This window comes from Tenrec ecaudatus, chromosome 16, assembly GCF_050624435.1.
Source record: "Tenrec ecaudatus isolate mTenEca1 chromosome 16, mTenEca1.hap1, whole genome shotgun sequence".
Classification (NCBI taxonomy): Eukaryota; Metazoa; Chordata; class Mammalia; order Afrosoricida; family Tenrecidae; genus Tenrec; species Tenrec ecaudatus.
This window is the reverse complement of record NC_134545.1, coordinates 47,489,125-47,777,482: the sequence shown is the minus strand read 5'-3', so window position 1 is coordinate 47,777,482 and position 288,358 is coordinate 47,489,125.

The following is a 288,358-nucleotide window of genomic DNA, read 5'->3' as shown; positions in this document are numbered from 1 at the left end:
ACCCGAGCCTCAGAAACCCATCACAGAGCGGCACCCCTGAGCCTCGAAATCCAGTACCGAGCACACCCGAGCCTCGAAATCCAACACTGAGCACACCCAAGCCTCGAAATCACAATCCTCCCAACCTGCAGGCCACGGCGTCCCAGCCCCTCCCAGAAATCCAGACCAGGAAGGCAGGCACAGTCAGACCTCAAGTCCCGTACACCAGCAAGAAAAGGCGAAAAGACAGACACAAATGGATAGTAATACATTACCCGTGTCCCGGTGAGTCTACGAGTGTCCCGGTGAGTCCATTGAGTTCAGCCTGGCTTCCTCTCCAGCTCCGGGCCGTCTCAGGAGGGTGTTTGGCTCAGGGCCCCTGCCTTTTCAATTATCCCGCAGAGAGGTGTAGTAGATGACCCCTGGTCGACCCCATCGGCTGAATTGAATTTACCTAGCCTCCCAATTGGTGCAGAACCTACTCAGGTGTACCTACTCTTCCTGGCGGGAAACCTGAGCTTCTGAGCATGCGCAGTATACTACTCCTTCATGGGCAGGTAGCTCAGACTTCTGAGCATGGGCAATGGACGCCCCGGTCCCTAAGCTAGACTGCCTAACACTCCCCCCTGAAGAGATATGGACCCAAATTTTGGGGGTACTGGGCGACGACATCACTAGCTTCCTTCTGACAAAAGGGGCGTAGTGGGGTTTTGGCTCCATACCCTTCGTACTCTGTTAACAGGGATTGGACACCCAGGGCCAAGGATGGATAAGGGGATGGTGGTGCAGGAGACATTGGTACCGTGAGAACTTCTGGAAAAGCAAACCACAGGACAAAAAGTTAAACAGTTTAAGTGAGACAAGCCTGACACTGGGAGATGGCAGTGCCCTTGAAGTTAGTGTCACAGGAAATAAAGTATTTAGGAAATAAATAAAAATCATGTCAGCCATGCCTGTTTGTTCACTGTAAGCACAGGAACAGGTTAAAAGCATCACATTGTCCGCAAGGGGGTCCAGGGATTTGCCACTACTGGTTGCAGAGGGAGCATTCTCCGTTCATTATCCTGAGGCATCTACCCAGCCCATTAGACCCATCTTTCTCTTTACCTGGTAAGATGGGGGTGTGACCGGGGGAGTTAACAGGGACCAAAAGTCCATGTTGGAGGAATTTCCTAATAAGGGGTTGTAAGCCTTTGATGGACCCAAGCTTAAAGCACACTGACGCTGATGGGGAAACTGGGGAGGATCTTTTGGGAAAATCTATACAGGGGTAGCATCCTTCACTTTGCCAGGGATTCCTGTGTCCCAAACGTCAGGGGTTATGGCTTGTTCCCACACTTCCTCTGGGGGAATCTGCGGTCCCTCACTCTGAAGAATGTTAGGAGAGCTGTAGAGCAGGGGTCCTCAAACTACAGACCAAGGGCCACATGTGGCCCGAGGAGGACATTTATCCGTACTGCCCGGTGTTTGTGCCCGTTTTTTTTTTCTTTTCGTTTTGTTTTACTTCCAAATAAGAGACGTACATTTTAAGTAGAAATTTGTTCATACTTTTTTTTAATAACCAATAGTCCGGCACTCCAACGGTGTGAGGGACACTAAACTGGCCCCCTCTAAAAAGTTTGAGGACCCTTGCCAACAGTGTCTCCAGGGGTGACCTTGCCACTTGTACATACCTCCCTCCTTCGAAAGCATGCAGTGCCCCATGCACACCCAAACCTGTCCGTGGCCAGTGCCCAAGGATGTGAGCCCACATGGAGAACCATGAGCTCCAGTCTTGGTGACCATTGAAAGTCACTTGACTTCGGAGCGGGCCTTCTCATCTGTGCCCCGGGCTGACGCACCCTGCCCTGCCACCCTGCACCAATATGCCTTGCTGTTTTTGCTGACTGTTGATGTGAAAGTGCAAACCCTGGGCCCCCACCCCCACTTGGCTTCTCTGGGGCAAGAGATGGGGTGCAGTTTTAAGCCATTACAATCTCCAGAAAAGTCCAAGCTTGTTGTGTGTGGGAGGGGACTAAAGAGACCCTCGATTCAAGTATAAGTTATAGAAACACAGGGTCTTCAAGAGTACAAATTCCTCAGGAGAGGAGAGACAATCGGCTAGAGGCCATGCTGGCAACCAAGCATTTAAAGAGAACTAGAATTCTGCGTTGTGCAGTTGAAAACCACCCGCCGGTCTGCACAGCAGAAAGAGGAGAGATTCTCCTCTAGCAAGGAGTTACAGACTCACAAGTCCACAGGGACAGTTTTACCCTATCCCACTGGATCGCTCTGGATTGGCACCGACCCCAAAGCCCTGTGTGACACTGGACTTGGAAAGAAAGAGGAAGCTGCCACAATAGCATGAGTGGCAGCAGATCAAGAGAAGCACAGTTGCAGTGGGACCATAGAACATGAGCGGCACATTGTTAGAAAGAAAAGTTGACAAGATTGGTTCAGGGAAGCAGCCACCTAGACAGTCAGGGTAAGATGCCAGATTTTGTGACCCCAGGAACCTCAAGGTTTTCATTCTCGGGGTTCGGGGTTTGGGGGGGCGGGGAGAGGGCACAAGCCTGGGCTATCAAAGATAGAGGTTAACGTTCACTCTGAAACACATTCTGCCTGAGGGCAAGGCTTAGCAGGTGGTTGCCAAGTGGCCAGAAAGAATCCAATGGAGGCTCAATCCACTCAGACTCGGTCACAAGTTTAGGATGTTCACCAGAGGAGAGCCCTCTCTAAATGTAGTGTTCAGAAATGAAGTTCTAATGCAAAACAAACCAACAAAAACCAAAGAGAGTCCCTGCCATCGAGTCCAGGATGACTCAGTCATCCTGGAAAAAGAGTAGCCTGTGAGTTTCTGAGTCTATAACCCCTTATTGGAGGAGAAACCTCCCTTTTCTCCCGCGGCCCCACTGGAGGTTTTGAACTACCAACCCTACAGTGAGCAGCCCACTGTGGCACCAGGGCACCTAAGCTCCAATGCAGGAGGTGGCAAAAGCATCAATTGATGCTGGCACTTGCCGCCCCCAGCCAGCCAAGAGGCTGCAGACAAAGCCATGGCCTGTAGGCCCAGATTTTTTTGAAAAGACCTGAGTTTCTGAAGAGAAACCCTTCAGAGAGGGTTGGTGGTTGAATGTTGGGCTTTGCTCTGCAAGGTCAGTGGTTCAAAGCCACCAACTGTGTAAGAACGTGCAAGATCCCACCCTGTCCTAGAGGCTCACTGTGAGTCAGAATAGAACCAAGGGCAGTGAGTTTAGTTTGGAGTTTTAGGTTCTTAAAGGAGACCTGGGAGCAGAGTGGTTACCCACTGAGCACTTCCACACCACAAGCTGTTCCCCCCTAGCCCCCTGGGCTGAAGAGCCTCAGAACCCAGCACAGAGCACATCCCTGAGTCTCGGAACACAGCACAGAGCGCCCCCCTGAGCCTCGGGACCCAGCAGAGAGCGGCAACCCTGAGCCTCAGAACCCAGCACGGAGTGCAACCCTGAGCTTCTGAACCCAGCACAGAGCGGCACCCCTGAGCCTCGGAACAGAGCACAGTGCCCACCCATGAGACTCGCCACCGAGCACAGAGCGCACCCCTGAGCCTCAGAGCCCAGCACAGAATGGCACCCCTGAGCCTCGGGACCCAGAAGAGAGCGCACCCCTGAACCTCGTAACCCAGCACAGAGCGCACACCTGAGCCTCGGAACCCAGCACAGACCGTACCCCTGAGCCTCGGAACCCAGCACAAAGCGCACCCCTGAGCCTCGGAACCCAGCACAGAGCGCACCCCTGAGCCTCAGAACCCAGCACAGAGCGGCACCCGTGAACCTCAGAACCCAGCACAGAGCGGCACCCCTGAGACTCGTAACCCATCACAGAGCGGCACCCCTGAGCCTCGGAACCCAGCACAGTGCGCACCCCTCAGCCTCGGGACCCAGCACAGAGCCCACCCCTGAGCCTCGGAACGCAGCTCAGAGCCGCACCCCTGAACTTCGAAACCCAGCACAGAGCGCACCCCTGAGCCTCGTAACTCACCACAGAGCGGCACCCCTGAGCCTCCGAACCCAGCACAGAGCGGCACCCCTGAACCTCGGAACGCAACACTCAACGACACCCGTGAGCCTCGGAACCCAGCACAGAGCGCATTCCGGAGCCTCGGAACCCAGAACAGAGCGCACACCTGAGCCTTCGGAACCCAGCACAGAGCGTACCCCTGAGCCTCGGAACCCAGCACAGAGCCCACCCCGGAGCTTCGGAACCCAACAGAGAGCGGCACCACTGAACCTCGAAACCCAACACAGAGCGCACCCCTGAGCCTCGGAACCTAGAACAGAGCGCACCCCTGAGCCTCGAAACCCAGCACAGAGCGCACCCCTGAGCCTCGGAACCTAGAACAGAGCGCACCCCTGAGCCTCGGAACCCAGCACAGAGCGCACACCTGAGCCTCGGAACCCAGCACAGAGCGCACCCCTGAGCCTCGGAACCCAGCACAGAGCCCACCCCTGAACTTGAAACCCAGCACAGAGCGCACCCCTGAGCCTCGGAACCTAGAACAGAGCACACCCCTGAGCCTCGGAACCCAGCACAGAGCGGCACCCCTGAGCCTCAGAACTCAGCACAGAGCCCACCCTTGAGCCTCGGAACCCAGCACAGAGCGGCAACCCTGAGCCTCGGAACACAGCACACAGCCCACCCTTGAGCCTGAGAACCCAGCACAGAGCGACAACCCTGAGCCTCGGAACCCAGCACAGACCGCACCCCTGAGCCTCGCCACCCAGCACAGAGCGCACCCCTGAGCCTCGGAACCCTGAACAGAGCCGACCCCTGAGCCTTGGAACCCAGCACAGAGCCACACCCCTGAGCATCGGAACCCATCACAGAGCGGCACCCCTGAGCCTCGGAACGCAGCACAGAGCCCACCCCTGAGCCTCGGAACCCAGCACAGAGCGGCACCCCTGAGCCTCGGAACCCAGCACAGTGCGCACCCCTCAGCCTCAGAACCCAGCACAGAGACCACCCCTGAGCCTCGGAACCCAGCACAGAGCGGCACCCCTGAACTTCGAAACCCAGCACAGAGCGCACCCCTGAGCCTCGTAACCCACCACAGAGCGGCACCCCTGAGCCTTGGAACCCAGCACAGAGCCCGCCCCTGAGCTTCTGAACCAAGCAGAGAGCGGCACCCCTGAACCTCGAAACCCAGCACAGAGCGCACCCGAGCCACGGAACCTAGAACAGAGCGCACCCCTGAGCCTCGGAACCCAGCACAGAGCCCATCCCTGAACTTGGAACCCAGCACAGAGCGGCACCCCTGAGCCTCGGAACCCAGCACAGAGCGGCACCCCTGAACTTCGAAACCCAGCACAGAGCGCACCCCTGAGCCTCGTAACCCACCACAGAGCGGCACCCCTGAGCCTTGGAACCCAGCACAGAGCCCACCCCTGAGCTTCGGAAGCCTGCAGAGAGCGGCACCCCTGAACCTCGAAACACAGCACAGAGCGCACCCCTGAGCCTCGGAACCTAGAACAGAGCGCACCCCTGAGCCTCGGAACCCAGCACAGTGCGCACCCCTCAGACTCGGAACCCAACACAGAGCCCACCCGAGCCTCGGAACCCAGCACAGAGCGGCACCCCTGAACTTCGAAACCCAGCACAGAGCCACCCCTGAGCCTCGTAACTCACCACAGAGCGGCACCCCTGGGCCTCAGAACCCAGCACAGAGCGGCACCCCTGAGCCTAGGGAACCCAGCACAGAGCACACCCCTGAGCCTCGGAACCCAGAACAGAGCCGCACCCCTGAGCCTCGGAACCCAGCACCGAGCGCACCCCTGAGCCTCGGAACCCAGCACAGAACCCATCCCTGAACTTGGAACCCAGCACAGAGCGGCACCCCTGAGCCTCGGAACCCAGCACAGAGCGGCACCCCTGAGCCTCGGAACCAAGCACAGAGCCCACCCCTGAGCCTCGGCACCTAAAACAGAGCCGCACCCGAGCCTCGGAAACCCAGCACAGAGCGGCACCCCTGAGCCTCGAAATCCAGTACCGAGCACACCCGAGCCTCGAAATCCAACACCGAGCACACCAAGCCTCGAAATCACAATCCTCCCAGCCTGCAGGCCACGGCGTCCCAGCCCCTCCCAGAAATCCAGACCAGGAAGGCAGGCACAGTCAGACCTCAAGTCCCGTACACCAGCAAGGAAAGGCGAAAAGACAGACACAAATGGATAGTAATACATTACCCGTGTCCCGGTGAGTCTACGAGTGTCCCGGTGAGTCCATTGAGTTCAGCCTGGCTTCCTCTCCAGCTCCGGGCCGTCTCAGGAGGGTGTTCGGCTCAGGGCCCCTGCCTTTTCAATTATCCCGCAGAGAGGTGTGGTAGATGACCCCTGGTCGACCCCATGGGCTGAATTGAATTTACCTAGCCTCCCAATTGGTGCAGAACCTACTCAGGTGTACCTACTCTTCCTGGCGGGAAACCTGAGCCTCTGAGCATGCGCAGTATACTACTCCTTCATGGGCAGGTAGCTCAGACTTCTGAGCATGGGCAATGGACGCCCCGGTCCCTAAGCTAGACTGCCTAACACTCCCCCCTGAAGAGATATGGACCCAAATTTTGGGGGTACTGGGCGACGACATCACTAGCTTCCTTCTGAAAAAAGGGGCGAAGTGGGGTTTTGGCTCCATACCCTTCGTACTCTGTTAACAGGGATTGGACACCCAGGGCCAAGGATGGATAAGGGGATGGTGGTGCAGGAGACATTGGTACCCTGAGAACCCCTGGAAATGCAAACCACAGGACAAAAAGTTAAACAGTTTAAGTGAGACAAGCCTGACACTGGGAGATGGCAGTGCCCTTGAAGTTAGTGTCACAGGAAATAAAGTATTTAGGAAATAAATAAAAATCATGTCAGCCATGCCTGTTTGTTCACTGTAAGCACAGGAACAGGTTAAAAGCATCACAATTGTCCGCAAGGGGGTCCAGGGAATTGCCACTACTGGTTGCAGAGGGAGCATTCTCCGTTCATTATCCTGAGGCATCTACCCAGCCCATTAGACCCATCTTTCTCTTTACCTGGTAAGATGGGGGTGTGACCGGGGGAGTTAACAGGGACCAAAAGTCCATGTTGGAGGAATTTCCTAATAAGGGGTTGTAAGCCTTTGATGGACCCAAGCTTAAAGCACACTGACGCTGATGGGGAAACTGGGGAGGATCGTTTGGGAAAATCTATACAGGGGTAGCATCCTTCGCTTTGCCAGGGATTCCTGTGTCCCAAACGTCAGGGGTTATGGCTTGTTCCCACACTTCCTCTGGGGGAATCTGCGGTCCCTCACTCTGAAAAATGTTAGGAGAGCTGTAGAGCAGGGGTCCTCAAACTACAGACCAAGGGCCACATGTGGCCCGAGGAGGACATTTATCCGGACTGCCCGGTGTTTGTGCCCGTTTTTTTTTTCTTTTCGTTTTGTTTTACTTCCAAATAAGAGACGTACATTTTAAGTAGCAATTTGTTCATACTTTTTTTTAATAACCAATAGTCCGGCACTCCAACGGTGTGAGGGACACTAAACTGGCCCCCTCTAAAAAGTTTGAGGACCCTTGCCAACAGTGTCTCCAGGGGTGACCTTGCCACTTGTACATACCTCCCTCCTTCGAAAGCATGCAGTGCCCCATGCACACCCAAACCTGTCCGTGGCCAGTGCCCAAGGATGTGAGCCCACATGGAGAAGCATGAGCTCCTGTCTTGGTGACCATTGAAAGTCACTTGACTTTGGAGCGGGCCTTCTCATCTGTGTCCCGGGCTGACGCACCCCGCCCTGCCACCCTGCACCAATATGCCTTGCTGTTTTTGCTGACTGTTGATGTGAAAGTGCAAACCCTGGGCCCCCACCCCCACTTGGCTTCTCTGGGGCAAGAGATGGGGTGCAGTTTTAAGCCATGACAATCTCCAGAAAAGTCCAAGCTTGTTGTGTGTGGGAGGGGACTAAAGAGACCCTTGATTCAAGTATAAGTTATAGAAACACAGGGTCTTCAAGAGTACAAATTCCTCAGGAGAGGAGAGACAATCAGCTAGAGGCCATGCTGGCAACCAAGCATTTAAAGAGAACTAGAATTCTGCGTTGTGCAGTTGAAAACCACCCGCCGGTCTGCACAGCAGAAAGAGGAGAGATTCTCCTCTAGCAAGGAGTTACAGACTCACAAGTCCACAGGGACAGTTTTACCCTGTCCCACTGGATCGCTCTGGATTGGCACTGACCCCAAAGCCCTGAGTGACACTGGACTTGGAAAGAGGAAGCTGCCACAATAGCATGAGTGGCAGCAGATCAAGAGAAGCACAGTTGCAGTGGGACCATAGAACATGAGCGGCACATTGTTAGAAAGAAAAGTTGACAAGATTGGTTCAGGGAAGCAGCAACCTAGACAGTCAGGGTAAGATGTCAGATTCTGTGACCCGAGGAACCTCAAGGTTTTCATTCTTGGGGTTCGGGGTTTGGGGGGGCGGGGAGAGGGCACAAGCCTGGGCTATCAAAGATAGAGGTTAACGTTCACTCTGAAACACATTCTGCCTGAGGGCAAGGCTTAGCAGGTGGTTGCCAAGTGGCCAGAAAGAATCCAATGGAGGCTCAATCCACTCAGACACAGTCACAAGTTTAGGATGTTCACCAGAGGAGAGCCCTCTCTAAGTGTAGTGTTCAGAAATGAAGTTCTAATGCAAAACAAACCAACAAAAACCAAAGAGAGTCCCTGCCATCGAATCCAGGATGACTCAGTCATCCTGGAAAAAGAGTAGCCTGTGAGTTTCTGAGTCTATAACCCCTTATTGGAGGAGAAACCTCCCTTTTCTCCCGCGGCCCCCATTGAGGTTTTGAACTACCAACCCTACAGTGAGTAGCCCACTGTGGCACCAGGGCACCTAAGCTCCAATGCAGGAGGTGGCAAAAGCATCAATTGATGCTGTCACTTGCCGCCCCCAGCCAGCCAAGAGGCTGCAGACAAAGCCATGGCCTGTAGGCCCAGATTTTCTTGAACAGACCTGAGTTTCTGAAGAGAAACCCTTCAGAGAGGGTTGGTGGTTGAATGTTGGGCTTTGCTCTGCAAGGTCAGTGGTTCAAAACCACCAACTGTGTTAGAACATGGAAGAGTCCACCCTGTCCTATACGCTCACTGTGAGTCAGAATAGAAACAAGGGCAGTGTGTTTAGTTTGGAATTTTAGGTTCCTAAAGGAGACCTGGGAGCAGAGTGGTTACCCACTGAGCACTTCCACACCACAAGCTGTTCCCCCCTAGCCCTCTGGGCTGAAGACAGACTTGTTACCCTGGAAAAGAGAGTCTCAGATACAACACAAAGGGCAGTTCTACTCTGGCCTGTAGAGTTTAGAATAATCGGCTTCACTGGATGGCAGTGAGCTTCCTTGGAGTTCTGTTAGCTCTCTCTGGGGATAGATATAGCTCGGTCCTTGGCTCCAAGCCTAACAAAGAATTTACACCTGAGCCTGCCTTTGGATCCAGAAGAAGTTTCAGGTTTACACAGGTACCCACAGGGCCCCCCACCCATACAGCCTGCCTAGAAGAATCTCATAAAGACACTAGGTCAGCTCTGGGCCCCTGCCTTTTGAATTCACTGGGAGACGTGGTGGACAACCCAGGTAGACCCCCCTCCCCCCATTGGCTGTATTGAATCCACCAGGCCTGGGTGGGCCAATCCAGGAGCAGGGCCCACCCAGATGGACCTACCCTTCCTGTAGGGAAACCTGAGTTTCTCAGCATGCACTGTACCACTTGATGGGCCAGTAGCTCAGACCTCTGCGCATGTGTAATGGACGCCCCGGTACCTAAGCTAGACTGCCTAAATTCCCCCCTGAAGAGATAAGGACCCAAATTTTGGGGTTACTGGGCAATGACATCTCTAGCTGCTTCCTGCTGACAAAAGGGGCGAAGTGGCCTGTTGGGTCCATACCCTTCGTACTCTGTTGGGAGGGATTGGCCACTCAGGGCCCAGGATGGATAAGGGGATGGTGGTCCAGGAGACATTGGTACCCTGAGAACTTCTGGAAAAACAAACCATCAGACAAACAGGTAAACAGTGTAAGTGAGACAAGCCTGACACTGGGAGGTGGCAGTGCCCTTGAAGTTAGTGTCACAGGAAATAAAGATCTTAGGAAATAAATAAAAATCTCCTCAGCCATGCCTGTTTTTTCACTGTAAACACAGGAACGGGGTAAAAGCATCACAATTTGCCCCAGGGGGGTCCAGGGGATTGCCACTACTGGGTGCACAGGGAGCATGCTCCGTTCATTATCCTGAGGTATCTACCCAGCCCATAAGACCCATCTTTCTCTTTACCTGGTAAGATGGGGTTGTGACCAGGGGAGTTAACAAGGACCAAAAGTCCATGTTGGAGGAACTTCCTAATCAGGGATCATAAGCCTTTGATGGACCCAAGCTTAAAGCACACTGACGCTGATGGGGAAACTGGGGAGGATCTTTTGGGAAAATCTATACAGGGGTAGCATCCTTCGCTTTGCCAGGGATTCCTGTGTCCTAAACTTCAGGGTTTATGACTTGTTCCCACACTTCCTCTGGGGGAATCTGCGGTCCCTCACTGTGAAGAGTATTTGGAGAGCTGTACAGCAGGGGTCCTCAAACTACAGACCAAGGGCCACATGTGGCCCGAGGAGGACATTTATCCAGTCTGCCCGGTGTTTGTGCCCGTTTTTTTTTCTTTTCGTTTTGTTTTACTTCCAAATAAGATACGTACATTATATAGCAATTTGTTCATACTTTTTTTTTAATAACCAATAGTCCGGCCCTCCAACAGTGTGAGGGACAGTAAACTGGCCCCCTTTAAAATGTTTGAGGACCCTTTCCACACTGTCTCCACGGATGACCCTGCCTCTTCTAAACACCTCCCTCCATCTAAAGCATGCAGTGCCCCACGCACACCAACACCTGTCCGTGTCCTGGGCCCAAGGATGTGAGCCCACATGGAGAACCATGAGCTCCTGTCTGGGTGACCATGGAAAGTCACTTGACTTCGGAGCGGGCCTTCTCATCTGTGCCCCGGGCTGACGCACCCTGCCCTGCCACCCTGCACCAATATGCCTTGCTGTTTTTGCTGACTGCTGATGTGAAAGTGCAATCCCTGCCCCCAACCCCCACTTGGCTTCTCTGGGACAAGAGATGGGGTGCAGTTTTAAGCCATTACAATCTCCAGAAAAGTCCAAGCTTGTTGTGTGTGGGAGTGGACTAAAGAGACCCTCGATTCAAGTAAGAATTGTAGAAACACAGGGTCTTCAAGAGGACAAAGTTCTCCCGGAGAGGAGAGACAATCGGCTAGAGGCCATGCTGGCAACCAAGCATTTAAAGAGAACTAGAATTCTGCGTTGTGCAGTTGAAAACCACCAGCCGGTCTGCACAGCAGAAAGAGGAGAGATTCTCCTCTAGCAAGGATTCACAGCTTCACAAGTCCACAGGGACAGGTCTACCCTGTCCCACTGGATCGCTCTGGATTGGCATCGACCCCAAAGCCCTGAGTGACACTGGACTTGGAAAGAAAGAGGAAGCTGCCACAATAGCATGAGTGGCAGCAGATCAAGAGAAGCACAGTTGCAGTGGGACCATAGAACGTGAGTGGCACATTGCTAGAAAGAAAAGTTGACAAGATTGGTTCAGGGATGCGGCCACCTAGACAGTCAGGGTAAGATGCCAGATGTTGTGACTCCAGGAACCTCAAGGCTTTCATTTTCGGGGGCTTGGAAGTGGGGGGGAGCGGGAAGAGGGCACAAGCCTGGGCTATCTAGGAGAGAGGTTAAAGTTCACTTTGAAAAATTCTGCCTAAAGGCAAGGCTTAGCAAGTGGTTGCCCGAGTGGCCAGAAAGAATCCAATGGAGGCTCAATCCACTCAGACTCAGTCACAAGTTTAGGATGTTCACCAGAGGAGAGCCCTCTCTAAATGTAGTGTTCAGAAATGAAGTTCTAATGCAAAACAAACCAACAAAAAACAAAGAGACTCCCTGCCATGGAGTCCAGAATGACTCAGTTATCCTGTAACAGAGTAGCCTGTGATTTTCTGAGTCTATAACCCCTTATTGGAAGAGAAACCTCCCTTTTCTCCCGCGGCCCCACTGGAGGTTTTGAACTACCAACCTTACAGTGAGCAGCCCACTGTGGCAAGAGGGCTCCTAAGCTCCAATGCAGGAGGTGGCAAAAGCACCAATTGATGCTGGCAACTTGCCGCCCCCAGCCAGCCAAGAGGCTGTAGACAAAGCCATGGCCTGTAGGCCCAGGTTCTTTTGAACAGACCTGAGTTTCTGAAGGGAAACCCTTCAGAGAGGGTTGGTGGTTGAATATTGGGCTTTGCTCTGCAAGGTCCGTGGTTCAAAACCACCAACTGTGTTAGAACATGGAAGATTCCACCCTGTCCAATAGGCTCACTTTGAGTCAGAATAGAACCAAGGGCAGTGTATTTAGTTTGGAATTTTAGGTTCCTAAAGGAGACCTGGGAGCAGAGTGGTTATACACTGAGCACTTCCACACCACCAGCTCTCCCCCCCTACCCCTGTGGGGTGAAGACAGGCTTTCTACGCTGGAAAGAGAGTCTCAGATACAACTCAAAGGGCAGTTCTACTCTGGCCTGTAGGGTTTCGAATAATCGGCTTCACTGGATGGCAGTGAGCTTCCTTGGGAGTTCTGTTAGCTCTCTCTGGGGATAGATATAGCTCGGTCCTTGGCTCCAAGCCTAACAAAGAATTCACACCTGAGCCTGCCTTGTGATCCAAAAGTTTCTGGATTACACAGGTACCCACAGGGGCCCCCACCCATACAGCCTGCCTAGAAGAATCTCAGAAAGACACTAGGTCAGCTCTGGGCCCCTGCCTTTTGAATTCTCCGGGAGACGTGGTGGACAACCCAGGTAGACCCCTCTCCCCCCTTTGGCTGGATTGATACCACCAGCCTTGGTGGGCCAATCCAGGAGAAGGGCCCACCCAGATGGACCTACCCTTCCTGTAGGGAAACCTGAGCTTCTGAGCATGCACAGTGTACCACTCCATGGGCCAGTAGCTCAGACCTCTGCGCATGTGTAATGGACGCCTCGGTCCCTAAGCTAGACTGCCTAACACTCCCCCCTGAAGAGATAGGACCCAAATTTTGGGGTTACTGGGCGATGACATCTCTAGCTGCTTCCTGCTGACAGAAGGGGCGAAATGGGGTTTTGGGTCCATACCCTTCTTACTCTGTTGGGAGGGATTGACCAATCAGGGCCCAGGATGGATAATGGGATGGTGGTCCATGAGACATTGGTTCCCTGAGAACTTCTGGAAAAACAAACCACCTGACAAACAGGCAAACAGTTTAAGTGAGACTAGCCTGACACTGGGAGGTGACAGTGCCCTTGAAGTTAGTGTCACAGGAAACAAAGATCTTAGGAAATAAATATAAATCTCCTCAGCCATGCCAGTTTATTCACTGTAAACACAGGAACGGGGTAAAACCATCACAATTTTCCCCAGGAGGGTCCAGGACTTTGCCACTACTGGGTGCACAGGGAGCATGCTCCGTTCATTATCCTGAGGTATAAGGTACCCAGCCAAAAAGACCCATCTTTCTCTTTACCTTCTAAGAAGGGGGTGTGACCGGGGGAGTTAACAGGGACCAAAAGTCCATGTTGGAGGAACTTCCTAATAAGGGGTCGTCAGCCTTAGATGGACCCAAGCATAAAGCACACTGACGCTGATGGGGAAACTGGAGAGGATCTTTTGGGAAAATCTATACAGGGGTAGCATCCTTCGCTTTGCCAGGGATTCCTGTGTCCCAAATGTTATGGCTTGTTCCCACACTTCCTCTGGGTGAATCTGCTGTCCCTCACTCTGAAGAGTATTTGGAGAGCTGTATAGCAGGGGTCCTCAAACTACAGACCAAGGGCCACATGTAGCCCGAGGAGGACATTTATACGGACTGCCCGGTGTTTGTGCCCTTTTTTTTTTTTCGTTTCGTTTTGTTTTACTTCCAAATAAGATACGTACATTTTACGTTCAAATTTGTTCATATTTTTTTTTAATAACCAATAGTCCGGCCCTCCAACAGTGTGAGGGACAGTAAACTGGCCCCCTTTAAAAAGTTTGAGGACCCCTGCCACACTGTCTCCAGGAGTGACCCTGCCTCTTCTACACACTTTCCTCCTTCGAAAGCATGCAGTGCCCCACGCACACCTACACCTGTCCGTGTCCTGGGCCCAAGGATGTGAGCCCACATGGAGAACCATGAGCTCCTGTCTGGGTGACCATGGAAAGTCACTTGACTTCGGAGCGGGCCTTCTCATCTGTGCCCCAGGTTGACGCACCCTGCCCTGCCACCCTGCACCAATATGCCTTGCAGTTTTTGCTGACTGTTGATGTGAAAGTGCAATCCCTCCCCCCCCCCACTTGGCATCTCTGGGGCAAGAGATGGGGTGCAGTTTTAAGCCATTACAATCTCCAGAAAAGTCCAAGCTTGTTGTGTGTGGGAGTGGACTAAAGAGACCCTCGATTCAAGTAAGAATTGTAGAAACACAGGGTCTTCAAGAGGACAAAATTCTCCCGGAGAGGAGAGACAATCGGCTAGATGCCATGCTGGCAACCAAGCATTTAAAGAGAACTAGAATTCTGCGTTGTGCAGTTGAAAACCACCAGCCGGTCTGCACAGCAGAAAGAGGAGAGATTCTCCTCTAGCAAGGAGTCACAGCCTCACAAGTCCACAGGGACAGTTCTACCCTGTCCCACTGGATCGCTCTGGATTGGCATCGACCCTAAAGCCCTGTGTGACTCTGGACTTGGAAAGAGGAAGCTGCCACAATAGCATGAGTGGCAGCAGATCAAGAGAAGCACAGTTGCAGTGGGACCATAGAACGTGAGTGGCATATTGCTAGAAAGAAAAGTTGACAAGATTGGTTCAGGAATGCGGCCACCTACCCAGTCAGGGTAAGATGCCAGATTTTGTGACCCCAGGAACCTCAAGGCTTTCATCCAGGTGGGGTGGGGGATTGGGGGGGTGGGGTTGCCCGGGGAGAGGGCACAAGCCTGGGCTATCTAGGAGAGAGGTTAAAGTTCACTTTGAAACATTGTGCCTGAGGGCAAGGCTTAGCAAGTGGTTGCCCGAGTGGCCAGAAAGAATCCAATGGAGGCTCAATCCACTCAGACTCAGTCACAAGTTTAGGATGTTCACCAGAGGAGAGCCCTCTCTAAATGTAGTGTTCAGAAATGAAGTTCTAATGCAAAACAAACCAACAAAAAACAAAGAGACTCCCTGCCATGGAGTCCACGATGACTCAGTTACCCTGTAACAGAGTAGCCTGTGAGTTTCTGAGTCTATAACCCCTTATTGGAGGAGAAACCTCCCTTTTCTCCCGCGGCCCCACTGGAGGTTTTGAACTACCAACCTTACACTGAGCAGCCCACTGTGGCTCCAGGGCTTCTAAGCTCCAATGCAGGAGGTGGAAAAAGCAACAATTGATGCTGGCAACTTGCCGCCGCCGCCACCAGCCAGCCAAGAGGCTGCAGACAAAGCCATGGGATGCATGCCCAGGTTCTTTTGAACGGACCTGAGTTTCTGAAGAGAAACCCTACAGAGAGGGTTGGTGGTTGAATGTTGGGCTTTGCTCTGCAAGGTCAGTGGTTCAAAGCCACCAACTGTGTAAGAACGTGCAAGATCCCACCATGTCCTATAGGCTCACTGTGAGTCAGAATAGAACCAAGGGCAGTGTATTAAGTTTGGATTTTTAGGTTCCTAAAGGAGACCTGGGAGCAGAGTGGTTATACACTGAGCACTTTTAAACCACCAGCTGTTCCCCCCAACCCCACTGGGCTGAAGACAGGCTTTCAACCCTGGGAAAGAGAGTCTCAGATACAACTCAAAGGGCAGTTCTACTCTGGCCTGTAGGGTTTCGAATAATTGACTTCACTGGATGGCAGTGAGCTTCCTTGGGATTTCTGTTGGCTCTCTCTGGGGATAGATATAGCTCGGTCCTTGGCTCCAAGCCTAACAAAGCATTAACACCTGAGCTGGCCTTGTGATCCAGAAGTTGTTTCAGGTTTACACAGGTACCCACAGGGCCCCCAACCCATACAGCCTGCCTAGAAGAATCTCAGAAAGACACTAGGTCAGCTCTGGGCCCCTGCCTTTTGAATTCTCTGGGAGACGTGGTGGACAACCCAGGTAGACCCCCTCCCCCCTTTGGCTGTATTGAATCCACCAGGCCTTGGTGGGCCAATCCAGGAGCAGGGCCCACCCAGATGGACCTACCCTTCCTGTAGGGAAACCTGAGTTTCTGAGCATGCACTGTACCACTTGATGGGCCAGTAGCTCAGACCTCTGAGCATGTGTAATGGACGCCCCGGTACCTAAGCTAGACTGCCTAAAACTCCCCCCTGAAGAAATATGGACCCAAATTTTGGGGTTACTGGGCGATGACATCTCTAGCTGCTTCCTGCTGACAAAAGGGGCGAAGTGGGGTTTTGGGTCCATACCCTTCGTACTCTGTTGGGAGGGATTGGCCACTCAGGGCCCAGGATGGATAAGGGGATGGTGGTCCAGGAGACATTGGTTCCCTGAGAACTTCTGGAAAAACAAACCACCTGACAAACAGGTAAACAGTTTAAGTGAGACAAGCCTGACACTGGGAGGTGGCAGTGCCCTTGAAGTTAGTGTCACAGGAAATAAAGATCTTAGGAAATAAATAAAAATCTCCTCAGCCATGCCTGTTTGTTCACTGTAAACACAGGAACGGGGTAAAAGCATCACCATTTGCCCCAGGGGGGTCCAGGGGATTGCCAATACTGGGTGCACAGGGAGCATGCTCCATTCATTATCCTGAGGTATCTACCCAGTCCATAAGACCCATCTTTCTCTTTACCTGGTAAGATGGGGTTGTGACCAGGGGAGTTAACAGGGACCAAAAGTCCATGTTGGAGGAACTTCCTAATCAGGGGTCATAAGCCTTTGATGGACCCAAGCTTAAAGCACACTGACGGTGATGGGGAAACTGGGGAGGATCTTTTGGGAAAATCTATACAGGGGTAGCATCCTTCGCTTTGCCAGGGATTCCTGTGTCCTAAACATCAGGGTTTATGACTTGTTCCCACACTTCCTCTGCGGGAGTCTGCGGTCCCTCACTGTGAAGAGTATTTGGAGAGCTGTACAGCAGGGGTCCTCAAACTACAGACCAAGGGCCACATGTGGCCCGAGGAGGACATTTATCCAGTCTGCCCGGTGTTTGTGCCCGTTTTTTTTTTCTTTTCGTTTTGTTTTACTTCCAAATAAGATACGTACATTATATAGAAATTTGTTCATACTTTTTTTTTAATAACCAATAGTCCGGCCCTCCAACGGTGTGAGGGACAGTAAACTGGCCCCCTTTAAAAAGTTTGAGGACCCCTGCCACACTGTCTCCACGGATGACCCTGCCTCTTCTAAACACCTCCCTCCATCTAAAGCATGCAGTGCCCCACGCACACCCACACCTGTCCGTGTCCTGGGCCCAAGGATGTGAGCCCACATGGAGAACCATGAGCTCCTGTCTGGGTGACCATGGAAAGTCACTTGACTTCGGAGCGGGCCTTCTCATCTGTGCCCCGGGCTGACACACCCTGCCCTGCCACCCTGCACCAATATGCCTTGCAGTTTTTGCTGACTGCTGATGTGAAAGTGCAATCCCTGCCCCCCACCCCCACTTGGCTTCTCTGGGGCAAGAGATGGGGTGCAGTTTTAAGCCATTACAATCTCCAGAAAAGTCCAAGCTTGTTGTGTGTGGGAGTGGACTAAAGAGACCCTCGATTCAAGTAAGAATTATAGAAACACAGGGTCTTCAAGAGGACAAAGTTTTCCCGGAGAGGAGAGACAATTGGCTAGAGGCCATGCTGGCAACCAAGCATTTAAAGAGAACTAGAATTCTGCGTTGTGCAGTTGAAAACCACCAGCCGGTCTGCACAGCAGAAAGAGGAGAGATTCTCCTCTAGCAAGGAGTCACAGCCTCACAAGTCCACAGGGACAGTTCTACCCTGTCCCACTGGATCGCTCTGGATTGGCATCGACCCTAAAGCCCTGTGTGACTCTGGACTTGGAAAGAGGAAGCTGCCACAATAGCATGAGTGGCAGCAGATCAAGAGAAGCACAGTTGCAGTGGGACCATAGAACGTGAGTGGCATATTGCTAGAAAGAAAAGTTGACAAGATTGGTTCAGGAATGCGGCCACCTACCCAGTCAGGGTAAGATGCCAGATTTTGTGACCCCAGGAACCTCAAGGCTATCATCCAGGTGGGGTGGGGGATTGGGAGGGTGGGGTTGCCCGGGGAGAGGGCACAAGCCTGGGCTATCTAGGAGAGAGGTTAAAGTTCACTTTGAAACATTGTGCCTGAGGGCAAGGCTTAGCAAGTGGTTGCCCGAGTGGCCAGAAAGAATCCAATGGAGGCTCAATCAACTCAGACTCAATCACAAGTTTAGGATGTTCACCAGAGGAGAGCCCTCTCTAAATGTAGTGTTCAGAAATGAAGTTCTAATGCAAAACAAACCAACAAAAAACAAAGAGACTCCCTGCCATGGAGTCCAGGATGACTCAGTTACCCTGTAACAGAGTAGCCTGTGAGTTTCTGAGTCTATAACCCCTTATTGGAGGAGAAACCTCCCTTTTCTCCCGCGGCCCCACTGGAGGTTTTGAACTACCAACCTTACACTGAGCAGCCCACTGTGGCTCCAGGGCTCCTAAGCTCCAATGCAGGAGGTGGAAAAAGCAACAATTGATGCTGGCAACTTGCCGCCGCCGCCACCACCAGCCAGCCAAGAGGCTGCAGACAAAGCCATGGGATGCATGCCCAGGTTCTTTTGAACGGACCTGAGTTTCTGAAGAGAAACCCTACAGAGAGGGTTGGTGGTTGAATGTTGGGCTTTGCTCTGCAAGGTCAGTGGTTCAAAGCCACCAACTGTGTAAGAACGTGCAAGATCCCACCATGTCCTATAGGCTCACTGTGAGTCAGAATAGAACCAAGGGCAGTGTGTTAAGTTTGGATTTTTAGGTTCCTAAAGGAGACCTGGGAGCAGAGTGGTTATACACTGAGCACTTTTAAACCACCAGCTGTTCCCCCCAACCCCCCTGGGCTGAAAACAGGCTTTCAACCCTGGGAAAGAGAGTCTCAGATACAACTCAAAGGGCAGTTCTACTCTGGCCTGTAGGGTTTCGAATAATCGACTTCACTGGATGGCAGTGAGCTTCCTTGGGAGTTCTGTTAGCTCTCTCTGGGGATAGATATAGCTCGGTCCTTGGCTCCAAGCCTAACAAAGAATTCACACCTGAGCTGGCCTTGTGATCCAGAAGTTGTTTCAGGTTTACACAGGTACCCACAGGGCCCCCAACGCATACATCCTGCCTAGAAGAATCTCAGAAAGACACTAGGTCAGCTCTGGGCCCCTGCCTTTTGAATTCTCTGGGAGACGTGGTGGACAACCCAGGTAGACCCCCTCCCCCCTTTGGCTGTATTGAATCCACCAGGCCTTGGTGGGCCAATCCAGGAGCAGGGCCCACCCAGATGGACCTACCCTTCCTGTAGGGAAACCTGAGTTTCTGAGCATGCACTGTACCACTTGATGGGCCAGTAGCTCAGACCTCTGAGCATGTGTAATGGACGCCCCGATACCTAAGCTAGACTGCCTAAAACTCCCCCCTGAAGAGATATGGACCCAAATTTTGGGGTTACTGGGCGATGACATCTCTAGCTGCTTCCTGCTGACAAAAGGGGCGAAGTGGGGTTTTGGGTCCATACCCTTCGTACTCTGTTGGGAGGGATTGGCCACTCAGGGCCCAGGATGGATAAGGGGATGGTGGTCCAGGAGACATTGGTACCCTGAGAACTTTTGGAAAACAAACCATCGGACAAACAGGTAAACAGTGTAAGTGAGACAAGCCTGACACTGGGAGGTGGCAGTGCCCTTGAAGTTAGTATCACAGGAAATAAAGATCTTAGGAAATAAATAAAAATCTCCTCAGCCATGCCTGTTTGTTCACTGTAAACACAGGAACGGGGTAAAAGCATCACCATTTGCCCCAGGGGGGTCCAGGGGATTGCCAATACTGGGTGCACAGGGAGCATGCTCCATTCATTATCCTGAGGTATCTACCCAGTCCATAAGACCCATCTTTCTCTTTACCTGGTAAGATGGGGTTGTGACCAGGGGAGTTAACAGGGACCAAAAGTCCATGTTGGAGGAACTTCCTAATCAGGGGTCATAAGCCTTTGATGGACCCAAGCTTAAAGCACACTGACGGTGATGGGGAAACTGGGGAGGATCTTTTGGGAAAATCTATACAGGGGTAGCATCCTTCGCTTTGCCAGGGATTCCTGTGTCCTAAACGTCAGGGTTTATGACTTGTTCCCACACTTCCTCTGCGGGAGTCTGCGGTCCCTCACTGTGAAGAGTATTTGGAGAGCTGTACAGCAGGGGTCCTCAAACTACAGACCAAGGGCCACATGTGGCCCGAGGAGGACATTTATCCAGTCTGCCCGGTGTTTGTGCCCGTTTTTTTTTTCTTTTCGTTTTGTTTTACTTCCAAATAAGATACGTACATTATATAGAAATTTGTTCATACTTTTTTTTTAATAACCAATAGTCCGGCCTTCCAACGGTGTGAGGGACAGTAAACTGGCCCCCTTTAAAAAGTTTGAGGACCCCTGCCACACTGTCTCCACGGATGACCCTGCCCCTTCTAAACACCTCCCTCCATCTAAAGCATGCAGTGCCCCACGCACACCCACACCTGTCCGTGTCCTGGGCCCAAGGATGTGAGCCCACATGGAGAACCATGAGCTCCTGTCTGGGTGACCATGGAAAGTCACTTGACTTCGGAGCGGGCCTTCTCATCTGTACCCCGGGCTGATACACCCTGCCCTGCCACCCTGCACCAATATGCCTTGCTGTTTTTGCTGACTGCTGATGTGAAACTGCAATCCCTGCCCCCCACCCCCACTTGGCTTCTCTGGGGCAAGAGATGGGGTGCAGTTTTAAGCCATTACAATCTCCAGAAAAGTCCAAGCTTGTTGTGTGTGGGAGTGGACTAAAGAGACCCTCGATTCAAGTAAGAATTGTAGAAACACAGGGTCTTCAAGAGGACAAAGTTCTCCCGGAGAGGAGAGACAATCGGCTAGAGGCCATGCTGGCAACCAAGCATTTAAAGAAAACTAGAATTCTGCGCTGTGCAGTTGAAAACCACCTGCCGGTCTGCACAGCAGAAAGAGGAGAGATTCTCCTCTAGCAAGGAGTCACAGCCTCACAAGTCCACAGGGACAGTTCTACCCTGTCCCACTGGATCGCTCTGGATTTGCATCGACCCCAAATCCCTGAGTGACACTGGACTTGGAAAGAAAGAGGAAGCTGCCACAATAGCATGAGTGGCAGCAGATCAAGAGAAGCACAGTTGCAGTGGGACCATAGAACGTGAGTGGCACATTGCTAGAAAGAAAAGTTGACAAGATTGGTTCAGGGATGCGGCCACCTAGACAGTCAGGGTAAGATGCCAGATTTTATGACCCCAGGAACCTCAAGGCTTTCATTTTCGGGGGCTTGGGAGTGGGGGGGAGCGGGGAGAGGGCACAAGCCTGGGCTATCTAGGAGAGAGGTTAAAGTTCACTTTGAAAAATTCTGCCTAAAGGCAAGGCTTAGCAAGTGGTTGCCCGAGTGGCCAGAAAGAATCCAATGGAGGCTCAATCCACTCAGACTCAGTCACAAGTTTAGGATGTTCACCAGGAGAGCCCTCTCTAAATGTAGTGCTCAGAAATGAAGTACTAATGCAAAACAAACCAAAAAAAACAAAGAGACTCCCTGCCATGGAGTCCAGAATGACTCAGTTATCCTGTAACAGAGTAGCCTGTGAGTTTCTGAGTCTATAACCCCTTATTGGAAGAGAAACCTCCCTTTTCTCCCGCGGCCCCACTGGAGGTTTTGAACTACCAACCTTACAGTGAGCAGCCCACTGTGGCAAGAGGGCTCCTAAGCTCCAATGCAGGAGGTGGCAAAAGCACCAATTGATGCTGGCAACTTGCCGCCCCCAGCCAGCCAAGAGTCTGTAGACAAAGCCATGGCCTGTAGGCCCAGGTTCTTTTGAACAGACCTGCGTTTCTGAAGGGAAACCCTTCAGAGAGGGTTGGTGGTTGAATATTGGGCTTTGCTCTGCAAGGTCAGTGGTTCAAAACCACCAACTGTGTTAGAACATGGAAGATTCCACCCTGTCCTATAGGCTCACTGTGAGTCAGAATAGAACCAAGGGCAGTGTGTTAAGTTTGGATTTTTAGGTTCCTAAAGGAAACCTGGGAGCAGAGTGGTTATACACTGAGCACTTTTAAACCACCAGCTGTTCCCCCCAACCCCCCTGGGCTGAAGACAGGCTTTCAACCCTGGGAAAGAGAGTCTCAGATACAACTCAAAGGGCAGTTCTACTCTGGCCTGTAGGGTTTCGAATAATCGACTTCACTGGATGGCAGTGAGCTTCCTTGGGAGTTCTGTTAGCTCTCTCTGGGGATAGATATAGCTCGGTCCTTGGCTCCAAGCCTAACAAAGAATTCACACCTGAGCTGGCCTTGTGATCCAGAAGTTGTTTCAGGTTTACACAGGTACCCACAGGGCCCCCAACCCATACAGCCTGCCTAGAAGAATCTCAGAAAGACACTAGGTCAGCTCTGGGCCCCTGCCTTTTGAATTCTCTGGGAGACGTGGTGGACAACCCAGGTAGACCCCCCTCCCCCCTTTGGCTGTATTGAATCCACCAGGCCTTGGTGGGCCAATCCAGGAGCAGGGCCCACCCAGATGGACCTACGCTTCCTGTAGGGAAACCTGAGTTTCTGAGCATGCACTGTACCACTTGATGGGCCAGTAGCTCAGACCTCTGAGCATGTGTAATGGACGCCCCGGTACCTAAGCTAGACTGCCTAAAACTCCCCCGTGAAGAGATATGGACCCAAATTTTGGGGTTACTGGGCGATGACATCTCTAGCTGCTTCCTGCTGACAAAAGGGGCGATGTGGGGTTTTGGGTCCATACCCTTCGTACTCTGTTGGGAGGGATTGGCCACTCAGGGCTCAGGATGGATAAGGGGATGGTGGTCCAGGAGACATTGGTACCCTGAGAACTTTTGGAAAAACAAACCATCGGACAAACAGGTAAACAGTGTAAGTGAGACAAGCCTGACACTGGGAGGTGGCAGTGCCCTTGAAGTTAGTGTCACAGGAAATAAAGATCTTAGGAAATAAATAAAATCTCCTCAGCCATGCCTGTTTGTTCACTGTAAACACAGGAACGGGGTAAAAGCATCACCATTTGCCCCAGGGGGGTCCAGGGGATTGCCACTACTGGGTGCACAGGGAGCATGCTCCATTCATTATCCTGAGGTATCTACCCTGCCCATAAGACCCATCTTTCTCTTTACCTGGTAAGATGGGGTTGTGACCAGGGGAGTTAACAGGGACCAAAAGTCCATGTTGGAGGAACTTCCTAATCAGGGGTCATAAGCCTTTGATGGACCCAAGCTTAAAGCACACTGACGCTGATGGGGAAACTGGGGAGGATCTTTTGGGAAAATCTATACAGGGGTAGCATCCTTCGCTTTGCCAGGGATTCCTGTGTCCTAAACGTCAGGGTTTATGACTTGTTCCCACACTTCCTCTGGGGGAATCTGCGGTCCCTCACTGTGAAGAGTATTTGGAGAGCTGTACAGCAGGGGTCCTCAAACTACAGACCAAGGGCCACATGTGGCCCGAGGAGGACATTTATCCAGTCTGCCCGGTGTTTGTGCCCATTTTTTTTTTCTTTTCGTTTTGTTTTACTTCCAAATAAGATACGTACATTATATAGCAATTTGTTCATACTTTTTTTTTAATAACCAATAGTCCGGCCCTCCAACGGTGTGAGGGACAGTAAACTGGCCCCCTTTAAAAAGTTTGAGGACCCCTGCCACACTGTCTCCACGGATGACCCTGCCTCTTCTAAACACATCCCTCCATCTAAAGCATGCAGTGCCCCACGCACACCCACACCTGTCCGTGTCCTGGGCCCAAGGATGTGAGCCCACATGGAGAACCATGAGCTCCTGTCTGGGTGACCATGGAAAGTCACTTGACTTCGGAGCGGGCCTTCTCATCTGTGCCCCGGGCTGACGCACCCTGCCCTGCCACCCTGCACCAATATGCCTTGCTGTTTTTGCTGACTGCTGATGTGAAAGTGCAATCCCTGCCCCCCATCCCCACTTGGCTTCTCTGGGGCAAGAGATGGGGTGCAGTTTTAAGCCATTACAATCTCCAGAAAAGTCCAAGCTTGTTGTGTGTGGGAGTGGACTAAAGAGACCCTCGATTCAAGTAAGAATTGTAGAAACACAGGGTCTTCAAGAGGACAAAGTTCTCCCGGAGAGGAGAGACAATCGGCTAGAGGCCATGCTGGCAACCAAGCATTTAAATAGAACTAGAATTCTGCGTTGTGCAGTTGAAAACCACCAGCCGGTCTGCACAGCAGAAAGAGGAGAGATTCTCCTCTAGCAAGGAGTCACAGCCTCACAAGTCCACAGGGACAGGTCTACCCTGTCCCACTGGATCGCTCTGGATTGGCATCGACCCCAAAGCCCTGAGTGACACTGGACTTGGAAAGAAAGAGGAAGCTGCCACAATAGCATGAGTGGCAGCAGATCAAGAGAAGCACAGTTGCAGTGGGACCATAGAACGTGAGTGGCACATTGCTAGAAAGAAAAGTTGACAAGATTGGTTCAGGGATGCGGCCACCTAGACAGTCAGGGTAAGATGCCAGATGTTGTGACCCCAGGAACCTCAAGGCTTTCATTTTCGGGGGCTTGGGAGTGGGGGGGAGCGGGGAGAGGGCACAAGCCTGGGCTATCTAGGAGAGAGGTTAAAGTTCACTTTGAAAAATTCTGCCTAAAGGCAAGGTTTAGCAAGTGGTTGCCCGAGTGGCCAGAAAGAATCCAATGGAGGCTCAATCCACTCAGACTCAGTCACAAGTTTAGGATGTTCACCAGAGGAGAGCCCTCTCTAAATGTAGTGTTCAGAAATGAAGTTCTAATGCAAAACAAACCAACAAAAAACAAAGAGACTCCCTGCCATGGAGTCCAGAATGACTCAGTTATCCTGTAACAGAGTAGCCTGTGAGTCTCTGAGTCTATAACCCCTTATTGGAAGAGAAACCTCCCTTTTCTCCCGCGGCCCCACTGGAGGTTTTGAACTACCAACCTTACAGTGAGCAGCCCACTGTGGCAAGAGGGCTCCTAAGCTCCAATGCAGGAGGTGCCAAAAGCACCAATTGATGCTGGCAACTTGCCGCCCCCAGCCAGCCAAGAGGCTGTAGACAAAGCCATGGCCTGTAGGCCCAGGTTCTTTTGAACAGACCTGAGTTTCTGAAGGGAAACCCTTCAGAGAGGGTTGGTGGTTGAATATTGGGCTTTGCTCTGCAAGCTCAGTGGTTCAAAACCACCAACTGTGTTAGAACATGGAAGATTCCACCCTGTCCTATAGGCTCACTGTGAGTCAGAATAGAACCAAGGGCAGTGTATTTAGTTTGGAATTTTAGGTTCCTAAAGGAGACCTGGGAGCAGAGTGGTTACCCACTGAGCACTTCCACACCACCAGCTCTCACCCCCAACCCCTCTGGGGGGAAGACAGGCTTTCTACGCTGGAAAGAGAGTCTCAGATACAACTCAAAGGGCAGCTCTACTCTGGCCTGTAGGGTTTCGAATAATCGGCTTCACTGGATGGCAGTGAGCTTCCTTGGGAGTTCTGTTAGCTCTCTCTGGGGATAGATATAGCTCGGTCCTTGGCTCCAAGCCTAACAAAGAATTCACACCTGAGCCTGCCTTGTGATCCAGAAGAAGTTTCTGGTTTACACAGGTACCCACAGGGCCCCCCACCCATACAGCCTGCCTAGAAGAATCTCAGAAAGACACTAGGTCAGCTCTGGGCCCCTGCCTTTTGAATTCTCCGGGAGACGTGGTGGACAACCCAGGTAGACCCCTCTCCCCCCTTTGGCTGGATTGATACCACCAGCCTTGGTGGGCCAATCCAGGAGCAGGGCCCACTCAGATTGACCTACCCTTCCTGTAGGGAAACCTGAGCTTCTGAGCATGCACAGTGTACCACTCCATGGGCCAGTAGCTCAGACCTCTGCGCATGTGTAATGGACGCCTCGGTCCCTAAGCTAGACTGCCTAACACTCCCCCCTGAAGAGATAGGACCCAAATTTTGGGGTTACTGGGCGATGACATCTCTAGCTGCTTCCTGCTGACAGAAGGGGCGAAGTGGGGTTTTGGGTCCATACCCTTCTTACTCTGTTGGGAGGGATTGACCAATCAGGGCCCAGGATGGATAATGGGATGGTGGTCCAGGAAACATTGGTTCCCTGAGAACTTCTGGAAAAACAAACCACCTGACAAACAGGTAAACAGTTTAAGTGAGACTAGCCTGACACTGGGAGGTGGCAGTGCCCTTGAAGTTAGTGTCACAGGAAACAAAGATCTTAGGAAATAAACATAAATCTCCTCAGCCATGCCAGTTTATTCACTGTAAACACAGGAACGGGGTAAAACCATCACAATTTTCCCCAGGAGGGTCCAGGACTTTGCCACTACTGGGTGCACAGGGAGCATGCTCCGTTCATTATCCTGAGGTATAAGGTACCCAGCCAATAAGACCCATCTTTCTCTTTACCTGGAAATGAAGAGGGTGTGACCGGGGGAGTTAACAGGGACCAAAAGTCCATGTTGGAGGAACTTCCTAATAAGGGGTTGGAAGCCTTTGATGGACCCAAGCTTAAAGCACACTGACGCTGATGGGGAAACTGGGGAGGATCTTTTGGGAAAATCTATACAGGGGTAGTATCCTTCGCTTTGCCAGGGATTCCTGTGTCCCAAATGTTATGGCTTGTTCCCACACTTCCTCTGGGTGAATCTGCTGTCCCTCACTCTGAAGAGTATTTGGAGAGCTGTATAGCAGGGGTCCTCAAACTACAGACCAAGGGCCACATGTAGCCCGAGGAGGACATTTATCCGGACTGCCCGGTGTTTGTGCCCTTTTTTTTTTTCGTTTCGTTTTGTTTTACTTCCAAATAAGATACGTACATTTTACGTTCAAATTTGTTCATACTTTTTTTTTTAATAACCAATAGTCCGGCCCTCCAACAGTGTGAGGGACAGTAAACTGGCCCCCTTTAAAAAGTTTGAGGACCCCTGCCACAGTGTCTCCAGGAGTGACCCTGCCTCTTCTACACACCTTCCTCCTTCGAAAGCATGCAGTGCCCCACGCACACCCACACCTGTCCGTGTCCTGGGCCCAAGGATGTGAGCCCACATGGAGAACCATGAGCTCCTGTCTGGGTGACCATGGAAAGTCACTTGACTTCGGAGCGGGCCTTCTCATCTGTGCCCCGGGCTGACGCACCCTGCCCTGCCACCCTGCACCAATATGCCTTGCAGTTTTTGCTGACTGCTGATGTGAAAGTGCGAACCCTGGGCCCCCACACCCACTTGGCTTCTCTGGGGCAAGAGATGGGGTGCAGTTTTAAGCCATTACAATCTCCAGAACAGTCCAAGCTTGTTGTGTGTGGGAGGGGACTAAAGAGACCTTCGATTCAAGTAAGAATTATAGAAACACAGGGTCTTCAAGAGGACAAAGTTCTACCGGAGAGGAGAGACAATCGGCTAGAGGCCATGCTGGCAACCAAGCATTTAAAGAGAATTAGAATTCTGCGTTGTGCAGTTGAAAACGACCAGCCGGTCTGCACAGCAGAAAGAGGAGAGATTCTCCTCTAGCAAGGAGTCACAGTCTCACAAGTCCTCAGGGACAATTCTACCCTGTCCCACTGGATCGCTCTGGAGTGGCATCGACCCCAAAGCCCTGTGTGACTCTGGACTTGGAAAGAAATAGGAAGCTGCCACAATAGCATGAGTGGCAGCAGATCAAGAGAAGCACAGTTGCAGTGAGACCATAGAACGTGAGTGGCATATTGCTAGAAAGAAAAGTTGACAAGATTGGTTCAGGAATGCGGCCACTTCGCCAGTCAGGGTAAGATGCCAGATTTTGTGGCCCCAGGAACCTCAAGGCTTTCATCCAGGTGGGGTGGGGGATTGGGGGGGGGGTTGCCCGGGGAGAGGGCACAAGCCTGGGCTATCTAGGAGAGAGGTTAAAGTTCACTTTGAAACATTGTGCCTGAGGGCAAGGCTTAGCAAGTGGTTGCCCGAGTGGCCAGAAAGAATCCAATGGAGGCTCAATCCACTCAGACTCAGTCACAAGTTTAGGATGTTCACCAAAGGAGAGCCCTCTCTAAATGTAGTGTTCAGAAATGAAGTTCTAATGCAAAACAAACCAACAAAAAACAAAGAGACTCCCTGCCATGGAGTCCAGGATGACTCAGTTACCCTGTAACAGAGTAGCCTGTGAGGTTCTGAGTCTATAACCCCTTATTGGAGGAGAAAGTTCCCTTTTCTCCCGCGGCCCCATTGGAGGTTTTGAACTACCAACCCTACAGTGAGCAGCCCACTGTGGCACCGGGGCACCTAAGCTCCAATGCAGGAGGTGGCAAAAGCATCAATTGATGCTGGCACTTGCCGCCCCCAGCCAGCCAAGAGGCTGCAGACAAAGCCATGGCCTGTAGGCCCAGATTTTTTTGAACAGACCTGAGTTTCTGAAGAGAAACGCTTCAGAGAGGGTTGGTGGTTGAATGTTGGGCTTTGCTCTGCAAGGTCAGTGGTTCAAAGCCACCAACTGTGTAAGAACGTGCAAGATCCCACCCTGTCCTAGAGGCTCACTGTGAGTCAGAATAGAACCAAGGGCAGTGAGTTTAGTTTGGAGTTTTAGGTTCTTAAAGGAGACCTGGGAGCAGAGTGGTTACCCACTGAGCACTTCCACACCACAAGATGTTCCCCCCTAGCCCCCTGGGCTGAAGAGCCTCGGAACCCAGCACAGAGCACATCCCTGAGCCTCGGAACCCAGCACAGAGCGGCCCCCCTGAGCCTCGGGACCCAGCACAGAGCACATCCCTGAGCCTCGGAACCCAGCACAGAGCGGCCCCCCTGAGCCTCGGGACCCAGCAGAGAGCGGCAACCCTGAGCCTCTGAACCCAGCACAGTGTGCAACCCTGAGCCTCTGAACCCAGCACAGAGCGGCACCCCTGAGCCTCGGAACAGAGCACAGTGCCCACCCAAAGAGACTCGCAACCGAGCACAGAGCGCACCACTGAGCCTCAGAGCCCAGCACAGAGCGGCATCCTTGAGCCTCGGTACCCAGCAGAGCGCACCCCTGAACCTCGTAACCCAGCACAGAGCGCACCCCTGAGCCTCGGAACCCAGCACAGAGCGCACCCCTGAGCCTCGGAACCCAGCACAGAGCACACCCTGAGCCTCGGAACCCAGCACAGAGCGCACCCCTGAGCCTCTGAACCCAGCACAGAGCGGCATCCGTGAACCTCGGAACCCAGCACAGAGCGGCACCCCTGAGACTCGGAACCCAGCACAGAGCGGCACCCCTGAGCCTCAGAACCCAGCACAGTGCGCACCACTCAGCCTCGGAACCCAGCACAGAGCCCACCCCTGAGCCTCGGAACCCAGCACAGAGCGGCACCCCTGAACTTCGAAACCCAGCACAGAGCGCACCCCTGAGCCTCGTAACTCACCACAGAGCGGCACCCCTGAGCCTCAGAACCCAGCTCAGAACGGCACCCCTGAACCTCGGAACCCAGCACTCAACGACACCCGTGAGCCTCGGAACCCAGCACAGAGCACACCCCTGAGCCTTCGGAACCCAGCACAGAGCGTACCCCTGAGCCTCAGAACCCAGCACAGAGCGACACCCCTGAGCCTGAGAACTCAGCACAGAGCCCACCCTTGAGCCTCGGAACCCAGCACAGAGCGGCAACCCTGAGCCTCGGAACTCAGCACAGAGCCCAACCCTTGAGCCTGAGAACCCAGCACAGAGCGACAACCCTGAGCCTCGGAACCCAGTACAGACCGCACCCCTAAGCCTCCCCACCCAATACAGAGCGCACCCCTGAGCCTCAGAATCCAGAACAGAGCCGACCCCTGAGCCTTGGAACCCAGCACAGAGCCACACCCCTGAGCATCGGAACCCATCACAGAGCGGCACCCCTGAGCCTCGGAACCCAGCACAGAGCCCACCCCTGAGCCTCGGAACCCAGCAGAGAGCGGCACCCCTGAGCCTCGGAACCCAGCACAGTGCGCACCCCTCAGCCTCAGAACCCAGCACAGAGCCCACCCCTGAGCCTCGGAACCCAGCACAGAGCGGCACCCCTGAACTTCGAAACCCAGCACAGAGCGCACCCCTGAGCCTCGTAACCCACCACAGAGCGGCACCCCTGAGCCTTGGAACCCAGCACAGATCCGACCCCTGAGCTTCGGAACCCAGCAGAGAGCGGCACCCCTGAACCTCGAAACCCAGCACAGAGCGCACCCGAGCCTCGGAACCTAGAACAGAGTGCACCCCTGAGCCTTGGAACCCAGCACCGAGCGCACCCCTGAGCCTCGGAACCCAGCACAGAGCCCATCCCTGAACTTGGAACCCAGCACAGAGCGGCACCCCTGAGCCTCGGAACCCAGCACAGACGGCACCCCTGAGCCTCGGAACCAAGCATAGAGCCCACCCCTGAGCCTCGGCACCTAACACAGAGCCGCACCCGAGCCTCGGAAACCCAGCACAGAGCGGCACCCCTGAGCCTCGAAATCCAGTACCGAGCACACCCGAGCCTCGAAATCCAACACCGAGCACACCCAAGCCTCGAAATCACAATCCTCCCAGCCTGCAGGCCACGGCGTCCCAGCCCCTCCCAGAAATCCAGACCAGGAAGGCAGGCACAGTCAGACCTCAAGTCCCGTACACCAGCAAGAATAGGCGAAAAGACAGACACAAATGGATAGTAATACATTACCCGTGTCCCGGTGAGTCTACGAGTGTCCCGGTGAGTCCATTGAGTTCAGCCTGGCTTCCTCTCCAGCTCCGGGCCGTCTCAGGAGGGTGTTCGGCTCAGGGCCCCTGCCTTTTCAATTATCCCGCAGAGAGGTGTGGTAGATGACCCCTGGTCGACCCCATCTGGTGAATTGAATTTACCTAGCCTCCCAATTGGTGCAGAACCTACTCAGGTGTACCTACTCTTCCTGGCGGGAAACCTGAGCCTCTGAGCATGCGCAGTATACTACTCCTTCATGGGCAGGTAGCTCAGACTTCTGAGCATGGGCAATGGACGCCCCGGTCCCTAAGCTAGACTGTCTAACACTCCCCCCTGAAGAGATATGGACCCAAATTTTGGGGGTACTGGGCGACGACATCACTAGTTTCCTTCTGACAAAAGGGGCGAATTGGGGTTTTGGCTCCATACCCTTCGTACTCTGTTAACAGGGATTGGACACCCAGGGCCAAGGATGGATAAGGGGATGGTGGTGCAGGAGACATTGGTACCCTGAGAACTTCTGGAAAAGCAAACCACAGGACAAAAAGTTAAACGGTTTAAGTGAGACAAGCCTGACACTGGGAGATGGCAGTGCCCTTGAAGTTAGTGTCACAGGAAATAAAGTATTTAGGAAATAAATAAAAATCATGTCAGCCATGCCTGTTTGTTCACTGTAAGCACAGGAACAGGTTAAAAGCATCACAATTGTCCGCAAGGGGGTCCAGGGATTTGCCACTACTGGTTGCAGAGGGAGCATTCTCCGTTCATTATCCTGAGGCATCTACCCAGCCCATTAGACCCATCTTTCTCTTTACCTGGTAAGATGGGGGTGTGACCGGGGGAGTTAACAGGGACCAAAAGTCCATGTTGGAGGAATTTCCTAATAAGGGGTTGTAAGCCTTTGATGGACCCAAGCTTAAAGCACACTGACGCTGATGGGGAAACTGGGGAGGATCTTTTGGGAAAAGCTATACAGGGGTAGCATCCTTCGCTTTGCCAGGGATTCCTGTGTCCCAAACGTCAGGGGTTATGGCTTGTTCCCACACTTCCTCTGGGGGAATCTGCGGTCCCTCACTCTGAAGAATGTTAGGAGAGCTGTAGAGCAGGGGTCCTCAAACTACAGACCAAGGGCCACATGTGGCCCGAGGAGGACATTTATCCGGACTGCCCGGTGTTTGTGCCCGTTTTTTTTTTCTTTTCGTTTTGTTTTACTTCCAAATAAGAGACGTATATTTTAAGTAGCAATTTGTTCATACTTTTTTTTAATAACCAATAGTCCGGCACTCCAACGGTGTGAGGGACACTAAACTGGCCCCCTCTAAAAAGTTTGAGGACCCTTGCCAACAGTGTCTCCAGGGGTGACCTTGCCACTTGTACATACCTCCCTCCTTAGAAAGCATGCAGTGCCCCATGCACACCCAAACCTGTCCGTGGCCAGTGCCCAAGGATGTGAGCCCACATGGAGAACCATGAGCTCCTGTCTTGGTGACCATTGAAAGTCACTTGACTTCGGAGCGGGCCTTCTCATCTGTGCCCCGGGCTGACGCACCCTGCCCTGCCACCCTGCACCAATATGCCTTGCTGTTTTTGCTGACTGTTGATGTGAAAGTGCAAACCCTCGGCCCCCCACCCCCACTTGGCTTCTCTGGGGCAAGAGATGGGGTGCAGTTTTAAGCCATTACAATCTCCAGAAAAGTCCAAGCTTGTTGTGTGTGGGAGGGGACTAAAGAGACCCTCGATTCAAGTATAAGTTATAGAAACACAGGGTCTTCAAGAGTACAAATTCCTCAGGAGAGGAGAGACAATCGGCTAGAGGCCATGCTGGCAACCAAGCATTTAAAGAGAACTAGAATTCTGCGTTGAGCAGTTGAAAACCACCCGCCGGTCTGCACAGCAGAAAGAGGAGAGATTCTCCTCTAGAAAGGAGTTACAGACTCACAAGTCCACAGGGACAGTTTTACCCTGTCCCACTGGATCGCTCTGGATTGGCACCGACCCCAAAGCCCTGAGTGACACTGGACTTGGAAAGAGGAAGCTGCCACAATAGCATGAGTGGCATCAGATCAAGAGAAGCACAGTGGCAGTGGGACCATAGAACATGTGCGGCACATTGTTAGAAAGAAAAGTTGACAAGATTGGTTCAGGGAAGCAGCCACCTAGACAGTCAGGGTAAGATGCCAGATTTTGTGACCCCAGGAACCTCAAGGTTTTCATTCTCGGGGTGCGGGGTTTGGGGGGGCGGGGAGAGGGCACAAGCCTGGGCTATCAAAGATAGAGGTTAACGTTCACTCTGAAATACATTCTGCCTGAGGGCAAGGCTTAGCAGGTGGTTGCCAAGTGGCCAGAAAGAATCCAATGGAGGCTCAATCCACTCAGACTCAGTCACAAGTTTAGGATGTTCACCAGAGGAGAGCCCTCTCTAAATGTAGTGTTCAGAAATGAAGTTCTAATGCAAAACAAACCAACAAAAACCAAAGAGAGTCCCTGCCATCGAGTCCAGGATGACTCAGTCATCCTGGAAAAAGAGTAGCCTGTGAGTTTCTGAGTCTATAACCCCTTATTGGAGGAGAAACTTCCCTTTTCTCCCGCGGCCCCACTGGAGGTTTTGAACTACCAACCCTACAGTGAGCAGCCCACTGTGGCACCAGGGCACCTAAGCTCCAATGCAGGAGGTGGCAAAAGCATCAATTGATGCTGGCACTTGCCGCCCCCAGCCAGCCAAGAGGCTGCAGACAAAGCCATGGCCTGTAGGCCCAGATTTTTTTTGAACAGACCTGAGTTTCTGAAGAGAAACCCTTCAGAGAGGGTTGGTGGTTGAATGTTGGGCTTTGCTCTGCAAGGTCAGTGGTTGAAAGCCACCAACTGTGTAAGAACGTGCAAGATCCCACCCTGTCCTAGAAGCTCACTGTGAGTCAGAATAGAACCAAGGGCAGTGAGTTTAGTTTGGAGTTTTAGGTTCTTAAAGGAGACCTGGGAGCAGAGTGGTTACCCACTGAGCACTTCCACACCACAAGCTGTTCCCCCCTAGCCTCCTGGGCTGAAGAGCCTCGGAACCCAGCACAGAGCACATCCCTGAGCCTCGGAACCCAGCACAGAGCGGCCCCCTTGAGCCTCGGGACCCAGCAGAGAGCGGCAACCCTGAGCCTCGGAACCCAGCACAGAGTGCAACCCTGAGCCTCTGAACCCAGCACAGAGCGGCACCCCTGAGCCTCGGAACAGAGCACAGTGCCCACCCATGAGACTCGCCACCGAGCACAGAGCGCACCCCTGAGCCTCAGAGCCCAGCACAGAACGGCACCCCTGAGCCTCGGGACCCAGCAGAGAGCGCACCCCTGAACCTCGTAATCCAGCACAGAGCGCACCCCTGAGCCTAGGAACCCAGCACAGAACGCACCCCTGAGCCTCGGAACCCAGCACAGAGCGCACCCCTGAGCCTCGGAACCCAGCACAGAGCGGCACCCGTGAACCTCGGAACCCAGCACAGAGCGGCAACCCTGAGACTCGGAACCCAGCACAGAGCGGCACCCCTGAGCCTCGGAACCCAGCACAGTGCGCACCCCTCAGCCTCGGAACCCAGCACAGAGCCCACCCGAGCCTAGGAACGCAGCACAGAGCGGCACCCCTGAACTTCGAAACCCAGCACAGAGCGCACCCCTGAGCCTCGTAACTCACCACAGAGCGGCACCCCTGAGCCTCCCAACCCAGCACAGAGTGGCACCCCTGAACCTCGGAACCCAGCACTCAAGGACACCCTTGAGCCTCGGAACCCAGCACAGAGCTCACCCCTGAGCCTCGGAACCCAGAACAGAGCGCACCCCTGAGCCTTCGGAACCCAGCACAGAGCGTACCCCTGAGCCTCGGAACCCAGCACAGAGCCCACCCCTGAGCTTCGGAACCCAACAGAGAGCGGCATCCCTGAACCTCGAAAGCCAGCACAGAGCGCACCCCTGAGCCTCGGAACCTAGAACAGAGCGCACACCTGAGCCTCGGAACCCAGCACAGAGCGCACCCCTGAGCCTCGGAACCTAGAACAGAGCGCACCCCTGAGCCTCGGAACCCAGCCCAGAGCGCAGCCCTGAGCCTCGGAACCCAGCACAGAGCCCACCCCTGAACTTGAAACCCAGCACAGAGCGGCACCCCTGAACCTCGAAACCAATCACAGAGCGCACCCCTGAGCCTCGGAACCCAGCACAGAGCGGCACCCCTGAGCCTCAGAACTCAGCACAGAGCCCACCCTTGAGCCTGAGAACCCAGCACAGAGCGACAACCCTGAGCCTCGGAACCCAGCACAGACCGCACCTCTGAGCCTCGGCACCCAGCACAGAGCGCACCCCTGAGCCTCGGAACCCAGAACAGAGCCAACCCCTTAGCCTTGGAACCCAGCACAGAGCCACACCCCTGAGCATCGGAACCCATCACAGAGCGGCACCCCTGAGCCTCGGAACCCAGCACAGAGCCCAACCCTGAGCCTCAGAACCCAGCACAGAGCCAACCCCTGAGCCTCGGAACCCAGCACAGAGCGGCACCCCTGAACTTCGAAACCCAGCACAGAGCGCACCCCTGAGCCTCATAACCCACCACAGAGCGGCACTCCTGAGCCTTGGAACCCAGCACAGAGCCCGCCCGTGAGCTTCGGGACCAAGCAGAAAGCGGCACCCCTGAACCTCGAAACCCAGCAGAGCGCACCCGAGCCTCGGAACCCAGCACAGAGCGCACCCCTGAGCCTTCGGAACCCAGCACAGAGCGTACCCCTGAGCCTCAGAACCCAGCACAGGGCCCACCCCTGAGCTTCGGAACCCAACAGAGAGCGGCACCCCTGAACCTCGAAACCCAGCACAGAGCGCACCCCTGAGCCTAGGAACCTAGAACAGAGCGCACCCCTGAGCCTCGGAACGCAGCACAGAGCGCACCCCTGAGCCTCGGAACGCAGCACAGAGCGCACCCCTGAGCCTCGTAACTCACCACAGAGCGGCACCCCTGAGCCTCAGAACCCAGCACAGAGCGGCACCCCTGAGCCTCGGAACCAAGCACAGAGCCCACCCCTGAGCCTCGGCACCTAACACAGAGCCGCACCCGAGCCTCGGGACCCAGCACAGAGCGGCACCCCTGAACCTCGTAACCCAGCACAGAGCGCACCCAGAGCCTCGGAACCCAGCACAGAGCGCACCCCTGAGCCTCGGAACCCAGCACAGAGCGCACCCCTGAGCCTCGGAACCCAGCACAGAGCACACCCCTGAGCCTCGGAACACAGCACAGAGTGGCACCCGTGAACCTCGGAACCCAGCACAGAGCGGCACCCCTGAACTCCGAAACCCAGCACAGAGCGCACCCCTGAGCCTCGTAACCCACCACAGAGCGGGACCCCTGAGACTTGGAATCCAGCACAGAGCCCACCCGTGAGCTTCGGAATCCAGCAGAGAGCGGCACCCCTGAACCTCGAAACCCAGCACAGAGCGCACCCGAGCCTCGGAACCTAGAACAGAGCGCACCCCTGAGCCTCGGAACCCAGAACAGAGCGCACCCCTGAGCCTCGGAACCCAGCACAGAGCGCACCCCTGAGCCTCGTAACCCAGCACAGAGCGGCACCCGTGAACCTCTGAACCCAGCACAGAGCGGCACCCCTGAGACGCGGAACACAGCACAGAGCCCACCCTTGAGCCTCGGAACCCAGCACAGAGCGGCAACCCTGAGCCTCGGAACTCAGCACAGAGCCCAACCCTTGAGCCTGAGAACCCAGCACAGAGCGACAACCCTGAGCCTCGGAACCCAGTACAGACCGCACCCCTAAGCCTCCCCACCCAATACAGAGCGCACCCCTGAGCCTCAGAATCCAGAACAAAGCCGACCCCTGAGCCTTGGAACCCAGCACAGAGCCACACCCCTGAGCATCGCAACCCATCACAGAGCGGCACCCCTGAGCCTCGGAACCCAGCACAGAGCCCACCCCTGAGCCTCGGAACCCAGCACAGAGCGGCACCCCTGAGCCTCGGAACCCAGCACAGTGCGCACCCCTCAGCCTCAGAACCCAGCACATAGCCCACCCCTGAGCCTCGGAACCCAGCACAGAGCGGCACCCCTGAACTTCGAAACCCAGCACAGAGCGTACCCCTGAGCCTCGTAACCCACCACAGAGCGGCACCCCTGAGCCTTGGAACCCAGCACAGATCCGACCCCTGAGCTTCGGAACCCAGCAGAGAGCGGCACCCCTGAACCTCGAAACCCAGCACAGAGCGCACCCGAGCCTCGGAACCTAGAACAGAGTGCACCCCTGAGCCTTGGAACCCAGCACAGAGCGCACCCTTGAGCCTCGGAACCCAGCACAGAGCCCATCCCTGAACTTGGAACCCAGCACAGAGCGGCACCCCTGAGCCTCGGAACCCAGCACAGACGGCACCCCTGAGCCTCGGAACCAAGCATAGAGCCCACCCCTGAGCCTCGGCACCTAACACAGAGCCGCACCCGAGCCTCGGAAACCCAGCACAGAGCGGCACCCCTGAGCCTCGAAATCCAGTACCGAGCACACCCGAGCCTCGAAATCCAACACCGAGCACACCCAAGCCTCGAAATCACAATCCTCCCAGCCTGCAGGCCACGGCGTCCCAGCCCCTCCCAGAAATCCAGACCAGGAAGGCAGGCACAGTCAGACCTCAAGTCCCGTACACCAGCAAGAATAGGCGAAAAGACAGACACAAATGGATAGTAATACATTACCCGTGTCCCGGTGAGTCTACGAGTGTCCCGGTGAGTCCATTGAGTTCAGCCTGGCTTCCTCTCCAGCTCCGGGCCGTCTCAGGAGGGTGTTCGGCTCAGGGCCCCTGTCTTTTCAATTATCCCGCAGAGAGGTGTGGTAGATGACCCCTGGTCGACCCCATCGGGTGAATTGAATTTACCTAGCCTCCCAATTGGTGCAGAACCTACTCAGGTGTACCTACTCTTCCTGGCGGGAAACCTGAGCCTCTGAGCATGCGCAGTATACTACTCCTTCATGGGCAGGTAGCTCAGACTTCTGAGCATGGGCAATGGACGCCCCGGTCCCTAAGCTAGACTGTCTAACACTCCCCCCTGAAGAGATATGGACCCAAATTTTGGGGGTACTGGGCGACGACATCACTAGTTTCCTTCTGACAAAAGGGGCGAATTGGGGTTTTGGCTCCATACCCTTCGTACTCTGTTAACAGGGATTGGACACCCAGGGCCAAGGATGGATAAGGGGATGGTGGTGCAGGAGACATTGGTACCCTGAGAACTTCTGGAAAAGCAAACCACAGGACAAAAAGTTAAACGGTTTAAGTGAGACAAGCCTGACACTGGGAGATGGCAGTGCCCTTGAAGTTAGTGTCACAGGAAATAAAGTATTTAGGAAATAAATAAAAATCATGTCAGCCATGCCTGTTTGTTCACTGTAAGCACAGGAACAGGTTAAAAGCATCACAATTGTCCGCAAGGGGGTCCAGGGATTTGCCACTACTGGTTGCAGAGGGAGCATTCTCCGTTCATTATCCTGAGGCATCTACCCAGCCCATTAGACCCATCTTTCTCTTTACCTGGTAAGATGGGGGTGTGACCGGGGGAGTTAACAGGGACCAAAAGTCCATGTTGGAGGAATTTCCTAATAAGGGGTTGTAAGCCTTTGATGGACCCAAGCTTAAAGCACACTGACGCTGATGGGGAAACTGGGGAGGATCTTTTGGGAAAAGCTATACAGGGGTAGCATCCTTCGCTTTGCCAGGGATTCCTGTGTCCCAAACGTCAGGGGTTATGGCTTGTTCCCACACTTCCTCTGGGGGAATCTGCGGTCCCTCACTCTGAAGAATGTTAGGAGAGCTGTAGAGCAGGGGTCCTCAAACTACAGACCAAGGGCCACATGTGGCCCGAGGAGGACATTTATCCGGACTGCCCGGTGTTTGTGCCCGTTTTTTTTTTTCTTTTCGTTTTGTTTTACTTCCAAATAAGAGACGTATATTTTAAGTAGCAATTTGTTCATACTTTTTTTTAATAACCAATAGTCCGGCACTCCAACGGTGTGAGGGACACTAAACTGGCCCCCTCTAAAAAGTTTGAGGACCCTTGCCAACAGTGTCTCCAGGGGTGACCTTGCCACTTGTACATACCTCCCTCCTTAGAAAGCATGCAGTGCCCCATGCACACCCAAACCTGTCCGTGGCCAGTGCCCAAGGATGTGAGCCCACATGGAGAACCATGAGCTCCAGTCTTGGTGACCATTGAAAGTCACTTGACTTCGGAGCGGGCCTTCTCATCTGTGTCCCGGGCTGACGCACCCTGCCCTGCCACCCTGCACCAATATGCCTTGCTGTTTTTGCTGACTGTTGATGTGAAAGTGCAAACCCTCGGCCCCCCACCCCCACTTGGCTTCTCTGGGGCAAGAGATGGGGTGCAGTTTTAAGCCATTACAATCTCCAGAAAAGTCCAAGCTTGTTGTGTGTGGGAGGGGACTAAAGAGACCCTCGATTCAAGTATAAGTTATAGAAACACAGGGTCTTCAAGAGTACAAATTCCTCAGGAGAGGAGAGACAATCGGCTAGAGGCCATGCTGGCAACCAAGCATTTAAAGAGAACTAGAATTCTGCGTTGAGCAGTTGAAAACCACCCGCCGGTCTGCACAGCAGAAAGAGGAGAGATTCTCCTCTAGCAAGGAGTTACAGACTCACAAGTCCACAGGGACAGTTTTACCCTGTCCCACTGGATCGCTCTGGATTGGCACCGACCCCAAAGCCCTGAGTGACACTGGACTTGGAAAGAGGAAGCTGCCACAATAGCATGAGTGGCATCAGATCAAGAGAAGCACAGTGGCAGTGGGACCATAGAACATGTGCGGCACATTGTTAGAAACAAAAGTTGACAAGATTGGTTCAGGGAAGCAGCCACCTAGACAGTCAGGGTAAGATGCCAGATTTTGTGACCCCAGGAACCTCAAGGTTTTCATTCTCGGGGTGCGGGGTTTGGGGGGCGGGGAGAGGGCACAAGCCTGGGCTATCAAAGATAGAGGTTAACGTTCACTCTGAAATACATTCTGCCTGAGGGCAAGGCTTAGCAGGTGGTTGCCAAGTGGCCAGAAAGAATCCAATGGAGGCTCAATCCACTCAGACTCAGTCACAAGTTTAGGATGTTCACCAGAGGAGAGCCCTCTCTAAATGTAGTGTTCAGAAATGAAGTTCTAATGCAAAACAAACCAACAAAAACCAAAGAGAGTCCCTGCCATCGAGTCCAGGATGACTCAGTCATCCTGGAAAAAGAGTAGCCTGTGAGTTTCTGAGTCTATAACTCCTTATTGGAGGAGAAACTTCCCTTTTCTCCCGCGGCCCCACTGGAGGTTTTGAACTACCAACCCTACAGTGAGCAGCCCACTGTGGCACCAGGGCACCTAAGCTCCAATGCAGGAGGTGGCAAAAGCATCAATTGATGCTGGCACTTGCCGCCCCCAGCCAGCCAAGAGGCTGCAGACAAAGCCATGGCCTGTAGGCCCAGATTTTTTTTGAACAGACCTGAGTTTCTGAAGAGAAACCCTTCAGAGAGGGTTGGTGGTTGAATGTTGGGCTTTGCTCTGCAAGGTCAGTGGTTGAAAGCCACCAACTGTGTAAGAACGTGCAAGATCCCACCCTGTCCTAGAAGCTCACTGTGAGTCAGAATAGAACCAAGGGCAGTGAGTTTAGTTTGGAGTTTTAGGTTCTTAAAGGAGACCTGGGAGCAGAGTGGTTACCCACTGAGCACTTCCACACCACAAGCTGTTCCCCGCTAGCCTCCTGGGCTGAAGAGCCTCGGAACCCAGCACAGAGCACATCCCTGAGCCTCGGAACCCAGCACAGAGCGGCCCCCTTGAGCCTCGGGACCCAGCAGAGAGCGGAAACCCTGAGCCTCGGAACCCAGCACAGAGTGCAACCCTGAGCCTCTGAACCCAGCACAGAGCGGCACCCCTGAGCCTCGGAACAGAGCACAGTGCCCACCCATGAGACTCGCCACCGAGCACAGAGCGCACCCCTGAGCCTCAGAGCCCAGCACAGAACGGCACCCCTGAGCCTCGGGACCCAGCAGAGAGCGCACCCCTGAACCTCGTAATCCAGCACAGAGCGCACCCCTGAGCCTGTGAACCCAGCACAGAGCGACAACCCTGAGCCTCGGAACCCAGCACAGAGCGCACCCCTGAGCCTCGTAACCCAGCACAGAGCGGCACCCGTGAACCTCTGAACCCAGCACAGAGCGGCACCCCTGAGACGCGGAACCCAGCACATAGACCACCCTTGAGCCTCGGAACCCAGCACAGAGCGGCAACCCTGAGCCTCGGAACTCAGCACAGAGCCCAACCCTTGAGCCTGAGAACCCAGCGCAGAGCGACAACCCTGAGCCTCGGAACCCAGTACAGACCGCACCCCTAAGCCTCCCCACCCAATACAGAGCGCACCCCTGAGCCTCAGAATCCAGAACAGAGCCGACCCCTGAGCCTTGGAACCCAGCACAGAGCCACACCCCTGAGCATCGGAACCCATCACAGAGCGGCACCCCTGAGCCTCGGAACCCAGCACAGAGCCCACCCCTGAGCCTCGGAACCCAGCACAGAGCGGCACCCCTGAGCCTCGGAACCCAGCACAGTGCGCACCCCTCAGCCTCAGAACCCAGCACAGAGCCCACCCCTGAGCCTCGGAACCCAGCACAGAGCGGCACCCCTGAACTTCGAAACCCAGCACAGAGCGCACCCCTGAGCCTCGTAACCCACCACAGAGCGGCACCCCTGAGCCTTGGAACCCAGCACAGATCCGACCCCTGAGCTTCGGAACCCAGCAGAGAGCGGCACCCCTGAACCTCGAAACCCAGCACAGAGCGCACCCAAGCCTCGGAACCTAGAACAGAGTGCACCCCTGAGCCTTGGAACCCAGCACAGAGAGCACCCTTGAGCCTCGGAACCCAGCACAGAGCCCATCCCTGAACTTGGAACCCAGCACAGAGCGGCACCCCTGAGCCTCGGAACCCAGCACAGACGGCACCCCTGAGCCTCGGAACCAAGCATAGAGCCCACCCCTGAGCCTCGGCACCTAACACAGAGCCGCACCCGAGCCTCGGAAACCCAGCACAGAGCGGCACCCCTGAGCCTCGAAATCCAGTACCGAGCACACCCGAGCCTCGAAATCCAACACCGAGCACACCCAAGCCTCGAAATCACAATCCTCCCAGCCTGCAGGCCACGGCGTCCCAGCCCCTCCCAGAAATCCAGACCAGGAAGGCAGGCACAGTCAGACCTCAAGTCCCGTACACCAGCAAGAATAGGCGAAAAGACAGACACAAATGGATAGTAATACATTACCCGTGTCCCGGTGAGTCTACGAGTGTCCCGGTGAGTCCATTGAGTTCAGCCTGGCTTCCTCTCCAGCTCCGGGCCGTCTCAGGAGGGTGTTCGGCTCAGGGCCCCTGTCTTTTCAATTATCCCGCAGAGAGGTGTGGTAGATGACCCCTGGTCGACCCCATCGGGTGAATTGAATTTACCTAGCCTCCCAATTGGTGCAGAACCTACTCAGGTGTACCTACTCTTCCTGGCGGGAAACCTGAGCCTCTGAGCATGCGCAGTATACTACTCCTTCATGGGCAGGTAGCTCAGACTTCTGAGCATGGGCAATGGACGCCCCGGTCCCTAAGCTAGACTGTCTAACACTCCCCCCTGAAGAGATATGGACCCAAATTTTGGGGGTACTGGGCGACGACATCACTAGTTTCCTTCTGACAAAAGGGGCGAATTGGGGTTTTGGCTCCATACCCTTCGTACTCTGTTAACAGGGATTGGACACCCAGGGCCAAGGATGGATAAGGGGATGGTGGTGCAGGAGACATTGGTACCCTGAGAACTTCTGGAAAAGCAAACCACAGGACAAAAAGTTAAACGGTTTAAGTGAGACAAGCCTGACACTGGGAGATGGCAGTGCCCTTGAAGTTAGTGTCACAGGAAATAAAGTATTTAGGAAATAAATAAAAATCATGTCAGCCATGCCTGTTTGTTCACTGTAAGCACAGGAACAGGTTAAAAGCATCACAATTGTCCGCAAGGGGGTCCAGGGATTTGCCACTACTGGTTGCAGAGGGAGCATTCTCCGTTCATTATCCTGAGGCATCTACCCAGCCCATTAGACCCATCTTTCTCTTTACCTGGTAAGATGGGGGTGTGACCGGGGGAGTTAACAGGGACCAAAAGTCCATGTTGGAGGAATTTCCTAATAAGGGGTTGTAAGCCTTTGATGGACCCAAGCTTAAAGCACACTGACGCTGATGGGGAAACTGGGGAGGATCTTTTGGGAAAAGCTATACAGGGGTAGCATCCTTCGCTTTGCCAGGGATTCCTGTGTCCCAAACGTCAGGGGTTATGGCTTGTTCCCACACTTCCTCTGGGGGAATCTGCGGTCCCTCACTCTGAAGAATGTTAGGAGAGCTGTAGAGCAGGGGTCCTCAAACTACAGACCAAGGGCCACATGTGGCCCGAGGAGGACATTTATCCGGACTGCCCGGTGTTTGTGCCCGTTTTTTTTTTCTTTTCGTTTTGTTTTACTTCCAAATAAGAGACGTATATTTTAAGTAGCAATTTGTTCATACTTTTTTTTAATAACCAATAGTCCGGCACTCCAACGGTGTGAGGGACACTAAACTGGCCCCCTCTAAAAAGTTTGAGGACCCTTGCCAACAGTGTCTCCAGGGGTGACCTTGCCACTTGTACATACCTCCCTCCTTAGAAAGCATGCAGTGCCCCATGCACACCCAAACCTGTCCGTGGCCAGTGCCCAAGGATGTGAGCCCACATGGAGAACCATGAGCTCCTGTCTTGGTGACCATTGAAAGTCACTTGACTTCGGAGCGGGCCTTCTCATCTGTGCCCCGGGCTGACGCACCCTGCCCTGCCACCCTGCACCAATATGCCTTGCTGTTTTTGCTGACTGTTGATGTGAAAGTGCAAACCCTCGGCCCCCCACCCCCACTTGGCTTCTCTGGGGCAAGAGATGGGGTGCAGTTTTAAGCCATTACAATCTCCAGAAAAGTCCAAGCTTGTTGTGTGTGGGAGGGGACTAAAGAGACCCTCGATTCAAGTATAAGTTATAGAAACACAGGGTCTTCAAGAGTACAAATTCCTCAGGAGAGGAGAGACAATCGGCTAGAGGCCATGCTGGCAACCAAGCATTTAAAGAGAACTAGAATTCTGCGTTGAGCAGTTGAAAACCACCCGCCGGTCTGCACAGCAGAAAGAGGAGAGATTCTCCTCTAGCAAGGAGTTACAGACTCACAAGTCCACAGGGACAGTTTTACCCTGTCCCACTGGATCGCTCTGGATTGGCACCGACCCCAAAGCCCTGAGTGACACTGGACTTGGAAAGAGGAAGCTGCCACAATAGCATGAGTGGCATCAGATCAAGAGAAGCACAGTGGCAGTGGGACCATAGAACATGAGCGGCACATTGCTAGAAAGAAAAGTTGACAAGATTGGTTCAGGGAAGCAGCCACCTAGACAGTCAGGGTAAGATGCCAGGTTTTGTGACCCCAGGAACCTCAAGGTTTTCATTCTCGGGGTGCGGGGTTTGGGGGGGCGGGGAGAGGGCACAAGCCTGGGCTATCAAAGATAGAGGTTAACGTTCACTCTGAAACACATTCTGCCTGAGGGCAAGGCTTAGCAGGTGGTTGCCAAGTGGCCAGAAAGAATCCAATGGAGGCTCAATCCACTCAGACTCAGTCACAAGTTTAGGATGTTCACCAGAGGAGAGCCCTCTCTAAATGTAGTGTTCAGAAATGAAGTTCTAATGCAAAACAAACCAACAAAAACCAAAGAGAGTCCCTGCCATCGAGTCCAGGATGACTCAGTCATCCTGGAAAAAGAGTAGCCTGTGAGTTTCTGAGTCTATAACCCCTTATTGGAGGAGAAACTTCCCTTTTCTCCCGCGGCCCCGCTGGAGGTTTTGAACTACCAACCCTACAGTGAGCAGCCCACTGTGGCACCAGGGCACCTAAGCTCCAATGCAGAAGGTGGCAAAAGCATCAATTGATGCTGGCACTTGCCGCCCCCAGCCAGCCAAGAGGCTGCAGACAAAGCCATGGCCTGTAGGCCCAGATTTTTTTTTGAACAGACCTGAGTTTCTGAAGAGAAACCCTTCAGAGAGGGTTGGTGGTTGAATGTTGGGCTTTGCTCTGCAAGGTCAGTGGTTGAAAGCCACCAACTGTGTAAGAACGTGCAAGATCCCACCCTGTCCTAGAAGCTCACTGTGAGTCAGAATAGAACCAAGGGCAGTGAGTTTAGTTTGGAGTTTTAGGTTCTTAAAGGAGACCTGGGAGCAGAGTGGTTACCCACTGAGCACTTCCACACCACAAGCTGTTCCCCCCTAGCCTCCTGGGCTGAAGAGCCTCGGAACCCAGCACAGAGCACATCCCTGAGCATCGGAACCCAGCACAGAGCGGCCCCCTTGAGCCTCGGGACCCAGCAGAGAGCGGCAACCCTGAGCCTCGGAACCCAGCACAGAGTGCAACCCAGAGCCTCTGAACCCAGCACAGAGCGGCACCACTGAGCCTCGGAACAGAGCACAGTGCCCACCCATGAGACTCGCCACCGAGCACAGAGCGCACCCCTGAGCCTCAGAGCCCAGCACAGAACGGCACCCCTGAGCCTCGGGACCCAGCAGAGAGCGCACCCCTGAACCTCGTAATCCAGCACAGAGCGCACCCCTGAGCCTAGGAACCCAGCACAGAGCGCACCCCTGAGCCTCGGAACCCAGCACAGAGCGCACCCCTGAGCCTCGGAACCCAGCACAGAGCGGCACCCGTGAACCTCGGAACCCAGCACAGAGCGGCAACCCTGAGACTCGGAACCCAGCACAGAGCGGCACCCCTGAGCCTCGGAACCCAGCACAGTGCGCACCCCTCAGCCTCGGAACCCAGCACAGAGCCCACCCGAGCCTAGGAACGCAGCACAGAGCGGCACCCCTGAACTTCGAAACCCAGCACAGAGCGCACCCCTGAGCCTCGTAACTCACCACAGAGCGGCACCCTTGAGCCTCCCAACCCAGCACAGAGTGGCACCACTGAACCTCGGAACCCAGCACTCAAGGACACTCTTGAGCCTCGGAACCCAGCACAGAGCGCACCCCTGAGCCTCGGAACCCAGAACAGAGCGCACCCCTGAGCCTTCGGAACCCAGCACAGAGCGTACCCCTGAGCTTCGGAACCCAACAGAGAGCGGCACCCCTGAACCTCGAAAGCCAGCACAGAGCGCACTCCTGAGCCTCGGAACCTAGAACAGAGCGCACACATGAGCCTCGGAACCCAGCACAGAGCGCACCCCTGAGCCTCGGAACCTAGAACAGAGCGCAACCCTGAGCCTCGGAACCCAGCCCAGAGCGCAGCCCTGAGCATCGGAACCCAGCATAGAGCCCACCCCTGAACTTGAAACCCAGCACAGAGTGGCACCCCTGAACTTCTAAACCCAGCACAGAGCGCACCCCTGAGCCTCGTAACCCACCACAGAGCGGCACTCCTGAGCCTCGGAACCCAGCACAGTGCGTACCCCTCAGCCTCAGAACCCAGCACAGAGCCCACCCCTGAGCCTCGGAACCCAGCACAGAGCGGCACCCCTGAACTTCTAAACCCAGCACAGAGCGCACCCCTGAGCCTCGTAACCCACCACAGAGCGGCACTCCTGAGCCTTGGAACCCAGCACAGAGCCCGCCCGTGAGCTTCGGGACCAAGCAGAAAGCGGCACCCCTGAACCTCGAAACCCAGCAGAGCGCACCCGAGCCTCGGAACCCAGCACAGAGCGCACCCCTGAGCCTTCGGAACCCAGCACAGAGCGTACCCCTGAGCCTCAGAACCCAGCACAGAGCCCACCCCTGAGCTTCGGAACCCAACAGAGAGCGGCACCCCTGAACCTCGAAACCCAGCACAGAGCGCACCCCTGAGCCTAGGAACCTAGAACAGAGCGCACCCCTGAGCCTCGGAACGCAGCACAGAGCGCACCCCTGAGCCTCGGAACGCAGCACAGAGCGCACCCCTAGCCTCGTAACTCACCACAGAGCGGCACCCCTGAGCCTCAGAACCCAGCACAGAGCGGCACCCCTGAGCCTCGGAACCAAGCACAGAGCCCACCCCTGAGCCTCGGTACCTAACACAGAGCCGCACCCGAGCCTCGGGACCCAGCACAGAGCGGCACCCCTGAACCTCGTAACCCAGCACAGAGCGCACCCAGAGCCTCGGAACCCAGCACAGAGCGCACCCCTGAGCCTCGGAACCCAGCACAGAGCGCACCCCTGAGCCTCGGAACCCAGCACAGAGCACACCCCTGAGCCTCGGAACACAGCACAGAGCGGCACCCGTGAACCTCGGAACCCAGCACAGAGCGGCACCCCTGAACTCCGAAACCCAGCACGGAGCGCACCCCTGAGCCTCGTAACCCACCACAGAGCGGGACCCCTGAGCCTTGGAATCCAGCACAGAGCCCACCCGTGAGCTTCGGAACCCAGCAGAGAGCGACACCCCTGAACCTCGAAACCCAGCACAGAGCGCACCCGAGCCTCGGAACCTAGAACAGAGCGCACCCCTGAGCCTAGGAACCCAGAACAGAGTTCACCCCTGAGCCTCGGAACCCAGCACGGAGCGCACCCCTGAGCCTCGTAACCCAGCACAGAGCGGCACCCGTGAACCTCCGAACCCAGCACAGAGCGGCACCCCTGAGACGCGGAACCCAGCACAGAGCGGCACCCCTGAGCCTCGGAACCCAGCACAGTGCGGACCCCTCAGCCTCGGAACCCAGCACAGAGCCCACCCCTGAGCTTCGGAAACCAGAACAGAGCGGCACCCCTGAACTTCGAAACCCAGCACTGAGTGCACCCCTGAGCCTCGTAACTCACCACAGAGCTGCACCCCTGAGCCTCGGAACCCAGCACAGAGCGGCACCCCTGAACCTCGGAACTCACCACTCAACGACACCCGTGAGCCTCGGAACCCAGCACAGAGCGCACCCCTGAGCCTTCGGAACCCAGCACAGAGCGTACCCCTGAGCCTCGGAACCCAACACAGAGCCCACCCATGAGCTTCGGAACCCAACAGAGAGCGGCACCCCTGAACCTCGAAACCCAGCACAGCGCGCACCCCTGAGCCTCGGAACCTAGAACAGAGCGCACCCCTGAGCCTCGGAACCCAGCACAGAGCGCACCCCTGAGCCTCGGAACCCAGCACAGAGCCCACCCCTGAACTTGAAACCCAGCACAGAGCGGCACCCTGAACCTCGCAACCAAGCACAGAGCGCACCCCTGAGCCTCGGAACGCAGCACAGAGCGGCACCCCTGAGCCTGAGAACTCAGCACAGAGCCCACCCTTGAGCCTCGGAACCCAGCACAGAGCGGCAACCCTGAGCCTCGGAATTCAGCACAGAGCCCACCCTTGAGCCTGTGAACCCAGCACAGAGCGACAACCCTGAGCCTCGGAACCCAGCACAGACCGCACCCCTGAGCCTCGGAACCCAGCACAGAGGGGCACCCCTGAGCCTCGGAACCAAGCACAGAGCCCACCCCTGAGCCTCGCCACCCAGCACAGAGCGCACCCCTGAGCCTCGTAACCCAGAACAGAGCCGCACCCCTGAGCCTCGGAACCCAGCACAGAGCACACCCCTGAGCCTTGGAACCCAGCACAGAGCCACACCCCTGAGTATCAGAACCCATCACAGAGCGGCACCCCTGAGCCTCGGAACCCAGCACAGAGCGGCACCCCTGAGCCTCGGAACCCAGCACAGAGCGGCACCCCTGAGCCTCGGAACCCAGCACAGTGCGTACCCCTCAGCCTCAGAACCCAGCACAGAGCCCACCCCTGAGCCTCGGAACCCAGCACAGAGCGGCACCCCTGAACTTCGAAACCCAGCACAGAGCGCACCCCTGAGCCTCGTAACCCACCACAGAGCGGCACCCCTGAGCCTTGGAACCCAGCACAGAGCCCACCCCTGAGCTTCGGAACCCAGCAGGGTGTGGCACCCCTGAACCTCGAAACCCAGCACAGAGCGCACCCGAGCCTCGGAACCTAGAACAGAGCGACACCCCTGAGCCTCGGAAACCAGCACAGTGCGCACCACTCAGCCTTGGAACCCAGCACAGAGCCCACCCCTGAGCCTCGGAACCCAGCACAGAGCGGCACCCCTGAACTTCGAAACCCAGCACAGAGCGCACCCCTGAGCCTCGGAACCCAGCACAGACCGCACCCCTGAGCCTCGGATCCCAGCACTGAGCGGCACGCCTGGGCCTCGGAACCAAGCACAGTGCCCACCCCTGAGCCTCGGCACCTAACACAGAGCCGCACCCGAGCCTCGGTACCCAGCACAGAGCGGGACCCCTGAACCTCGTAACCCAGCACAGAGCGCACCCCTGAGCCTCGGAACCCAGCACAGAGCGCACCCCTGAGCCTCGGAACCCAGCACAGAGCGCACCCCTGAGCCTCGGAACCCAGCACAGAGCACACCCCTGAGCCTCGGAACACAGCACAGAGCGGCACCCGTGAACATCGGAACCCAGCACAGAGCGGCACCCCTGAACTTCGAAACCCAGCACAGAGCGCACCCCTGAGCCTCGTAACCCACCACAGAGCGGCACCCCTGAGCCTTGGAATCCATCACAGAGCCCACCCGTGAGCTTCGGAACCCAGCAGAGAGCGGCACCCATGAACCTCGAAACCCAGCACAGAGCGCACCCGAGCCTCAGAACCTAGAACAGAGTGCACCCCTGAGCCTCGGAACCCAGAACAGAGCGCACCCCTGAGCCTCGGAACCCAGCACAGAGCGCACCCCTGAGCCTCGGAACCCAGCACAGAGCGGCACCCGTGAACCTCTGAACCCAGCACAGAGCGGCACCCCTGAGACTCGGAACCCAGCACAGAGCGGCACCCCTGAGCCTCGGAACCCAGCACAGTGCGCACCCCTCAGCCTCGGAACCCAGCACAGAGCCCACCCCTGAGCTTCGGAACCCAGCACAGAGCGGCACCCCTGAAATTCGAAACCCAGCACAGAGCGCACCCCTGAGCCTCGTAACTCACCACAGAGCGGCACCCCTGAGCCTCAGAAACCAGCACAGAGCGGCACCCCTGAACTCGGAACCCACCACTCAACGACACCCGTGAGCCTCGGAACCCAGCACAGAGCGCACCCCTGAGCCTTCGGAACCCAGCACAGAGCGTACCCCTGAGCCTCGGAACCCAACACAGAGCCCACCCATGAACTTCGGAACCCAACAGAGAGCGGCACCCCTGAACCTCGAAACCCAGCACAGAGCGCACCCCTGAGCCTCGGAACCTAGAACAGAGCGCACCCCTGAGCCTCGGATCCCAGTACAGAGCGAACCCCTGAGCCTCGGAACTCAGCACAGAGCCCACCCCTGAACTTGAAACCCAGCACAGAGCGGCACCCCTGAACCTCGCAACCAAGCACAGAGCGCACCCCTGAGCCTCGGAACGCAGCACAGAGCGGCAACCCTGAGCCTCAGAACTCAGCACAGAGCCCACCCTTGAGCCTCGGAACCCAGCACAGAGCGGCAACCCTGAGCCTCGGAATTCAGCACAGAGCCCACCCTTGAGCCTGTGAACCCAGCACAGAGCGACAACCCTGAGCCTCGGAACCCAGCACAGACCGCACCCCTGAGCCTGGGAACCCAGCACAGAGGGGCACCCCTGAGCCTCGGAACCAAGCACTGAGCGGCACCCCTGAGCCTCGGAACCAAGCACAGAGCCCACCCCTGAGCCTCGGCACCTAACACAGAGCCGCACCCGAGCCTCGGTACCCAGCACAGAGCGGGACCCCTGAACCTCGTAACCCAGCACAGAGCGCACCCCTGAGCCTCGGAACCCAGCACAGAGCGCACCCCTGAGCCTCGGAACCCAGCACAGAGCGCACCCCTGAGCCTCGGAACCCAGCACAGAGCACACCCCTGAGCCTCGGAACACAGCACAGAGCGGCACCCGTGAACCTCGGAACCCAGCACAGAGCGGCACCCCTGAACTTCGAAACCCAGCACAGAGCGCACCCCTGAGCCTCGTAACCCACCACAGAGCGGCACCCCTGAGCCTTGGAATCCAGCACAGAGCCCACCCGTGAGCTTCGGAACCCAGCAGAGAGCGGCACCCTTGAACCTCGAAACCCAGCACAGAGCGCACCCGAGCCTCGGAACCTAGAACAGAGTGCACCCCTGAGCCTCGGAACCCAGAACAGAGCGCACCCCTGAGCCTCGGAACCCAGCACAGAGCGCACCCCTGAGCCTCGGAACCCAGCACAGAGCGGCACCCGTGAAACTCTGAACCCAGCACAGAGCGGCACCCCTGAGACTCGGAACCCAGCACAGAGCGGCACCCCTGAGCCTCGGAACCCAGCACAGTGCGCACCCCTCAGCCTCGGAACCCAGCACAGAGCCCACCCCTGAGCTTCGGAACCCAGCACAGAGCGGCACCCCTGAAATTCGAAACCCAGCACAGAGCGCACCCCTGAGCCTCGTAACTCACCACAGAGCGGCACCCCTGAGCCTCAGAAACCAGCACAGAGCGGCACCCCTGAACTCGGAACCCACCACTCAACGACACCCGTGAGCCTCGGAACCCAGCACAGAGCGCACCCCTGAGCCTTCGGAACCCAGCACAGAGCGTACCCCTGAGCCTCGGAACCCAACACAGAGCCCACCCATGAACTTCGGAACCCAACAGAGAGCGGCACCCCTGAACCTCGAAACCCAGCACAGAGCGCACCCCTGAGCCTCGGAACCTAGAACAGAGCGCACCCCTGAGCCTCGGAACCCAGCACAGAGCGAACCCCTGAGCCTCGGAACCCAGCACAGAGCCCACCCCTGAACTTGAAACCCAGCACAGAGCGGCACCCCTGAACCTCACAACCAAGCACAGAGCGCACCCCTGAGCCTCGGAACGCAGCACAGAGCGGCAACCCTGAGCCTCAGAACTCAGCACAGAGCCCACCCTTGAGCCTCGGAACCCAGCACAGAGCGGCAACCCTGAGCCTCAGAATTCAGCACAGAGCCCACCCTTGAGCCTGTGAACCCAGCACAGAGCGACAACCCTGAGCCTCGGAACCCAGCACAGACCGCACCCCTGAGCCTCGGAACCCAGCACAGAGGGGCACCCCTGAGCCTCGGAACCAAGCACAGAGCCCACCCCTGAGCCTCGCCACCCAGCACAGAGCGCACCCCTGAGCCTCGGAACCCAGAAAAGAGCCGCACCCCTGAGCCTCGGAACCCAGCACAGAGCACACCCCTGAGCCTTGGAACCCAGCACAGAGCCACACCCCTAAGCATCAGAACCCATCACAGAGCGGCACCCCTGAGCCTCGGAACCCAGCACAGAGCGGCACCCCTGAGCCTCGGAACCCAGCAGAGTGGCACCCCTGAGCCTCGGAACCCAGCACAGTGCGAACCCCTCAGCCTCAGAACCCAGCACAGAGCCCACCCTGAGCCTCGGAACCCAGCACAGAGCGGCACCCCTGAACTTCGAAACCCAGCACAGAGCGCACCCCTGAGCCTCGTAACCCACCACAGAGCGGCACCCCTGAGCCTTGGAACCCAGCACAGAGCCCAACCCTGAGTTTCGGAACCCAGCAGAGAGTGGCACCCCTGAACCTCGAAACCCAGCACAGAGCGCACCCGAGCCTCGGAACCTAGAACAGAGCGCACCCCTGAGCCTCAGAACCCAGCACAGAGCGCACCCCTGAGCCTCGGAACACAGCACAGAGCGGCACCCGTGAACCTCGGAACCCAGCACAGAGCGGCACCCCTGAGACTCGGAACCCAGCACAGAGCGACACCCCTGAGCCTCGGAACCCAGCACAGTGCGCACCACTCAGCCTCGGAACCCAGCACAGAGCCCACCCCTGAGCCTCGGAACCCAGCACAGAGCGGCACCCCTGAACTTCGAAACCCAGCACAGAGCGCACCCCTGAGCCTCGGAACCCAGTACAGACCGCACCCCTGAGCCTCGGAACCCAGCACAGAGCGGCACCCCTGAGCCTCTGAACCAAACACAGAGCCCACCCCTGAGCCTCGGTACCTAACACAGAGCCGCACCCGAGCCTCGGAACCCAGCACAGAGCGGCACCCCTGAACTTCGAAACCCAGCACAGAGCGCACCCCTGAGCCTCGTAACCCACCACTGAGCGGCACTCCTGAGCCTTGGAACCCAGCACAGAGCCCGCCCGTGAGCTTCGGGACCAAGCAGAAAGCGGCACCCCTGAACCTCGAAACCCAGCAGAGCGCACCCGAGCCTCGGAACCCAGCACAGAGCGCACCCCTGAGCCTTCGGAACCCAGCACAGAGCGTACCCCTGAGCCTCGGAACCCAGCACAGAGCCCACCCCTGAGCTTCGGAACCCAACAGAGAGCGGCACCCCTGAACCTCGAAACCCAGCACAGAGCGCACCCCTGAGCCTAGGAACCTAGAACAGAGCGCACCCCTGAGCCTCGGAACGCAGCACAGAGCGCACCCCTGAGCCTCGGAACGCAGTACAGAGCGCACCCCTGAGCCTCGTAACTCACCACAGAGCGGCACCCCTGAGCCTCAGAACCCAGCACAGAGCGGCACCCCTGAGCCTCGGAACCAAGCACAGAGCCCACCCCTGAGCTTCGGAACCCAGCAGAGAGTGGCACCCCTCAACCTCGAAACCCAGCACAGAGCGCACCCGAGCCTCGGAACCTAGAACAGAGCGCACCCCTGAGCCTCAGAACCCAGCACAGAGCGGACCCCTGAGCCTCGGAACACAGCACAGAGTGGCACCCGTGAACCTCGGAACCCAGCACTGAGCGGCACCCCTGAGACTCGGAACCCAGCACAGAGCGACACCCCTGAGCCTCGGAACCCAGCACAGTGCGCACCACTCAGCCTGGGAACCCAGCACAGTGCCCACCCCTGAGCCTCGGAACCCAGCACAGAGCGGCACCCCTGAACTTCGAAACCCAGAACAGAGCGCACCCCTGAGCCTCGGAACCCAGCACAGACCGCACCCCTGAGCCTCGGAACCCAGCACAGAGCGGCACCCCTGAGCCTCGGAAACAAGCACAGAGCCCACCCCTGAGCCTCGGTACCTAACACAGAGCCGCACCCGAGCCTCGGGACCCAGCACAGAGCGGCACCCCTGAACCTCGTAACCCAGCACAGAGCGCACCCCTGAGCCTCGGAACCCAGCACAGAGCACACCCCTGAGCCTCGGAACCCAGCACAGAGCGCACCCCTGAGCCTCAGAACCCAGCACAGAGCACACCCCTGAGCCTCGGAACACAGCACAGAGCGGCACCCGTGAACCTCGGAACCCAGCACAGAGCGGCACCCCTGAACTTCGAAACCCAGCACAGAGCGCACCCCTGAGCCTCGTAACCCACCACAGAGCGGCACCCCTGAGACTTGGAATCCAGCACAGAGCCCACCCGGGAGCTTCGGAACCCTGCAGAGAGCGACACCCTTGAACCTCGAAACCCAGCACAGAGCGCACCGCTGAGTCTCGGAACCCAGCACAGAGCGGCACCCCTGTGCCTCGGAACCCAACACAGTGCGCACCCCTCAGCCTCGGAACCCAGCACAGAGCCCAACCCTGAGCCTCGGAATCCAGCACAGAGCGGCACCCCTGAACTTCGAAACCCTGCACAGAGCGCACCCCTGAGCCTCGTAACTCACCACAGAGCGGCACCCGTGAACCTCTGGACCCAGCACAGAGCGGCACCCCTTAACCTCGGAACCCAGCACTCAACGACACACGTGAGCCTCGGAACCTAGCACAGAGCGCACCCCTGAGCCTCGGAACCCAGCACAGAGCGTACCCCTGAGCCTCGGAACACAGCACAGAGCCCACCCCTGAGCTTCGGAACCCAACAGAGAGCGGCACCCCTGAACCTCGAAACCCAGCACAGAGCGGCACCCCTGAGCCTCAGAACTCAGCACAGAGCCCACCCTTGAGCCCGGAACCCAGCACAGAGCGGCAACCCTGAGCCTCGGAACTCAGCACAGAGCCCACCCTTTAGCCTGAGAACCCAGCACAGAGCGACAACCCTGAGCCTCGGAACCCAGCACAGACCGCACCCCTGAGCCTCGGAACCCAGCACAGAGGGGCACCCCTGAGCCTCGGAACCCAGAACAGAGCCGCACCCCTGAGCCTCAGAACCCAGCACAGAGCACACCCCTGAGCCTTGGAACCCAGCACAGAGCCATACCCCTGAGCAAGGGAACCCATCACAGAGCGACACCCCTGAGCCTCGGAACCCAGCACAGAGCCCACTACTGAGCCTCGGAACCCAGCACAGAGCGGTACCCCTGAGCCTCGGAACCCAGCAGAGAGCGGCACCCCTGAGCCTCGGAACCCAGCACAGTGCGCACCCCTGAGCCTCGTAACCCACCACAGAGCGGCACCCCTGAGCCTTGGAACCCAGCACAGAGCCCGCCCCTGAGCTTCGGAACCCAGCAGAGAGCGGCACCCCTGAACCTCGAAACCCAGCACAGAGCGCACCCGAGCCTTGGAACCTAGAACAGAGCGCACCCCTGAGCCTCGGAACCCAGCACAGAGCGCACCCCTGAGCCTCGGAACCCAGCACAGAGCCCATCCCTGAACTTGGAACCCAGCACAGAGCGGCACCCCTGAGCCTCGGAACAAAGCACAGAGCCCACCCCTGAGCCTCGGCACCTAACACAGAGCCGCACCCGAGCCTCGGAAACCCAGCACAGAGCGGCACCCCTGAGCCTCGAAATCCAGTACCGAGCACACCCGAGCCTCGAAATCCAACACCGAGCACACCCAAGCCTCGAAATCACAATCCTCCCAGCCTGCAGGCTACGGCGTCCCAGCCCCTCCCAGAAATCCAGACCAGGAAGGCAGGCACAATCAGACCTCAAGTCCCGTACACCAGCAAGGAAAGGCGAAAAGACAGACACAAATGGATAGTAATACATTACCCGTGTCCCGGTGAGTCTACGAGTGTCCCGATGAGTCCATTGAGTTCAGCCTGGCATCCTCTCCAGCTCCGGGCCGTCTCAGGAGGGTGTTCGGCTCAGGGCCCCTGCCTTTTCAATTATCCCGCAGAGAGGTGTGGTAGATGACCCCTGGTCGACCCCATCGGCTGAATTGAATTTACCTAGCCTCCCAATTGGTGCAGAACCTACTCAGGTGTACCTACTCTTCCTGGCGGGAAACCTGAGCTTCTGAGCATGCGCAGTATACTACTCCTTCATGGGCAGGTAGGTCAGACTTCTGAGCATGGGCAATGGACGCCCCGGTCCCTAAGCTAGACTGCCTAACACTCCCCCTGAAGAGATATGGACCCAAATTTTGGGGGTACTGGGCGACGACATCACTAGCTTCCTTCTGACAAAAGGGGCGAAATGGGGTTTTGGCTCCATACCCTTCGTACTCTGTTAACAGGGATTGGACACCCAGGGCCAAGGATGGATAAGGGGATGGTGGTGCAGGAGACATTGGTACCCTGAGAACTTCTGGAAAAGCAAACCACAGGACAAAAAGTTAAACAGTTTAAGTGAGACAAGCCTGACACTGGGAGATGGCAGTGCCCTTGAAGTTAGTGTCACAGGAAATAAAGTATTTAGGAAATAAATAAAAATCATGTCAGCCATGCCTGTTTGTTCACTGTAAGCACAGGAACAGGTTAAAAGCATCACAATTGTCCGCAAGGGGGTCCAGGGATTTGCCACTACTGGTTGCAGAGGGAGCACTCTCCGTTCATTATCCTGAGGCATCTACCCAGCCCATTAGACCCATCTTTCTCTTTACCTGGTAAGATGGGGGTGTGACCGGGGGAGTTAACAGGGACCAAAAGTCCATGTTGGAGGAATTTCCTAATAAGGGGTTGTAAGCCTTTGATGGACCCAAGCTTAAAGGACACTGACGCTGATGGGGAAACTGGGGAGGATCTTTTGGGAAAAACTATACAGGGGTAGCATCCTTCGCTTTGCCAGGGATTCCTGTGTCCCAAACGTCAGGGGTTATGGCTTGTTCCCACACTTCCTCTGGGGGAATCTGCGGTCCCTCACTCTGAAGAATGTTAGGAGAGCTGTAGAGCAGGGGTCCTCAAACTACAGACCAAGGGCCACATGTGGCCCGAGGAGGACATTTATCCGGACTGCCCGGTGTTTGTGCCCGTTTTTTTTTCTTTTCGTTTTGTTTTACTTCCAAATAAGAGACGTACATTTTAAGTAGCAATTTGTTCATACTTTTTTTTAATAACCAATAGTCCGGCACTCCAACGGTGTGAGGGACACTAAACTGGCCCCCTCTAAAAAGTCTGAGGACCCTTGCCAACAGTGTCTCCAGGGGTGACCTTGCCACTTGTACATACCTCCCTCCTTCGAAAGCATGCAGTGCCCCATGCACACCCAAACCTGTCCGTGGCCAGTGCCCAAGGATGTGAGCCCACATGGAGAACCATGAGCTCCTGTCTTGGTGACCATTGAAAGTCACTTGACTTCGGAGCGGGCCTTCTCATCTGTGCTCCGGGCTGACGCACCCTGCCCTGCCACCCTGCACCAATATGCCTTGCTGTTTTTGCTGACTGTTGATGTGAAAGTGCAAACCCTGGGCCCCCACCCCCACTTGGCTTCTCTGGGGCAAGAGATGGGGTGCAGTTTTAAGCCATTACAATCTCCAGAAAAGTCCAAGCTTGTTGTGTGTGGGAGGGGACTAAAGAGACCCTCGATTCAAGTATAAGTTATAGAAACACAGGGTCTTCAAGAGTACAAATTCCTCAGGAGAGGAGAGACAATCGGCTAGAGGCCATGCTGGCAACCAAGCATTTAAAGAGAACTAGAATTCTGCGTTGTGCAGTTGAAAACCACCCGCCGGTCTGCACAGCAGAAAGAGGAGAGATTCTCCTCTAGCAAGGAGTTACAGACTCACAAGTCCACAGGGACAGTTTTACCCTGTCCCACTGGATCGCTCTGGATTGGCACCGACCCCAAAGCCCTGAGTGACACTGGACTTGGAAAGAGGAAGCTGCTACAATAGCATGAGTGGCAGCAGATCAAGAGAAGCACAGTTGCAGTGGGACCATAGAACATGAGCGGCACATTGCTAGAAAGAAAAGTTGACAAGATTGGTTCAGGGAAGCAGCCACCTAGACAGTCAGGGTAAGATGCCAGGTTTTGTGACCCAAGTAACCTCAAGGTTTTCATTCTCGGGGTTCGGGGTTTGGGGGGGCGGGGAGAGGGCACAAGCCTGGGCTATCAAAGATAGAGGTTAACGTTCACTCTGAAACACATTCTGCCTGAGGGCAAGGCTTAGCAGGTGGTTGCCAAGTGGCCAGAAAGAATCCAATGGAGGCTCAATCCACTCAGACTCAGTCACAAGTTTAGGATGTTCACCAGAGGAGAGCCCTCTCTAAATGTAGTGTTCAGAAATGAAGTTCTAATGCAAAACAAACCAACAAAAACCAAAGAGAGTCCCTGCCATCGAGTCCAGGATGACTCAGTCATCCTGGAAAAAGAGTAGCCTGTGAGTTTCTGAGTCTATAACCCCTTATTGAAGGAGAAACCTCCCTTTTCTCCCGCGGCCCCACTGGAGGTTTTGAACTACCAACCCTACAGTGAGCAGCCCACTGTGGCACCAGGGCACCTAAGCTCCAATGCAGGAGGTGGTAAAAGCATCAATTGATGCTGGCACTTGCTGCCCCCTGCCAGCCAAGAGGCTGCAGACAAAGCCATGGCCTGTAGGCCCAGATTTTTTTGAACAGACCTGAGTTTCTGAAGAGAAACCCTTCAGAGAAGGTTGGTGGTTGAATGTTGGGCTTTGCTCTGCAAGGTCAGTGGTTGAAAGCCACCAACTGTGTAAGAACATGGAAGATCCCACCCTGTCCTAGAGGCTCACTGTGAGTCAGAATAGAACCAAGGGCAGTGAGTTTAGTTTGGAGTTTTAGGTTCTTAAAGGAGACCTGGGAGCAGAGTGGTTACCCACTGAGCACTTCCGCACCACCAGCTGTTCCCCCCTAGCCCCCTGGGCTGAAGAGCCTCGGAACCCAGCACAGAGCACATCCCTGAGCCTCGGAATCCAGCACAGAACGGGCCCCCCTGAGCCTCGGAACACAGCACAGAGCGGCAACCCTGAGCCTCGGAACCCAGCACAGAGGGGCAACCCTGAGCCTCGGAACCCAGCACAGAGCGGCACCCCTGAGCCTCGGAACAGAGCACAGTGCCCACCCATGAGACTCGCCACCGAGCACAGAGCGCACCCCTGAGCCTCAGAGCCCAGCACAGAGCGGCACCCCTGAGCCTCGGGACCCAGCACAGACTGCAACCCTGAGCCTCGGAACCCAGCACAGAACGCACCCCTGAGCCTCAGAACCCAGCACAGAGCGCAACCGAGCCTCGGAACCCAGCACAGAGCGGCACCCGTGAACCTCGGAACACAGCACAGAGCGAAACCCCTGAGATGCGGAACCCAGCACAGAGCGGCACCCCTGAGCCTCGGAACCCAGCACACTGCGCACCCCTCAGCCTCGGAACCCAGCACAGAGCCCACCCCTGAGCCTCGGAACCCAGCACAGAGCGGCACCCCTGAACTTCGAAACCCAGCACAGAGCGCACCCCTGAGCCTCGTAACTCACCACAGAGCGGCACCCCTGAGCCTCAGAACCCAGCACAGAGCGGCACCCCTGAACCTCGGAACCCACCACTCAACGACACCCGTGAGCCTCGGAACCCAGCACAGAGCGCACCCCTGAGCCTTGGAACCCAGCACAGAGCGCACCCCTGAGCCTCGGAACCCAACACAGAGCCCACCCCTGAGCTTCGGAACCCAACAGAGAGCGGCACCAATGAACCTCGAAACCCAGCACAGAGCGCACCCCTGAGCCTCGGAATCTACAACAGAGCGCACCCCTGAGCCTTGGAACCCAGCACAGAGCGCACCCCTGAGCCTCAGAACCCAGCACAGAGCCCACCCCTGAACTTGAAACCCAGCACAGAGCGGCACCCCTGAACCTCGCAACCAAGCACAGAGCGCACCCCTGAGCCACGGAACGCAGCACAGAGCGGCACCACTGAGCCTCAGAAGTCAGCACAGAGCCCACCCTTGAGCCCGGAACCCAGCACAGATCGGCAACCCTGAGCCTCGGAATTCAGCACAGACCGCACCCCTGAGCCTCGGAACCCAGCACAGAGGGGCACCCCTGAGCCTCGGAACCAAGCACAGAGCCCACCACTGAGCCTCGCCACCCAGCACAGAGCGCACCCCTGAGCCTCGGAACCCAGAACAGAGCCGCACCCCTGAGACTCGGAACCCAGCACAGAGCACACCCCTGAGCCTTGGAACCCAGCACAGAGCCACACCCCTGAGCATCAGAACCCATCACAGAGCGGCACCCCTAAGCCTCGGAACCCAGCACAGAGCGGCACCCCTGAGCCTCGGAACCCAGCAGAGAGCGGCACCCCTGAGCTTCGGAACCCAGCACAGTGCGAACCCCTCAGCCTCAGAACCCAGCACAGAGCCCACCCCTGAGCCTCGGAACCCAGCATAGAGCGGCACCCCTGAACTTCGAAACCCAGCACAGAGCGCACCCTTGAGCCTCGTAACCCACCAGAGAGCGGCACCCCTGAGCCTTGGAACCCAGCACAGAGCCCACCCCTGAGCTTCGGAACCCAGCAGAGAGTGGCACCCCTGAACCTCGAAACCCAGCACAGAGCACACCCGAGCGTCAGAACCTAGAACAGAGCGCACCCCTGAGCCTCGGAACCCAGCACAGAGCGCACCCCTGAGCCTCGTAACCCACCACAGAGCGGCACCCGTGAACCTCGGAACCCAGCACAGAGCGGCACCACTGAGCCTCGGAACCCAGCACAGTGCGCACCACTCAGCCTCGGAACCCAGCACAGAGCCCACCCCTGAGCCTCAGAACACAGCAAAGAGTGGCACCCCTGAACTTCGAAACCCAGCACAGAGCGCATCCCTGAGCCTCGTAACTCACCACAGAGCGGCACCACAGAGCCTCGGAACCCAGCACAGAGCGGCACCCCTGAGCCTCGTAACCAAGCACAGAGCACACCCCTGAGCCTCGGCACCTAACACAGAGCCGCACCCGAGCCTCGGGACCCAGCACAGAGCGGCACAAATGAACCTCGTAACCCAGCACAGAGCGCACCCCTGAGCCTCGGAACCCAGCACAGAGCGCACCCCTGAGCCTCGGAACCCAGCACAGAGCGCACCCCTGAGCCTCGGAACCCAGCACAGAGCACACCCCAGAGCCTCGGAACACAGCACAGAGCGGCACCCGTGAACCTCGGAACCCAGCACAGAGCAGCACCCCTGATCTTCGAAACCAAGCACAGAGCGCACCCCTGAGCCTCGTAACCCACCAAAGTGCGGCACCCCTGAGCCTTGGAATCCAGCACAGAGCCCACCCGTGAGCTTCGGAACCCAGCAGAGAGCGGCACCCCTGAACCTCGAAACCTAGCACAGAGCGCACCCGAGCCTCGGAACCTAGAACAGAGCGCATCCCTGAGCCTCGGAACCCAGAACAGAGCGCACCCCTAGCCTCGGAACCCAGCACAGAGCGCACCCCTGAGCCTCGGAACCCAGCACAGAATGGCACCCGTGAACCTCTGAACCCAGCACAGAGCGGCACCCCTGAGACTAGGAACCCAGCACAGAGCGGCACCCCTGAGCCTCGGAACCCAGCACAGTGCGCACCCCTCAGCCTCGGAACCCAGCACAGAGCCCACCCCTGAGCCTCGGAACCCAGCACAGAGCGGCACCCCTGAACTTCGAAACCCAGCACAGAACCCACCCTTGAGCCTGTGAACCCAGCAGAGAGCGACAACCCTGAGCCTCGGAACCCAGCACAGACCGCACCCCTGAGCCTCGGAACCCAGCACAGAGGGGCACCCCTGAGCCTCGGAACCAAGCACAGAGCCCACCCCTGAGCCTCGCCACCCAGCACAGAGCGCACCCCTGAGCCTCGGAACCCAGAACAGAGCCGCACCCCTGAGCCTCGGAACCCAGCACAGAGCACACCCCTGAGCCTTGTAACCCAGCACAGAGCCACACCCCTGAGCATCAGAACCGATCACAGAGCGGCACACCTGAGCCTCGGAACCCAGCACAGAGCGGCACCCCTGAGCCTCGGAACCCAGCAGAGAGCGGCACCCCTGAGCCTCGGAACCCAGCACAGTGCGAACCCCTCAGCCTCAGAACCCAGCAGAGAGCCCACCCCTGAGCCTCGGAGCCCAGCACAGAGCGGCACCCCTGAACTTCGAAACCCAGCACAGAGCGCAACCCTGAGCCTCGTAACCCACCACAGAACGGCACCCCTGAGCCTTGTAACCCAGCACAGAGCCCACCCCTGAGCTTCGGAACCCAGCAGAGAGTGGCACCCCTGAACCTCGAAACCCAGCACCGAGCGCACCCGAGCCTCGGAACCTAGAACAGAGCGCACCCCTGAGCCTCAGAACCCAGCACAGAGCGCACCCCTGAGCCTCGGAACCCAGCACAGAGCGGCACCCGTGAACCTCGGAACCCAGCACAGAGCGGCACCCCTGAGACTCGGAACCCAGCACACAGCGACACCCCTGAGCCTCGGAACCCAGCACAGAGCGGCACCCCTGAACTTCGAAACCCAGCACAGAGCGCACCCCTGAGCCTCGGAACCCAGCACAGACCGCACCCCTGAGCCTCGGAACCCAGCACAGAGCGGCAACCGTGAGCCTGGGAACCAAGCACAGAGCCCACCCCTGAGCCTCGGCACCTAACACAGAGCCGCACCCGAGCCTCGGGACCCAGCACAGAGCGGCACCCCTGAACCTCGAAACCCAGCACAGACCGCACACTAGCCTCGGAACCTAGAACAGAGCGCACCCCTGAGCCTCGGAAGCCAGAACAGAGCACACCCCTGAGCCTCGGAACCCAGCACAGAGCGCAGCCCTGAGCCTCGGAACCCAGCACAGAGCGGCACCCGTGAACCTCTGAACCCCGCACAGAGCGGCACCCCTGAGACGCGGAACCCAGCACAGAGCGGCACCCCTGAGCCTCGGAACCCAGCACAGTGCGCACCCCTCAGCCTCGGAACCCAGCACAGAGCCCACCCCTGAGCCTCGGAACCCAGCACAGAGCGGCACCCCTGAACTTCGAAACCCAGCACAGAGCGCACCCCTGAGCCTCGTAACTAACCACAGAGCGGCACCCCTGAGCCTCAGAACGCAGCACAGAGCGGCACCCCTGAACCTCGGAACCCACCACTCAACGACACCCGTGAGCCTCGGAACCCAGCACAGAGCGGCACCCCTGAGACGCGGAACACAGCACAGAGCGGCACCCCTGAGCCTCGGAACCCAGCACAGTGCGCACCCCTCAGCCTCGGAACCCAGCACAGAGCCCACCCCTGAGCCTCGGAACCCAGCACAGTGCGGCACCCCTGAACTTCGAAACCCAGCACAGAGCGCACCCCTGAGCCTCGTAACTCACCACAGAGCGGCACCCCTGAGCCTCAGAACGCAGCACAGAGCGGCACCCCTGAACCTCGGAACCCACCACTCAACGACACCCGTGAGCCTCGGAACCCAGCACAGAGCGCACCCCTGAGCCTCGGAACCCAGCACAGAGCGCACCCCTGAGCCTTCGGAACCCAGCACAGAGCGTACCCCTGAGCCTCGGAACCCAACACAGAGCCCACCCCTGAGCTTCGGAACCCAACAGAGAGCGGCACCCCTGAACCTCGAAACCCAGCACAGAGCGCACCCCTGAGCCTCGGAACCTAGAACAGAGCGCACCCCTGAGCCTCGGAACCCAGCACAGAGCGCACCTCTGAGCCTCGGAACCCAGCACAGAGCCCACCCCTGAACTTGAAACCCCGCACAGAGCGGCACCCCTGAACCTCGCAACCAAGCACAGAGCGCACCCCTGAGCCTCGGAACGCAGCACAGAGCGGCACCCCTGAGCCTCAGAAGTCAGCACAGAGCCCACCCTTGAGCCCGGAACCCAGCACAGAGCGGCAACCCTGAGCCTCGGAATTCAGCACAGAGCCCACCCTTGAGCCTGTGAACCTAGCACAGAGCGACAACCCTGAGCCTCGGAACCCAGCACAGACCGCACCCCTGAGCCTGGGAACCCAGCACAGAGGGGCACCCCTGAGCCTCGGAACCAAGCACAGAGCCCACCACTGAGCCTGGCCACCCAGCACAGAGCGCACCCCTGAGCCTCGGAACCCAGAACAGAGCCGCACCCCTGAGCCTCGGAACCAAGCACAGAGCACACCCCTGAGCCTTGGAACCCAGCACAGAGCCACACCCCTGAGCATCAGAACCCATCACAGAGCGGCACCCCTGAGCCTCGGAACCCAGCACAGAGCGGCACCCCTGAGCCTCGGAACCCAGCAGAGAGCGGCCCCCCTGAGCCTCGGAACCCAGCACAGTGCGAACCCCTCAGCCTCAGAACCCAGCACAGAGCTCACCCCTGAGCCTCGGAACCCAGCACAGAGGGGCACCCCTGAGCCTCGGAACCAAGCACAGAGCCCACCACTGAGCCTCGCCACCCAGCACAGAGCTCACCCATGAGCCTCGGAACCCAGAACAGAGCCGCACCCCTGAGCCTCGGAACCAAGCACAGAGCACACCCCTGAGCCTTGGAACCCAGCACAGAGACACACCCCTGAGCATCAGAACCCATCACAGAGCGGCAACTCTGAGCCTCGGAACCCAGCACAGAGCTGCACCCCTGAGCCTCGGAACCCAGCAGAGAGCGGCATCCCTGAGCCTCGGAACCCAGCACAGTGCGAACCCCTCAGCCTCAGAACCCAGCACAGAGCCCACCCCTGAGCCTCGGAACCCAGCACAGAGCGGCACCCCTGAACTTCGAAACCCAGCACAGAGCGCACCCCTGAGCCTCGTAACCCACCACAGAGCGGCACCCCTGAGCCTTGAAACCCAGCACAGAGCCCACCCCTGAGCTTCGGAACCCAGCAGAGAGCGGCACCCCTGAACCTTGAAACCCAGCACAGAGCGCACCCGAGCCTAGGAACCTAGAACAGAGCGCACCCCTGAGCCTCGGAACCCAGCACAGAGCGCACACCTGAGCCTCGGAACCCAGCACCGAGCGCACCCCTGAGCCTCGGAACCCAGCACAGAGCGGCACCCGTGAACCTCTGAACCCAGCACAGAGCGGCACCCCTGAGACGCGGAACCCAGCACAGTGCGCACCCCTCAGCCTCGGAACCCAGCACAGAGCCCACCCCTGAGCCTCGGAACCCAGCACAGAGCGGCACCCCTGAACTTCGAAACCCAGCACAGAGCGCACCCCTGAGCCTCGTAACTCACCACAGAGCGGCACCCCTGAGCCTCAGAACCCAGCACAGAGCGGCACCCCTGAACCTCGGAACCCACCACTCAACGACACCCGTGAGCCTCGGAACCCAGCACAGAGCGCACCCCTGAGCCTTCGGAACCCAGCACAGAGCGTACCCCTGAGCCTCGGAACCCAACACAGAGCCCACCCCTGAGCCTCGGAACCCAACAGAGAGCGGCACCCCTGAGCCTCGGAACCCAGCACAGAGCGCACCGCTGAGCCTCGGAACCTAGAACAGAGCGCACCCCTGAGCCTCGGAACCCAGCACAGAGCGCACCCCTGAGCCTCAGAACCCAGCACAGAGCCCACCCCTGAACTTGAAACCCAGCACAGAGCGGCACCCCTGAACCTCGCAACCAAGCACAGAGCGCACCCCTGAGCCTCGGAACGCAGCACAGAGCGGCACCCCTGAGCCACAGAACTCAGCACAGAGCCCACCCTTGAGCCTCGGAACCCAGAACAGAGCGGCAACCCTGAGCCTCGGAATTCAGCACAGAGCCCACCCTTGAGCCTGAGAACCCAGCACAGAACGACAACCCTGAGCCTCGGAACCCAGCACAGACCGCACCCCTGAGCCTCGGAACCCAGCAGAGAGGGGCACCCCTGAGCCGCGGAACCAAGTACAGAGCCGACCCCTGAGCCTCGCAACCCAGCACAGAGCGCACCCCTGAGCCTCGGAACCCAGAACAGAGCCGCACCCCTGAGCCTCGGAACCCAGCACAGAGCACACCCCTGAGCCTTGGAACCCAGCACAGAGCCACACCCCTGAGCATCAGAACCCATCACAGAGCGGCACCCCTGAGCCTCGGAACCCAGCACAGAGCGGCACCCCTGAGCCTCGGAACCCAGCACAGAGCGGCACCCCTGAGTCTCGGAACCCAGCACAGAGCGCACCCCTGAGCCTTGGAACCCAGCACAGAGCCCACCCCTGAACTTCGGAACCCAGCAGAGAGTGGCACCCCTGAACCTCGAAACCCAGCACAGAGCGCACCCGAGCCTCGGAACCTAGAACAGAGCACACCCCTGAGCCTCGGAACCCAGCACAGAGCGCACCCCTGAGCTTCGGAACACAGCACAGAGCGGCACCCGTGAACTTCGGAACCCAGCACAGAGCGGCACCCCTGAGACTCGGAACCCAGCACAGAGCGACACCCCTGAGCCTCGGAACCCAGCACAGTGCGCACCACTCAGCCTCGGAACCCAGCACAGAGCCCACCCCTGAGCTCGTAACTCACCACAGAGCGGCACCCCTGAGTCTCAGAACGCAGCACAGAGCGGCACCCCTGAACCTCGGAACCCACCACTCAACGACACCCGTGAGCCTCGGAACCCAGCACACAGCGGCACCCCTGAGACGCGGAACACAGCACAGAGCGGCACCCCTGAGCCTCGGAACCAAGCACAGAGCCCACCCCTGAGCCTCGGCACCTAACACAGAGCCGCACCCGAGCCTCGGGACCCAGCACAGAGCGTCACCCCTGAACCTCGTAACCCAGCACAAAGCGCACCCCTGAGCCTCGGAACCCAGCACAGAGCGCACCCCTGAGCCTCAGAACCCAGCACAGAGCGCACCCCTGAGCCTCGGAACCCAGCACAGAGCACACCCCTGAGCCTCGGAACACAGCACAGAGCGGCACCCGTGAACCTCGGAACCCAGCACAGAGCGGCACCCCTGAGCCTCGTAACCCACCACAGAGCGGCACCCCAGAGCCTTGGAATCCAGCACAGAGCCCACCCGTGAGCTTCGGAACCCAGCAGAGAGCGGCACCCCTGAACCTCGAAACCCAGCACAGAGCGCACCCGAGCCTCGGAACCTAGAACAGAGCGCACCCCTGAGCCTCGGAACCCAGAACAGAGCGCACCCCTGAGCCTCGGAACCCAGCACAGAGCGCACCCCTGAGCCTCGGAACCCAGCACAGAGCGGCACCCGTGAACCTCTGAACCCAGCACAGAGCGGCACCCCTGAGACGCGGAACCCGGCACAGAGCGGCACCCCTGAGCCTCGGAACCCAGAACAGTGCACACCCCTCAGCCTCGGAACCCAGCACAGAGCCCACCCCTGAGCCTCGGAACCCAGCACAGAGTGGCACCCCTGAACTTCGAAACCCAGCACAGAGCGCACCCCTGAGCCTCGTAACTCACCACAGAGCGGCACCCCTGAGCCTCAGAACCCAGCACAGAGCGGCACACCTGAACCTCGGAACCCACCACTCAACGACACCCGTGAGCCTCGGAACCAAGCACAGAGCGCACCCCTGAGCCTTCGGAAACCAGCACAGAGCGTACCCCTGAGCCTCGGAACCCAACACAGAGCCCACCCATGAGTCGGAACCCAACAGAGAGCGGCACCCCTGAACCTCGAAACCCAGCACAGAGCGCACCCCTGATCCTCGGAACTTAGAACAGATCGCACCCCTGAGCCTCGAAACCCAGCACAGAGCGCACCCCTGAGCCTCGGAACCCTGCACAGAGCCCACCCCTGAACTTGAAACCCAGCACAGAGCGGCACCCCTGAACCTCGCAACCAAGCACAGAGCACACCCCTGAGCCTCAGAACGCAGCACAGAGCGGCACCCCTGAGCCTCAGAACTCAGCACAGAGCCCACCCTTGAGCCTCGGAACCCAGCACAGAGCGGCAACCCTGAGCCTCGGAATTCAGCACAGAGCCCATCCTTGAGCCTGTGAACCCAGCACAGAGCGACAACCCTGAGCCTCGGAACCCAGCACAGACCGCACCCCTGAGCCTCGGAACCCAGCACAGAGGGGCACCCCTGAGCCTCGGAACCAAGCACAGAGCCCACCCCTGAGCCTCGCCACCCAGCACAGAGCGCACCCCTGAGCCTCGGAACCCAGAACAGAGCCGCACCCCTGAGCCTCGGAACCCAGCACAGAGCACACCCCTGAGCCTTGGAACCCAGCACAGAGCCACACCCCTGAGCATCAGAACCCATCACAGAGCCCACCCCTGAGCCTCAGAACCCAGCACAGAGCGGCACCCCTGAACTTTGAAACCCAGGACAGAGCGCACCCCTGAGCCTCGTAACTCACCACAGAGCGGCACCCCTGAGCCTCATAACCCAGCACAGAGCGGCACCCCTGAACCTCGGAACCCAGCACTCAACGACACCCGTGAGCCTCGGAACCCAGCACAGAGCGCACCACTGAGCCTTCGGAACCCAGCACAGGGCGTACCCCTGAGCCTCGGAACCCAGCACAGAGCCCACCCCTGAGCTTCGGAACCCAACAGAGAGCGGCACCCCTGAACCTCGAAACCCAGCACAGAGCGCACCCCTGAGCCTCGGAACCTAGAATAGAGCGCACCCCTGAGCCTCGGACCCCAGCACAGAGCGCACCCCTGAGACTCGGAACCCAGCACAGAGCCCACCCCTGAACTTGAAACCCAGCACAGAGCGGCACCCCTGAACCTCGAAACCAAGCACAGAGCGCACCCCTGAGCCTCGGAACCCAGCACAGAGCGACAAACCTGAGCCTCGGAACCCAGCACAGTGCGCACCACTCAGCCTCGGAACCCAGCACAGAGCCCACCCCTGAGCCTCAGAACCCAGCACAGAGCGGCACCACTGAACTTCGAAACCCAGCACAGAGCGCACCCCTGAGCTCGTAACTCACCACAGAGCGGCACCCCTGAGCCTCAGAACCCAGCACAGAGCGGCACCCCTGAGCCTCGGAACCAAGCACAGAGCCCACCCCTGAGCCTCGGCACCTAACACAGAGCCGCAACCGAGCCTCGGGACCCAGCACAGAGCGGCACCCCTGAACCTCGTAACCCAGCACAAAGCGCACCCCTGAGCCTCGGAACCCAGCACAGAGCGCACCCCTGAGCCTCAGAACCCAGCACAGAGCGCACCCCTGAGCCTCGGAACCCAGCACAGAGCACACCCCTGAGCCTCGGAACACAGCACAGAGCGGCACCCGTGAACCTCGGAACCCAGCACAGAGCGGCACCCCTGAGCCTCGTAACCCACCACAGAGCGGCACCCCAGAGCCTTGGAATCCAGCACAGAGCCCACCCGTGAGCTTCGGAACCCAGCAGAGAGCGGCACCCCTGAACCTCGAAACCCAGCACAGAGCGCACCCGAGCCTCGGAACCTAGAACAGAGCGCACCCCTGAGCCTCGGAACCCAGAACAGAGCGCACCCCTGAGCCTCGGAACCCAGCACAGAGCGCAACCCTGAGCCTCGGAACCCAGCACAGAGTGGCACCCGTGAACCTCTGAACCCAGCACAGAGCGGCACCCCTGAGACGCGGAACCCAGCACAGAGCGGCACCCCTGAGCCTCGGAACCCAGCACAGTGCACACCCCTCAGCCTCGGAACCCAGCACAGAGCCCACCCCTGAGCCTCGGAACCCAGCACAGAGTGGCACCCCTGAACTTCGAAACCCAGCACAGAGCGCACCCCTGAGCCTCGTAACTCACCACAGAGCGGCACCCCTGAGCCTCAGAACCCAGCACAGAGCGGCACACCTGAACCTCGGAACCCACCACTCAACGACACCCGTGAGCCTCGGAACCAAGCACAGAGCGCACCCCTGAGCCTTCGGAACCCAGCACAGAGCGTACCCCTGAGCCTCGGAACCCAACACAGAGCCCACCCATGAGTCGGAACCCAACAGAGAGCGGCACCCCTGAACCTCGAAACCCAGCACAGAGCGCACCCCTGATCCTCGGAACCTAGAACAGATCGCACCCCTGAGCCTTGAAACCCAGCACAGAGCGCACCCCTGAGCCTCGGAACCCTGCACAGAGCCCACCCCTGAACTTGAAACCCAGCACAGAGCGGCACCCCTGAACCTCGCAACCAAGCACAGAGCGCACCCCTGAGCCTCAGAACGCAGCACAGAGCGGCACCCCTGAGCCTCAGAACTCAGCACAGAGCCCACCCTTGAGCCTCGGAACCCAGCACAGAGCGGCAACCCTGAGCCTCGGAATTCAGCACAGAGCCCACCCTTGAGCCTGTGAACCCAGCACAGAGCGACAACCCTGAGCCTCGGAACCCAGCACAGACCGCACCCCTGAGCCTCGGAACCCAGCACAGAGGGGCACCCCTGAGCCTCGGAACCAAGCACAGAGCCCACTCCTGAGCCTCGCCACCCAGCACAGAGCTCACCCCTGAGCCTCGGAACACAGAACAGAGCCGCACCCCTGAGCCTCGGAACCCAGCACAGAGCACACCCCTGAGCCTTGGAACCCAGCACAGAGCCACACCCCTGAGCATCAGAACCCATCACAGAGCCCACCCCTGAGCCTCAGAACCCAGCACAGAGCGGCACCCCTGAACTTTGAAACCCAGGACAGAGCGCACCCCTGAGCCTCGTAACTCACCACAGAGCGGCACCCCTGAGCCTCATAACCCAGCACAGAGCGGCACCCCTGAACCTCGGAACCCAGCACTCAACGACACCCGTGAGCCTCGGAACCCAGCACAGAGCGCACCCCTGAGCCGTCGGAACCCAGCACAGGGCGTACCCCTGAGCCTCGGAACCCAGCACAGAGCCCACCCCTGAGCTTCGGAACCCAACAGAGAGCGGCACCCCTGAACCTCGAAACCCAGCACAGAGCGCACCCCTGAGCCTCGGAACCTAGAATAGAGCGCACCACTGAGCCTCGGAACCCAGCACAGAGCGCACCCCTGAGACTCGGAACCCAGCACAGAGCCCACCCCTGAACTTGAAACCCAGCACAGAGCGGCACCCCTGAACCTCGAAACCAAACACAGAGCGCACCCCTGAGCCTCGGAACCCAGCACAGAGCGACAAACCTGAGCCTCGGAACCCAGCACAGACCGCACCCAATGAGCCTCGGAACCCAGCACAGAGGGGCCCCCCTGAGCCTCGGAACCCAGCACAGAGCGGCACCCCTGAGCCTCGGGACCCAGCACAGAGCGCACCCCTGAACCTTGTAACCCAGCACAGAGCGCACCCGAGCCTCGGAACCCAGCACAGAGCGCACCCCTGAGGCTCGGAACCCAGCACAGAGCGCACCCCTGAGCCTCGGAACCCAGCACAGAGCGCACCCCTGAGCCTCGGAACCCAGCACAGAGTGGCACCAGTGAACCTCGGAACCCAGCACAGAGCGGCACCCCTGAGACTCGGAACCCAGCACAGAGCGGCTACCCCTGAGCCTCGGAACCAAGCACACTGCGCACTCCTCAGCCTTGGAACCCAGCACAGAGCCCACCCCTGAGCCTCGGAACCCAGCACAGAGCGGCACCCCTGAACTTCGAAACCCAGCACAGAGCGCACCCGAGCCTCGTAACTCACCACAGAGCGGCACCCCTGAGCCTGAGAACCCAGCACAGAGCGGCACACCTGAACCTCGGAACCCAGCACTCAACGACACCCGTGAGCCTCGGAACCCAGCACAGAGTGCACCCCTGAGTCTCGGAACCCAGCACAGAGCGCACCCCTGAGCCTTCGGAACCCAGCACAGAGCGTACCCCTGAGCCTCGGAACCCAGCACAGAGCCCACCCCTGAGCTTCGGAACCCAACAGAGAGCGGCACCCCTGAACCTCGAAACCCAGCACAGAGCGCACCCCTGAGCCTCGGAACCTAGAACAGAGCGCACCCCTGAGCCTCGGAACCCAGCACAGAGCGCACCCCTGAACCTCGGAACTCCGCACAGAGCCCACCCCTGAACTTGAAACCCAGCACAGAGCGGCACCCCTGAACCTGGAAACCAAGCACAGAGCGCACCCCTGAGCCTCGGTACCCAGCACAGAGCGGCACCCCTGAGCCTCAGAACTCAGCACAGAGCCCACCCTTGAGCCTCGGAACCCAGCACAGAGCGGCAACCCTGAGCCTCGGAACTCAGCACAGAGCACACCCTTGAGCCTGAGAACCCAGCACAGAGCGACAACCCTGAGCCTCGGAACCCAGCACAGACCGCACCCCTGAGCCTCGCCACCCAATACAGAGCGCACCCCTGAGCCTCAGAACCCAGAACAGAGCCCACCCCTGAGCCTTGGAACCCAACACAGAGCCACACCCCTGAGCATCGGAACCCATCACAGAGCGGCCCCCCTGAGCCTCGGAACCCAGCACAGAGCCCACCCCTGAGCCTCGGAACCCAGCACAGAGCGGCACCCCTGAGCCTCGGAACCCAGCACAGTGCGAACCCCTCAGCCTCAGAACCCAGCACAGAGCCCACCCCTGAGCCTCGGAACCCAGCACAGAGCGGCACCCCTGAACTTCGAAACCCAGCACAGAGCACACCCCTGAGCCTCGTAACCCACCACAGAGCGGCACCCCTGAGCCTTGGAACCCAGCACAGAGCCCACCCCTGAGCTTCGGAACCCAGCAGAGAGCGGCACCCTTGAACCTCGAAACCCAGCACAGAGCGCACCCGAGCCTCGGAACGTAGAACAGAGCGCACCCCTGAGCCTCCGAACCCAGCACAGAGCGCACCCCTGAGCCTCGGAACCCAGCACAGAGCCCATCTCTGAACTTGGAACCCTGCACAGACCGGCACCCCTGAGCCTCGGAACCCAGCACAGAGCGGCACCCCTGAGCCTCGGAACCAAGCACAGAGCCCACCCCTGAGCCTCGGCACCTAACACAGAGCCGCACCCGAGCCTCGGAAACCCAGCACAGGCGGCATCCCTGAGCCTCGAAATCCAGTACCGAGCACACCCGAGCCTCGAAATCCAACACCGAGCACACCCAAGCCTCGAAATCACAATCCTCCCAGCCTGCAGGCCACGGCGTCCCAGCCCCTCCCAGAAATCCAGACCAGGAAGGCAGGCACAGTCAGACCTCAATCCCGTACACCAGCAAGAAAGGCGAAAAGACAGACACAAATGGATAGTAATACATTACCCGTGTCCCAGTGAGTCTACGAGTGTCCCGGTGAGTCCATTGAGTTCAGCCTGGCTTCCTCTCCAGCTCCGGGCCGTCTCAGGAGGGTGTTCGGCTCAGGGCCCCTGCCTTTTCAATTATCCCGCAGAGAGGTGTGGTAGATGACCCCTGGTCGACCCCATCGGCTGAATTGAATTTACCTAGCCTCCCAATTGGTGCAGAACCTACTCAGGTGTACCTACTCTTCCTGGCGGGAAACCTGAGCCTCTGAGCATGCGCAGTATACTACTCCTTCATGGGCAGGTAGCTCAGACTTCTGAGCATGGGCAATGGACGCCCCGGTCCCTAAGCTAGACTGCCTAACACTCCCCCCTGAAGAGATATGGACCCAAATTTTGGGGGTACTGGGCGACGACATCACTAGCTTCCTTCTGACAAAAGGGGCGAAATGGTGTTTTGCCTCCATACCCTTCGTACTCTGTTAACAAGGATTGGACACCCAGGGCCAAGGATGGATAAGGGGATGGTGGTGCAGGAGACATTGGTACCCTGAGAACTTCTGGAAAAGCAAACCACAGGACAAAAAGTTAAACAGTTTAAGTGAGACAAGCCTGACACTGGGAGACGGCAGTGCCCTTGAAGTTAGTGTCACAGGAAATAAAGTATTTAGGAAATAAATAAAAATCATGTCAGCCATGCCTGTTTGTTCACTGTAAGCACAGGAACAGGTTAAAAGCATCACAATTGTCCGCAAGGGGGTCCAGGGATTTGCAACTACTGGTTGCAGAGGGAGCATTCTCCGTTCATTATCCTGAGGCATCTACCCAGCCCATTAGACCCATCTTTCTCTTTACCTGGTAAGATGGGGGTGTGACCGGGGGAGTTAACAGGGACCAAAAGTCCATGTTGGAGGAATTTCCTAATAAGGGGTTGTAAGCCTTTGATGGACCCAAGCTTAAAGCACACTGACGCTGATGGGGAAACTGGGGAGGATCTTTTGGGAAAAACTATACAGGGGTAGCATCCTTCGCTTTGCCAGGGATTCCTGTGTCCCAAACGTCAGGGGTTATGGCTTGTTCCCACACTTCCTCTGGGGGAATCTGCGGTCCCTCACTCTGAAGAATGTTAGGAGAGCTGTAGAGCAGGGGTCCTCAAACTACAGACCAAGGGCCACATGTGGCCCGAGGAGGACATTTATCTGGACTGCCCGGTGTTTGTGCCCGTTTTTTTTTTCTTTTCGTTTTGTTTTACTTCCAAATAAGAGACGTAGCAATTTGTTCATACTTTTTTTTAATAACCAATAGTCCGGCACTCCAACGGTGTGAGGGACACTAAACTGGCCCCCTCTAAAAAGTTTGAGGACCCTTGCCAACAGTGTCTCCAGGGGTGACCTTGCCACTTGTACATACCTCCCTCCTTCGAAATCATGCAGTGCCCCATGCACACCCAAACCTGTCCGTGGCCAGTGCCCAAGGATGTGAGCCCACATGGAGAACCATGAGCTCCTGTCTTGGTGACCATTGAAAGTCACTTGACTTCAGAGCGGGCCTTCTCATCTGTGCCCCGGGCTGACGCACCATGTCCTGCCACCCTGCACCAATATGCCTTGCTGTTTTTGCTGACTGTTGATGTGAAAGTGCAAGCCCTGGGCCCCCACCCCCACTTGGCTTCTCTGGGGCAAGAGATGGGGTGCAGTTTTAAGCCATTACAATCTCCAGAAAAGTCCAAGCTTGTTGTGTGTGGGAGGGGACTAAAGAGACCCTCGATTCAAGTATAAGTTATAGAAACACAGGGTCTTCAAGAATACAAATTCCTCAGGTGAGGAGAGACAATCGGCTAGAGGCCATGCTGGCAACCAAGCATTTAAAGAGAACTAGAATTCTGCGTTGTGCAGTTGAAAACGACCCGCCGGTCTGCACAGCAGAAAGAGGAGAGATTCTCCTCTAGCAAGGAGTTACAGACTCACAAGTCCACAGGGACAGTTTTACCCTGTCCCACTGGAACGCTCTGGATTGGCACCGACCCCAAAGCCCTGAATGACACTGGACTTGGAAAGAGGAAGCTGCCACAATAGCATGAGTGGCAGCAGATCAAGAGAAGCACAGTTGCAGTGGGACCATAGAACATGAGCGGCACATTGTTAGAATGAAAAGTTGACAAGATTGGTTCAGGGAAGCAGCCACCTAGACAGTCAGGGTAAGATGCCAGATTTTGTGACCCCAGGAACCTCAAGGTTTTCATTCTCGGGGTTCGGGGTTTGGGGGGGCGGGGAGAGGCCACAAGCCTGGGCTATCAAAGATAGAGGTTAACATTCACTCGGAAACACATTCTGCCTGAGGGCAAGGATTAGCAGGTGGTTGCCAAGTGGCCAGAAAGAATCCAATGGAGGCTCAATCCACTCAGACTCAGTCACAAGTTTAGGATGTTCACCAGAGGAGAGCCCTCTCTAAATGTAGTGTTCAGAAATGAAGTTCTAATGCAAAACAAACCAACAAAAACCAAAGAGAGTCCCTGCCATCGAGTCCAGGATGACTCAGTCATCCTGGAAAAAGAGTAGCCTGTGAGTTTCTGAGTCTATAACCCCTTATTGGAGGAGAAACCTCCCTTTTCTCCCGCGGCCCCACTGGAGGTTTTGAACTACCAACCCTACAGTGAGCAGCGCACTGTGGCACCAGGGCATCTAAGCTCCAATGCAGGAGGTGGCAAAAGCATCAATTGATGCTGGCACTTGCCGCCCCCAGCCATCCAAGAGGCTGCAGAAAAAGCCATGGCCTGTAGGCCCAGATTTTTTTGAACAGACCTGAGTATCTGAAGAGAAACCCTTCAGAGAGGGTTTGTGGTTGAATGTTGGGCTTTGCTCTGCAAGGTCAGTAGTTCAAAACCACCAACTGTGTTAGAACATGGAAGATTCCACCCTGTCCTAGAGGCTCATTGTGAGTCAGAATAGAACCAAGGGCAGTGTGTTTAGTTTGGAATTTTACGTTTCTAAAGGAGACCTGGGAGCAGAGTGGTTACCCACTGAGCACTTCCACACCACCAGCTGTTCCCCCCTAGCCCCCTGGGCTGAAGAGCCTCAGAACCCAGCGCAGAGCACATCCCTGAGCCTCGGAACCCAGCACAGAGCGGCAACCCTGAGCCTCGGAACCCAGCACAGAGCGGCACCCGTGAACCTCGGAACCCAGCACAGAGCGGCACCCCTGAGACTCAGAACCCAGCACAGAGCGGCACCCCTGAGCCTCGGAACACAACACAGTGCGCACCCCTCAGCCTCGGAACCCAGCACAGAGCCCACCCCTGAGCCTCGGAACCCAGCACAGAGCGGAACACCTGAACTTCGAAACCCAGCACAGAGCTCACCCCTGAGCCTCGGAACTCACCACAGAGCGGCACCCCTGAGCCTCAGAACCCAGCACAGAGCGGCACCCCTGAACCTCGGAAACCAGCACAGAGCACACCCCTGAGCCTCGGAACCTAGAATAGTGCGCACCCCTGAGCCTCGGAACCCAGCACAGAGCGGCACCCCTGAACTTCAAAACCCTGCACAGAGCACACCCCTGAGCCTCAGAACCCAGCACAGAGCGGCACCCCTGAACCTTGGAACCCAGCACAGAGGGGCACCCCTGAGCCTCAGAACCTAGAATAGAGCGCACCCTTGAGCCTCGGAACCCTGCACAGAGCCCACCCCTGAGCTTTGGAACCCAGCAGAGAGCGGCACCCCTGAACCTCAAAACCCAGCACAGAGCGCACCCGAGCCTTGGAACCTAGAACAGAGCACACCCCTGAGCCCCGGAACCCAGCACAGAGCGCACCCCTGAGCATCGAAAAGCAGCACAGAGCCCATCCCTGAACTTGGAACCCAGCACAGAGCGGCAACACTGAGCCTTGGAACCCAGCAGAGAGCGGCACCCCTGAGCCTCGGAACCAAGCACAGAGCCCACCCCTGAGCCTCGGCACCTAACACAGAGCCGCACCCGAGCCTCGGAAACCCAGCACAGAGCGGCACCCCTGAGCCTCGTAACCCACCAAAGAGCGGCACCCCTGAGCCTTGGAACCCAGCACAGAGCCCGCCCCTGAGCTTCGGAACCCAGCAGAGAGCGGCACCCCTGAACCTCGAAACCCAGCACAGAAAGCACCCGAGCCTTGGAACCTAGAACAGAGCGCACCCCTGAGCCTCGGAACCCAGCACAGAGCGCACCCCTGAGCCTCGGAACCCAGCACAGAGCCCATCCCTGAACTTGGAACCCAGCACAGAGCGGCACCCCTGAGCCTCGGAACCCAGCACAGAGCGGCACCCCTGAGCCTCGGAACCAAGCACAGAGCCCACCCCTGAGCCTCGGCACCTAACACAGAGCCGCACCCGAGCCTCGGAAACCCAGCACAGAGCGGCACCCCTGAGCCTCGACATCCAGTACCGAGCACACCCGAGCCTCGAAATCCAACACCGAGCACACCCAAGCCTCGAAATCACAATCCTCCCAGCCTGCAGGCCACGGCGTCCCAGCCCCTCCCAGAAATCCAGACCAGGAAAGCAGGCACATTCAGACCTCAAGTCCCGTACACCAGCAAGAAAAGGCGAAAAGACAGACACAAATGGATAGTAATACATTACCCGTGTCCCGGTGAGTCTACAAGTGTCCCGGTGAGTCCATTGAGTTCAGCCTGGCTTCCTCTCCAGCTCCGGGCCGTCTCAGGAGGGTGTTCGGCTCAGGGCCCCTGCCTTTTCAATTATCCCGCAGTCTGGTGTGGTAGATGACCCCTGGTCGACCCCATCAGCTGAATTGAATTTACCTAGCCTCCCAATTGGTGCAGAACCTACTCAGGTGTACCTACTCTTCCTGGCGGGAAACCTGAGCCTCTGAGCATGCGCAGCATACTACTCCTTCATGGGCAGGTAGCTCAGACTTCTGAGCATGGGCAATGGACGCCCCGGTCCCTAAGCTAGACTGCCTAACACTCCCCCCTGAAGAGATATGGACCCAAATTATGGGGGTACTGGGCGACGACATCACTAGCTTCCTTCTGACAAAAGGGGCAAAGTGGGGTTTTGGCTCCATACCCTTCGTACTCTGTTAACAGGGATTGGACACCCATTGCCAAGGATGGATAAGGGGATGGTGGTGCAGGAGACATTGGTACCCTGAGAACTTCTGGAAAAGCAAACCACAGGACAAAAAGTTAAACAGTTTAAGTGAGACAAGCCTGACACTGGGAGATGGCAGTGCCCTTGAAGTTAGTGTCACAGGAAATAAAGTATTTAGGAAATAAATAAAAATCATGTCAGCCATGCCTGTTTGTTCACTGTAAGCACAGGAACAGGTTAAAAGCATCACAATTGTCCGCAAGGGGGTCCAGGGATTTGCCACTACTGGTTGCAGAGGGAGCATTCTCCATTCATTATCCTGAGGCATCTACCCAGCCCATTAGACCCATCTTTCTCTTTACCTGGTAAGATGGGGGTGTGACTGGGGGAGTAACAGGGACCAAAAGTCCATGTTGGAGGAATTTCCTAATAAGGGGTTGTAAGCCTTTGATGGACCCAAGCTTAAAGCACACTGACGCTGATGGGGAAACTGGGTAGGATCTTTTGGGAAAAACTATACAGGGGTAGCATCCTTCGCTTTGCCAGGGATTCCTGTGTCCCAAACGTCAGGGGTTATGGCTTGTTCCCACACTTCCTCTGGGGGAATCTGCGGTCTCTCACTCTGAAGAATGTTAGGAGAGCTGTAGAGCAGGGGTCCTCAAACTACAGACCAAGGGCCACATGTGGCCCGAGGAGGACATTTATCCGGACTGCCCGGTGTTTGTGCCCGTTTTTTTTTCTTTTCGTTTTGTTTTACTTCCAAATAAGAGACGTACATTTTAAGTAGCAATTTGTTCATACTTTTTTTTAATAACCAATAGTCCGGCACTCCAACGGTGTGAGGGACACTAAACTGGCCCCCTCTAAAAAGTTTGAGGACCCTTGCCAACAGTGTCTCCAGGGGTGACCTTGCCACTTGTACATACCTCCCTCCTTCGAAAGCATGCAGTGCCCCACGCACACCCAAACCTGTCCGTGGCCAGTGCCCAAGGATGTGAGCCCCCATGGAGAATCATGAGCTCCTGTCTTGGTGACCATTGAAAGTCACTTGACTTCGGAGCGGGCCTTCTCATCTGTGCCCCGGGCTGACGCACCCTGCCTTGCCACCCTGCACCAATATGCCTTGCTGTTTTTGCTGACTGTTGATGTGAAAGTGCAAACCCTGGGCCCCCACCCCCACTTGGCTTCTCTGGGGCAAGAGATGGGGTGCAGTTTTAAGCCATTACAATCTCCAGAAAAGTCCAAGCTTGTTGTGTGTGGGAGGGGACTAAAGAGACCCTCGATTCAAGTATAAGTTATAGAAACACAGGGTCTTCAAGAGTACAAATTCCTCAGGAGAGGAGAGACAATCGGCTAGAGGCCATGCTGGCAACCAAGCATTTAAAGAGAACTAGAATTCTGCGTTGTGCAGTTGAAAACCACCCGCCGGTCTGCACAGCAGAAAGAGGAGAGATTCTCCTCTAGCAAGGAGTTACAGACTCACAAGTCCACAGGGACAGTTCTACCCAGTCCCACTGGATGGCTCTGGATTGGCATCGACTCCAAAGCCCTGAGTGACACTGGACTTGGAAAGAGGAAGCTGCCACAATAGCATGAGTGGCAGCAGATCAAGAGAAGCACAGTTGCAGTGGGACCATAGAACATGAGCGGCACATTGTTAGAATGAAAAGTTGACAAGATTGGTTCAGGGAAGCAGCCACCTAGACAGTCAGGGTAAGATGCCAGATTTTGTGACCCCAGGAACCTCAAGGTTTTCATTCTCGGGGTTCGGGGTTTGGGGGGGCGGGGAGAGGGCACAAGCCTGGGCTATCAAAGATAGAGGTTAACGTTCACTCTGAAACACATTCTGCCTGAGGGCAAGGCTTAGCAGGTGGTTGCCAAGTGGCCAGAAAGAATCCAATGGAGGCTCAATCCACTCAGACTCAGTCACAAGTTTAGGATGTTCACCAGAGGAGAGCCCTCTCTAAATGTAGTGTTCAGAAATGAAGTTCTAATGCAAAACAAACCAACAAAAACCAAAGAGAGTCCCTGCCATCGAGTCCAGGATGACTCAGTCATCCTGGAAAAAGAGTAGCCTGTGAGTTTCTGAGTCTATAACCCCTTATTGGAGGAGAAACTTCCCTTTTCTCCCACGGCCCAACTGGAGGTTTTGAACTACCAACCCTACAGTGAGCAGCCCACTGTGGCACCAGGGCACCTAAGCTCCAATGCAGGAGGTGGCAAAAGCATCAATTGATGCTGGCACTTGCCGCCCTCAGCCAGCCAAGAGGCTGCAGACAAAGCCATGGCCTGTAGGCCCAGATTTTTTTGAACAGACCTGAGTTTCTGAAGAGAAATCCTTCAGAGAGGGTTGGTGGTTGAATGTTGGGCTTTGCTCTGCAAGGTCAGTGGTTGAAAGCCACCAACTGTGTAAGAACGTGCAAGATTCCACCCTGTCCTAGAGACTCACTGTGAGTCAGAATAGAACCAAGGGCAGTGAGTTTAGTTTGGAGTTTTAGGTTTCTAAAGGAGACCTGGGAGCAGAGTGGTTACCCACTGAGCAATTCCACACCACAAGCTGTTCCCCCCTAGCCCCCTGAGTTGAAGAGCCTCGGAACCCAGCACAGAGCACATCCCTGAGCCTCGGAACCCAGCACAGAGCGGCCCCCCTGAGCCTCGGGACCCAGCAGAGAGCGGCAACCCTGAGGCTCGGAACCTAGCACAGAGTGCAACCCTGAGCCTCTGAACCCAGCACAGAGCGGCACCCCTGAGCCTCGGAACAGAACACAGTGCCCACCCATGAGACTCGCCACCGAGCACAGAGCGCACCCCTGAGCCTCAGAGCCCAGCACAGAACGGCACCCCTGAGCCTCGGGACCCAGCAGAGAGCGTACCCCTGAACCTCGTAACCCAGCACAGAGCGCACCCCTGAGCCTAGGAACCAAGCACAGAGAGCACCCCTGAGCCTCGGAACCCAGCACAGAGCGCACCCCTGAGCCTCGGAACCCAGCACAGAGCGGCACCCGTGAACCTCGGAACCCAGCACAGAGTGGCACCCCTGAGACTCGGAACCCAGCACAGAGCAGCACCCCTGAGCCTCGGAACCCAGCACAGTGCGCACCCCTCAGCCTCGGAACCCAGCACAGAGCCCACCCCTGAGCCTCGGAATGTAGCACAGAGCGGCACCCCTGAACTTCGAAACCCAGCACAGAGCGCACCCCTGAGCCTCGTAACTCACCACAGAGCGGCACCCCTGAGCCTCCGAACCCAGCACAGAGCGGCACCCCTGAACCTCGGAACCCAGCACTCAACGACACCCGTGAGCTTCGGAACCCAGCACAGAGTGCACCCCTGAGCCTCGGAACCCAGAACAGAGCGCAACCCTGAGCCTTCGGAACCCAGCACAGAGCGTACCCCTGAGCCTCGGAACCCAGCACAGAGCCCACCTCTGAGCTTCGGAACTCAACAGAGAGCGGCACCCCTGAGCCTCGGAACCTAGAACAGAGCGCACCCCTGAGCCTCGGAACCCAGCACAGAGCGCACCCCTGAGCCTCGGAAACTTGAACAGAGCGCACCCCTGAGCCTCGGAATTAAGCATAGAGCGCACCCCTGAGTCTCGGAACCCAGCACAGAGCCCACCCCTGAACTTGAAACCCAGCACAGAGCGGCACCCCTGAACCTCGAAACCAATCACAGAGCGCACCCCTGAGCCTCGGAACCCAGCACAGAGCGGCACCCCTGAGCCTCAGAACTCATCACAGAGCCCACCATGGAGCCTCGGTACCCAGCACAGAGTGACAACCCTGAGCCTCGGAACCCAGCACAGACCGCACCCCTGAGCCTCGCCACCCAGCACATAGCGCACCCCTGAGCCTCGGAACCCAGAACAGAGCCAACACCTGAGCCTTGGAACCCAGCACAGAGCCACACCCCTGAGCATCGGAACCCATCACAGAGCGGCACCCCTGAGCCTTGGGAAGCCAGCACACAGCCCAACCCTGAGCCTCGGAACCCAGCAGAGAGCGGCACCCCTGAGCCTCGGAACACAGCACAGTGCGCACCCCTCAGCCTCAGAACCCAGCACAGAGCCCACCCCTGAGCCTCGGAACCCAGCACAGAGCGGCACCCCTGAACTTCGAAACCCAGCACAGAGCACACCCCTGAGCCTCGTAACCCACCACAGAGCGGCACCCCTGAGCCTTGGAACCCAGCACAGAGCCCGCCCCTGAGCTTCGGGACCAAGCAAAAAGCGGCACCCCTGATCCTCGAAACCCAGCACAGAGCGCACCCGAGCCTCGGAACCTAGAACAGAGCGCACCCCTGAGCCTCGGACCCAGCACAGAGCGCACCCCTGAGCCTCGGAACCCAGCACAGAGCCCATCCCTGAACTTGGAACCCAGCACAGAGCGGCACCCCTGAGCCTCAGCACCCAGCACAGAGCGGCACCCCTGAGCCTCGGAACAAAGCACAGAGCCCACCCCTGAGCCTCGGCACCTAACACAGAGCCGCACCCGAGCCTCAGAAACCCAGCACAGAGCGGCACCCCTGAGCCTCGAAATCCAGTACCGAGCACACCCGAGCCTCGAAATCCAACACCGAGCACACCCAAGCCTCGAAATCACAATCCTCCCAGCCTGCAGGCCACGGCGTCCCAGCCCCTCCCAGAAATCCAGACCAGGAAAGCAGGCACATTCAGACCTCAAGTCCCGTACACCAGCAAGAAAAGGCGAAAAGACAGACACAAATGGATAGTAATACATTACCCGTGTCCCGGTGAGTCTACAAGTGTCCCGGTGAGTCCATTGAGTTCAGCCTGGCTTCCTCTCCAGCTCCGGGCCGTCTCAGGAGGGTGTTCGGCTCAGGGCCCCTGCCTTTTCAATTATCCCGCAGTCTGGTGTGGTAGATGACCCCTGGTCGACCCCATCAGCTGAATTGAATTTACCTAGCCTCCCAATTGGTGCAGAACCTACTCAGGTGTACCTACTCTTCCTGGCGGGAAACCTGAGCCTCTGAGCATGCGCAGCATACTACTCCTTCATGGGCAGGTAGCTCAGACTTCTGAGCATGGGCAATGGACGCCCCGGTCCCTAAGCTAGACTGCCTAACACTCCCCCCTGAAGAGATATGGACCCAAATTATGGGGGTACTGGGCGACGACATCACTAGCTTCCTTCTGACAAAAGGGGCAAAGTGGGGTTTTGGCTCCATACCCTTCGTACTCTGTTAACAGGGATTGGACACCCATTGCCAAGGATGGATAAGGGGATGGTGGTGCAGGAGACATTGGTACCCTGAGAACTTCTGGAAAAGCAAACCACAGGACAAAAAGTTAAACAGTTTAAGTGAGACAAGCCTGACACTGGGAGATGGCAGTGCCCTTGAAGTTAGTGTCACAGGAAATAAAGTATTTAGGAAATAAATAAAAATCATGTCAGCCATGCCTGTTTGTTCACTGTAAGCACAGGAACAGGTTAAAAGCATCACAATTGTCCGCAAGGGGGTCCAGGGATTTGCCACTACTGGTTGCAGAGGGAGCATTCTCCATTCATTATCCTGAGGCATCTACCCAGCCCATTAGACCCATCTTTCTCTTTACCTGGTAAGATGGGGGTGTGACTGGGGGAGTAACAGGGACCAAAAGTCCATGTTGGAGGAATTTCCTAATAAGGGGTTGTAAGCCTTTGATGGACCCAAGCTTAAAGCACACTGACGCTGATGGGGAAACTGGGTAGGATCTTTTGGGAAAAACTATACAGGGGTAGCATCCTTCGCTTTGCCAGGGATTCCTGTGTCCCAAACGTCAGGGGTTATGGCTTGTTCCCACACTTCCTCTGGGGGAATCTGCGGTCTCTCACTCTGAAGAATGTTAGGAGAGCTGTAGAGCAGGGGTCCTCAAACTACAGACCAAGGGCCACATGTGGCCCGAGGAGGACATTTATCCGGACTGCCCGGTGTTTGTGCCCGTTTTTTTTTCTTTTCGTTTTGTTTTACTTCCAAATAAGAGACGTACATTTTAAGTAGCAATTTGTTCATACTTTTTTTTAATAACCAATAGTCCGGCACTCCAACGGTGTGAGGGACACTAAACTGGCCCCCTCTAAAAAGTTTGAGGACCCTTGCCAACAGTGTCTCCAGGGGTGACCTTGCCACTTGTACATACCTCCCTCCTTCGAAAGCATGCAGTGCCCCACGCACACCCAAACCTGTCCGTGGCCAGTGCCCAAGGATGTGAGCCCCCATGGAGAATCATGAGCTCCTGTCTTGGTGACCATTGAAAGTCACTTGACTTCGGAGCGGGCCTTCTCATCTGTGCCCCGGGCTGACGCACCCTGCCTTGCCACCCTGCACCAATATGCCTTGCTGTTTTTGCTGACTGTTGATGTGAAAGTGCAAACCCTGGGCCCCCACCCCCACTTGGCTTCTCTGGGGCAAGAGATGGGGTGCAGTTTTAAGCCATTACAATCTCCAGAAAAGTCCAAGCTTGTTGTGTGTGGGAGGGGACTAAAGAGACCCTCGATTCAAGTATAAGTTATAGAAACACAGGGTCTTCAAGAGTACAAATTCCTCAGGAGAGGAGAGACAATCGGCTAGAGGCCATGCTGGCAACCAAGCATTTAAAGAGAACTAGAATTCTGCGTTGTGCAGTTGAAAACCACCCGCCGGTCTGCACAGCAGAAAGAGGAGAGATTCTCCTCTAGCAAGGAGTTACAGACTCACAAGTCCACAGGGACAGTTCTACCCAGTCCCACTGGATGGCTCTGGATTGGCATCGACTCCAAAGCCCTGAGTGACACTGGACTTGGAAAGAGGAAGCTGCCACAATAGCATGAGTGGCAGCAGATCAAGAGAAGCACAGTTGCAGTGGGACCATAGAACATGAGCGGCACATTGTTAGAATGAAAAGTTGACAAGATTGGTTCAGGGAAGCAGCCACCTAGACAGTCAGGGTAAGATGCCAGATTTTGTGACCCCAGGAACCTCAAGGTTTTCATTCTCGGGGTTCGGGGTTTGGGGGGGCGGGGAGAGGGCACAAGCCTGGGCTATCAAAGATAGAGGTTAACGTTCACTCTGAAACACATTCTGCCTGAGGGCAAGGCTTAGCAGGTGGTTGCCAAGTGGCCAGAAAGAATCCAATGGAGGCTCAATCCACTCAGACTCAGTCACAAGTTTAGGATGTTCACCAGAGGAGAGCCCTCTCTAAATGTAGTGTTCAGAAATGAAGTTCTAATGCAAAACAAACCAACAAAAACCAAAGAGAGTCCCTGCCATCGAGTCCAGGATGACTCAGTCATCCTGGAAAAAGAGTAGCCTGTGAGTTTCTGAGTCTATAACCCCTTATTGGAGGAGAAACTTCCCTTTTCTCCCACGGCCCAACTGGAGGTTTTGAACTACCAACCCTACAGTGAGCAGCCCACTGTGGCACCAGGGCACCTAAGCTCCAATGCAGGAGGTGGCAAAAGCATCAATTGATGCTGGCACTTGCCGCCCTCAGCCAGCCAAGAGGCTGCAGACAAAGCCATGGCCTGTAGGCCCAGATTTTTTTGAACAGACCTGAGTTTCTGAAGAGAAATCCTTCAGAGAGGGTTGGTGGTTGAATGTTGGGCTTTGCTCTGCAAGGTCAGTGGTTGAAAGCCACCAACTGTGTAAGAACGTGCAAGATTCCACCCTGTCCTAGAGGCTCACTGTGAGTCAGAATAGAACCAAGGGCAGTGAGTTTAGTTTGGAGTTTTAGGTTTCTAAAGGAGACCTGGGAGCAGAGTGGTTACCCACTGAGCAATTCCACACCACAAGCTGTTCCCCCCTAGCCCCCTGAGTTGAAGAGCCTCGGAACCCAGCACAGAGCACATCCCTGAGCCTCGGAACCCAGCACAGAGCGGCCCCCCTGAGCCTCGGGACCCAGCAGAGAGCGGCAACCCTGAGGCTCGGAACCTAGCACAGAGTGCAACCCTGAGCCTCTGAACCCAGCACAGAGCGGCACCCCTGAGCCTCGGAACAGAACACAGTGCCCACCCATGAGACTCGCCACCGAGCACAGAGCGCACCCCTGAGCCTCAGAGCCCAGCACAGAACGGCACCCCTGAGCCTCGGGACCCAGCAGAGAGCGCACCCCTGAACCTCGTAACCCAGCACAGAGCGCACCCCTGAGCCTAGGAACCAAGCACAGAGAGCACCCCTGAGCCTCGGAACCCAGCACAGAGCGCACCCCTGAGCCTCGGAACCCAGCACAGAGCGGCACCCGTGAACCTCGGAACCCAGCACAGAGTGGCACCCCTGAGACTCGGAACCCAGCACAGAGCAGCACCCCTGAGCCTCGGAACCCAGCACAGTGCGCACCCCTCAGCCTCGGAACCCAGCACAGAGCCCACCCCTGAGCCTCGGAATGTAGCACAGAGCGGCACCCCTGAACTTCGAAACCCAGCACAGAGCGCACCCCTGAGCCTCGTAACTCACCACAGAGCGGCACCCCTGAGCCTCCGAACCCAGCACAGAGCGGCACCCCTGAACCTCGGAACCCAGCACTCAACGACACCCGTGAGCTTCGGAACCCAGCACAGAGTGCACCCCTGAGCCTCGGAACCCAGAACAGAGCGCAACCCTGAGCCTTCGGAACCCAGCACAGAGCGTACCCCTGAGCCTCGGAACCCAGGACAGAGCCCACCTCTGAGCTTCGGAACTCAACAGAGAGCGGCACCCCTGAGCCTCGGAACCTAGAACAGAGCGCACCCCTGAGCCTCGGAACCCAGCACAGAGCGCACCCCTGAGCCTCGGAAACTTGAACAGAGCGCACCCCTGAGCCTCGGAATTAAGCATAGAGCGCACCCCTGAGTCTCGGAACCCAGCACAGAGCCCACCCCTGAACTTGAAACCCAGCACAGAGCGGCACCCCTGAACCTCGAAACCAATCACAGAGCGCACCCCTGAGCCTCGGAACCCAGCACAGAGCGGCACCCCTGAGCCTCAGAACTCATCACAGAGCCCACCATGGAGCCTCGGTACCCAGCACAGAGTGACAACCCTGAGCCTCGGAACCCAGCACAGACCGCACCCCTGAGCCTCGCCACCCAGCACATAGCGCACCCCTGAGCCTCGGAACCCAGAACAGAGCCAACACCTGAGCCTTGGAACCCAGCACAGAGCCACACCCCTGAGCATCGGAACCCATCACAGAGCGGCACCCCTGAGCCTTGGGAAGCCAGCACACAGCCCAACCCTGAGCCTCGGAACCCAGCAGAGAGCGGCACCCCTGAGCCTCGGAACACAGCACAGTGCGCACCCCTCAGCCTCAGAACCCAGCACAGAGCCCACCCCTGAGCCTCGGAACCCAGCACAGAGCGGCACCCCTGAACTTCGAAACCCAGCACAGAGCACACCCCTGAGCCTCGTAACCCACCACAGAGCGGCACCCCTGAGCCTTGGAACCCAGCACAGAGCCCGCCCTGAGCTTCGGGACCAAGCAAAAAGCGGCACCCCTGATCCTCGAAACCCAGCACAGAGCGCACCCGAGCCTCGGAACCTAGAACAGAGCGCACCCCTGAGCCTCGGACCCAGCACAGAGCGCACCCCTGAGCCTCGGAACCCAGCACAGAGCCCATCCCTGAACTTGGAACCCAGCACAGAGCGGCACCCCTGAGCCTCAGCACCCAGCACAGAGCGGCACCCCTGAGCCTCGGAACAAAGCACAGAGCCCACCCCTGAGCCTCGGCACCTAACACAGAGCCGCACCCGAGCCTCAGAAACCCAGCACAGAGCGGCACCCCTGAGCCTCGAAATCCAGTACCGAGCACACCCGAGCCTCGAAATCCAACACCGAGCACACCCAAGCCTCGAAATCACAATCCTCCCAGCCTGCAGGCCACGGCGTCCCAGCCCCTCCCAGAAATCCAGACCAGGAAGGCAGGCACAGACAGACCTCAAGTCCCGTACACCAGCAAGAAAAGGCGAAAAGACAGACACAAATGGATAGTAATACATTACCCGTGTCCCGGTGAGTCTACGAGTGTCCCGGTGAGTCCATTGAGTTCAGCCTGGCTTCCTCTCCAGCTCCGGGCCGTCTCAGGAGGGTGTTCGGCTCAGGGCCCCTGCCTTTTCAATTATCCCGCAGAGAGGTGTGGTAGATGACCCCTGGTCGACCCCATCGGCTGAATTGAATTTACCTAGCCTCCCAATTGGTGCAGAACCTACTCAGGTGTACCTACTCTTCCTGGCGGAAAACCTGAGCCTCTGAGCATGCGCAGTATACTACTCCTTCATGGGCAGGTAGCTCAGACTTCTGAGCATGGGCAATGGACGCCCCGGTCCCTAAGCTAGACTGCCTAACACTCCCCCCTGAAGAGATATGGACCCAAATTTTGGGGGTACTGGGCGAGGACATCAGTAGCTTCCTTCTGACAAAGGGGCGAAGTGGGGTTTTGGCTCCATACCCTTCGTACTCTGTTAACAAGGATTGGACACCCAGGGCCAAGGATGGATAAGGGGATGGTGGTGCAGGAGACATTGGTACCCTGAGAACTTCTGGAAAAGCAAACCACAGGACAAAAAGTTAAACGGTTTAAGTGAGACAAGCCTGACACTGGGAGATGGCAGTGCCCTTGAAGTTAGTGTCACAGGAAATAAAGTATTTAGGAAATAAATAAAAATCATGTCAGCCATGCCTGTTTGTTCACTGTAAGCACAGGAACAGGTTAAAAGCATCACAATTGTCCGCAAGGGGGTCCAGGGATTTGCCACTACTGGTTGCAGAGGGAGCATTCTCCGTTCATTATCCTGAGGCATCTACCCAGCCCATTAGACCCATCTTTCTCTTTACCTGGTAAGATGGGGGTGTGACCGGGGAGTAACAGGGACCAAAAGTCCATGTTGGAGGAATTTCCTAATAAGGGGTTGTAAGCCTTTGATGGACCCAAGCTTAAAGCACACTGACGCTGATGGGGAAACTGGGGAGGATCTTTTGGGAAAAACTATACAGGGGTAGCATCCTTCGCTTTGCCAGGGATTCCTGTGTCCCAAACGTCAGGGGTTATGGCTTGTTCCCACACTTCCTCTGGGGGAATCTGCGGTCCCTCACTCTGAAGAATGTTAGGAGAGCTGTAGAGCAGGGGTCCTCAAACTACAGACCAAGAGCCACATGTGGCCCAAGGAGGACATTTATCCGGACTGCCCGGTGTTTGTGCCCGTTTTTTTTTCTTTTCGTTTTGTTTTATTCCAAATAAAAGACGTACATTTTAAGTAGCAATTTGTTCATACTTTTTTTTAATAACCAATAGTCCGGCACTCCAACGGTGTGAGGGACACTAAACTGGCCCCCTCTAAAAAGTTTGAGGACCCTTGCCAACAGTGTCTCCAGGGGTGACCTTGCCACTTGTACATACCTCCCTCCTTCGAAAGCATGCAGTGCCCCATGCACACCCAAACCTGTCCGTGGCCAGTGCCCAAGGATGTGAGCCCACATGGAGAACCATGAGCTCCTGTCTTGGTGACCATTGAAAGTCACTTGACTTCGGAGCGGGCCTTCTCATCTGTGCCCGCGGCTGACACACCCTACCCTGCCACCCTGCACCAATATGCCTTGCTGTTTTTGCTGACTGTTGATGTGAAAGTGCCAACCCTGGGCCCCCACCTCCACTTGGCTTCTCTGGGGCAAGAGATGGGGTGCAGTTTTAAGCCATTACAATCTCCAGAAAAGTCCAAGCTTGTTGTGTGTGGGAGGGGACTAAAGAGACCCTCGATTCAAGTATAAGTTATAGAAACACAGGGTCTTCAAGAGTACAAATTCCTCAGGAGAGGAGAGACAATCGGCTAGAGGCCATGCTGGCAACCAAGCATTTAAAGAGAACTAGAATTCTGCGTTGTGCAGTTGAAAACCACCCGCCGGTCTGCACAGCAGAAAGAGGAGAGATTCTCCTCTAGCAAGGAGTTACAGACTCACAAGTCCACAGGGACAGTTCTACCCAGTCCCACTGGATGGCTCTGGATTGGCATCGACTCCAAAGCCCTGAGTGACACTGGACTTGGAAAGAGGAAGCTGCCACAATAGCATGAGTGGCAGCAGATCAAGAGAAGCACAGTTGCAGTGGGACCATAGAACATGAGCGGCACATTGTTAGAAAGAAAAGTTGACAAGATTGGTTCAGGGAAGCAGCCACCTAGACAGTCAGGGTAAGATGCCAGATTTTGTGAACCCAGGAACCTCAAGGTTTTCATTCTCGGGGTTCGGGGTTTGGGGGAGCGGGGAGAGGGCACAAGCCTGGGCTATCAAAGATAGAGGTTAACGTTCACTCTGAAACACATTCTGCCTGAGGGCAAGGCTTAGCAGGTGGTTGCCAAGTGGCCAGAAAGAATCCAATGGAGGCTCAATCCACTCAGACTCAGTCACAAGTTTAGGATGTTCACCAGAGGAGAGCCCTCTCTAAATGTAGTGTTCAGAAATGAAGTTCTAATGCAAAACAAACCAACAAAAACCAAAGAGCGTCCCTGCCATCGAGTCCAGGATGACTCAGTCATCCTGGAAAAAGAGTAGCCTGTGAGTTTCTGAGTCTATAACCCCTTATTGGAGGAGAAACCTCCCTTTTCTCCCGCGGCCCCACTGGAGGTTTTGAACTACCAACCCTACAGTGAGCAGCCCACTGTGGCACCAGGGCACCTAAGCTCCAATGCAGGAGGTGGCAAAAGCATCAATTGATGCTGGCACTTGCCGCCCCCAGCCAGCCAAGAGGCTGCAGACAAAGCCATGGCCTGTAGGCCCAGATTTTTTTGAACAGACCTGAGTTTCTGAAGAGAAACCCTTCAGAGTGGGTTGGTGGTTGAATGATGGGCTTTGCTCTGCATGGTCAGTGGTTCAAAACCACCAACTGTGTTAGAACATGGAAGATTCCACCCTGTCCTATAGGCTCACTGTGAGTCAGAATAGAACCAAGGGCAGTGTGTTTAGTTTGGAATTTTAGGTTCCTAAAGGAGACCTGGGAGCAGAGTGGTTACCCACTGAGCACTTCCACACCACAAGCTGTTCCCCCCTAGCCCTCTGGGCTGAAGACAGGCTTGTTACCCTGGGAAAGAGAGTCTCAGATACAACACAAAGGGCAGTTCTACTCTGGCCTGTAGAGTTTAGAATAATCGGCTTCACTGGATGGCAGTGAGCTTCCTTGGAGTTCTGTTAGCTCTCTCTGGGGATAGATATAGCTCGGTCCTTGGCTCCAAGCCTAACAAAGAATTCACACCTGAGCCTGCCTTTGGATCCAGAAGAAGTTTCAGGTTTACACAGGTACCCACAGGGCCCCCCACCCATACAGCCTGCCTAGAAGAATCTCATAAAGACACTAGGTCATCTCTGGGCGCCTGCCTTTTGAATTCACTGGGAGACGTGGTGGACAACCCAGGTAGACCCCCTCCCCCCTTTGGCTGTATTGAATCCACCAGGCCTTGGTGGGCCAATCCAGGAGCAGGGCCGACCCAGATGGACCTATCCTTCCTGTAGGGAAACCTGAGTTTCGGAGCATGCACTGTACCACTTGATGGGCCAGTAGCTCAGACCTCTGCGCATGTGTAATGGACGCCCCGGTACCTAAGCTAGACTCCTAAAACTCCCCCCTGAAGAGATATGGACCCAAATTTTGGGGTTACTGGGCAATGACATCTCTAGCTGCTTCCTGCTGACAAAAGGGGCGAAGTGGGCTGTTGGGTCCATACCCTTCGTTCTCTGTTGGGAGGGATTGGCCACTCAGGGCCCAGGATGGATACGAGGATGGTGGTCCAGGAGACATTGGTACCCTGAGAACTTTTGGAAAAACAAACCATCGGACAAACAGATAAACAGTGTAAGTGAGACAAGCCTGACACTGGGAGGTGGCAGTGCCCTTGAAGTTAGTATCACAGGAAATAAAGATCTTAGGAAATAAATAAAAATTTCCTCAGCCATGCCTGTTTGTTCACTGTAAACACAGGAACGGGGTAAAAGCATCACCATTTGCCCCAGGGGGGTCCAGGGGATTGCCACTACTGGGTGCACAGGGAGCATGCTCCATTCATTATCCTGAGGTATCTACCCAGCCCATAAGACCCATCTTTCTCTTTACCTGGTAAGATGGGGTTGTGACCAGGGGAGTTAACAGGGACCAAAAGTCCATGTTGGAGGAACTTCCTAATCAGGGGTCATAAGCCTTTGATGGACCCAAGCTTAAAGCACACTGACGCTGATGGGGAAACGGGGGAGGATCTTTTGGGAAAATCTATACAGGGGTAGCATCCTTCGCTTTGCCAGGGATTCCTGTGTCCTAAACGTCAGGGTTTATGACTTTTTCCCACACTTCCTCTGGGGGAATCTGCGGTCCCTCACTGTGAAGATTATTTGGAGAGCTGTACAGCAGGGGTCCTCAAACTACAGACCAAGGGCCACATGTGGCCCGAGGAGGACATTTATCCAGTCTGCCAGGTGTTTGTGCCCGTTTTTTTTTTCTTTTCATTTTGTTTTACTTCCAAATAAGATACATACATTATATAGCAATTTGTTCATACTTTTTTTTTAATAACCAATAGTCCGGCCCTCCAACAGTGTGAGGGACAGTAAACTGGCCCCTTTAAAAAGTTTGAGGACCCCTTCCACACTGTCTCCACGGATGACCCTGCCTCTTCTAAACACCTCCCTCCATCTAAAGCATGCAGTGCCCCACGCACACCCACACCTTTCCGAGTCCTGGGCCCAAGGATGTGAGCCGACATGGAGAACCATGAGCTCCTGTCTGGGTGACCATGGAAAGTCACTTGACTTCGGAGCAGGCCTTCTCATCTGTGCCCCGGGCTGACGCACCCTGCCCTGCCACCCTGCACCAATATGCCTTGCTGTTTTTGCTGACTGCTTATGTGAAAGTGCAATCCCTGCCCCTCACCCCCACTTGGCTTCTCTGGGGCAAAAGATGGGGTGCAGTTTTAAGCCATTACAATCTCCAGAAAAGTCCAAGCTTGTTGTGTGTGGGAGGGGACTAAAGAGACCCTCGATTCAAGTAAGAATTGTAGAAACACAGGGTCTTCAAGAGGACAAAGTTCTCCCGGGGAGGAGAGACAATCGGCTAGAGGCCATGCTGGCAACCAAGCATTTAAAGAGAACTAGAATTCTGCGTTGTGCAGTTGAAAACCACCAGCCGGTCTGCACAGCAGAAAGAGGAGAGATTCTCCTCTAGCAAGGAGTCACAGCCTCACAAGTCCACAGGGACAGTTCTACCCTGTCCCACTGGATCGCTCTGGATTGGCATCGACCCCAAAGCCCTGAGTGACACTGGACTTGGAAAGAAAGAGGAAGCTGCCACAATAGCATGAGTGGCAGCAGATCAAGAGAAGCACAGTTGCAGTGGGACCATAGAACGTGAGTGGCACATTGCTAGAAAGAAAAGTTGACAAGATTGGTTCAGGGATGCGGCCACCTAGACAGTCAGGGTAAGATGCCAGATGTTGTGACCCTAGTAACCTCAAGGCTTTCATTTTCGGGGGCTTGGGAGTGGGGGGGAGCGGGGAGAGGGCACAAGCTTGGGCTATCTAGGAGAGAGGTTAAAGATCACTTTGAAAAATTCTGCCTAAAGGCAAGACTTAGCAAGTGGTTGCCCGAGTGGCCTGAAAGAATCCAATGGAGGCTCAATCCACTCAGACTCAGTCACAAGTTTAGGATGTTCACCAGAGGAGAGCCCTCTCCAAATGTAGTGTTCAGAAATGAAGGTCTAATGCAAAACAAACCAACAAAAAACAAAGAGACTCCCTGCCATGGAGTCCAGAATGACTCAGTTATCCTGTAACAGAGTAGCCTGTGAGTTTCTGAGTCTATAACCCCTTATTGGAAGAGAAACCTCCCTTTTCTCCCGCGGCCCCACTGGAGGTTTTGAACTACCAACCTTACAGTGAGCAGCCCACTGTGGCAAGAGGGCTCCTAAGCTCCAATGCAGGAGGTGGCAAAAGCACCAATTGATGCTGGCAACTTGCCGCCCCCAGCCAGCCAAGAGGCTGTAGACAAAGCCATGGCCTGTAGGCCCAGGTTCTTTTGAACAGACCTGAGTTTCTGAAGGGAAACTCTTCAGAGAGGGTTGGTGGTTGAATATTGGGCTTTGCTCTGCAAGGTCAGTGGTTCAAAACCACCAACTGTGTTAGAACATGGAAGATTCCACCCTGTCCTATAGGCTCACTGTGAGTCAGAATAGAACCAAGGGCAGTGCATTTAGTTTGGAATTTCAGGTTCCTAAAGGAGACCTGGGACCAGAGTGGTTACCCACTGAGCCCTTCCACACCACCAGCTCTCCCCCCCAACCCTTCTGGGGGGAAGACAGGCTTTCTACGCTGGAAAGAGAGTCTCAGACACAACTCAAAGGGCAGCTCTACTCTGGCCTGTAGGGTTTCGAATAATCGGCTTCACTGGATGGCAGTGAGCTTCCTTGGGAGTTCTGTTAGCTCTCTCTGGGGATAGATATAGCTCAGTCCTTGGCTCCAAGCCTAACAAAGAATTCACACCTGAGCCTGCTTGTGATCCAAAAGTTTCTGATTTACACAGGTACTCACAGGGCCCCCCACCCATACAGCCTGCCTAGAAGAATCTCAGAAAGACACTAGGTCAGCTCTAGGCCCCTGCCTTTTGAATTCTCCGGGAGACGTGGTGGACAACCCAGGTAGACCCCTCTCCCCCCTTTGGCTGGATTGATACCACTAGCCTTGGTGGGCCAATCCAGGAGCAGGGCCCACCCAGATGGACCTACCCTTCCTGTAGGGAAACCTGAGCTTCTGAGCATGCACAGTGTACCACTCCCTGGGCCAGTAGCTCAGACCTCTGCGCATGTGTAATGGACGCCGCGGTCCCTAAGCTAGACTGCCTAACACTCCCCCCTGAAGAGATATGGACCCAAATTTTGGGGTTACTGGGCGATGACATCTCTAGCTGCTTCCTGCTGACAAAAGGGGCGATGTGGGGTTTTGGGTCCATACCCTTCTTACTCTGTTGGGAGGGATTGACCAATCAGGGCCCAGAATGGATAATGGGATGGTGGTCCAGGAGACATTGGTTCCCTGAGAACTTCTGGAAAAACAAACCACCTGGCAAACGGGTAAACAGTTTAAGTGAGACAAGCCTGACACTGGGAGGTGACAATGCCCTTGAAGTTAGTGTCACAGGAAACAAAGATCTTAGGAAATAAATATAAATTTCCTCAGCCATGCCAGTTTATTCACTGTAAACACAGGAACTGGGTAAAACCATCACAATTTTCCCCAGGAGGGTCCAGGACTTTGCCACTACTGGGTGCACAGGGAGCATGCTCCGTTCATTATCCTGAGGTATAAGGTACCCAGCCAAAAAGACCCATCTTTCTCTTTTCCTGGTAAGAAGGGGGTGTGACCGGGGGAGTTAACAGGGACCAAAAGTCCATGTTGGAGGAACTTCCTAATAAGGGGTCGTCAGCCTTAGATGGACCCAAGTTTAAAGCACACTGACGCTGATGGGGAAACTGGGGAGGATCTTTTGGGAAAATCTATACAGGGGTAGCATCCTTCGCTTTGCCAGGGATTCCTGTGTCCCAAATGTTATGGCTTGTTCCCACACTTCCTCTGGGTGAATCTGCTGTCCCTCACTCTGAAGAGTATTTGGAGAGCTGTATAGCAGGGGCCCTCAAACTACAGACCAAGGGCCACATGTAGCCCGAGTAGGACATTTATCCGGACTGCCCGGTGTTTGTGCCCTTTTTTTTTTTTTCGTTTCATTTTGTTTTACTTCCAAATAAGATACATACATTTTACGTTCAAGTTTGTTCATACTTTTTTTTTTAATAACCAATAGTCCGGCCCTCCAACAGTGTGAGGGACAGTAAACTGGCCCCCTTTAAAAAGTTTGAGGACCCCTGCCACAGTGTCTCCAGGAGTGACCCTGCCTCTTCTACACACCTTCCTCCATCTAAAGCATGCAGTGCCCCACGCACACCTACACCTGTCCGTGTCCTGGGCCCAAGGATGTGAGCCCACATGGAGAACCATGAGCTCCTGTCTGGGTGACCATGGAAAGTCACTTGACTTCGGAGCGGGCCTTCTCATCTGTGCCCCGGGCTGACGCACCCTGCCCTGCCACCGTGCACCCATATGCCTTGCTATATTTGCTGACTGTTGATGTGAAAGGGCGAACCCTGGGCCCCCACCCCCACTTGGCTTCTCTGGGGCAAGAGATGGGGTGCAGTTTTAAGCCATTACAATCTCCAGAAAAGTCCAAGCTTGTTGTGTGTGGGAGGGGACTAAAGAGACCCTCGATTCAAGTAAGAATTATAGAAACACAGGGTCTTCAAGAGGACAAAGTTCTCCCGGAGAGGAGAGACAATCGGCTAGAGGCCATGCTGGCAACCAAGCATTTAAAGAGAACTAGAATTCTGCGTTGTGCAGTTGAAAACCACCAGCCGGTCTGCACAGCAGAAAGAGGAGAGATTCTCCTCTAGCAAGGAGTCACAGCCTCACAAGTCCACAGGGACAGTTCTACCCTGTCCCACTGGATCGCTCTGGATTGGCATCGACCCCAAAGCCCTGTGTAACTCTGGACTTGGAAAGAGGAAGCTGCCACAATAGCATGAGTGGCAGCAGATCAAGAGAAGCACAGTTGCAGTGGGACCATAGAACGTGAGTGGCATATTGCTAGAAAGAAAAGTTGAAAAGATTGATTCAGGAATGCGGCCACCTAGCCAGTCAGGGTAAGATGCCAGATTTTTTGACCCCAGGAATCTCAAGGCTTTCATCCAGGTGGGGTGGGGGATTGGGGGGGTGCGGTTGCCCGGGGAGAGGGCACAAGCCTGGGCTATCTAGGAGAGAGGTTAAAGTTCACTTTGAAACATTGTGCCTGAGGGCAAGGCTTAGCAAGTGGTTGCCCGAGTGGCCAGAAAGAATCCAATGGAGGCTCAATCCACTCAGACTCAGTCACAAGTTTAGGATGTTCGCCAGAGGAGAGCCCTCTCTAAATGTAGTGTTCAGAAATGAAGTTCTAATGCAAAACAAACCAACAAAAAACAAAGAGACTCCCTGCCATGGAGTCCAGGATGACTCAGTTACCCTGTAACAGAGTAGCCTGTGAGGTTCTGAGTCTATAACCCCTTATTGGAGGAGAAACCTCCCTTTTCTCCCGCGGCCCAACTGGAGGTTTTGAACTACCAACCTTACACTGAGCAGCCCACTGTGGCTCCAGGGCTTCTAAGCTCCAATGCAGGAGGTGGAAAAAGCAACAATTGATGCTGGCAACTTGCCGCCGCCGCCACCAGCCAGCCAAGAGGCTGCAGACAAAGCCATGGGATGCATGCCCAGGTTCTTTTGAACAGACCTTAGTTTCTGAAGAGAAACCCTACAGAGAGGGTTGGTGGTTGAATGTTGGGCTTTGCTCTGCAAAGTCAGTGGTTCAAAGCCACCAACTGTGTAAGAACGTGCAAGAACCCACCATGTCCTATAGGTTCACTGTGAGTCAGAATAGAACCAATGGCAGTGTGTTAAGTTTGATTTTTAGGTTCCTAAAGGAGACCTGGGAGCAGAGTGGTTATACACTGAGCACTTTTAAACCACCAGCTGTTCCCCCCAACCCCCCTGGGCTGAAGACAGGCTTTCAACCCTGGGAAAGAGAGTCTCAGATACAACTCAAAGGGCAGTTCTACTCTGGCCTGTAGGATTTCGAATAATCGCCTTCACTGGATGGCAGTGAGCTTCCTTGGGAGTTCTGTTAGCTCTCTCTGGGGATAGATATAGCTCGGTTCTTGGCTCCAAGCCTAAAAAAGAATTCACACCTGAGCTGGCCTTGTGATCCAGAAGTTGTTTCAGGTTTACACAGGTACCCACAGGGCCCCCCACCCATATAGCCTGCCTAGAAGAATCTCAGAAAGACACTAGGTCAGCTCTGGGCCCCTGCCTTTTGAATTCTCTGGGAGACTTGGTGGACAACCCAAGTAGACCCCCCTCCCCCCTTTGGCTTTATTGAATCCACCAGGCCTTGGTGGGCCAATCCAGGACCAGGGCCCACCCAGATGGACCTACCCTTCCTGTAGGGAAACCTGAGTTTCTGAGCATGCACTGTACCACTTGATGGGCCAGTAGCTCAGACCTCTAAGCATGTGTAATTCACGGCCCGGTACCTAAGCTAGACTGCCTAAAACTCCCCTCTGAAGAGATATGAACCCAAATTTTGGGGTTACTGGGCGATGACATCTCTAGCTGCTTCCTGCTGACAAAAGGGGCGAAGTGGGGTTTTGGGTCCATACCCTTCGTACTCTGTTGGGAGGGATTGGCCACTCAGGGCCCAGGATGGATAAGGGGATGGTGGTCCAGGAGACATTGGTACCCTGAGAACTTCTGGAAAAACAAACTATCGGACAAACAGGTAAACAATTTAAGTGAGACAAGCCTGACACTGGGAGGTGGCAGTGCCCTTGAAGTTAGTGTCACAGGAAATAAAGATCTTAGGAAATAAAAATCTCCTCAGCCATGCCTGTTTGTTCATTGTAAACACAGGAACGGGGTAAAAGCATCACCATTTGCCTCAGGGGGGTCCAGCGGATTGACACTACTGGGTACACAGGGAGCATGCTCGGTTCATTATCCTGAGGTGTCTACCCAGCCCAAAGACCCATCTTTCTCTTTACCTGGTAAGATGGGGTTGTGACCGGGGGAGTTAACAGGGACCAAAAGTCCATGTTGGAGGAACTTCCTAATCAGGGGTCATAAGCATTTGATGGACCCAAGCTTAAAGCACACTGACGCTGATGGGGAAACTGGGGAGGATCTTTTGGGAAAATCTATACAGGGGTAGCATCCTTCGCTTTGCCAGGGATTCCTGTGTCCCAAATGTTATGGCTTGTTCCCACACTTCCTCTGGGTGAATCTGCTGTCCCTCACTCTGAAGAGTATTTGGAGAGCTGTATAGCAGGGGTCCTCTAACTACAGACCAAGGGCCACGTGTGGCCCGAGGAGGACATTTATCCGGACTGCCCGGTGTTTGTGCCCTTTTTTTTTTCTTTTCGTTTTGTTTTACTTCCAAATAAGATACGTACATATTACGTTCAAATTTGTTCATACTTTTTTTTTTAATAACCAATAGTCCGGCCCTCCAACAGTGTGAGGGACACTAAACTGGCCCCCTTTAAAAAGTTTGAGGACCCCTGCCACAGTGTCTCCAGGAGTGACCCTGCCTCTTCTACACACCTTCCTCCATCTAAAGCATGCAGTGCCCCACGCACACCTACACCTGTCCGTGTCCTGGGCCCAAGGATGTGAGCCCACATGGAGAACCATGAGCTCCTGTCTGGGTGACCATGGAAAGTCACTTGACTTCGGAGCGGGCCTTCTCATCTGTGCCCCGGGCTGACGCACCCTGCCCTGCCACCCTGCACCAATATGCCTTGCTATATTTGCTGACTGTTGATGTGAAAGTGCGAACCCTGGTCCCCCACCCCTACTTGGCTTCTCTGGGGCAAGAGATGGGGTGCGGTTTTAAGCCATTACAATCTCCAGAAAAGTCCAAGCTTGTTGCGTATGTGAGGGGACTAAAGAGACCCTCGATTCAAGTAAGAATTATAGAAACACAGGGTCTTCAAGAGGACAAAGTTCACCCGGAGAGGAGAGACAATCGGCTAGGGGCCATGCTGGCAACCAAGCATTTAAAGAAAACAAGAATTCTGCGTTGTGCAGTTGAAAACCACCCGCCAGTCTGCACAGCAGAAAGAGGAGAGATAATCCTCTAGCAAGGAGTCACAGCTTCACAAGTCCACAGGGATAGTTCTACCCTGTCCCACTGGATGGCTCTGGATTGGCATCGACTCCAAGGCCCTGAGTGACACTGGATTTGGAAAGAAAGAGGAAGCTGCCACAATAGCATGAGTGGCAGCGGATCAAGAGAAGCACAGTTGCAGTGGGACCATAGAACATGAGTGGCACATTGCTAGAAAGAAAACGTGACAAGATTGGTTCAGGGATATGGCCACCTAGACAGTCAGGGTAAGATGCCAGATTTTATGACCCCAGGAACCTCAAGGCTTTAATTCTCGGGGGCTTGGGATTGGAGGGGTGGCGGGGAGAGGGCACAAGCCTGGGCTATCTAGGAGAGAGGTTAAAGTTCACTTTGAAATATTCTTCCTAAAGGCAAGGCTTGGCAAGTGGTTGCCCGAGTGGCCAAAAAGAATCCAATGGAGGCTCAATCCACTCAGACTCAGTCACAAGTTTAGGATGTTCACCAGAGGAGAGCCCTCTCTAAATGTAGTGTTCAGAAATGAAGTTCTAATGCAAAACAAACCAACAAAAACCAAAGAGACTCCCTGCCATGGAGTCCAGGATGACTCAGTTATGCTGTGTGGGAGTGGACTAAAGAGACCCTCGATTCAAGTAAGAATTGTAGAAACACAGTGTCTTCAAGAGGACAAAGTTCTCCCGGAGAGGAGAGACAATTGGCTAGAGGCCATGCTGGCAACCAAGCATTTAAAGAAAACTAGAATTCTGCGTTGTGCAGTTGAAAACCACCAGTCGGTCTGCACAGCAGAAAGAGGAGAGATTCTCCTCTAGCAAGGAGTCACAGCCTCACAAGTCCACAGGGACAGTTCTACCCTGTCCCACTGGATCGCTCTGGATTGGCATCGACCCTAAAGCCCTGTGTGACTCTGGACTTGGAAAGAGGAAGCTGCCACAATAGCATGAGTGGCAGCAGATCAAGAGAAGCACAGTTGCAGTGGGACCATAGAACGTGAGTGGCATATTGCTAGAAAGAAAAGTTGACAAGATTGGTTCAGGAATGCGGCCACCTAGCCAGTCAGGGTAAGATGCCAGATTTTGTGACCCCAGGAACCTCAAGGCTTTCATCCAGGTGGGGTGGGGGGTTGGGGGGGTGGGGTTGCCCGGGGAGAGGGCACAAGCCTGGGCTATCTAGGAGAGAGGTTAAAGTTCACTTTGAAACATTGTGCCTGAGGGCAAGGCTTAGCAAGTGGTTGCCCGAGTGGCCAGAAAGAATCCAATGGAGGCTCAATCCACTCAGACTCAGTCACAAGTTTAGGATGTTCACCAGAGGAGAGCCCTCTCTAAATGTAGTGTTCAGAAATGAAGTTCTAATGCAAAACAAACCAACAAAAACCAAAGAGACTCCCTGCCATGGAGTCCAGGATGACTCAGTTACCCTGTAACAGAGTAGCCTGTGAGTTTCTGAGTCTATAACCCCTTATTGGAGGAGAAACCTCCCTTTTCTCCCGCGACCCCACTGGAGGTTTTGAACTACCAACCTTACACTGAGCAGCCCACTGTGGCTCCAGGGCTTCTAAGCTCCAATGCAGGAGGTGGAAAAAGCAACAATTGATGCTGGCAACTTGCCGCCGCCGCCACCAGCCAGCCAAGAGGCTGCAGACAAAGCCATGGGATGCATGCCCAGGTTCTTTTGAACGGACCTGAGTTTCTGAAGAGAAACCCTACAGAGAGGGTTGGTGGTTGAATGTTGGGCTTTGCTCTGCAAGGTCAGTGGTTCAAAGCCACCAACTGTGTAAGAACGTGCAAGATCCCACCATGTCCTAGAGGCTCACTGTGAGTCAGAATAGAACCAAGGGCAGTGTGTTAAGTTTGGATTTTTAGGTTCCTAAAGGAGACCTGGGAGCAGAGTGGTTATACACTGAGCACTTTTAAACCACCAGCTGTTCCCCCCAACCCCCCTGGGCTGAAGACAGGCTTTCAACCCTGGGAAAGAGAATCTCAGATACAACTCAAAGGGCAGTTCTACACTGGCCTGTAGGGTTTCGAATAATCGACTTCACTGGATGGCAGTGAGCTTCCTTGGGAGTTCTGTTAGCTCTCTCTGGGGATAGATATAGCTCGGTCCTTGGCTCCAAGCCTAACAAAGAATTCACACCTGAGCTGGCCTTGTGATCCAGAAGTTGTTTCAGGTTTACACAGGTACCCACAGGGCCCCCAACTCATACATCCTGCCTAGAAGAATCTCAGAAAGACACTAGGTCAGCTCTGGGCCCCTGCCTTTTGAATTCTCTGGGAGACGTGGTGGACAACCCAGGTAGACCCCCCTCCCCCCTTTGGCTGTATTGAATCCACCAGGCCTTGGTGGGCCAATCCAGGAGCAGGGCCCACCCAGATGGACCTACCCTTCCTGTAGGGAAACCTGAGTTTCTGAGCATGCACTGTACCACTTGATGGGCCAGTAGCTCAGACCTCTGATCATGTGTAATGGACGCCCCGGTACCTAAGCTAGACTGCCTAAAACTCCCCCCTGAAGAGATATGGACCCAAATTTTGGGGTTACTGGGCGATGACATCTCTAGCTGCTTCCTGCTGACAAAAGGGGCGAAGTGGGGTTTTGGGTCCATACCCTTCGTACTCTGTTGGGAGGGATTGGCCACTCAGGGCCCAGGATGGATAAGGGGATGGTGGTCCAGGAGACATTGGTACCCTGAGAACTTCTGGAAAAACAAACTATCGGACAAACAGGTAAACAATTTAAGTGAGACAACCTGACACTGGGAGGTGGCAGTGCCCTTGAAGTTAGTGTCACAGGAAATAAAGATCTTAGGAAATAAAAATCTCCTCAGTCATGCCTGTTTGTTCACTGTAAACACAGGAACGGGGCAAAAGCATCACCATTTGCCCCAGGGGGGTCCCCCGGATTGCCACTACTGGGTACAGTTCATTATCCTGAGGTATCTACCCAGCCCATAAAACCCATCTTTCTCTTTACCTGGTAAGATGGGGTTGTGACCAGGGGAGTTAACAGGGACCAAAAGTCCATGTAGGAGGAACTTCCTAATCAGGGGTCATAAGCCTTTGATGGACCCAAGCTTAAAGCACACTGACGCTGATGGGGAAACTGGGGAGGATCTTTTGGGAAAATCTATACAGGGGTAGCATCCTTCGCTTTGCCAGGGATTCCTGTGTCCCAAATGTTATGACTTGTTCCCACACTTCCTCTGGGTGAATCTGCTGTCCCTCACTCTGAAGAGTATTTGGAGAGCTGTATAGCAGGGGTCCTCAAACTACAGACCAAGGGCCACATGTGGCCCGAGGAGGACATTTATCCGGACTGCCCGGTGTTTGTGCCATTTTTTTTTTCGTTTCGTTTTGTTTTACTTCCAAATAAGATACGTACATTTTACGTTCAAATTTGTTCATACTTTTTTTTTTAATAATCAATAGTCCCGCCCTCCAACAGTGTGAGGGACAGTAAACTGGCCCCCTTTAAAAAGTTTGAGGACCCTTGCCACACTGTCTCCATGGATGACCCTGCCTCTTCTACACACCTCCCTCCACCTAAAGCATGCCGTGCCCCACGCACACCCACACCTGTCCGTGTCCTGGGCCCAAGGATGTGAGCCCACATGGAGAACCATGAGCTCCTGTCTGGGTGACCATGGAAAGTCACTTGACTTCGGAGCGGGCCTTCTCATCTGTGCCCCGGGCTGACGCACCCTGCCCTGCCACCCTGCACCCATATGCCTTGCTATATTTGCTGACTGTTGATGTGAAAGGGCGAACCCTGGGCCCCCACCCCCACTTGGCTTCTCTGGGGCAAGAGATGGGGTGCAGTTTTAAGCCATTACAATCTCCAGAAAAGTCCAAGCTTGTTGTGTGTGGGAGGGGACTAAAGAAACCCTCGATTCAAGTAAGAATTATAGAAACACAGGGTCTTCAAGAGGACAAAGTTCACCCGGAGAGGAGAGACAATCGGCTAGAGGCCATGCTGGCAACCAAGCATTTAAAGAGAACAAGAATTCTGCGTTGTGCAGTTGAAAACCAGCCGCCAGTCTGCACAGCAGAAAGAGGAGAGATAATCCTCTAGCAAGGAGTTACAGCCTCACAAGTCCACAGGGATAGTTCTACCCTGTCCCACTGGATGGCTCTGGATTGGCATCGACTCCAAGGCCCTGAGTGACACTGGACTTGGAAAGAAAGAGGAAGCTGCCACAATAGCATGAGTGGCAGCGGATCAAGAGAAGCAAAGTTGCAGTGGGACCATAGAACATGAGTGGCACATTGCTAGAAAGAAAACTTGACAAGATTGGTTCAGGGATATGGCCACCTAGACACTCAGGGTAAGATGCCAGATTTTATGACCCCAGGAACCTCAAGGCTTTAATTCTCGGGGGCTTGGGATTGGAGGGGTGGCGGGGAGAGGGCACAAGCTGGGCTATCTAGGAGAGAGGTTAAAGTTCACTTTGAAATATTCTTCCTAAAGGCAAGGCTTGGCAAGTGGTTACCCGAGTGGCCAAAAAGAATCCAATGGAGGCTCAATCCACTCAGACTCAGTCACAAGTTTAGGATGTTAACCAGAGGAGAGCCCTCTCTAAATGTAGTGTTCAGAAATGAAGTTCTAATGCAAAACAAACCAACAAAAACCAAAGAGACTCCCTGCCATGGAGTCCAGGATGACTCAGTTATGCTGTAACAGAGTAGCCTGTGAGTTTCTGAGTCTATAACCCCTTATTGGATGAGAAACCTCCCTTTTATCCCGCGGCCCCACTGGAGGTTTTGAACAACCAACCTTACACTGAGCAGCCCACTGTGGCACGACGGCTCCTAAGCTCCAATGCATGAAGTGGCAAAAGCACCATTTGATGCTGGCACCTTGCCGCCCCCAGCCTGCAAAGAGGCTGTAGACAAAGCCATGGCCTGTAGGCCCAGGTTCTTTTGAACAGACCTGAGTTTCTGAAGAGAAACCCTACAGAGAGGGTTGGTGGTTGAATGTTGGGCTTTGTTCTGCAAGGTCAGTGGTTCAAAGCCACCAACTGTGTAAGAACGTGCAAGATCCCACCATGTCCTATAGGCTCACTGTGAGTCAGAATAGAACCAAGGGCAGTGTGTTAAGTTTGGATTTTTAGGTTCCTAAAGGAGACCTGGGAGCAGAGTGGTTATACACTGAGCACTTTTAAACCACCAGCTGTTCCCCCCAACCCCCCTGGGCTGAAGACAGGCTTTCAACCCTGGGAAAGAGAGTCTCAGATACAACTCAAAGGGCAGTTCTACTCTGGCCTGTAGGGTTTCGAATAATCGACTTCACTGGATGGCAGTGAGCTTCCTTGGGAGTTCTGTTAGCTCTCTCTGGGGATAGATATAGCTCGGTCCTTGGCTCCAAGCCTAACAAAGAATTCCCACCTGAGCTGGCCTTGTGATCCAGAAGTTGTTTCAGGTTTACACAGGTACCCACAGGGCCCCCAACCCATACAGCCTGCCTAGAAGAATCTCAGAAAGACACTAGGTCAGCTCTGGGCCCCTGCCTTTTGAATTCTCTGGGAGACGTGGTGGACAACCCAGGTAGACCCCCCCTCCCCCCTTTGGCTATATTGAATCCACCAGGCCTTGGTGGGCCAATCCAGGAGCAGGGCCCACCCAGATGGACCTACCCTTCCTGTAGGGAAACCTGAGTTTCTGAGCATGCACTGTACCACTTGATGGGCCAGTAGCTCAGACCTCTGATCATGTGTAATGGACGCCCCGGTACCTAAGCTAGACTGCCTAAAACTCCCCCCTGAAGAGATATGGACCCAAATTTTGGGGTTACTGGGCGATGACATCTCTAGCTGCTTCCTGCTGGCAAAAGGGGCGATGTGGGGTTTTGGGTCCATACCCTTCGTACTCTGTTGGGAGGGATTGGCCACTCAGGGCCCAGGATGGATAAGGGGATGGTGGTCCAGGAGACTTTGGTACCCTGAGAACTTTTGGAAAAACAAACCATCGGACAAACAGGTAAACAGTGTAAGTGAGACAAGCCTGACACTGGGAGGTGGCAGTGCCCTTGAAGTTAGTGTCACAGGAAATAAAGATCTTAGGAAATAAATAAAATCTCCTCAGCCATGCCTGTTTGTTCACTGTAAACACAGGAACGGGGTAAAAGCATCACCATTTGCCCCAGGGGGGTCCAGGGGATTGCCACTACTGGGTGCACAGGGAGCATGCTCCATTCATTATCCTGAGGTATCTACCCAGCCCATAAGACCCATCTTTCTCTTTACCTGGTAAGATGGGGTTGTGACCAGGGGAGTTAACAGGGACCAAAAGTCCATGTTGGAGGAACTTCCTAATCAGGGGTCATAAGCTTTTGATGGACCCAGGCTTAAAGCACACTGACGCTGATGGGGAAACTGGGGAGGATCTTTTGGGAAAATCTATACAGGGGTAGCATCCTTCGCTTTGCCAGGGATTCCTGTGTTCTAAACATTCAGAGTTTATGACTTGTTCCCACACTTCCTCTGGGGGAATCTGCGGTCCCTCACTGTGAATAGTATTTGGAGAGCTTTACAGCAGGGGTCCTCAAACTACAGACCAAGGGCCACATGTGGCCCGAGGCGGACATTTATCCAGTCTGCCCGGTGTTTGTGCCCGTTTTTTTTTTCTTTTCGTTTTGTTTTACTTCCAAATAAGATATGTACATTATATAGAAATTTGTTCATACTTTTTTTTTAATAACCAATAGTCCGGCTCTCCAACGCTGTGAGGGACAGTAAACTGGCCCCCTTTAAAAAGTTTGAGGACCCCTGCCACACTGTCTCCACGGATGACCCTGCCTCTTCTAAACACCTCCCTCCATCTAAAGCATGCAGTGCCCCACGCACACCCACACCTGTCCGTGTCCTGGGCCCAAGGATGTGAGCCCACATGGAGAACCAGAGCTCCTGTCTGGGTGACCATGGAAAGTCACTTGACTTCGGAGCGGGCCTTCTCATCTGTGCCCCGGGCTGACGCACCCTGCCCTGCCACCCTGCAACAATATGCCTTGCTGTTTTTGCTGACTGCTGATGTGAAAGTGCAATCCCTGCCCCCCACCCCCACTTGGCTTCTCTGGGGCAAGAGATGGGGTGCAGTTTTAAGCCATTACAATCTCCAGAAAAGTCCAAGCTTGTTGTGTGTGGGAGTGGACTAAAGAGACCCTCGATTCAAGTAAGAATTGTAGAAACACAGTGTCTTCAAGAGGACAAAGTTCTCCCGGAGAGGAGAGACAATTGGCTAGAGGCCATGCTGGCAACCAAGCATTTAAAGAAAACTAGAATTCTGCGTTGTGCAGTTGAAAACCACCAGTCGGTCTGCACAGCAGAAAGAGGAGAGATTCTCCTCTAGCAAGGAGTCACAGCCTCACAAGTCCACAGGGACAGTTCTACCCTGTCCCACTGGATCGCTCTGGATTGGCATCGACCCTAAAGCCCTGTGTGACTCTGGACTTGGAAAGAGGAAGCTGCCACAATAGCATGAGTGGCAGCAGATCAAGAGAAGCACAGTTGCAGTGGGACCATAGAACGTGAGTGGCATATTGCTAGAAAGAAAATTTGACAAGATTGGTTCAGGAATGCGGCCACCTACCCAGTCAGGGTAAGATGCCAGATTTTGTGACCCCAGGAACCTCAAGGCTTTCATCCAGGTGGGGTGGGGGGTTGGGGGGGTGGGGTTGCCCGGGGAGAGGGCACAAGCCTGGGCTATCCAGGAGAGAGGTTAAAGTTCACTTTGAAACATTGTGCCTGAGGGCAAGGCTTAGCAAGTGGTTGCCCGAGTGGCCAGAAAGAATCCAATGGAGGCTCAATCCACTCAGACTCAGTCACAAGTTTAGGATGTTCACCAGAGGAGAGCCCTCTCTAAATGTAGTGTTCAGAAATGAAGTTCTAATGCAAAACAAACCAACAAAAACCAAAGAGACTCCCTGCCATGGAGTCCAGGATGACTCAGTTACCCTGTAACAGAGTAGCCTGTGAGTTTCTGAGTCTATAACCCCTTATTGGAGGAGAAACCTCCCTTTTCTCCCGCGGCCCCACTGGAGTTTTGAACTACCAACCTTACACTGAGCAGCCCACTGTGGCTCCAGGGCTTCTAAGCTCCAATGCAGGAGGTGGAAAAAGCAACAATTGATGCTGGCAACTTGCCGCCGCCGCCACCAGCCAGCCAAGAGGCTGCAGACAAAGCCATGGGATGCATGCCCAGGTTCTTTTGAACGGACCTGAGTTTCTGAAGAGAAACCCTACAGAGAGGGTTGGTGGTTGAATGTTGGGCTTTGCTCTGCAAGGTCAGTGGTTCAAAGCCACCAACTGTGTAAGAACGTGCAAGATCCCACCATGTCCTAGAGGCTCACTGTGAGTCAGAATAGAACCAAGGGCAGTGTGTTAAGTTTGGATTTTTAGGTTCCTAAAGGAGACCTGGGAGCAGAGTGGTTATACACTGAGCACTTTTAAACCACCAGCTGTTCCCCCCAACCCCCCTGGGCTGAAGACAGGCTTTCAACCCTGGGAAAGAGAGTCTCAGATACAACTCAAAGGGCAGTTCTACACTGGCCTGTAGGGTTTCGAATAATCGACTTCACTGGATGGCAGTGAGCTTCCTTGGGAGTTCTGTTAGCTCTCTCTGGGGATAGATATAGCTCGGTCCTTGGCTCCAAGCCTAACAAAGAATTCACACCTGAGCTGGCCTTGTGATCCAGAAGTTGTTTCAGGTTTACACAGGTACCCACAGGGCCCCCAACTCATACATCCTGCCTAGAAGAATCTCAGAAAGACACTAGGTCAGCTCTGGGCCCCTGCCTTTTGAATTCTCTGGGAGACGTGGTGGACAACCCAGGTAGACCCCCCTCCCCCCTTTGGCTGTATTGAATCCACCAGGCCTTGGTGGGCCAATCCAGGAGCAGGGCCCACCCAGATGGACCTACCCTTCCTGTAGGGAAACCTGAGTTTCTGAGCATGCACTGTACCACTTGATGGGCCAGTAGCTCAGACCTCTGATCATGTGTAATGGACGCCCCGGTACCTAAGCTAGACTGCCTAAAACTCCCCCCTGAAGAGATATGGACCCAAATTTTGGGGTTACTGGGCGATGACATCTCTAGCTGCTTCCTGCTGACAAAAGGGGCGAAGTGGGGTTTTGGGTCCATACCCTTCGTACTCTGTTGGGAGGGATTGGCCACTCAGGGCCCAGGATGGATAAGGGGATGGTGGTCCAGGAGACATTGGTACCCTGAGAACTTCTGGAAAAACAAACTATCGGACAAACAGGTAAACAATTTAAGTGAGACAACCTGACACTGGGAGGTGGCAGTGCCCTTGAAGTTAGTGTCACAGGAAATAAAGATCTTAGGAAATAAAAATCTCCTCAGTCATGCCTGTTTGTTCACTGTAAACACAGGAACGGGGCAAAAGCATCACCATTTGCCCCAGGGGGGTCCCCCGGATTGCCACTACTGGGTACACAGGGAGCATGCTCGGTTCATTATCCTGAGGTATCTACCCAGCCCATAAAACCCATCTTTCTCTTTACCTGGTAAGATGGGGTTGTGACCAGGGGAGTTAACAGGGACCAAAAGTCCATGTAGGAGGAACTTCCTAATCAGGGGTCATAAGCCTTTGATGGACCCAAGCTTAAAGCACACTGACGCTGATGGGGAAACTGGGGAGGATCTTTTGGGAAAATCTATACAGGGGTAGCATCCTTCGCTTTGCCAGGGATTCCTGTGTCCCAAATGTTATGACTTGTTCCCACACTTCCTCTGGGTGAATCTGCTGTCCCTCACTCTGAAGAGTATTTGGAGAGCTGTATAGCAGGGGTCCTCAAACTACAGACCAAGGGCCACATGTGGCCCGAGGAGGACATTTATCCGGACTGCCCGGTGTTTGTGCCATTTTTTTTTTCGTTTCGTTTTGTTTTACTTCCAAATAAGATACGTACATTTTACGTTCAAATTTGTTCATACTTTTTTTTTTAATAATCAATAGTCCCGCCCTCCAACAGTGTGAGGGACAGTAAACTGGCCCCCTTTAAAAAGTTTGAGGACCCTTGCCACACTGTCTCCATGGATGACCCTGCCTCTTCTACACACCTCCCTCCACCTAAAGCATGCCGTGCCCCACGCACACCCACACCTGTCCGTGTCCTGGGCCCAAGGATGTGAGCCCACATGGAGAACCATGAGCTCCTGTCTGGGTGACCATGGAAAGTCACTTGACTTCGGAGCGGGCCTTCTCATCTGTGCCCCGGGCTGACGCACCCTGCCCTGCCACCCTGCACCCATATGCCTTGCTATATTTGCTGACTGTTGATGTGAAAGGGCGAACCCTGGGCCCCCACCCCCACTTGGCTTCTCTGGGGCAAGAGATGGGGTGCAGTTTTAAGCCATTACAATCTCCAGAAAAGTCCAAGCTTGTTGTGTGTGGGAGGGGACTAAAGAAACCCTCGATTCAAGTAAGAATTATAGAAACACAGGGTCTTCAAGAGGACAAAGTTCACCCGGAGAGGAGAGACAATCGGCTAGAGGCCATGCTGGCAACCAAGCATTTAAAGAGAACAAGAATTCTGCGTTGTGCAGTTGAAAAGCAGCCGCCAGTCTGCACAGCAGAAAGAGGAGAGATAATCCTCTAGCAAGGAGTTACAGCCTCACAAGTCCACAGGGATAGTTCTACCCTGTCCCACTGGATGGCTCTGGATTGGCATCGACTCCAAGGCCCTGAGTGACACTGGACTTGGAAAGAAAGAGGAAGCTGCCACAATAGCATGAGTGGCAGCGGATCAAGAGAAGCACAGTTGCAGTGGGACCATAGAACATGAGTGGCACATTGCTAGAAAGAAAACTTGACAAGATTGGTTCAGGGATATGGCCACCTAGACAGTCAGGGTAAGATGCCAGATTTTATGACCCCAGGAACCTCAAGGCTTTAATTCTCGGGGGCTTGGGATTGGAGGGGTGGCGGGGAGAGGGCACAAGCCTGGGCTATCTAGGAGAGAGGTTAAAGTTCACTTTGAAATATTCTTCCTAAAGGCAAGGCTTGGCAAGTGGTTGCCCGAGTGGCCAAAAAGAATCCAATGGAGGCTCAATCCACTCAGACTCAGTCACAAGTTTAGGATGTTAACCAGAGGAGAGCCCTCTCTAAATGTAGTGTTCAGAAATGAAGTTCTAATGCAAAACAAACCAACAAAAACCAAAGAGACTCCCTGCCATGGAGTCCAGGATGACTCAGTTATGCTGTAACAGAGTAGCCTGTGAGTTTCTGAGTCTATAACCCCTTATTGGAGGAGAAACCTCCCTTTTATCCCGCGGCCCCACTGGAGGTTTTGAACAACCAACCTTACACTGAGCAGCCCACTGTGGCACGACGGCTCCTAAGCTCCAATGCATGAAGTGGCAAAAGCACCATTTGATGCTGGCACCTTGCCGCCCCCAGCCTGCAAAGAGGCTGTAGACAAAGCCATGGCCTGTAGGCCCAGGTTTTTTTGAACAGACCTGAGTTTCTGAAGAGAAACCCTACAGAGAGGGTTGGTGGTTGAATGTTGGGCTTTGCTCTGCAAGGTCAGTGGTTCAAAGCCACCAACTGTGTAAGAACGTGCAAGATCCCACCATGTCCTATAGGCTCACTGTGAGTCAGAATAGAACCAAGGGCAGTGTGTTAAGTTTGGATTTTTAGGTTCCTAAAGGAGACCTGGGAGCAGAGTGGTTATACACTGAGCACTTTTAAACCACCAGCTGTTCCCCCCAACCCCCCTGGGCTGAAGACAGGCTTTCAACCCTGGGAAAGAGAGTCTCAGATACAACTCAAAGGGCAGTTCTACTCTGGCCTGTAGGGTTTCGAATAATCGACTTCACTGGATGGCAGTGAGCTTCCTTGGGAGTTCTGTTAGCTCTCTCTGGGGATAGATATAGCTCGGTCCTTGGCTCCAAGCCTAACAAAGAATTCACACCTGAGCTGGCCTTGTGATCCAGAAGTTGTTTCAGGTTTACACAGGTACCCACAGGGCCCCCAACTCATACATCCTGCCTAGAAGAATCTCAGAAAGACACTAGGTCAGCTCTGGGCCCCTGCCTTTTGAATTCTCTGGGAGACGTGGTGGACAACCCAGGTAGACCCCCCTCCCCCCTTTGGCTGTATTGAATCCACCAGGCCTTGTTGGGCCAATCCAGGAGCAGGGCCCACCCAGATGGACCTACCCTTCCTGTAGGGAAACCTGAGTTTCTGAGCATGCACTGTACCACTTGATGGGCCAGTAGCTCAGACCTCTGATCATGTGTAATGGACGCCCCGGTACCTAAGCTAGACTGCCTAAAACTCCCCCCTGAAGAGATATGGACCCAAATTTTGGGGTTACTGGGCGATGACATCTCTAGCTGCTTCCTGCTGACAAAAGGGGCGAAGTGGGGTTTTGGGTCCATACCCTTCGTACTCTGTTGGGAGGGATTGGCCACTCAGGGCCCAGGATGGATAAGGGGATGGTGGTCCAGGAGACATTGGTACCCTGAGAACTTCTGGAAAAACAAACTATCGGACAAACAGGTAAACAATTTAAGTGAGACAACCTGACACTGGGAGGTGGCAGTGCCCTTGAAGTTAGTGTCACAGGAAATAAAGATCTTAGGAAATAAAAATCTCCTCAGTCATGCCTGTTTGTTCACTGTAAACACAGGAACGGGGCAAAAGCATCACCATTTGCCCCAGGGGGGTCCCCCGGATTGCCACTACTGGGTACACAGGGAGCATGCTCGGTTCATTATCCTGAGGTATCTACCCAGCCCATAAAACCCATCTTTCTCTTTACCTGGTAAGATGGGGTTGTGACCAGGGGAGTTAACAGGGACCAAAAGTCCATGTAGGAGGAACTTCCTAATCAGGGGTCATAAGCCTTTGATGGACCCAAGCTTAAAGCACACTGACGCTGATGGGGAAACTGGGGAGGATCTTTTGGGAAAATCTATACAGGGGTAGCATCCTTCGCTTTGCCAGGGATTCCTGTGTCCCAAATGTTATGACTTGTTCCCACACTTCCTCTGGGTGAATCTGCTGTCCCTCACTCTGAAGAGTATTTGGAGAGCTGTATAGCAGGGGTCCTCAAACTACAGACCAAGGGCCACATGTGGCCCGAGGAGGACATTTATCCGGACTGCCCGGTGTTTGTGCCATTTTTTTTTTCGTTTCGTTTTGTTTTACTTCCAAATAAGATACGTACATTTTACGTTCAAATTTGTTCATACTTTTTTTTTTAATAATCAATAGTCCCGCCCTCCAACAGTGTGAGGGACAGTAAACTGGCCCCCTTTAAAAAGTTTGAGGACCCTTGCCACACTGTCTCCATGGATGACCCTGCCTCTTCTACACACCTCCCTCCACCTAAAGCATGCCGTGCCCCACGCACACCCACACCTGTCCGTGTCCTGGGCCCAAGGATGTGAGCCCACATGGAGAACCATGAGCTCCTGTCTGGGTGACCATGGAAAGTCACTTGACTTCGGAGCGGGCCTTCTCATCTGTGCCCCGGGCTGACGCACCCTGCCCTGCCACCCTGCACCCATATGCCTTGCTATATTTGCTGACTGTTGATGTGAAAGGGCGAACCCTGGGCCCCCACCCCCACTTGGCTTCTCTGGGGCAAGAGATGGGGTGCAGTTTTAAGCCATTACAATCTCCAGAAAAGTCCAAGCTTGTTGTGTGTGGGAGGGGACTAAAGAAACCCTCGATTCAAGTAAGAATTATAGAAACACAGGGTCTTCAAGAGGACAAAGTTCACCCGGAGAGGAGAGACAATCGGCTAGAGGCCATGCTGGCAACCAAGCATTTAAAGAGAACAAGAATTCTGCGTTGTGCAGTTGAAAAGCAGCCGCCAGTCTGCACAGCAGAAAGAGGAGAGATAATCCTCTAGCAAGGAGTTACAGCCTCACAAGTCCACAGGGATAGTTCTACCCTGTCCCACTGGATGGCTCTGGATTGGCATCGACTCCAAGGCCCTGAGTGACACTGGACTTGGAAAGAAAGAGGAAGCTGCCACAATAGCATGAGTGGCAGCGGATCAAGAGAAGCACAGTTGCAGTGGGACCATAGAACATGAGTGGCACATTGCTAGAAAGAAAACTTGACAAGATTGGTTCAGGGATATGGCCACCTAGACAGTCAGGGTAAGATGCCAGATTTTATGACCCCAGGAACCTCAAGGCTTTAATTCTCGGGGGCTTGGGATTGGAGGGGTGGCGGGGAGAGGGCACAAGCCTGGGCTATCTAGGAGAGAGGTTAAAGTTCACTTTGAAATATTCTTCCTAAAGGCAAGGCTTGGCAAGTGGTTGCCCGAGTGGCCAAAAAGAATCCAATGGAGGCTCAATCCACTCAGACTCAGTCACAAGTTTAGGATGTTAACCAGAGGAGAGCCCTCTCTAAATGTAGTGTTCAGAAATGAAGTTCTAATGCAAAACAAACCAACAAAAACCAAAGAGACTCCCTGCCATGGAGTCCAGGATGACTCAGTTATGCTGTAACAGAGTAGCCTGTGAGTTTCTGAGTCTATAACCCCTTATTGGAGGAGAAACCTCCCTTTTATCCCGCGGCCCCACTGGAGGTTTTGAACAACCAACCTTACACTGAGCAGCCCACTGTGGCACGACGGCTCCTAAGCTCCAATGCATGAAGTGGCAAAAGCACCATTTGATGCTGGCACCTTGCCGCCCCCAGCCTGCAAAGAGGCTGTAGACAAAGCCATGGCCTGTAGGCCCAGGTTTTTTTGAACAGACCTGAGTTTCTGAAGAGAAACCCTACAGAGAGGGTTGGTGGTTGAATGTTGGGCTTTGCTCTGCAAGGTCAGTGGTTCAAAGCCACCAACTGTGTAAGAACGTGCAAGATCCCACCATGTCCTATAGGCTCACTGTGAGTCAGAATAGAACCAAGGGCAGTGTGTTAAGTTTGGATTTTTAGGTTCCTAAAGGAGACCTGGGAGCAGAGTGGTTATACACTGAGCACTTTTAAACCACCAGCTGTTCCCCCCAACCCCCCTGGGCTGAAGACAGGCTTTCAACCCTGGGAAAGAGAGTCTCAGATACAACTCAAAGGGCAGTTCTACTCTGGCCTGTAGGGTTTCGAATAATCGACTTCACTGGATGGCAGTGAGCTTCCTTGGGAGTTCTGTTAGCTCTCTCTGGGGATAGATATAGCTCGGTCCTTGGCTCCAAGCCTAACAAAGAATTCCCACCTGAGCTGGCCTTGTGATCCAGAAGTTGTTTCAGGTTTACACAGGTACCCACAGGGCCCCCAACCCATACAGCCTGCCTAGAAGAATCTCAGAAAGACACTAGGTCAGCTCTGGGCCCCTGCCTTTTGAATTCTCTGGGAGACGTGGTGGACAACCCAGGTAGACCCCCCCTCCCCCCTTTGGCTATATTGAATCCACCAGGCCTTGGTGGGCCAATCCAGGAGCAGGGCCCACCCAGATGGACCTACCCTTCCTGTAGGGAAACCTGAGTTTCTGAGCATGCACTGTACCACTTGATGGGCCAGTAGCTCAGACCTCTGATCATGTGTAATGGACGCCCCGGTACCTAAGCTAGACTGCCTAAAACTCCCCCCTGAAGAGATATGGACCCAAATTTTGGGGTTACTGGGCGATGACATCTCTAGCTGCTTCCTGCTGGCAAAAGGGGCGATGTGGGGTTTTGGGTCCATACCCTTCGTACTCTGTTGGGAGGGATTGGCCACTCAGGGCCCAGGATGGATAAGGGGATGGTGGTCCAGGAGACTTTGGTACCCTGAGAACTTTTGGAAAAACAAACCATCGGACAAACAGGTAAACAGTGTAAGTGAGACAAGCCTGACACTGGGAGGTGGCAGTGCCCTTGAAGTTAGTGTCACAGGAAATAAAGATCTTAGGAAATAAATAAAATCTCCTCAGCCATGCCTGTTTGTTCACTGTAAACACAGGAACGGGGTAAAAGCATCACCATTTGCCCCAGGGGAGTCCAGGGGATTGCCACTACTGGGTGCACAGGGAGCATGCTCCATTCATTATCCTGAGGTATCTACCCAGCCCATAAGACCCATCTTTCTCTTTACCTGGTAAGATGGGGTTGTGACCAGGGGAGTTAACAGGGACCAAAAGTCCATGTTGGAGGAACTTCCTAATCAGGGGTCATAAGCTTTTGATGGACCCAGGCTTAAAGCACACTGACGCTGATGGGGAAACTGGGGAGGATCTTTTGGGAAAATCTATACAGGGGTAGCATCCTTCGCTTTGCCAGGGATTCCTGTGTTCTAAACGTCAGGGTTTATGACTTGTTCCCACACTTCCTCTGGGGGAATCTGCGGTCCCTCACTGTGAATAGTATTTGGAGAGCTTTACAGCAGGGGTCCTCAAACTACAGACCAAGGGCCACATGTGGCCCGAGGCGGACATTTATCCAGTCTGCCCGGTGTTTGTGCCCGTTTTTTTTTTTCTTTTCGTTTTGTTTTACTTCCAAATAAGATACGTACATTATATAGAAATTTGTTCATACTTTTTTTTTAATAACCAATAGTCCGGCCCTCCAACGCTGTGAGGGACAGTAAACTGGCCCCCTTTAAAAAGTTTGAGGACCCCTGCCACACTGTCTCCACGGATGACCCTGCCTCTTCTAAACACCTCCCTCCATCTAAAGCATGCAGTGCCCCACGCACACCCACACCTGTCCGTGTCCTGGGCCCAAGGATGTGAGCCCACATGGAGAACCAGAGCTCCTGTCTGGGTGACCATGGAAAGTCACTTGACTTCGGAGCGGGCCTTCTCATCTGTGCCCCGGGCTGACGCACCCTGCCCTGCCACCCTGCAACAATATGCCTTGCTGTTTTTGCTGACTGCTGATGTGAAAGTGCAATCCCTGCCCCCCACCCCCACTTGGCTTCTCTGGGGCAAGAGATGGGGTGCAGTTTTAAGCCATTACAATCTCCAGAAAAGTCCAAGCTTGTTGTGTGTGGGAGTGGACTAAAGAGACCCTCGATTCAAGTAAGAATTGTAGAAACACAGTGTCTTCAAGAGGACAAAGTTCTCCCGGAGAGGAGAGACAATTGGCTAGAGGCCATGCTGGCAACCAAGCATTTAAAGAAAACTAGAATTCTGCGTTGTGCAGTTGAAAACCACCAGTCGGTCTGCACAGCAGAAAGAGGAGAGATTCTCCTCTAGCAAGGAGTCACAGCCTCACAAATCCACAGGGAGAGTTCTACCCTGTCCCACTGGATCGCTCTGGATTGGCATCGACCCTAAAGCCCTGTGTGACTCTGGACTTGGAAAGAGGAAGCTGCCACAATAGCATGAGTGGCAGCAGATCAAGAGAAGCACAGTTGCAGTGGGACCATAGAACGTGAGTGGCATATTGCTAGAAAGAAAATTTGACAAGATTGGTTCAGGAATGCGGCCACCTAGCCAGTCAGGGTAAGATGCCAGATTTTGTGACCCCAGGAACCTCAAGGCTTTCATCCAGGTGGGGTGGGGGGTTGGGGGGGTGGGGTTGCCCGGGGAGAGGGCACAAGCCTGGGCTATCTAGGAGAGAGGTTAAAGTTCACTTTGAAACATTGTGCCTGAGGGCAAGGCTTAGCAAGTGGTTGCCCGAGTGGCCAGAAAGAATCCAATGGAGGCTCAATCCACTCAGACTCAGTCACAAGTTTAGGATGTTCACCAGAGGAGAGCCCTCTCTAAATGTAGTGTTCAGAAATGAAGTTCTAATGCAAAACAAACCAACAAAAACCAAAGAGACTCCCTGCCATGGAGTCCAGGATGACTCAGTTACCCTGTAACAGAGTAGCCTGTGAGTTTCTGAGTCTATAACCCCTTATTGGAGGAGAAACCTCCCTTTTCTCCCGCGGCCCCACTGGAGGTTTTGAACTACCAACCTTACACTGAGCAGCCCACTGTGGCTCCAGGGCTTCTAAGCTCCAATGCAGGAGGTGGAAAAAGCAACAATTGATGCTGGCAACTTGCCGCCGCCGCCACCAGCCAGCCAAGAGGCTGCAGACAAAGCCATGGGATGCATGCCCAGGTTCTTTTGAACGGACCTGAGTTTCTGAAGAGAAACCCTACAGAGAGGGTTGGTGGTTGAATGTTGGGCTTTGCTCTGCAAGGTCAGTGGTTCAAAGCCACCAACTGTGTAAGAACGTGCAAGATCCCACCATGTCCTAGAGGCTCACTGTGAGTCAGAATAGAACCAAGGGCAGTGTGTTAAGTTTGGATTTTTAGGTTCCTAAAGGAGACCTGGGAGCAGAGTGGTTATACACTGAGCACTTTTAAACCACCAGCTGTTCCCCCCAACCCCCCTGGGCTGAAGACAGGCTTTCAACCCTGGGAAAGAGAGTCTCAGATACAACTCAAAGGGCAGTTCTACACTGGCCTGTAGGGTTTCGAATAATCGACTTCACTGGATGGCAGTGAGCTTCCTTGGGAGTTCTGTTAGCTCTCTCTGGGGATAGATATAGCTCGGTCCTTGGCTCCAAGCCTAACAAAGAATTCACACCTGAGCTGGCCTTGTGATCCAGAAGTTGTTTCAGGTTTACACAGGTACCCACAGGGCCCCCAACTCATACATCCTGCCTAGAAGAATCTCAGAAAGACACTAGGTCAGCTCTGGGCCCCTGCCTTTTGAATTCTCTGGGAGACGTGGTGGACAACCCAGGTAGACCCCCCTCCCCCCTTTGGCTGTATTGAATCCACCAGGCCTTGTTGGGCCAATCCAGGAGCAGGGCCCACCCAGATGGACCTACCCTTCCTGTAGGGAAACCTGAGTTTCTGAGCATGCACTGTACCACTTGATGGGCCAGTAGCTCAGACCTCTGATCATGTGTAATGGACGCCCCGGTACCTAAGCTAGACTGCCTAAAACTCCCCCCTGAAGAGATATGGACCCAAATTTTGGGGTTACTGGGCGATGACATCTCTAGCTGCTTCCTGCTGACAAAAGGGGCGAAGTGGGGTTTTGGGTCCATACCCTTCGTACTCTGTTGGGAGGGATTGGCCACTCAGGGCCCAGGATGGATAAGGGGATGGTGGTCCAGGAGACATTGGTACCCTGAGAACTTCTGGAAAAACAAACTATCGGACAAACAGGTAAACAATTTAAGTGAGACAACCTGACACTGGGAGGTGGCAGTGCCCTTGAAGTTAGTGTCACAGGAAATAAAGATCTTAGGAAATAAAAATCTCCTCAGTCATGCCTGTTTGTTCACTGTAAACACAGGAACGGGGCAAAAGCATCACCATTTGCCCCAGGGGGGTCCCCCGGATTGCCACTACTGGGTACACAGGGAGCATGCTCGGTTCATTATCCTGAGGTATCTACCCAGCCCATAAAACCCATCTTTCTCTTTACCTGGTAAGATGGGGTTGTGACCAGGGGAGTTAACAGGGACCAAAAGTCCATGTAGGAGGAACTTCCTAATCAGGGGTCATAAGCCTTTGATGGACCCAAGCTTAAAGCACACTGACGCTGATGGGGAAACTGGGGAGGATCTTTTGGGAAAATCTATACAGGGGTAGCATCCTTCGCTTTGCCAGGGATTCCTGTGTCCCAAATGTTATGACTTGTTCCCACACTTCCTCTGGGTGAATCTGCTGTCCCTCACTCTGAAGAGTATTTGGAGAGCTGTATAGCAGGGGTCCTCAAACTACAGACCAAGGGCCACATGTGGCCCGAGGAGGACATTTATCCGGACTGCCCGGTGTTTGTGCCATTTTTTTTTTCGTTTCGTTTTGTTTTACTTCCAAATAAGATACGTACATTTTACGTTCAAATTTGTTCATACTTTTTTTTTTAATAATCAATAGTCCCGCCCTCCAACAGTGTGAGGGACAGTAAACTGGCCCCCTTTAAAAAGTTTGAGGACCCTTGCCACACTGTCTCCATGGATGACCCTGCCTCTTCTACACACCTCCCTCCACCTAAAGCATGCCGTGCCCCACGCACACCCACACCTGTCCGTGTCCTGGGCCCAAGGATGTGAGCCCACATGGAGAACCATGAGCTCCTGTCTGGGTGACCATGGAAAGTCACTTGACTTCGGAGCGGGCCTTCTCATCTGTGCCCCGGGCTGACGCACCCTGCCCTGCCACCCTGCACCCATATGCCTTGCTATATTTGCTGACTGTTGATGTGAAAGGGCGAACCCTGGGCCCCCACCCCCACTTGGCTTCTCTGGGGCAAGAGATGGGGTGCAGTTTTAAGCCATTACAATCTCCAGAAAAGTCCAAGCTTGTTGTGTGTGGGAGGGGACTAAAGAAACCCTCGATTCAAGTAAGAATTATAGAAACACAGGGTCTTCAAGAGGACAAAGTTCACCCGGAGAGGAGAGACAATCGGCTAGAGGCCATGCTGGCAACCAAGCATTTAAAGAGAACAAGAATTCTGCGTTGTGCAGTTGAAAACCAGCCGCCAGTCTGCACAGCAGAAAGAGGAGAGATAATCCTCTAGCAAGGAGTTACAGCCTCACAAGTCCACAGGGATAGTTCTACCCTGTCCCACTGGATGGCTCTGGATTGGCATCGACTCCAAGGCCCTGAGTGACACTGGACTTGGAAAGAAAGAGGAAGCTGCCACAATAGCATGAGTGGCAGCGGATCAAGAGAAGCACAGTTGCAGTGGGACCATAGAACATGAGTGGCACATTGCTAGAAAGAAAACTTGACAAGATTGGTTCAGGGATATGGCCACCTAGACAGTCAGGGTAAGATGCCAGATTTTATGACCCCAGGAACCTCAAGGCTTTAATTCTCGGGGGCTTGGGATTGGAGGGGTGGCGGGGAGAGGGCACAAGCCTGGGCTATCTAGGAGAGAGGTTAAAGTTCACTTTGAAATATTCTTCCTAAAGGCAAGGCTTGGCAAGTGGTTGCCCGAGTGGCCAAAAAGAATCCAATGGAGGCTCAATCCACTCAGACTCAGTCACAAGTTAAGGATGTTAACCAGAGGAGAGCCCTCTCTAAATGTAGTGTTCAGAAATGAAGTTCTAATGCAAAACAAACCAACAAAAACCAAAGAGACTCCCTGCCATGGAGTCCAGGATGACTCAGTTATGCTGTAACAGAGTAGCCTGTGAGTTTCTGAGTCTATAACCCCTTATTGGAGGAGAAACCTCCCTTTTATCCCGCGGCCCCACTGGAGGTTTTGAACAACCAACCTTACACTGAGCAGCCCACTGTGGCACGACGGCTCCTAAGCTCCAATGCATGAAGTGGCAAAAGCACCATTTGATGCTGGCACCTTGCCGCCCCCAGCCTGCAAAGAGGCTGTAGACAAAGCCATGGCCTGTAGGCCCAGGTTTTTTTGAACAGACCTGAGTTTCTGAAGAGAAACCCTACAGAGAGGGTTGGTGGTTGAATGTTGGGCTTTGCTCTGCAAGGTCAGTGGTTCAAAGCCACCAACTGTGTAAGAACGTGCAAGATCCCACCATGTCCTATAGGCTCACTGTGAGTCAGAATAGAACCAAGGGCAGTGTGTTAAGTTTGGATTTTTAGGTTCCTAAAGGAGACCTGGGAGCAGAGTGGTTATACACTGAGCACTTTTAAACCACCAGCTGTTCCCCCCAACCCCCCTGGGCTGAAGACAGGCTTTCAACCCTGGGAAAGAGAGTCTCAGATACAACTCAAAGGGCAGTTCTACTCTGGCCTGTAGGGTTTCGAATAATCGACTTCACTGGATGGCAGTGAGCTTCCTTGGGAGTTCTGTTAGCTCTCTCTGGGGATAGATATAGCTCGGTCCTTGGCTCCAAGCCTAACAAAGAATTCACACCTGAGCTGGCCTTGTGATCCAGAAGTTGTTTCAGGTTTACACAGGTACCCACAGGGCCCCCAACTCATACATCCTGCCTAGAAGAATCTCAGAAAGACACTAGGTCAGCTCTGGGCCCCTGCCTTTTGAATTCTCTGGGAGACGTGGTGGACAACCCAGGTAGACCCCCCTCCCCCCTTTGGCTGTATTGAATCCACCAGGCCTTGTTGGGCCAATCCAGGAGCAGGGCCCACCCAGATGGACCTACCCTTCCTGTAGGGAAACCTGAGTTTCTGAGCATGCACTGTACCACTTGATGGGCCAGTAGCTCAGACCTCTGATCATGTGTAATGGACGCCCCGGTACCTAAGCTAGACTGCCTAAAACTCCCCCCTGAAGAGATATGGACCCAAATTTTGGGGTTACTGGGCGATGACATCTCTAGCTGCTTCCTGCTGACAAAAGGGGCGAAGTGGGGTTTTGGGTCCATACCCTTCGTACTCTGTTGGGAGGGATTGGCCACTCAGGGCCCAGGATGGATAAGGGGATGGTGGTCCAGGAGACATTGGTACCCTGAGAACTTCTGGAAAAACAAACTATCGGACAAACAGGTAAACAATTTAAGTGAGACAACCTGACACTGGGAGGTGGCAGTGCCCTTGAAGTTAGTGTCACAGGAAATAAAGATCTTAGGAAATAAAAATCTCCTCAGTCATGCCTGTTTGTTCACTGTAAACACAGGAACGGGGCAAAAGCATCACCATTTGCCCCAGGGGGGTCCCCCGGATTGCCACTACTGGGTACACAGGGAGCATGCTCGGTTCATTATCCTGAGGTATCTACCCAGCCCATAAAACCCATCTTTCTCTTTACCTGGTAAGATGGGGTTGTGACCAGGGGAGTTAACAGGGACCAAAAGTCCATGTAGGAGGAACTTCCTAATCAGGGGTCATAAGCCTTTGATGGACCCAAGCTTAAAGCACACTGACGCTGATGGGGAAACTGGGGAGGATCTTTTGGGAAAATCTATACAGGGGTAGCATCCTTCGCTTTGCCAGGGATTCCTGTGTCCCAAATGTTATGACTTGTTCCCACACTTCCTCTGGGTGAATCTGCTGTCCCTCACTCTGAAGAGTATTTGGAGAGCTGTATAGCAGGGGTCCTCAAACTACAGACCAAGGGCCACATGTGGCCCGAGGAGGACATTTATCCGGACTGCCCGGTGTTTGTGCCATTTTTTTTTTCGTTTCGTTTTGTTTTACTTCCAAATAAGATACGTACATTTTACGTTCAAATTTGTTCATACTTTTTTTTTAATAATCAATAGTCCCGCCCTCCAACAGTGTGAGGGACAGTAAACTGGCCCCCTTTAAAAAGTTTGAGGACCCTTGCCACACTGTCTCCATGGATGACCCTGCCTCTTCTACACACCTCCCTCCACCTAAAGCATGCCGTGCCCCACGCACACCCACACCTGTCCGTGTCCTGGGCCCAAGGATGTGAGCCCACATGGAGAACCATGAGCTCCTGTCTGGGTGACCATGGAAAGTCACTTGACTTCGGAGCGGGCCTTCTCATCTGTGCCCCGGGCTGACGCACCCTGCCCTGCCACCCTGCACCCATATGCCTTGCTATATTTGCTGACTGTTGATGTGAAAGGGCGAACCCTGGGCCCCCACCCCCACTTGGCTTCTCTGGGGCAAGAGATGGGGTGCAGTTTTAAGCCATTACAATCTCCAGAAAAGTCCAAGCTTGTTGTGTGTGGGAGGGGACTAAAGAAACCCTCGATTCAAGTAAGAATTATAGAAACACAGGGTCTTCAAGAGGACAAAGTTCACCCGGAGAGGAGAGACAATCGGCTAGAGGCCATGCTGGCAACCAAGCATTTAAAGAGAACAAGAATTCTGCGTTGTGCAGTTGAAAAGCAGCCGCCAGTCTGCACAGCAGAAAGAGGAGAGATAATCCTCTAGCAAGGAGTTACAGCCTCACAAGTCCACAGGGATAGTTCTACCCTGTCCCACTGGATGGCTCTGGATTGGCATCGACTCCAAGGCCCTGAGTGACACTGGACTTGGAAAGAAAGAGGAAGCTGCCACAATAGCATGAGTGGCAGCGGATCAAGAGAAGCACAGTTGCAGTGGGACCATAGAACATGAGTGGCACATTGCTAGAAAGAAAACTTGACAAGATTGGTTCAGGGATATGGCCACCTAGACAGTCAGGGTAAGATGCCAGATTTTATGACCCCAGGAACCTCAAGGCTTTAATTCTCGGGGGCTTGGGATTGGAGGGGTGGCGGGGAGAGGGCACAAGCCTGGGCTATCTAGGAGAGAGGTTAAAGTTCACTTTGAAATATTCTTCCTAAAGGCAAGGCTTGGCAAGTGGTTGCCCGAGTGGCCAAAAAGAATCCAATGGAGGCTCAATCCACTCAGACTCAGTCACAAGTTTAGGATGTTAACCAGAGGAGAGCCCTCTCTAAATGTAGTGTTCAGAAATGAAGTTCTAATGCAAAACAAACCAACAAAAACCAAAGAGACTCCCTGCCATGGAGTCCAGGATGACTCAGTTATGCTGTAACAGAGTAGCCTGTGAGTTTCTGAGTCTATAACCCCTTATTGGAGGAGAAACCTCCCTTTTATCCCGCGGCCCCACTGGAGGTTTTGAACAACCAACCTTACACTGAGCAGCCCACTGTGGCACGACGGCTCCTAAGCTCCAATGCATGAAGTGGCAAAAGCACCATTTGATGCTGGCACCTTGCCGCCCCCAGCCTGCAAAGAGGCTGTAGACAAAGCCATGGCCTGTAGGCCCAGGTTTTTTTGAACAGACCTGAGTTTCTGAAGAGAAACCCTACAGAGAGGGTTGGTGGTTGAATGTTGGGCTTTGCTCTGCAAGGTCAGTGGTTCAAAGCCACCAACTGTGTAAGAACGTGCAAGATCCCACCATGTCCTATAGGCTCACTGTGAGTCAGAATAGAACCAAGGGCAGTGTGTTAAGTTTGGATTTTTAGGTTCCTAAAGGAGACCTGGGAGCAGAGTGGTTATACACTGAGCACTTTTAAACCACCAGCTGTTCCCCCCAACCCCCCTGGGCTGAAGACAGGCTTTCAACCCTGGGAAAGAGAGTCTCAGATACAACTCAAAGGGCAGTTCTACTCTGGCCTGTAGGGTTTCGAATAATCGACTTCACTGGATGGCAGTGAGCTTCCTTGGGAGTTCTGTTAGCTCTCTCTGGGGATAGATATAGCTCGGTCCTTGGCTCCAAGCCTAACAAAGAATTCCCACCTGAGCTGGCCTTGTGATCCAGAAGTTGTTTCAGGTTTACACAGGTACCCACAGGGCCCCCAACCCATACAGCCTGCCTAGAAGAATCTCAGAAAGACACTAGGTCAGCTCTGGGCCCCTGCCTTTTGAATTCTCTGGGAGACGTGGTGGACAACCCAGGTAGACCCCCCCTCCCCCCTTTGGCTATATTGAATCCACCAGGCCTTGGTGGGCCAATCCAGGAGCAGGGCCCACCCAGATGGACCTACCCTTCCTGTAGGGAAACCTGAGTTTCTGAGCATGCACTGTACCACTTGATGGGCCAGTAGCTCAGACCTCTGATCATGTGTAATGGACGCCCCGGTACCTAAGCTAGACTGCCTAAAACTCCCCCCTGAAGAGATATGGACCCAAATTTTGGGGTTACTGGGCGATGACATCTCTAGCTGCTTCGTGCTGGCAAAAGGGGCGATGTGGGGTTTTGGGTCCATACCCTTCGTACTCTGTTGGGAGGGATTGGCCACTCAGGGCCCAGGATGGATAAGGGGATGGTGGTCCAGGAGACTTTGGTACCCTGAGAACTTTTGGAAAAACAAACCATCGGACAAACAGGTAAACAGTGTAAGTGAGACAAGCCTGACACTGGGAGGTGGCAGTGCCCTTGAAGTTAGTGTCACAGGAAATAAAGATCTTAGGAAATAAATAAAATCTCCTCAGCCATGCCTGTTTGTTCACTGTAAACACAGGAACGGGGTAAAAGCATCACCATTTGCCCCAGGGGAGTCCAGGGGATTGCCACTACTGGGTGCACAGGGAGCATGCTCCATTCATTATCCTGAGGTATCTACCCAGCCCATAAGACCCATCTTTCTCTTTACCTGGTAAGATGGGGTTGTGACCAGGGGAGTTAACAGGGACCAAAAGTCCATGTTGGAGGAACTTCCTAATCAGGGGTCATAAGCTTTTGATGGACCCAGGCTTAAAGCACACTGACGCTGATGGGGAAACTGGGGAGGATCTTTTGGGAAAATCTATACAGGGGTAGCATCCTTCGCTTTGCCAGGGATTCCTGTGTTCTAAACGTCAGGGTTTATGACTTGTTCCCACACTTCCTCTGGGGGAATCTGCGGTCCCTCACTGTGAATAGTATTTGGAGAGCTTTACAGCAGGGGTCCTCAAACTACAGACCAAGGGCCACATGTGGCCCGAGGCGGACATTTATCCAGTCTGCCCGGTGTTTGTGCCCGTTTTTTTTTTTCTTTTCGTTTTGTTTTACTTCCAAATAAGATACGTACATTATATAGAAATTTGTTCATACTTTTTTTTTAATAACCAATAGTCCGGCCCTCCAACGCTGTGAGGGACAGTAAACTGGCCCCCTTTAAAAAGTTTGAGGACCCCTGCCACACTGTCTCCACGGATGACCCTGCCTCTTCTAAACACCTCCCTCCATCTAAAGCATGCAGTGCCCCACGCACACCCACACCTGTCCGTGTCCTGGGCCCAAGGATGTGAGCCCACATGGAGAACCAGAGCTCCTGTCTGGGTGACCATGGAAAGTCACTTGACTTCGGAGCGGGCCTTCTCATCTGTGCCCCGGGCTGACGCACCCTGCCCTGCCACCCTGCAACAATATGCCTTGCTGTTTTTGCTGACTGCTGATGTGAAAGTGCAATCCCTGCCCCCCACCCCCACTTGGCTTCTCTGGGGCAAGAGATGGGGTGCAGTTTTAAGCCATTACAATCTCCAGAAAAGTCCAAGCTTGTTGTGTGTGGGAGTGGACTAAAGAGACCCTCGATTCAAGTAAGAATTGTAGAAACACAGTGTCTTCAAGAGGACAAAGTTCTCCCGGAGAGGAGAGACAATTGGCTAGAGGCCATGCTGGCAACCAAGCATTTAAAGAAAACTAGAATTCTGCGTTGTGCAGTTGAAAACCACCAGTCGGTCTGCACAGCAGAAAGAGGAGAGATTCTCCTCTAGCAAGGAGTCACAGCCTCACAAATCCACAGGGAGAGTTCTACCCTGTCCCACTGGATCGCTCTGGATTGGCATCGACCCCAAAGCCCTGAGTGACACTGGACTTGGAAAGAGGAAGCTGCCACAATAGCATGAGTGGCAGCAGATCAAGAGAAGCACAGTTGCAGTGGGACCATAGAACGTGAGTGGCACATTGCTAGAAAGAAAAGTTGACAAGATTGGTTCAGGGATGCGGCCACCTAGACAGTCAGGGTAAGATGCCAGATGTTGTGACCCCAGGAACCTAAAGGCTTTCATTTTCGGGGGCTTGGGAGTGGGGGGGAGCAGGGAGAGGGCACAAGCCTGGGCTATCTAGGAGAGAGGTTAAAGTTCACTTTGAAAAATTCTGCCTAAAGGCAAGGTTTAGCAAGTGGTTGCCCGAGTGGCCAGAAAGAATCCAATGGAGGCTCAATCCACTCAGACTCAGTCACAAGTTTAGGATGTTCACCAGAGGAGAGCCCTCTCTAAATGTAGTGTTCAGAAATGAAGTTCTAATGCAAAACAAACCAACAAAAAACAAAGAGAGTCCCTGCCATGGAGTCCAGGATAACTCAGTTACCCTGTAACAGAGTAGCCTGTGAGTTTCTGAGTCTATAACCCCTTATTGGAGGAGAAACCTCCCTTTTCTCCCGCGGCCCCACTGGAGGTTTTGAACTACCAACCTTACACTGAGCAGCCCACTGTGGCTCCAGGGCTTCTAAGCTCCAATGCAGGAGGTGGAAAAAGCAACAATTGATGCTGGCAACTTGCCGCCGCCGCCACCAGCCAGCCAAGAGGCTGCAGACAAAGCCATGGGATGCATGCCCAGTTTCTTTTGAACAGACCTGAGTTTCTGAAGAGAAACCCTACAGAGAGGGTTGGTGGTTGAATGTTGGGCTTTGCTCTGCAAGGTCAGTGGTTCAAAGCCACCAACTGTGTAAGAACGTGCAAGATCCCACCATGTCCTATAGGTTCACTGTGAGTCAGAATAGAACCAAGGGCAGTGTGTTAAGTTTGGATTTTTAGGTTCCTAAAGGAGACCTGGGAGCAGAGTGTTTATACACTGAGCACTTTTAAACCACCAGCTGTTTCCCCCAACCCCCCTGGGCTGAAGACAGGCTTTCAACCCTGGGAAAGAGAGTCTCAGATACAACTCAAAGGGCAGTTCTACTCTGGCCTGTAGGGTTTCGAATAATCGACTTCACTGGATGGCAGTGAGCTTCCTTGGGAGTTCTGTTAGCTCTCTCTGGGGATAGATAGAGCTCGGTCCTTGGCTCCAAGCCTAACAAAGAATTCCCACCTGAGCTGGCCTTGTGATCCAGAAGTTGTTTCAGGTTTACACAGGTACCCACAGGGCCCCCCACCCATATACCCTGCCTAGAAGAATCTCAGAAAGACACTAGGTCAGCTCTGGGCCCCTGCCTTTTGAATTCTCTGGGAGACGTGGTGGACAACCCAGGTAGACCCCCCTCCCCCCTTTGGCTGTATTGAATCCACCAGGCCTTGTTGGGCCAATCCAGGAGCAGGGCCCACCCAGATGGACCTACCCTTCCTGTAGGGAAACCTGAGTTTCTGAGCATGCACTGTACCACTTGATGGGCCAGTAGCTCAGACCTCTGATCATGTGTAATGGACGCCCCGGTACCTAAGCTAGACTGCCTAAAACTCCCCCCTGAAGAGATATGGACCCAAATTTTGGGGTTACTGGGCGATGACATCTCTAGCTGCTTCCTGCTGACAAAAGGGGCGAAGTGGGGTTTTGGGTCCATACCCTTCGTACTCTGTTGGGAGGGATTGGCCACTCAGGGCCCAGGATGGATAAGGGGATGGTGGTCCAGGAGACATTGGTACCCTGAGAACTTCTGGAAAAACAAACTATCGGACAAACAGGTAAACAATTTAAGTGAGACAACCTGACACTGGGAGGTGGCAGTGCCCTTGAAGTTAGTGTCACAGGAAATAAAGATCTTAGGAAATAAAAATCTCCTCAGTCATGCCTGTTTGTTCACTGTAAACACAGGAACGGGGCAAAAGCATCACCATTTGCCCCAGGGGGGTCCCCCGGATTGCCACTACTGGGTACACAGGGAGCATGCTCGGTTCATTATCCTGAGGTATCTACCCAGCCCATAAAACCCATCTTTCTCTTTACCTGGTAAGATGGGGTTGTGACCAGGGGAGTTAACAGGGACCAAAAGTCCATGTAGGAGGAACTTCCTAATCAGGGGTCATAAGCCTTTGATGGACCCAAGCTTAAAGCACACTGACGCTGATGGGGAAACTGGGGAGGATCTTTTGGGAAAATCTATACAGGGGTAGCATCCTTCGCTTTGCCAGGGATTCCTGTGTCCCAAATGTTATGACTTGTTCCCACACTTCCTCTGGGTGAATCTGCTGTCCCTCACTCTGAAGAGTATTTGGAGAGCTGTATAGCAGGGGTCCTCAAACTACAGACCAAGGGCCACATGTGGCCCGAGGAGGACATTTATCCGGACTGCCCGGTGTTTGTGCCATTTTTTTTTTCGTTTCGTTTTGTTTTACTTCCAAATAAGATACGTACATTTTACGTTCAAATTTGTTCATACTTTTTTTTTTAATAATCAATAGTCCCGCCCTCCAACAGTGTGAGGGACAGTAAACTGGCCCCCTTTAAAAAGTTTGAGGACCCTTGCCACACTGTCTCCATGGATGACCCTGCCTCTTCTACACACCTCCCTCCACCTAAAGCATGCCGTGCCCCACGCACACCCACACCTGTCCGTGTCCTGGGCCCAAGGATGTGAGCCCACATGGAGAACCATGAGCTCCTGTCTGGGTGACCATGGAAAGTCACTTGACTTCGGAGCGGGCCTTCTCATCTGTGCCCCGGGCTGACGCACCCTGCCCTGCCACCCTGCACCCATATGCCTTGCTATATTTGCTGACTGTTGATGTGAAAGGGCGAACCCTGGGCCCCCACCCCCACTTGGCTTCTCTGGGGCAAGAGATGGGGTGCAGTTTTAAGCCATTACAATCTCCAGAAAAGTCCAAGCTTGTTGTGTGTGGGAGGGGACTAAAGAAACCCTCGATTCAAGTAAGAATTATAGAAACACAGGGTCTTCAAGAGGACAAAGTTCACCCGGAGAGGAGAGACAATCGGCTAGAGGCCATGCTGGCAACCAAGCATTTAAAGAGAACAAGAATTCTGCGTTGTGCAGTTGAAAAGCAGCCGCCAGTCTGCACAGCAGAAAGAGGAGAGATAATCCTCTAGCAAGGAGTTACAGCCTCACAAGTCCACAGGGATAGTTCTACCCTGTCCCACTGGATGGCTCTGGATTGGCATCGACTCCAAGGCCCTGAGTGACACTGGACTTGGAAAGAAAGAGGAAGCTGCCACAATAGCATGAGTGGCAGCGGATCAAGAGAAGCACAGTTGCAGTGGGACCATAGAACATGAGTGGCACATTGCTAGAAAGAAAACTTGACAAGATTGGTTCAGGGATATGGCCACCTAGACAGTCAGGGTAAGATGCCAGATTTTATGACCCCAGGAACCTCAAGGCTTTAATTCTCGGGGGCTTGGGATTGGAGGGGTGGCGGGGAGAGGGCACAAGCCTGAGCTATCTAGGAGAGAAGTTAAAGTTCACTTTGAAATATTCTTCCTAAAGGCAAGGCTTGGCAAGTGGTTGCCCGAGTGGCCAAAAAGAATCCAATGGAGGCTCAATCCACTCAGACTCAGTCACAAGTTTAGGATGTTAACCAGAGGAGAGCCCTCTCTAAATGTAGTGTTCAGAAATGAAGTTCTAATGCAAAACAAACCAACAAAAACCAAAGAGACTCCCTGCCATGGAGTCCAGGATGACTCAGTTATGCTGTAACAGAGTAGCCTGTGAGTTTCTGAGTCTATAACCCCTTATTGGAGGAGAAACCTCCCTTTTATCCCGCGGCCCCACTGGAGGTTTTGAACAACCAACCTTACACTGAGCAGCCCACTGTGGCACGACGGCTCCTAAGCTCCAATGCATGAAGTGGCAAAAGCACCATTTGATGCTGGCACCTTGCCGCCCCCAGCCTGCAAAGAGGCTGTAGACAAAGCCATGGCCTGTAGGCCCAGGTTTTTTTGAACAGACCTGAGTTTCTGAAGAGAAACCCTACAGAGAGGGTTGGTGGTTGAATGTTGGGCTTTGCTCTGCAAGGTCAGTGGTTCAAAGCCACCAACTGTGTAAGAACGTGCAAGATCCCACCATGTCCTATAGGCTCACTGTGAGTCAGAATAGAACCAAGGGCAGTGTGTTAAGTTTGGATTTTTAGGTTCCTAAAGGAGACCTGGGAGCAGAGTGGTTATACACTAAGCACTTTTAAACCACCAGCTGTTCCCCCCAACCCCCCTGGGCTGAAGACAGGCTTTCAACCCTGGGAAAGAGAGTCTCAGATACAACTCAAAGGGCAGTTCTACTCTGGCCTGTAGGGTTTCGAATAATCGACTTCACTGGATGGCAGTGAGCTTCCTTGGGAGTTCTGTTAGCTCTCTCTGGGGATAGATATAGCTCGGTCCTTGGCTCCAAGCCTAACAAAGAATTCCCACCTGAGCTGGCCTTGTGATCCAGAAGTTGTTTCAGGTTTACACAGGTACCCACAGGGCCCCCAACCCATACAGCCTGCCTAGAAGAATCTCAGAAAGACACTAGGTCAGCTCTGGGCCCCTGCCTTTTGAATTCTCTGGGAGACGTGGTGGACAACCCAGGTAGACCCCCCCTCCCCCCTTTGGCTATATTGAATCCACCAGGCCTTGGTGGGCCAATCCAGGAGCAGGGCCCACCCAGATGGACCTACCCTTCCTGTAGGGAAACCTGAGTTTCTGAGCATGCACTGTACCACTTGATGGGCCAGTAGCTCAGACCTCTGATCATGTGTAATGGACGCCCCGGTACCTAAGCTAGACTGCCTAAAACTCCCCCCTGAAGAGATATGGACCCAAATTTTGGGGTTACTGGGCGATGACATCTCTAGCTGCTTCCTGCTGGCAAAAGGGGCGATGTGGGGTTTTGGGTCCATACCCTTCGTACTCTGTTGGGAGGGATTGGCCACTCAGGGCCCAGGATGGATAAGGGGATGGTGGTCCAGGAGACTTTGGTACCCTGAGAACTTTTGGAAAAACAAACCATCGGACAAACAGGTAAACAGTGTAAGTGAGACAAGCCTGACACTGGGAGGTGGCAGTGCCCTTGAAGTTAGTGTCACAGGAAATAAAGATCTTAGGAAATAAATAAAATCTCCTCAGCCATGCCTGTTTGTTCACTGTAAACACAGGAACGGGGTAAAAGCATCACCATTTGCCCCAGGGGAGTCCAGGGGATTGCCACTACTGGGTGCACAGGGAGCATGCTCCATTCATTATCCTGAGGTATCTACCCAGCCCATAAGACCCATCTTTCTCTTTACCTGGTAAGATGGGGTTGTGACCAGGGGAGTTAACAGGGACCAAAAGTCCATGTTGGAGGAACTTCCTAATCAGGGGTCATAAGCTTTTGATGGACCCAGGCTTAAAGCACACTGACGCTGATGGGGAAACTGGGGAGGATCTTTTGGGAAAATCTATACAGGGGTAGCATCCTTCGCTTTGCCAGGGATTCCTGTGTCCTAAACGTCAGGGTTTATGACTTGTTCCCACACTTCCTCTGGGGGAATCTGCGGTCCCTCACTGTGAATAGTATTTGGAGAGCTTTACAGCAGGGGTCCTCAAACTACAGACCAAGGGCCACATGTGGCCCGAGGCGGACATTTATCCAGTCTGCCCGGTGTTTGTGCCCGTTTTTTTTTTTCTTTTCGTTTTGTTTTACTTCCAAATAAGATACGTACATTATATAGAAATTTGTTCATACTTTTTTTTTAATAACCAATAGTCCGGCCCTCCAACGCTGTGAGGGACAGTAAACTGGCCCCCTTTAAAAAGTTTGAGGACCCCTGCCACACTGTCTCCACGGATGACCCTGCCTCTTCTAAACACCTCCCTCCATCTAAAGCATGCAGTGCCCCACGCACACCCACACCTGTCCGTGTCCTGGGCCCAAGGATGTGAGCCCACATGGAGAACCATGAGCTCCTGTCTGGGTGACCATGGAAAGTCACTTGACTTCGGAGCGGGCCTTCTCATCTGTGCCCCGGGCTGACGCACCCTGCCCTGCCACCCTGCAACAATATGCCTTGCTGTTTTTGCTGACTGCTGATGTGAAAGTGCAATCCCTGCCCCCCACCCCCACTTGGCTTCTCTGGGGCAAGAGATGGGGTGCAGTTTTAAGCCATTACAATCTCCAGAAAAGTCCAAGCTTGTTGTGTGTGGGAGTGGACTAAAGAGACCCTCGATTCAAGTAAGAATTGTAGAAACACAGTGTCTTCAAGAGGACAAAGTTCTCCCGGAGAGGAGAGACAATTGGCTAGAGGCCATGCTGGCAACCAAGCATTTAAAGAAAACTAGAATTCTGCGTTGTGCAGTTGAAAACCACCAGTCGGTCTGCACAGCAGAAAGAGGAGAGATTCTCCTCTAGCAAGGAGTCACAGCCTCACAAATCCACAGGGAGAGTTCTACCCTGTCCCACTGGATCGCTCTGGATTGGCATCGACCCCAAAGCCCTGAGTGACACTGGACTTGGAAAGAGGAAGCTGCCACAATAGCATGAGTGGCAGCAGATCAAGAGAAGCACAGTTGCAGTGGGACCATAGAACGTGAGTGGCACATTGCTAGAAAGAAAAGTTGACAAGATTGGTTCAGGGATGCGGCCACCTAGACAGTCAGGGTAAGATGCCAGATGTTGTGACCCCAGGAACCTAAAGGCTTTCATTTTCGGGGGCTTGGGAGTGGGGGGGAGCAGGGAGAGGGCACAAGCCTGGGCTATCTAGGAGAGAGGTTAAAGTTCACTTTGAAAAATTCTGCCTAAAGGCAAGGTTTAGCAAGTGGTTGCCCGAGTGGCCAGAAAGAATCCAATGGAGGCTCAATCCACTCAGACTCAGTCACAAGTTTAGGATGTTCACCAGAGGAGAGCCCTCTCTAAATGTAGTGTTCAGAAATGAAGTTCTAATGCAAAACAAACCAACAAAAAACAAAGAGAGTCCCTGCCATGGAGTCCAGGATAACTCAGTTACCCTGTAACAGAGTAGCCTGTGAGTTTCTGAGTCTATAACCCCTTATTGGAGGAGAAACCTCCCTTTTCTCCCGCGGCCCCACTGGAGGTTTTGAACTACCAACCTTACACTGAGCAGCCCACTGTGGCTCCAGGGCTTCTAAGCTCCAATGCAGGAGGTGGAAAAAGCAACAATTGATGCTGGCAACTTGCCGCCGCCGCCACCAGCCAGCCAAGAGGCTGCAGACAAAGCCATGGGATGCATGCCCAGGTTCTTTTGAACAGACCTGAGTTTCTGAAGAGAAACCCTACAGAGAGGGTTGGTGGTTGAATGTTGGGCTTTGCTCTGCAAGGTCAGTGGTTCAAAGCCACCAACTGTGTAAGAACGTGCAAGATCCCACCATGTCCTATAGGTTCACTGTGAGTCAGAATAGAACCAAGGGCAGTGTGTTAAGTTTGGATTTTTAGGTTCCTAAAGGAGACCTGGGAGCAGAGTGTTTATACACTGAGCACTTTTAAACCACCAGCTGTTTCCCCCAACCCCCCTGGGCTGAAGACAGGCTTTCAACCCTGGGAAAGAGAGTCTCAGATACAACTCAAAGGGCAGTTCTACTCTGGCCTGTAGGGTTTCGAATAATCGACTTCACTGGATGGCAGTGAGCTTCCTTGGGAGTTCTGTTAGCTCTCTCTGGGGATAGATAGAGCTCGGTCCTTGGCTCCAAGCCTAACAAAGAATTCCCACCTGAGCTGGCCTTGTGATCCAGAAGTTGTTTCAGGTTTACACAGGTACCCACAGGGCCCCCCACCCATATACCCTGCCTAGAAGAATCTCAGAAAGACACTAGGTCAGCTCTGGGCCCCTGCCTTTTGAATTCTCTGGGAGACGTGGTGGACAACCCAGGTAGACCCCCCTCCCCCCTTTGGCTGTATTGAATCCACCAGGCCTTGTTGGGCCAATCCAGGAACAGGGCCCACCCAGATGGACCTACCCTTCCTGTAGGGAAACCTGAGTTTCTGAGCATGCACTGTACCACTTGATGGGCCAGTAGCTCAGACCTCTGCGCATGTGTAATGGACGCCCCGGTACCTAAGCTAGACTGCCTAAAACTCCCCCCTGAAGAGATATGGACCCAAATTTTGGGGTTACTGGGCAATGACATCTCTAGCTGCTTCCTGCTCACAAAAGGGGCGAAGTGGGGTTTTGGGTCCATACCCTTCGTACTCTGTTGGGCGGGATTGGCCACTCAGGCCCCAGGATGGATAAGGGGATGGTGGTCCAGGAGACATTGGTACCCTGAGAACTTCTGGAAAAACAAACTATCGGACAAACAGGTAAACAATTTAAGTGAGACAAGCCTGACACTGGGAGGTGGCAGTGCCCTTGAAGTTAGTGTCACAGGAAATAAAGATCTTAGGAAATAAAAATCTCCTCAGCCATGCCTGTTTGTTCACTGTAAACACAGGAACGGGGTAAAAGCATCACCATTTGCCCCAGAGGGGTCCCGCGGATTGCCACTACTGGGTACACAGGGAGCATGCTCGGTTCATTATCCTGAGGTGTCTACCCAGCCCATAAGACCCATCTTTCTCTTTACCTGGTAAGACGGGGTTGTGACCAGGGGAGTTAACAGGGACCAAAAGTCCATGTTGGAGGAACTTCCTAATCAGGGGTCATAAGCCTTTGATGGACCCAAGCTTAAAGCACACTGACGCTGATGGGGAAACTGGGGAGGATCTTTTGGGAAAATCTATACAGGGGTAGCATCCTTCGCTTTGCCAGGGATTCCTGTGTCCCAAATGTTATGGCTTGTTCCCACACTTCCTCTGGGTGAATCTGCTGTCCCTCACTCTGAAGAGTATTTGGAGAGCTGTATAGCAGGGGTCCTCAAACTACAGACCAAGGGCCACATGTAGCCCGAGGAGGACATTTATCCGGACCGCCCGGTGTTTGTGCCCTTTTTTTTTTCTTTTCGTTTTGTTTTACTTCCAAATAAGATACGTACATTTTACGTTCAAATTTGTTCATACTTTTTTTTTAATAATCAATAGTCCGGCCCTCCAACAGTGTGAGGGACAGTAAACTGGCCCCCTTTAAAAAGTTTGAGGACCCTTGCCACACTGTCTCCATGGATGACCCTGCCTCTTCTACACACCTCCCTCCATCTAAAGCATGCCGTGCCCCACGCACACCCACACCTGTCCGTGTCCTGGGCCCAAGGATGTGAGCCCTCATGGAGAACCATGAGCTCCTGTCTGGGTGACCATGGAAAGTCACTTGACTTCGGAGCGGGCCTTCTCATCTGTGGCCCGGGCTGACGCACCCTGCCCTGCCACCTTGCACCCATATGCCTTGCTATATTTGCTGACTGTTGATGTGAAAGTGCGAACCCTGGTCCCCCACCCCCACTTGGCTTCTCTGGGGCAAGAGATGGGGTGCGGTTTTAAGCCATTACAATCTCCAGAAAAGTCCAAGCTTGTTGTGTGTGGGAGGGGACTAAAGAGACCCTCGATTCAAGTAAGAATTATAGAAACACAGGGTCTTCAAGAGGACAAAGTTCACCCGGAGAGGAGAGACAATCGGCTAGAGGCCATGCTGGCAACCAAGCATTTAAAGAGAACAAGAATTCTGCGTTGTGCAGTTGAAAACCACCAGCCGGTCTGCACAGCAGAAAGAGGAGAGATAATCCTCTAGCAAGGAGTCACAGCTTCACAAGTCCACAGGGACAGTTCTACCCTGTCCCACTGGATGGCTCTGGATTGGCATCGACTCCAAGGCCCTGAGTGACACTGGATTTGGAAAGAAAGAGGAAGCTGCCACAATAGCATGAGTGGCAGCGGATCAAGAGAAGCACAGTTGCAGTGGGACCATAGAACGTGAGTGGCACATTGCTAGAAAGAAAAGTTGACAAGATTGGTTCAGGGATGTGGCCACCTAGACTGTCAGGGTAAGATGCCAGATGTTGTGACCCCAGGAACCTCAAGGCTTTAATTCTCGGGGGCTTGATTGGGGGGGGGGTGGCGGGGAGAGGGCACAAGCCTGGGCTATCTAGGAGAGAGGTTAAAGTTCACTTTGAAAAATTCTGCCTAAAGGCAAGGCTTAGCAAGTGGTTGCCCGAGTGGCCAGAAAGAATCCAATGGAGGCTCAATCCACTCAGACACAGTCACAAGTTTAGGATGTTCACCAGAGGAGAGCCCTCTCTAAATGTAGTGTTCAGAAATGAAGTTCTAATGCAAAACAAACCAACAAAAAACAAAGAGACTCCCTGCCATGGAGTCCAGAATGACTCAGTTATCCTGTAACAGAGTAGCCTGTGAGTTTCTGAGTCTATAACCCCTTATTGGAAGAGAAACCTCCCTTTTCTACCGCGGCCCCACTGGAGGTTTTGAACTACCAACCTTACAGTGAGCAGCCCACTGTGGCAAGAGGGCTCCTAAGCTCCAATGCAGGAGGTGGCAAAAGCACCAATTGATGCTGGCAACTTGCCGCCCCCAGCCAGCCAAGAGGCTGTAGACAAAGCCATGGCCTATAGGCCCAGATTCTTTTGAACAGACCTGAATTTCTGAAGGGAAACCCTTCAGAGAGGGTTGGTGGTTGAATATTGGGCTTTGCTCTGCAAGGTCCGTGGTTCAAAACCACCAACTGTGTTAGAACATGGAAGATTCCACCCTGTCCTATAGGCTCACTGTGAGTCAGAATAGAACCAAGGGCAGTGTACTTAGTTTGGAAATTTAGGTTCCTAAAGGAGACCTGGGAGCAGAGTGGTTACCCACTGAGCACTTCCACACCACCAGCTCTCCCCCCCAACCCCTCTGGGGGGAAGACAGGCTTTCTACGCTGGAAAGAGAGTCTAAGATACAACTCAAAGGGCAGTTCTACTCTGGCCTGTAGGGTTTCGAATAATCGGCTTCACTGGATGGCAGTGAGCTTCCTTGGGAGTTCTGTAGCTCTCTCTGGGGATAGATATAGCTCGGTCCTTGGCTCCAAGCCTAACAAAGAATTCACACCTGAGCCTGCCTTGTGATCCAAAAGTTTCAGGTTTACACAGGTACCCACAGGGCCCCCCACCCATACAGCCTACCTAGAAGAATCTCAGAAAGACACTAGGTCAGCTTTGGGCCCCTGCCTTTTGAATTCTCCGGGAGACGTGGTGGACAACCCAGGTAGACCCCTCTCCCCCCTTTGGCTGGATTGATACCACCAGCCTTGGTGGGCCAATCCAGGAGCAGGGCCCACCCAGATGGACCTACCCTTCCTGTAGGGAAACCTGAGCTTCTGAGCATGCACAGTGTACCACTCCATGGGCCAGTAGCTCAGACCTCTGCGCATGTGTAATGGACGCCGCGGTCCCTAAGCTAGACTGCCTAACACTCCCCCCTGAAGAGATATGGACCCAAATTTTGGGGTTACTGGGCGATGACATCTCTAGCTGCTTCCTGCTGACAAAAGGGGCGAAGTGGGATTTTGGGTCCATACCCTTCTTACTCTGTTGGGAGGGATTGACCAATCAGGGCCCAGGATGGATAATGGGATGGTGGTCCAGGAGACATTGGTTCCCTGAGAACTTCTGGAAAAACAAACCACCTGACAAACAGGTAAACAGTTTAAGTGAGACAAGCCTGACACTGGGAGGTGGCAGTGCCCTTGAAGTTAGTGTCACAGGAAACAAAGATCTTAGGAAATAAATATAAATCTCCTCAGCCATGCCAGTTTATTCACTGTAAACACAGGAACGGGGTAAAACCATCACAATTTTCCCCAGGAGGGTCCTGGACTTTGCCACTACTGGGTGCACAGGGAGCATGCTCCGTTCATTATCCTGAGGTATAAGGTACCCAGCCAAAATGACCCATCTTTCTCTTTACCTGGTAAGAAGGGGGTGTGACCGGGGGAGTTAACAGGGACCAAAAGTCCATGTTGGAGGAACTTCCTAATAAGGGGTCGTCAGCCTTAGATGGACCCAAGCTTAAAGCACACTGACGCTGATGGGAAAACTGGGGAGGATCTTTTGGGAAAATCTATACAGGGGTAGCATCCTTCCCTTTGCCAGGGATTCCTGTGTCCCAAATGTTATGGCTTGTTCCCACACTTCCTCTGGGTGAATCTGCTGTCCCTCACTCTGAAGAGTATTTGGAGAGCTGTATAGCAGGGGTCCTCAAACTACAGACCAAGGGCCACATGTGGCCCGAGGAGGACATTTATCCGGACTGCCCCGTGTTTGTGCCCTTTTTTTTTTCGTTTCGTTTTGTTTTACTTCCAAATAAGATACGTACATTTTACGTTCAAATTTGTTCATACTTTTTTTTTAATAACCAATAGTCCGGCCCTCCAACAGTGTGAGGGACAGTAAACTGGCCCCCTTTAAAAAGTTTGAGGACCCCTGCCACAGTGTCTCCAGGAGTGACCCTGCCTCTTCTACACACCTTCCTCCTTCGAAAGCATGCAGTGCCCCACGCACACCCACACCTGTCCGTGTCCTGGGCCCAAGGATGTGAGCCCACATGGAGAACCATGAGCTCCTGTCTGGGTGACCATGGAAAGTCACTTGACTTCGGAGCAGGCCTTCTAATATGTGCCCCTGGCTGACGCACCCTGCCCTGCCACCCTGCACCCATATGCCTTGCTATATTTGCTGACTGTTGATGTGAAAGTGCGAACCCTGGGCCCCCACCCCCACTTGGCTTCTCTGGGGCAAGAGATGGGGTGCAGTTTTAAGCCATTACAATCTCCAGAAAAGTCCAAGCTTGTTGTGTGTGGGAGGGGACTAAAGAGACCCTCGATTCAAGTAAAAATTATAGAAACACAGGGTCTTCAAGAGGACAAAGTTCTCCCGAAGAGGAGAGACAATCGGCTAGAGGCCATGCTGGCAACCAAGCATTTAAAGAGAACTAGAATTCTGCGTTGTGCAGTTGAAAACCACCAGCCGGTCTGCACAGCAGAAAGAGGAGAGATTCTCCTCTAGCAAGGAGTCACAGCCTCACAAGTTCACAGGGACAGTTCTACCCTGTCCCACTGGATCGCTCTGGATTGGCATCGACCCTAAAGCCCTGTGTGACTCTGGACTTGGAAAGAGGAAGCTGCCACAATAGCATGAGTGGCAGCAGATCAAGAGAAGCACAGTTGCAGTGGGACCATAGAACGTGAGTGGCATATTGCTAGAAAGAAAAGTTGACAAGATTGGTTCAGGAATGCGGCCACCTACCCAGTCAGGGTAAGATGCCAGATTTTGTGACCCCAGGAACCTCAAGGCTTTCATCCAGGTGGGGTGGGGGATTGGGGGGGTGGGGTTGCCCCGGGAGAGGGCACAAGCCTGGGCTATCTAGGAGAGAGGTTAAAGTTCACTTTGAAACATTGTGCCTGAGGGCAAGGCTTAGCAAGTGGTTGCCCGAGTGGCCAGAAAGAATCCAATGGAGGCTCAATCCACTCAGACTCAGTCACAAGTTTAGGATGTTCACCAGAGGAGAGCCCTCTCTAAATGTAGTGTTCAGAAATGAAGTTCTAATGCAAAACAAACCAACAAAAAACAAAGAGACTCCCTGCCATGGAGTCCAGGATGACTCAGTTACCCTGTAACAGAGTAGCCTGTGAGTTTCTGAGTCTATAACCCCTTATTGGAGGAGAAACCTCCCTTTTCTCCCGCGGCCCCACTGGAGGTTTTGAACTACCAACCTTACACTGAGCAGCCCACTGTGGCTCCAGGGCTTCTAAGCTCCAATGCAGGAGGTGGAAAAAGCAACAATTGATGCTGGCAACTTGCCGCCGCCGCCACCAGCCAGCCAAGAGGCTGCAGACAAAGCCATGGGATGCATGCCCAGGTTCTTTTGAACGGACCTGAGTTTCTGAAGAGAAACCCTACAGAGAGGGTTGGTGGTTGAATGTTGGGCTTTGCTCTGCAAGGTCAGTGGTTCAAAGCCACCAACTGTGTAAGAACGTGCAAGATCCCACCATGTCCTAGAGGCTCACTGTGAGTCAGAATAGAACCAAGGGCAGTGTGTTAAGTTTGGATTTTTAGGTTCCTAAAGGAGACCTGGGAGCAGAGTGGTTATACACTGAGCACTTTTAAACCACCAGCTGTTCCCCCCAACCCCCCTGGGCTGAAGACAGGCTTTCAACCCTGGGAAAGAGAGTCTCAGATACAACTCAAAGGGCAGTTCTACTCTGGCCTGTAGGGTTTCGAATAATCGACTTCACTGGATGGCAGTGAGCTTCCTTGGGAGTTCTGTTAGCTCTCTCTGGGGATAGATATAGCTCGGTCCTTGGCTCCAAGCCTAACAAAGAATTCACACCTGAGCTGGCCTTGTGATCCAGAAGTTGTTTCAGGTTTACACAGGTACCCACAGGGCCCCCAACGCATACATCCTGCCTAGAAGAATCTCAGAAAGACACTAGGTCAGCTCTGGGCCCCTGCCTTTTGAATTCTCTGGGAGACGTGGTGGACAACCCAGGTAGACCCCCCTCCCCCCTTTGGCTGTATTGAATCCACCAGGCCTTGGTGGGCCAATCCAGGAGCAGGGCCCACCCAGATGGACCTACCCTTCCTGTAGGGAAACCTGAGTTTCTGAGCATGCACTGTACCACTTGATGGGCCAGTAGCTCAGACCTCTGAGCATGTGTAATGGACGCCCCGGTACCTAAGCTAGACTGCCTAAAACTTCCCCCTGAAGAGATATGGACCCAAATTTTGGGGTTACTGGGCGATGACATCTCTAGCTGCTTCCTGCTGACAAAAGGGGCGAAGTGGGGTTTTGGGTCCATACCCTTCGTACTCTGTTGGGAGGGATTGGCCACTCAGGGCCCAGGATGGATAAGGGGATGGTGGTCCAGGAGACATTGGTACCCTGAGAACTTTTGGAAAACAAACCATCGGACAAACAGGTAAACAGTGTAAGTGAGACAAGCCTGACACTGGGAGGTGGCAGTGCCCTTGAAGTTAGTATCACAGGAAATAAAGATCTCAGAAAATAAATAAAAATCTCCTCAGGCATGCCTGTTTGTTCACTGTAAACACAGGAACGGGGTAAAAGCATCACCATTTGCCCCTGGGGGGTCCAGGGGATTGCTACTACTGGGTGCACAGGGAGCATGCTCCATTCATTATCCTGAGGTATCTACCCAGCCCATAAGACCCATCTTTCTCTTTACCTGGTAAGATGGGGTTGTGACCAGGGGAGTTAACAGGGACCAAAAGTCCATGTTGGAGGAACTTCCTAATCAGGGGTCATAAGCCTTTGATGGACCCAAGCTTAAAGCACACTGACGCTGATGGGGAAACTGGGGAGGATCTTTTGGGAAAATCTATACAGGGGTAGCATCCTTCGCTTTGCCAGGGATTCCTGTGTCCTAAACGTCAGGGTGTATGACTTGTTCCAACACTTCCTCTGCGGGAGTCTGCGGTCCCTCATTGTGAAGAGTATTTGGAGAGCTGTACAGCAGGGGTCCTCAAACTACAGACCAAGGGCCACATGTGGCCCGAGGAGGACATTTATCCAGTCTGCCCGGTGTTTGTGCCCTTTTTTTTTTCTTTTCGGTTTGTTTTACTTCCAAATAAGATACGTACATTATATAGCAATTTGTTCATACTTTTTTTTTAATAACCAATAGTCCGGCCCTCCAACGGTGTGAGGGACAGTAAAGTGGCCCCCTTTAAAAAGTTTGAGGACCCCTGCCACACAGTCTCCACGGATGACCCTGCCTCTTCTAAACACCTCCCTCCATCTAAAGCATGCAGTGCCCCACGCACACCCACACCTGTCCGTGTCCTGGGCCCAAGGATGTGAGCCCACATGGAGAACCATGAGCTCCTGTCTGGGTGACCATGGAAAGTCACTTGACTTCGGAGCGGGCCTTCTCATCTGTGCCCCGGCTGACACACCCTGCCCTGCCACCCTGCACCAATATGCCTTGCTGTTTTTGCTGACTGCTGATGTGAAAGTGCAATCCCTGCCCCCCACCCCCACTTGGCATCTCTGGGGCAAGAGATGGGGTGCAATTTTAAGCCATTACAATCTCCAGAAAAGTCCAAGCTTGTTGTGTGTGGGAGTGGACTAAAGAGACCCTCGATTCAAGTAAGAATTGTAGAAACACAGGGTCTTCAAGAGGACAAAGTTCTCCCGGAGAGGAGAGACAATCGGCTAGAGGCCATGCTGGCAACCAAGCATTAATAGAAAACTAGAATTCTGCGCTGTGCAGTTGAAAACCACAGCCGGTCTGCACAGCAGAAAGAGGAGAGATTCTCCTCTAGCAAGGAGTCACAGCCTCACAAGTCCACAGGGACAGTTCTACCCTGTCCCACTGGATCGCTCTGGATTGGCATCGGCCCCAAATCCCTGAGTGACACTGGACTTGGAAAGAAAGAGGAAGCTGCCACAATAGCATGAGTGGCAGCAGATCAAGAGAAGCACAGTTGCAGTGGGACCATAGAACGTGAGTGGCACATTGCTAGAAAGAAAAGTTGACAAGATAAGTTCAGGGATGCGGCCACCTAGACAGTCAGGGTAAGATGCCAGATGTTGTGACCCCAGGAACCTCAAGGCTTTCATTTTCGGGGGCTTGGGAGTGGGGGGGAGCGGGGAGAGGGCACAAGCCTGGGCTATCTAGGAGAGAGGTTAAAGTTCACTTTGAAAAATTCTGCCTAAAGGCAAGGCTTAGCAAGTGGTTGCCCGAGTGGCCAGAAAGAATCCAATGGAGGCTCAATCCACTCAGACTCAGTCACAAGTTTAGGATGTTCACCAGAGGAGAGCCCTCTCTAAATGTAGTGTTCAGAAATGAAGTTCTAATGCAAAACAAACCAACAAAAAACAAAGAGACTCCCTGCCATGGAGTCCAGAATGACTCAGTTATCCTGTAACAGAGTAGCCTGTGAGTTTCTGAGTCTATAACCCCTTATTGGAAGAGAAACCTCCCTTTTCTCCCGCGGCCCCACTGGAGGTTTTGAACTACCAACCTTACAGTGAGCAGCCCACTGTGGCAAGAGGGCTCCTAAGCTCCAATGCAGGAGGTGGCAAAAGCACCAACTGATGCTGGCATCTTGCCGCCCCCAGCCAGCCAAGAGGCTGTAGACAAAGCCATGGCCTGTAGGCCCAGGTTCTTTTGAACAGACCTGCGTTTCTCAAGGGAAACCCTTCAGAGAGGGTTGGTGGTTGAATATTGGGCTTTGCTCTGCAAGGTCAGTGGTTCAAAACCACCAACTGTGTTAGAACATGGAAGATTCCAGCCTGTCCTATAGGCTCACTGTGAGTCAGAATAGAACCAAGGGCAGTGTATTTAGTTTGGAATTTTAGGTTCCTAAAGGAGACCTGGGAGCAGAGTGGTTACCCACTGAGCACTTCCACACCACCAGCTCTCCCCCCCAGCCCCTCTGGGGGAAGACAGGCTTTCTACGCTGGAAAGAGAGTCTCAGATACAACTCAAAGGGCAGCTCTACTCTGGCCTGTAGGGTTTCGAACAATCGGCTTCACTGGATGGCAGTGAGCTTCCTTGGGAGTTCTGTTAGCTCTCTCTGGGGATAGATATAGCTCGGTCCTTGGCTCCAAGCCTAACAAAGAATTCACACCTGAGCCTGCCTTGTGATCCAGAAGAAGTTTCTGGTTTACACAGGTACCCACAGGGCCCCCCACCCATACAGCCTGCCTAGAAGAATCTCAGAAAGACACTAGGTCAGCTCTGGGCCCCTGCCTTTTGAATTCTCCGGGAGACGTGGTGGACAACCCAGGTAGACCCCTCACCCCCTTTGGCTGGATTGATACCACCAGCCTTGGTGGGCCAATCCAGGAGCAGGGCCCACCCAGATGGACCTACCCTTCCTGTAGGGAAACCTGAGCTTCTGAGCATGCACAGTGTACCACTCCATGGGCCAGTAGCTCAGACCTCTGCGCATGTGTAATGGACGCCGCGGTCCTAAGCTAGACTGCCTAACACTCCCCCCTGAAGAGATATGGACCCAAATTTTGGGGTTACTGGGCGATGACATCTCTAGCTGCTTCCTGCTGACAAAAGGGGCGCAGTGGGATTTTGGGTCCACACCCTTCGTACTCTGTTGGGAGGGATTGACCAATCAGGGCCCAGGATGGATAATGGGATGGTGGTCCAGGAGACATTGGTTCCCTGAGAACTTCTGGAAAAACAAACCACCTGACAAACAGGTAAACAGTTTAAGTGAGACAAGCCTGACACTGGGAGGTGGCAGTGCCCTTGAAGTTAGTGTCACAGGAAACAAAGATCTTAGGAAATAAATATAAATCTCCTCAGCCATGCCAGTTTATTCACTGTAAACACAGGAACGGGGTAAAACCATCACAATTTTCCCCAGGAGGGTCCAGGACTTTGCCACTACTGGGTGCACAGGGAGCATGCTCCGTTCATTATCCTGAGGTATCAGGTACCCAGCCAATAAGACCCATCTTTCTCTTTACCTGGTAAGAAGGGCGTGTGACCGGGGGAGTTAACAGGGACCAAAAGTCCATGTTGGAGGAACTTCCTAATAAGGCGTCGTCAGCCTTAGATGGACCCAAGCTTAAAGCACACTGACGCTGATGGGGAAACTGGGGAGGATCTTTTGGGAAAATCTATACAGGGGTAGCATCCTTCGCTTTGCCAGGGATTCCTGTGTCCCAAATGTTATGGCTTGTTCCCACACTTCCTCTGGGTGAATCTGCTGTCCCTCACTCTGAAGAGTATTTGGTGAGCTGTATAGCAGGGGTCCTCAAACTACAGAACAAGGGCCACATGTAGCCCGAGGAGGACATTTATCCGGACTGCCCGGTGTTTGTGCCCCTTTTTTTTTTCGTTTCGTTTTGTTTTACTTCCAAATAAGATACGTACATTTTACGTTCAAATTTGTTCATACTTTTTTTTTTAATAACCAATAGTCCGGCCCTCCAACAGTGTGAGGGACAGTAAACTGGCCCCCTTTAAAAAGTTTGAGGACCCCTGCCACACTGTCTCCAGGAGTGACCCTGCCTCTTCTACACACCTTCCTCCTTCGAAAGCGTGCAGTGCCCCACGCACACCCACACCTGTCCGTGTCCTGGGCCCAAGGATGTGAGCCCACATGGAGAACCATGAGCTCCTGTCTGGGTGACCATGGAAAGTCACTTGACTTCGGAGCAGGCCTTCTCATCTGTGCCCCGGGCTGACGCACCCTGCCCTGCCACCCTACACCCATATGCCTTGCTATATTTGCTGACTGTTGATGTGAAAGTGCGAAACCTGGGCCCCCACCCCCACTTGGCTTCTCTGGGGCAAGAGATGGGGTGCAGTTTTAAGCCATTACAATCTCCAGAAAAGTCCAAGCTTGTTGTGTGTGGGAGGGGACTAAAGAGACCCTCGATTCAAGTAAGAATTATAGAAACACAGGGTCTTCAAGAGGACAAAGTTCTCCCGAAGAGGAGAGACAATCGGCTAGAGGCCATGCTGGCAACCAAGCATTTAAAGAGAACTAGAATTCTGCGTTGTGCAGTTGAAAACCACCAGCCGGTCTGCACAGCAGAAAGAGGAGAGATTCTCCTCTAGCAAGGAGTCACAGCCTCACAAGTCCACAGGGACAGTTCTACCCTGTCCCACTGGATCGCTCTGAATTGGCATCGACCCTAAAGCCCTGTGTGACTCTGGACTTGGAAAGAGGAAGCTGCCACAATAGCATGAGTGGCAGCAGATCAAGAGAAGCACAGTTGCAGTGGGACCATAGAACGTGAGTGGCATATTGCTAGAAAGAAAAGTTGACAAGATTGGTTCAGGAATGCGGCCACCTACCCAGTCAGGGTAAGATGCCAGATTTTGTGACCTCAGGAACCTCAAGGCTTTCATCCAGGTGGGGTGGGGGATTGGGGGGGTGGGGTTGCCCGGGGAGAGGGCACAAGCCTGGGCTATCTAGGAGAGAGGTTAAAGTTCACTTTGAAACATTGTGCCTGAGGGCAAGGCTTAGCAAGTGGTTGCCCGAGTGGCCAGAAAGAATCCAATGGAGGCTCAATCCACTCAGACTCAGTCACAAGTTTAGGATGTTCACCAGAGGAGAGCCCTCTCTAAATGTAGTGTTCAGAAATGAAGTTCTAATGCAAAACAAACCAACAAAAAACAAAGAGACTCCCTGCCATGGAGTCCAGGATGACTCAGTTACCCTGTAACAGAGTAGCCTGTGAGTTTCTGAGTCTATAACCCCTTATTGGAGGAGAAACCTCCCTTTTCTCCCGCGGCCCCACTGGAGGTTTTGAACTACCAACCTTACACTGAGCAGCCCACTGTGGCTCCAGGGCTTCTAAGCTCCAATGCAGGAGGTGGAAAAAGCAACAATTGATGCTGGCAACTTGCCGCCGCCGCCACCAGTCAGCCAAGAGGCTGCAGACAAAGCCATGGGATGCATGCCCAGGTTCTTTTGAACGGACCTGAGTTTCTGAAGAGAAACCCTACAGAGAGGGTTGGTGGTTGAATGTTGGGCTTTGCTCTGCAAGGTCAGTGGTTCAAAGCCACCAACTGTGTAAGAACGTGCAAGATCCCACCATGTCTTATAGGCTCACTGTGAGTCAGAATAGAACCAAGGGCAGTGTGTTAAGTTTGGATTTTTAGGTTCCTAAAGGAGACCTGGGAGCAGAGTGGTTATACACTGAGCACTTTTAAACCACCAGCTGTTCCCCCCAACCCCCCTGGGCTGAAGACAGGCTTTCAACCCTGGGAAAGAGAGTCTCAGATACAACTCAAAGGGCAGTTCTACTCTGGCCTGTAGGGTTTCGAATAATCGACTTCACTGGATGGCAGTGAGCTTCCTTGGGAGTTCTGTTAGCTCTCTCTGGGGATAGATATAGCTCGGTCCTTGGCTCCAAGCCTAACAAAGAATTCACACCTGAGCTGGCCTTGTGATCCAGAAGTTGTTTCAGGTTTACACAGGTACCCACAGGGCCCCCAACCCATACAGCCTGCCTAGAAGAATCTCAGAAAGACACTAGGTCAGCTCTGGGCCCCTGCCTTTTGAATTCTCTGGGAGACGTGGTGGACAACCCAGGTAGACCCACCCTCCCCCCTTTGGCTGTATTGAATCCACCAGGCCTTTGTGGGCCAATCCAGGAGCAGGGCCCACCCAGATGGACCTACCCTTCCTGTAGGGAAACCTGAGTTTCTGAGCATGCACTGTACCACTTGATGGGCCAGTAGCTCAGACCTCTGAGCATGTGTAATGGACGCCCCGGTACCTAAGCTAGACTGCCTAAAACTCCCCCCTGAAGAGATATGGACCCAAATTTTGGGGTTACTGGGCGATGACATCTCTAGCTGCTTCCTGCTAACAAAAGGGGCGAAGTGGGGTTTTGGGTCCATACCCTTCGTACTCTGATGGGAGGGATTGGCCACTCAGGGCCCAGGATGGATAAGGGGATGGTGGTCCAGGAGACATTGGTACCCTGAGAACTTCTGGAAAAACAAACTATCGGACAAACAGGTAAACAATTTAAGTGAGACAACCTGACACTGGGAGGTGGCAGTGCCCTTGAAGTTAGTGTCACAGGAAATAAAGATCTTAGGAAATAAAAATCTCCTCAGCCATGCCTGTTTGTTCACTGTAAACACAAGAACGGGGCAAAAGCATCACCATTTGCCCCAGGGGGGTCCCCCGGATTGCCACTACTGGGTACACAGGGAGCATGCTCGGTTCATTATCCTGAGGTATCTACCCAGCCCATAAAACCCATCTTTCTCTTTACCTGGTAAGATGGGGTTGTGACCAGGGGAGTTAACAGGGACCAAAAGTCCATGTTGGAGGAACTTCCTAATCAGGGGTCATAAGCCTTTGATGGACCCAAGCTTAAAGCACACTGACGCTGATGGGGAAACTGGGGAGGATCTTTTGGGAAAATCTATACAGGGGTAGCATCCTTCGCTTTGCCAGGGATTCCTGTGTCCCAAATGTTATGACTTGTTCCCACACTTCCTCTGGGTGAATCTGCTGTCCCTCACTCTGAAGAGTATTTGGAGAGCTGTATAGCAGGGGTCCTCAAACTACAGACCAAGGGCCACATGTGGCCCGAGGAGGACATTTATCCGGACTGCCCGGTGTTTGTGCCCTTTTTTTTTTCTTTTCGTTTTGTTTTACTTCCAAATAAGATATGTACATTTTACGTTCAAATTTGTTCATACTTTTTTTTAATAACCAATAGTCCGGCCCTCCAACTGTGTGAGGGACAGTAAACTGGCCCCCTTTAAAAAGTTTGAGGACCCTTGCCACACTGTCTCCACGGATGACCCTGCCTCTTCTAAACACCTCCCTCCATCTAAAGCATGCAGTGCCCCACGCACACCCACACCTGTCCGTGTCCTGGGCCCAAGGATGTGAGCCCACATGGAGAACCATGAGCTCCTGTCTGGGTGACCATGGAAAGTCACTTGACTTCGGAGCGGGCCTTCTCATCTGTGCCCCGGGCTGACGCACCCTGCCCTGCCAACCTGCACCAATATGCCTTGCTGTTTTTGCTGACTACTGATGTGAAAGTGCAATCCCTGCCCCCCACCCCCACTTGGCTTCTCTGGGGCAAGAGATGGGGTGCAGTTTTAAGCCATTACAATCTCCAGAAAAGTCCAAGCTTGTTGTGTGTGGGAGTGGACTAAAGAGACCCTCGATTCAAGTAAGAATTGTAGAAACACAGGGTCTTCAAGAGGACAAAGTTCTCCCGGAGAGGAGAGACAATCGGTTAGAGGCCATGCTGGCAACCAAGCATTTAAAGAGAACTAGAATTCTGCGTTGTGCAGTTGAAAACCACCAGCCGGTCTGCACAGCAGAAAGAGGAGAGATTCTCCTCTAGCAAGGAGTCACAGCCTCACAAGTCCACAGGGACAGGTCTACCCTGTCCCACTGGATCGCTCTGGATTGGCATCGACCCCAAAGCCCTGAGTGACACTGGACTTGGAAAGAAAGAGGAAGCTGCCACAATAGCATGAGTGGCAGCAGATCAAGAGAAGCACAGTTGCAGTGGGACCATAGAACGTGAGTGGCACATTGCTAGAAAGAAAAGTTGACAAGATTGGTTCAGGAATGCGGCCACCTAGACAGTCAGGGTAAGATGCCAGATGTTGTGACCCCAGGAACCTCAAGGCTTTCATTTTCGGGGACTTGGGAGTGGGGGGGAGCGGGGAGAGGGCACAAGCCTGGGCTATCTAGGAGAGAGGTTAAAGTTCACTTTGAAAAATTCTGCCTAAAGGCAAGGCTTAGCAAGTGGTTGCCCGAGTGGCCAGAAAGAATCCAATGGAGGCTCAATCCACTCAGACTCAGTCACAAGTTTAGGATGTTCACCAGAGGAGAGCCCTTTCTAAATGTAGTGTTCAGAAATGAACTTCTAATGCAAAACAAACCAACAAAAAACAAAGAGACTCCCTGCCATGGAGTCCAGAATGACTCAGTTATCCTGTAACAGAGTAGCCTGTGAGTTTCTGAGTCTATAACCCCTTATTGGAAGAGAAACCTCCCTTTTCTCCCGCAGCCCCACTGGAAGTTTTGAACTACCAACCTTACAGTGAGCAGCCCACTGTGGCAAGAGGGCTCCTAAGCTCCAATGCAGGAGGTGCCATAAGCACCAATTGATGCTGGCAACTTGCCGCCCCCAGCCAGCCAAGAGGCTGTAGACAAAGCCATGGCCTGTAGGCCCAGGTTCTTTTGAACAGACCTGAGTTTCTGAAGGGAAACCCTTCAGAGAGGGTTGGTGGTTGAATATTGGGCTTTGCTCTGCAAGCTCAGTGGTTCAAAACCACCAACTGTGTTAGAACATGGAAGATTCCACCCTGTCCTATAGGCTCACTGTGAGTCAGAATAGAACCAAGGGCAGTGTATTTAGTTTGGAATTTTAGGTTCCTAAAGGAGACCTGGGAGCAGAGTGGTTACCCACTGAGCACTTCCACACCACCAGCTCTCCCCCCCCCCAACCCCTCTGGGGGGAAGACAGGCTTTCTACGCTGGAAAGAGCGTCTCAGATACAACTCAAAGGGCAGCTCTACTCTGGCCTGTAGGGTTTCGAATAATCGGCTTCACTGGATGGCAGTGAGCTTCCTTGGGAGTTCTGTTAGCTCTCTCTGGGGATAGATATAGCTCGGTCCTTGGCTCCAAGCCTAACAAAGAATTCACACCTGAGCCTGCCTTGTGATCCAGAAGAAGTTTCTGGTTTACACAGGTACCCACAGGGCCCCCCACCCATGCAGCCTGCCTAGAAGAATCACAGAAAGACACTAGGTCAGCTCTGGGCCCCTGCCTTTTGAATTCTCCGGGAGACGTGGTGGACAACCCAGGTAGACCCCTCTCCCCCCTTTGGCTGTATTGATACCACCAGCCTTGGTGGGCCAATCCAGGAGCAGGGCCCACCCAGATGGACCTACCCTTCCTGTAGGGAAACCTGAGCTTCTGAGCATGCACAGTGTACCACTCCATGGGCCAGTAGCTCAGACCTCTGCGCATGTGTAATGGACGCCGCGGTCCCTAAGCTAGACTGCCTAACACTCCCCCCTGAAGAGATAGAACCCAAATTTTGGGGTTACTGGGCGATGACATCTCTAGCTGCTTCCTGCTGACAAAAGGGGCGAGGTGGGGTTTTGGGTCCATACCCTTCTTACTCTGTTGGGAGGGATTGACCAATCAGGGCCCAGAATGGATAATGGGATGGTGGTCCAGGAGACATTGGTTCCCTGAGAACTTCTGGAAAAACAAACCACCTGACAAACAGGTAAACAGTTTAAGTGAGACTAGCCTGACACTGGGAGGTGGCAGTGCCCTTGAAGTTAGTGTCACAGGAAACAAAGATCTTAGGAAATAAATATAAATCTCCTCAGCCATGCCAGTTTATTCACTGTAAACACAGGAACGGGGTAAAACCATCACAATTTTCCCCAGTAGGGTCCAGGACTTTGCCACTACTGGGTGCACAGGGAGCATGCTCTGTTCATTATCCTGAGGTATAAGGTACCCAGCCAATAAGACCCATCTTTCTCTTTACCTGGTAAGAAGGGGGTGTGACCGGGGGAGTTAACAGGGACCAAAAGTCCATGTTGGAGGAACTTCCTAATAAGGGGTTGTAAGCCTTTGATGGACCCAAGCTTAAAGCACACTAACGCTGATGGGGAAACTGGGGAGGATCTTTTGGGAAAACCTATACAGGGGTAGCATCCTTCGCTTTGCCAGGGATTCCTGTGTCCCAAATGTTATGGCTTGTTCCCACACTTCCTCTGGGTGAATCTGCTGTCCCTCACTCTGAAGAGTATTTGGAGAGCTGTATAGCATGGGTCCTCAAACTACAGACCAAGGGCCACATGTAGCCTGAGGAGGACATTTATCCGGACTGCCCGGTGTTTGTGCCCTTTTTTTTTTTTCGTTTCGTTTTGTTTTACTTCCAAATAAGATACGTACATTTTACGTTCAAATTTGTTCATACTTTTTTTTTTAATAACCAATTGTCCGGCCCTCCAACACTGTGAGGGACAGTAAACTGGCCCCCTTTAAAAAGTTTGAGGACCCCTGCCACAGTGTCTCCAGGAGTGACCCTGCCTCTTCTACACACCTTCCTCCTTCGAAAGCATGCAGTGCCCCACGCACACCCACACCTGTCCGTGTCCTGGGCCCAAGGATGTGAGCCCACATGGAGAACCATGAGCTTCTGTCTGGGTGACCATGGAAAGTCACTTGACTTCGGAGCGGGCCTTCTCATCTGTGCCCCGGGCTGACGCACCCTGCCCTGCCACCCTGCACCAATATGCCTTGCTGTTTTTGCTGACTGCTGATGTGAAAGTGCGAACCCTGGGCCCCCACACCCCCTTGGCTTCTCTGAGGCAAGAGATGGGGTGCTGTTTTAAGCCATTACAATCTCCAGAAAAGTCCAAGCTTGTTGTGTGTGGGAGGGGACTAAAGAGACCCTCGATTCAAGTAAGAATTATAGAAACACAGGGTCTTCAAGAGGACAAAGTTCTACCGGAGAGGAGAGACAATCGGCTAGAGGCCATGCTGGCAACCAAGCATTTAAAGAGAATTAGAATTCTGCGTTGTGCAGTTGAAAACCACCCGCCGGTCTGCACAGCAGAAAGAGGAGAGATTCTCCTCTAGCAAGGAGTTACAGACTCACAAGTCCACAGGGACAGTTTTACCCTGTCCCACTGGATCGCTCTGGATTGGCATCGACCCCAAAGCCCTGAGTGACACTGGACTTGGAAAGAGGAAGCTGCCACAATAGCATGAGTGGTAGCAGATCAAGAGAAGCACAGTTGCAGTGGGACCATAGAACATGAGCGGCACATTGTTAGAATGAAAAATTGACAAGATTGCTTCAGGGAAGGAGCCACCTAGACAGTCAGGGTAAGATGCCAGATTTTGTGACCACAGGAACCTCAAGGTTTTCATTCTCGGGGTTCGGGGTTTGGGGGGGCGGGGAGAGGGCACAAGCCTGGGCTATCAAAGATAGAGGTTAACATTCACTCGGAAACACATTCTGCCTGAGGGCAAGGCTTAGCAGGTGGTTGCCAAGTGGCCAGAAAGAATCCAATGGAGGCTCAATCCACTCAGACTCAGTCACAAGTTTAGGATGTTCACCAGAGGAGAGCCCTCTCTAAATGTAGTGTTCAGAAATGAAGTTCTAATGCAAAACAAACCAACAAAAACCAAAGAGACTCCCTGCCATGGAGTCCAGGATGACTCAGTTACCCTGTAACAGAGTAGCCTGTGAGGTTCTGAGTCTATAACCCCTTATTGGAGGAGAAAACTCCCTTTTCTCCCGCGGCCCCACTGGAGGTTTTGAACTACCAACCCTACAGTGAGCAGCCCACTGTGGCACCAGGGCACCTAAGCTCCAATGCAGGAGGTGGCAAAAGCATCAATTGATGCTGGCACTTGCCGCCCCCAGCCAGCCAAGAGGCTGCAGACAAAGCCATGGCCTGTAGGCCCAGATTTTTTTGAACAGACCTGAGTTTCTGAAGAGAAACCCTTCAGAGAGGGTTGGTGGTTGAATGTTGGGCTTTGCTCTGCAAGGTCAGTGGTTCAAAGCCACCAACTGTGTAAGAACGTGCAAGATCCCACCCTGTCCTAGAGGCTCACTGTGAGTCAGAATAGAACCAAGGGCAGTGAGTTTAGTTTGGAGTTTTAGGTTCTTAAAGGAGACCTGGGAGCAGAGTGGTTACCCACTGAGCACTTCCACACCACAAGCTGTTCCCCACTAGCCCCCTGGGCTGAAGAGCCTCGGAACCCAGCACAGAGCACATCCCTGAGTCTCGGAACCCAGCACAGAGCGGCCACCCTGAGCCTCGGGACCCAGCACAGAGCACATCCCTGAGCCTCGGAACCCAGCACAGAGCGGCCCCCCTGAGCCTCGGGACCCAGCACAGAGTGCAACCCTGAGCCTCTGAACCCAGCACAGAGCAGCACCCCTGAGCCTCGGAACAGAGCACAGTGCCCACCCATGAGACTCGCCACCGAGCACAGAGCGCACCCCTGAGCCTCAGAGCCCAGCACAGAGCGGCACCCCTGAGCCTCGGGACCCAGCACAGAGCGCACCCCTGAACCTCGGAACCCAGCACAGAGCGCACCCGTGAGCCTCGGAATCCCGCACAGAGCGCACCCCTGAGCCTCGGAACCCAGCACAGAGCGCACCCCTGAGCCTCGGAACCCAGCACAGAGCGCACCCGAGCCTCGGACCCCAGCACAGAGCGGCACCCGTGAACCTCGGAACCCAGCACAGAGCGGCACCACTGAGACTCGGAACCCAGCACAGAGCGGCACCCCTGAGCCTCGGAACACAACACAGTGCGCACCCCTCAGCCTCGTAACCCAGCACAGAGCCCACCCCTGAGCCTCGGAACCCAGCACAGAGCGGCACACCTGAACTTCGAAACCCAGCACAGAGCGCACCCCTGAGCCTCGGAACTCACCACAGAGCGGCACCCCTGAGCCTCAGAACCCAGCACAGAGCGGCACCCCTGAACCTCGGAAACCAGCACAGAGCACACCCCTGAGCCTCGGAACCTAGAGTAGAGCGCACCCCTGAGCCTCGGAACCCAGCACAGAGCGGCACCCCTGAACTTCGAAACCCTTCACAGAGCACACCCCTGAGCCTCGTAACTCACCACAGAGCGGCACCCCTGAGCCTCAGAACCCAGCACAGAGCGGCACCCCTGAACCTCGGAACCCAGCAGAGAGCGCACCCCTGAGCCTCGGAACCCAGCACAGAGCGCACCCGAGCCTCGGAACCCAGCACAGAGCGGCACCCGTGAACCTCGGTACCCAGCACAGAGCGGCACCCCTGAGACTCAGAACCCAGCACAGAGCGGCACCCCTGAGCCTCGGAACACAACACAGTGTGCACCCCTCAGCCTCGGAACCCAGCACAGAGCCCACCCCTGAGCCTCTGAACCCAGCACAGAGCGGCACACCTGAACTTCGAAACCCAGCACAGAGCGCACCCCTGAGACTCGGAACTCACCACAGAGCGGCACCCCTGAGCCTCAGAACCCAGCACAAAGCGGCACCCCTGAACCTCGGAAAGCAGCACAGAGCACACCCCTGAGCCTCGGAACCTAGAATAGAGCGCACCCCTGAGCCTCGGAACCCTACACAGAGCCCACCCATGAACATGAAACCCAGCACAGAACGGCACCCCTGAACCTCGAAACCAAGCACAGAGCGCACCCCTGAGCCTCAGAACCCAGCACAAAGCGGCACCCCTGAGCCTCAGAACTCAGCACAGAGCCCACCCTTGAGCCTCGGAACCCAGCACAGAGCGGCAACCCTGAGCCTCGGAACTCAGCACAGAGCCCACCCTTGAGCCTGAGAACCCAGCACAGAGCGACAACCCTGAGCCTCGGAACCCAGCACAGAGGGGCACCCCTGAGCCTCGGAACCCAGCACAGAGCGGCACCCCTGAGCCTCGGGACCCAGCACAGAGCGCACCCCTGAACCTCGTAACCCAGCACAGAGCGCACCCGAGCCTCGGAACCCAGCACAGAGCGCACCCCTGAGCCTCGGAAACCAGCACAGAGCGCACCCCTGAGCCTCGGAACCCAGCAAAGAGCGCACCCCTGACCTCGGAACCCAGCACAGAGCGGCACCCGTGAACCTCGGAACCCAGCACAGAGCGGCACCCCTGAGACTCGGAACCCAGCACAGAGCGGCACCCCTGAGCCTCGGAACCCAGCACAGTGCGCACTCCTCAGCCTCGGAACCCAGCAAAGAGCCCACCCCTGAGCCTCGGAACCCAGCACAGAGCGGCACCCCTGAACTTCGAAACCCAGCACAGAGCGCACCCGAGCCTCGTAACTCACCACAGAGCGGCACCCCTGAGCCTCAGAACCCAGCACAGAGCGGCACCCCTGAACCTCGGAACCCAGCACTCAATGACACCCGTGAGCCTCGGAACCCAGCACAGAGCGCACCGCTGAGTCTCGGAACCCAGCACAGAGCGAACCCCTGAGCCTTCGGAACCCAGCACAGAGCGTACCCCTGAGCCTCGGAACCCAGCACAGAGACCACCCCTGAGCTTCAGAACCCAACAGAGAGCGGCACCCCTGAACCTCGGAACCTAGAACAGAGCGCACCCCTGAGCCTCGGAACCCAGCACAGAGCGCACCCCTGAGCCTCGGAACCCAGCACAGAGCGCACCCAGGAGCCTCGGAACCCAGCACAGAGCCCACCCCTGAACTTGAAACCCAGCACAGAGCGGCACCCCTGAACCTCGAAACCAAGCACAGAGCGCACACCTGAGCCTCGGAACCCAGCACAGAGCGGCACCCCTGAGCCTCAGAACTCAGCACAGAGCCCACCCTTGAGCCTCGGAACCCAAAACAGAGCGGCAACCGTGAGCCTCGGAACTCAGCACAGAGCCCACCCGTGAGCCTGAGAACCCAGCACAGAGCGACAACCCTGCGCCTCGGAACCCAGCACAGAGGGGCACCCCTGAGCCTCGGAACCAAGCACAGAGCCCACCCCTGAGCCTCGCCAACCAGCACAGAGCGCACGCCTGAGCCTCGGAACCCAGCACAGACCGCACCCCTGAGCCTCGGAACCCAGAACAGAGCACACCCCTGAGCCTTGGAACCCAGCACAGAGCCACACCCCTGAGCTTCGGAACCCATCACAGACCGGCACCCCTGAGCCTCGGAACCCAGCACAGAGCCCACCCCTGAGCCTCGGAACCCAGCACAGAGTGGCACCCCTGAGCCTCGGAACCCAGCAGAGAGCGGCACCCCTGAGCCTCGGACCCCAGCACAGTGCGCACCCCTAAGCCTCGTAACCCACCACAGAGCGGCACCCCTGAGCCTTGGAACCCAGCACAGAGCCCACCCCTGAGCTTCGGAACCCAGCAGAGAGCGGAACCCCTGAACCTCAAAACCCAGCACAGAGCGCACCCGAGCCTTGGAACCTAGAACAGAGCGCACCCCTGAGCCCCGGAACCCAGCACAGAGCGCACCCCTGAGCCTCGGAACCCAGCACAGAGCCCATCCCTGAACTTGGAACCCAGCACAGAGCGGCACCCCTGAGCCTTGGAACCCAGCAGAGAGCGGCACCCCTGAGCCTCGGAACCAAGCACAGAGCCCACCCCTGAGCCTCGGCACCTAACACAGAGCCGCACCCGAGCCTCGGAACCCAGCACAGAGCGGCACCCCTGAGACTCGTAACCCACCACAGAGCGGCACCCCTGAGCCTTGGAAACCAGCACAGAGCCCGCCCCTGAGCTTCGGAACCCAGCAGAGAGCGGCACCCCTGAACCTCGAACCCCAGCACAGAAAGCACCCGAGCCTTAGAACCTAGAACAGAGCGCACCCCTGAGCCTCGGAACCCAGCACAGAGCCCATCCCTGAACTTGGATCCCAGCACAGAGCGGCACCCCTGAACCTCGGAACCCAGCACAGAGCGCACACCTGAGCCTCGGAACCCAGCACAGAGCGCACCCGAGCCTCGGAACCCAGCACAGAGCGGCACCCGTGAACCTCGGAACCCAGCACAGAGCGGCACCCCTGAGACTCGGAACCCAGCACAGAGCGGCACCCCTGAGCCTCGGAACACAACACAGTGCGCACCCCTCAGCCTCGGAACCCAGCACAGAGCCCACCCCTGAGCCTCAGAACCCAGCACAGAGCGGCACACCTGAACTTCGAAACCCAGCACAGAGCGCACCCCTGAGCCTCGGAACTCACCACAGAGCGGCACCCCTGAGCCTCAGAACCCAGCACAGAGCGGCACCCCTGAACCTCGGAAACCAGCACAGAGCACACCCCTGAGCCTCGGAACCTAGAATAGAACTCATCCCTGAGCCTCGGAACCCAGCACAGAGCGCCAACCCTGAACTTCGAAACCCTGCACAGAGCACACCCCTGAGCCTCGTAACTCACCACAGAGCGACACCCCTGAGCCTCAGAACCCAGCACAGAGCGGCACCCCTGAACCTCGGAACCCAGCACAGAGCACACCCCTGAGCCTCGGAACCTAGAATAGAGCGCACCCCTGAGCCTCGGAACCCTGCACAGAGCCCACCCATGAACATGAAACCCAGCACAGAGCGGCACCCCTGAACCTCGAAACCAAGCACAGAGCGCACCCCTGAGCCTCAGAACACAGCACAAAGCGGCACCCCTGAGCCTCAGAACTCAGCACAGAGCCCACCCTTGAGCCTCGGAACCCAGCACAGAGCGGCAACCCTGAGCCTCGGAACTCAGCACAGAGCCCACCCTTGAGCCTGAGAACCCAGCACAGAGCGACAACCCTGAGCCTCGGAACCCAGCATAGACCGCACCCCTGAGCCTCGGAACCCAGCACAGAGGGGCACCCCTGAGCCTCGGAACCCAGCACAGAGCGGCACCCCTGAGCCTCGGGACCCAGCACAGAGCGCACCCCTGAACCTCGTAATCCAGCACAGAGCACACCCGAGCCTTGGAACCCAGCACAGAGCGCACCCCTGAGCCTCGGAACCCAGCACAGAGCGCACCCCTGAGCCTCGGAACCCAGCACAGAGCGCACCCCTGACATCGGAACCCAGCACAGAGTGGCACCCGTGAACCTCGGAACCCAGCACAGAGCGGCACCCCTGAGACTCGGAACCCAGCACAGAGCGGCACCCCTGAGCCTCGGAACCCAGCACAGTGCGCACTCCTCAGCCTCGGAACCCAGCAAAGAGCCCACCCCTGAGCCTCGGAACCCAGCACAGAGCGGCACCCCTGAACTTCGAAACCCAGCACAGAGCGCACCCGAGCCTCGTAACTCACCACAGAGCGGCACCCCTGAGCCTCAGAACCCAGCACAGAGCGGCACCCCTGAACCTCAGAACCCAGCACTCAATGACACCCGTGAGCCTCGGAACCCAGCACAGAGCGCACCGCTGAGTCTCGGAACCCAGCACAGAGCGAACCCCTGAGCCTTCGGAACCCAGCACAGAGCGTACCCCTGAGCCTCGGAACCCAGCACAGAGACCACCCCTGAGCTTCAGAACCCAACAGAGAGCGGCACCCCTGAACCTCGGAACCTAGAACAGAGCGCACCCCTGAGCCTCGGAACCCAGCACAGAGCGCACCCCTGAGCCTCGGAACCCAGCAAACAGCGCACCCAGGAGCCTCGGAACCCAGCACAGAGCGCACCCAGGAGCCTCGGAACCCAGCACAGAGCCCACCCCTGAACTTGAAACCCAGCACAGAGCGGCACCCCTGAACCTCGAAACCAAGCACAGAGCGCACACCTGAGCCTCGGAACCCAGCACAGAGCGGAACCCCTGAGCCTCAGAACTCAGCACAGAGCCCACCCTTGAGCCTCGGAACCCAGCACAGAGCGACAACCCTGAGCCTCGGAACCCAGCACAGAGGGGCACCCCTGAGCCTCGGAACCAAGCACAGAGCCCACCCCTGAGCCTCGCCACCCAGCACAGAGCGCACGCCTGAGCCTCGGAACCCAGCACAGACCGCACCCCTGAGCCTCGGAACCCAGCACAGAGCACACCCCTGAGCCTTGGAACCCAGCACAGAGCCACACCCCTGAGCTTCGGAACCCATCATAGACCGGCACCCCTGAGCCTCGGAACCCAGCACAGAGTCCACCCCTGAGCCTCGGAACCCAGCACAGAGTGGCACCCCTGAGCCTCGGAACCCAGCAGAGAGCGGCACCCCTGAGCCTCGGACCCCAGCACAGTGCGCACCCCTGAGCCTCGTAACCCACCACAGATCGGCACCCCTGAGCCTTGGAACCCAGCACAGAGCCCACCCCTGAGCTTCGGAACCCAGCAGAGAGCGGAACCCCCGAACCTCAAAACCCAGCACAGAGCGCACCCGAGCCTTGGAACCTAGAACAGAGCGCACCCCTGAGCCCCGGAACCCAGCACAGAGCGCACCCCTGAGCCTCGGAACCCAGCACAGAGCCCATCCCTGAACTTGGAACCCAGCACAGAGCGGCACCCCTGAGCCTTGGAACCCAGCAGAGAGCGGCACCCCTGAGCCTCGGAACCAAGCACAGAGCCCACCCCTGAGCCTCGGCACCTAACACAGAGCCGCACCCGAGCCTCGGAACCCAGCACAGAGCGGCACCCCTGAGACTCGTAACCCACCACAGAGCGGCACCCCTGAGCCTTGGAAACCAGCACAGAGCCCGCCCCTGAGCTTCGGAACCCAGCAGAGAGCGGCACCCCTGAACCTCGAACCCCAGCACAGAAAGCACCCGAGCCTTAGAACCTAGAACAGAGCGCACCCCTGAGCCTCGGAACCCAGCACAGAGCCCATCCCTGAACTTGGATCCCAGCACAGAGCGGCACCCCTGAACCTCGGAACCCAGCACAGAGCGCACACCTGAGCCTCGGAACCCAGCACAGAGCGCACCCGAGCCTCGGAACCCAGCACAGAGCGGCACCCGTGAACCTCGGAACCCAGCACAGAGCGGCACCCCTGAGACTCGGAACCCAGCACAGAGCGGCACCCCTGAGCCTCGGAACACAACACAGTGCGCACCCCTCAGCCTCGGAACCCAGCACAGAGCCCACCCCTGAGCCTCAGAACCCAGCACAGAGCGGCACACCTGAACTTCGAAACCCAGCACAGAGCGCACCCCTGAGCCTCGGAACTCACCACAGAGCGGCACCCCTGAGCCTCAGAACCCAGCACAGAGCGGCACCCCTGAACCTCGGAAACCAGCACAGAGCACACCCCTGAGCCTCGGAACCTAGAATAGAACTCATCCCTGAGCCTCGGAACCCAGCACAGAGCGCCAACCCTGAACTTCGAAACCCTGCACAGAGCACACCCCTGAGCCTCGTAACTCACCACAGAGCGACACCCCTGAGCCTCAGAACCCAGCACAGAGCGGCACCCCTGAACCTCGGAACCCAGCACAGAGCACACCCCTGAGCCTCGGAACCTAGAATAGAGCGCACCCCTGAGCCTCGGAACCCTGCACAGAGCCCACCCATGAACATGAAACCCAGCACAGAGCGGCACCCCTGAACCTCGAAACCAAGCACAGAGCGCACCCCTGAGCCTCAGAACACAGCACAAAGCGGCACCCCTGAGCCTCAGAACTCAGCACAGAGCCCACCCTTGAGCCTCGGAACCCAGCACAGAGCGGCAACCCTGAGCCTCGGAACTCAGCACAGAGCCCACCCTTGAGCCTGAGAACCCAGCACAGAGCGACAACCCTGAGCCTCGGAACCCAGCATAGACCGCACCCCTGAGCCTCGGAACCCAGCACAGAGGGGCACCCCTGAGCCTCGGAACCCAGCACAGAGCGGCACCCCTGAGCCTCGGGACCCAGCACAGAGCGCACCCCTGAACCTCGTAATCCAGCACAGAGCACACCCGAGCCTTGGAACCCAGCACAGAGCGCACCCCTGAGCCTCGGAACCCAGCACAGAGCGCACCCCTGAGCCTCGGAACCCAGCACAGAGCGCACCCCTGACATCGGAACCCAGCACAGAGTGGCACCCGTGAACCTCGGAACCCAGCACAGAGCGGCACCCCTGAGACTCGGAACCCAGCACAGAGCGGCACCCCTGAGCCTCGGAACCCAGCACAGTGCGCACTCCTCAGCCTCGGAACCCAGCAAAGAGCCCACCCCTGAGCCTCGGAACCCAGCACAGAGCGGCACCCCTGAACTTCGAAACCCAGCACAGAGCGCACCCGAGCCTCGTAACTCACCACAGAGCGGCACCCCTGAGCCTCAGAACCCAGCACAGAGCGGCACCCCTGAACCTCAGAACCCAGCACTCAATGACACCCGTGAGCCTCGGAACCCAGCACAGAGCGCACCGCTGAGTCTCGGAACCCAGCACAGAGCGAACCCCTGAGCCTTCGGAACCCAGCACAGAGCGTACCCCTGAGCCTCGGAACCCAGCACAGAGACCACCCCTGAGCTTCAGAACCCAACAGAGAGCGGCACCCCTGAACCTCGGAACCTAGAACAGAGCGCACCCCTGAGCCTCGGAACCCAGCACAGAGCGCACCCCTGAGCCTCGGAACCCAGCAAACAGCGCACCCAGGAGCCTCGGAACCCAGCACAGAGCGCACCCAGGAGCCTCGGAACCCAGCACAGAGCCCACCCCTGAACTTGAAACCCAGCACAGAGCGGCACCCCTGAACCTCGAAACCAAGCACAGAGCGCACACCTGAGCCTCGGAACCCAGCACAGAGCGGAACCCCTGAGCCTCAGAACTCAGCACAGAGCCCACCCTTGAGCCTCGGAACCCAGCACAGAGCGACAACCCTGAGCCTCGGAACCCAGCACAGAGGGGCACCCCTGAGCCTCGGAACCAAGCACAGAGCCCACCCCTGAGCCTCGCCACCCAGCACAGAGCGCACGCCTGAGCCTCGGAACCCAGCACAGACCGCACCCCTGAGCCTCGGAACCCAGCACAGAGCACACCCCTGAGCCTTGGAACCCAGCACAGAGCCACACCCCTGAGCTTCGGAACCCATCATAGACCGGCACCCCTGAGCCTCGGAACCCAGCACAGAGTCCACCCCTGAGCCTCGGAACCCAGCACAGAGTGGCACCCCTGAGCCTCGGAACCCAGCAGAGAGCGGCACCCCTGAGCCTCGGACCCCAGCACAGTGCGCACCCCTGAGCCTCGTAACCCACCACAGATCGGCACCCCTGAGCCTTGGAACCCAGCACAGAGCCCACCCCTGAGCTTCGGAACCCAGCAGAGAGCGGAACCCCCGAACCTCAAAACCCAGCACAGAGCGCACCCGAGCCTTGGAACCTAGAACAGAGCGCACCACTGAGCCCCGGAACCCAGCACAGAGCGCACCCCTGAGCCTCGGAACCCAGCACAGAGCCCATCCCTGAACTTGGAACCCAGCACAGAGCGGCACCCCTGAGCCTTGGAACCCAGCAGAGAGCGGCACCCCTGAGCCTCGGAACCAAGCACAGAGCCCACCCCTGAGCCTCGGCACCTAACACAGAGCCGCACCCGAGCCTCGGAACCCAGCACAGAGCGGCACCCCTGAGCCTCGTAACCCACCACAGAGCGGCACCCCTGAGCCTTGGAACCCAGCACAGAGCCCGCCCCTGAGCTTCGGAACCCAGCAGAGAGCGGCACCCCTGAACCTCGAAACCCAGCACAGAAAACACCCGAGCCTTGGAACCTAGAAGAGAGCGCACCCCTGAGCATCGGAACCCAGCAGAGAGCGCACCCCTGAGCCTCGGAACCCAGCACAGAGCCCATCCCTGAACTTGGAACCCAGCACAGAGCGGAACCCCTGAGCCTTGGAACCCAGCACAGAGCGACACCCCTGAGCCTTGGAACCAAGCACAGAGCCCACCCCTGAGCCTCGGCACCTAACACAGAGCCGCACCCGAGCCTCGGAAACCCAGCACAGAGCGGCACCCCTGAGCCTCGACATCCAGTACCGAGCACACCCGAGCCTCGAAATCCAACACCGAGCACACCCAAGCCTCGAAATCACAATCCTCCCAGCCTGCAGGCCACGGCGTCCCAGCCCCTCCCTGAAATCCAGACCAGGAAAGCAGGCACATTCAGACCTCAAGTCCCGTACACCAGCAAGAAAAGGCGAAAAGACAGACACAAATGGATAGTAATACATTACCCGTGTCCCAGTGAGTCTACAAGTGTCCCGGTGAGTCCATTGAGTTCAGCCTGGCTTCCTCTCCAGCCCCGGGCCGTCTCAGGAGGGTGTTCGGCTCAGGGCCCCTGTCTTTTCAATTATCCCGCAGAGAGGTGTGGTAGATGACCCCTGGTGGACCCCATCAGCTGAATTGAATTTACCTAGCCTCCCAATTGGTGCAGAACCTACTCAGGTGTACCTACTCTTCCTGGCGGGAAACCTGAGCCTCTGAGCATGCGCAGTATACTACTCCTTCATGGGCAGGTAGCTCAGACTTCTGAGCATGGGCAATGGACGCCCCGGTCCCTAAGCTAGACTGCCTAACACTCCCCCCTGAAGAGATATGGACCCAAATTTTGGGGGTACTGGGCGACGACATCACTAGCTTCCTTCTGACAAAAGGGGCGAAGTGGAGTTTTGGCTCCATACCCTTCGTACTCTGTTAACAGGGATTGGACACCCATTGCCAAGGATGGATAAGGGGATGGTGGTGCAGGAGACATTGGTACCCTGAGAACTTCTGGAAAAGCAAACCACAGGACAAAAAGTTAAACAGTTTAAGTGAGACAAGCCTGACACTGGGAGATGGCAGTGCCCTTGAAGTTAGTGTCACAGGAAATAAAGTATTTAGGAAATAAATAAAAATCATGTCAGCCATGCCTGTTTGTTCACTGTAAGCACAGGAACAGGTTAAAAGCATCACAATTGTCCGCAAGGGGGTCCAGGGATTTGCCACTACTGGTTGCAGAGGGAGCATTCTCCGTTCATTATCCTGAGGCATCTACCCAGCCCATTAGACCCATCTTTCTCTTTACCTGGTAAGATGGGGGTGTGACCGGGGGAGTAACAGGGACCAAAAGTCCATGTTGGAGGAATTTCCTAATAAGGGGTTGTAAGCCTTTGATGGACCCAAGCTTAAAGCACACTGACGCTGATGGGGAAACTGGGTAGGATCTTTTGGGAAAAACTATACAGGGGTAGCATCCTTCGCTTTGCCAGGGATTCCTGTGTCCCAAACGTCAGGGGTTATGGCTTGTTCCCACACTTCCTCTGGGGGAATCTGCGGTCCCTCACTCTGAAGAATGTTAGGAGAGCTGTAGAGCAGGGGTCCTCAAACTACAGACCAAGGGCCACATGTGGCCCGAGGAGGACATTTATCCGGACTGCCCGGTGTTTGTGCCCGTTTTTTTTTTCTTTTCGTTTTGTTTTACTTCCAAATAAGAGACGTACATTTTAAGTAGCAATTTGTTCATACTTTTTTTTAATAACCAATAGTCCGGCACTCCAACGGTGTGAGGGACACTAAACTGGCCCCCTCTAAAAAGTTTGAGGACCCTTGCCAACAGTGTCTCCAGGGGTGACCTTGCCACTTGTACATACCTCCCTCCTTCGAAAGCATGCAGTGCCCCATGCACACCCAAACCTGTCCGTGGCCAGTGCCCAAGGATGTGAGCCCACATGGAGAATCATGAGCTCCTGTCTTGGTGACCATTGAAAGTCACTTGACTTCGGAGCGGGCCTTCTCATCTGTGCCCCGGGCTGACGCACCCTGCCCTGCCACCCTGCACCAATATGCCTTGCTGTTTTTGCTGACTGTTGATGTGAAAGTGCAAACCCTGGGCCCCCACCCCCACTTGGCTTCTCTGGGGCAAGAGATGGGGTGCAGTTTTAAGCCATTACAATCTCCAGAAAAGTCCAAGCTTGTTGTGTGTGGGAGGGGACTAAAGAGACCCTCGATTCAAGTATAAGTTATAGAAACACAGGGTCTTCAAGAGTACAAATTCCTCAGGAGAGGAGAGACAATCGGCTAGAGGCCATGCTGGCAACCAAGCATTTAAAGAGAACTAGAATTCTGCGTTGTGCAGTTGAAAACCACCCGCCGGTCAGCACAGCAGAAAGAGGAGAGATTCTCCTCTAGCAAGGAGTTACAGACTCACAAGTCAACAGGGACAGTTTTACCCTGTCCCACTGGATCGCTCTGGATTGGCACCGACCCCAAAGCCCTGAGTGACACTGGACTTGGAAAGAGGAAGCTGCCACAATAGCATGAGTGGCAGCAGATCAAGAGAAGCACAGTTGCAGTGGGACCATAGAACATGGGCGGCACATTGCTAGAATGAAAAGTTGACAAGATTGGTTCAGGGAAGCAGCCACCTAGACAGTCAGGGTAAGATGCCAGATTTTGTGACCCCAGGAACCTCAAGGTTTTCATTCTCGGGGTTCGGGGTTTGGGGGGGCGGGGAGAGGGCACAAGCCTGGGCTATCAAAGATAGAGGTTAACGTTCACTCTGAAACACATTCTGCCTGAGGGCAAGGCTTAGCAGGTGGTTGCCAAGTGGCCAGAAAGAATCCAATGGAGGCTCAATCCACTCAGACTCAGTCACAAGTTTAGGATGTTCACCAGAGGAGAGCCCTCTCTAAATGTAGTGTTCAGAAATGAAGTTCTAATGCAAAACAAACCAACAAAAACCAAAGAGAGTCCCTGCCATCGAGTCCAGGATGACTCAGTCATCCTGGAAAAAGAGTAGCCTGTGAGTTTCTGAGTCTATAACCCCCATATTGGAGGAGAAACTTCCCTTTTCTCCCGCGGCCCCACTGGAGGTTTTGAACTACCAACCCTACAGTGAGCAGCCCACTGTGGCACCAGGGCACATAAGCTCCAATGCAGGAGGTGGCAAAAGCATCAATTGATGCTGGCACTTGCCGCCCTCAGCCAGCCAAGAGGCTGCAGACAAAGCCATGGCCTGTAGGCCCAGATTTTTTTGAACAGACCTGAGTTTCTGAAGAGAAATCCTTCAGAGAGGGTTGGTGGTTGAATGTTGGGCTTTGCTCTGCAAGGTCAGTGGTTCAAAGCCACCAACTGTGTAAGAACGTGCAAGATTCCACCCTGTCCTAGAGGCTCACTGTGAGTCAGAATAGAACCAAGGGAAGTGAGTTTAGTTTGGAGTTTTAGGTTTCTAAAGGAGACCTGGGAGCAGAGTGGTTACCCACTGAGCACTTCAACACCACCAGCTGTTCCCCCCTAGCCCCCTGAGTTGAAGAGCCTCGGAACCCAGCACAGAGCACATCCCTGAGCCTCGGAACCCAGCACAGAGCGGCCCCCCTGAGCCTCGGGACCCAGCACAGAGCACATCCCTGAGCCTCGGAACCCAGCACAGAGCGGCCCGCCTGAGCCTCGGGACCCAGCAGAGAGCGGCAACACTGAGCCTCGGAACCCAGCACAGAGTGCAACACTGAGCCTCTGAACCCAGCACAGAGCGGCACCCCTGAGCCTCGGAACAGAGCACAGTGCCCACCCATGAGACACGCCACCGAGTACAGAGCACACCCCTGAGCCTCAGAGCCCAGCACAGAGCGGCACCCCTGAGCCTCGGAACCGAGCAGACCGCACCCCTGAACCTCGTAACCCAGCACAGAGCGCACCTCTGAGCCTAGGAACCCAGCACAGAGCGCACCCCTGAGCCTCGGAACCCAGCACAGAGCGCACCCTGAGCCTCGGAACCCAGCACAGAGCGCACCCCTGAGCCTCTGAACCCAGATCAGAGCGGCATCCGTGAACCTCGGAACCCAGCACAGAGCGGCACCCCTGAGACTCGGAACCCAGCACAGAGCGGCACCCCTGAGCCTCGGAACCCAGCACAGTGCGCACCCCTCAGCCTCGGAATCCAGCAGAGAACCCACCCCTGAGCCTCAGAACCCAGCACAGAGCGGCACCCCTGAACTTTGAAACCCAGGACAGAGCGCACCCCTGAGCCTCGTAACTCACCACAGAGCGGCACCCCTGAGCCTCATAACCCAGCACAGAGCGGCACCCCTGAACCTCGGAACCCAGCACTCAACGACACCCGTGAGCCTCGGAACCCAGCACAGAGCGCACCCCTGAGCCTTCGGAACCCAGCACAGGGCGTACCCCTGAGCCTCGGAACCCAGCACAGAGCCCACCCCTGAGCTTCGGAACCCAACAGAGAGCGGCACCCCTGAATCTCGAAACCCACCACAGAGCGCACCCCTGAGCCTCGGAACCTAGAATAGAGCGCACCCCTGAGCCTCGGAACCCAGCACAGAGCGCAACCCTGAGACTCGGAACCAGAACAGAGCCCACCCCTGAACTTGAAACCCAGCACAGAGCGGCACCCCTGAACCTCGAAACCAAGCACAGAGCGCACCCCTGAGCCTCGGAACCCAGCACAGAGCGACAAACCTGAGCCCCGGAACCCAGCACAGACGGCACCCCTGAGCCTCGGAACCCAGCACAGAGGGGCCCCCCTGAGCCTCGGAACCCAGCACAGAGCGGCACCCCTGAGCCTCGGGACCCAGCACAGAGCGCACCCCTGAACCTTGTAACCCAGCACAGAGCGCACCCGAGCCTCGGAACCCAGCAGAGAGCCCACCCCTGAGCCTCGGAACCCAGCACAGAGCGCACCCCTGAGCTTCGGAACCCAGCACAGAGCGCACCCCTGAGCCTCGGAACCCAGCACAGAGCGGCACCCGTGTACCTCGGAACCCAGCACAGAGCGGCACCCCTGAGACTCGTAACCCAGCACAGAGCGGCTACCCCTGAGTCTCGGAACCAAGCACAGTGCGCACTCCTCAGCCTCGGAACCCAGCACAGAGCCCACCCCTGAGCCTCGGAACCCAGCACAGAGCGGCACCCCTGAACTTCGAAACCCAGCACAGAGCGCACCCGAGCCTCGTAACTCACCACAGAGCGGCACCCCTGAGCCTCAGAACCCAGCACAGAGCGGCACCCCTGAACCTCGGAACCCAGCACTCAACGACACCCGTGAGCCTCGGAACCCAGCACAGAGCGCACACCTGAGTCTCAGAACCCAGCACAGAGCGCACCCCTGAGCCTTCGGAACCCAGCACAGAGCGTACCCCTGAGCCCTGGAACCCAGCACAGAGCCCACCCCTGAGCTTCGGAACCCAACAGAGAGCGGCACCCCTGAACCTCGAAACCCAGCACAGAGCGCACCCCTGAGCCTCGGAACCTAGAACAGAGCGCACCCATGAGCCTCGGAACCCAGCACAGAGCGCACCCCTGAGCCTCGGAACCCAGCACAGAGCCCACCCCTGAACTTGAAACCCAGCACAGAGCGGCACCCCTGAACCTCGAAACCAAGCACAGAGCGCACCCCTGAGCCTCGGTACCCAGCACAGAGCGGCACCCCTGAGCCTCAGAACTCAGCCCAGAGCCCACCCTTGAGCCTCGGAACCCGGCACAGAGCGGCACCCGTGAACCTCGGAACCCAGCACAGAGCGGCACCCCTGAGACTCGGAATCCAGCACAGAGCGGCTACCCCTGAACCTCTGAACAAAGCACAGTGCGCACTCCTCAGCCTCGGAACCCAGCACAGAGCCCACCCCTGAGCCTCGGAACCCAGCACAGAGCGGCACCCCTGAACTTCGAAACCCAGCACAGAGCGCACCCAAGCCTCGTAACTCACCACAGAGCGGCACCCCTGAGCCTCAGGACCCAGCACAGAGCGGCACCCCTGAACCTCGGAACCCAGCACTCAACGACACCCGTGAGCCTCGGAACCCAGCACAGAGCGCACCCCTGAGTCTCGGAACCCAGCACAGAGCGCACCCCTGAGCCTTCGGAACCCAGCACAGAGCGTACCCCTGAGCCTCGGAACCCAGCACAGAGCCCACCCCTGAGCTTCGGAACCCAACAGAGAGCGGCACCCCTGAACCTCGAAACCCAGCACAGTGCGCACCCCTGAGCCTCGGAACCTAGAACAGAGCGCACCCATTAGCCTCGGAACCCAGCACCGAGCGCACCCCTGAGCCTCGGAACCCAGAACAGAGCGGCACCCCTGAACTTCGAAACCCAGCACAGAGCGCACCCCTGAGCCTCGTAACCCACCACAGAGCGGCACCCCTGAGCCTTGGAACCCAGCACAGAGCCCACCCCTGAGCTTCGGAACCCAGCAGAGAGCGGCACCCCTGAACCTCGAAACCCAGCACAGAGCGCACCCGAGCCTCGGAACCTAGAACAGAGCGCACCCCTGGGCATCCCAACCCAGCACAGAGCGCACCCCTGAGCCTCGGAACCCAGCACAGAGCCCATCCCTGAACTTGGAACCCTGCACAGACCGGCACCCCTGAGCCTCGGAACCCAGCACAGAGCGGCACCCCTGAGCCTCGGAACCAAGCATAGAGCCCACCCCTGAGCCTCGGCACCTAACACAGAGCCGCACCCGAGCCTCGGAAACCCAGCACAGAGCGGCACCCCTGAGCCTCGAAATCCAGTACCGAGCACACCCGAGCCTCGAAATCCAACACCGAGCACACCCAAGCCTCGAAATCACAATCCTCCCAGCCTGCAGGCCACGGCGTCCCAGCCCCTCCCTGAAATCCAGACCAGGAAGGCAGGCACAGTCAGACCTCAAGTCCCGTACACCAGCAAGAAACGGCGATAAGGCAGACACAAATGGATAGTAATACATTACCCGTGTCCCGGTGAGTCTACGAGTGTCCCGGTGAGTCCATTGAGTTCAGCCTGGCTTCCTCTCCAGCTCCGGGCCGTCTCAGGAGGGTGTTCGGCTCAGGGCCCCTGCCTTTTCAATTATCCCGCAGAGAGGTGTGGTAGATGACCCCTGGTCGACCCCATGGGCTGAATTGAATTTACCTAGCCTCCCAATTGGTGCAGAACCTACTCAGGTGTACCTACTCTTCCTGGCGGGAAACCTGAGCCTCTGAGCATGCGCAGTATACTACTCCTTCATGGGCAGGTAGCTCAGACTTCTGAGCATGGGCAATGGACGCCCCGGTCCCTAAGCTAGACTGCCTAACACTCCCCCCTGAAGAGATATGGACCCAAATTTTGGGGGTACTGGGCGACGACATCACTAGCTTCCTTCTGACAAAAGGGGCGAAGTGGAGTTTTGGCTCCATACCCTTCGTACTCTGTTAACAGGGATTGGACACCCATTGCCAAGGATGGATAAGGGGATGGTGGTGCAGGAGACATTGGTACCCTGAGAACTTCTGGAAAAGCAAACCACAGGACAAAAAGTTAAACAGTTTAAGTGAGACAAGCCTGACACTGGGAGATGGCAGTGCCCTTGAAGTTAGTGTCACAGGAAATAAAGTATTTAGGAAATAAATAAAAATCATGTCAGCCATGCCTGTTTGTTCACTGTAAGCACAGGAACAGGTTAAAAGCATCACAATTGTCCGCAAGGGGGTCCAGGGATTTGCCACTACTGGTTGCAGAGGGAGCATTCTCCGTTCATTATCCTGAGGCATCTACCCAGCCCATTAGACCCATCTTTCTCTTTACCTGGTAAGATGGGGGTGTGACCGGGGGAGTTAACAGGGACCAAAAGTCCATGTTGGAGGAATTTCCTAATAAGGGGTTGTAAGCCTTTGATGGACCCAAGCTTAAAGCACACTGACGCTGATGGGGAAACTGGGGAGGATCTTTTGGGAAAAACTATACAGGGGAGCATCCTTCGCTTTGCCAGGGATTCCTGTGTCCCAAACGTCAGGGGTTATGGCTTGTTCCCACACTTCCTCTGGGGGAATCTGCGGTCCCTCACTCTGAAGAATGTTAGGAGAGCTGTAGAGCAGGGGTCCTCAAACTACAGACCAAGGGCCACATGTGGCCCGAGGAGGACATTTATCTGGACTGCCCGGTGTTTGTGCCCGTTTTTTTTTTTCTTTTCGTTTTGTTTTACTTCCAAATAAGAGACGTACATTTTAAGTAGCAATTTGTTCATACTTTTTTTTAATAACCAATAGTCCGGCACTCCAACGGTGTGAGGGACACTAAACTGGCCCCCTCTAAAAAGTTTGAGGACCCTTGCCAACAGTGTCTCCAGGGGTGACCTTGCCACTTGTACATACCTCCCTCCTTCGAAAGCATGCAGTGCCCCATGCACACCCAAACCTGTCCGTGGCCAGTGCCCAAGGATGTGAGCCCACATGGAGAACCATGAGCTCCTGTCTTGGTGACCATTGAAAGTCACTTGACTTCGGAGCGGGCCTTCTCATCTGTGCCCCGGGCTGACGCACCCTGCCCTGCCACCCTGCACCAATATGCCTTGCTGTTTTTGCTGACTGTTGATGTGAAAGTGCAAACCCTGGGCCCCCACCCCCACTTGGCTTCTCTGGGGCAAGAGATGGGGTGCAGTTTTAAGCCATTACAATCTCCAGAAAAGTCCAAGCTTGTTGTGTGTGGGAGGGGACTTAAGAGACCCTCGATTCAAGTAAAAGTTATAGAAACACAGGGTCTTCAAGAGTACAAATTCCTCAGGAGAGGAGAGACAATCGGCTAGAGGCCATGCTGGCAACCAAGCATTTAAAGAGAACTAGAATTCTGCGTTGTGCAGTTGAAAACCACCCGCCGGTCTGCACAGCAGAAAGAGGAGAGATTCTCCTCTAGCAAGGAGTTACAGACTCACAAGTCCACAGGGACTGTTTTACCCTGTCCCACTGGATCGCTCTGGATTGGCACCGACCCCAAACCCTGAGTGACACTGGACTTGGAAAGAGGAAGCTGCCACAATAGCATGAGTGGCAGCAGATCAAGAGAAGCACAGTGGCAGTGGGACCATAGAACATGAGCGGCACATTGTTAGAAAGAAGAGTTGACAAGATTGGTTCAGGGAAGCAGCCACCTAGACAGTCAGGGTAAGGTGCCAGATTTTGTGACCCCAGGAACCTCAAGGTTTTCATTTTCGGGGTGCGGGGTTTGGGGGGGCGGGGAGAGGGCACAAGCCTGGGCTATCAAAGATAGAGGTTAACGTTCACTCTGAAACACATTCTGCCTGAGGGCAAGGCTTAGCAGGTGGTTGCCAAGTGGCCAGAAAGAATCCAATGGAGGCTCAATCCACTCAGACTCAGTCACAAGTTTAGGATGTTCACCAGAGGAGAGCCCTCTCTAAATGTAGTGTTCAGAAATGAAGTTCTAATGCAAAACAAACCAACAAAAACCAAAGAGAGTCCCTGCCATCGAGTCCAGGATGACTCAGTCATCCTGGAAAAAGAGTAGCCTGTGAGTTTCTGAGTCTATAACCCCTTATTGGAGGAGAAACTCCCTTTTCTCCCGCGGCCCCACTGGAGGTTTTGAACTACCAACCCTACAGTGAGCAAGCCCACTGTGGCACCAGGGCACCTATGCTCCAATGCAGGAGGTGGCAAAAGCATCAATTGATGCTGGCACTTGCCGCCCTCAGCCAGCCAAGAGGCTGCAGACAAAGCCATGGCCTGTAGGCCCAGATTTTTTTGAACAGACCTGAGTTTCTGAAGAGAAACCCTTCAGAGAGGGTTGGTGGTTGAATGTTGGGCTTTGCTCTGCAAGGTCAGTGGTTCAAAACCACCAACTGTGTTATAACATGGAAGATTCCACCCTGTCCTATAGGCTCACTGTGAGTCAGAATAGAACCAAGGGCAGTGTGTTTAGTTTGGAATTTTAGGTTCCTAAAGGAGACATGGGAGCAGAGTGGTTACCCACTGAGCACTTCCACACCACAAGCTGTTCCCCCCTAGCCCTCTGGGCTGAAGACAGGCTTGTTACCCTGGGAAAGAGAGTCTCAGATACAACACAAAGGGCATTTCTACTCTGGCCTGTAGAGTTTAGAATAATCGGCTTCACTGGATGGCAGTGAGCTTCCTTGGAGTTCTGTTAGCTCTCTCTGGGGATAGATATAGCTCGGTCCTTGGCTCCAAGCCTAACAAAGAATTCACACCTGAGCCTGCCTTTGGATCCGGAAGAAGTTTCAGGTTTACACAGGTACCCACAGGGCCCCCCACCCATACAGCCTGCCTAGAAGAATCTCATAAAGAAACTAGGTCAGCTCTGGGCGCCTGCCTTTTGAATTCACTGGGAGACGTGGTGGACAACCCAGGTAGACCCCCTCCCCCCTTTGGCTGTATTGAATCCACCAGGCCTTGGTGGGCCAATCCAGGAGCAGGGCCGACCCAGATGGACCTATCCTTCCTGTAGGGAAACCTGAGTGTCATAGCATGCACTGTACCACTTGATGGGCCAGTAGCTCAGACCTCTGCGCATGTGTAATGGACGCCCCGGTACCTAAGCTAGACTCCTAAAACTCCCCCCTGAAGAGATATGGACCCAAATTTTTGGGTTACTGGGCAATGACATCTCTAGCTGCTTCCTGCTGACAAAAGGGGCGAAGTGGGCTGTTGGGTCCATACCCTTCGTACTCTGTTGGGAGGGATTGGCCACTCAGGGCCCAGGATGGATAAGGGGATGGTGGTCCAGGAGACATTGGTACCCTGAGAACTTCTGGAAAAACAAACCATCGGACAAACAGATAAACAGTGTAAGTGAGACAAGCCTGACACTGGGAGGTGGCAGTGCCCTTGAAGTTAGTATCACAGGAAATAAAGATCTTAGGAAATAAATAAAAATTTCCTCAGCCATGCCTGTTTGTTCACTGTAAACACAGGAACGGGGTAAAAGCATCACCATTTGCCCCAGGGGGGTCCAGGGGATTGCCAATACTGGGTGCACAGGGAGCATGCTCCATTCATTATCCTGAGGTATCTACCCAGCCCATAAGACCCATCTTTCTCTTTACCTGGTAAGATGGGGTTGTGACCAGGGGAGTTAACAGGGACCAAAAGTCCATGTTGGAGTAACTTCCTAATCAGGGGTCATAAGCCTTTGATGGACCCAAGCTTAAAGCACACTGACGCTGATGGGGAAACGGGGGAGGATCTTTTGGGAAAATCTATACAGGGGTAGCATCCTTCGCTTTGCCAGGGATTCCTGTGGCCTAAACGTCAGGGTTTATGACTTGTTCCCACACTTCCTCTGCGGGAGTCTGCGGTCCCTCACTGTGAAGAGTATTTGGAGAGCTGTACAGCAGGGGTCCTCAAACTACAGACCAAGGGCCACATGTGGCCCGAGGAGGACATTTATCCAGTCTGCCCGGTGTTTGTTCCCGTTTTTTTTTCTTTTCGTTTTGTTTTACTTCCAAATAAGATACGTACATTATATAGCAATTTGTTCATACTTTTTTTTTAATAACCAATAGTCCGACCCTCCAACGGTGTGAGGGACAGTAAACTGGCCCCCTTTAAAAAGTTTGAGGACCTCTGTCACACTGTCTCCACGGATGACCCTGCCTCTTCTACACACCTCCCTCCATCTAAAGCATGCAGTGCCCCACGCACACACACACCTGTCCGTGTCCTGGGCCCAAGGATGTGAGCCCACATGGAGAACCATGAGCTCCTGTCTGGGTGACCATGGAAAGTCACTTGACTTCGGAGCGGGCCTTCTCATCTGTGCCCCGGGCTGACGCACCTTGCCCTGCCACCCTGCACCAATATGCCTTGCAGTTTTTGCTGACTGCTGATGTGAAAATGCAATCCCTCCCCCCCCCCCACTTGGCATCTCTGGGGCAAGAGATGGGGTGCAGTTTTAAGCCATTACAATCTCCAGAAAAGTCCAAGCTTGTTGTGTGTGGGAGTGGACTAAAGAGACCCTCGATTCAAGTAAGAATTGTAGAAACACAGGGTCTTCAAGAGGACAAAGTTCTCCCGGAGAGGAGAGACAATCGGCTAGAGGCCATGCTGGCAACCAAGCATTTAAAGAAAACTAGAATTCTGCGTTGGGCAGTTGAAAACCACCAGCCGGTCTGCACAGCAGAAAGAGGAGAGATTCTCCTCTAGCAAGGAGTCACAGCCTCACAAGTCCACAGGGACAGTTCTACCCTGTCCCACTGGATCGCTCTGGATTGGCATCGACCCCAAAGCCCTGAGTGACACTGGACTTGGAAAGAAAGAGGAAGCTGCCACAATAGCATGAGTGGCAGCAGATCAAGAGAAGCACAGTTGCAGTGGGACCATAGAACGTGAGTGGCACATTGCTAGAAAGAAAAGTTGACAAGATTGGTTCAAGGATGCGGCCACCTAGACAGTCAGGGTAAGATGCCAGATGTTGTGACCCCAGGAACCTCAAGGCTTTCATTTTCGGGGGCTTGGGAGTGGGGGGGAGCGGGGAGAGGGCACAAGCCTGGGCTATCTAGGAGAGAGGTTAAAGTTCACTTTGAAAAATTCTGCCTAAAGGCAAGGCTTAGCAAGTGGTTGCCCGAGTGGCCAGAAAGAATCCAATGGAGGCTCAATCCACTCAGACTCAGTCACAAGTTTAGGATGTTCACCAGAGGAGAGCCCTCTCTAAATGTAGTGTTCAGAAATGAAGTTCTAATGCAAAACAAACCAACAAAAAACAAAGAGACTCCCTGCCATGGAGTACAGAATGACTCAGTTATCCTGTAACAGAGTAGCCTGTGAGTTTCTGAGTCTATAACCCCTTATTGGAAGAGAAACCTCCCTTTTCTCCCGAGGCCCCACTGGAGGTTTTGAACTACCAACCTTACAGTGAGCAGCCCACTGTGGCAAGAGGGCTCCTAAGCTCCAATGCAGGAGGTGGCAAAAGCACCAATTGATGCTGGCAACTTGCCGCCCCCAGCCAGCCAAGAGGCTGTAGACAAAGCCATGGCCTGTAGGCCCAGGTTCTTTTGAACAGACCTGAGTTTCTGAAGGGAAACCCTTCAGAGAGCGTTGGTGGTTGAATATTGGGCTTTGCTCTGCAACGTCAGTGGTTCAAAACCACCAACTGTGTTAGAACATGGAAGATTCCACCCTGTCCTATAGGCTCACTGTGAGTCAGAATAGAACCAAGGGCAGTGTATTTAGTTTGGAATTTTAGGTTCCTAAAGGAGACCTGGGAGCAGAGTGGTTACCCACTGAGCACTTCCACACCACCAGCTCTCCCCCCCAACCCCTCTGGGGGGAAGACAGGCTTTCTACGCTGGAAAGAGAGTCTCAGATACAACTCAAAGGGCAGCTCTACTCTGGCCTGTAGGGTTTCGAATAATCGGCTTCACTGGATGGCAGTGAGCTTCCTTGGGAGTTCTGTTAGCTCTCTCTGGGGATAGATATAGCTCGGTCCTTGGCTCCAAGCCTAACAAAGAATTCACACCTGAGCCTGCCTTGTGATCCAGAAGAAGTTTCTGGTTTACACAGGTACCCACAGGGCCCCCCACCCATACAGGCTGCCTAGAAGAATCTCAGAAAGACACTAGGTCAGCTCTGGGCCCCTGCCTTTTGAATTCTCCGGGAGACGTGGTGGACAACCCAGGTAGACCCCTCTCCCCCCTTTGGCTGGATTGATACCACCAGCCTTGGTGGGCCAATCCAGGAGCAGGGCCCACCCAGATGGACCTACTCTTCCTGTCGGGAAACCTGAGCTTCTGAGCATGCACAGTGTACCACTCCATGGGCCAGTAGCTCAGACCTCTGCGCATGTGTAATGGACGCCGCGGTCCCTAAGCTAGACTGCCTAACACTCCCCCCTGAAGAGATATGGACCCAAATTTTGGGGTTACTGGGCGATGACATCTCTAGCTGCTTCCTGCTGACAAAAGGGGCGCAGTGGGGTTTTGGGTCCACACCCTTCGTACTCTGTTGGGAGGGATTGACCAATCAGGGCCCAGGATGGATAATGGGATGGTGGTCCAGGAGACATTGGTTCCCTAAGAACTTCTGGAAAAACAAACCACCTGACAAACAGGTAAACAGTTTAAGTGAGACAAGCCTGACACTGGGAGGTGGCAGTGCCCTTGAAGTTAGTGTCACAGGAAACAAAGATCTTAGGAAATAAATATAAATCTCCTCAGCCATGCCAGTTTATTCACTGTAAACACAGGAACGGGGTAAAACCATCACAATTTTCCCCAGGAGGGTCCAAGACTTTGCCACTACTGGGTGCACAGGGAGCATGCTCCGTTCATTATCCTGAGGTATAAGGTACCCAGCCAATAAGACCCATCTTTCTCTTTACCTGGTAAGAAGGGGGTGTGACCGGGGGAGTTAACAGGGACCAAAAGTCCATGTTGGAGGAACTTCCTAATAAGGGGTCGTCAGCCTTAGATGGACCCAAGCTTAAAGCACACTGACGCTGATGGGGAAACTGGGGAGGATCTTTTGGGAAAATCTATACAGGGGTAGCATCCTTCGCTTTGCCAGGGATTCCTGTGTCCCAAATGTTATGGCTTGTTCCCACACTTCCTCTGGGTGAATCTGCTGTCCCTCACTCTGAAGAGTATTTGGAGAGCTGTATAGCAGGGGTCCTCAAACTACAGACCAAGGGCCACATGTGGCCCGAGGAGGACATTTATCCGGACTGCCCCGTGTTTGTGCCCTTTTTTTTTTCGTTTCGTTTTGTTTTACTTCCAAATAAGATACGTACATTTTACGTTCAAATTTGTTCATACTTTTTTTTTAATAACCAATAGTCCGGCCCTCCAACAGTGTGAGGGACAGTAGACTGGCCCCCTTTAAAAAGTTTGAGGACCCCTGCCACACTGTCTCCAGGAGTTACCCTGCCTCTTCTACACACCTTCCTCCTTGGAAAGCATGCAGTGCCCCACGCACACCCACACCTGTCCATGTCCTGGGCCCAAGGATGTGAGCCCACATGGAGAACCATGAGCTCCTGTCTGGGTGACCATGGAAAGTCACTTGACTTCGGAGCAGGCCTTCTCATCTGTGTCCCGGGCTGACGCACCCTGCCCTGCCACCCTTCACCCATATGTCTTGCTATATTTGCTGACTGTTGATGTGAAAGTGCGAACCCTGGGCCCCCACCCCCACTTGGCTTCTCTGGGGCAAGAGATGGGGTGCAGTTTTAAGCCATTACAATCTCCAGAAAAGTCCAAGCTTGTTGTGTGTGGGAGGGGACTAAAGAGACCCTCGATTCAAGTAAGAATTATAGAAACACAGGGTCTTCAAGAGGACAAAGTTCTCCCGAAGAGGAGAGACAATCGGCTAGAGGCCATGCTGGCAAACAAGCATTTAAAGAGAACTAGAATTCTGCGTTGTGCAGTTGAAAACCACCAGCCGGTCTGCACAGCAGAAAGAGGAGAGATTCTCCTCTAGCAAGGAGTCACAGCCTCACAAGTCCACAGGGACAGTTCTACCCTGTCCCACTGGATCGCTCTGGATTGGCATCGACCCCAAAGCCCTGTGTGACTCTGGACTTGGAAAGAGGAAGCTGCCACAATAGCATGAGTGGCAGCAGATCAGGAGAAGCACAGTTGCAGTGGGACCATAGAACGTGAGTGGCATATTTCTAGAAAGAAAAGTTGACAAGATTGGTTCAGGAATGCGGCCACCTACCCAGTCAGGGTAAGATGCCAGATTTTGTGACCCCAGGAACCTCAAGGCTTTCATCCAGGTGTGGTGGGGGATTGGGGGGGGGGTTGGGTTGCCCGGGGAGAGGGCACAAGCCTGGGCTATCTAGGAGAGAGGTTAAAGTTCACTTTGAAACATTGTGCCTGAGGGCAAGGCTTAGCAAGTGGTTGCCCGAGTGGCCAGAAAGAATCCAATGGAGGCTCAATCCACTCAGACTCAGTCACAAGTTTAGGATGTTCACCAGAGGAGAGCCCTCTCTAAATGTAGTGTTCAGAAATGAAGTTTTAATGCAAAACAAACCAACAAAAAAAAAGAGACTCCCTGCCATGGAGTCCAGAATGACTCAGTTATCCTGTAACAGAGTAGCCTGTGAGTTTCTGAGTCTATAACCCCTTATTGGAAGAGAAACCTCCCTTTTCTCCTGCGGCCCCACTGGAGGTTTTGAACTACCAACCTTACAGTGAACAGCCCACTGTGGCAAGAGGGCTCCTAAGCTCCAATGCAGGAGGTGGCAAAAGCAACATGTGATGCTGGCAATTTGCCGCCCCCAGCCAGCCAAGAGGCTGTAGACAAAGCCATGGCCTGTAGGCCCAGGTTCTTTTGAACAGACCTGAGTTTCTGAAGAGAAACCCTACAGAGAGGGTTGGTGGTTGAATGTTGGGCTTTGCTCTGCAGGGTCCGTGGTTCAAAACCACCAACTGTGTAAGAACGTGCAAGATCCCACCATGTCATATAGGCTCACTGTGAGTCAGAATAGAACCAAGGGCAGTGTGATAAGTTTGGATTTTTAGGTTCCTAAAGGAGACCTGGGAGCAGAGTGGTTATACACTGAGCACTTTTAAACCACCAGCTGTTCCCCCCAACCCCACTGGGCTGAAGACAGGCTTTCAACCCTGGGAAAGAGAGTCTCAGATACAACTCAAAGGGCAGTTCTACTCTGGCCTGTAGGGTTTCGAATAATCGACTTCACTGGATGGCAGTGAGCTTCCTTGGGAGTTCTGTTGGCTCTCTCTGGGGATAGATATAGCTCGGTCCTTGGCTCCAAGCCTAACAAAGCATTCACACCTGAGCTGGCCTTGTGATCCAGAAGTTGTTTCAGGTTTACACAGGTACCCACAGGGCCCCCAACCCATACAGCCTGCCTAGAAGAATCTCAGAAAGACACTAGGTCAGCTCTGGGCCCCTGCCTTTTGAATTCTCTGGGAGACGTGGTGGACAACCCAGGTAGACACCCCTCCCCCCTTTGGCTGTATTGAATCCACCAGGCCTTGGTGGGCCAATCCAGGACCAGGGCCCACCCAGATGGACCTACCCTTCCTGTAGGGAAACCTGAGTTTCTGAGCATGCACTGTACCACTTGATGGGCCAGTAGCTCAGACCTCTGAGCATGTGTAATGCACGCCCCGGTACCTAAGCTAGACTGCCTAAAACTCCCCCCTGAAGAGATATGGACCCAAATTTTGGGGTTACTGGGCGATGACATCTCTAGCTGCTTCCTGCTGACAAAAGGGGCGAGGTGGGGTTTTGGGTCCATACCCTTCGTACTCTGTTGGGAGGGATTGGCCACTCAGGGCCCAGGATGGATAAGGGGATGGTGGTCCAGGAGACATTGGTACCCTGAGAACTTTTGGAAAAACAAACCATCCTACAAACAGATAAACAGTGTAAGTGAGACAAGCCTGACACTGGGAGGTGGCAGTGCCCTTGAAGTTAGTATCACAGGAAATAAAGATCTTAGGAAATAAATAAAAATTTCCTCAGCCATGCCTGTTTGTTCACTGTAAACACAGGAACGGGGTAAAAGCATCACCATTTGCCCCAGGGGGGTCCAGGGGATTGCCAATACTGGGTGCACAGGGAGCATGCTCCATTCATTATCCTGAGGTATCTACCCAGCCCATAAGACCCATCTTTCTCTTTACCTGGTAAGATGGGGTTGTGACCAGGGGAGTTAACAGGGACCAAAAGTCCATGTTGGAGGAACTTCCTAATCAGGGGTCATAAGCCTTTGATGGACCCAAGCTTAAAGCACACTGACGCTGATGGGGAAACGGGGGAGGATCTTTTGGGAAAATCTATACAGGGGTAGCATCCTTCGCTTTGCCAGGGATTCCTGTGTCCTAAACGTCAGGGTTTATGACTTGTTCACACACTTCCTCTGCGGGAGTCTGCGGTCCCTCACTGTGAAGAGTATTTGGAGAGCTGTACAGCAGGGGTCCTCAAACTACAGACCAAGGGCCACATGTGGCCCGAGGAGGACATTTATCCAGTCTGCCCGGGGTTTGTGCCCGTTTTTTTTTCTTTTCGTTTTGTTTTACTTCCAAAGAAGATACGTACATTATATAGCAATTTGTTCATACTTTTTTTTTAATAACCAATAGTCCGACCCTCCAACGGTGTGAGGGACAGTAAACTGGCCCCCTTTAAAAAGTTTGAGGACCCCTGCCACACTGTCTCCACGGATGACCCTGCCTCTTCTAAACACCTCCCTCCATCTAAAGCATGCAGTGCCCCACGCACACACACACCTGTCCGTGTCCTGGGCCCAAGGATGTGAGCCCACATGGAGAACCATGAGCTCCTGTCTGGGTGACCATGGAAAGTCACTTGACTTCGGAGCGGGCCTTCTCATCTGTGCCCCGGGCTGACGCACCCTGCCCTGCCACCCTGCACCAATATGCCTTGCAGTTTTTGCTGACTGCTGATGTGAAAGTGCAATCCCTCCCCCCCCCCCCACTTGGCATCTCTGGGGCAAGAGATGGGGTGCAGTTTTAAGCCATTACAATCTCCAAAAAAGTCCAAGCTTGTTGTGTGTGGGAGTGGACTAAAGAGACCCTCGATTCAAGTAAGAATTGTAGAAACACAGGGTCTTCAAGAGGACAAAGTTCTCCCGGAGAGGAGAGACAATCGGCTAGAGGCCATGCTGGCAACCAAGCATTTAAAGAAAACTAGAATTCTGCGTTGGGCAGTTGAAAACCACCAGCCGGTCTGCACAGCAGAAAGAGGAGAGATTCTCCTCTAGCAAGGAGTCACAGCCTCACAAGTCCACAGGGACAGTTCTACCCTGTCCCACTGGATCGCTCTGGATTGGCATCGACCCCAAAGCCCTGAGTGACACTGGACTTGGAAAGAAAGAGGAAGCTGCCACAATAGCATGAGTGGCAGCAGATCAAGAGAAGCACAGTTGCAGTGGGACCATAGAACGTGAGTGGCACATTGCTAGAAAGAAAAGTTGACAAGATTGGTTCAAGGATGCGGCCACCTAGACAGTCAGGGTAAGATGCCAGATGTTGTGACCCCAGGAACCTCAAGGCTTTCATTTTCGGGGGCTTGGGAGTGGGGGGGAGCGGGGAGAGGGCACAAGCCTGGGCTATCTAGGAGAGAGGTTAAAGTTCACTTTGAAAAATTCTGCCTAAAGGCAAGGCTTAGCAAGTGGTTGCCCGAGTGGCCAGAAAGAATCCAATGGAGGCTCAATCCACTCAGACTCAGTCACAAGTTTAGGATGTTCACCAGAGGAGAGCCTCTCTAAATGTAGTGTTCAGAAATGAAGTTCTAATGCAAAACAAACCAACAAAAAACAAAGAGACTCCCTGCCATGGAGTCCAGAATGACTCAGTTATCCTGTAACAGAGTAGCCTGTGAGTTTCTGAGTCTATAACCCCTTATTGGAAGAGAAACCTCCCTTTTCTCCCGCGGCCCCACTGGAGGTTTTGAACTACCAACCTTACACTGAGCAGCCCACTGTGGCTCCAGGGCTTCTAAGCTCCAATGCAGGAGGTGGCAAAAGCACCAATTGATGCTGGCAACTTGCCGCCCCCAGCCAGCCAAAAGGCTGTAGACAAAGCCATGGCCTGTAGGCCCAGGTTCTTTTGAACAGACCTGAGTTTCTGAAGGGAAACCCTTCAGAGAGGGTTGGTGGTTAAATATTGGGCTTTGCTCTGCAACGTCAGTGGTTCAAAACCACCAACTGAGTTAGAACATGGAAGATTCCACCCTGTCCTATAGGCTCACTGTGAGTCAGAATAGAACCAAGGGCAGTGTATTTAGTTTGGAATTTTAGGTTCCTAAAGGAGACCTGGGAGCAGAGTGGTTACCCACTGAGCACTTCTACACCACCAGCTCTCCCCCCAAACCCCTCTGGGGGGAAGACAGGCTTTCTACGCTGGAAAGAGAGTCTCAGATACAACTCAAAGGGCAGCTCTACTCTGGCCTGTAGGGTTTCGAATAATCGGCTTCACTGGATGGCAGTGAGCTTCCTTGGGAGTTCTGTTAGCTCTCTCTGGGGATAGATATAGCTCGGTCCTTGGCTACAAGCCTAACAAAGAATTCACACCTGAGCCTGCCTTGTGATCCAGAAGAAGTTTCTGGTTTACACAGGTACCCACAGGGCCCCCCACCCATACAGCCTGCCTAGAAGAATCTCAGAAAGACACTAGGTCAGCTCTGGGCCCCTGCCTTTTGAATTCTCCGGGAGACGTGGTGGACAACCCAGGTAGACCCCTCTCCCCCCTTTGGCTGGATTGATACCACCAGCCTTGGTGGGCCAATCCAGGAGCAGGGCCCACCCAGATGGACCTACCCTTCCTGTAGGGAAACCTGAGCTTCTGAGCATGCACAGTGTACCACTCCATGGGCCAGTAGCTCAGACCTCTGCGCATGTGTAATGGACGCCGCGGTCCCTAAGCTAGACTGCCTAACACTCCCCCCTGAAGAGATATGGACCCAAATTTTGGGGTTACTGGGCGATGACATCTCTAGCTGCTTCCTGCTGACAAAAGGGGCGCAGTGGGGTTTTGGGTCCACACCCTTCGTACTCTGTTGGGAGGGATTGACCAATCAGGGCCCAGGATGGATAATGGGATGGTGGTCCAGGAGACATTGGTTCCCTGAGAACTTCTGGAAAAACAAACCACCTGACAAACAGGTAAACAGTTTAAGTGAGACAAGCCTGACACTGGGAGGTGGCAGTGCCCTTGAAGTTAGTGTCACAGGAAACAAAGATCTTAGGAAATAAATATAAATCTCCTCAGCCATGCCAGTTTATTCACTGTAAACACAGGAACGGGGTAAAACCATCACAATTTTCCCCAGGAGGGTCCAGGACTTTGCCACTACTGGGTGCACAGGGAGCATGCTCCGTTCATTATCCTGAGGTATAAGGTACCCAGCCAATAAGACCCATCTTTCTCTTTACCTGGTAAGAAGGGGGTGTGACCGGGGGAGTTAACAGGGACCAAAAGTCCATGTTGGAGGAACTTCCTAATAAGGGGTCGTCAGCCTTAGATGGACCCAAGCTTAAAGCACACTGACGCTGATGGGGAAACTGGGGAGGATCTTTTGGGAAAATCTATACAGGGGTAGCATCCTTCGCTTTGCCAGGGATTCCTGTGTCCCAAATGTTATGGCTTGTTCCCACACTTCCTCTGGGTGAATCTGCTGTCCCTCACTCTGAAGAGTATTTGGAGAGCTGTATAGCAGGGGTCCTCAAACTACAGACCAAGGGCCACATGTGGCCCGAGGAGGACATTTATCCGGACTGCCCCGTGTTTGTGCCCTTTTTTTTTCTTTTCGTTTTGTTTTACTTCCAAATAAGATACGTACATTTTACGTTCAAATTTGTTCATACTTTTTTTTTTTAATAACCAATAGTCCGGCGCTCCAACAGTGTGAGGGACAGTAAACTGGCCCCCTTTAAAAAGTTTGAGGACCCCTGCCACACTGTCTCCAGGAGTTACCCTGCCTCTTCTACACACCTTCCTCCTTCGAAAGCATGCAGTGCCCCACGCACACCCACACCTGTCCGTGTCCTGGGCCCAAGGATGTGAGCCCACATGGAGAACCATGAGCTCCTGTCTGGGTGACCATGGAAAGTCACTTGACTTCGGAGCAGGCCTTCTCATCTGTGCCCCGGGCTGACGCACCCTGCCCTGCCACACTTCACCCATATGCCTTGCTATATTTGCTGCCTGTTGATGTGAAAGTGCGAACCCTGGGCCCCCACCCCCACTTGGCTTCTCTGGGGCAAGAGATGGGGTGCAGTTTTAAGCCATTACAATCTCCAGAAAAGTCCAAGCTTGTTGTGTGTGGGAGGGGACTAAAGAGACCCTCGATTCAAGTAAGAATTATAGAAACACAGGGTCTTCAAGAGGACAAAATTCTCCCGAAGAGGAGAGACAATCGGCTAGAGGCCATGCTGGCAAACAAGCATTTAAAGAGAACTAGAATTCTGCGTTGTGCAGTTGAAAACCACCAGCCGGTCTGCACAGCAGAAAGAGGAGAGATTCTCCTCTAGCAAGGAGTCACAGCCTCACAAGTCCACAGGGACAGTTCTACCCTGTCCCACTGGATCGCTCTGGATTGGCATCGACCCCAAAGCCCTGTGTGACTCTGGACTTGGAAAGAGGAAGCTGCCACAATAGCATGAGTGGCAGCAGATCAGGAGAAGCACAGTTGCAGTGGGACCATAGAACGTGAGTGGCATATTGCTAGAAAGAAAAGTTGACAAGATTGGTTCAGGAATGCGGCCACCTACCCAGTCAGGGTAAGATGCCAGATTTTGTGACCCCAGGAACCTCAAGGCTTTCATCCAGGTGTGGTGGGGGATTGGGTGGGGTGGGGTTGCCCGGGGAGAGGGCACAAGCCTGGGCTATCTAGGAGAGAGGTTAAAGTTCACTTTGAAACATTGTGCCTGAGGGCAAGGCTTAGCAAGTGGTTGCCCCAGTGGCCAGAAAGAATCCAATGGAGGCTCAATCCACTCAGACTCAGTCACAAGTTTAGGATGTTCACCAGAGGAGAGCCCTCTCTAAATGTAGTGTTCAGAAATGAAGTTCTAATGCAAAACAAACCAACAAAAAACAAAGAGACTCCCTGCCATGGAGTCCAGGATGACTCAGTTACCCTGTAACAGAGTAGCCTGTGAGTTTCTGAGTCTATAACCCCTTATTGGAGGAGAAACCTCCCTTTTCTCCCGCGGTCCCACTGGAGGTTTTGAACTACCAACCTTACACTGAGCAGCCCACTGTGGCTCCAGGGCTTCTAAGCTCCAATGCAGGAGATGGAAAAAGCAACAATTGATGCTGGCAACTTGCCGCCGCCGCCGCCACCAGCCAGCCAAGAGGCTGCAGACAAAGCCATGGGATCCATGCCCAGGTTCTTTTGAACGGACCTGAGTTTCTGAAGAGAAACCCTACAGAGAGGGTTGGTGGTTGAATGTTGGGCTTTGCTCTGCAAGGTCAGTGGTTCAAAGCCACCAACTGTGTAAGAACGTGCAAGATCCCACCATGTCCTATAGGCTCACTGTGAGTCAGAATAGAACCAAGGGCAGTGTGTTAAGTTTGGATTTTTAGGTTCCTAAAGGAGACCTGGGAGCAGAGTGGTTATACACTGAGCATTTTTAAAACACCAGCTGTTCCCCCCAACCCCTCTGGGCTGAAGACAGGCTTTCAACCCTGGGAAAGAGAGTCTCAGATACAACTCAAAGGGCAGTTCTACTCTGGCCTGTAGGGTTTCGAATAATCGACTTCACTGGATGGCAGTGAGCTTCCTTGGGAGTTCTGTTAGCTCTCTCTGGGGATAGATATAGCTCGGTCCTTGGCTCCAAGCCTAACAAAGAATTCACACCTGAGCTGGCCTTGTGATCCAGAAGTTGTTTCAGGTTTACACAGGTACCCACAGGGCCCCCAATGCATACATCCTGCCTAGAAGAATCTCAGAAAGACACTAGGTCAGCTCTGGGCCCCTGCCTTTTGAATTCTCTGGGAGACGTGGTGGACAACCCAGGTAGACCCCCTCCCCCCTTTGGCTGTATTGAATCCACCAGGCCTTGGTGGGCCAATCCAGGAGCAGGGCCCACCCAGAAGGACCTACCCTTCCTGTAGGGAAACCTGAGTTTCTGAGCATGCACTGTACCACTTGAGGGGCCAGTATCTCAGACCTCTGAGCATGTGTAATGGACGCCCCGGTACCTAAGCTAGACTGCCTAAAACTCCCCCCTGAAGAGATATGGACCCAAATTTTGGGGTTACTGGGCGATGACATCTCTAGCTGCTTCCTGCTGACAAAAGGGGCGAGGTGGGGTTTTGGGTCCATACCCTTCGTACTCTGTTGGGAGGGATTGGCCACTCAGGGCCCAGGATGGATAAGGGGATGGTGGTCCAGGAGACATTGGTACCCTGAGAACTTTTGGAAAAACAAACCATCGGACAAACAGATAAACAGTGTAAGTGAGACAAGCCTGACACTGGGAGGTGGCAGTGCCCTTGAAGTTAGTATCACAGGAAATAAAGATCTTAGGAAATAAATAAAAATTTCCTCAGCCATGCCTGTTTGTTCACTGTAAACACAGGAACGGGGTAAAAGCATCACCATTTGCCCCAGGGGGGTCCAGGGGATTGCCAATACTGGGTGCACAGGGAGCATGCTCCATTCATTATCCTGAGGTATCTACCCAGCACATAAGACCCATCTTTCTCTTTACCTGGTAAGATGGGGTTGTGACCAGGGGAGTTAACAGGGACCAAAAGTCCATGTTGGAGGAACTTCCTAATCAGGGGTCATAAGCCTTTGATGGACCCAAGCTTAAAGCACACTGACGCTGATGGGGAAACGGGGGAGGATCTTTTGGGAAAATCTATACAGGGGTAGCATCCTTCGCTTTGCCAGGGATTCCTGTGTCCTAAACGTCAGGGTTTATGACTTGTTCCCACACTTCCTCTGCGGGAGTCTGCGGTCCCTCACTGTGAAGAGTATTTGGAGAGCTGTACAGCAGGGGTCCTCAAACTACAGACCAAGGGCCACATGTGGCCCGAGGAGGACATTTATCCAGTCTGCCCGGTGTTTGTGCCCGTTTTTTTTTCTTTTCGTTTTGTTTTACTTCCAAATAAGATACGTACATTATATAGCAATTTGTTCATACTTTTTTTTAATAACCAATAGTCCGACCCTCCAACGGTGTGAGGGACAGTAAACTGGCCCCCTTTAAAAAGTTTGAGGACCCCTGCCACACTGTCTCCACGGATGACCCTGCCTCTTCTAAACACCTCCCTCCATCTAAAGCATGCAGTGCCCCACGCACACACACACCTGTCCGTGTCCTGGGCCCAAGGATGTGAGCCCACATGGAGAACCATGAGCTCCTGTCTGGGTGACCATGGAAAGTCACTTGACTTCGGAGCGGGCCTTCTCATCTGTGCCCCGGGCTGACGCACCCTGCCCTGCCACCCTGCACCAATATGCCTTGCAGTTTTTGCTGACTGCTGATGTGAAAGTGCAATCCCTCCCCCCCCCCCACTTGGCATCTCTGGGGCAAGAGATGGGGTGCAGTTTTAAGCCATTACAATCTCCAGAAAAGTCCAAGCTTGTTGTGTGTGGGAGTGGACTAAAGAGACCCTCGATTCAAGTAAGAATTGTAGAAACACAGGGTCTTCAAGAGGACAAAATTCTCCCGGAGAGGAGAGACAATCGGCTAGAGGCCATGCTGGCAACCAAGCATTTAAAGAAAACTAGAATTCTGCGTTGGGCAGTTGAATACCACCAGCCGGTCTGCACAGCAGAAAGAGGAGAGATTCTCCTCTAGGAAGGAGTCACAGCCTCACAAGTCCACAGGGACAGTTCTACCCTGTCCCACTGGATCGCTCTGGATTGGCATCGACCCCAAAGCCCTGAGTGACACTGGACTTGGAAAGAAAGAGGAAGCTGCCACAATAGCATGAGTGGCAGCAAATCAAGAGAAGCACAGTTGCAGTGGGACCATAGAATGTGAGTGGCACATTGCTAGAAAGAAAAGTTGACAAGATTGGTTCAAGGATGCGGCCACCTAGACAGTCAGGGTAAGATGCCAGATGTTGTGACCCCAGGAATCTCAAGGCTTTCATTTTCGGGGGCTTGGGAGTGGGGGGGAGCGGGGAGAGGGCACAAGCCTGGGCTATCTAGGAGAGAGGTTAAAGTTCACTTTGAAAAATTCTGCCTAAAGGCAAGGCTTAGCAAGTGGTTGCCCGAGTGGCCAGAAAGAATCCAATGGAGGCTCAATCCACTCAGACTCAGTCACAAGTTTAGGATGTTCACCAGAGGAGAGCCCTCTCTAAATGTAGTGTTCAGAAATGAAGTTCTAATGCAAAACAAACCAACAAAAAACAAAGAGCCTCCCTGCCATGGAGTCCAGAATGACTCAGTTATCCTGTAACAGAGTCGCCTGTGAGTTTCTGAGTCTATAACCCCTTATTGGAAGAGAAACCTCCCTTTTCTCCCGCGGCCCAACTGGAGGTTTTGAACTACCAACCTTACTGTGAGCAGCCCACTGTGGCAAGAGGGCTCCTAAGCTCCAATGCAGGAGGTGGCAAAAGCACCAATTGATGCTGGCAACTTGCCGCCCCCAGCCAGCCAAGAGGCTGTAGACAAAGCCATGGCCTGTAGGCCCAGGTTCTTTTGAACAGACCTGAGTTTCTGAAGGGAAACCCTTCAGAGAGGGTTGGTGGTTGAATATTGGGCTTTGCTCTGCAACGTCAGTGGTTCAAAACCACCAACTGAGTTAGAACATGGAAGATTCCACCCTGTCCTATAGGCTCACTGTGAGTCAGAATAGAACCAAGGGCAGTGTATTTAGTTTGGAATTTTAGGTTCCTAAAGGAGACCTGGGAGCAGAGTGGTTACCCACTGAGCACTTCCACACCACCAGCTCTCCCCCCCAACCCCTCTGGGGGGAAGACAGGCTTTCTACGCTGGAAAGAGAGTCTCAGATACAACTCAAAGGGCAGCTCTACTCTGGCCTGTAGGGTTTCGAATAATCGGCTTCACTGGATGGCAGTGAGCTTCCTTGGGAGTTCTGTTAGCTCTCTCTGGGGATAGATATAGCTCGGTCCTTGGCTACAAGCCTAACAAAGAATTCACACCTGAGCCTGCCTTGTGATCCAGAAGAAGTTTCTGGTTTACACAGGTACCCACAGGGCCCCCCACCCATACAGCCTACCTAGAAGAATCTCAGAAAGACACTAGGTCAGCTCTGGGCCCCTGCCTTTTGAATTCTCCGGGAGACGTGGTGGACAACCCAGGTAGACCCCTCTCCCCCCTTTGGCTGGATTGATACCACCAGCCTTGGTGGGCCAATCCAGGAGCAGGGCCCACCCAGATGGACCTACCCTTCCTGTAGGGAAACCTGAGCTTCTGAGCATGCACAGTGTACCACTCCATGGGCCAGTAGCTCAGACCTCTGCGCATGTGTAATGGACGCCGCGGTCCCTAAACTAGACTGCCTAACACTCCCCCCTGAAGAGATATGGACCCAAATTTTGGGGTTACTGGGCGATGACATCTCTAGCTGCTTCCTGCTGACAAAAGGGGCGAGGTGGGGTTTTGGGTCCATACCCTTCGTACTCTGTTGGGAGGGATTGGCCACTCAGGGCCCAGGATGGATAAGGGGATGGTGGTCCAAGAGACATGGTTCCCTGAGAACTTCTGGAAAAACAAACCACCTGACAAACAGGTAAACAGTTTAAGTGAGACAAGCCTGACACTGGGAGGTGGCAGTGCCCTTGAAGTTAGTGTCACAGGAAACAAAGATCTTAGGAAATAAATATAAATCTCCTCAGCCATGCCAGTTTATTCACTGTAAACACAGGAACGGGGTAAAACCATCACAATTTTCCCCAGGAGGGTCCAGGACTTTGCCACTACTGGGTGCACAGGGAGCATGCTCCGTTCATTATCCTGAGGTATAAGGTACCCAGCCAATAAGACCCATCTTTCTCTTTACCTGGTAAGAAGGGGGTGTGACCGGGGGAGTTAACAGGGACCAAAAGTCCATGTTGGAGGAACTTCCTAATAAGGGGTCGTCAGCCTTAGATAGACCCAAGCTTAAAGCACACTGACGCTGATGGGGAAACTGGGGAGGATCTTTTGGGAAAATCTATACAGGGGTAGCATCCTTCGCTTTGCCAGGGATTCCTGTGTCCCAAATGTTATGGCTTGTTCCCACACTTCCTCTGGGTGAATCTGCTGTCCCTCACTCTGAAGAGTATTTGGAGAGCTGTATAGCAGGGGTCCTCAAACTACAGACCAAGGGCCACATGTGGCCCGAGGAGGACATTTATCCGGACTGCCCCGTGTTTGTGCCCTTTTTTTTTCGTTTCATTTTGTTTTACTTCCAAATAAGATACGTACATTTTACGTTCAAATTTGTTCATATTTTTTTTTTAATAACCAATAGTCCGGCCCTCCAACAGTGTGAGGGACAGTAAACTGGCCCCCTTTAAAAAGTTTGAGGACCCCTGCCACACTGTCTCCAGGAGTTACCCTGCCTCTTCTACACACCTTCCTCCTTTGAAAGCATGCAGTGCCCCACGCACACCCACACCTGTCCGTGTCCTGGGCCCAAGGATGTGAGCCCACATGGAGAACCATGAGCTCCTGTCTGGGTGACCATGGAAAGTCACTTGACTTCGGAGCAGGCCTTCTCATCTGTGCCCCGGGCTGACGCACCCTGCCCTGCCACCCTTCACCCATATGCCTTGCTATATTTGCTGCCTGTTGATGTGAAAGTGCGAACCCTGGGCCCCCACCCCCACTTGGCTTCTCTGGGGCAAGAGATGGGGTGCAGTTTTAAGCCATTATAATCTCCAGAAAAGTCCAAGTTTGTTGCGTGTGGGAGGGGACTAAAGAGACCCTCGATTCAAGTAAGAATTATAGAAACACAGGGTCTTCAAGAGGACAAAGTTCTCCCGAAGAGGAGAGACAATCGGCTAGAGGCCATGCTGGCAACCAAGCATTTAAAGAGAACTAGAATTCTGCGTTGTGCAGTTGAAAACCACCAGCCGGTCTGCACAGCAGAAAGAGGAGAGATTCTCCTCTAGCAAGGAGTTACAGCCTCACAAGTCCACAGGGACAGTTCTACCCTGTCCCACTGGATCGCTCTGGATTGGCATTGACCCCAAAGCCCTGTGTGAATCTGGACTTGGAAAGAGGAAGCTGCCACAATAGCATGAGTGGCAGCAGATCAGGAGAAGCACAGTTGCAGTGGGACCATAGAACGTGAGTGGCATATTGCTAGAAAGAAAAGTTGACAAGATTGGTTCAGGAATGCGGCCACCTACCCAGTCAGGGTAAGATGCCAGATTTTGTGACCCCAGGAACCTCAAGGCTTTCATCCAGGTGGGGTGGGGGATTGGGGGGGTGGGGTTGCCCGGGGAGAGGGCACAAGCCTGGGCTATCTAGGAGAGAGGTTAAAGTTCACTTTGAAACATTGTGCCTGAGGGCAAGGCTTAGCAAGTGGTTGCCCGAGTGGCCAGAAAGAATCCAATGGAGGCTCAATCCACTCAGACTCAGTCACAAGTTTAGGATGTTCACCAGAGGAGAGCCCTCTCTAAATGTAGTGTTCAGAAATGAAGTTCTAATGCAAAACAAACCAACAAAAAACAAAGAGACTCCCTGCCATGGAGTCCAGGATGACTCAGTTACCCTGTAACAGAGTAGCCTGTGAGTTTCTGAGTCTATAACCCCTTATTGGAGGAGAAACCTCCCTTTTCTCCCGCGGCCCCACTGGAGGTTTTGAACTACCAACCTTACACTGAGCAGCCCACTGTGGCTCCAGGGCTTCTAAGCTCCAATGCAGGAGGTGGAAAAAGCAACAATTGATGCTGGCAACTTGCCGCCGCCGCCACCACCAGCCAGCCTAGAGGCTGCAGACAAAGCCATGGGATGCATGCCCAGGTTCTTTTGAACGGACCTGAGTTTCTGAAGAGAAACCCTACAGAGAGGGTTGGTGGTTGAATGTTGGGCTTTGTTCTGCAAGGTCAGTGGTTCAAAGCCACCAACTGTGTAAGAACGTGCAAGATCCCACCATGTCCTATAGGCTCACAGTGAGTCAGAATAGAACCAAGGGCAGTGTGTTAAGTTTGGATTTTTAGGTTCCTAAAGGAGACCTGGGAGCAGAGTGGTTATACACTGAGCACTTTTAAACCACCAGCTGTTCCCCCCAATCCCCCTGGGCTGAAGACAGGCTTTCAACCCTGGGAAAGAGATTCTCAGATACAACTCAAAGGCAGTTCTACTCTGGCCTGTAGGGTTTCGAATAATCGACTTCACTGGATGGCAGTGAGCTTCCTTGGGAGTTCTGTTAGCTCTCTCTGGGGATAGATATAGCTCGGTCCTTGGCTCCAAGCCTAACAAAGAATTCACACCTGAGCTGGCCTTGTGATCCAGAAGTTGTTTCAGGTTTACACAGGTACCCACAGGGCCCCCAACGCATACATCCTGCCTAGAAGAATCTCAGAAAGACACTAGGTCAGCTCTGGGCCCCCGCCTTTTTCATTCTCTGGGAGACGTGGTGGACAACCCAGGTAGACCCCCTCCCCCCTTTGGCTGTATTGAATCCACCAGGCCTTGGTGGGCCAATCCAGGAGCAGGGCCCACCCAGATGGACCTACCCTTCCTGTAGGGAAACCTGAGTTTCTGAGCATGCACTGTACCACTTGATGGGCCAGTAGCTCAGACCCCTGAGCATGTGTAATGGACGCCCCGGTACCTAAGCTAGACTGCCTAAAACTCCCCCCTGAAGAGATATGGACCCAAATTTTGGGGTTACTGGGCGATGACATCTCTAGCTGCTTCCTGCTGACAAAAGGGGCGAAGTGGGGTTTTGGGTCCATACCCTTCGTACTCTGTTGGGAGGGATTGGCCACTCAGGGCCCAGGATGGATAAGGGGATGGTGGTCCAGGAGACATTGGTACCCTGAGAACTTTTGGAAAACAAACCATCGGACAAACAGGTAAACAGTGTAAGTGAGACAAGCCTGACACTGGGAGGTGGCAGTGCCCTTGAAGTTAGTATCACAGGAAATAAAGATCTTAGGAAATAAATAAAAATCTCCTCAGCCATGCCTGTTTGTTCACTGTAAACACAGGAACGGGGTAAAAGCATCACCATTTGCCCCAGGGGGGTCCAGGGGATTGCCAATACTGGGTGCACAGGGAGCATGCTCCATTCATTATCCTGAGGTATCTACCCAGTCCATAAGACCCATCTTTCTCTTTACCTGGTAAGATGGGGTTGTGACCAGGGGAGTTAACAGGGACCAAAAGTCCATGTTGGAGGAACTTCCTAATCAGGGGTCATAAGCCTTTGATGGACCCAAGCTTAAAGCACACTGACGCTGATGGGGAAACTGGGGAGGATCTTTTGGGAAAATCTATACAGGGGTAGCATCCTTCGCTTTGCCAGGGATTCCTGTGTCCTAAACGTCAGGGTTTATGACTTGTTCCCACACTTCCTCTGCGGGAGTCTGCGGTCCCTCACTGTGAAGAGTATTTGGAGAGCTGTACAGCAGGGGTCCTCAAACTACAGACCAAGGGCCACATGTGGCCCGAGGAGGACATTTATCCAGTCTGCCCGGTGTTTGTGCCCGTTTTTTTTTCTTTTCGTTTTGTTTTACTTCCAAATAAGATACGTACATTATATAGAAATTTGTTCATACTTTTTTTTTAATAACCAATAGTCCGGCCCTCCAACGGTGTGAGGGACAGTAAACTGGCCCCCTTTAAAAAGTTTGAGGACCCCTGCCACACTGTCTCCACGGATGACCCTGCCTCTTCTAAACACCTCCCTCCATCTAAAGCATGCAGTGCCCCACGCACACCCACACCTGTCCGTGTCCTGGGCCCAAGGATGTGAGCCCACATGGAGAACCATGAGCTCCTGTCTGGGTGACCATGGAAAGTCACTTGACTTCGGAGCGGGACTTCTCATCTGTGCCCCGGGCTGACACACCCTGCCCTGCCACCCTGCACCAATATGCCTTGCAGTTTTTGCTGACTGCTGATGTGAAAGTGCAATCCCTGCCCCCCACCCCCACTTGGCTTCTCTGGGGCAAGAGATGGGGTGCAGTTTTAAGCCATTACAATCTCCAGAAAAGTCCAAGCTTGTTGTGTGTGGGAGTGGACTAAAGAGACCCTCGATTCAAGTAAGAATTATAGAAACACAGGGTCTTCAAGAGGACAAAGTTTTCCCGGAGAGGAGAGACAATTGGCTAGAGGCCATGCTGGCAACCAAGCATTTAAAGAGAACTAGAATTCTGCGTTGTGCAGTTGAAAACCACCAGCCGGTCTGCACAGCAGAAAGAGGAGAGATTCTCCTCTAGCAAGGAGTCACAGCCTCACAAGTCCACAGGGACAGTTCTACCCTGTCCCACTGGATCGCTCTGGATTGGCATCGACCCCAAAGCCCTGTGTGACTCTGGACTTGGAAAGAGGAAGCTGCCACAATAGCATGAGTGGCAGCAGATCAAGAGAAGCACAGTTGCAGTGGGACCATAGAACGTGATTGGCATATTGCTAGAAAGAAAAGTTGACAAGATTGGTTCAGGAATGCGGCCACCTACCCAGTCAGGGTAAGATGCCAGATTTTGTGACCCCAGGAACCTCAAGGCTTTCATCCAGGTGTGGTGGGGGATTGGGTGGGGTGGGGTTGCCCGGGGAGAGGGCACAAGCCTGGGCTATCTAGGAGAGAGGTTAAAGTTCACTTTGAAACATTGTGCCTGAGGGCAAGGCTTAGCAAGTGGTTGCCCGAGTGGCCAGAAAGAATCCAATGGAGGCTCAATCAACTCAGACTCAGTCACAAGTTTAGGATGTTCACCAGAGGAGAGCCCTCTCTAAATGTAGTGTTCAGAAATGAAGTTCTAATGCAAAACAAACCAACAAAAAACAAAGAGACTCCCTGCCATGGAGTCCAGGATGACTCAGTTACCCTGTAACAGAGTAGCCTGTGAGTTTCTGAGTCTATAACCCCTTATTGGAGGAGAAACCTCCCTTTTCTCCCGCGGCCCCACTGGAGGTTTTGAACTACCAACCTTACACTGAGCAGCCCACTGTGGCTCCAGGGCTTCTAAGCTCCAATGCAGGAGGTGGAAAAAGCAACAATTGATGCTGGCAACTTGCCGCCGCCGCCACCACCAGCCAGCCAAGAGGCTGCAGACAAAGCCATGGGATGCATGCCCAGGTTCTTTTGAACGGACCTGAGTTTCTGAAGAGAAACCCTACAGAGAGGGTTGGTGGTTGAATGTTGGGCTTTGCTCTGCAAGGTCAGTGGTTCAAAGCCACCAACTGTGTAAGAACGTGCAAGATCCCACCATGTCCTATAGGCTCACTGTGAGTCAGAATAGAACCAAGGGCAGTGTGTTAAGTTTGGATTTTTAGGTTCCTAAAGGAGACCTGGGAGCAGAGTGGTTATACACTGAGCACTTTTAAACCACCAGCTGTTCCCCCCAACCCCCCTGGGCTGAAGACAGGCTTTCAACCCTGGGAAAGAGAGTCTCAGATACAACTCAAAGGGCAGTTCTACTCTGGCCTGTAGGGTTTCGAATAATCGACTTCACTGGATGGCAGTGAGCTTCCTTGGGAGTTCTGTTAGCTCTCTCTGGGGATAGATATAGCTCGGTCCTTGGCTCCAAGCCTAACAAAGAATTCACACCTGAGCTGGCCTTGTGATCCAGAAGTTGTTTCAGGTTTACACAGGTACCCACAGGGCCCCCAACGCATACATCCTGCCTAGAAGAATCTCAGAAAGACACTAGGTCAGCTCTGGGCCCCTGCCTTTTGAATTCTCTGGGAGACGTGGTGGACAACCCAGGTAGACCCCCTCCCCCCTTTGGCTGTATTGAATCCACCAGGCCTTGGTGGGCCAATCCAGGAGCAGGGCCCACCCAGATGGACCTACCCTTCCTGTAGGGAAACCTGAGTTTCTGAGCATGCACTGTACCACTTGATGGGCCAGTAGCTCAGACCTCTGAGCATGTGTAATGGACGCCCCGATACCTAAGCTAGACTGCCTAAAACTCCCCCCTGAAGAGATATGGATCCAAATTTTGGGGTTACTGGGCGATGACATCTCTAGCTGCTTCCTGCTGACAAAAGGGGCGAAGTGGGGTTTTGGGTCCATACCCTTCGTACTCTGTTGGGAGGGATTGGCCACTCAGGGCCCAGGATGGATAAGGGGATGGTGGTCCAGGAGACATTGGTACCCTGAGAACTTTTGGAAAACAAACCATCGGACAAACAGGTAAACAGTGTAAGTGAGACAAGCCTGACACTGGGAGGTGGCAGTGCCCTTGAAGTTAGTATCACAGGAAATAAAGATCTTAGGAAATAAATAAAAATCTCCTCAGCCATGCCTGTTTGTTCACTGTAAACACAGGAACGGGGTAAAAGCATCACCATTTGCCCCAGGGGGGTCCAGGGGATTGCCAATACTGGGTGCACAGGGAGCATGCTCCATTCATTATCCTGAGGTATCTACCCAGTCCATAAGACCCATCTTTCTCTTTACCTGGTAAGATGGGGTTGTGACCAGGGGAGTTAACAGGGACCAAAAGTCCATGTTGGAGGAACTTCCTAATCAGGGGTCATAAGCCTTTGATGGACCCAAGCTTAAAGCACACTGACGCTGATGGGGAAACTGGGGAGGATCTTTTGGGAAAATCTATACAGGGGTAGCATCCTTCGCTTTGCCAGGGATTCCTGTGTCCTAAACGTCAGGGTTTATGACTTGTTCCCACACTTCCTCTGCGGGAGTCTGCGGTCCCTCACTGTGAAGAGTATTTGGAGAGCTGTACAGCAGGGGTCCTCAAACTACAGACCAAGGGCCACATGTGGCCCGAGGAGGACATTTATCCAGTCTGCCCGGTGTTTGTGCCCGTTTTTTTTTTCTTTTCGTTTTGTTTTACTTCCAAATAAGATACGTACATTATATAGAAATTTGTTCATACTTTTTTTTTAATAACCAATAGTCCGGCCCTCCAACGGTGTGAGGGACAGTAAACTGGCCCCCTTTAAAAAGTTTGAGGACCCCTGCCACACTGTCTCCAGGGATGACCCTGCCTCTTCTAAACACCTCCCTCCATCTAAAGCATGCAGTGCCCCACGCACACCCACACCTGTCCGTGTCCTGGGCCCAAGGATGTGAGCCCACATGGAGAACCATGAGCTCCTGTCTGGGTGACCATGGAAAGTCACTTGACTTCGGAGCGGGCCTTCTCATCTGTGCCCCGGGCTGACACACCCTGCCCTGCCACCCTGCACCAATATGCCTTGCAGTTTTTGCTGACTGCTGATGTGAAAGTGCAATCCCTGCCCCCCACCCCCACTTGGCTTCTCTGGGGCAAGAGATGGGGTGCAGTTTTAAGCCATTACAATCTCCAGAAAAGTCCAAGCTTGTTGTGTGTGGGAGTGGACTAAAGAGACCCTCGATTCAAGTAAGAATTATAGAAACACAGGGTCTTCAAGAGGACAAAGTTTTCCCGGAGAGGAGAGACAATTGGCTAGAGGCCATGCTGGCAACCAAGCATTTAAAGAGAACTAGAATTCTGCGTTGTGCAGTTGAAAACCAACAGCCGGTCTGCACAGCAGAAAGAGGAGAGATTCTCCTCTAGCAAGGAGTCACAGCCTCACAAGTCCACAGGGACAGTTCTACCCTGTCCCACTGGATCGCTCTGGATTGGCATCGACCCTAAAGCCCTGTGTGACTCTGGACTTGGAAAGAGGAAGCTGCCACAATAGCATGAGTGGCAGCAGATCAAGAGAAGCACAGTTGCAGTGGGACCATAGAACGTGAGTGGCATATTGCTAGAAAGAAAAGTTGACAAGATTGGTTCAGGAATGCGGCCACCTACCCAGTCAGGGTAAGATGCCAGATTTTGTGACCCCAGGAACCTCAAGGCTTTCATCCAGGTGGGGTGGGGGATTGGGGGGGTGGGGTTGCCCGGGGAGAGGGCACAAGCCTGGGCTATCTAGGAGAGAGGTTAAAGTTCACTTTGAAACATTGTGCCTGAGGGCAAGGCTTAGCAAGTGGTTGCCCGAGTGGCCAGAAAGAATCCAATGGAGGCTCAATCCACTCAGACTCAGTCACAAGTTTAGGATGTTCACCAGAGGAGAGCCCTCTCTAAATGTAGTGTTCAGAAATGAAGTTCTAATGCAAAACAAACCAACAAAAAACAAAGAGACTCCCTGCCATGGAGTCCAGGATGACTCAGTTACCCTGTAACAGAGTAGCCTGTGAGTTTCTGAGTCTATAACCCCTTATTGGAGGAGAAACCTCCCTTTTCTCCCGCGGCCCCACTGGAGGTTTTGAACTACCAACCTTACACTGAGCAGCCCACTGTGACTCCAGGGCTTCTAAGCTCCAATGCAGGAGGTGGAAAAAGCAACAATTGATGCTGGCAACTTGCCGCCGCCGCCACCACCAGCCAGCCAAGAGGCTGCAGACAAAGCCATGGGATGCATGCCCAGGTTCTTTTGAACGGACCTGAGTTTCTGAAGAGAAACCCTACAGAGAGGGTTGGTGGTTGAATGTTGGGCTTTGCTCTGCAAGGTCAGTGGTTCAAAGCCACCAACTGTGTAAGAACGTGCAAGATCCCACCATGTCCTATAGGCTCACTGTGAGTCAGAATAGAACCAAGGGCAGTGTGTTAAGTTTGGATTTTTAGGTTCCTAAAGGAGACCTGGGAGCAGAGTGGTTATACACTGAGCACTTTTAAACCACCAGCTGTTCCCCCCAACCCCCCTGGGCTGAAGACAGGCTTTCAACCCTGGGAAAGAGAGTCTCAGATACAACTCAAAGGGCAGTTCTACTCTGGCCTGTAGGGTTTCGAATAATCGACTTCACTGGATGGCAGTGAGCTTCCTTGGGAGTTCTGTTAGCTCTCTCTGGGGATAGATATAGCTCGGTCCTTGGCTCCAAGCCTAACAAAGAATTCACACCTGAGCTGGCCTTGTGATCCAGAAGTTGTTTCAGGTTTACACAGGTACCCACAGGGCCCCCAACGCATACATCCTGCCTAGAAGAATCTCAGAAAGACACTAGGTCAGCTCTGGGCCCCTGCCTTTTGAATTCTCTGGGAGACGTGGTGGACAACCCAGGTAGACCCCCTCCCCCCTTTGGCTTATTGAATCCACCAGGCCTTGGTGGGCCAATCCAGGAGCAGGGCCCACCCAGATGGACCTACCCTTCCTGTAGGGAAACCTGAGTTTCTGAGCATGCACTGTACCACTTGATGGGCCAGTAGCTCAGACCTCTGAGCATGTGTAATGGACGCCCCGGTACCTAAGCTAGACTGCCTAAAACTCCCCCCTGAAGAGATATGGACCCAAATTTTGGGGTTACTGGGCGATGACATCTCTAGCTGCTTCCTGCTGACAAAAGGGGCGAAGTGGGGTTTTGGGTCCATACCCTTCGTACTCTGTTGGGAGGGATTGGCCACTCAGGGCCCAGGATGGATAAGGGGATGGTGGTCCAGGAGACATTGGTACCCTGAGAACTTTTGGAAAACAAACCATCGGACAAACAGGTAAACAGTGTAAGTGAGACAAGCCTGACACTGGGAGGTGGCAGTGCCCTTGAAGTTAGTATCACAGGAAATAAAGATCTTAGGAAATAAATAAAAATCTCCTCAGCCATGCCTGTTTGTTCACTGTAAACACAGGAACGGGGTAAAAGCATCACCATTTGCCCCAGGGGGGTCCAGGGGATTGCCAATACTGGGTGCACAGGGAGCATGCTCCATTCATTATCCTGAGGTATCTACCCAGTCCATAAGACCCATCTTTCTCTTTACCTGGTAAGATGGGGTTGTGACCAGGGGAGTTAACAGGGACCAAAAGTCCATGTTGGAGGAACTTCCTAATCAGGGGTCATAAGCCTTTGATGGACCCAAGCTTAAAGCACACTGACGCTGATGGGGAAACTGGGGAGGATCTTTTGGGAAAATCTATACAGGGGTAGCATCCTTCGCTTTGCCAGGGATTCCTGTGTCCTAAACGTCAGGGTTTATGACTTGTTCCCACACTTCCTCTGCGGGAGTCTGCGGTCCCTCACTGTGAAGAGTATTTGGAGAGCTGTACAGCAGGGGTCCTCAAACTACAGACCAAGGGCCACATGTGGCCCGAGGAGGACATTTATCCAGTCTGCCCGGTGTTTGTGCCCGTTTTTTTTTTCTTTTCGTTTTGTTTTACTTCCAAATAAGATACGTACATTATATAGAAATTTGTTCATACTTTTTTTTTAATAACCAATAGTCCGGCCCTCCAACGGTGTGAGGGACAGTAAACTGGCCCCCTTTAAAAAGTTTGAGGACCCCTGCCACACTGTCTCCACGGATGACCCTGCCTCTTCTAAACACCTCCCTCCATCTAAAGCATGCAGTGCCCCACGCACACCCACACCTGTCCGTGTCCTGGGCCCAAGGATGTGAGCCCACATGGAGAACCATGAGCTCCTGTCTGGGTGACCATGGAAAGTCACTTGACTTCGGAGCGGGCCTTCTCATCTGTGCCCCGGGCTGACACACCCTGCCCTGCCACCCTGCACCAATATGCCTTGCAGTTTTTGCTGACTGCTGATGTGAAAGTGCAATCCCTGCCCCCCACCCCCACTTGGCTTCTCTGGGGCAAGAGATGGGGTGCAGTTTTAAGCCATTACAATCTCCAGAAAAGTCCAAGCTTGTTGTGTGTGGGAGTGGACTAAAGAGATCCTCGATTCAAGTAAGAATTATAGAAACACAGGGTCTTCAAGAGGACAAAGTTTTCCCGGAGAGGAGAGACAATTGGCTAGAGGCCATGCTGGCAACCAAGCATTTAAAGAGAACTAGAATTCTGCGTTGTGCAGTTGAAAACCAACAGCCGGTCTGCACAGCAGAAAGAGGAGAGATTCTCCTCTAGCAAGGAGTCACAGCCTCACAAGTCCACAGGGACAGTTCTACCCTGTCCCACTGGATCGCTCTGGATTGGCATCGACCCTAAAGCCCTGTGTGACTCTGGACTTGGAAAGAGGAAGCTGCCACAATAGCATGAGTGGCAGCAGATCAAGAGAAGCACAGTTGCAGTGGGACCATAGAACGTGAGTGGCATATTGCTAGAAAGAAAAGTTGACAAGATTGGTTCAGGAATGCGGCCACCTACCCAGTCAGGGTAAGATGCCAGATTTTGTGACCCCAGGAACCTCAAGGCTTTCATCCAGGTGGGGTGGGGGATTGGGGGGGTGGGGTTGCCCGGGGAGAGGGCACAAGCCTGGGCTATCTAGGAGAGAGGTTAAAGTTCACTTTGAAACATTGTGCCTGAGGGCAAGGCTTAGCAAGTGGTTGCCCGAGTGGCCAGAAAGAATCCAATGGAGGCTCAATCCACTCAGACTCAGTCACAAGTTTAGGATGTTCACCAGAGGAGAGCCCTCTCTAAATGTAGTGTTCAGAAATGAAGTTCTAATGCAAAACAAACCAACAAAAAACAAAGAGACTCCCTGCCATGGAGTCCAGGATGACTCAGTTACCCTGTAACAGAGTAGCCTGTGAGTTTCTGAGTCTATAACCCCTTATTGGAGGAGAAACCTCCCTTTTCTCCCGCGGCCCCACTGGAGGTTTTGAACTACCAACCTTACACTGAGCAGCCCACTGTGGCTCCAGGGCTTCTAAGCTCCAATGCAGGAGGTGGAAAAAGCAACAATTGATGCTGGCAACTTGCCGCCGCCACCACCACCAGCCAGCCAAGAGGCTGCAGACAAAGCCATGGGATGCATGCCCAGGTTCTTTTGAACGGACCTGAGTTTCTGAAGAGAAACCCTACAGAGAGGGTTGGTGGTTGAATGTTGGGCTTTGCTCTGCAAGGTCAGTGTTTCAAAGCCACCAACTGTGTAAGAACGTGCAAGATCCCACCATGTCCTATAGGCTCACTGTGAGTCAGAATAGAACCAAGGGCAGTGTGTTAAGTTTGGATTTTTAGGTTCCTAAAGGAGACCTGGGAGCAGAGTGGTTATACACTGAGCACTTTTAAACCACCAGCTGTTCCCCCCAACCCCCCTGGGCTGAAGACAGGCTTTCAACCCTGGGAAAGAGAGTCTCAGATACAACTCAAAGGGCAGTTCTACTCTGGCCTGTAGGGTTTCGAATAATCGACTTCACTGGATGGCAGTGAGCTTCCTTGGGAGTTCTGTTAGCTCTCTCTGGGGATAGATATAGCTCGGTCCTTGGCTCCAAGCCTAACAAAGAATTCACACCTGAGCTGGCCTTGTGATCCAGAAGTTGTTTCAGGTTTACACAGGTACCCACAGGGCCCCCCACCCATATAGCCTGCCTAGAAGAATCTCAGAAAGACACTAGGTCAGCTCTGGGCCCCTGCCTTTTGAATTCTCTGGGAGACGTGGTGGACAACCCAGGTAGACCCCCTCCCCCCTTTGGCTGTATTGAATCCACCAGGCCTTGGTGGGCCAATCCAGGAGCAGGGCCCACCCAGATGGACCTACCCTTCCTGTAGGGAAACCTGAGTTTCTGAGCATGCACTGTACCACTTGATGGGCCAGTAGCTCAGACCTCTGAGCATGTGTAATGGACGCCCCGGTACCTAAGCTAGACTGCCTAAAACTCCCCCCTGAAGAGATATGGACCCAAATTTTGGGGTTACTGGGCGATGACATCTCTAGCTGCTTCCTGCTGACAAAAGGGGCGAAGTGGGGTTTTGGGTCCATACCCTTCGTACTCTGTTGGGAGGGATTGGCCACTCAGGGCCCAGGATGGATAAGGGGATGGTGGTCCAGGAGACATTGGTACCCTGAGAACTTTTGGAAAACAAACCATCGGACAAACAGGTAAACAGTGTAAGTGAGACAAGCCTGACACTGGGAGGTGGCAGTGCCCTTGAAGTTAGTATCACAGGAAATAAAGATCTTAGGAAATAAATAAAAATCTCCTCAGCCATGCCTGTTTGTTCACTGTAAACACAGGAACGGGGTAAAAGCATCACCATTTGCCCCAGGGGGGTCCAGGGGATTGCCAATACTGGGTGCACAGGGAGCATGCTCCATTCATTATCCTGAGGTATCTACCCAGTCCATAAGACCCATCTTTCTCTTTACCTGGTAAGATGGGGTTGTGACCAGGGGAGTTAACAGGGACCAAAAGTCCATGTTGGAGGAACTTCCTAATCAGGGGTCATAAGCCTTTGATGGACCCAAGCTTAAAGCACACTGACGCTGATGGGGAAACTGGGGAGGATCTTTTGGGAAAATCTATACAGGGGTAGCATCCTTCGCTTTGCCAGGGATTCCTGTGTCCTAAACGTCAGGGTTTATGACTTGTTCCCACACTTCCTCTGCGGGAGTCTGCGGTCCCTCACTGTGAAGAGTATTTGGAGAGCTGTACAGCAGGGGTCCTCAAACTACAGACCAAGGGCCACATGTGGCCCGAGGAGGACATTTATCCAGTCTGCCCGGTGTTTGTGCCCGTTTTTTTTTCTTTTCGTTTTGTTTTACTTCCAAATAAGATACGTACATTATATAGAAATTTGTTCATACTTTTTTTTTAATAACCAATAGTCCGGCCCTCCAACGGTGTGAGGGACAGTAAACTGGCCCCCTTTAAAAAGTTTGAGGACCCCTGCCACACTGTCTCCACGGATGACCCTGCCTCTTCTAAACACCTCCCTCCATCTAAAGCATGCAGTGCCCCACGCACACCCACACCTGTCCGTGTCCTGGGCCCAAGGATGTGAGCCCACATGGAGAACCATGAGCTCCTGTCTGGGTGACCATGGAAAGTCACTTGACTTCGGAGCGGGCCTTCTCATCTGTGCCCCGGGCTGACACACCCTGCCCTGCCACCCTGCACCAATATGCCTTGCAGTTTTTGCTGACTGCTGATGTGAAAGTGCAATCCCTGCCCCCCACCCCCACTTGGCTTCTCTTGGGCAAGAGATGGGGTGCAGTTTTAAGCCATTACAATCTCCAGAAAAGTCCAAGCTTGTTGTGTGTGGGAGTGGACTAAAGAGACCCTCGATTCAAGTAAGAATTATAAAAACACAGGGTCTTCAAGAGGACAAAGTTTTCCCGGAGAGGAGAGACAATTGGCTAGAGGCCATGCTGGCAACCAAGCATTTAAAGAGAACTAGAATTCTGCGTTGTGCAGTTGAAAACCACCAGCCGGTCTGCACAGCAGAAAGAGGAGAGATTCTCCTCTAGCAAGGAGTCACAGCCTCACAAGTCCACAGGGACAGTTCTACCCTGTCCCACTGGATCGCTCTGGATTGGCATCGACCCTAAAGCCCTGTGTGACTCTGGACTTGGAAAGAGGAAGCTGCCACAATAGCATGAGTGGCAGCAGATCAAGAGAAGCACAGTTGCAGTGGGACCATAGAACGTGATTGGCATATTGCTAGAAAGAAAAGTTGACAAGATTGGTTCAGGAATGCGGCCACCTACCCAGTCAGGGTAAGATGCCAGATTTTGTGACCCCAGGAACCTCAAGGCTTTCATCCAGGTGGGGTGGGGGATTGGGGGGGTGGGGTTGCCCGGGGAGAGGGCACAAGCCTGGGCTATCTAGGAGAGAGGTTAAAGTTCACTTTGAAACATTGTGCCTGAGGGCAAGGCTTAGCAAGTGGTTGCCCGAGTGGCCAGAAAGAATCCAATGGAGGCTCAATCCACTCAGACTCAGTCACAAGTTTAGGATGTTCACCAGAGGAGAGCCCTCTCTAAATGTAGTGTTCAGAAATGAAGTTCTAATGCAAAACAAACCAACAAAAAACAAAGAGACTCCCTGCCATGGAGTCCAGGATGACTCAGTTACCCTGTAACAGAGTAGCCTGTGAGTTTCTGAGTCTATAACCCCTTATTGGAGGAGAAACCTCCCTTTTCTCCCGCGGCCCCACTGGAGGTTTTGAACTACCAACCTTACACTGAGCAGCCCACTGTGGCTCCAGGGCTTCTAAGCTCCAATGCAGGAGGTGGAAAAAGCAACAATTGATGCTGGCAACTTGCCGCCGCCGCCACCACCAGCCAGCCAAGAGGCTGCAGACAAAGCCATGGGATGCATGCCCAGGTTCTTTTGAACGGACCTGAGTTTCTGAAGAGAAACCCTACAGAGAGGGTTGGTGGTTGAATGTTGGGCTTTGCTCTGCAAGGTCAGTGGTTCAAAGCCACCAACTGTGTAAGAACGTGCAAGATCCCACCATGTCCTATAGGCTCACTGTGAGTCAGAATAGAACCAAGGGCAGTGTGTTAAGTTTGGATTTTTAGGTTCCTAAAGGAGACCTGGGAGCAGAGTGGTTATACACTGAGCACTTTTAAACCACCAGCTGTTCCCCCCAACCCCCCTGGGCTGAAGACAGGCTTTCAACCCTGGGAAAGAGAGTCTCAGATACAACTCAAAGGGCAGTTCTACTCTGGCCTGTAGGGTTTCGAATAATCGACTTCACTGGATGGCAGTGAGCTTCCTTGGGAGTTCTGTTAGCTCTCTCTGGGGATAGATATAGCTCGGTCCTTGGCTCCAAGCCTAACAAAGAATTCACACCTGAGCTGGCCTTGTGATCCAGAAGTTGTTTCAGGTTTACACAGGTACCCACAGGGCCCCCAACGCATACATCCTGCCTAGAAGAATCTCAGAAAGACACTAGGTCAGCTCTGGGCCCCTGCCTTTTGAATTCTCTGGGAGACGTGGTGGACAACCCAGGTAGACCCCCTCCCCCCTTTGGCTGTATTGAATCCACCAGGCCTTGGTGGGCCAATCCAGGAGCAGGGCCCACCCAGATGGACCTACCCTTCCTGTAGGGAAACCTGAGTTTCTGAGCATGCACTGTACCACTTGATGGGCCAGTAGCTCAGACCTCTGAGCATGTGTAATGGACGCCCCGATACCTAAGCTAGACTGCCTAAAACTCCCCCCTGAAGAGATATGGACCCAAATTTTGGGGTTACTGGGCGATGACATCTCTAGCTGCTTCCTGCTGACAAAAGGGGCGAAGTGGGGTTTTGGGTCCATACCCTTCGTACTCTGTTGGGAGGGATTGGCCACTCAGGGCCCAGGATGGATAAGGGGATGGTGGTCCAGGAGACATTGGTACCCTGAGAACTTTTGGAAAACAAACCATCGGACAAACAGGTAAACAGTGTAAGTGAGACAAGCCTGACACTGGGAGGTGGCAGTGCCCTTGAAGTTAGTATCACAGGAAATAAAGATCTTAGGAAATAAATAAAAATCTCCTCAGCCATGCCTGTTTGTTCACTGTAAACACAGGAACGGGGTAAAAGCATCACCATTTGCCCCAGGGGGGTCCAGGGGATTGCCAATACTGGGTGCACAGGGAGCATGCTCCATTCATTATCCTGAGGTATCTACCCAGTCCATAAGACCCATCTTTCTCTTTACCTGGTAAGATGGGGTTGTGACCAGGGGAGTTAACAGGGACCAAAAGTCCATGTTGGAGGAACTTCCTAATCAGGGGTCATAAGCCTTTGATGGACCCAAGCTTAAAGCACACTGACGCTGATGGGGAAACTGGGGAGGATCTTTTGGGAAAATCTATACAGGGGTAGCATCCTTCGCTTTGCCAAGGATTCCTGTGTCCTAAACGTCAGGGTTTATGACTTGTTCCCACACTTCCTCTGCGGGAGTCTGCGGTCCCTCACTGTGAAGAGTATTTGGAGAGCTGTACAGCAGGGGTCCTCAAACTACAGACCAAGGGCCACATGTGGCCCGAGGAGGACATTTATCCAGTCTGCCCGGTGTTTGTGCCCGTTTTTTTTTTCTTTTCGTTTTGTTTTACTTCCAAATAAGATACGTACATTATATAGAAATTTGTTCATACTTTTTTTTTTAATAACCAATAGTCCGGCCCTCCAACGGTGTGAGGGACAGTAAACTGGCCCCCTTTAAAAAGTTTGAGGACCCCTGCCACACTGTCTCCACGGATGACCCTGCCTCTTCTAAACACCTCCCTCCATCTAAAGCATGCAGTGCCCCACGCACACCCACACCTGTCCGTGTCCTGGGCCCAAGGATGTGAGCCCACATGGAGAACCATGAGCTCCTGTCTGGGTGACCATGGAAAGTCACTTGACTTCGGAGCGGGCCTTCTCATCTGTGCCCCGGGCTGACACACCCTGCCCTGCCACCCTGCACCAATATGCCTTGCAGTTTTTGCTGACTGCTGATGTGAAAGTGCAATCCCTGCCCCCCACCCCCACTTGGCTTCTCTGGGGCAAGTGATGGGGTGCAGTTTTAAGCCATTACAATCTCCAGAAAAGTCCAAGCTTGTTGTGTGTGGGAGTGGACTAAAGAGATCCTCGATTCAAGTAAGAATTATAGAAACACAGGGTCTTCAAGAGGACAAAGTTTTCCCGGAGAGGAGAGACAATTGGCTAGAGGCCATGCTGGCAACCAAGCATTTAAAGAGAACTAGAATTCTGCGTTGTGCAGTTGAAAACCACCAGCCGGTCTGCACAGCAGAAAGAGGAGAGATTCTCCTCTAGCAAGGAGTCACAGCCTCACAAGTCCACAGGGACAGTTCTACCCTGTCCCACTGGATCGCTCTGGATTGGCATCGACCCTAAAGCCCTGTGTGACTCTGGACTTGGAAAGAGGAAGCTGCCACAATAGCATGAGTGGCAGCAGATCAAGAGAAGCACAGTTGCAGTGGGACCATAGAACGTGAGTGGCATATTGCTAGAAAGAAAAGTTGACAAGATTGGTTCAGGAATGCGGCCACCTACCCAGTCAGGGTAAGATGCCAGATTTTGTGACCCCAGGAACCTCAAGGCTTTCATCCAGGTGGGGTGGGGGATTGGGGGGGTGGGGTTGCCCGGGGAGAGGGCACAAGCCTGGGCTATCTAGGAGAGAGGTTAAAGTTCACTTTGAAACATTGTGCCTGAGGGCAAGGCTTAGCAAGTGGTTGCCCGAGTGGCCAGAAAGAATCCAATGGAGGCTCAATCAACTCAGACTCAGTCACAAGTTTAGGATGTTCACCAGAGGAGAGCCCTCTCTAAATGTAGTGTTCAGAAATGAAGTTCTAATGCAAAACAAACCAACAAAAAACAAAGAGACTCCCTGCCATGGAGTCCAGGATGACTCAGTTACCCTGTAACAGAGTAGCCTGTGAGTTTCTGAGTCTATAACCCCTTATTGGAGGAGAAACCTCCCTTTTCTCCCGCGGCCCCACTGGAGGTTTTGAACTACCAACCTTACACTGAGCAGCCCACTGTGACTCCAGGGCTTCTAAGCTCCAATGCAGGAGGTGGAAAAAGCAACAATTGATGCTGGCAACTTGCCGCCGCCGCCACCACCAGCCAGCCAAGAGGCTGCAGACAAAGCCATGGGATGCATGCCCAGGTTCTTTTGAACGGACCTGAGTTTCTGAAGAGAAACCCTACAGAGAGGGTTGGTGGTTGAATGTTGGGCTTTGCTCTGCAAGGTCAGTGGTTCAAAGCCACCAACTGTGTAAGAACGTGCAAGATCCCACCATGTCCTATAGGCTCACTGTGAGTCAGAATAGAACCAAGGGCAGTGTGTTAAGTTTGGATTTTTAGGTTCCTAAAGGAGACCTGGGAGCAGAGTGGTTATACACTGAGCACTTTTAAACCACCAGCTGTTCCCCCCAACCCCCCTGGGCTGAAGACAGGCTTTCAACCCTGGGAAAGAGAGTCTCAGATACAACTCAAAGGGCAGTTCTACTCTGGCCTGTAGGGTTTCGAATAATCGACTTCACTGGATGGCAGTGAGCTTCCTTGGGAGTTCTGTTAGCTCTCTCTGGGGATAGATATAGCTCGGTCCTTGGCTCCAAGCCTAACAAAGAATTCACACCTGAGCTGGCCTTGTGATCCAGAAGTTGTTTCAGGTTTACACAGGTACCCACAGGGCCCCCAACGCATACATCCTGCCTAGAAGAATCTCAGAAAGACACTAGGTCAGCTCTGGGCCCCTGCCTTTTGAATTCTCTGGGAGACGTGGTGGACAACCCAGGTAGACCCCCTCCCCCCTTTGGCTGTATTGAATCCACCAGGCCTTGGTGGGCCAATCCAGGAGCAGGGCCCACCCAGATGGACCTACCCTTCCTGTAGGGAAACCTGAGTTTCTGAGCATGCACTGTACCACTTGATGGGCCAGTAGCTCAGACCTCTGAGCATGTGTAATGGACGCCCCGGTACCTAAGCTAGACTGCCTAAAACTACCCCCTGAAGAGATATGGACCCAAATTTTGGGGTTACTGGGCGATGACATCTCTAGCTGCTTCCTGCTGACAAAAGGGGCGAAGTGGGGTTTTGGGTCCATACCCTTCGTACTCTGTTGGGAGGGATTGGCCACTCAGGGCCCAGGATGGATAAGGGGATGGTGGTCCAGGAGACATTGGTACCCTGAGAACTTTTGGAAAACAAACCATCGGACAAACAGGTAAACAGTGTAAGTGAGACAAGCCTGACACTGGGAGGTGGCAGTGCCCTTGAAGTTAGTATCACAGGAAATAAAGATCTTAGGAAATAAATAAAAATCTCCTCAGCCATGCCTGTTTGTTCACTGTAAACACAGGAACGGGGTAAAAGCATCACCATTTGCCCCAGGGGGGCCCAGGGGATTGCCAATACTGGGTGCACAGGGAGCATGCTCCATTCATTATCCTGAGGTATCTACCCAGTCCATAAGACCCATCTTTCTCTTTACCTGGTAAGATGGGGTTGTGACCAGGGGAGTTAACAGGGACCAAAAGTCCATGTTGGAGGAACTTCCTAATCAGGGGTCATAAGCCTTTGATGGACCCAAGCTTAAAGCACACTGACGCTGATGGGGAAACTGGGGAGGATCTTTTGGGAAAATCTATACAGGGGTAGCATCCTTCGCTTTGCCAGGGATTCCTGTGTCCTAAACGTCAGGGTTTATGACTTGTTCCCACACTTCCTCTGCGGGAGTCTGCGGTCCCTCACTGTGAAGAGTATTTGGAGAGCTGTACAGCAGGGGTCCTCAAACTACAGACCAAGGGCCACATGTGGCCCGAGGAGGACATTTATCCAGTCTGCCCGGTGTTTGTGCCCGTTTTTTTTTTCTTTTCGTTTTGTTTTACTTCCAAATAATATACGTACATTATATAGAAGTTTGTTCATACTTTTTTTTTAATAACCAATAGTCCGGCCCTCCAACGGTGTGCGGGACAGTAAACTGGCCCCCTTTAAAAAGTTTGAGGACCCCTGCCACACTGTCTCCACGGATGACCCTGCCTCTTCTAAACACCTCCCTCCATCTAAAGCATGCAGTGCCCCACGCACACCCACACCTGTCCGTGTCCTGGGCCCAAGGATGTGAGCCCACATGGAGAACCATGAGCTCCTGTCTGGGTGACCATGGAAAGTCACTTGACTTCGGAGCGGGCCTTCTCATCTGTGCCCCGGGCTGACACACCCTGCCCTGCCACCCTGCACCAATATGCCTTGCAGTTTTTGCTGACTGCTGATGTGAAAGTGCAATCCCTGCCCCCCACCCCCACTTGGCTTCTCTGGGGCAAGAGATGGGGTGCAGTTTTAAGCCATTACAATCTCCAGAAAAGTCCAAGCTTGTTGTGTGTGGGAGTGGACTAAAGAGACCCTCGATTCAAGTAAGAATTATAGAAACACAGGGTCTTCAAGAGGACAAAGTTTTCCCGGAGAGGAGAGACAATTGGCTAGAGGCCATGCTGGCAACCAAGCATTTAAAGAGAACTAGAATTCTGCGTTGTGCAGTTGAAAACCACCAGCCGGTCTGCACAGCAAAAAGAGGAGAGATTCTCCTCTAGCAAGGAGTCACAGCCTCACAAGTCCACAGGGACAGTTCTACCCTGTCCCACTGGATCGCTCTGGATTGGCATCGACCCTAAAGCCCTGTGTGACTCTGGACTTGGAAAGAGGAAGCTGCCACAATAGCATGAGTGGCAGCAGATCAAGAGAAGCACAGTTGCAGTGGGACCATAGAACGTGAGTGGCATATTGCTAGAAAGAAAAGTTGACAAGATTGGTTCAGGAATGCGGCCACCTACCCAGTCAGGGTAAGATGCCAGATTTTGTGACCCCAGGAACCTCAAGGCTTTCATCCAGGTGGGGTGGGGGATTGGGGGGGTGGGGTTGCCCGGGGAGAGGGCACAAGCCTGGGCTATCTAGGAGAGAGGTTAAAGTTCACTTTGAAACATTGTGCCTGAGGGCAAGGCTTAGCAAGTGGTTGCCCGAGTGGCCAGAAAGAATCCAATGGAGGCTCAATCCACTCAGACTCAGTCACAAGTTTAGGATGTTCACCAGAGGAGAGCCCTCTCTAAATGTAGTGTTCAGAAATGAAGTTCTAATGCAAAACAAACCAACAAAAAACAAAGAGACTCCCTGCCATGGAGTCCAGGATGACTCAGTTACCCTGTAACAGAGTAGCCTGTGAGTTTCTGAGTCTATAACCCCTTATTGGAGGAGAAACCTCCCTTTTCTCCCGCGGCCCCACTGGAGGTTTTGAACTACCAACCTTACACTGAGCAGCCCACTGTGGCTCCAGGGTTTCTAAGCTCCAATGCAGGAGGTGGAAAAAGCAACAATTGATGCTGGCAACTTGCCGCCGCCGCCACCACCAGCCAGCCAAGAGGCTGCAGACAAAGCCATGGGATGCATGCCCAGGTTCTTTTGAACGGACCTGAGTTTCTGAAGAGAAACCCTACAGAGAGGGTTGGTGGTTGAATGTTGGGCTTTGCTCTGCAAGGTCAGTGGTTCAAAGCCACCAACTGTGTAAGAACGTGCAAGATCCCACCATGTCCTATAGGCTCACTGTGAGTCAGAATAGAACCAAGGGCAGTGTGTTAAGTTTGGATTTTTAGGTTCCTAAAGGAGACCTGGGAGCAGAGTGGTTATACACTGAGCACTTTTAAACCACCAGCTGTTCCCCCCAACCCCCCTGGGCTGAAGACAGGCTTTCAACCCTGGGAAAGAGAGTCTCAGATACAACTCAAAGGGCAGTTCTACTCTGGCCTGTAGGGTTTCGAATAATCGACTTCACTGGATGGCAGTGAGCTTCCTTGGGAGTTCTGTTAGCTCTCTCTGGGGATAGATATAGCTCGGTCCTTGGCTCCAAGCCTAACAAAGAATTCACACCTGACCTGGCCTTGTGATCCAGAAGTTGTTTCAGGTTTACACAGGTACCCACAGGGCCCCCAACGCATACATCCTGCCTAGAAGAATCTCAGAAAGACACTAGGTCAGCTCTGGGCCCCTGCCTTTTGAATTCTCTGGGAGACGTGGTGGACAACCCAGGTAGACCCCCTCCCCCCTTTGGCTGTATTGAATCCACCAGGTCTTGGTGGGCCAATCCAGGAGCAGGGCCCACCCAGATGGACCTACCCTTCCTGTAGGGAAACCTGAGTTTCTGAGCATGCACTGTACCACTTGATGGGCCAGTAGCTCAGACCTCTGAGCATGTGTAATGGACGCCCCGGTACCTAAGCTAGACTGCCTAAAACTCCCCCTGAAGAGATATGGACCCAAATTTTGGGGTTACTGGGCGATGACATCTCTAGCTGCTTCCTGCTGACAAAAGGGGCGAAGTGGGGTTTTGGGTCCATACCCTTCGTACTCTGTTGGGAGGGATTGGCCACTCAGGGCCCAGGATGGATAAGGGGATGGTGGTCCAGGAGACATTGGTACCCTGAGAACTTTTGGAAAACAAACCATCGGACAAACAGGTAAACAGTGTAAGTGAGACAAGCCTGACACTGGGAGGTGGCAGTGCCCTTGAAGTTAGTATCACAGGAAATAAAGATCTTAGGAAATAAATAAAAATCTCCTCAGCCATGCCTGTTTGTTCACTGTAAACACAGGAACGGGGTAAAAGCATCACCATTTGCCCCAGGGGGGCCCAGGGGATTGCCAATACTGGGTGCACAGGGAGCATGCTCCATTCATTATCCTGAGGTATCTACCCAGTCCATAAGACCCATCTTTCTCTTTACCTGGTAAGATGGGGTTGTGACCAGGGGAGTTAACAGGGACCAAAAGTCCATGTTGGAGGAACTTCCTAATCAGGGGTCATAAGCCTTTGATGGACCCAAGCTTAAAGCACACTGACGCTGATGGGGAAACTGGGGAGGATCTTTTGGGAAAATCTATACAGGGGTAGCATCCTTCGCTTTGCCAGGGATTCCTGTGTCCTAAACGTCAGGGTTTATGACTTGTTCCCACACTTCCTCTGCGGGAGTCTGCGGTCCCTCACTGTGAAGAGTATTTGGAGAGCTGTACAGCAGGGGTCCTCAAACTACAGACCAAGGGCCACATGTGGCCCGAGGAGGACATTTATCCAGTCTGCCCGGTGTTTGTGCCCGTTTTTTTTTTCTTTTCGTTTTGTTTTACTTCCAAATAAGATACGTACATTATATAGAAATTTGTTCATACTTTTTTTTTAATAACCAATAGTCCGGCCCTCCAACGGTGTGAGGGACAGTAAACTGGCCCCCTTTAAAAAGTTTGAGGACCCCTGCCACACTGTCTCCACGGATGACCCTGCCTCTTCTAAACACCTCCCTCCATCTAAAGCATGCAGTGCCCCACGCACACCCACACCTGTCCGTGTCCTGGGCCCAAGGATGTGAGCCCACATGGAGAACCATGAGCTCCTGTCTGGGTGACCATGGAAAGTCACTTGACTTCGGAGCGGGCCTTCTCATCTGTGCCCCGGGCTGACACACCCTGCCCTGCCACCCTGCACCAATATGCCTTGCAGTTTTTGCTGACTGCTGATGTGAAAGTGCAATCCCTGCCCCCCACCCCCACTTGGCTTCTCTGGGGCAAGTGATGGGGTGCAGTTTTAAGCCATTACAATCTCCAGAAAAGTCCAAGCTTGTTGTGTGTGGGAGTGGACTAAAGAGATCCTCGATTCAAGTAAGAATTATAGAAACACAGGGTCTTCAAGAGGACAAAGTTTTCCCGGAGAGGAGAGACAATTGGCTAGAGGCCATGCTGGCAACCAAGCATTTAAAGAGAACTAGAATTCTGCGTTGTGCAGTTGAAAACCACCAGCCGGTCTGCACAGCAGAAAGAGGAGAGATTCTCCTCTAGCAAGGAGTCACAGCCTCACAAGTCCACAGGGACAGTTCTACCCTGTCCCACTGGATCGCTCTGGATTGGCATCGACCCTAAAGCCCTGTGTGACTCTGGACTTGGAAAGAGGAAGCTGCCACAATAGCATGAGTGGCAGCAGATCAAGAGAAGCACAGTTGCAGTGGGACCATAGAACGTGAGTGGCATATTGCTAGAAAGAAAAGTTGACAAGATTGGTTCAGGAATGCGGCCACCTACCCAGTCAGGGTAAGATGCCAGATTTTGTGACCCCAGGAACCTCAAGGCTTTCATCCAGGTGGGGTGGGGGATTGGGGGGGTGGGGTTGCCCGGGGAGAGGGCACAAGCCTGGGCTATCTAGGAGAGAGGTTAAAGTTCACTTTGAAACATTGTGCCTGAGGGCAAGGCTTAGCAAGTGGTTGCCCGAGTGGCCAGAAAGAATCCAATGGAGGCTCAATCCACTCAGACTCAGTCACAAGTTTAGGATGTTCACCAGAGGAGAGCCCTCTCTAAATGTAGTGTTCAGAAATGAAGTTCTAATGCAAAACAAACCAACAAAAAACAAAGAGACTCCCTGCCATGGAGTCCAGGATGACTCAGTTACCCTGTAACAGAGTAGCCTGTGAGTTTCTGAGTCTATAACCCCTTATTGGAGGAGAAACCTCCCTTTTCTCCCGCGGCCCCACTGGAGGTTTTGAACTACCAACCTTACACTGAGCAGCCCACTGTGACTCCAGGGCTTCTAAGCTCCAATGCAGGAGGTGGAAAAAGCAACAATTGATGCTGGCAACTTGCCGCCGCCGCCACCACCAGCCAGCCAAGAGGCTGCAGACAAAGCCATGGGATGCATGCCCAGGTTCTTTTGAACGGACCTGAGTTTCTGAAGAGAAACCCTACAGAGAGGGTTGGTGGTTGAATGTTGGGCTTTGCTCTGCAAGGTCAGTGGTTCAAAGCCACCAACTGTGTAAGAACGTGCAAGATCCCACCATGTCCTATAGGCTCACTGTGAGTCAGAATAGAACCAAGGGCAGTGTGTTAAGTTTGGATTTTTAGGTTCCTAAAGGAGACCTGGGAGCAGAGTGGTTATACACTGAGCACTTTTAAACCACCAGCTGTTCCCCCCAACCCCCCTGGGCTGAAGACAGGCTTTCAACCCTGGGAAAGAGAGTCTCAGATACAACTCAAAGGGCAGTTCTACTCTGGCCTGTAGGGTTTCGAATAATCGACTTCACTGGATGGCAGTGAGCTTCCTTGGGAGTTCTGTTAGCTCTCTCTGGGGATAGATATAGCTCGGTCCTTGGCTCCAAGCCTAACAAAGAATTCACACCTGAGCTGGCCTTGTGATCCAGAAGTTGTTTCAGGTTTACACAGGTACCCACAGGGCCCCCAACGCATACATCCTGCCTAGAAGAATCTCAGAAAGACACTAGGTCAGCTCTGGGCCCCTGCCTTTTGAATTCTCTGGGAGACGTGGTGGACAACCCAGGTAGACCCCCTCCCCCCTTTGGCTGTATTGAATCCACCAGGCCTTGGTGGGCCAATCCAGGAGCAGGGCCCACCCAGATGGACCTACCCTTCCTGTAGGGAAACCTGAGTTTCTGAGCATGCACTGTACCACTTGATGGGCCAGTAGCTCAGACCTCTGAGCATGTGTAATGGACGCCCCGGTACCTAAGCTAGACTGCCTAAAACTCCCCCCTGAAGAGATATGGACCCAAATTTTGGGGTTACTGGGCGATGACATCTCTAGCTGCTTCCTGCTGACAAAAGGGGCGAAGTGGGGTTTTGGGTCCATACCCTTCGTACTCTGTTGGGAGGGATTGGCCACTCAGGGCCCAGGATGGATAAGGGGATGGTGGTCCAGGAGACATTGGTACCCTGAGAACTTTTGGAAAACAAACCATCGGACAAACAGGTAAACAGTGTAAGTGAGACAAGCCTGACACTGGGAGGTGGCAGTGCCCTTGAAGTTAGTATCACAGGAAATAAAGATCTTAGGAAATAAATAAAAATCTCCTCAGCCATGCCTGTTTGTTCACTGTAAACACAGGAACGGGGTAAAAGCATCACCATTTGCCCCAGGGGGGCCCAGGGGATTGCCAATACTGGGTGCACAGGGAGCATGCTCCATTCATTATCCTGAGGTATCTACCCAGTCCATAAGACCCATCTTTCTCTTTACCTGGTAAGATGGGGTTGTGACCAGGGGAGTTAACAGGGACCAAAAGTCCATGTTGGAGGAACTTCCTAATCAGGGGTCATAAGCCTTTGATGGACCCAAGCTTAAAGCACACTGACGCTGATGGGGAAACTGGGGAGGATCTTTTGGGAAAATCTATACAGGGGTAGCATCCTTCGCTTTGCCAGGGATTCCTGTGTCCTAAACGTCAGGGTTTATGACTTGTTCCCACACTTCCTCTGCGGGAGTCTGCGGTCCCTCACTGTGAAGAGTATTTGGAGAGCTGTACAGCAGGGGTCCTCAAACTACAGACCAAGGGCCACATGTGGCCCGAGGAGGACATTTATCCAGTCTGCCCGGTGTTTGTGCCCGTTTTTTTTTTCTTTTCGTTTTGTTTTACTTCCAAATAAGATACGTACATTATATAGAAATTTGTTCATACTTTTTTTTTAATAACCAATAGTCCGGCCCTCCAACGGTGTGAGGGACAGTAAACTGGCCCCCTTTAAAAAGTTTGAGGACCCCTGCCACACTGTCTCCACGGATGACCCTGCCTCTTCTAAACACCTCCCTCCATCTAAAGCATGCAGTGCCCCACGCACACCCACACCTGTCCGTGTCCTGGGCCCAAGGATGTGAGCCCACATGGAGAACCATGAGCTCCTGTCTGGGTGACCATGGAAAGTCACTTGACTTCGGAGCGGGCCTTCTCATCTGTGCCCCGGGCTGACACACCCTGCCCTGCCACCCTGCACCAATATGCCTTGCAGTTTTTGCTGACTGCTGATGTGAAAGTGCAATCCCTGCCCCCCACCCCCACTTGGCTTCTCTGGGGCAAGTGATGGGGTGCAGTTTTAAGCCATTACAATCTCCAGAAAAGTCCAAGCTTGTTGTGTGTGGGAGTGGACTAAAGAGATCCTCGATTCAAGTAAGAATTATAGAAACACAGGGTCTTCAAGAGGACAAAGTTTTCCCGGAGAGGAGAGACAATTGGCTAGAGGCCATGCTGGCAACCAAGCATTTAAAGAGAACTAGAATTCTGCGTTGTGCAGTTGAAAACCACCAGCCGGTCTGCACAGCAGAAAGAGGAGAGATTCTCCTCTAGCAAGGAGTCACAGCCTCACAAGTCCACAGGGACAGTTCTACCCTGTCCCACTGGATCGCTCTGGATTGGCATCGACCCTAAAGCCCTGTGTGACTCTGGACTTGGAAAGAGGAAGCTGCCACAATAGCATGAGTGGCAGCAGATCAAGAGAAGCACAGTTGCAGTGGGACCATAGAACGTGAGTGGCATATTGCTAGAAAGAAAAGTTGACAAGATTGGTTCAGGAATGCGGCCACCTACCCAGTCAGGGTAAGATGCCAGATTTTGTGACCCCAGGAACCTCAAGGCTTTCATCCAGGTGGGGTGGGGGATTGGGGGGGTGGGGTTGCCCGGGGAGAGGGCACAAGCCTGGGCTATCTAGGAGAGAGGTTAAAGTTCACTTTGAAACATTGTGCCTGAGGGCAAGGCTTAGCAAGTGGTTGCCCGAGTGGCCAGAAAGAATCCAATGGAGGCTCAATCCACTCAGACTCAGTCACAAGTTTAGGATGTTCACCAGAGGAGAGCCCTCTCTAAATGTAGTGTTCAGAAATGAAGTTCTAATGCAAAACAAACCAACAAAAAACAAAGAGACTCCCTGCCATGGAGTCCAGGATGACTCAGTTACCCTGTAACAGAGTAGCCTGTGAGTTTCTGAGTCTATAACCCCTTATTGGAGGAGAAACCTCCCTTTTCTCCCGCGGCCCCACTGGAGGTTTTGAACTACCAACCTTACACTGAGCAGCCCACTGTGGCTCCAGGGCTTCTAAGCTCCAATGCAGGAGGTGGAAAAAGCAACAATTGATGCTGGCAACTTGCCGCCGCCGCCACCACCAGCCAGCCAAGAGGCTGCAGACAAAGCCATGGGATGCATGCCCAGGTTCTTTTGAACGGACCTGAGTTTCTGAAGAGAAACCCTACAGAGAGGGTTGGTGGTTGAATGTTGGGCTTTGCTCTGCAAGGTCAGTGGTTCAAAGCCACCAACTGTGTAAGAACGTGCAAGATCCCACCATGTCCTATAGGCTCACTGTGAGTCAGAATAGAACCAAGGGCAGTGTGTTAAGTTTGGATTTTTAGGTTCCTAAAGGAGACCTGGGAGCAGAGTGGTTATACACTGAGCACTTTTAAACCACCAGCTGTTCCCCCCAACCCCCCTGGGCTGAAGACAGGCTTTCAACCCTGGGAAAGAGAGTCTCAGATACAACTCAAAGGGCAGTTCTACTCTGGCCTGTAGGGTTTCGAATAATCGACTTCACTGGATGGCAGTGAGCTTCCTTGGGAGTTCTGTTAGCTCTCTCTGGGGATAGATATAGCTCGGTCCTTGGCTCCAAGCCTAACAAAGAATTCACACCTGAGCTGGCCTTGTGATCCAGAAGTTGTTTCAGGTTTACACAGGTACCCACAGGGCCCCCAACGCATACATCCTGCCTAGAAGAATCTCAGAAAGACACTAGGTCAGCTCTGGGCCCCTGCCTTTTGAATTCTCTGGGAGACGTGGTGGACAACCCAGGTAGACCCCCTCCCCCCTTTGGCTGTATTGAATCCACCAGGCCTTGGTGGGCCAATCCAGGAGCAGGGCCCACCCAGATGGACCTACCCTTCCTGTAGGGAAACCTGAGTTTCTGAGCATGCACTGTACCACTTGATGGGCCAGTAGCTCAGACCTCTGAGCATGTGTAATGGACGCCCCGGTACCTAAGCTAGACTGCCTAAAACTCCCCCCTGAAGAGATATGGACCCAAATTTTGGGGTTACTGGGCGATGACATCTCTAGCTGCTTCCTGCTGACAAAAGGGGCGAAGTGGGGTTTTGGGTCCATACCCTTCGTACTCTGTTGGGAGGGATTGGCCACTCAGGGCCCAGGATGGATAAGGGGATGGTGGTCCAGGAGACATTGGTACCCTGAGAACTTTTGGAAAACAAACCATCGGACAAACAGGTAAACAGTGTAAGTGAGACAAGCCTGACACTGGGAGGTGGCAGTGCCCTTGAAGTTAGTATCACAGGAAATAAAGATCTTAGGAAATAAATAAAAATCTCCTCAGCCATGCCTGTTTGTTCACTGTAAACACAGGAACGGGGTAAAAGCATCACCATTTGCCCCAGGGGGGCCCAGGGGATTGCCAATACTGGGTGCACAGGGAGCATGCTCCATTCATTATCCTGAGGTATCTACCCAGTCCATAAGACCCATCTTTCTCTTTACCTGGTAAGATGGGGTTGTGACCAGGGGAGTTAACAGGGACCAAAAGTCCATGTTGGAGGAACTTCCTAATCAGGGGTCATAAGCCTTTGATGGACCCAAGCTTAAAGCACACTGACGCTGATGGGGAAACTGGGGAGGATCTTTTGGGAAAATCTATACAGGGGTAGCATCCTTCGCTTTGCCAGGGATTCCTGTGTCCTAAACGTCAGGGTTTATGACTTGTTCCCACACTTCCTCTGCGGGAGTCTGCGGTCCCTCACTGTGAAGAGTATTTGGAGAGCTGTACAGCAGGGGTCCTCAAACTACAGACCAAGGGCCACATGTGGCCCGAGGAGGACATTTATCCAGTCTGCCCGGTGTTTGTGCCCGTTTTTTTTTTCTTTTCGTTTTGTTTTACTTCCAAATAAGATACGTACATTATATAGAAATTTGTTCATACTTTTTTTTTAATAACCAATAGTCCGGCCCTCCAACGGTGTGAGGGACAGTAAACTGGCCCCCTTTAAAAAGTTTGAGGACCCCTGCCACACTGTCTCCACGGATGACCCTGCCTCTTCTAAACACCTCCCTCCATCTAAAGCATGCAGTGCCCCACGCACACCCACACCTGTCCGTGTCCTGGGCCCAAGGATGTGAGCCCACATGGAGAACCATGAGCTCCTGTCTGGGTGACCATGGAAAGTCACTTGACTTCGGAGCGGGCCTTCTCATCTGTGCCCCGGGCTGACACACCCTGCCCTGCCACCCTGCACCAATATGCCTTGCAGTTTTTGCTGACTGCTGATGTGAAAGTGCAATCCCTGCCCCCCACCCCCACTTGGCTTCTCTGGGGCAAGAGATGGGGTGCAGTTTTAAGCCATTACAATCTCCAGAAAAGTCCAAGCTTGTTGTGTGTGGGAGTGGACTAAAGAGACCCTCGATTCAAGTAAGAATTATAGAAACACAGGGTCTTCAAGAGGACAAAGTTTTCCCGGAGAGGAGAGACAATTGGCTAGAGGCCATGCTGGCAACCAAGCATTTAAAGAGAACTAGAATTCTGCGTTGTGCAGTTGAAAACCACCAGCCGGTCTGCACAGCAGAAAGAGGAGAGATTCTCCTCTAGCAAGGAGTCACAGCCTCACAAGTCCACAGGGACAGTTCTACCCTGTCCCACTGGATCGCTCTGGATTGGCATCGACCCTAAAGCCCTGTGTGACTCTGGACTTGGAAAGAGGAAGCTGCCACAATAGCATGAGTGGCAGCAGATCAAGAGAAGCACAGTTGCAGTGGGACCATAGAACGTGAGTGGCATATTGCTAGAAAGAAAAGTTGACAAGATTGGTTCAGGAATGCGGCCACCTACCCAGTCAGGGTAAGATGCCAGATTTTGTGACCCCAGGAACCTCAAGGCTTTCATCCAGGTGGGGTGGGGGATTGGGGGGGTGGGGTTGCCCGGGGAGAGGGCACAAGCCTGGGCTATCTAGGAGAGAGGTTAAAGTTCACTTTGAAACATTGTGCCTGAGGGCAAGGCTTAGCAAGTGGTTGCCCGAGTGGCCAGAAAGAATCCAATGGAGGCTCAATCCACTCAGACTCAGTCACAAGTTTAGGATGTTCACCAGAGGAGAGCCCTCTCTAAATGTAGTGTTCAGAAATGAAGTTCTAATGCAAAACAAACCAACAAAAAACAAAGAGACTCCCTGCCATGGAGTCCAGGATGACTCAGTTACCCTGTAACAGAGTAGCCTGTGAGTTTCTGAGTCTATAACCCCTTATTGGAGGAGAAACCTCCCTTTTCTCCCGCGGCCCCACTGGAGGTTTTGAACTACCAACCTTACACTGAGCAGCCCACTGTGGCTCCAGGGCTTCTAAGCTCCAATGCAGGAGGTGGAAAAAGCAACAATTGATGCTGGCAACTTGCCGCCGCCGCCACCACCAGCCAGCCAAGAGGCTGCAGACAAAGCCATGGGATGCATGCCCAGGTTCTTTTGAACGGACCTGAGTTTCTGAAGAGAAACCCTACAGAGAGGGTTGGTGGTTGAATGTTGGGCTTTGCTCTGCAAGGTCAGTGGTTCAAAGCCACCAACTGTGTAAGAACGTGCAAGATCCCACCATGTCCTATAGGCTCACTGTGAGTCAGAATAGAACCAAGGGCAGTGTGTTAAGTTTGGATTTTTAGGTTCCTAAAGGAGACCTGGGAGCAGAGTGGTTATACACTGAGCACTTTTAAACCACCAGCTGTTCCCCCCAACCCCCCTGGGCTGAAGACAGGCTTTCAACCCTGGGAAAGAGAGTCTCAGATACAACTCAAAGGGCAGTTCTACTCTGGCCTGTAGGGTTTCGAATAATCGACTTCACTGGATGGCAGTGAGCTTCCTTGGGAGTTCTGTTAGCTCTCTCTGGGGATAGATATAGCTCGGTCCTTGGCTCCAAGCCTAACAAAGAATTCACACCTGACCTGGCCTTGTGATCCAGAAGTTGTTTCAGGTTTACACAGGTACCCACAGGGCCCCCAACGCATACATCCTGCCTAGAAGAATCTCAGAAAGACACTAGGTCAGCTCTGGGCCCCTGCCTTTTGAATTCTCTGGGAGACGTGGTGGACAACCCAGGTAGACCCCCTCCCCCCTTTGGCTGTATTGAATCCACCAGGTCTTGGTGGGCCAATCCAGGAGCAGGGCCCACCCAGATGGACCTACCCTTCCTGTAGGGAAACCTGAGTTTCTGAGCATGCACTGTACCACTTGATGGGCCAGTAGCTCAGACCTCTGAGCATGTGTAATGGACGCCCCGGTACCTAAGCTAGACTGCCTAAAACTCCCCCCTGAAGAGATATGGACCCAAATTTTGGGGTTACTGGGCGATGACATCTCTAGCTGCTTCCTGCTGACAAAAGGGGCGAAGTGGGGTTTTGGGTCCATACCCTTCGTACTCTGTTGGGAGGGATTGGCCACTCAGGGCCCAGGATGGATAAGGGGATGGTGGTCCAGGAGACATTGGTACCCTGAGAACTTTTGGAAAACAAACCATCGGACAAACAGGTAAACAGTGTAAGTGAGACAAGCCTGACACTGGGAGGTGGCAGTGCCCTTGAAGTTAGTATCACAGGAAATAAAGATCTTAGGAAATAAATAAAAATCTCCTCAGCCATGCCTGTTTGTTCACTGTAAACACAGGAACGGGGTAAAAGCATCACCATTTGCCCCAGGGGGGCCCAGGGGATTGCCAATACTGGGTGCACAGGGAGCATGCTCCATTCATTATCCTGAGGTATCTACCCAGTCCATAAGACCCATCTTTCTCTTTACCTGGTAAGATGGGGTTGTGACCAGGGGAGTTAACAGGGACCAAAAGTCCATGTTGGAGGAACTTCCTAATCAGGGGTCATAAGCCTTTGATGGACCCAAGCTTAAAGCACACTGACGCTGATGGGGAAACTGGGGAGGATCTTTTGGGAAAATCTATACAGGGGTAGCATCCTTCGCTTTGCCAGGGATTCCTGTGTCCTAAACGTCAGGGTTTATGACTTGTTCCCACACTTCCTCTGCGGGAGTCTGCGGTCCCTCACTGTGAAGAGTATTTGGAGAGCTGTACAGCAGGGGTCCTCAAACTACAGACCAAGGGCCACATGTGGCCCGAGGAGGACATTTATCCAGTCTGCCCGGTGTTTGTGCCCGTTTTTTTTTTCTTTTCGTTTTGTTTTACTTCCAAATAAGATACGTACATTATATAGAAATTTGTTCATACTTTTTTTTTAATAACCAATAGTCCGGCCCTCCAACGGTGTGAGGGACAGTAAACTGGCCCCCTTTAAAAAGTTTGAGGACCCCTGCCACACTGTCTCCACGGATGACCCTGCCTCTTCTAAACACCTCCCTCCATCTAAAGCATGCAGTGCCCCACGCACACCCACACCTGTCCGTGTCCTGGGCCCAAGGATGTGAGCCCACATGGAGAACCATGAGCTCCTGTCTGGGTGACCATGGAAAGTCACTTGACTTCGGAGCGGGCCTTCTCATCTGTGCCCCGGGCTGACACACCCTGCCCTGCCACCCTGCACCAATATGCCTTGCAGTTTTTGCTGACTGCTGATGTGAAAGTGCAATCCCTGCCCCCCACCCCCACTTGGCTTCTCTGGGGCAAGTGATGGGGTGCAGTTTTAAGCCATTACAATCTCCAGAAAAGTCCAAGCTTGTTGTGTGTGGGAGTGGACTAAAGAGATCCTCGATTCAAGTAAGAATTATAGAAACACAGGGTCTTCAAGAGGACAAAGTTTTCCCGGAGAGGAGAGACAATTGGCTAGAGGCCATGCTGGCAACCAAGCATTTAAAGAGAACTAGAATTCTGCGTTGTGCAGTTGAAAACCACCAGCCGGTCTGCACAGCAGAAAGAGGAGAGATTCTCCTCTAGCAAGGAGTCACAGCCTCACAAGTCCACAGGGACAGTTCTACCCTGTCCCACTGGATCGCTCTGGATTGGCATCGACCCTAAAGCCCTGTGTGACTCTGGACTTGGAAAGAGGAAGCTGCCACAATAGCATGAGTGGCAGCAGATCAAGAGAAGCACAGTTGCAGTGGGACCATAGAACGTGAGTGGCATATTGCTAGAAAGAAAAGTTGACAAGATTGGTTCAGGAATGCGGCCACCTACCCAGTCAGGGTAAGATGCCAGATTTTGTGACCCCAGGAACCTCAAGGCTTTCATCCAGGTGGGGTGGGGGATTGGGGGGGTGGGGTTGCCCGGGGAGAGGGCACAAGCCTGGGCTATCTAGGAGAGAGGTTAAAGTTCACTTTGAAACATTGTGCCTGAGGGCAAGGCTTAGCAAGTGGTTGCCCGAGTGGCCAGAAAGAATCCAATGGAGGCTCAATCAACTCAGACTCAGTCACAAGTTTAGGATGTTCACCAGAGGAGAGCCCTCTCTAAATGTAGTGTTCAGAAATGAAGTTCTAATGCAAAACAAACCAACAAAAAACAAAGAGACTCCCTGCCATGGAGTCCAGGATGACTCAGTTACCCTGTAACAGAGTAGCCTGTGAGTTTCTGAGTCTATAACCCCTTATTGGAGGAGAAACCTCCCTTTTCTCCCGCGGCCCCACTGGAGGTTTTGAACTACCAACCTTACACTGAGCAGCCCACTGTGACTCCAGGGCTTCTAAGCTCCAATGCAGGAGGTGGAAAAAGCAACAATTGATGCTGGCAACTTGCCGCCGCCGCCACCACCAGCCAGCCAAGAGGCTGCAGACAAAGCCATGGGATGCATGCCCAGGTTCTTTTGAACGGACCTGAGTTTCTGAAGAGAAACCCTACAGAGAGGGTTGGTGGTTGAATGTTGGGCTTTGCTCTGCAAGGTCAGTGGTTCAAAGCCACCAACTGTGTAAGAACGTGCAAGATCCCACCATGTCCTATAGGCTCACTGTGAGTCAGAATAGAACCAAGGGCAGTGTGTTAAGTTTGGATTTTTAGGTTCCTAAAGGAGACCTGGGAGCAGAGTGGTTATACACTGAGCACTTTTAAACCACCAGCTGTTCCCCCCAACCCCCCTGGGCTGAAGACAGGCTTTCAACCCTGGGAAAGAGAGTCTCAGATACAACTCAAAGGGCAGTTCTACTCTGGCCTGTAGGGTTTCGAATAATCGACTTCACTGGATGGCAGTGAGCTTCCTTGGGAGTTCTGTTAGCTCTCTCTGGGGATAGATATAGCTCGGTCCTTGGCTCCAAGCCTAACAAAGAATTCACACCTGAGCTGGCCTTGTGATCCAGAAGTTGTTTCAGGTTTACACAGGTACCCACAGGGCCCCCAACGCATACATCCTGCCTAGAAGAATCTCAGAAAGACACTAGGTCAGCTCTGGGCCCCTGCCTTTTGAATTCTCTGGGAGACGTGGTGGACAACCCAGGTAGACCCCCTCCCCCCTTTGGCTGTATTGAATCCACCAGGCCTTGGTGGGCCAATCCAGGAGCAGGGCCCACCCAGATGGACCTACCCTTCCTGTAGGGAAACCTGAGTTTCTGAGCATGCACTGTACCACTTGATGGGCCAGTAGCTCAGACCTCTGAGCATGTGTAATGGACGCCCCGGTACCTAAGCTAGACTGCCTAAAACTCCCCCCTGAAGAGATATGGACCCAAATTTTGGGGTTACTGGGCGATGACATCTCTAGCTGCTTCCTGCTGACAAAAGGGGCGAAGTGGGGTTTTGGGTCCATACCCTTCGTACTCTGTTGGGAGGGATTGGCCACTCAGGGCCCAGGATGGATAAGGGGATGGTGGTCCAGGAGACATTGGTACCCTGAGAACTTTTGGAAAACAAACCATCGGACAAACAGGTAAACAGTGTAAGTGAGACAAGCCTGACACTGGGAGGTGGCAGTGCCCTTGAAGTTAGTATCACAGGAAATAAAGATCTTAGGAAATAAATAAAAATCTCCTCAGCCATGCCTGTTTGTTCACTGTAAACACAGGAACGGGGTAAAAGCATCACCATTTGCCCCAGGGGGGCCCAGGGGATTGCCAATACTGGGTGCACAGGGAGCATGCTCCATTCATTATCCTGAGGTATCTACCCAGTCCATAAGACCCATCTTTCTCTTTACCTGGTAAGATGGGGTTGTGACCAGGGGAGTTAACAGGGACCAAAAGTCCATGTTGGAGGAACTTCCTAATCAGGGGTCATAAGCCTTTGATGGACCCAAGCTTAAAGCACACTGACGCTGATGGGGAAACTGGGGAGGATCTTTTGGGAAAATCTATACAGGGGTAGCATCCTTCGCTTTGCCAGGGATTCCTGTGTCCTAAACGTCAGGGTTTATGACTTGTTCCCACACTTCCTCTGCGGGAGTCTGCGGTCCCTCACTGTGAAGAGTATTTGGAGAGCTGTACAGCAGGGGTCCTCAAACTACAGACCAAGGGCCACATGTGGCCCGAGGAGGACATTTATCCAGTCTGCCCGGTGTTTGTGCCCGTTTTTTTTTTCTTTTCGTTTTGTTTTACTTCCAAATAAGATACGTACATTATATAGAAATTTGTTCATACTTTTTTTTTAATAACCAATAGTCCGGCCCTCCAACGGTGTGAGGGACAGTAAACTGGCCCCCTTTAAAAAGTTTGAGGACCCCTGCCACACTGTCTCCACGGATGACCCTGCCTCTTCTAAACACCTCCCTCCATCTAAAGCATGCAGTGCCCCACGCACACCCACACCTGTCCGTGTCCTGGGCCCAAGGATGTGAGCCCACATGGAGAACCATGAGCTCCTGTCTGGGTGACCATGGAAAGTCACTTGACTTCGGAGCGGGCCTTCTCATCTGTGCCCCGGGCTGACACACCCTGCCCTGCCACCCTGCACCAATATGCCTTGCAGTTTTTGCTGACTGCTGATGTGAAAGTGCAATCCCTGCCCCCCACCCCCACTTGGCTTCTCTGGGGCAAGAGATGGGGTGCAGTTTTAAGCCATTACAATCTCCAGAAAAGTCCAAGCTTGTTGTGTGTGGGAGTGGACTAAAGAGACCCTCGATTCAAGTAAGAATTATAGAAACACAGGGTCTTCAAGAGGACAAAGTTTTCCCGGAGAGGAGAGACAATTGGCTAGAGGCCATGCTGGCAACCAAGCATTTAAAGAGAACTAGAATTCTGCGTTGTGCAGTTGAAAACCACCAGCCGGTCTGCACAGCAGAAAGAGGAGAGATTCTCCTCTAGCAAGGAGTCACAGCCTCACAAGTCCACAGGGACAGTTCTACCCTGTCCCACTGGATCGCTCTGGATTGGCATCGACCCTAAAGCCCTGTGTGACTCTGGACTTGGAAAGAGGAAGCTGCCACAATAGCATGAGTGGCAGCAGATCAAGAGAAGCACAGTTGCAGTGGGACCATAGAACGTGAGTGGCATATTGCTAGAAAGAAAAGTTGACAAGATTGGTTCAGGAATGCGGCCACCTACCCAGTCAGGGTAAGATGCCAGATTTTGTGACCCCAGGAACCTCAAGGCTTTCATCCAGGTGGGGTGGGGGATTGGGGGGGTGGGGTTGCCCGGGGAGAGGGCACAAGCCTGGGCTATCTAGGAGAGAGGTTAAAGTTCACTTTGAAACATTGTGCCTGAGGGCAAGGCTTAGCAAGTGGTTGCCCGAGTGGCCAGAAAGAATCCAATGGAGGCTCAATCCACTCAGACTCAGTCACAAGTTTAGGATGTTCACCAGAGGAGAGCCCTCTCTAAATGTAGTGTTCAGAAATGAAGTTCTAATGCAAAACAAACCAACAAAAAACAAAGAGACTCCCTGCCATGGAGTCCAGGATGACTCAGTTACCCTGTAACAGAGTAGCCTGTGAGTTTCTGAGTCTATAACCCCTTATTGGAGGAGAAACCTCCCTTTTCTCCCGCGGCCCCACTGGAGGTTTTGAACTACCAACCTTACACTGAGCAGCCCACTGTGGCTCCAGGGCTTCTAAGCTCCAATGCAGGAGGTGGAAAAAGCAACAATTGATGCTGGCAACTTGCCGCCGCCGCCACCACCAGCCAGCCAAGAGGCTGCAGACAAAGCCATGGGATGCATGCCCAGGTTCTTTTGAACGGACCTGAGTTTCTGAAGAGAAACCCTACAGAGAGGGTTGGTGGTTGAATGTTGGGCTTTGCTCTGCAAGGTCAGTGGTTCAAAGCCACCAACTGTGTAAGAACGTGCAAGATCCCACCATGTCCTATAGGTTCACTGTGAGTCAGAATAGAACCAAGGGCAGTGTGTTAAGTTTGGATTTTTAGGTTCCTAAAGGAGACCTGGGAGCAGAGTGGTTATACACTGAGCACTTTTAAACCACCAGCTGTTCCCCCCAACCCCCCTGGGCTGAAGACAGGCTTTCAACCCTGGGAAAGAGAGTCTCAGATACAACTCAAAGGGCAGTTCTACTCTGGCCTGTAGGGTTTCGAATAATCGACTTCACTGGATGGCAGTGAGCTTCCTTGGGAGTTCTGTTAGCTCTCTCTGGGGATAGATATAGCTCGGTCCTTGGCTCCAAGCCTAACAAAGAATTCACACCTGAGCTGGCCTTGTGATCCAGAAGTTGTTTCAGGTTTACACAGGTACCCACAGGGCCCCCAACGCATACATCCTGCCTAGAAGAATCTCAGAAAGACACTAGGTCAGCTCTGGGCCCCTGCCTTTTGAATTCTCTGGGAGACGTGGTGGACAACCCAGGTAGACCCCCTCCCCCCTTTGGCTGTATTGAATCCACCAGGTCTTAGTGGGCCAATCCAGGAGCAGGGCCCACCCAGATGGACCTACCCTTCCTGTAGGGAAACCTGAGTTTCTGAGCATGCACTGTACCACTTGATGGGCCAGTAGCTCAGACCTCTGAGCATGTGTAATGGACGCCCCGGTACCTAAGCTAGACTGCCTAAAACTCCCCCCTGAAGAGATATGGACCCAAATTTTGGGGTTACTGGGCGATGACATCTCTAGCTGCTTCCTGCTGACAAAAGGGGCGAAGTGGGGTTTTGGGTCCATACCCTTCGTACTCTGTTGGGAGGGATTGGCCACTCAGGGCCCAGGATGGATAAGGGGATGGTGGTCCAGGAGACATTGGTACCCTGAGAACTTTTGGAAAACAAACCATCGGACAAACAGGTAAACAGTGTAAGTGAGACAAGCCTGACACTGGGAGGTGGCAGTGCCCTTGAAGTTAGTATCACAGGAAATAAAGATCTTAGGAAATAAATAAAAATCTCCTCAGCCATGCCTGTTTGTTCACTGTAAACACAGGAACGGGGTAAAAGCATCACCATTTGCCCCAGGGGGGCCCAGGGGATTGCCAATACTGGGTGCACAGGGAGCATGCTCCATTCATTATCCTGAGGTATCTACCCAGTCCATAAGACCCATCTTTCTCTTTACCTGGTAAGATGGGGTTGTGACCAGGGGAGTTAACAGGGACCAAAAGTCCATGTTGGAGGAACTTCCTAATCAGGGGTCATAAGCCTTTGATGGACCCAAGCTTAAAGCACACTGACGCTGATGGGGAAACTGGGGAGGATCTTTTGGGAAAATCTATACAGGGGTAGCATCCTTCACTTTGCCAGGGATTCCTGTGTCCTAAACGTCAGGGTTTATGACTTGTTCCCACACTTCCTCTGCGGGAGTCTGCGGTCCCTCACTGTGAAGAGTATTTGGAGAGCTGTACAGCAGGGGTCCTCAAACTACAGACCAAGGGCCACATGTGGCCCGAGGAGGACATTTATCCAGTCTGCCCGGTGTTTGTGCCCGTTTTTTTTTTCTTTTCGTTTTGTTTTACTTCCAAATAAGATACGTACATTATATAGAAATTTGTTCATACTTTTTTTTTAATAACCAATAGTCCGGCCCTCCAACGGTGTGAGGGACAGTAAACTGGCCCCCTTTAAAAAGTTTGAGGACCCCTGCCACACTGTCTCCACGGATGACCCTGCCTCTTCTAAACACCTCCCTCCATCTAAAGCATGCAGTGCCCCACGCACACCCACACCTGTCCGTGTCCTGGGCCCAAGGATGTGAGCCCACATGGAGAACCATGAGCTCCTGTCTGGGTGACCATGGAAAGTCACTTGACTTCGGAGCGGGCCTTCTCATCTGTGCCCCGGGCTGACACACCCTGCCCTGCCACCCTGCACCAATATGCCTTGCAGTTTTTGCTGACTGCTGATGTGAAAGTGCAATCCCTGCCCCCCACCCCCACTTGGCTTCTCTGGGGCAAGAGATGGGGTGCAGTTTTAAGCCATTACAATCTCCAGAAAAGTCCAAGCTTGTTGTGTGTGGGAGTGGACTAAAGAGATCCTCGATTCAAGTAAGAATTATAGAAACACAGGGTCTTCAAGAGGACAAAGTTTTCCCGGAGAGGAGAGACAATTGGCTAGAGGCCATGCTGGCAACCAAGCATTTAAAGAGAACTAGAATTCTGCGTTGTGCAGTTGAAAACCAACAGCCGGTCTGCACAGCAGAAAGAGGAGAGATTCTCCTCTAGCAAGGAGTCACAGCCTCACAAGTCCACAGGGACAGTTCTACCCTGTCCCACTGGATCGCTCTGGATTGGCATCGACCCTAAAGCCCTGTGTGACTCTGGACTTGGAAAGAGGAAGCTGCCACAATAGCATGAGTGGCAGCAGATCAAGAGAAGCACAGTTGCAGTGGGACCATAGAACGTGAGTGGCATATTGCTAGAAAGAAAAGTTGACAAGATTGGTTCAGGAATGCGGCCACCTACCCAGTCAGGGTAAGATGCCAGATTTTGTGACCCCAGGAACCTCAAGGCTTTCATCCAGGTGGGGTGGGGGATTGGGGGGGTGGGGTTGCCCGGGGAGAGGGCACAAGCCTGGGCTATCTAGGAGAGAGGTTAAAGTTCACTTTGAAACATTGTGCCTGAGGGCAAGGCTTAGCAAGTGGTTGCCCGAGTGGCCAGAAAGAATCCAATGGAGGCTCAATCCACTCAGACTCAGTCACAAGTTTAGGATGTTCACCAGAGGAGAGCCCTCTCTAAATGTAGTGTTCAGAAATGAAGTTCTAATGCAAAACAAACCAACAAAAAACAAAGAGACTCCCTGCCATGGAGTCCAGGATGACTCAGTTACCCTGTAACAGAGTAGCCTGTGAGTTTCTGAGTCTATAACCCCTTATTGGAGGAGAAACTCCCTTTTCTCCCGCGGCCCCACTGGAGGTTTTGAACTACCAACCTTACACTGAGCAGCCCATTGTGGCTCCAGGGCTTCTAAGCTCCAATGCAGGAGGTGGAAAAAGCAACAATTGATGCTGGCAACTTGCCGCCGCCGCCACCACCAGCCAGCCAAGAGGCTGCAGACAAAGCCATGGGATGCATGCCCAGGTTCTTTTGAACGGACCTGAGTTTCTGAAGAGAAACCCGACAGAGAGGGTTGGTGGTTGAATGTTGGGCTTTGCTCTGCAAGGTCAGTGTTTCAAAGCCACCAACTGTGTAAGAACGTGCAAGATCCCACCATGTCCTATAGGCTCACTGTGAGTCAGAATAGAACCAAGGGCAGTGTGTTAAGTTTGGATTTTTAGGTTCCTAAAGGAGACCTGGGAGCAGAGTGGTTATACACTGAGCACTTTTAAACCACCAGCTGTTCCCCCCAACCCCCCTGGGCTGAAGACAGGCTTTCAACCCTGGGAAAGAGAGTCTCAGATACAACTCAAAGGGCAGTTCTACTCTGGCCTGTAGGGTTTCGAATAATCGACTTCACTGGATGGCAGTGAGCTTCCTTGGGAGTTCTGTTAGCTCTCTCTGGGGATAGATATAGCTCGGTCCTTGGCTCCAAGCCTAACAAAGAATTCACACCTGAGCTGGCCTTGTGATCCAGAAGTTGTTTCAGGTTTACACAGGTACCCACAGGGCCCCCCACCCATATAGCCTGCCTAGAAGAATCTCAAAAAGACACTAGGTCAGCTCTGGGCCCCTGCCTTTTGAATTCTCTGGGAGACGTGGTGGACAACCCAGGTAGACCCCCTCCCCCCTTTGGCTGTATTGAATCCACCAGGCCTTGGTGGGCCAATCCAGGAGCAGGGCCCACCCAGATGGACCTACCCTTCCTGTAGGGAAACCTGAGTTTCTGAGCATGCACTGTACCACTTGATGGGCCAGTAGCTCAGACCTCTGAGCATGTGTAATGGACGCCCCGGTACCTAAGCTAGACTGCCTAAAACTCCCCCCTGAAGAGATATGGACCCAAATTTTGGGGTTACTGGGCGATGACATCTCTAGCTGCTTCCTGCTGACAAAAGGGGCGAAGTGGGGTTTTGGGTCCATACCCTTCGTACTCTGTTGGGAGGGATTGGCCACTCAGGGCCCAGGATGGATAAGGGGATGGTGGTCCAGGAGACATTGGTACCCTGAGAACTTTTGGAAAACAAACCATCGGACAAACAGGTAAACAGTGTAAGTGAGACAAGCCTGACACTGGGAGGTGGCAGTGCCCTTGAAGTTAGTATCACAGGAAATAAAGATCTTAGGAAATAAATAAAAATCTCCTCAGCCATGCCTGTTTGTTCACTGTAAACACAGGAACGGGGTAAAAGCATCACCATTTGCCCCAGGGGGGTCCAGGGGATTGCCAATACTGGGTGCACAGGGAGCATGCTCCATTCATTATCCTGAGGTATCTACCCAGTCCATAAGACCCATCTTTCTCTTTACCTGGTAAGATGGGGTTGTGACCAGGGGAGTTAACAGGGACCAAAAGTCCATGTTGGAGGAACTTCCTAATCAGGGGTCATAAGCCTTTGATGGACCCAAGCTTAAAGCACACTGACGCTGATGGGGAAACTGGGGAGGATCTTTTGGGAAAATCTATACAGGGGTAGCATCCTTCGCTTTGCCAGGGATTCCTGTGTCCTAAACGTCAGGGTTTATGACTTGTTCCCACACTTCCTCTGCGGGAGTCTGCGGTCCCTCACTGTGAAGAGTATTTGGAGAGCTGTACAGCAGGGGTCCTCAAACTACAGACCAAGGGCCACATGTGGCCCGAGGAGGACATTTATCCAGTCTGCCCGGTGTTTGTGCCCGTTTTTTTTTTCTTTTCGTTTTGTTTTACTTCCAAATAAGATACGTACATTATATAGAAATTTGTTCATACTTTTTTTTTAATAACCAATAGTCCGGCCCTCCAACGGTGTGAGGGACAGTAAACTGGCCCCCTTTAAAAAGTTTGAGGACCCCTGCCACACTGTCTCCACGGATGACCCTGCCTCTTCTAAACACCTCCCTCCATCTAAAGCATGCAGTGCCCCACGCACACCCACACCTGTCCGTGTCCTGGGCCCAAGGATGTGAGCCCACATGGAGAACCATGAGCTCCTGTCTGGGTGACCATGGAAAGTCACTTGACTTCGGAGCGGGCCTTCTCATCTGTGCCCCGGGCTGACACACCCTGCCCTGCCACCCTGCACCAATATGCCTTGCAGTTTTTGCTGACTGCTGATGTGAAAGTGCAATCCCTGCCCCCCACCCCCACTTGGCTTCTCTGGGGCAAGAGATGGGGTGCAGTTTTAAGCCATTACAATCTCCAGAAAAGTCCAAGCTTGTTGTGTGTGGGAGTGGACTAAAGAGACCCTCGATTCAAGTAAGAATTATAGAAACACAGGGTCTTCAAGAGGACAAAGTTTTCCCGGAGAGGAGAGACAATCGGCTAGAGGCCATGCTGACAACCAAGCATTTAAAGAGAACTAGAATTCTGCGTTGTGCAGTTGAAAACCACCAGCCGGTCTGCACAGCAGAAAGAGGAGAGATTCTCCTCTAGCAAGGAGTCACAGCCTCACAAGTCCACAGGGACAGTTCTACCCTGTCCCACTGGATCGTTCTGGATTGGCATCGACCCTAAAGCCCTGTGTGACTCTGGACTTGGAAAGAGGAAGCTGCCACAATAGCATGAGTGGCAGCAGATCAAGAGAAGCACAGTTGCAGTGGGACCATAGAACGTGAGTGGCATATTGCTAGAAAGAAAAGTTGACAAGATTGGTTCAGGAATGCGGCCACCTACCCAGTCAGGGTAAGATGCCAGATTTTGTGACCCCAGGAACCTCAAGGCTTTCATCCAGGTGGGGTGGGGGATTGGGGGGGTGGGGTTGCCCGGGGAGAGGGCACAAGCCTGGGCAATCTAGGAGAGAGGTTAAAGTTCACTTTGAAACATTGTGCCTGAGGGCAAGGCTTAGCAAGTGGTTGCCCGAGTGGCCAGAAAGAATCCAATGGAGGCTCAATCAACTCAGTCTCAGTCACAAGTTTAGGATGTTCACCAGAGGAGAGCCCTCTCTAAATGTAGTGTTCAGAAATGAAGTTCTAATGCAAAACAAACCAACAAAAACCAAAGAGACACCCTGCCATGGAGTCCAGGATGACTCAGTTACCCTGTAACAGAGTAGCCTGTGAGTTTCTGAGTCTATAACCCCTTATTGGAGGAGAAACCTCCCTTTTCTCCCGCGGCCCCACTGGAGGTTTTGAACTACCAACCTTACACTGAGCAGCCCACTGTGGCTCCAGGGCTCCTAAGCTCCAATGCAGGAGGTGGAAAAAGCAACAATTGATGCTGGCAACTTGCCGCCCCGCCACCACCAGCCAGCCAAGAGGCTGCAGACAAAGCCATGGGATGCATGCCCAGGTTCTTTTGAACGGACCTGAGTTTCTGAAGAGAAACCCTACAGAGAGGGTTGGTGGTTGAATGTTGGGCTTTGCTCTGCAAGGTCAGTGTTTCAAAGCCACCAACTGTGTAAGAACGTGCAAGATCCCACCATGTCCTATAGGCTCACTGTGAGTCAGAATAGAACCAAGGGCAGTGTGTTAAGTTTGGATTTTTAGGTTCCTAAAGGAGACCTGGGAGCAGAGTGGTTATACACTGAGCACTTTTAAACCACCAGCTGTTCCCCCCAATCCCCCTGGGCTGAAGACAGGCTTTCAACCCTGGGAAAGAGAGTCTCAGATACAACTCAAAGGGCAGTTCTACTCTGGCCTGTAGGGTTTCGAATAATCGACTTCACTGGATGGCAGTGAGCTTCCTTGGGAGTTCTGTTAGCTCTCTCTGGGGATAGATATAGCTCGGTCCTTGGCTCCAAGCCTAACAAAGAATTCACACCTGAGCTGGCCTTGTGATCCAGAAGTTGTTTCAGGTTTACACAGGTACCCACAGGGCCCCCAACGCATACATCCTGCCTAGAAGAATCTCAGAAAGACACTAGGTCAGCTCTGGGCCCTTGCCTTTTGAATTCTCTGGGAGACGTGGTGGACAACCCAGGTAGACCCCCTCCCCCCTTTGGCTGTATTGAATCCACCAGGCCTTTGTGGGCCAATCCAGGAGCAGGGCCCACCCAGATGGACCTACCCTTCCTGTAGGGAAACCTGAGTTTCTGAGCATGCACTGTACCACTTGATGGGCCAGTAGCTCAGACCTCTGAGCATGTGTAATGGACGCCCCGGTACCTAAGCTAGACTGCCTAAAACTCCCCCCTGAAGAGATATGGACCCAAATTTTGGGGTTACTGGGCGATGACATCTCTAGCTGCTTCCTGCTGACAAAAGGGGCGATGTGGGGTTTTGGGTCCATACCCTTCGTACTCTGTTGGGAGGGATTGGCCACTCAGGGCCCAGGATGGATAAGGGGATGGTGGTCCAGGAGACATTGGTACCCTGAGAACTTTTGGAAAACAAACCATCGGACAAACAGGTAAACAGTGTAAGTGAGACAAGCCTGACACTGGGAGGTGGCAGTGCCCTTGAAGTTAGTATCACAGGAAATAAAGATCTTAGGAAATAAATAAAAATCTCCTCAGCCATGCCTGTTTGTTCACTGTAAACACAGGAACGGGGTAAAAGCATCACCATTTGCCCCAGGGGGGTCCAGGGGATTGCCAATACTGGGTGCACAGGGAGCATGCTCCATTCATTATCCTGAGGTATCTACCCAGTCCATAAGACCCATCTTTCTCTTTACCTGGTAAGATGGGGTTGTGACCAGGGGAGTTAACAGGGACCAAAAGTCCATGTTGGAGGAACTTCCTAATCAGGGGTCATAAGCCTTTGATGGACCCAAGCTTAAAGCACACTGACGCTGATGGGGAAACTGGGGAGGATCTTTTGGGAAAATCTATACAGGGGTAGCATCCTTCGCTTTGCCAGGGATTCCTGTGTCCTAAACGTCAGGGTTTATGACTTGTTCCCACACTTCCTCTGTGGGAGTCTGCGGTCCCTCACTGTGAAGAGTATTTGGAGAGCTGTACAGCAGGGGTCCTCAAACTACAGACCAAGGGCCACATGTGGCCCGAGGAGGACATTTATCCAGTCTGCCCGGTGTTTGTGCCCGTTTTTTTTTTCTTTTCGTTTTGTTTTACTTCCAAATAAGATACGTACATTATATAGAAATTTGTTCATACTTTTTTTTTTAATAACCAATAGTCCGGCCCTCCAACGGTGTGAGGGACAGTAAACTGGCCCCCTTTAAAAAGTTTGAGGACCCCTGCCACACTGTCTCCACGGATGACCCTGCCTCTTCTAAACACCTCCCTCCATCTAAAGCATGCAGTGCCCCACGCACACCCACACCTGTCCGTGTCCTGGGCCCAAGGATGTGAGCCCACATGGAGAACCATGAGCTCCTGTCTGGGTGACCATGGAAAGTCACTTGACTTCGGAGCGGGCCTTCTCATCTGTACCCCGGGCTGACACACCCTGCCCTGCCACCCTGCACCAATATGCCTTGCAGTTTTTGCTGACTGCTGATGTGAAACTGCAATCCCTGTCCCCCACCCCCACTTGGCTTCTCTGGGGCAAGAGATGGGGTGCAGTTTTAAGCCATTACAATCTCCAGAAAAGTCCAAGCTTGTTGTGTGTGGGAGTGGACTAAAGAGACCCTCGATTCAAGTAAGAATTGTAGAAACAGAGGGTCTTCAAGAGGACAAAGTTCTCCCGGAGAGGAGAGACAATCGGCTAGAGGCCATGCTGGCAACCAAGCATTTAAAGAAAACTAGAATTCTGCGCTGTGCATTTGAAAACCACCTGCCGGTCTGCACAGCAGAAAAAGGAGAGATTCTACTCTAGCAAGGAGTCACAGCCTCACAAGTCCACAGGGACAGTTCTACCCTGTCCCACTGGATCGCTCTGGATTGGCATCGACCCCAAATCCCTGAGTGACACTGGACTTGGAAAGAAAGAGGAAGCTGCCACAATAGCATGAGTGGCAGCAGATCAAGAGAAGCACAGTTGCAGTGGGACCATAGAACGTGAGTGGCACATTGCTAGAAAGAAAAGTTGACAAGATTGTTTCAAGGATGCGGCCACCTAGACAGTCAGGGTAAGATGCCAGATGTTGTGACCCCAGGAACCTCAAGGCTTTCATTTTCGGGGGCTTGGGAGTGGGGGGGAGCGGGGAGAGGGCACAAGCCTGGGCTATCTAGGAGAGAGGTTAAAGTTCACTTTGAAAAATTCTGCCTAAAGGCAAGGCTTAGCAAGTGGTTGCCCGAGTGGCCAGAAAGAATCCAATGGAGGCTGTATCCACTCAGACTCAGTCACAAGTTTAGGATGTTCACCAGAGGAGAGCCCTCTCTAAATGTAGTGCTCAGAAATGAAGTACTAATGCAAAACAAACCAAAAAAAACAAAGAGACTCCCTGCCATGGAGTCCAGAATGACTCAGTTATCCTGTAACAGAGTAGCCTGTGAGTTTCTGAGTCTATAACCCCTTATTGGAAGAGAAACCTCCCTTTTCTCCCGCGGCCCCACTGGAGGTTTTGAACTACCAACCTTACAGTGAGCAGCCCACTGTGGCAAGAGGGCTCCTAAGCTCCAATGCAGGAGGTGGCAAAAGCACCAATTGATGCTGGCAACTTGCCGCCCCCAGCCAGCCAAGAGTCTGTAGACAAAGCCATGGCCTGTAGGCCCAGGTTCTTTTGAACAGACCTGCGTTTCTGAAGGGAAACCCTTCAGAGAGGGTTGGTGGTTGAATATTGGGCTTTGCTCTGCAAGGTCAGTGGTTCAAAACCACCAACTGTGTTAGAACATGGAAGATTCCACCCTGTCCTATAGGCTCACTGTGAGTCAGAATAGAACCAAGGGCAGTGTATTTAGTTTGGAATTTTAGGTTCCTAAAGGAGACCTGGGAGCAGAGTGGTTACCCACTGAGCACTTCCACACCACCAGCTCTCCCCCCCAGCCCCTCTGGGTGGAAGACAGGCTTTCTACGCTGGAAAGAGAGTCTCAGATACAACTCAAAGGGCAGCTCTACTCTGGCCTGTAGGGTTTCGAATAATCGGCTTCACTGGATGGCAGTGAGCTTCCTTGGGAGTTCTGTTAGCTCTCTCTAGGGATAGCTATAGCTCGGTCCTTGGCTCCAAGCCTAACAAAGAATTCACACCTGAGCCTCCCTTGTGATCCAGAAGAAGTTTCTGGTTTACACAGGTACCCACAGGGCCCCCCACCCATACAGCCTGCCTAGAAGAATCTCAGAAAGACACTAGGTCAGCTCTGGGCCCCTGCCTTTTGAATTCTCCGGGAGACGTGGTGGACAACCCAGGTAGACCCCTCTCCCCCCTTTGGCTGGATTGATACCACCAGCCTTGGTGGGCCAATCCAGGAGCAGGGCCCACCCAGATGGACCTACCCTTCCTGTAGGGAAACCTGAGCTTCTGAGCATGCACAGTGTACCACTCCATGGGCCAGTAGCTCAGACCTCTGCGCATGTGTAATGGACGCCGCGGTCCCTAAGCTAGACTGCCTAACACTCCCCCCTGAAGAGTTATGGACCCAAATTTTGGGGTTACTGGGCGATGACATCTCTAGCTGCTTCCTGCTGACAAAAGGGGCGCAGTGGGGTTTTGGGTCCACACCCTTCGTACTCTGTTGGGAGGGATTGACCAATCAGGGCCCAGGATGGATAATGGGATGGTGGTCCAGGAGACATTGGTTCCCTGAGAACTTCTGGAAAAACAAACCACCTGACAAACAGGTAAACAGTTTAAGTGAGACAAGCCTGACACTGGGAGGTGGCAGTGCCCTTGAAGTTAGTGTCACAGGAAACAAAGATCTTAGGAAATAAATATAAATCTCCTCAGCCATGCCAGTTTATTCACTGTAAACACAGGAACGGGGTAAAACCATCACAATTTTCCCCAGGAGGGTCCAGGACTTTGCCACTACTGGGTGCACAGGGAGCATGCTCCGTTCATTATCCTGAGGTATAATGTACCCAGCCAATAAGACCCATCTTTCTCTTTACCTGGTAAGAAGGGGGTGTGACCGGGGGAGTTAACAGGGACCAAAAGTCCATGTTGGAGGAACTTCCTAATAAGGCGTCGTCAGCCTTAGATGGACCCAAGCTTAAAGCACACTGACGCTGATGGGGAAACTGGGGAGAATCTTTTGGGAAAATCTATACAGGGGTAGCATCCTTCGCTTTGCCAGGGATTCCTGTGTCCCAAATGTTATGGCTTGTTCCCACACTTCCTCTGGGTGAATCTGCTGTCCCTCACTCTGAAGAGTATTTGGTGAGCTGTATAGCAGGGGTCCTCAAACTACAGAACAAGGGCCACATGTAGCCCGAGGAGGACATTTATCGGGACTGCCCGGTGTTTGTGCCCTTTTTTTTTTTTCGTTTCGTTTTGTTTTACTTCCAAATAAGATACGTACATTTTACGTTCAAATTTGTTCATACTTTTTTTTTAATAACCAATAGTCCATCCCTCCAACAGTGTGAGGGACAGTAAACTGGCCCCCTTTAAAAAGTTTGAGGACCCTTGCCACACTGTCTCCAGGAGTGACCCTGCCTCTTCTACACACCTTCCTCCTTCGAAAGCATGCAGTGCCCCACGCACACCCACACCTGTCCGTGTCCTGGGCCCAAGGATGTGAGCCCACATGGAGAACCATGAGCTCCTGTCTGGGTGACCATGGAAAGTCACTTGACTTCGGAGCAGGCCTTCTCATCTGTGCCCCGGGCTGACGCACCCTGCCCTGCCACCCTGCACCCATATGCCTTGCTATATTTGCTGACTGTTGATGTGAAAGGGAGAACCCTGGGCCCCCACCCCCACTTGGCTTCTCTGGGGCAAGAGATGGGGTGCAGTTTTAAGGCATTACAATCTCCAGAAAAGTCCAAGCTTGTTGTGTGTGGGAGGGGACTAAAGAGACCCTCGATTCAAGTAAGAATTATAGAAACACAGGGTCTTCAAGAGGACAAAGTTTTCCCGGAGAGGAGAGACAATCGGCTAGAGGCCATGCTGGCAACCAAGCATTTAAAGAGAACTAGAATTCTGCGTTGTGCAGTTGAAAACCACCAGCCGGTCTGCACAGCAGAAAGAGGAGAGATTCTCCTCTAGCAAGGAGTCACAGCCTCACAAGTCCACAGGGACAGTTCTACCCTGTCCCACTGGATCGCTCTGGATTGGCATCGACCCTAAAGCCCTGTGTGACTCTGGACTTGGAAAGAGGAAGCTGCCACAATAGCATGAGTGGCAGCAGATCAAGAGAAGCACAGTTGCAGTGGGACCATAGAACATGAGTGGCACATTGCTAGAAAGAAAACGTGACAAGATTGGTTCAGGGATATGGCCACCTAGACAGTCAGGGTAAGATGCCAGATTTTATGACCCCAGGAACCTGAAGGCTTTAATTCTCGGGGGTTTGGGATTGGAGGGGTGGCAGGGAGAGGGCACAAGCCTGGGCTATCTAGGAGAGAGGTTAAAGTTCACTTTGAAATATTCTTCCTAAAGGCAAGGCTTGGCAAGTGGTTGCCCGAGTGGCCAAAAAGAATCCAATGGAGGCTCAATCCACTCAGACTCAGTCACAAGTTTAGGATGTTAACCAGAGGAGAGCCCTCTCTAAATGTAGTGTTCAGAAATGAAGTTCTAATGCAAAACAAACCAACAAAAACCAAAGAGACTCCCTGCCATGGAGTCCAGGATGACTCAGTTATGCTGTAACAGAGTAGCCTGTGAGTTTCTGAGTCTATAACCCCGTATTGGAGAGAAACCTCCCTTTTATCCCGCGGCCCCACTGGAGGTTTTGAACAACCAACCTTACACTGAGCAGCCCACTGTGGCACGAGGGCTCCTAAGCTCCAATGCATGAAGTGGCAAAAGCACCATTTGATGCTGACACCTTGCCGCTCCCAGCCTGCAAGGGGCTGTAGACAAAGCCATGGCCTGTAGGCCCAGGTTCTTTTGAACAGACCTGAGTTTCTGAAGAGAAACCCTACAGAGAGGGTTGGTGGTTGAATGTTGGGCTTTGTTCTGCAAGGTCAGTGGTTCAAAGCCACCAACTGTGTAAGAACGTGCAAGATCCCACCATGTCCTATAGGCTCACTGTGAGTCAGAATAGAACCAAGGGCAGTGTGTTAAGTTTGGATTTTTAGGTTCCTAAAGGAGACCTGGGAGCAGAGTGGTTATACACTGAGCACTTTTAAACCACCAGCTGTTCCCCCCAACCCCCCTGGGCTGAAGACAGGCTTTCAACCCTGGGAAAGAGAGTCTCAGATACAACTCAAAGGGCAGTTCTACTCTGGCCTGTAGGGTTTCGAATAATCGACTTCACTGGATGGCAGTGAGCTTCCTTGGGAGTTCTGTTAGCTCTCTCTGGGGATAGATATAGCTCGGTCCTTGGCTCCAAGCCTAACAAAGAATTCACACCTGAGCTGGCCTTGTGATCCAGAAGTTGTTTCAGGTTTACACAGGTACCCACAGGGCCCCCAACGCATACATCCTGCCTAGAAGAATCTCAGAAAGACACTAGGTCAGTTCTGGGCCCCTGCCTTTTGAATTCTCTGGGAGACGTGGTGGACAACCCAGGTGGACCCCCCCCTCCCCCCTTTGGCTGTATTGAATCCACCAGGCCTTGGTGGGCCAATCCAGGAGCAGGGCCCACCCAGATGAACCTACCCTTCCTGTAGGGAAACCTGAGTTTCTGAGCATGCACTGTACCACTTGATGGGCCAGTAGCTCAGACCTCTGAGCATGTGTAATGGACGCCCCGGTACCTAAGCTAGACTGCCTAAAACTCCCCCCTGAAGAGATATGGACCCAAATTTTGGGGTTACTGGGCGATGACATCTCTAGCTGCTTCCTGCTGACAAAAGGGGCGATGTGGGGTTTTGGGTCCATACCCTTCGTACTCTGTTGGGAGGGATTGGCCACTCAGGGCCCAGGATGGATAAGGGGATGGTGGTCCAGGAGACATTGGTACCCTGAGAACTTTTGGAAAAACAAACCATCGGACAAACAGGTAACAGTGTAAGTGAGACAAGCCTGACACTGGGAGGTGGCAGTGCCCTTGAAGTTAGTGTCACAGGAAATAAAGATCTTAGGAAATAAAGAAAATCTCCTCAGCCATGCCTGTTTGTTCACTGTAAACACAGGAACGGGGTAAAAGCATCACCATTTGCCCCAGGGGGGCCAGGGGATTGCCACTACTGGGTGCACAGGGAGCATGCTCCATTCATTATCCTGAGGTATCTACCCAGCCCATAAGACCCATCTTTCTCTTTACCTGGTAAGATGGGGTTGTGACCAGGGGAGTTAACAGGGACCAAAAGTCCATGTTGGAGGAACTTCCTAATCAGGGGTCATAAGCTTTTGATGGACCCAGGCTTAAAGCACACTGACGCTGATGGGGAAACTGGGGAGGATCCTTTGGGAAAATCTATACAGGGGTAGCATCCTTCGCTTTGCCAGGGATTCCTGTGTCCTAAACGTCAGGGTTTATGACTTGTTCCCACACTTCCTCTGGGGGAATCTGCGGTCCCTCACTGTGAAGAGTATTTGGAGAGCTTTACAGCAGGGGTCCTGAAACTACAGACCAAGGGCCACATGTGGCCCGAGGAGGACATTTATCCAGTCTGCCCGGTGTTTGTGCCCGTTTTTTTTTTCTTTTCGTTTTTTTTTACTTCCAAATAAGATACGTACATTATATAGAAATTTGTTCATACTTTTTTTTAATAACCAATAGTCCGGCCCTCCAACGGTGTGAGGGACAGTAAACTGGCCCCCTTTAAAAAGTTTGAGGACCCCTGCCACACTGTCTCCACGGATGACCCTGCCTCTTCTAAACACCTCCCTCCATCTAAAGCATGCAGTGCCCCACGCACACCCACACCTGTCCGTGTCCTGGGCCCAAGGATGTGAGCCCACATGGAGAACCATGAGCTCCTGTCTGGGTGACCATGGAAAGTCACTTGACTTCGGAGCGGGCCTTCTCATCTGTGTCCCGGGCTGACACACCCTGCCCTGCCACCCTGCACCAATATGCCTTGCTGTTTTTGCTGACTGTTGATGTGAAAGTGCAATCCCTGCCCCCCACCCCACTTGGCTTCTCTGGGGCAAGAGATGGCGTGCAGTTTTAAGCCATTACAATCTCCAGAAAAGTCCAAGCTTGTTGTGTGTTGGAGTGGACTAAAGAGACCCTCGATTCAAGTAAGAATTGTAGAAACACAGTGTCTTCAAGAGGACAAAGTTTTCCCGGAGAGGAGAGACAATCGGCTAGAGCCCTTGATGGCAACCAAGCATTTAAAGAAAACTAGAATTCTGCGTTGTGCAGTTGAAAACCACCAGTCGGTCTGCACAGCAGAAAGAGGAGAGATTCTCCTCTAGCAAGGAGTCACAGCCTCACAAGTCCACAGGGACAGTTCTACCCTGTCCCACTGGATCGCTCTGGATTGGCATCGACCCCAAAGCCCTGAGTGACACTGGACTTGGAAAGAGGAAGCTGCCACAATAGCATGAGTGGCAGCAGATCAAGAGAAGCACAGTTGCAGTGGGACCATAGAACGTGAGTGGCACATTGCTAGAAAGAAAAGTTGACAAGATTGGTTCAGGGATGCGGCCACCTAGACAGTCAGGGTAAGATGCCAGATGTTGTGACCCCAGGAACCTCAAGGCTTTCATTTTCGGGGGCTTGGGAGTGGGGGGGAGCGGGGAGAGGGCACAAGCCTGGGCTATCTAGGAGAGAGGTTAAAGTTCACTTTGAAAAATTCTGCCTAAAGGCAAGGCTTAGCAAGTGGTTGCCCGAGTGGCCAGAAAGAATCCAATGGAGGCTCAATCCACTCAGACTCAGTCACAAGTTTAGGATGTTCACCAGAGGAGAGCCCTCTCTAAATGTAGTGTTCAGAAATGAAGTTCTAATGCAAAACAAACCAACAAAAACCAAAGAGAGTCCCTGCCATGGAGTCCAGGATGACTCAGTTATGCTGTAACAGAGTAGCCTGTGAGTTTCTGAGTCTATAACCCATTATTGGAGGAGAAACCTCCCTTTTCTCCCGCGGCCCCACTGGAGGTTTTGAACTACCAACCTTACACTGAGCAGCCCACTGTGGCTCCAGGGCTTCTAAGCTCCAATGCAGGAGGTGGAAAAAGCAACAATTGATGCTGGCAACTTGCCGCCGCCGCCACCAGCCAGCCAAGAGGCTGCAGACAAAGCCATGGGATGCATGCCCAGGTTCTTTTGAACAGACCTGAGTTTCTGAAGAGAAACCCTACAGAGAGGGTTGGTGGTTGAATGTTGGGCTTTGCTCTGCAAGGTCAGTGGTTCAAAGCCACCAACTGTGTAAGAACGTGCAAGATCCCACCATGTCCTATAGGTTCACTGTGAGTCAGAATAGAACCAAGGGCAGTGTGTTAAGTTTGGATTTTTAGGTTCCTAAAGGAGACCTGGGAGCAGAGTGGTTATACACTGAGCACTTTTAAACCACCAGCTGTTCCCCCCAACCCCCCTGGGCTGAAGACAGGCTTTCAACCCTGGGAAAGAGAGTCTCAGATACAACTCAAAGGGCAGTTCTACTCTGGCCTGTAGGGTTTCGAATAATCGACTTCACTGGATGGCAGTGAGCTTCCTTGGGAGTTCTGTTAGCTCTCTCTGGGGATAGATATAGCTCGGTCCTTGGCTCCAAGCCTAACAAAGAATTCACACCTGAGCTGGCCTTGTGATCCAGAAGTTGTTTCAGGTTTACACAGGTACCCACAGGGCCCCCCACCCATATAGCCTGCCTAGAAGAATCTCAGAAAGACACTAGGTCAGCTCTGGGCCCCTGCCTTTTGAATTCTCTGGGAGACGTGGTGGACAACCCAAGTAGACCCCCCCTCTTTGGCTGTATTGAATCCACCAGGCCTTGGTGGGCCAATCCAGGAGCAGGGCCCACCCAGATGGACCTACCCTTCCTGTAGGGAAACCTGAGTTTCTGAGCATGCACTGTACCACTTGATGGGCCAGTAGCTCAGACCTCTGCGCATGTGTAATGGACGCCCCGGTACCTAAGCTAGACTGCCTAAAACTCCCCCCTGAAGAGATATGGACCCAAATTTTGGAGTTACTGGGCGATGACATCTCTAGCTGCTTCCTGCTGACAAAAGGGGCGATGTGGGATTTTGGGTCAATACCCTTCGTACTCTGTTGGGAGGGATTGGCCACTCAGGGCCCAGGATGGATAAGGGGATGGTGGTCCAGGAGACATTGGTACCCTGAGAACTTTTGGAAAAACAAACCATCGGACAAACAGGTAAACAGTGTAAGTGAGACAAGCCTGACACTGGGAGGTGGCAGTGCCCTTGAAGTTAGTGTCACAGGAAATAAAGATCTTAGGAAATAAAGAAAATCTCCTCAGCCATGCCTGTTTGTTCACTGTAAACACAGGAACGCGGTAAAAGCATCACCATTTGCCCCAGGGGGGTCCAGGGGATTACCACTACTGGGTGCACAGGGAGCATGCTCCATTAATTATCCTGAGGTATCTACCCTGCCCATAAGACCCATCTTTCTCTTTACCTGGTAAGATGGGGTTGTGACCAGGGGAGTTAACAGGGACCAAAAGTCCATGTTGGAGGAACTTCCTAATCAGGGGTCATAAGCCTTTGATGGACCCAAGCTTAAAGCACACTGACGCTGATGGGGAAACTGGGGAGGATCTTTTGGGAAAATCTATACAGGGGTAGCATCCTTCGCTTTGCCAGGGATTCCTGTGTCCTAAACGTCAGGGTTTATGACTTGTTCCCACACTTTCTCCGGGGGAATCTGCGGTCCCTCACTGTGAAGAGTATTTGGAGAGCTGTACAGCAGGGGTCCTCAAACTACAGACCAAGGGCCACATGTGGCCCGAGGAGGACATTTATCCAGTCTGCCCGGTGTTTGTGCCCGTTTTTTTTTTCTTTTCGTTTTGTTTTACTTCCAAATAAGATACGTACATTATATAGAAATTTGTTCATACTTTTTTTTTAATAACCAATAGTCCGGCCCTCCAACGGTGTGAGGGACAGTAAACTGGCCCCCTTTAAAAAGTTTGAGGACCCCTGCCACACTGTCTCCACGGATGACCCTGCCTCTTCTAAACACCTCCCTCCATCTAAAGCATGCAGTGCCCCACGCACACCCACACCTGTCCGTGTCCTGGGCCCAAGGATGTGAGCCCACATGGAGAACCATGAGCTCCTGTCTGGGTGACCATGGAAAGTCACTTGACTTCGGAGCGGGCCTTCTCATCTGTGCCCCGGGCTGACGCACCCTGCCCTGCCACCCTGCACCAATATGCCTTGCTGTTTTTGCTGACTGCTGATGTGAAAGTGCAATCCCTGCCCCCCACCCCCACTTGGCTTCTCTGGGGCAAGAGATGGGGTGCAGTTTTAAGCCATTACAATCTCCAGAAAAGTCCAAGCTTGTTGTGTGTGGGAGTGGACTAAAGAGACCCTCGATTCAAGTAAGAATTGTAGAAACACAGGGTCTTCAAGAGGACAAAATTCTCCCGGAGAGGAGAGACAATCGGCTAGAGGCCATGCTGGCAACCAAGCATTTAAAGAGAACTAGAATTCTGCATTGTGCAGTTGAAAACCACCAGTCGGTCTGCACAGCAGAAAGAGGAGAGATTCTCCTCTAGCAAGGAGTCACAGCCTCACAAGTCCACAGGGACAGGTCTACCCTGTCCCACTGGATCGCTCTGGATTGGCATCGACCCCAAAGCCCTGAGTGACACTGGACTTGGAAAGAAAGAGGAAGCTGCCACAATAGCATGAGTGGCAGCAGATCAAGAGAAGCACAGTTGCAGTGGGACCATAGAACGTGAGTGGCACATTGCTAGAAAGAAAAGTTGACAAGATTGGTTCAGGGATGCGGCCACCTAGACAGTCAGGGTAAGATGCCAGATGTTGTGACCCCAGTAACCTCAAGGCTTTCATTTTCGGGGGCTTGGGAGTGGGGGGGAGCGGGGAGAGGGCACAAGCCTTGGCTATCTAGGAGAGAGGTTAAAGTTCACTTTGAAAAATTCTGCATAAAGGCAAGGTTTAGCAAGTGGTTGCCCGAGTGGCCAGAAAGAATCCAATGGAGGCTCAATCCACTCAGACTCAGTCACAAGTTTAGGATGTTCACCAGAGGAGAGCCCTCTCTAAATGTAGTGTTCAGAAATGAAGGTCTAATGCAAAACAAACCAACAAAAAACAAAGAGACTCCCTGCCATGGAGTCCAGAATGACTCAGTTATCCTGTAACAGAGTAGCCTGTGAGTTTCTGAGTCTATAACCCCTTATTGGAAGAGAAACCTCCCTTTTCTCCCGCGGCCCCACTGGAGGTTTTGAACTACCAACCTTACAGTGAGCAGCCCACTGTGGCAAGAGGGCTCCTAAGCTCCAATGCAGGAGGTGCCAAAGCACCAATTGATGCTGGCAACTTGCCGCCCCCAGCCAGCCAAGAGGCTGTAGACAAAGCCATGGCCTGTAGGCCCAGGTTCTTTTGAACAGACCTGAGTTTCTGAAGGGAAACCCTTCAGAGAGGGTTGGTGGTTGAATATTGGGCTTTGCTCTGCAACGTCAGTGGTTCAAAACCACCAACTGTGTTAGAACATGGAAGATTCCACCCTGTCCTATAGGCTCACTGTGAGTCAGAATAGAACCAAGGGCAGTGTATTTAGTTTGGAATTTTAGGTTCCTAAAGGAGACCTGGGAGCAGAGTGGTTACCCACTGAGCACTTCCACACCACCAGCTCTCCCCCCCCCAACCCCTCTGGGGGGAAGACAGGCTTTCTACGCTGGAAAGAGAGTCTCAGATACAACTCAAAGGGCAGCTCTACTCTGGCCTGTAGGGTTTCGAATAATCGGCTTCACTGGATGGCAGTGAGCTTCCTTGGGAGTTCTGTTAGCTCTCTCTGGGGATAGATATAGCTCGGTCCTTGGCTCCAAGCTTAACAAAGAATTCACACCTGAGCCTGCCTTGTGATCCAGAAGTTGTTTCAGGTTTACACAGGTACCCACAGGGCCCCCCACCCATACAGCCTGCCTAGAAGAATCTCAGAAAGACACTAGGTCAGCTCTGGGCCCCTGCCTTTTGAATTCTCCGGGAGACGTAGTGGACAACCCAGGTAGACCCCTCTCCCCCCTTTGGCTGGATTGATACCACCAGCCTTGGTGGGCCAATCCAGGAGCAGGGCCCACCCAGATGGACCTACCCTTCCTGTAGGGAAACCTGAGCTTCTCAGCATGCACAGTGTACCACTCCATGGGCCAGTAGCTCAGACCTCTGCGCATGTGTAATGGACGCCGCGGTCCCTAAGCTAGACTGCCTAACACTCCCCCCTGAAGAGATAGGACCCAAATTTTGGGGTTACTGGGCGATGACATCTCTAGCTGCTTCCTGCTGACAAAAGGGGCGAAGTGGGGTTTTGGGTCCATACCCTTCTTACTCTGTTGGGAGGGATTGACCAATCAGGGCCCAGGATGGATAATGGGATGGTGGTCCAGGAGACATTGGTTCCCTGAGAACTTCTGGAAAAACAAACCACCTGACAAACAGGTAAACAGTTTAATTGAGACTAGCCTGACACTGGGAGGTGGCAGTGCCCTTGAAGTTAGTGTCACAGGAAACAAAGATCTTAGGAAATAAATATAAATCTCCTCAGCCATGCCAGATTATTCACTGTAAACACAGGAACGGGGTAAAACCATCACAATTTTCCCCAGGAGGGTCCAGGACTTTGCCACTACTGGGTGCACAGGGAGCATGCTCCGTTCATTATCCTGAGGTATAAGGTACCCAGCCAATAAGACCCATCTTTCTCTTTACCTGGTAAAAAGGGGGTGTGACCGGGGGAGTTAACAGGGACCAAAAGTCCATGTTGGAGGAACTTCCTAATAAGGGGTTGTAAGCCTTTGATGGACCCAAGCTTAAAGCACACTGACACTGATGGGGAAACTGGGGAGGATCTTTTGGGAAAATCTATACAGGGGTAGCATCCTTCGCTTTGCCAGGGATTCCTGTGTCCCAAATGTTATGGCTTGTTCCCACACTTCCTCTGGGTGAATCTGCTGTCCCTCACTCTGAAGAGTATTTGGAGAGCTGTATAGCAGGGGTCCTCAAACTACAGACCAAGGGCCACATGTAGCCCGAGGAGGACATTTATCCGACTGCCCGGTGTTTGTGCCCTTTTTTTTTTCGTTTCGTTTTGTTTTACTTCCAAATAAGATACGTACATTTTACGTTCAAATTTGTTCATACTTTTTTTTTTAATAACCAATAGTTCGGCCCTCCAACAGTGTGAGGGACAGTAAACTGGCCCCCTTTAAAAAGTTTGAGGACCCCTGCCACAGTGTCTCCAGGACTGACCCTGCCTCTTCTACACACCTTCCTCCTTCGAAAGCATGCAGTGCCCCACGCACACCCACACCTGTCCGTGTCCTGGGCCCAAGGATGTGAGCCCACATGGAGAACCATGAGCTCCTGTCTGTGTGACCATGGAAAGTCACTTGATTTCAGAGCGGGCCTTCTCATCTGTGCCCCGGGCTGACACACCCTGCCCTGCCACCCTGCACCAATATGCCTTGCAGTTTTTGCTGACTGCTGATGTGAAAGTGCGAACCCTGGGCCCCCACACCCACTTGGCTTCTCTGGGGCAAGAGATGGGGTGCAGTTTTAAGCCATTACAATCTCCAGAAAAGTCCAAGCTTGTTGTGTGTGGGAGGGGACTAAAGAGACCCTCGATTCAAGTAAGAATTATAGAAACACAGGGTCTTCAAGAGGACAAAGTTCTACCGGAGAGGAGAGACAATCGGCTAGAGGCCATGCTGGCAACCAAGCATTTAAAGAGAATTAGAATTCTGCGTTGTGCAGTTGAAAACCACCAGCCGGTCTGCACAGCAGAAAGAGGAGAGATTCTCCTCTAGCAAGGAGTCACAGTCTCACAAGTCCTCAGGGACAATTTTACCCTGTCCCACTGGATCGCTCTGGATTGGCATCGACCCCAAAGCCCTGTGTGACTCTGGACTTGGAAAGAAAGAGGAAGCTGCCACAATAGCATGAGTGGCAGCAGATCAAGAGAAGCACAGTTGCAGTTAGACCATAGAACGTGAGTGGCATATTGCTAGAAAGAAAAGTTGACAAGATTGGTTCAGGAATGCGGCCACCTCGCCAGTCAGGGTAAGATGCCAGATTTTGTGGCCCCAGGAACCTCAAGGCTTTCATCCAGGTGGGGTGAAGGATTGGGGGGGGGGGGTTGCCCGGGGAGAGGGCACAAGCCTGGGCTATCTAGGAGAGAGGTTAAAGTTCACTTTGAAACATTGTGCCTGAGGGCAAGGCTTAGCAAGTGGTTGCACAAGTGGCCAGAAAGAATCCAATGGAGGCTCAATCCACTTAGACTCAGTCACAAGTTTAGGATGTTCACCAGAGGAGAGCCCTCTCTAAATGTAGTGTTCAGAAATGAAGTTCTAATGCAAAACAAACCAACAAAAACCAAAGAGACTCCCTGCCATGGAGTCCAGGATGACTCAGTTACCCTGTAACAGAGTAGCCTGTGAGGTTCTGAGTCTATAACCCCTTATTGGAGGAGAAACCTCCCTTTTCTCCCGCGGCCCCACTGGAGGTTTTGAACTACCAACCCTACAGTGAGCAGCCCACTGTGGCACCAGGGCACCTAAGCTCCAATGCAGGAGGTGGCAAAAGCATCAATTGATGCTGGCACTTGCCGCCCCCAGCCAGCCAAGAGGCTGCAGACGAAGCCTTGGCCTGTAGGCCCAGATTTTTTTGAACAGACCTGAGTTTCTGAAGAGAAACCCTTCAGAGAGGGTTGGTGGTTGAATGTTGGGCTTTGCTCTGCAAGGTCAGTGGTTCAAAGCCACCAACTGTGTAAGAACGTGCAAGATCCCACCCTGTCCTAGAGGCTCACTGTGAGTCAGAATAGAACCAAGGGCAGTGAGTTTAGTTTGGAGTTTTAGGTTCTTAAAGGAGACCTGGGAGCAGAGTGGTTACCCACTGAGCACTTCCACACCACAAGCTGTTCCCCCCTAGCCCCCTGGGCTGAAGAGCCTTGGGACCCAGCAGAGAGCGGCAACCCTGAGCCTCGGAACCCAGCACAGAGTGCAACCCTGAGCCTCTGAACCCAGCACAGAGCGGCACCCCTGAGCCTCGGAACAGAGCACAGTGCCCACCCATGAGACTCGCCACCGAGCACAGAGCGCACCACTGAGCCTCAGAGCCCAGCACAGAGCGGCACCCCTGAGCCTCGGTACCCAGCAGAGCGCACCCCTGAACCTCGTAACCCAGCACAGAGCGCACCCCTGAGCCTCGGAACCCAGCACAGAGCGCACCCCTGAGCCTCGGAACCCAGCACAGAGCACACCCTGAGCCTCGGAACCCAGCACAGAGCCCACCCCTGAGCCTCGGAACCCAGCACAGAGCGGCACCCCTGAACTTCGAAACCCAGCACAGAGCACACCCCTGAGCCTCGTAACTCACCACAGAGCGGCACCCCTGAGCCTCAGAACCCAGCTCAGAGCGGCACCCCTGAACCTCGGAACCCAGCACTCAACGACACCCGTGAGCCTCGGAACCCAGCACAGAGCGCACCCCTAAGGCTTCGGAACCCAGCACAGAGCGTACCCCTGAGCCTCGGAACCCAGCACAGATCCCACCCCTGAGTTTCGGAACCCAACAGAGAGCGGCACCCCTGAACCTCGAAACCCAGCACAGAGCGCACCCCTGAGCCTCGGAACCTAGAACAGAGGGCACCCCTGAGCCTCGGAACCCAGCACAGAGTGCACCCCTGAGCCTTGGAACCCAGCACAGAGCCCACCCCTGAACTTGAAACCCAGCACAGAGCGGCACCCCTGAACCTCGAAACCAAGCACAGTGCGCACCCTGAGCCTCAGAACCCAGCACAGAGCGACACCCCTGAGCCTCAGAACTCAGCACAGAGCCCACCCTTGAGCCTCAGAACTCAGCACAGAGCCCACCCTTGAGCCTCGGAACCCAGCACAGAGCGGCAACCCTGAGCCTCGGAACTCAGCACAGAGCCCACCCTTGAGCCTGAGAACCCAGCACAGAGCGACAACCCTGAGCCTCGGAACCCAGCACAGACCGCACCCCTGAGCCTCCCCACCCAATACAGAGCGCACCCCTGAGCCTCAGAACCCAGAACAGAGCCGACCCCTGAGCCTTGGAACCCAGCACAGAGCCACACCCCTGAGCATCGGAACCCAGCACAGAGCGCACCCCTGAGGCTTCGGAACCCAGCACAGAGCGTACCCCTGAGCCTCGGAACCCAGCACAGATCCCACCCATGAGCTTCGGAACCCAACAGAGAGCGGCACCCCTGAACCTCGAAACCCAGCACAGAGCGCACCCCGGAGCCTCGGAACCTAGAACAGAGCGCACCCCTGAGCCTCGGAACCCAGCACAGAGCGCACCCCTGAGCCTCGGAACCAAGCACAGAGCCCACCCCTGAACTTGAAACCCAGCACAGAGCGGCACCCCTGAACCTCGAAACCAAGCACAGAGCGCACCCCTGAGCCTCAGAACCCAGCACAGAGCGACACCCCTGAGCCTCAGAACTCAGCACAGAGCCCACCCTTTAGCCTCAGAACTCAGCACAGGCCCACCCTTGAGCCTCGGAACCCAGCACAGAGCGGCAACCCTGAGCCTCGGAACTCAGCACAGAGCCCACCCTTGAGCCTGAGAACCCAGCACAGAGCGACAACCCTGAGCCTCGGAACCCAGCACAGACCGCACCCCTGAGCCTCCCCACCCAATACAGAGCGCACCCCTGAGCCTCAGAACCCAGAACAGAGCCGACCCCTGAGTCTTGGAACCCAGCACAGAGCCACACCCCTGAGCATCGGAACCCATCACAGAGCGGCACCCCTGAGCCTCGGAACCCAGCACAGAGCCCACCCCTGAGCCTCGGAACCCAGCACAGAGCGGCATCCCTGAGCCTCGGAACCCAGCACAGTGCGCACCCCTCAGCCTCATAACCCAGCACAGAGCCCACCCCTGAGCCTCGGAACCCAGTACAGAGCGGCACGACTGAACTTCGAAACCCAGCACAGAGCGCGCCCGAGCCTCGGAACCAAGAACAGAGCGCACCCCTGAGCCTCGGAACCCAGCACAGAGCGCACCCTTGAGCCTCGCAACCCAGCACAGAGCCCATCCCTGAACTTGGAACCCAGCACAGAGCGGCACCCCTGAGCCTCGGAACCCAGCACAGAGCGGCACCCCTGAGCCTCGGAACCAAGCACAGAGCCCACCCCTGAGACTCGGCACCTAACACAGAGCCGCACCCGAGCCTCGGAAACCCAGCACAGAGTGGCACCCCTGAGCCTAAAAATCCAGTACTGAGCACACCCGAGCCTCGAAATCCAACACCGAGCACACCCAAGCCTCGAAATCACAATCCTCCCAGCCTGCAGGCCACGGCGTCCCAGCCCCTCCCAGAAATCCAGACCAGGAAGGCAGGCACAGTCAGACCTCAAGTCCCGTACACCAGCAAGAAAAGGCGAAAAGACAGACACAAATGGATAGTAATACATTACCCGTGTCCCGGTGAGTCTACGAGTGTCCCGGTGAGTCCATTGAGTTCAGCCTGGCTTCCTCTCCAGCTCCGGGCCGTCTCAGGAGGGTGTTCGGCTCAGGGCCCCTGCCTTTTCAATTATCCCGCAGAGAGGTGTGGTAGATGACCCCTGGTCGACCCCATCGGCTGAATTGAATTTACCTAGCCTCCCAATTGGTGCAGAACCTACTCAGGTGTACCTACTCTTCCTGGCGGGAAACCTGAGCTTCTGAGCATGCGCAGTATACTACTCCTTCATGGGCAGGTAGCTCAGACTTCTGAGCATGGGCAATGGACGCCCCGGTCCCTAAGCTAGACTGCCTAACACTCCCCCCTGAAGAGATATGGACCCAAATTTTGGGGGTACTGGGCGACGACATCACTAGCTTCCTTCTAACAAAAGGGGCGAAGTGGGGTTTTGGCTCCATACCCTTGGTACTCTGTTAACACGGATTGGACACCCAGGGCCAAGGATGGATAAGGGGATGGTGGTGCAGGAGACATTGGTACCCTGAGAACTTCTGGAAAAGCAAACCACAGGACAAAAAGTTAAACAGTTTAAGTGAGACAAGCCTGACACTGGGAGATGGCAGTGCCCTTGAAGTTAGTGTCACAGGAAATAAAGTATTTAGGAAATAAATAAAAATCATGTCAGCCATGCCTGTTTGTTCACTGTAAGCACAGGAACAGGTTAAAAGCATCACAATTGTCCGCAAGGGTGTCCAGGGATTTGCCACTACTGGTTGCAGAGGGAGCATTCTCCGTTCATTATCCTGAGGCATCTACCCAGCCCATTAGACCCATCTTTCTCTTTACCTGGTAAGATGGGGGTGTGACCGGGGGAGTTAACAGGGACCAAAAGTCCATGTTGGAGGAATTTCCTAATAAGGGGTTGTAAGCCTTTGATGGACCCAAGCTTAAAGCACACTGACGCTGATGGGGAAACTGGGGAGGATCTTTTGGGAAAATCTATACAGGGGTAGCATCCTTCGCTTTGCCAGGGATTCCTGTGTCCCAAACGTCAGGGGTTATGGCTTGTTCCCACACTTCCTCTGGGGGAATCTGCGGTCCCTCACTCTGAAGAATGTTAGGAGAGCTGTAGAGCAGGGGTCCTCAAACTACAGACCAAGGGCCACATGTGGCCCGAGGAGGACATTTATCCGGACTGCCCGGTGTTTGTGCCCGTTTTTTTTTTCTTTTCGTTTTGTTTTACTTCCAAATAAGAGACGTATATTTTAAGTAGCAATTTGTTCATACTTTTTTTTTTAATAACCAATAGTCCGGCCCTCCAACAGTGTGAGGGACAGTAAACTGGCCCCCTTTAAAAAGTTTGAGGACCCCTGCCACAGTGTCTCCAGGAGTGACCCTGCCTCTTCTACACACCTTCCTCCATCTAAAGCATGCAGTGCCCCACGCACACCTACACCTGTCCGTGTCCTGGGCCCAAGGATGTGAGCCCACATGGAGAACCATGAGCTCCTGTCTTGGTGACCATTGAAAGTCACTTGACTTCGGAGCGGGCCTTCTCATCTGTGCCCCGGGCTGACGCACCCTGCCCTGCCACCCTGCACCAATATGCATTGCTGTTTTTGCTGACTGTTGATGTGAAAGTGCAAACCCTGGGCCCCCACCCCCACTTGGCTTCTCTGGGGCAAGAGATGGGGTGCAGTTTTAAGCCATTACAATCTCCAGAAAAGTCCAAGCTTGTTGTGTGTGGGAGGGGACTAAAGAGACCATCGATTCAAGTATAAGTTATAGAAACACAGGGTCTTCAAGAGTACAAATTCCTCAGGAGAGGAGAGACAATCGGCTAGAGGCCATGCTGGCAACCAAGCATTTAAAGAGAACTAGAATTCTGCGTTGAGCAGTTGAAAACCACCCGCCGGTCTGCACAGCAGAAAGAGGAGAGATTCTCCTCTAGCAAGGAGTTACAGACTCACAAGTCCACAGGGACAGTTTTACCCTGTCCCACTGGATCGCTCTGGATTGGCACCGACCACAAAGCCCTGAGTGACACTGGACTTGGAAAGAGGAAGCTGCCACAATAGCATGAGTGGCAGCAGATCAAGAGAAGCACAGTGGCAGTGGGACCATAGAACATGTGTGGCACATTGTTAGAAAGAAAAGTTGACAAGATTGGTTCAGGGAAGCAGCCACCTAGACAGTCAGGGTAAGATGCCAGATTTTGTGACCCCAGGAACCTCAAGGTTTTCATTCTCGGGGTGCGGGGTTTGGGGGGGCGGGGAGAGGGCACAAGTCTGGGCTATCAAAGATAGAGGTTAACGTTCACTCTGAAATACATTCTGCCTGAGGGCAAGGCTTAGCAGGTGGTTGCCAAGTGGCCAGAAAGAATCCAATGGAGGCTCAATCCACTCAGACTCAGTCACAAGTTTAGGATGTTCACCAGAGGAGAGCCCTCTCTAAATGTAGTGTTCAGAAATGAAGTTCTAATGCAAAACAAACCAACAAAAACCAAAGAGAGTCCCTGCCATCGAGTCCAGGATGACTCAGTCATCCTGGAAAAAGAGTAGCCTGTGAGTTTCTGAGTCTATAACCCCTTATTGGAGGAGAAACTTCCCTTTTCTCCCGCGGCCCCACTGGAGGTTTTGAACTACCAACCCTACAGTGAGCAGCCCACTGTGGCACCAGGGCACCTAAGCTCCAATGCAGGAGGTGGCAAAAGCATCAATTGATGCTGGCACTTGCCGCCCCCAGCCAGCCAAGAGGCTGCAGACAAAGCCAGGGCCTGTAGGCCCAGATTTTTTTTTGAACAGACCTGAGTTTCTGAAGAGAAACCCTTCAGAGAGGGTTGGTGGTTGAATGTTGGGCTTTGCTCTGCAAGGTCAGTGGTTGAAAGCCACCAACTGTGTAAGAACGTGCAAGATCCCACCCTGTCCTAGAGGCTCACTGTGAGTCAGAATAGAACCAAGGGCAGTGAGTTTAGTTTGGAGTTTTAGGTTCTTAAAGGAGACCTGGGAGCAGAGTGATTACCCACTGAGCACTTCCACACCACAAGCTGTTCCCCCCTAGCCCCCTGGGCTGAAGAGCCTCGGAACCCAGCACAGAGCACATCCCTGAGCCTCGGAACCCAGCACAGAGCGGCCCCCTTGAGCCTCGGGACCCAGCAGAGAGCGGCAACCCTGAGCCTCGGAATCCAGCACAGAGTGCAACCCTGAGCCTCTGAACCCAGCACAGAGCGGCACACCTGAGCCTCGGAACAGAGCACAGTACCCACCCATGAGACTCGCCACCGAGCACAAAGCGCACCCCTGAGCCTCAGAGCCCAGCACAGAACGGCACCCCTGAGCCTCGGGACCCAGCAGAGAGCGCACCCCTGAACCTCGTATTCCAGCACAGAGCGCACCCCTGAGCCTAGGAACCCAGCACAGAGCGCACCCCTGAGCCTCGGAACCCAGCACAGAGCGCACCCCTGAGCCTCGGAACCCAGCACAGAGCGGCACCCGTGAACCTCGGAACCCAGCACAGAGCGGCACCCCTGAGACTCGGAACCCAGCACAGAGCGGCACCCCTGAGCCTCGGAACCCAGCACAGTGCGCACCCCTCAGCCTCGGAACCCAGCACAGAGCCCACCCGAGCCTTGGAACGCAGCACAGAGCGGCACCCCTGAACTTCGAAACCCAGCACAGAGCGCACCCCTGAGCCTCGTAACTCACCACAGAGCGGCACCCCTGAGCCTCCGAACCCAGCACAGAGCGGCACCCCTGAACCTCGGAACCCAGCACTCAAGGACACCCGTGAGCCTCGGATCCCAGCACAGAGCGCACCCCTGAGCCTCGGAACCCAGAACAGAGCGCACCCCTGAGCCTTCGGTCCCCAGCACAGAGCGTACCCCTGAGCCTCGGAACCCAGCACAGAGCCCACCCCTGAGCTTCGGAACCCAACAGAGAGCGGCACCCCTGAACCTCGAAAGCCAGCACAGAGCGCACCCCTGAGCCTCGGAACCCAGCACAGAGCGCACCCCTGAGCCTCAGAACTAAGCACAGAGCCCACCCCTGAACTTGAAACACAGCACAAAGCGGCACCCCTGAACCTCGAAACCAATCACAGAGCGGACCCCTGAGCCTCGGAACCCAGCACAGAGCGGCAACCCTGAGCCTCGGAACTCAGCACAGAGCCCACCCTTGAGCCTGAGAACCCAGCACAGAGCGACAACCCGGAGCCTCGGAACCCAGCACAGACCGCACCTCTGAGCCTCGCCACCCAGCACAGAGCGCACCCCTGAGCCTCGGAACCCAGAACAGAGCCAACCCCTGAGCCTTGGAACCCAGCACAGCGCCACACCCCTGAGCATCGGAACCCATCACAGAGCGGCACCCCTGAGCCTCGGAACCCAGCACAGAGCCCACCCTGAGCCTCGGAACCCAGCAGAGAGCGGCACCCCTGAGCCTAGGAACCCAGCACAGTGCGCACCCCTCAGCCTCATAACCCAGCACAGAGCCCACCCCTGAGCCTCGGAACCCAGCACAGAGCGGCACCCCTGAACTTCGAAACCCAGCACAGAGCGCACCCCTGAGCCTCGTAACCCACCACAGAGCGGCACTCCTGAGACTTGGAACCCAGCACAGAGCCCGCCCCTGAGCTTCGGGACCAAGCAGAAAGCGGCACCCCTGAACCTCGAAACCCAGCAGAGCGCACCCGAGCCTAGGAACCTAGAACAGAGCGCACCCCTGAGCCTCGGAACCCAGCACAGAGCGCACCCCTGAGCCTCGGAACCCAGCACAGAGCCCATCCCTGAACTTGGAACCCAGCAGAGAGTGGCACCCCTGAGCCTCGGAACCCAGCACAGAGCGGCACCCCTGAGCCTCGGAACCAAGCACAGAGCCCACCCCTGAGCCTCGGCACCTAACACAGAGCCACACCCGAGCCTCGGAAACCCAGTACAGAGCGGCACCCCTGAGCCTCGAAATCCAGTACCGAGCACACCCGAGCCTCGAAATCACAATCCTCCCAGCCTGCAGGCCACGGCGTCCCAGCCCCTCCCAGAAATCCAGACCAGGAAGGCAGGCACAGTCAGACCTCAAGTCCCGTACACCAGCAAGAATAGGCGAAAAGACAGACACAAATGGATAGTAATACATTACCCGTGTCCCGGTGAGTCTACGAGTGTCCCGGTGAGTCCATTGAGTTCAGCCTGGCTTCCTCTCCAGCTCCGGGCCGTCTCAGGAGGGTGTTCGGCTCAGGGCCCCTGCCTTTTCAATTATCCCGCAGAGAGGTGTGGTAGATGACCCCTGGTCGACCCCATCGGCTGAATTGAATTTACCTAGCCTCCCAATTGGTGCAGAACCTACTCAGGTGTACCTACTCTTCCTGGCGGGAAACCTGAGCCTCTGAGCATGCGCAGTATACTACTCCTTCATGGGCAGGTAGCTCAGACTTCTGAGCATGGGCAATGGACGCCCCGGTCCCTAAGCTAGACTGCCTAACACTCCCCCCTGAAGAGATATGGACCCAAATTTTGGGGGTACTGGGCGACGACATCACTAGCTTCCTTCTGACAAAAGGGGCGAAGTGGGGTTTTGGCTCCATACCCTTCGTACTCTGTTAACAAGGATTGGACACCCAGGGCCAAGGATGGATAAGGGGATGGTGGTGCAGGAGACATTGGTACCCTGAGAACTTCTGGAAAAGCAAACCACAGGACAAAAAGTTAAACAGTTTAAGTGAGACAAGCCTGACATTGGGAGATGGCAGTGCCCTTGAAGTTAGTGTCACAGGAAATAAAGTATTTAGGAAATAAATAAAAATCATGTCAGCCATGCCTGTTTGTTCACTGTAAGCACAGGAACAGGTTAAAAGCATCACAATTGTCCGCAAGGGGGTCCAGGGATTTGCCACTACTGGTTGCAGAGGGAGCATTCTCCGTTCATTATCCTGAGGCATCTACCCAGCCCATTAGACCCATCTTTCTCTTTACCTGGTAAGATAGGGGTGTGACCGGGGGAGTTAACAGGGACCAAAAGTCCATGTTGGAGGAATTTCCTAATAAGGGGTTGTAAGCCTTTGATGGACCCAAGCTTAAAGCACACTGACGCTGATGGGGAAACTGGGGAGGATCTTTTGGGAAAATCTATACAGGGGTAGCATCCTTCGCTTTGCCAGGGATTCCTGTGTCCCAAACGTCAGGGGTTATGGCTTGTTCCCACACTTCCTCTGGGGGAATCTGCGGTCCCTCACTCTGAAGAATGTTAGGAGAGCTGTAGAGCAGGGGTCCTCAAACTACAGACCAAGGGCCACATGTGGCCCGAGGAGGACATTTATCCGGACTGCCCGGTGTTTGTGCCCGTTTTTTTTTTTCTTTTCGTTTTGTTTTACTTCCAAATAAAAGACGTACATTTTAAGTAGCAATTTGTTCATACTCTTTTTTAATAACCAATAGTCCGGCACTCCAACGGTGTGAGGGACACTAAACTGGCCCCCTCTAAAAAGTTTGAGGACCCGAACAAAACACAGACACACACACACCACACACACCACACACACCACACACACCACACACACCACACACACCACACACACCACACACACCACACACACCACACACACCACACACACCACACACACCACACACACCACACACACCACACGGAAATGGCACGTGTTCACGAAATTAGGGTTGGCTTCACTGGTAGGGTTGGTTATTTCACAGGGGCCGGTCTGAATAAAAAATTAAAAAAAAAAAAAAAAAAAAGTTTGAGGACCCTTGCCAACAGTGTCTCCAGGGGTGACCTTGCCACTTGTACATACCTCCCTCCTTAGAAAGCATGCAGTGCCCCATGCACACCCAAACCTGTCCGTGGCCAGTGCCCAAGGATGTGAGCCCACATGGAGAACCATGAGCTCCTGTCTGGGTGACCATGGAAAGTCACTTGACTTCGGAGCGGGCCTTCTCATCTGTGCCCCTGGCTGACACACCCTACCCTGCCACCCTGCACCAATATGCCTTGCTGTTTTTGCTGACTGTTGATGTGAAAGTGCAAACCCTGGGCCCCCACCCCCACTTGGCTTCTCTGGGGCAAGAGATGGGGTGCAGTTTTAAGCCATTACAATCTCCAGAAAAGTCCAAGCTTGTTGTGTGTGGGAGGGGACTAAAGAGACCCTCGATTCAAGTATAAGTTATAGAAACACAGGGTCTTCAAGAGTACAAATTCCTCAGGAGAGGAGAGACAATCGGCTAGAGGCCATGCTGGCAACCAAGCATTTAAAGAGAACTAGAAATCTGCGTTGTGCAGTTGAAAACCACCCGCCGGTCTGCACAGCAGAAAGAGGAGAAATTCTCCTCTAGCAAGGAGTTACAGACTCACAAGTCCACAGGGACAGTTTTACCCTGTCCCACTGGATCGCTCTGGATTGGCATCGACCCCAAAGCCCTGAGTGACACTGGACTTGGAAAGAGGAAGCTGCCACAATAGCATGAGTGGCAGCAGATCAAGAGAAGCACAGTTGCAGTGGGACCATAGAACATGAGCGGCACATTGTTAGAAAGAAAAGTTGACAAGATTGGTTCAGGGAAGCAGCCACCTAGACAGTCAGGGTAAGATGCCAGATTTTGTGACCCCAGGAACCTCAAGGTTTTCATTCTCGGGGTTCGGGGTTTTGGGGGGGCGGGGAGAGGGCACAAGCCTGGGCTATCAAATATAGAGGTTAACGTTCACTCTGAAACACATTCTGCCTGAGGGCAAGGCTTAGCAGGTGGTTGCCAAGTGGCCAGAAAGAATCCAATGGAGGCTCAATCCACTCAGACTCAGTCACAAGTTTAGGATGTTCACCAGAGGAGAGCCCTCTCTAAATGTAGTGTTCAGAAATGAAGTTCTAATGCAAAACAAACCAACAAAAACCAAAGAGAGTCCCTGCCATCGAGTCCAGGATGACTCAGTCATCCTGGAAAAAGAGTAGCCTGTGAGTTTCTGAGTCTATAACCCCTTATTGGAGGAGAAACTTCCCTTTTCTCCCGCGGCCCAACTGGAGGTTTTGAACTACCAACCCTACAGTGAGCAGCCCACTGTGGCACCAGGGCACCTAAGCTCCAATGCAGGAGGTGGCAAAAGCATCAATTGATGCTGGCACTTGCCGCCCCCAGCCAGCCAAGAGGCTGCAGACAAAGCCATGGCCTGTAGGCCCAGATTTTTTTGAACAGACCTGAGTTTCTGAAGAGAAACCCTTCAGAGAGGGTTGGTGGTTGAATGTTGGGCTTTGCTCTGCAAGGTCAGTGGTTGAAAGCCACCAACTGTGTAAGAACGTGCAAGATCCCACCCTGTCCTAGAGGCTCACTGTGAGTCAGAATAGAACCAAGGGCAGTGAGTTTAGTTTGGAGTTTTAGGTTCTTAAAGGAGACCTGGGAGCAGAGTGGTTACCCACTGAGCACTTCCACACCACAAGCTGTTCCCCCCTAGCCCCCTGGGCTGAAGAGCCTCGGAACCCAGCACAGAGCACATCCCTGAGCCTCGGAACCCAGCACAGAGCGGCCCCCTCAGCCTCGGGACCCAGCAGAGAGTGGCAACCCTGAGCCTCGGAACCCAGCACAGAGTGCAACCCTGAGCCTCGGAACCCAGCACACAGCGGCACCCCTGAGCCTCGGAACAGAGCACAGTGCCCACCCATGAGACTCGCCACCGAGAACAGAGCGCACCCCTGAGCCTCAGAGCCCAGCACAGAACGGCACCCCTGAGCCTCGGGACCCAGCAGAGAGCGCACCCCTGAACCTCGTATTCCAGCACAGAGCGCACCCGTGAGCCTAGGAACCCAGCACAGAGCGCACCCCTGAGCCTCGGAACCCAGCACAGAGCGCACCCCTGAGCCTCGGAACCCAGCACAGAGCGGCACCCGTGAACCTCGGAACCCAGCACAGAGCGGCACCCCTGAGACTCGGAACCCAGCACAGAGCGGCACCCCTGAGCCTCGGAACCCAGCACAGTGCGCACCCCTCAGCCTCGGAATCCAGCACAGAGCACATCCCTGAGCCTCGGAACCCAGCACAGAGCGGCCCCCTTAAGCCTCGGGACCCAGCAGAGAGCTGCAACCCTGAGCCTCGGAACCCAGCACAGAGTGCAACCCTTAGCCTCTGAACCCAGCACAGAGCGGCACCCCTGAGCCTCGGAACAGAGCACAGTGCCCACCCATGAGACTCGCCACCGAGCACAGAGCGCACCCCTGAGCCTCAGAGCCCAGCACAGAACGGCACCCCTGAGCCTCGGGACCCAGCAGAGAGCGCACCCATGAACCTCGTAACCCAGCACAGAGCGCACCCCTGAGCCTAGGAACCCAGCACAGACCGCACCCCTGAGCCTAGGATCCCAGCACAGAGCGCACCCCTGAGCCTCGGAACCCAGCACAGAGCGGCACCCGTGAACCTCGGAACCCAGCACAGAGTGGCACCCCTGAGACTCGGAACCCAGCACAGAGCGGCACCCCTGAGCCTCGGAACCCAGCACAGTGCGCACCCCTCAGCCTCGGAACCCAGCACAGAGCCCACCCGAGCCTCGAAACGCAGCACAGAGCGGCACCCCTGAACTTCGAAACCCAGCACAGAGCGCACCCCTGAGCCTCGTAACTCACCACAGAGCGGCACCCCTGAGCCTCCGAACCCAGCACAGAGCGGCACCCCTGAACCTCGGAATCCAGCACTCAAGGACACCCGTGAGCCTCGGAACCCAGCACAGAGCGCACCCCTGAGCCTCGGAACCCAGAACAGAGCGCACCCCTGAGCCTTCGGAACCCAGCACAGAGCGTACCCCTGAGCCTCGGAACCCAGCACAGAGCCCACCCCTGAGCTTCGGAACCCAACAGATAGCGGCACCCCTGAACCTCGAAAGCCAGCACAGAGCGCACCCCTGAGCCTCGGAACCTAGAACAGAGCGCACCCCTGAGCCTCGGAACCCAGCACAGAGCGCAGCCCTGAGCCTCGGAACCTAGAACAGAGCGCACCCCTGAGCCTCGGAACCCAGCCCAGAGCGCACCCCTGAGCCTCGGAACCCAGCACAGAGCCCACCCCTGAACTTGAAACCCAGCACAGAGCGGCACCCCTGAACCTCGAAACCAATCACAGAGCGCACCCCTGAGCCTCGGACCCCAGCACAGAGCTGCACCTCTGAGCCTCGGAACTCAGCACAGAGCCCACCCTTGAGCCTGAAAACCCAGAACAGAGCGACATCCCTGAGCCTCGGAACCCAGCATAGACCGCACCCCTGAGCCTCGCCACCCAACACAGAGCGCACCCCTGAGCCTCGGAACCCAGAACAGAGCCAACCCCTGGGCCTTGGAACCCAGCACAGAGCCACACCCCTGAGCATCGGAACCCATCACAGAGCGGCACCCCTGAGCCTCGGAACCCAGCACAGAGCCCAACCCTGAGCCTCGGAACCCAGCAGAGAGCGGCACCCCTGAGTCTCGGAACCCAGCACAGTGCGCACCCCTCAGCCTCATAACCCAGCACAGAGCCCACCCCTGAGCCTCGGAACCCAGCACAGAGCGGCACCCCTGAACTTCGAAACCCAGCACAGAGCGCACCCCTGAGCCTCGTAACCCACCACAGAGCGGTACCCCTGAGCCTTGCAACCCAGCACAGAGCCCGCCCCTGAGCTTCGGGACCAAGCAGAAAGCGGCACCCCTGAACCTCGAAACCCAGCACAGAGCGCACCCGAGCCTAGGAACCTAGAACAGAGCGCACCCCTGAGCCTCGGAACCCAGCACAGAGCGCACTCTTGAGCCTCGGAACCCAGCACAGAGCCCATCGCTGAACTTGGAACCCAGCACAGAGCGGCACCCCTGAGCCTCGGAACCCAGCACAGAGCGGCACCCCTGAGCCTCGGAACCAAGCACAGAGCCCACCCCTGAGCCTCGGCACCTAACACAGAGCCGCACCCGAGCCTCGGAAACCCAGCACAGAGCGGCACCCCTGAGCCTCGAAATCCAGTACCGAGCACACCCGAGCCTCGAAATCCAACACCGAGCACACCCAAGCCTCGAAATCACAATCCTCCCAGCCTGCAGGCCACGGCGTCCCAGCCCCTCCCAGAAATCCAGACCAGGAAGGCAGGCACAGTCAGACCTCAAGTCCCGTACACCAGCAAGAATAGGCGAAAAGACAGACACAAATGGATAGTAATACATTACCCGTGTCCCGGTGAGTCTACGAGTGTCCCGGTGAGTCCATTGAGTTCAGCCTGGCTTCCTCTCCAGCTCCGGGCCGTCTCAGGAGGGTGTTCGGCTCAGGGCCCCTGCCTTTTCAATTATCCCGCAGAGAGGTGTGGTAGATGACCCCTGGTCGACCCCATCGGCTGAATTGAATTTACCTAGCCTCCCAATTGGTGCAGAACCTACTCAGGTGTACCTACTCTTCCTGGCGGGAAACCTGAGCCTCTGAGCATGCGCAGTATACTACTCCTTCATGGGCAGGTAGCTCAGACTTCTGAGCATGGGCAATGGACGCCCCGGTCCCTAAGCTAGACTGCCTAACACTCCCCCCTGAAGAGATATGGACCCAAATTTTGGGGGTACTGGGCGACGACATCACTAGCTTCCTTCTGACAAATGGGGCAAAGTGGGGTTTTGGCTCCATACCCTTCGTACTCTGTTAACAGGGATTGGACACCCAGGGCCAAGGATGGATAAGGGGATGGTGGTGCAGGAGACATTGGTACCCTGAGAACTTCTGGAAAAGCAAACCACAGGACAAAAAGTTAAACAGTTTAAGTGAGACAAGCCTGACACTGGGAGATGGCAGTGCCCTTGAAGTTAGTGTCACAGGAAATAAAGTATTTAGGAAATAAATAAAAATCATGTCAGCCATGCCTGTTTGTTCACTGTAAGCACAGGAACAGGTTAAAAGCATCACAATTGTCCGCAAGGGGGTCCAGGGATTTGCCACTACTGGTTGCAGAGGGAGCATTCTCTGTTCATTATCCTGAGGCATCTACCCAGCCCATTAGACCCATCTTTCTCTTTACCTGGTAAGATGGGGGTGTGACCGGGGGAGTTAACAGGGACCAAAAGTCCATGTTGGAGGAATTTCCTAATAAGGGGTTGTAAGCCTTTGATGGACCCAAGCTTAAAGCACACTGACGCTGATGGGGAAACTGGGGAGGATCTTTTGGGAAAATCTATACAGGGGTAGAATCCTTCGCTTTGCCAGGGATTCCTGTGTCCCAAACGTCAGGGGTTATGGCTTGTTCCCACACTTCCTCTGGGGGAATCTGCGGTCCCTCACTCTGAAGAATGTTAGGAGAGCTGTAGAGCAAGGGTCCTCAAACTACAGACCAAGGGCCACATGTGGCCCGAGGAGGACATTTATCCGGACTGCCCGGTGTTTGTGCCCGTTTTTTTTTTCTTTTCGTTTTGTTTTACTTCCAAATAAAAGACGTACATTTTAAGTAGCAATTTGTTCATACTTTTTTTTAATAACCAATAATCCGGCACTCCAACGGTGTGAGGGACACTAAACTGGCCCCCTCTAAAAAGTTTGAGGACCCTTGCCAACAGTGTCTCCAGGGGTGACCTTGCCACTTGTACATACCTCCCTCCTTCGAAAGCATGCAGTGCCCCATGCACACCCAAACCTGTCCGTGGCCAATGCCCAAGGATGTGAGCCCACATGGAGAACCATGAGCTCCTGTCTTGGTGACCATTGAAAGTCACTTGACTTCGGAGCGGGCCTTCTCATCTGTGCCCCGGGCTGACACACCCTACCCTGCCACCCTGAACCAATATGCCTTGCTGTTTTTGCTGACTGTTGATGTGAAAGTGCAAACCCTGGGCCCCCACCCCCACTTGGCTTCTCTGGGGCAAGAGATGGGGTGCAGTTTTAAGCCATTACAATCTCCAGAAAAGTCCAAGCTTGTTGTGTGTGGGAGGGGACTAAAGAGACCCTCGATTCAAGTATAATTTATACAAACACAGGGTCTTCAAGAGTACAAATTCCTCAGGAGAGGAGAGACAATCGGCTAGAGGCCATGCTGGCAACCAAGCATTTAAAGAGAACTAGAATTCTGCGTTGTGCAGTTGAAAACCACCCGCCGGTCTGCACAGCAGAAAGAGGAGAAATTCTCCTCTAGCAAGGAGTTACAGACTCACAAGTCCACAGGGACAGTTTTACCCTGTCCCACTGGATCGCTCTGGATTGGCACCGACCCAAAGCCCTGAGTGACACTGGACTTGGAAAGAGGAAGCTGCCACAATAGCATGAGTGGCAGCAGATCAAGAGAAGCACAGTTGCAGTGGGACCATAGAACATGAGCGGCACATTGTTAGAAAGAAAAGTTGACAAGATTGGTTCAGGGAAGCAGCCACCTAGACAGTCAGGGTAAGATGCCAGATTTTGTGACCCCAGGAACCTCAAGGTTTTCATTCTCGGGGTTTGGGGGGGCGGGGAGAGGGCACAAGCCTGGGCTATCAAAGATAGAGGTTAACGTTCACTCTGAAACACATTCTGCCTGAGGGCAAGGCTTAGCAGGTGGTTGCCAAGTGGCCAGAAAGAATCCAATGGAGGCTCAATCCACTCAGACTCAGTCACAAGTTTAGGATGTTCACCAGAGGAGAGCCCTCTCTAAATGTAGTGTTCAGAAATGAAGTTCTAATGCAAAACAAACCAACAAAAACCAAAGAGAGTCCCTGCCATCGAGTCCAGGATGACTCAGTCATCCTGGAAAAAGAGTAGCCTGTGAGTTTCTGAGTCTATAACCCCTTATTGGAGGAGAAACTTCCCTTTTCTCCCGCGGCCCCACTGGAGGTTTTGAACTACCAACCCTACAGTGAGCAGCCCACTGTGGCACCAGGACACCTAAGCTCCAATGCAGGAGGTGGCAAAAGCATCAATTGATGCTGGCACTTGCCGCCCCCAGCCAGCCAAGAGGCTGCAGACAAAGCCATGGCCTGTAGGCCCAGATTTTTTTGAACAGACCTGGGTTTCTGAAGAGAAACCCTTCAGAGAGGGTTGGTGGTTGAATGTTGGGCTTTGCTCTGCAAGGTCAGTGGTTGAAAGCCACCAACTGTGTAAGAACGTGCAAGATCCCACCCTGTCCTAGAGGCTCACTGTGAGTCAGAATAGAACCAAGGGCAGTGAGTTTAGTTTGGAGTTTTAGGTTCTTAAAGGAGACCTGGGAGCAGAGTGGTTACCCACTGAGCACTTCCACACCACAAGCTGTTCCCCCCTAGCCCCCTGGGCTGAAGAGCCTCGGAACCCAGCACAGAGCACATCCCTGAGCCTCGGAACCCAGCACAGAGCGGCCCCCTTGAGCCTCGGGACCCAGCAGAGAGCGGCAACACTGAGCCTCGGAACCCAGCACAGAGTGCAACCCTGAGCCTCTGAACCCAGCACAGAGCGGCACCCCTGAGCCTCGGAACAGAGCACAGTGCCCACCCATGAGACTCGCCACCGAGAACAGAGCGCACCCCTGAGCCTCAGAGCCCAGCACAGAACGGCACCACTGAGCCTCGGGACCCAGCAGAGAGCGCACCCCTGAACCTCGTAACCCAGCACAGAGCGCACCCCTGAGCCTAGGAACCCAGCACAGAGCGCACCCCTGAGCCTCGGAACCCAGCACAGAGCGCACCCCTGAGCCTCGGAACCCAGCACAGAGCGGCACCCGTGAACCTCGGAACCCAGCACAGAGCGGCACCCCTGAGACTCGGAACCCAGCACAGAGCGGCAGCCCTGAGCCTCGGAACCCAGTACAGTGCGCACCCCTCAGCCTCGGAACCCAGCACAGAGCCCACCCGAGCCTCGGAACGCAGCACAGAGCGGCACCCCTGAACTTCGAAACCCAGCACAGAGCGCAACCCTGAGCCTCGTAACTCACCACAGAGCGGCACCCCTGAGCCTCCAAACCCAGCACAGAGCGGCACCCCTGAACCTCGGAACCCAGCACTCAAGGACACCCGTGAGCCTCGGAACCCAGCAGAGAGCGCACCCCTGAGCCTCGGAACCCAGAACAGAGCGCACCCCTGAGCCTTCCGAACCCAGCACATAGCGTACCCCTGAGCCTCGGAACCCAGCACAGAGCCCACACCTGAGCTATGGAACCCAACAGAGACGGCACCCCTGAACCTCGAAAGCCAGCACAGAGTGCACCCCTGAGCCTGGGAACCTAGAACAGAGCGCACCCCTGAGCCTCGGAACCCAGCACAGAGCGCACCCCTGAGCCTCGGAACCTAGAACAGAGCGCACCCCTGAGCCTCGGAACCCAGCCCAGAGCGCACCCCTGAGCCTCGGAACCCAGCACAGAGCCCACCCCTGAACTTGAAACCCAGCACAGAGCGGCACCCCTGAACCTCGAAACCAATCACAGAGCGCACCCCTGAGCCTCGGACCCCAGCACAGAGCGGCACCTCTGAGCCTCAGAACTCAGCACAGAGCCCACCCTTGAGCCTCGGAACCCAGCACAGAGCGGCAACCCTGAGCCTCAGAACTCAGCACAGAGCCCACCCTTGAGCCTGAGAACCCAGCACAGAGCGACATCCCTGAGCCTCGGAACCCAGCACAGACCGCACCCCTGAGCCTCGCCACCCAGCACAGAGCGCACCCCTGAGCCTCGGAACCCAGAACAGAGCCAACCCCTGAGCCTTGGAACCCAGCACAGAGCCACACCCCTGAGCATCGGAACCCATCACAGAGCGGCACCCCTGAGCCTCGGAACCCAGCACAGAGCCCAACCCTGAGCCTCGGAACCCAGCAGAGAGCAGCACCCCTGAGCCTCGGAACCCAGCACAGTGCGCACCCCTCAGCCTCATAACCCAGCACAGAGCCCACCCCTGAGCCTCGGAACCCAGCACAGAGCGGCACCCCTGAACTTCGAAACCCAGCACAGAGCGCACCCCTGAGCCTCGTAACCCACCACAGAGCGGCACCCCTGAGCCTTGCAACCCAGCACAGAGCCCGCCCCTGAGCTTCGGGACCAAGCAGAAAGCGGCACCCCTGAACCTCGAAACCCAGCACAGAGCGCACCCGAGCCTAGGAACCTAGAACAGAGCGCACCCCTGAGCCTCGGAACCCAGCACAGAGCGCACTCTTGAGCCTCGGAACCCAGCACAGAGCCCATCGCTGAACTTGGAACCCAGCACAGAGCGGCACCCCTGAGCCTCGGAACCCAGCACAGAGCGGCACCCCTGAGCCTCGGAACCAAGCACAGAGCCCACCCCTGAGCCTCGGCACCTAACACAGAGCCGCACCCGAGCCTCGGAAACCCAGCACAGAGCGGCACCCCTGAGCCTCGAAATCCAGTACCGAGCACACCCGAGCCTCGAAATCCAACACCGAGCACACCCAAGCCTCGAAATCACAATCCTCCCAGCCTGCAGGCCACGGCGTCCCAGCCCCTCCCAGAAATCCAGACCAGGAAGGCAGGCACAGTCAGACCTCAAGTCCCGTACACCAGCAAGAATAGGCGAAAAGACAGACACAAATGGATAGTAATACATTACCCGTGTCCCGGTGAGTCTACGAGTGTCCCGGTGAGTCCATTGAGTTCAGCCTGGCTTCCTCTCCAGCTCCGGGCCGTCTCAGGAGGGTGTTCGGCTCAGGGCCCCTGCCTTTTCAATTATCCCGCAGAGAGGTGTGGTAGATGACCCCTGGTCGACCCCATCGGCTGAATTGAATTTACCTAGCCTCCCAATTGGTGCAGAACCTACTCAGGTGTACCTACTCTTCCTGGCGGGAAACCTGAGCCTCTGAGCATGCGCAGTATACTACTCCTTCATGGGCAGGTAGCTCAGACTTCTGAGCATGGGCAATGGACGCCCCGGTCCCTAAGCTAGACTGTCTAACACTCACCCCTGAAGAGATATGGACCCAAATTTTGGGGGTACTGGGCGACGACATCACTAGCTTCCTTCTGACAAAAGGGGCGTAGTGGGGTTTTGGCTCCATACCCTTCGTACTCTGTTAACACGGATTGGACACCCAGGGCCAAGGATGGATAAGGGGATGGTGGTGCAGGAGACATTGGTACCCTGAGAACTTCTGGAAAAGCAAACCACAGGACAAAAAGTTAAACAGTTTAAGTGAGACAAGCCTGACACTGGGAGATGGCAGTGCCCTTGAAGTTAGTGTCACAGGAAATAAAGTATTTAGGAAATAAATAAAAATCATGTCAGCCATGCCTGTTTGTTCACTGTAAGCACAGGAACAGGTTAAAAGCATCACAATTGTCCGCAAGGGGGTCCAGGGATTTGCCACTACTGGTTGCAGAGGGAGCATTCTCCGTTCATTATCCTGAGGCATCTACCCAGCCCATTAGACCCATCTTTCTCTTTACCTGGTAAGATGGGGGTGTGACCGGGGGAGTTAACAGGGACCAAAAGTCCATGTTGGAGGAATTTCCTAATAAGGGGTTGTAAGCCTTTGATGGACCCAAGCTTAAAGCACACTGACGCTGATGGGGAAACTGGGGAGGATCTTTTGGGAAAATCTATACAGGGGTAGCATCCTTCGCTTTGCCAGGGATTCCTGTGTCCCAAACGTCAGGGGTTATGGCTTGTTCCCACACTTCCTCTGGGGGAATCTGCGGTCCCTCACTCTGAAGAATGTTAGGAGAGCTGTAGAGCAGGGGTCCTCAAACTACAGACCAAGGGCCACATGTGGCCCGAGGAGGACATTTATCCGGACTGCCCGGTGTTTGTGCCCGTTTTTTTTTTCTTTTCGTTTTGTTTTACTTCCAAATAAAAGACGTACATTTTAAGTAGCAATTTGTTCATACTCTTTTTTAATAACCAATAGTCCGGCACTCCAACGGTGTGAGGGACACTGAACTGGCCCCCTCTAAAAAGTTTGAGGACCCTTGCCAACAGTGTCTCAAGGGGTGACCTTGCCACTTGTACATACCTCCCTCCTTCGAAAGCATGCAGTGCCCCATGCACACCCAAACCTGTCCGTGGCCAGTGCCCAAGGATGTGAGCCCACATGGAGAACCATGAGCTCCTGTCTTGGTGACCATTGAAAGTCACTTGACTTCGGAGCGGGCCTTCTCATCTGTGCCCCGGGCTGACACACCCTACCCTGCCACCCTGCACCAATATGCCTTGCTGTTTTTGCTGACTGTTGATGTGAAAGTGCAAACCCTGGGCCCCCACCCCCACTTGGCTTCTCTGGGGCAAGAGATGGGGTGCAGTTTTAAGCCATTACAATCTCCAGAAAAGTCCAAGCTTGTTGTGTGTGGGAGGGGACTAAAGAGACCCTCGATTCAAGTATAAGTTATAGAAACACAGGGTCTTCAAGAGTACAAATTCCTCAGGAGAGGAGAGACAATCGGCTAGAGGCCATGCTGGCAACCAAGCATTTAAAGAGAACTAGAATTCTGCATTGTGCAGTTGAAAACCACCCGCCGGTCTGCACAGCAGAAAGAGGAGAGATTCTCCTCTAGCAAGGAGTTACAGACTCACAAGTCCACAGGGACAGTTTTACCCTGTCCCACTGGATCGCTCTGGATTGGCATCGACCCCAAAGCCCTGAGTGACACTGGACTTGGAGAGAGGAAGCTGCCACAATAGCATGAGTGGCAGCAGATCAAGAGAAGCACAGTTGCAGTGGGACCATAGAACATGAGCGGCACATTGTTAGAAAGAAAAGTTGACAAGATTGGTTCAGGGAAGCAGCCACCTAGACAGTCAGGGTAAGATGCCAGATTTTGTGACCCCAGGAACCTCAAGGTTTTCATTCTCGGGGTTTGGGGGGGCGGGGAGAGGGCACAAGCCTGGGCTATCAAAGTTAGAGGTTAACGTTCACTCTGAAACACATTCTGCCTGAGGGCAAGGCTTAGCAGGTGGTTGCCAAGTGGCCAGAAAGAATGCAATGGAGGCTCAATCCACTCAGACTCAGTCACAATTTAGGATGTTCACCAGAGGAGAGCCCTCTCTAAATGTAGTGTTCAGAAATGAAGTTCTAATGCAAAACAAACCAACAAAACCCAAAGAGAGTCCCTGCCATCGAGTCCAGGATGACTCAGTCATCCTGGAAAAAGAGTAGCCTGTGAGTTTCTGAGTCTATAACCCCTTATTGGAGGAGAAACCTCCCTTTTCTCCCGCGGCCCCACTGGAGGTTTTGAACTACCAACCCTACAGTGAGCAGCCCACTGTGGCACCAGGGCACCTAAGCTCCAATGCAGGAGGTGGCAAAAGCATCAATTGATGCTGGCACTTGCCGCCCCCAGCCAGCCAAGAGGCTGCAGACAAAGCCATGGCCTGTAGGCCCAGATTTTTTTGAACAGACCTGAGTTTCTGAAGAGAAACCCTTCAGAGAGGGTTGGTGGTTGAATGTTGGGCTTTGCTCTGCAAGGTCAGTGGTTCAAAACCACCAACTGTGTTAGACCATGGAATATTCCACCCTGTCCTATAGGCTCACTGTGAGTCAGAATAGAACCAAGGGCAGTGTGTTTAGTTTGGAATTTTAGGTTCCTAAAGGAGAACTGGGAGCAGAGTGGTTACCCACTGAGCACTTCCACACCACAAGCTGTTCCCCCCTAGCCCTCTCGGCTCAAGACAGGCTTGTTACCCTGGGAAAGAGAGTCTCAGATACAACACAAAGGGCAGTTCTACTCTGGCCTGTAGAGTTTAGAATAATCGGCTTCACTGGATGGCAGTGAGCTTCCTTGGAGTTCTGTTAGCTCTCTCTGGGGATAGATATAGCTCGGTCCTTGGCTCCAAGCCTAACAAAGAATTCACACCTGAGCCTGCCTTTGGATCCAGAAGAAGTTTCAGGTTTACACAGGTACCCACAGGGCCCCCCACCCATACAGCCTGCCTAGAAGAATCTCATAAAGACACTAGGTCAGCTCTGGGCCCCTGCCTTTTGAATTCACTGGGAGACGTGGTGGACAACCCAGGTAGACCCATCTCCACCCTTTGGCTGGATTGAATCCACCAGGCCTTGGTGGGCCAATCCAGGAGCAGGGCCCACCCAGATGGACCTACCCTTCTTGTAGGGAAACCTGAGTTTCGGAGCATGCACTGTACCACTTGATGGGCCAGTAGCTCAGACCTCTGCGCATGTGTAATGGACACCCCGGTACCTAAGCTAGACTGCCTAAAACTCCCCCCTGAAGAGATATGGACCCAAATTTTGGGGTTACTGGGCAATGACATCTCTAGCTGCTTCCTGCTGACAAAAGGGGTGAGGTGGGGTTTTGGGTCCATACCCTTCGTACTCTGTTGGGAGGGATTGGCCACTCAGGGCCCAGGATGGATAAGGGGATGGTGGTCCAGGAGACATTGGTACCCTGAGAACTTCTGGAAAAACAAACCATCAGACAAACAGGTAAACAGTGTAAGTGAGACAAGCCTGACACTGGGAGGTGGCAGTGCCCTTGAAGTTAGTGTCACAGGAAATAAAGATCTTAGGAAATAAATAAAAATCTCCTCAGCCATGCCTGTTTGTTCACTGTAAACACAGGAACGGGGTAAAAGCATCACCATTTGCCCCAGGGGGGTCCATGGGATTGCCACTACAGGGTGCACAGGGAGCATGCTCCGTTCATTATCCTGAGGTCTCTACCCAGCCCATAAGACCCATCTTTCTCTTTACCTGGTAAGATGGGGTTGTGACCAGGGGAATTAACAGGGACCAAAAGTCCATGTTGGAGGAACTTCCTAATCAGGGGTCATAAGCCTTTGATGGACCCAAGCTTAAAGCACACTGACGCTGATGGGGAAACTGGGGAGGATCTTTTGGGAAAATCTATACAGGGGTAGCATCCTTCGCTTTGCCAGGGATTCCTGTGTCCTAAACTTCAGGGTTTATGACTTGTTCCCACACTTCCTCTGGGGGAATCTGCGGTCCCTCACTGTGAAGAGTATTTGGAGAGCTGTACAGCAGGGGTCCTCAAACTACAGACCAAGGGCCACAGGTGGCCCGAGGAGGACATTTATCCAGTCTGCCCGGTGTTTGTGCCCGTTTTTTTTTTCTTTTTGTTTTGTTTTACTTCCAAATAAGATACATACATTATATAGCAATTTGTTCATACTTTTTTTTTAATAACCAATAGTCCGGCCCTCCAACAGTGTGAGGGACAGTAAACTGGCCCCCTTTAAAAAGTTTGAGGACCCCTTCCACACTGTCTCCACGGATGACCCTGCCTCTTCTAAACACCTCCCTCCATCTAAAGCATGCAGTGCCCCACGCACACCCACACCTGTCCGTGTCCTGGGCCCAAGGATGTGAGCCGACATGGAGAACCATGAGCTCCTGTCTGGGTGACCATGGAAAGTCACTTGACTTCGGAGCGGGCCTTCTCATCTGTGCCCCGGGCTGACGCACCCTGCCCTACCACCCTGCACCAATATGCCTTGCTGTTTTAGCTGACTGCTGATGTGAAAGTGCAATCCCTGCCCCTCACCCCCACTTGGCTTCTCTGGGGCAAGAGATGGGGTGCAGTTTTAAGCCATTACAATCTCCAGAAAAGTCCAAGCTTGTTGTGTGTGGGAAGGGACTAAAGAGACCCTCGATTCAAGAAAGAATTGTAGAAACACAGGGTCTTCAAGAGGACAAAGTTCTCCCGGAGAGGAGAGACAATCGGCTAGAGGCCATGCTGGCAACCAAGCATTTAAAGAGAACTAGAATTCTGCGTTGTGCAGTTGAAAACCACCAGCCGGTCTGCACAGCAGAAAGAGGAGAGATTCTCCTCTAGCAAGGAGTCACAGCCTCACAAGTCCACAGGGACAGTTCTACCCTGTCCCACTGGATCGCTCTGGATTGGCATCGACCCCAAAGCCCTGAGTGACACTGGACTTGGAAAGAAAGAGGAAGCTGCCACAATAGCATGAGTGGCAGCAGATCAAGAGAAGCACAGTTGCAGTGGGACCATAGAACGTGAGTGGCACATTGCTAGAAAGAAAAGTTGACAAGATTGGTTCAGGGATGCGGCCACCTAGACAGTCAGGGTAAGATGCCAGATGTTGTGACCCCAGTAACCTCAAGGCTTTCATTTTCGGGGGCTTGGGAGTGGGGGGGAGCGGGGAGAGGGCACAAGCCTGGGCTATCTAGGAGAGAGGTTAAAGTTCACCTTGAAAAATTCTGCCTAAAGGCAAGACTTAGCAAGTGGTTGCCCGAGTGGCCAGAAAGAATCCAATGGAGGCTCAATCCGCTCAGACTCAGTCACAAGTTTAGGATGTTCACCAGAGGAGAGCCCTCTCTAAATGTAGTGTTCAGAAATGAAGGTCTAATGCAAAACAAACCAACAAAAAACAAAGAGACTCCCTGCCATGGAGTCCAGAATGACTCAGTTATCCTGTAACAGAGTAGCCTGTGAGTTTCTGAGTCTATAACCCCTTATTGGAAGAGAAACCTCCCTTTTCTCCCGCGGCCCCACTGGAGGTTTTGAACTACCAACCTTACAGTGAGCAGCCCACTGTGGCAAGAGGGCTCCTAAGCTCCAATGCAGGAGGTGGCAAAAGCACCAATTGATGCTGGCAACTTGCCGCCCCCAGCCAGCCAAGAGGCTGTAGACAAAGCCATGGCCTGTAGGCCCAGATTCTTTTGAACAGACCTGAGTTTCTGAAGGGAAACCCTTCAGAGAGGGTTGGTGGTTGAATATTGGGCTTTGCTCTGCAAGGTCAGTGGTTCAAAACCACCAACTGTGTTAGAACATGGAAGATTCCACCCTGTCCTATAGGCTCACTGTGAGTCAGAATAGAACCAAGGGCAGTGTATTTAGTTTGGAATTTTAGGTTCCTAAAAGAGACCTGGGAGCAGAGTGGTTACCCACTGAGCACTTCCACACCACCAGCTCTCCCCCCCAACCCCTCTGGGGGGAAGACAGGCTTTCTACGCTGGAAAGAGAGTCTCAGACACAACTCAAAGGGCAGCTCTACTCTGGCCTGTAGGGTTTCGAATAATCGGCTTCACTGGATGGCAGTGAGCTTCCTTGGGAGTTCTGTTAGCTCTCTCTGGGGATAGATATAGCTCGGTCCTTGGCTCCAAGCCTAACAAAGAATTCACACCTGAGCCTGCCTTGTGATCCAAAAGTTTCTGGTTTACACAGGTACCCACAGGGCCCCCCCACCCATACAGCCTGCCTAGAAGACTCTCAGAAAGACACTAGGTCAGCTCTGGGCCCCTGCCTTTTGAATTCTCCGGGAGACGTGGTGGACAACCCAGGTAGACCCCTCTCCCCCCTTTGGCTGGATTGATACCACCAGCCTTGGTGGGCCAATCCAGGAGCAGGGCCCACCCAGATGGACCTACCCTTCCTGTAGGGAAACCTGAGCTTCTGAGCATGCACAGTGTACCACTCCATGGGCCAGTAGCTCAGACCTCTGCGCATGTGTAATGGACGCCGCGGTCCCTAAGCTAGACTGCCTAACACTCCCCCCTGAAGAGATATGGACCCAAATTTTGGGGTTACTGGGCGATGACATATCTAGCTGCTTCCTGCTGACAAAAGGGGCGAGGTGGGGTTTTGGGTCCATACCCTTCTTACTCTGTTGGGAGGGATTGACCAATCAGGGCCCAGGATGGCTAATGGGATGGTGGTCCAGGAGACATTGGTTCCCTGAGAACTTCTGGAAAAACAAACCACCTGGCAAACAGGTAAACAGTTTAAGTGAGACAAGCCTGACACTGGGAGGTGACAGTGCCCTTGAAGTTAGTGTCACAGGAAACAAAGCTCTTAGGAAATAAATATAAATTTCCTCAGCCATGCCAGTTTATTCACTGTAAACACAGGAACGGGGTAAAACCATCACAATTTTCCCCAGGAGGGTCCAGGACTTTGCCACTACTGGGTGCACAGGGAGCATGCTCCGTTCATTATCCTGAGGTATAAGGTACCCAGCCAAAAAGATCCATCTTTCTCTTTACCTGGTAAGAAGGGGGTGTGACCGGGGGAGTTAACAGGGACCAAAAGTCCATGTTGGAGGAACTTCCTAATAAGGGGTCGTCAGCCTTAGATGGACCCAAGCTTAAAGCACACTGACGCTGATGGGGAAACTGGGGAGGATCTTTTGGGAAAATCTATACAGGGGTAGCATCCTTCGCTTTGCCAGGGATTCCTGTGTCCCAAATGTTATGGCTTGTTCCCACACTTCCTCTGGGTGAATCTGCTGTCCCTCACTCTGAAGAGTATTTGGAGAGCTGTATAGCAGGGGTCCTCAAACTACAGACCAAGGGCCACATGTAGCCCGAGGAGGACATTTATCCGGACTGCCCGGTGTTTGTGCCCCCTTTTTTTTTTCGTTTCGTTTTGTTTTACTTCCAAATAAGATACATACATTTTACGTTCAAATTTGTTCATACTTTTTTTTTTAATAACCAATAGTCCGGCCCTCCAACAGTGTGAGGGACAGTAAACTGGCCCCCTTTAAAAAGTTTGAGGACCCCTGCCACAGTGTCTCCAGGAGTGACCCTGCCTCTTCTACACACCTTTCTCCATCTAAAGCATGCAGTGCCCCACGCACACCTACACCTGTCCGTGTCCTGGGCCCAAGGATGTGAGCCCACATGGAGAACCATGAGCTCCTGTCTGGGTGACCATGGAAAGTCACTTGACTTCGGAGCGGGCCTTCTCATCTGTGCCCCGGGCTGACGCACCCTGCCCTGCCACCCTGCACACATATGCCTTGCTATATTTGCTGACTGTTGATGTGAAAGTGCGAACCCTGGGCCCCCACCCCCACTTGGCTTCTCTGGGGCAAGAGATGGGGTGCAGTTTTAAGCCATTACAATCTCCAGAAAAGTCCAAGCTTGTTGTGTGTGGGAGGGGACTAAAGAGACACTCGATTCAAGTAAGAATTATAGAAACACAGGGTCTTCAAGAGGACAAAGTTCTCCCGGAGAGGAGAGACAATCGGCTAGAGGCCATGCTGGCAACCAAGCATTTAAAGAGAACTAGAATTCTGCGTTGTGCAGTTGAAAACCACCAGCCGGTCTGCACAGCAGAAAGAGGAGGGATTCTCCTCTAGCAAGGAGTCACAGCCTCACAAGTCCACAGGGACAGTTCTACCCTGTCCCACTGGATCGCTCTGGATTGACATCGACCCCAAAGCCCTGTGTGACTCTGGACTTGGAAAGAGGAAGCTGCCACAATAGCATGAGTGGCAGCAGATCAAGAGAAGCATAGTTGCAGTGGGACCATAGAACGTGAGTGGCATATTGCTAGAAAGAAAAGTTGACAAGATTGGTTCAGGAATGCGGCCACCTAGCCAGTCAGGGTAAGATGCCAGATTTTGTGACCCCAGGAACCTCAAGGCTTTCATCCAGGTGGGGTGGGGGATTGGGGGAGTGGGGTTGCCCGGGGAGAGGGCACAAGCCTGGGCTATCTAGGAGAGAGGTTAAAGTTCACTTTGAAACATTGTGCCTGAGGGCAAGGCTTAGCAAGTGGTTGCCCGAGTGGCCAGAAAGAATCCAATGGAGGCTCAATCCACTCAGACTCAGTCACAAGTTTAGGATGTTCGCCAGAGGAGAGCCCTCTCTAAATGTAGTGTTCAGAAATGAAGTTCTAATGCAAAACAAACCAACAAAAACCAAAGAGAGTCCCTGCCATCGAGTCCAGGATGACTCAGTTACCCTGTAACAGAGTAGCCTGTGAGTTTCTGAGTCTATAACCCCTTATTGGAGGAGAAACCTCCCTTTTCTCCCGCGGCCCCACTGGAGGTTTTGAACTACCAACCTTACACTGAGCAGCCCACTGTGGCTCCAGGGCTTCTAAGCTCCAATGCAGGAGGTGGAAAAAGCAACAATTGATGCTGGCAACTTGCCGCCGCCACCAGCCAGCCAAGAGGCTGCAGACAAAGCCATGGGATGCATGCCCAAGTTCTTTTGAACAGACCTGAGTTTCTGAAGAGAAACCCTACAGAGAGGGTTGGTGATTGAATGTTGGGCTTTGCTCTGCAAGGTCAGTGGTTCAAAGCCACCAACTGTGTAAGAACCTGCAAGATCCCACCATGTCCTATAGGCTCACTGTGAGTCAGAATAGAACCAAGGGCAGTGTGTTAAGTTTGGATTTTTAGGTTCCTAAAGGAGACCTGGGAGCAGAGTGGTTATACACTGAGCACTTTTAAACCACCAGCTGTTCCCCCCAACCCCCCTGGGCTGAAGACAGGCTTTCAACCTGAGAAAGAGAGTCTCAGATACAACTCAAAGGGCAGTTCTACTCTGGCCTGTAGGATTTCGAATAATTGACTTCACTGGATGGCAGTGAGCTTCCTTGGGAGTTCTGTTAGCTCTCTCTGGGGATAGATATAGCTCGGTCCTTGGCTCCAAGCCTAACAAAGAATTCACACCTGAGCTGGCCTTGTGATCCAGAAGTTGTTTCAGGTTTACACAGGTACCCACAGGGCCCCCCACCCATATAGCCTGCCTAGAAGAATCTCAAAAAGACACTAGGTCAGCTCTGGGCCCCTGCCTTTTGAATTCTCTGGGAGACGTGGTGGACAACCCAAGTAGACCCCCTTCCCCCCTTTGGCTGTATTGAATCCACCAGGCCTTGGTGGGCCAATCCAGGAGCAGGGCCCACCCAGATGGACCTACCCTTCCTGTAGGGAAACCTGAGTTTCTGAGCATGCACTGTACCACTTGATGGGCCAGTAGCTCAGACCTCTGCACATGTGTAATGGACGCCCCGGTACCTAAGCTAGACTGCCTAAAACTCCCCCATGAAGAGATATGAACTCAAATTTTGGGGTTACTGGGCGATGACATCTCTAGCTGCTTCCTGCTGACAAAAGGGGCGAAGTGGGGTTTTGGGTCCATACCCTTCGTACTCTGTCGGGAGGGATTGGCCACTCAGGGCCCAGGATGTATAAGGGGATGGTGGTCCAGGAGACATTGGTACCCTGAGAACTTCTGGAAAAACAAACTATCGGACAAACAGGTAAACAATTTAAGTGAGACAAGCATGACACTGGGAAGTGGCAGTGCCCTTCAAGTTAGTATCACAGGAAATAAAGATCTTAGGAAATAAAAATCTCCTCAGCCATGCCTGTTTGTTCACTGTAAACACAGGAACGGGGTAAAAGCATCACCATTTGCCCCAGGGGGGTCCATGGGATTGCCACTACTGGGTACACAGGGAGCATGCTTGGTTCATTATCCTGTGGTGTCTACCCAGCCCATAAGACCCATCTTTCTCTTTACCTGTTAAGATGGGGTTGTGACCGGGGGAGTTAACAGGGACCAAAAGTCCATGTTGGAGGAACTTCCTAATCAGGGGTCATAAGCATTTGATGGACCCAAGCTTAAAGCACACTGACGCTGATGGGGAAACTGGGGAGGATCTTTTGGGAAAATCTATACAGGGGTAGCATCCTTTGCTTTGCCAGGGATTCCTGTGTCCCAAACGTCAGGGGTTATGGCTTGTTCCCACACTTCCTCTGGGGGAATCTGCGGTCCCTCACTGTGAAGAGTATTTGGAGAGCTGTACAGCAGGGGTCCTCAAACTACAGACCAAGGGCCACATGTGGCCCGAGGAGGACATTTATCCGGACTGCCCGGTGTTTGTGCCCTTTTTTTTTTTTGTTTCGTTTTGTTTTACTTCCAAATAAGATACGTACATTTTACGTTCAAATTTGTTCATACTTTTTTTTTTTAATAATCAATAGTCCGGCCCTCCAACAGTGTGAGGGATAGTAAACTGGCCCCCTTTAAAAAGTTTGAGGACCCTTGCCACACTGTCTCCATGGATGACCCTGCCTCTTCTACACACCTCCCTCCATCTAAAGCATGCCGTGCCCCACGCACACCCACACCTGTCCGTGTTGTGGGCCCAAGGATGTGAGCCCACATGGAGAACCATGAGCTCCTGACTGGGTGACCATGGAAAGTCACTTGACTTCGGAGCGGGCCTTCTCATCTGTGCCCCGGGCTGACGCACCCTGCCCTGCCACCCTGCACCCATATGCCTTGCTATATTTGCTGACTGTTGATGTGAAAGTGCGAACCCTGGTCCCCCACCCCACTTGGCTTCTCTGGGGCAAGAGATGGGGTGCAGTTTTAAGCCATTACAATCTCCAGAAAATTCCAAGCTTGTTGTGTGTGAGAGGGGACTAAAGAGACCCTTGATTCAAGTAAGAATTATAGAAACACAGGGTCTTCAAGAGGACAAAGTTCACCCGGAGAGGAGAGACAATCGGCTAGAGGCCATGCTGGCAACCAAGCATTTAAACAGAACAAGAATTCTGCGATGTGCAGTTGAAAACCTCCCGCCAGTCTGCACAGCAGAAAGAGGAGAGATAATCCTCTAGCAAGGAGTTACAGCCTCACAAGTCCACAGGGATAGTTCTACCCTGTCCCACTGGATGGCTCTGGATTGGCATCGACTCCAAGGCCCTGAGTGACACTGGACTTGGAAAGAAAGAGGAAGCTGCCACAATAGCATGAGTGGCAGCGGATCAAGAGAAGCACAGTTGCAGTGGGACCATAGAACATGAGTGGCACATTGCTAGATAGAAAAGTTGACAAGATTGGTTCAGGGATGTGGCCACCTAGACAGTCAGGGTAAGATGCCAGATGTTGTGACCCCAGGAACCTCAAGGCTTTAATTCTTGGGGGCTTGGGATTGGGGGGGTGGCGGGGATAGGGCACAAGCCTGGGCTATCTAGGAGAGAGGTTAAAGTTCACTTTGAAAAATTCTGCCTAAAGGCAAGGCTTGGCAAGTGGTTGGCCGAGAGGCCAGAAAGAATCCAATTGAGGCTCAATCCACTCAGACTCAGTCACAAGTTTAGGATGTTCACCAGAGGAGAGCCCTCTCTAAATGTAGTGTTCAGAAATGAAGTTCTAATGCAAAACAAACCAACAAAAAACAAAGAGACTCCCTGCCATGGAGTCCAGAATGACTGAGTTATCCTGTAACACAGTAGCCTGTGAGTTTCTCAGTCTATTACCCCTTATTGGAAGAGAAACCTCCCTTTTCTCCCGCGGCCCCACTGGAGGTTTTGAACTACCAACCTTACAGTGAGCAGCCCACTGTGGCAAGAGGGCTCCTAAGCTCCAATGCAGGAGGTGGCAAAAGCACCAATTGATGCTGGCAACTTGCCGCCCCCAGCCAGCCAAGAGGCTGTAGACAAAGCCATGGCCTGTAGGCCCAGATTCTTTTGAACAGACCTGAGTTTCTGATTGGAAACCCTTCAGTGAGGGTTGGTGGTTGAATATTGGGCTTTGCTCTGCAAGGTCCGTGGTTCAAAACCACCAACTGTGTTAGAACATGGAAGATTCCACCCTGTCCTATAGGTTCACTGTGAGTCAGAATAGAACCAAGGGCAGTGTATTTAGTTTGGAAATTTAGGTTCCTAAAGGAGACCTGGGAGCAGAGTGGTTACCCACTGAGCACTTCCACACCACCAGCTCTCCCCCCCAACCCCTCTGGGGGGAAGACAGGCTTTCTACGCTGGAAAGAGAGTCTCAGATACAACTCAAAGGGCAGTTCTACTCTGGTCTGTAGGGTTTCGAATAATCGGCTTCACTGGATGGCAGTGAGCGTCCTTGGGAGTTCTGTTAGCTCTCTCTGGGGATAGATATAGCTCGGTCCTTGGCTCCAAGCCTAACAAAGAATTCACACCTGAGCCTGCCTTGTGATCCAAAAGTTTCAGGTTTACACAGGTACCCACAGGGCCCCCACCCATACAGCCTGCCTAGAAGAATCTCAGAAAGACACTAGGTCAGCTCTGGGCCCCTGCCTTTTGAATTCTCCGGGAGACGTGGTGGACAACCCAGGTAGACCCCTCTCCCCCCTTTGGCTGGATTGGTACCACCAGCCTTGGTGGGCCAATCCAGGAGCAGGGCCCACCCAGATGGACCTACCCTTCCTGTAGGGAAACCTGAGCTTCTGAGCATGCACAGTGTACCACTCCATGGGCCAGTAGCTCAGACCTCTGCGCATGTGTAATGGACGCCGCGGTCCCTAAGCTAGACTGCCTAACACTCCCCCCTGAAGAGATATGGACCCAAATTTTGGGGTTACTGGGCGATGACATCTCTAGCTGCTTCCTGCTGACAAAAGGGGCGAGGTGGGGTTTTGGGTCCATACCCTTCTTACTCTGTTGGGAGGGATTGACCAATCAGGGCCCAGGATGGATAATCGGATGGTGGTCCAGGAGACATTGGTTCCCTGAGAACTTCTGGAAAAACAAACCACCTGACAAACAGGTAAACAGTTTAAGTGAGACAAGCCTGACACTGGGAGGTGACATTGCCCTTGAAATTAGTGTCACAGGAAACAAAGCTCTTAGGAAATAAATATAAATTTCCTCAGCCATGCCAGTTTATTCACTGTAAACACAGGAACGGGGTAAAACCATCACAATTTTCCCCAGGAGGGTCCAGGACTTTGCCACTACTGGGTGCACAGGGAGCATGCTCCGTTCATTATCCTGAGGTATAAGGTACCCAGCCAAAATGACCCATCTTTCTCTTTACCTGGTAAGAAGGGGGTGTGACCGGGGAGTTAACAGGGACCAAAAGTCCATGTTGGAGGAACTTCCTAATAAGGGGTCATCAGCCTTAGATGGACCCAAGCTTAAAGCACACTGACGCTGATGGGGAAACTGGGGAGGATCTTTTGGGAAAATCTATACAGGGGTAGCATCCTTCGCTTTGCCAGGGATTCCTGTGTCCCATATGTTATGGCTTGTTCCCACACTTCCTCTGGGTGAATCTGCTGTCCCTCACTCTGAAGAGTATTTGGAGAGCTGTATAGCAGGGGTCCTCAAACTACAGACCAAGGGCCACATGTAGCCCGAGGAGGACATTTATCCGGACTGCCCGGTGTTTGTGCCAATTTTTTTTTCGTTTCGTTTTGTTTTACTTCCAAATAAGATACATACATTTTACGTTCAAATTTGTTCATACTTTTTTTTTAATACCAATAGTCCGGCCCTCCAACAGTGTGAGGGACAGTAAACTGGCCCCCTTTAAAAAGTTTGAGGACCCCTGCCACAGTGTCTCCAGGAGTGACCCTGCCTCTTCTACACACCTTCCTCCTTCGAAAGCATGCAGTGCCCCACGCACACCTACACCTGTCCGTGTCCTGGGCCGAAAGATGTGAGCCCACATGGAGAACCATGAGCTCCTGTCTGGGTGACCATGGAAAGTCACTTGACCTCGGAGAGGGCCTTCTCATCTGTGCCCCGGGCTGTCGCACCCTGCCCTGCCACCCTGCACCCATATGCCTTGCTATATTTGCTGACTGTTGATGTGAAAGTGCGAACCCTGGGCCCCCACCCCCACTTGGCTTCTCTGGGGCAAGAGATGGGGTGCAGTTTTAAGCCATTACAATCTCCAGAAAAGTCCAAGCTTGTTGTGTGTGGGAGGGGACTAAAGAGACCCTCGATTCAAGTAAGAATTATAGAAACACAGGGTCTTCAAGAGGACAAAGTTCTCCCGGAGAGGAGAGACAATCGGCTAGAGGCCATGCTGGCAACCAAGCATTTAAAGAGAACTAGAATTCTGCATTGTGCAGTTGAAAACCACCAGCCGGTCTGCACAGCAGAAAGAGGAGAGAATCTCCTCTAGCAAGGAGTCACAGCCTCACAAGTCCACAGGGACAGTTCTACCCTGTCCCACTGGATCGCTCTGGATTGGCATCGACCCCAAAGCCCTGTGTGACTCTGGACGTGGAAAGAGGAAGCTGCCACAATAGCATGAGTGGCAGCGGATCAAGAGAAGCACAGTTGCAGTGGGACCATAGAACGTGAGTGGCATATTGCTAGAAAGAAAAATTGACAAGATTGGTTCAGGAATGCGGCCACCTAGCCAGTCAGGGTAAGATGCCAGATGTTGTGACCCCAGGAACCTCAAGGCTTTCATTTTCGGGGGCTTGGGAGTGGGGGGGAGCGGGGAGAGGGCACAAGCCTGGGCTATCTAGGAGAGAGGTTAAAGTTCACTTTGAAAAATTCTGCCTAAAGGCAAGGCTTAGCAAGTGGTTGCCCGAGTGGCCAGAAAGAATCCAATGGAGGCTCAATCCACTCAGACTCAGTCACAAGTTTAGGATGTTCACCAGAGGAGAGCCCTCTCTAAATATAGTTTTCAGAAAAATGAAGTTCTAATGCAAAACAAACCAACAAAAACCAAAGAGAGTCCCTGCCATGGAGTCCAGGATAACTCAGTTACCCTGTAACAGAGTAGCCTGTGAGGTTCTGAGTCTATAACCCCTTATTGGAGGAGAAAACTCCCTTTTCTCCCGCGGCCCCACTGGAGGTTTTGAACTACCAACCTTACACTGAGCAGCCCACTGTGGCTCCAGGGCTTCTAAGCTCCAATGCAGGAGGTGGAAAAAGCAACAATTGATGCTGGCAACTTGCCGCCGCCGCCACCAGCCAGCCAAGAGGCTGCAGACAAAGCCATGGGATGCATGCCCAGGTTCTTTTGAACAGACCTGAGTTTCTGAAGAGAAACCCTACAGAGAGGGTTGGTGGTTGAATGTTGGGCTTTGCTCTGCAAGGTCAGTGGTTCAAAGCCACCAACTGTGTAAGAACGTGCAAGATCCCACCATGTGCTATAGGTTCCCGGTGAGTCAGAATAGAACCAAGGGCAGTGTGTTAAGTTTGGATTTTTAGGGTCCTAAAGGAGACCTGGGAGCAGAGTGGTTATACACTGAGCACTTTTAAACCACCAGCTGTTCCCCCCAACCCCCCTGGGCTGAAGACAGGCTTTCAACCCTGGGAAAGAGAGTCTCAGATACAACTCAAAGGGCAGCTCTACTCTGGCCTGTAGGGTTTCGAATAATCGACTTCACTGGATGGCAGTGAGCTTCCTTGGGAGTTCTGTTAGCTCTCTCTGGGGATAGATATAGCTCGGTCCTTGGCTCCAAGCCTAACAAAGAATTCACACCTGAGCTGGCCTTGTGATCCAGAAGTTGTTTCAGGTTTACACAGGTACCCACAGGGCCCCCCACCCATATAGCCTGCCTAGAAGAATCTCAGAAAGACACTAGGTCAGCTCTGGGCCCCTGCCTTTTGAATTCTCTGGGAGACGTGGTGGACAACTCAAGTAGACCCCCCTCCCCCCTTTGGCTGTATTGAATCCACCAGGCCTTGGTGGGCCAATCCAGGACCAGGGCCCACCCAGATGGACCTACCCTTCCTGTAGGGAAACCTGAGTTTCTGAGCATGCACTGTACCACTTGATGGGCCAGTAGCTCAGACCTCTGCGCATGTGTAATGGACGCCCCGGTACCTAAGCTAGACTGCCTAAAACTCCCCCCTGAAGAGATATGGACCCAAATTTTGGGGTTACTGGGCGATGACATCTCTAGCTGCTTCCTGCTGACAAAAGGGGCGAAGTGGGGTTTGGGGTCCATACCCTTCGTACTCTGTTGGGAGGGATTGGCCACTCAGGGCCCAGGATGGATAAGGGGATGGTGGTCCAGGAGACATTGGTACCCTGAGAACTTCTGGAAAAACAAACTATCGGACAAACAGGTAAACAATTTAAGTGAGACAAGCCTGACACTGGGAGGTGGCAGTGCCCTTGAAGTTAGTGTCACAGGAAATAAAGATCTTAGGAAATAAAAATCTCCTCAGCCATGCCTGTTTGTTCACTGTAAACACAGGAAAGGGGTAAAAGCATCACCATTTGCCCCAGGGGGGTCCAGCGGATTGCCACTACTGGGTACACAGGGAGCATGCTCGGTTCATAATCCTGAGGTGTCTACCCAGCCCATAAGACCCATCTTTCTCTTTACCTGGTAAGATGGGGTTGTGACCAGGGGAGTTAACAGGGACCAAAAGTCCATGTTGGAGGAACTTCCTAATCAGGGGTCATAAGCCTTTGATGGACCCAAGCTTAAAGCACACTGACGCTGATGGGGA